At 44.2% G+C, this 288,358-nt stretch overlaps 5 protein-coding genes and 1 long non-coding RNA gene across 7 annotated transcripts; 3 read left to right on the plus strand and 3 right to left on the minus strand.

Annotated features, from left to right (window-relative positions):
• The first annotated feature begins 903 nt into the window (after window positions 1-903).
• FAM184B (family with sequence similarity 184 member B) lies at window positions 904-154,607 on the plus strand. Of its 2 annotated transcripts, none has more exons than XM_027042550.2 (18): window positions 904-2,027; window positions 77,107-77,859; window positions 78,615-78,750; window positions 80,071-80,210; window positions 80,739-80,945; window positions 101,524-101,634; window positions 105,678-105,785; window positions 118,960-119,063; window positions 129,598-129,727; window positions 130,473-130,685; window positions 138,894-139,047; window positions 142,078-142,241; window positions 144,845-145,017; window positions 146,080-146,226; window positions 148,090-148,207; window positions 149,741-149,899; window positions 150,920-151,119; window positions 152,864-154,607. In XM_027042550.2, exons 1-18 carry the CDS (start codon window positions 1,881-1,883, stop codon window positions 152,955-152,957), a joined length of 3,258 nt encoding a protein of 1,085 aa, XP_026898351.1. In that variant the 5' UTR covers window positions 904-1,880; the 3' UTR covers window positions 152,958-154,607. The 2 variants fall into 2 exon arrangements, with proteins under 2 accessions (XP_026898351.1, XP_014937518.2); XM_015082032.3 differs by having other exon boundaries at window positions 149,795-149,899.
• Window positions 154,608-158,594: 3,987 nt separating this feature from the next.
• On the minus strand, window positions 158,595-166,487 carry MED28 (mediator complex subunit 28). The gene is made up of 4 exons (XM_015082039.3): window positions 166,338-166,487; window positions 161,944-162,010; window positions 161,159-161,271; window positions 158,595-159,907 (listed from the first exon to the last, which is right to left on the minus strand). Exons 1-4 carry the CDS (start codon window positions 166,485-166,487, stop codon window positions 159,710-159,712), a joined length of 528 nt encoding a protein of 175 aa, XP_014937525.1. The 3' UTR covers window positions 158,595-159,709.
• A 72-nt stretch (window positions 166,488-166,559) lies between these two features.
• LOC128314586 (uncharacterized) lies at window positions 166,560-185,812 on the plus strand. The gene is made up of 3 exons (XR_008296403.1): window positions 166,560-166,850; window positions 180,243-180,423; window positions 183,065-185,812. It is a non-coding gene; the product is annotated as an uncharacterized LOC128314586 (long non-coding RNA).
• LAP3 (leucine aminopeptidase 3) lies at window positions 169,706-198,638 on the minus strand. The gene is made up of 13 exons (XM_015082037.3): window positions 198,417-198,638; window positions 195,943-196,058; window positions 194,562-194,616; window positions 193,984-194,089; window positions 192,754-192,913; window positions 190,483-190,647; window positions 187,677-187,835; window positions 183,148-183,272; window positions 181,631-181,719; window positions 180,447-180,549; window positions 173,436-173,515; window positions 171,247-171,356; window positions 169,706-170,262 (listed from the first exon to the last, which is right to left on the minus strand). Exons 1-13 carry the CDS (start codon window positions 198,516-198,518, stop codon window positions 170,073-170,075), a joined length of 1,560 nt encoding a protein of 519 aa, XP_014937523.2. The 5' UTR covers window positions 198,519-198,638; the 3' UTR covers window positions 169,706-170,072.
• Window positions 198,639-234,084: 35,446 nt separating this feature from the next.
• CLRN2 (clarin 2) lies at window positions 234,085-242,052 on the minus strand. The gene is made up of 3 exons (XM_015082038.3): window positions 241,396-242,052; window positions 235,902-236,081; window positions 234,085-235,264 (listed from the first exon to the last, which is right to left on the minus strand). The coding sequence occupies exons 1-3, from the start codon at window positions 241,646-241,648 to the stop codon at window positions 234,999-235,001; spliced, it is 699 nt and encodes a 232-aa protein (XP_014937524.2). The 5' UTR covers window positions 241,649-242,052; the 3' UTR covers window positions 234,085-234,998.
• A 9,374-nt stretch (window positions 242,053-251,426) lies between these two features.
• On the plus strand, window positions 251,427-269,321 carry QDPR (quinoid dihydropteridine reductase). Its single transcript, XM_027042134.2, has 7 exons — window positions 251,427-251,585; window positions 254,019-254,111; window positions 257,510-257,606; window positions 260,064-260,204; window positions 264,275-264,383; window positions 265,567-265,650; window positions 268,655-269,321. The coding sequence occupies exons 1-7, from the start codon at window positions 251,487-251,489 to the stop codon at window positions 268,758-268,760; spliced, it is 729 nt and encodes a 242-aa protein (XP_026897935.1). The 5' UTR covers window positions 251,427-251,486; the 3' UTR covers window positions 268,761-269,321.
• Window positions 269,322-288,358: the final 19,037 nt, after the last annotated feature.

Consider the following 288,358-nt stretch of genomic DNA (forward strand, 5'->3'; position numbering starts at 1 on the left):
TCTTTGGCGGTTAGGGGTTCCGTATTCCTATATGAGCCAGTTTCCAGTAAGGGTGTGCTCAGCGGCTTGACTAGGGTGGGGGAGTGTCTTAAAGCAATAAGTAGGTCATGTGGGGGTTATACATGAGATGGTGGGTGTAGCACAAAACGGAGTTAGTCTTGCTCTGCTTGTCCAGGGGCAGGGGATTTTTGTTAAATTCCTTGGGTCCCACATTGGCAGTGATTCTGATCCAGGCATTGTGTTTTCTAAATATATCGGAAACTAAGATGTTGCCTTGGAGAGGGAATCTAAGATAATATAGGAGCCCAAAACCCAGATTGGCCATTCCTACCCAGTGTAGTATACTGGCGTTAAAGTAAGGAATTTAGAAGAGGAATATGTTGGTTTCAGACACAACTGGGCTACTTTTGCAACTGCCTGACTGTACAAATTTTCTGGATCTATTCCCTTATCTATAAAAAGGGGCATGGTTATCTGCGGTGTAGAGGGATGGGATTGTGATTTCTGAAACCATTTGGAAGCTTGCTTGCTTTGTCAAGATTATTAAAATTCTTGATATAAGGCAGTTTCTAAAATAAAATGTATTAACCATGAAAATTGCTTATTATGTTGACGCTATTATTCATATGTTAGGAAAATCTGATGAGGGTGCTATCACTTTCCCCAAAGCCCACTGTTTGAAACCAGAGAAAGCAAGTCACAAAGAAATTTGGCCGCTAACTCTTACATTCAACAAACAAAAAGGCACAAGCTCGAAATCGTGACAAGATCTGCCTCCAGTTGGCCAGTGGCCAAGAGTGTGGAGAGGGATGAGTCACTTCCCTTTCACTGGGCTCTGTGTACTTAGACTTTCAGCTCCATCTGTTACTCAACTACCCCCTTCCTCTTTGCTTCCTCCTTTCCCACACCTGCTACCATCGTTTCTATCTCTCTGAGACTTTCCCTCTTCGCTCCTGCGGCTTCTGGTACTACGCGTTCCGCGCTTTCTCTTCCCAGATTTCTGTCACCAGCTCCTCGGCCGCCCCTTTGGCTTCTTCCCTTTGTTCGGTGATCTCCGGCAATCCTCCCGCAACGTCCGGGCTCCTCCCCAAGATGGGGGAAGGGGGATTGCCACCCGCAGCCCCCGCTGGGGCCCGCACCGTGCGCCCTGGTCCCGGTACCTCCTTGCAACCGCGCGACTTGCTCTTTACCTCCCTGCCCCTCTCTATATATCCCGCCCCCATCTCCGCCTTCAGCGCCGAGCTCCGAGGCTCCAGAGCCTCCGGCTGAGTGCGCCCATCAAGGTTGCCCGGTCCCTCGCCACCCGTTCGCCCCGGAGAACATTGCCGAGGGCCCCTTCCCAGACCGCGCGCCCCGGCTGCCCGAGGCTGAGGCCGGCTCTGATTCTTCCTTGGCTTGGGATGCGCACCGCCGGCGGGGGCAGTCGCTGCTGAGTCCAGAGCCCTGCGCCACCCACGTGTCCGAGAGCCCGGCGCGGGGCCAGCGCGAACCTCTCCAAGGCCAGCGGCTCCTCGTCGCGGAAGCACTTCTGTTGCAGGCGAAACCCGCACGGGCGGGAGAGCGGCGCGCGGGTCACTAGCGGCACGTGCGGATCCTCGGCGTGTCGCCGCAGGGTGCGGGTGCCCGCAGAGCCAGAGACCCAGCGAGCCAGCGAGCGAGCGAGCGAGCGAGCGCCGGAGAAGGGAGGGTGGGCGCGGGGACCGCCGAGAGGCCGACACCTCGGGGCAGTAGGGGCCGCTCGGCGGTGCGGGCGGCGGGACTGCAGTGCCACCGCTCCGGAGGAAGCCCACACGCTCACACGCCCGCGCGCGCACGCACGTGCACACCACGGGCAGCGAGAACACTAGCGAGAGCCCTTGAGTGTCGGACGCGTTTTAGCCATGGCTTCTGTCCTTAACAGCAAAATTCACACGTCCGGGACTTGCCAGGGCTCCAAAGCTGATGCCCGCAGTAACACCGACTGGAGAATGGATTGGGATCCCGAGATGCACGTGAAAATGTGCAAGAAGATCGCCCAGCTCACCAAGGTAAGGTGAGGCGCTGCGGGCAGGCGAGCTGCGCGTCCAGGGGCCCCAGGTTGGGGGAGGGCAGACGCACCCAGGGGAGGCCCTGGACGAATCCGGGCAGAAACTTTGTCTGGGAGGCCAACCGGTTAGGGGAGCGGTCCTAAATCTTGGTAACTTGACCTTCTGGAAGCACCATCCTTAAAGCAGCTGAGAGGATCCTTGCCAAGGAAACTCCAACAGACTGCGTGGTGAGCAGGTTGTCTGTGTTCCCAAGGTGGGAAACCTAGTTGAATCAGTGCGTGTGTGTGTGTGTGTGTGTGTGTGTGTGTGTGTGTCTGTTTTTCTTTGGCAGCTCTGCTCAAGTGATCGTGCCTGGAATGTTGTGATTTTATTATTCATCATTGTACTTTAGAGCTGGGGAGGTCATGCGGGCTCTATTTAAACACTTGATTAATTTATTCCTTCATTCAACAAATATTTGAGCCATTTGTTGAGTGCCAGCAGCTTGCCTGGCACCGTACCAGACCTGGAAGGCAGCCCAGAGGACTTACTATCAAACTGGGTGCAGATGTGTGTAAGAGCATAAGTGGGGAAGTGTACGGCTCCCCCATTAATTATTGGATTACAAAAGACCTTGGGAGGTCAGCGGGCCCATCTCCCTACCTCCTCCCAGGAACTGGATTGAAACTCTCCAGACCCTGATGTCTTCCTTATGAAGACCAGCAAGAAAATACCACACTGGCCTTTGTTAGCCCTCTGCAGCTTCCCTATTAGGAGCTCCTTGTGGTAGGTTCCCTTTCTGTGCCTTGTGTATAGCTGGAAATAGCATCCCTCTCTGTTTTCTATACAAGGCTCCCAGTGTGAGAATGTAGCTTTTGCCTCAGGGTTTCCTTTTGATCTCATAATAAATTCCTAGTACCGTGCCTGCTAGTGGAAGGGTCAGGTCCAGATTCTGTCCAGTAGTGTACGGGACGTGCTCTCTTCTCTATCTTCCTCCACTTCCCCACACCCATTTTTTGGTAGGTTCACAGGCATTTTCCTCTCTATTTTGCTGGAAGGAAGACAGCAGGGAGACTTGGAATTGGGCACTAGCTGCCTTCTCCCGCCCCTCCCATCAACTTGTCCACATTCTTTGCATATGACCCCGTTCCAAACAGTGATCTCTTTAGTCAAGGATTGAAAAAAGAGAATGAAGATACCCCTTGAGACCTTGGCACCACTGATCTACATTTACTCAAATATGACATTCATCCCCCCAAAAAGTATTGATTCAAGGTGCTAGGCACAGTATAAAACATCGTTATCTGTAAGGAATCTAAAATACTTTTGGAAAAACAAGGTTTGAAATATGAAAAGAAAACTAAAAGACACTATTGTGTAATCAGTTGCTAAATTGGATATTTCAAATTATGAGTTCTATAGAAGTGGAAACAAGGGGTAAGCCATTATAGGCAGAGACAGGGAGATTTTATGGAAGAGATGAACCTTGAGTTCATTTAAATTTATGGAGTGCCTGCTGTGTGCCGGGCCCAGTGCTGAATATTGATGGCACAAAACTAAGACGGAGTCCCTACCCCTGTGTAGAACAAACACGTAAACAGATTATTTCAATACAGTGTGGTGATCATTCCACTCAGTAGTATTTATGGCACACCTATTATGTGCCAACCACTGAAGACACAGCAGTGACGAAAGCAGCACGATCCCTAGCACATAGTAGGCAATGTTTCTCAAAGGCTATTTTGCATTAGAAGTCATATTGATTCTTATTATGTAATGCCTCTCTCCCTCTCTCTGTCTGCCCCTCCCCCACTTGCACACTCTTTCCCTCTCTCTCCCCCCAAATAAACATTAAAAAAATAAAAATAAAAATCATTTTTATAGTCAAGAGTTATTTCAATTCACTGACACTTCATCAGGTTCTTCTCACTATTTTTCCCTCAAATCCAAAGCCTTCTCTTTGGGTTTGCTTTTCTTCTAGCTGAAGTTCATTTTTTAATAATCCTTTCTGTTGGGGTCTGGGTGGGGGAGGGAATTCTTTGTATATTTGGAACTGTATTTTGCCCTCAGTGTTGGGTGAGAATGTATTTGGGTGTAAAATTCTAGTGAACAGTCATTTTCCCAGAGCACCTTGATGAAGGTGCCCCATTGTTTTCTGGTACTGATTGTCACTGGTAAAATTCTGCTGCCAGTCTAAGTTTCATTCCTTTGTAGACAGTCTGCCTTTCTGTTGAAAGTATTCAAGATTTGTGTTTGTTTTATTTTGACATGCAGCGGTTTCACCACAACTCTCTAGATGTGAGTGTCCCTTCTGGTGAGGACTGGTGTGCTCTCTTTAATTCTGGAAAATTATCAATGATTTTCTCTTCAAATATTGTTTCTCTGTCATTGCCTACATTCTCTTTTCTAGAACTGCTGTTAGGTCAGTGAGGAAGCCAGCAACTTCATCTATATCCTGAAATGTGATTTCAAAAAAAAATTTTTTTTTGCCTCTGCGTTGCCTCCTGGTGAATTCCTTAATCCAACCCTTCTGTGTGCCAGTTCTCTAAATAATTTATCCAGTCCAGAGTTTCTTCTACCTGTTAAGTTTTAGAATTTCAATAATTATATTTTTCATTTCTAAGATTACTATTCATATTTCCTTTCTGATTTTAATAACTTCTTAATTTTTACATTTTTATTCAAGTATAATTTACATTATGAAATTCATCTATGTAAGTGTATGATTCAACTTTTTTAGTAAATGTACAGAGTTGTTACTCTATAACCATAATCCAGTCTGGGGACATTGCTATCACTGTAAAGAAACCTATCCTAGGGGGGCACCTGGGTGGCTCAGTCGGTTAAGTGTCTGACTTTGGCTCAGGTCATGATCTCACGGTTCATGGGTTTGAGCCCCGCGTCTGGCTCTGTGCTGACAGCTCAGAACCTGGAGCCTGCTTCAGGTTCCGCGTCTCCCCTTCTCTCTCCCCCTCCCCCGCTCATATTCTGTCTCTCTCTGTCTCTCAAAAATGAATAAAAATGTAAAAAAAGAAAAAAAAGAAACCTGTCCTAGGTACCCATTAGTACTTAGTCCCCATTCCAACTCCAACACCAGGCAACCATTAATCTACTTTCTGTCTATAAATTTGTCTTTTCCAGACATTTCATCTCAGTGAAATGATACAGTATGTGGTATTTCCATCTAGCTTTTTTCACATAGTTGCTAAATCTTTGCAGAATGTTTTTGAAGTTAACCCATGTTGTAGTATGTATCAGTCATTCATTCCTTTTCATTGCTCAGTAGTACCCCAATGCATGAATATGTACCTTCTGTGGCACACATTTGGGTTGTTTCCACGCTGGGGCTACTATAAATAATGCTCTACAAACATTACATTCCTGTGCAAAGTCCTTGTGTGGACACACATTTTCATTACACTCAGGTAGATACCTAGGAATAGAATTGTTGGATTGTATGTTAAGTTTATGTTTAACTTTTGAAGAAACGGCCCAACTATGTTTCAAAGCGACTCTGTCATCTTGCATTGTTCAGCCTACTTTTCCAAGAAAACCTAATCCAACCCCACGTACTCAGTTCTCAAGTCACAATGAAGTACACTTCTTTGCTTACTCCATGGTCACTCACTTCTCTCTACTGTCCTCTGGATGTCTCCTCTCCTGAAATGTCTTCATCTCTAAAAGTTAAGTCTCACTGGCCCCAAGAAAAGCCTTTGAAAAACCTCACTTTTGAAATTAGCCATGCATTCATTCATTATTAATTGTGCATTGGTTATTTTTTTCTTACATCTGTTTTTCCAGAAGTTCGTACAATGCCTGGCACATAGTAGACTCTCAGTGAGCTTGTTAAATTTAATTAGAGTTTCCTCCCACAGACTTGGCAAATATTCTTTCATGATATTTATCCATCTGATGTTATAGTTGATTTGTAGATAGTATGTCCCTTAAAAATCATAGACTCTAATTTATTCACAATACTTTGCACCTGGTAGACACTCAGTATGTATTAGTGTGGTAAATATTCATTTACATGGATTCACATTAGTCATCTGGGGAGCTTTTAAAAATACACCAGGGGTGGGGCGCCTGGGTGGTTTGGTGGGTTGGGCGACCAGCTCTTGATTTCAGCTCAGGTCGTGATCTCACAGTTCATGGGATGGAGCTCCACATCGGGCTCTGTGCTACCACTGAGGGAGATTGAGATTATTTCCCTCACGCTGTGGCCCTCCCCCGCATGCGCACAAGCGTGCTCTTTCTTCCTCAAAATAAATAAATTAAATTAAAAAAAAAATACACCAGTGAGCCGACAACTAGATGCCATGCCTGATCCTAGACTGGAGTCTCTACTGGGTGGAAAAATTGCTGTGAGGAGACAGTGGAGTTGACTGACAAACTGGAATTTGATGATAGAGAAAGTAAAAGCATGTATATCACTGTGAAATTTGCTGGAGTTGACTGTATACCGTGGCTATGCACCAACATGTCCTTATTCTGAAGTAATGCACTTTGAAATAGGTCTTACTTTCCAGGACATGAGTGTGATGTCTTACTCTCAGAGCATTTTATCTTATAAATAAAATATAGAAAATAGAATACAGAAAGAAAGCAAACGGTAAAACAAAGGGCACTGATGTTAAGAACAGGTGAACGGGTGTGGGGATGGTCTTTGTGCTGTTCTTCTGGCAGTTTTTTTCCTAAGTTTGAAATTGTTTCCGAATAAAAAGCTAAAAACAAACATGAAGCACACAACGCCCCAGGCCCCACCTTTAAAGGAGACGAGAGAGAGGTGACAGGCATTGCTGTTTTCTCAAGGCCAAGAACAACCGTTTCAGAACAAGTGAAGGTTTAAACAGTAAAGTGGACGCAGAAGGGTTATTTGGGCAACAGGAGGTTCCAAATCCATCCCTATGAAAGCCTTTGGGAAGCTTTCAGTCTTGAAAACATCAGGCAGCTTGGCCCAGCCAAGCCTGGGACAGTCAGGCCTACCTCTGCTTTTGCTCTGTCCCAGCAATCTCAGGCTGATTCTTTTTTTTTTTTTTTTCAGGGCTCTCCACATCCTCATACCCAGAAGGCTTGGCATCCCTCATACTCAGGGATTCCCCAGTTTCAACTTTCGAGGGATAGAAAGTCTTGCCCCAAATAGAAGCTTTAATGAAGACCCCTTTAAATTAGAACAAGCAAATGAGTGGGAAAGTGTGCGTTCCCTGCCCATGAACCATTTCTCCAACTGAAGACTGACTCTCGGAACCCGGACCACAAGTAACCACATACCCACGGCCCTCCCTCTCATCTCCCGATCAGAGAAAATGGGCCCGGGAGACAATGAGCAGTTCTGCTAGGTGCCAGAAGTTTCCCAGCTAAAAGTAGAAGGAGTAGACTAACCCTACGGGACCCTCTCAGTCACTGTTTTAAAAACATCTCCGCTAGTCTCTTGGAAGACCCTGCAAGCAAGGGCCTGCAACTTCCACACATTCGTGATACCTTATGATTTGTTAGTGTTTGTAATCTTTTCTTTTTGAGCTTCAAGGCTTTATATTAGTTCCCAACCCCCACTTTCATTTTTTACTTATTTATCTTATTATTTTTTTTTAATTTAATTTATTTATGGGGGGAGGGGCAAAGAGAGAGAGAGAATCTCAAGCAGGCTTTGCATTATTCGTGTGGAGCTCGTCGCGGGGCTCAGACCCATGAACCATGAGATCATGACCTGAGCCGAAATCAAGAGTTGGACGCTTAACCAACTGAGCCACCCAAGTGACCCTATTTATTTATTTTATTAAGTATAGTTGACACATAATGTTATATTAATTTCAGGTGTCCCACACAGTGATTCAGCAATTCCATACATTGCACCATGATAATCATTGCAATAATGATACAACATTGTAATAATATTATTGACTACATTCCCTATGCTGTACTTTTCATCCCCTTGACTCATCTATTTTATAACTGGAAGTTTCTACCTCTTAATCCCTTTCACCTATTTCGCCCATCTCCCCAAATCCCCCTCCTGTCTAGCAACTACCAGTTTGTTCTCTGTATCTATGAGTCTTTCTGTATTTGTTTGTTCATTTGTTCTTTAGATTCCACATATGAGTAAAATCGTATGGTATTTGTCTTTCTCTGTCCTATTCCACTTAGTGTTGTACCCTCGAGATCCATTTGTGTTGTTGCAAACGGCCAGATTTCATTCTTTTTTTGGTAGTGTGTGTGCTCTCTGCAAAGCCTTTGACACACTTACTCATCCTGTGCGCACAGCAGTTCTGCATGGCAAGGAGGGAAGCACCATCTCTAATTGAGAGAGAAGAAATCTGATACCCAGAAGAGAGCCAGCATTCTTGCCCAATGTCACATTAGTATGTAGTGACAGAACCAGGACATCCAGAACCTAGTGCTGGGTGTGTGTGGAGGGTGGGGAATATTTCTTCCCTGGTCATCCTTATGTGTCCAGACTTAACCTCTCCCAATCATCTTTACTACTTTTTCCCATGGAAGGGGGAATGCGTATCCGATTACTGAGGCTAAGAGTAGGAATTGGGCAGAGCTCTTTCCTCTTCCTCCTTTTTTCTCATGGAGCCATCTGCCCATAGAAACGCACGTTGTCTGCCATGCCATTGGTTTACATGATCTCCCCCAGGTCCAATGTCTACTAAGACATATTAGCAGAGACAATGGTACTAATGTGTGAGGGAGATAGTGGATGTCTGTAGGGATGGAGTGGGGGCTATTGTTATGGAGAGATTAAGGAAAAACAATGACAATTTCTACTCAAAGTTATCTTTTCAATCAATTTAAACTTGATTTGTTTCTAGAGGGATACTTCTTACTCTTATTTATGCTAATAAATAAAAATTAAATGAAAAAAACATGAAGACACTTGGAGAGCTAGCTAATGAATGATTTGGGGGTTTACTGTGGACTGTTCTTCCTCCTGATCTGGACGTGGCTGGTATCAGCTTAAATACCAACTCTTTAGAGAAGCCTTTTCTGACCTTCTGAGCCAAAGGGGCCAACTTTCCTCATCTCTAATTGGAAAAAATAAATGTTTCTTCCTTGGTAATTTGACAGAAGAGGTTTTACTGACTGCAAATGGAGTGTCTTGCCCAGGGCTGGTCATATTGTGAGCTTGATAGACACTGGCTTCCCATTCCTTTCTGGACTGGAAGAAATGCAGAGGGACAGGACTCTTGCCCAGTTGTCCAAAGCAGCAGTGGGAACAAAGCCAGCCCTTCTCTGGGACAGAGAGGCAGGGTCCAAAGGCAGTAGGAGTGATGCCTGTTGCCACAGGAGTCCTCAGCCACAGGCTGCCACTTGAGCCCTGGGTTTTCATGGCTTAAAGGTGTGGAAACTTTATTGTACCCCCTGACTCCCGTAGCTTCTCTGAAAATACCTCCTGCTTGCAGGAGCTTGTTTGGGGACAGATGTTCACTCAGTGCCATACCAGTTTGCTTTAGGATCCTAGATTTGAAAACTGAAGATCTGTTTTAACAAGTTCTCTCTGTTGGAATCTTTTCATTTAATGACGTGATTCATGGTATAAAGATGGCTTCTTCACAAAAATCTTTTTGCCATAAAACAAACAAATGAACTACACCTTTAGTGGGGTGTCTGAACTCTACTAAGATAACCTCCACTTTTGCATGACCATTCTGATGTCTGCATCAATCCTTTTTCCACACAGCAGCCAGAGTGACCATAAAACAGGATCAAAGCCTCGGGGCGCCTGGGTGTCTCAGTTAGTTAAGTGTTGGACTCCTGATGTCAGCTAAGGTCATGATCTGACAGTTCGGGAGCTCGAATGCTGCGTTGGGTTCTGTGCTGATGGCGAAGAGCCTGCTTGGGATCCTGTCTCTCCATTTCTCTGCCCCTCCCCTGCTTGTGCGCTCTCGCTCTCACTCTCTCTCTCCTTCTCTCAAAATGAATAAAAATAATTTCCCTTATAAAAAAAAAACAACGAATCAAAGCCTCACACACTGTTGGTGGGAACACACAACATTCCACCTGCTTTGGAAAACAGTCTGGCAGTTCCTCCAACAGTTAAACAGAGTTATCATATGAACCACCAATTCTGCAGTACCCACGAGAAATTAAAACATACACCCACACAAAAACTCATACACTTTTCATAGCAGCATTATTCATAATAGCCACAAAATAGAAATGAGCTAAATGTCCATCAGTGGAAGAATGGATAAATGAAATGTGGTGCAAAGTACGAGGTGGGGGGCAGGTAGTGGCTAAGGGATACAGGGCTTCTTTTTAGGGTAAAGAATATTATGTTTTTATATAATATATTTTTTAAGTTTATTTACTTTTGAGAGAGAGAGAGTGAGAGTGTGAGTGGGGGAGGGGAAGAAGAGATCCCAAGCAGGCTCTGTGCTGTCAGTTCAGAGCCCGACACAGGGCTTGAACTCACCAACTATGAGATCATGATCTGAGCCAAAACCAAGAGTCGGATGCTTAACTGCTTAACTGACTGAGCCAACTGAGCCATCCAAGTGCCCCCCTGAAGGGAATATTCTAAAGACAGTTGTAGTGATGGTTACACAACTCTGTGAATGTACTTAAAGCCACTGAACTGTAGTTTAATTAGGCCAATTGTATGGTATAAGAATTGTATCTCAATAAAGCTGCTAAATTAAAACAACATTAAACAAAATAAACTGAATCCTATCTTTCTCCTGCTTGAATCCAGTTCTGAAAGCAAGTCCTCGTGACTTCACCCCATAAACAAATAACGAATCAGTCCATCTCCATTCTCCTTGTCCACCTCCACCTCTGCTCCAACCCTGGCTGTGGCCTCCTCAGGATCCTGTGGTCTACCCTGGGCTCCTCACACAGTGGCGAGCATGAGCCTTTAAAATATAAACCAGAACGTGTCGTTCTTCTGTTTAAAATGCCGTGGCTTCCTGTTTCTCTTGGCATGAAATTTGTTCACCTAGAATACATTCTCAATGGTGGTCACTTGAGGTGGCTGCTGACCATGTCTCAGTGTCACCTACCGGGCCACATCGTCCTTCTTTTTTGGCCTTTCAAATGTGCCCAGTTTGTGCTGCTCGGTGTCTTTGTCCTGTGGAGTCTTCTGCCCGACCCCTGGCTTGGCTGACCAGTCTCGGCTCAGATGTCTCTTCGGACCCGGCCTACCTGTGCCCCTAGACTGTGCTGCTGCCCTGCTCATTTCTGAGGTCCTCTTGGCTCTATCTGCTATTTTCTTCTTCTCCTCTCTCTATTTATTGCCTTCTCTTCTCCGCAGAGGAAGTTCCTTGAGGGCAGGGATTTCTGTGTGCTTTCTTTTCTCCTCTACCTCTAGTGCCCAAAACAGTGCCTGGCTAGTGATCGGTGCCCACATGTGCTCATTGATGGACTAAATGAATACAGCTCTACCCTGACCTTCCTCTGCTCCTGGGATAAAGTATCAAATTTTAACCAGAGTCTACATACATTTTGTGGGAAAGTGGGGAAGCTCTTCTCAAGGCCAGAACTCAGGAGGTGCTACTCTCCAGTTTTCTGAGTGCTGTGGGGAACTGGCCAAATCTGACAAGTCAGTGGACTTCTTCCATTCCCTCCCAAGCCAGCATCTGACTTAGTCACTTCCAGCCCCTGACTACGGACACAGGGTCTGACCAAACTTGGTGCTTCCATTGGTCAGATTCCAATTCCTTCAGGACACCAGAAGTATAAGGTAAAATAAAAGAGCAATGACCAACCATATACTATTTTAGAAGAACGCATCCAGGGGTACCTGGGTGGCTCAATTTGTTGAGTGTCCGACTTCAGCTCAGGTCATGATTTTGCGGTTTGTGGGTTCGAGACCCGAGTCAGGCTCTGTGCTGACAGCTTAGAGCCTGGAGCCTGCAAGCCTGGAGCTGCCTTCGGATTCTGTGTCTCCCTCTCTCTCTGCCTCTCCCCTGCTTGTGCTCTGTCTCTCTTTCTCAAAAATAAACATTAAAAACAATTAAAAAAAAAAAGAAAAACATCCATTTTAGAAAAATCAAAAATACAAACAACAAGATTTTAAAGCATTTTCAAATATGTAATAACTATAGTGATATAATAAGTAATACTTTTATACATCCTACTATATAATTCCCCATGCAAATATAGACATATAATTTCCAAAAATAGGGTTACATGATACATAACTATTGTGTTACCTTCACAATAGATCTTGAGCTCTCCAACATAATTTTTTTCAATGTTTATTATCTACTGTTTTTATACAGCAAGCAAGTTACAATTTTGATATGTTACCAAGCAAGAAGTATGAAAACATTGAACAGCCCGAGGCATCAAAGAAGTTTCCCTGAGAACTATTATTGGTGGGCATTTTGGTTGATTCCAGTTTTTCATTATTGTAATTAGTATTATGATGGATGTTCTTGAGACTGCACACGTGCTATATTATTTTCTTTGGTTAAATTTCTATGAGCAAAACTCACCTTCGTTACAGGTAGACTCCTATGAAGGAATATCAGGAAGTTTGGAAGGGAGAGACCTGGAGAGAGGGCTATTTTGTGACTAGTTGAAAGCAGTCTCATATACAAGATGTTCTCCTGACTTGTTGACTGCAAAGCTTGCCATTTTTAAAGGCATTTATTACAGCTCTCTACCTCTATAAACTGCTGGAACAGTTCCATGAGAGCAACACTCATAGTTTCCGAGACCATGATGTACAGTGGTCCCCCCCCCCCTTCTCTGTGGTTTCAGTTACCTAGGGTCAACTACAGTCCAGAAGCAGATGATCTTCCCGATACAGTGTGATATACATGTCACAATGCCTGTGGCATTTGCCTCATTTTGTCTCATCATGTAGACATTTTATCATCTCACATCACCACAAGAAGGGTGAGGACAGTACAGTAAGACATTTTGAGAGAGACCACATTCACATAACTTTCATTATAGTGTAGCATTAAAATTGCTCTATTTTATTAGTAGCTATTGTTGTTAATCTCTTACTATGCCTAATTTATAAATTAAGCTTTATCATAAATGTGTATGTGAAGGAAAAAACCTATAGCACGTACAAGTGAGTTCGGTACTATCTGTGGGTTCAGGGCATCCACTGGGGCTCTTGGAATGTGTCCCCAGCAGATAAGGGCAGGGAGAAGGGGCTACTGTAATTACTTTCAAACTACAGTGACATAATCACAGGCCCAGATTGTCATTTCACATTCTGACTGTGCAATGGACCTATTTGAAGTTACTGTATTCTGATCCTCCAGAGTAACAGGATGTTGCTCAAGGATGCTCCTGGGTTGCTCAAGCCATCAGAGAAGCAAGCAGCTTCCTCACAGCTCAGGGCTCCAGTGGAATCTGTGGCACACGAGCTGCTCTCCCTGTCTTGTCCCTGGTCTCCTGAGAAAACCTTTTCCTTTGCTGTGGAACCTTCAAAACAGGAAGCAGGGAGGCCTGCTTGTGAATCATTGATGTCATCATCAGACATAGTGTTCTCCTCAGTCTTTCGAAGCAGAATGGTGGTAAAATTTTCCTGAAAAGCTATGCCCCTACCTGCTGAATTCTGAACAGCTACCATAATAACTTTGCCCCTTGAACTTCGGGCTCCCATTTGGTTAACAAGCAAGCCCAAGAGACTGCTCAGTCTTTTGCTGCTTCGTGCTAATTGTATGCTTGGCAGACGCTGTCTTCTCTTGTTGGTGACTGTGGTAGACACACACAAAAATTGTGTCCCCGGTAGACACCAAAGCTCTGGAACCCGTGAATCCTACCTTATTGGGAAAAGGAGCCTTTGAAGGTTAAGTGTCTTGAGATGAGATAGTCTTCTATTGTCTGAGTGGGCCCTAAATCCAATGACACGTGTCCTTACAAGAGAACAGCAGAGGAAGATTTGAGATGGAAGAGGTGAAGGCCCTGTGACAACGGAGGCAGAGATTGGAGAAATGCTCCTACAAGCCAAGAAACACCTGCAGCCACCAGAAGCTGGAAGAGGCCAAGAATGGATGATTCTCCCCCTGCGCTTCAGAAGGGAGTGAGGCCCTACAGGCACCTCGACTTTGAACTTCTGACCTCCAGGACTGAGAGAGAATAAAGTCCTGTTGTTTTGCTTTATTTTTTAAAGTATTTATTTAAGTAAATTCTACACCCAGTGTGGAGCTTGAACTCATGACCCTGAGATCAAGAGTCCCACGCTCTCCTGACTGAGCCAGCCAGGCTCCCCTAAAGTTCTGTTGTTGGAAACCAGTCTGTGGGTGACTTGTTATGGTGCCACAGAAAGCAAATACACTGGCTTCTTACAATCTCCTCTTCACCGTTACTGAAGGCTACTGCTCTCTCAGATATCTGCTGAGCTGCTCTCCTCTCATAACTGTCAGGGTTTTTTAACGAAAATTTAGAACAGCAAAGTGTGGGGCTCAGGCAGTGATGCATTTTGAAAACTGCACTGGTGGCTGTGACTTCAGCCTGACTCCGAGGCCACTGCCTCTGGCCTAGGCGATAGGTCCTGGTCCATTGCCAGGCCCTGGGCTTGGCCTGTCCGGTAGCAGCGAGATTGAATGTTTGTCTTATTTCCTACACTTCTCTAGAAGCTCTTGAGGCCTGTGCTGCTCAGATGTTAGTATTAAACACACGCGGCTAGGCCCACCTTTAGCACTTTGCATTCAGTCGGTCCCCAGTGAGGGCTGAGAATATGCATTTTCAGCCAGCTCAGGTGATGCTGCAGACATCAGGTTGAGCAAGCCTGTAAGGTAACCAGGACCCTCTGTTTTGTCTTCCTCATTTTTGAGCTTTCAACAGCTTGGAGCATAGGGCTCTGCTCTCAATAATAGTAACGGGAGTCGGATTAGTTTGATCTGTTAAACCTTTGAGGACAAGGTCCGCATCTTACACCTTTTTTCTATGTCTTTAGTGCTCCATGAGTGCCAGGACACAGCAAGTGCCAGCAGGAGACATGAAAGGGCAGGTGTGCCAGCAAAACTCCCATCTGTAAGAGGTGGCAGCACATCATAGGAAGGGCCCAGGGATGGCAGAAGCCGCTCCTTCAGAGAAGCATTGCATTGTTGGGGACCGTCATCAAAAAGACGGGACCACCAACTGACCTGTGAGCTGGACCCGGGCACCCCCTCTCCTGCCCTTGGAATGTGGGTTCCGCTTGCCTTTCCAGCTCCCAGAGGCTGCTCCGAGGACACAGCCTTGAGAGGGTGATGCGGTGTTGAAAACCACCAGTATATACATGACCGGGCCTGGTGAGGGCCTCTTAGTAACATTTTAAGATTTGGAGGGTGGGTGCAGGCGTCCGTTTGTCTTACTGTCACCCAAGATAAGCCTCGTATGAAAGGTCCCTTTGCTGTTATTAAAACTGCCACCTACGCACCTGGAGTGGCCTGCCTCTTTCTTGGGTCTCTCCTCCTCATTGTCATTCTCAGTGTCTTAAACAGGCCTTGGATCAATTCCAGGTTTTGAAGGAGTGGCAGGTGTTAGTCTGCTTAGTTTACCTGCGTGTCTTGGTCTAGTTTTGCACTCTGCTGATGGTTTTGTTATGATCAGGGTGACAGAAGCACTTGTGGGCGATATCAGAATGAGGGGCATGCCGAGAGGATGTTGGGGGTGGGTAGCATGGGGGCGGGTAAGAGCGATACCTTGACATTTTGAAGACAAAGTTTGTCTCGATCATAGTTTTGTTAGGTCAAACCAGTTCCAAGAAAGTGTGAAAGAACCTATTTTCTGGTTTTCGTGCATCATCTTGCCAGGGTAGCCTGCCCTTGAGAAGCACGCCTCTGAAGCGTCTGCTTTTCCTTGCTCTTGCAAGCTCATTAATGGCATTTTCCCAGAGACCCAGAAATAGCAAATTCCATTAAAAGCCTTATCATTAAACACAATACAGCTCTTTATGTGGGAGAAGGATGGCCTCTGAATAAGAGTCCATTAGGGCTGTGGGCCGGAAAAAATGGGTCAGCTTTCTTTTAAAAGAGAAATTAATACAGCAGGCAAGAGCCAGCAATACTGGCGACATTTGTCTTGCAAAGCTTTTCCTCTCCATGCTGCCAAAGTGCTCCTGTCCAGACTTGCTATTCCTGTCCTCAGCCTCCTGGAGCAGGGCCCATTGGTCCCAAGGAAGCCTATCAAATTATCTGGTGACAGCCTAAATAAAAATGAGTGGGTAAATTAGAACAGAGTATAGGGGTGTGTGTGTGTGTGTGTGTGTGTGTGTGTGTGTGTGTATTTGTGAGCAAATGTAAACTAAACCATGCCTCAGGAAAGCAAATGCTAGTCAGTAACTCATGTGCTGACCTCTCTCCCCTTTGGTGGGTCCTAATGTGAGTTCCATGAAAAGTGGTTCATAGCCACATCCATGACATGCTATCCCCAGAGAAGAGCTGATAGAGAGAAGCTTGTTTCCATTACAGCAGGTGAGTGCTCAAAAGGGCTGTGCAGTGTGTAGTATCCTCATTGTGACTTAGGGAAGCAGAGGCACAGGGCCTTGTGGGACCTTGGTAGCTGGAGTTGACTGGTAGGGGAAGAACCAGCACTGAACAACAGGAGCTGGGAAGTGAGCATCCCATTGAGATGCCAGGGACGCAGTGTCTGAAAAGCCTAGGCAGCACAAGTGTGAGTCAGGCTGATGTCTGCAATGGGAGAGTTCTTCAGCTGTGTGGGCCAGGACAATGAGGGGTTCTAGAAGATGGGTGATTCAGAATTCAGGGGAGCTGGCTGGTAGAAGTAGGTATTTGGAATTCTGTCCAAATTCAGCAGGATCGCCTGCTAATAGGATATGGACAGGGAGACCCAACTCTACGAAAGGAGGATTTGGTAGTGGCAGGTTCTTGGCAAACGACATGGAGAATTTAAGGACTTTGTAAGATACTCAAAGGGGGAAATATGTTGTGGGAGATTCAATATATAGTTGTGCTAGCTTGGATGTTTGCATTAGTGTTCAGCAAATACTCCTATCCCCTTCCCCCATCCCATGAACAGAGTTTGCCTCCTCATTCCATTGATGATGGGCTTCTTCTTGAACCTGCTTTGGTCCATGGAATGTTAAAGGCTGTGAACATGGGCAGAGGCCTTCGATGTGCTTGTGCCATTTGGATATTGCCATGAGAAAACCATGTGCTGAGTGGCCACAGTCCCTATAGTCTGACCCCAAAGGAGCAGACCTGAATCCAGCTCTCACAGCTTGGAGCCAAACCCGGATGATTCAAAATCTGAAACATGGGGCAGATCCACTCAGCCAAGCCCAGCCTAGATCAGCTCAACCATAGTTAGCCTGCATGAGAAAAAAAAAAAATGCTTCTTGTAATAAGTCATTGAGTTCAAGGGTAGTTTGTTTTGCAGCTATGGGCAGTCCCTAAGACAGTAGGGTTGGACCTCAGAAGAAATAGCTAGGCTAGAGACTGGATTTTAGGAATTATTAACTTATAGAGGATAGTTTGTTTATTTCTTCATTTACTCCTTCACTCAGTAAATATTTGGTACAAACTGATTCTGGACTGGGTACTTCCATTCATTGCTATGGAGATTGTTTAAAATCCTTGTGGAAATAGGTCTTTTGGCAGCTTTCCCAGGGAGGATTTGCAGCATTAGAACAAAAGACTGTCAAAAATGGAACCTTCAGGATAGCTATCCTATGAAAGAGAGAGAGCCTGAGAGAGCCCTGAGAGAGATATTGGGAGACATAGGTGAAGCTGGTGTTTCACACGGGAGGAGAGGCCTTCAAGAGGGAGTGTTGACTGGTGGCAGGTGGTGCAGAGATGGAAGGTGGTTTGAGTCCTGAAAAAGAAGCCATTATAATTGGTCATTGGTGACCTGGGTGTCATTAGAATGATGGGCCACGGTTGGGAGAGCCTGGCACAGGGAGCCAAATGTTGACATCTGTATTAATTGGCTCAGGCTGCCATAACAGAATACCACAGACCATGTGACTTAAACAATTGAAATGTATTATTTCACATTTGTGGAGGCTGGAAGTTCAAGAACAAGTTGCCAGTGATGTTGGTTTCTGTTGAGAGGGGTCTCTTCCTGGCTTGTAGACAGCCCCCTCTTGCTGTGTCCACACATTGCTTTCCATTGTGCATATGCGGGGAGAGGTTTGTGGTGTCTCTTCCTTTTCTTATTGGGATGCTAGTCCTATTGGATTAGGGCCCCACCATTATGACCTCATTTAATTTTAATTACCTCCTTAAAGGCCCTCTCTCCAAATACACTTACACTAGAGGTTAGTAATTCAAAGTATAAATCTTGGACGGCACCCATATCAGTCTCTAAGAGCATCAGAAGACTTGGGTCTGGTTCCAGCTTTGCCACTGCTTGGATCACCTCTGTGAAACTCCCCGAGGACTCCCTGTCTGGATCTGTCTAATGGACACAGTGCCCACCTCACCTGCCTGCCTCAGGGTTGCTGCAGGGAGAACTTTGTGCCTCTTTGCTGCTGCTTCTTGTTGCCTTTTCCATCTATATTCCTTGGGAAGAGGAGCTCCCCAGCTGTCCCTGTCTACCCCCACCTAGGTTCCTGCCACTTGCCTAGCCCACTCTCCTGAAGATGGGGGAACATCCTTCCCCCTGGTGTTCAGCCACCACAGAAAGAGCTCTGAAGGCTATCTCATACTTTAGTTCCCTTACATTCCCTTCTATGGGGGAACAAGCCACTTGTTTTTGAGGTTTCTATGTCAGAGAACACATGATAGCCACCACCTTGAGCTTGCTTTGTGTCGTCAGTCAACCAGGGCCCAGGATGGAGCCTGGGCATTACCTTAGGCTTATGGCAGGGTATCTCAGCCTGGCCCCTACCGACATTTGAGGCCAAATAATTCTTTGTTGTGAAAGGCTGTCCTGTGCATTGTAAGTGTTTAGCAGCATCCCTGCCCTCTACTTATTAGATACCAGTAGCCCTCCCCTAGACAACAAAAAATGTCTCCAGATGTTGCCAAATAACCTCTGGGGGCTGGGGGGGGGGGTCCAATCAACTCCTGTTGAGAACCAATGACTTAGGCAGACTTTGTTTACTCAAGGCTCAAGCCATATTTGGACAGTGACTTTGAAGAGCCTTCAGTTCACTATCTTAGGACTTAATCAGAAGTCACAGAGTCCCCTGGAGAAGAGACATTTCTTCCCAGAAGCCCAGGAGGCTTCTGTGTAAATATGCAACAGTGTGGTGGTTCTTGCTGGTAAACCAGAGTTTCCAAGGGAGACCTGGGGATTGGGCTCCCCATTTTCCCAGAGGTCTTTTAAGACTCTAAGTGCTCTTAACATTAAAAGGACAAGTCACACATAAATAGCAATACCTAACAATGTTGAATGCATTGCCTGAGTCCAGGATGTGTGTCTTGTTTGGTTATTTATTTGGCAAGAGACACGGACAGACAAGGGGCAGCCTGGATGGTTTTCTGATTTGAATATCTGGTTGACCTTGAATTTCCTCTAGAGCTTCAGCTCTTCATGTGCAAAATGGGCATTTCAATCCCTACTTCTTCCACTGGACTGTTGCTCAGGTGAGAATTTGTATATGAATTCCTTACCAACTAAGCATGTTATGAAATCCTGAATTGTTTAGGGGCCCTAGTCAGTCAGGTCTGGATTCACATCACTCATGTGCCCTAAACTGTCTGAAGCCTTAGAAAGTTACCCAACAGATTCCTTAGATTCCTCACCTGACAAATATTGGAAGCAGTACCTACCTTGATGTGTGAAGATGGCAACTAACTGACATAGCAAATAGATTTAAAACAACAGCGAATGGCTGAAGATTTTCTTGAATTAACTTTAAGAACCTAGCTAGATGCCCTATACCCAACTTTGAGCTGCTCGCTGAGCTCTGATGCCATGGAATGGAACACCTCTCCCAACATTTCAGGCAACATTTCTGCCGCCTTGACCCCCATAGAGGCGGTTCTTGAGGGAGTAAAAGTGTCCGGGCAGTGTCCACTGCTTGACAATGTCTGAAGAAACTGGACAGCACTTCAGGGCAGTGAGCTAATCCCTAAAGGGAATGAGTCCAGTGGAAGCAGGGACGTGGAGCTGGTGGAGACCAGAAGAAACAGAAGCCAGTCCCCTGAAAACCCAAAGGATGGATGGTGCTGAGATTCCCGTCTGTTTAATGGGGGTTCCGGTCACATTTCCTTTGACTCCCAAGGATAGGATAGGATGCTCCAGCTGACGTCAGACTTCTACTGCCTCAGAGAAAAGATAAATGCATTATCTTTTATACCTTGGGGCGGGGGGGGGGGGGAGTGGTGGTTCTGAATTGGCCGATAGAGGCTGATCCACCTTTTCTCCACCTTTTCCCAACTATCTTTTATTCTCATTTATTTTAACCTTTCCCAACTTTTTAACCCCTTAAATCAAGTAAACCATCTAAGCAGAGAGACAGTGAAGTTGAACACCACGATCAGCATGACAGTGTAGAGTGCCAAGGAAAGAGGAAGCGTATTGTGATCCCTGAGCAGTGTGCACTTGTCACTCAGGCCTCCCTCCTGCTAAGTGCCATTTAACAGCCTCCAAGGATCTTATTTATCACCCCTTTCACTTTACTGTGGCAGTGCCCTCACTTATGCAATAAAAATGACGTCACCCTTCTGCAGATGCTTCAATAGGCACTAGAGGTCAAAACCATCTCTTCTTCCTACCTTGGAAAAAAATGCACCTGTCACATTTCAGAAACAGATACAAAAGCCTGGACCTGGAAAAAAAAAAACCCAGTCATCTTAATTATCTTCCCAACAACAGACAGGCCCTTGGCTGTTGCTACAGGGAGGCAGGTGGTTAGCTACTTGGCTGGTTGGTTCCAGGATGCATGAGCCCATAGTGAAAGCAACGATGGGCTATTTGAAATTTCAGCCAAATACACCGCAGTTGCCAGTACTGAATAAATAATCTCTGATGGCTAAGCTGATGCTAAGATTTATCATGCAGTATTGCTGCTTCCAAGAATATATAGGAACTTAGTGTTGCCTTAAAAGTGGTTCAGTTTTAGAAACAATGCACAATTAAATTAGTACTGACAAATGGGGGCAAGTTTTAGTCCCACACATTCCTTCAGCTGGAAATGACCTAGAGATAATTTAGTTATTGGCCCAGTTCACACACTGGAGACTAGACTAGCTAAGAGGCTTCTCTGAAGTCACACAGCTAATTAGTAGCAAGGCAGATTTAGTTGGGGGTGGGGAGGAGGTCATTTGTTTTGTTTTTGGCATGTTGAGTTTAAAGGTCTTATGAAACATCCAAGTCAAGATGTCAGGGAGGCAGCTGGTTATTTTTAATGGTCCTTTAAGAGAGAGGTCAGGGTTTGAGTTACAGATTTGAGGGTGGACATTGCTAAATACCTTACTCACATATTTCACACATCTTTCAACCCTTGTTTCTTTTTAGTAGAAAATGGCATTAAGAGCCCACAGTCTATATGCTGAGGGCACTCATTGCTACTAGGTTGTTACTCAAATCTAGGCCTTTTTTTTTTTTTTAAAGTAGGCTCCATGCCTAGTGCAGAGCTCAACACGTGGCTCAAACCGATGACCCTGAGATCAAGACCTGACCTGAGATCGAGTCAGACCCTTACCCAACTGAGCCACCCAGATGCCCTGAATCTAGACCTTCCATGCAGATATATGAAATATGTATTTTTCTAAAGATAAATTACATCATGGTTTCATATTGATACTTGTAATTCAAGCTGAAAGTGTATAGGGTTTTTAATTCAACCTTAATGGTTTTATATCTGTAGGTGTCATGAACAGAGGCCTAACTTGCATCAAGCTATTTGAGAGTCATTGCTCCTTGAACTGTTACAGACCTGCATCAGTTCATAGGCCCAGAGCCCCTTAATCTAGGGGAGAACAGGTCCCCTTAAGAAAGAACTCACACCTTGGTACTGAGTCTTTCCCCAAGGGGAACTGTTGTGTGAGTGTATGAGGGTAGCTGTGTCCTGGAGAAAGTTGGATACCTAGACCTTTGAGGATTATTGGACATTGACTCTGAGAAAACTGAGGCACAGAAACGCTAAATAATTTTCCCCAAATCACACAACTAGTAAGTAGTAGAGCCAGAATTCAAATCCAGACATTCCATGCTATTAATTACTATGCTTCACAGACTCTCATGTAACCACCATGGGACTAGGATCTATTCTCACTGATGTTGGGGTGACCTCTCTGAAACCCACTGGATCATATATGCAGCTACATCACATCCTGCATTGGCTCCCTATTGCCATTAGAGTAAACAGGGCCATCTGTGATATGCCTTTTTTTTTTTTTTTTTTTGCCTTTCCAATCTCATCTTCTGAATACTTCCTGGCCTCACTCCATGCACAAGGCATGCCAGATGACCTAAAGATTTGTAAACACACCATTTCCTTCCACCTCTTCTTGTGTTTGCACATGTTTCCTCAGTTTGATGTCCTCTCTACCTTAACACTTCCCAAGGTCATGTTCAAGTGGCTTTGTGAAGCGTTTATGAATCACCCAAGGCAAACAGATCCCTCCCACCTTGGGAACTACCACATATGGCACTCTCCTCCATGACAGCATCATGGACAATACATTCCACTGGCACAAATGCCCATGAGCAACTTGAGGATACTGTCCATGGCTTGTGACCTTTGAATCTGTAGAGCTTCTTATATAGAGCTAGAAACATGGTGGCCTTTCACATATTTGCTGAATTAATAAAAAAAATGAATAAACTTAAAGGAAAGCTGTGGCTTGATTATAATGGCCTTGAATACACTGCTGAATAGTCTGCTTTCCAGTCAACCATCCAAATGGCTCTCCAGTGAATTCACTGTCAAGCTAACTTCTATTTGTTTTCTTTAATGCACAGATATAAAAAATAAAACAAAAATGTCAAATTATTCCACAAGTCAGATAACCAATGTGAACTATTTAAAAAAATTGCAGAGAAAGACAATTTATACAATACAGAGAGGTAGACAATGAAAAATAAGTTCTTCTCATGAACCTATTGGAGGTTTCCTGTATTTTCTTCTGTGAAAACAAAATTTATACATATACTACCATATTATTTAGCTATACATAAAAATATACATATCTATTTTTATGCATGTCTAGTTTTTAAAATTTTACACAAATGCTATTATGTACACTATTACTGCTTAAAGATTATATTAATATTATCACATTATACTAATTATATTAACACATCTTGGAGACCCTTCCATTCTGCACATACAGTTCTACCTTAGCCTTTTTTTTAAAGTTTATTTATTTTAAGAGAGAGAAAGAACAAGCAGGGGAGGGGCAGAAAGAGAGAGTGAGTGAGAGAGAGAGAGAGAGAGAGAGAGAGAGGGAGAGACAGAATCCCAAGCAGGCTCCGTGTGGTCAGTGCGGATGTGGGGCTCGATCCCAAGAAATGTGAGATCATGACCTGAGCCGGAACCAGTAGTTGGACTCTTGACCAACTGGGCCACCCAGGAACCGCTCTAGCTTAGCCTTGTATTTTTTTTTAACTTTTCCTTTCTTTTTTATTTCTTTCTTTTATTCTTTTTTTAATTTTATTTTTTATCTTTTAAATTTTACATCCAAATTAGTGAAGCAATGATTTCAGGAGTAGATTCCTTAGTGCCCTTCCCCATTTAGTCCATCTCCCCTCCCACAACCCCTCCAGTAACCCTCAGTTTGTTCTCCATATTTATGAGTTTCTTCTGTTTCTCCCCACTCCCTGTTTTTATATTATTTTTGTTTCCCTTCCCTTGTGTTCATGTTTTGTCTCTTAAGTCCTCATATGAGCGAAATCATATGATTTTTGTCTTTCTCTGACAGACTAATTTCACTTAGCATAATACCCTCCAGTTCCATCCATGTAGTTGTGAATGGCAAGATTGCATTCTTTTTGATTGCTGAGTAGTACTCCATTGTATGTATATACCACATCTTCTTTATCCATTCATCTTTAAATGGACATTTGGGCTCTTTCCATACTTTGGCTATTGTTGATAGTGCTGCTATAAACATGGGGATGCATGTGTCCCTTCGAAATAGCACACTTGTATCCCTTGGGTAAATGTCTAGTAGTGAAACTGCTGGGTCGTAGGGTAGTTCTATTTTTAATTTTTTGAGGAACCTCCATACTGTTTTCCAGAGTGGCTGCACCAGCTTGCATTCCCACCAACAATGCAAAAGAGACCCTCTTTCTCTGCATTCTTGCCAACATCTGTTGTTGCCTGGGTTGTTAATGTTAGCCATTCTGACAGGTGTGAGGTGGTCTCTCATTGTGGTTTTGATTTGTATTTCCCTGATGAGAAGTGATGTTGAGCATCTTTTCATGTGCCTGTTGGCCATCTGGATGTCTTCTTTGGAGAAGTGTCTATTCATGTCTTTTGCCCATTTCTTCACTGGATGATTTGTTTTTTGGGTGTTGAGTTTGACAAGTTCTTTATAGATTTTGGATACTAACCCTTTATCTGATATGTCATTTGCAAATATCTTCCCCCATTCTGTCGGTTGCCTTTTAGTTTTGCTGATTGTTTCCTTCACTGTGCAGAAGCTTTTTATTTTGATGAGGTCCCAGTAGTTCATTTTTGCTTTTGCTTCCCTTGCCTCCAGAAACGTGTTGAGTAAGAAGTTGCTGCAGCCAACATCAAAGAGGTTTTTGCCTACTTTCTCCTCAAGGATTTTGATGGCTTCTTGTCTTACATTGGGGTCTTTCACCCACTTTGAGTTTATTTTTGTGGATGGTGGAAGAAAGTGGTCCAGGTTCATTCTTCTGCATGTTGCTGTCCAGTTTTCCCAGCACCACTTGCTGAAGAGACTGTCTTTATTCCATTGGATATCCTTTCCTGCTTTGTCAAAGATTAGTTGGCCATACGTTTGTGGGTCCATTTCTGGGTTCTCTATTCTGTTCCATTGATCTGAGTGTCTGTTCCTGTGCCAGTACCATACTGTCTTGATGATTACAGCTTTGTAGTATACCTTGAAGTCTGCGATTGTGATGCCTCCTGTTTTGGTTTAATTTTTCAAGATCTCTTTGGCTATTCAGGGTCTTTTCTGGTTCCATACAAATGTTAGGATTATTTGTTCTAGCTCTGTGAAGAATGCTGGTGTTATTTTGATAGGGATTGCATTGAATATGTAGATTGCTTTGGGTAGTATTGACATTTTAACAATGTTTGTTCTTCCTATCCAGGAGCATGGAATCTTTTTCCATTTTTTTTATGTCTTCTTCAATTTCTTTCATAAGCTTTTTATAGTTTTCAGTGTATAGATTTTTCACCTCTTTTGTTAGATTTATTCCTAGGTGTTTTTTGGTTTTTGGTGGAACTGTAAATGGGATCGATTGCTTGATTTTTCTTTCTGTTGCTTCGTTGTTGGTGTATAGGAATGCAACCGATTTCTGTGCATTGATTTTATATCCTGCAACTTTGCTGAATTCATGAATCAATTCTGGCAGTTTTTTGGTGGAATCTTTTGGGTTTTCCATATAGAGTATCATATCATCCGCAAAGAGTGAAAGTTTGACCTCCTCCTGGCCGATTTGGATGCCTTTTATTTCTTTGTGTTGTCTGATTTTAGGGGCGAAGACTTCTAATAATATGTTGAATGACAGTGGTGAGAGTGGACATCCCTGTCTTGTTCCTGACCTTAAAGGGAAAGCTGTCAGTTTTTCCCCATTGAGGACAATATTAGCGTTGGGTCATTCATATATGACTTTTATGATCTTGAGGTATGCTCCTTCTATCCCTACTTTCTTGAGGGCTTATCAAGAAAGGATGCTGTATTTTGTCAAATACTTTCTCCACATCTATTGAGAGGATCGTATGGTTCTTGTCCTTTCTTTTATTGATGTGGTGAATCATGTTAACTATTTTGTGGATATTGAACCAGCCCTGCATCCCAGGTGCAAATCCCACTTGGTTGTGGTGAATAATTTTTTTTAATGTATTGTTGGATCTGGTTGGCTAATATCGTGTTGAGGATTTATGCATCCATGTTCATCAGGGAGATTGGTCTGTAGTTCTTTTTAGTGGGGTCTCTGTCTGGTTTTGGAATCAAGGTAATGCTGGCTTCATAGAAAGAGTTTGGAAGTTTTCTTTCCATTTCTATTTTTTGGAACACCGTCAAGAGAATAGGTGTTAACTCTTCCTTAAATGTTTGGTAGAATTCCCCTGGAAAGCCATCTGACCCTGGACTTTTGTTTTTTGGAAGAATTTTGATTACTAATTCTATTTCTTTTCTAGTTATGGGTCTGTTCAAATTTTCTATTTCTTCCTGTTTCAGTGTTGGTAGTGTATATGTTTCTAGGAATTTGTCCATTTCTTCCAGATTGTCCATTTTATTGGCATATAATTGCTCATCATATTCTCTCATTATTGTTTTTATTTCTGCTGTGTTGGTTGTGATCCCTCCTCTTTCATTCTTGATTTTATTTATTTGGGGCCTTCCCTTTTCCTTTTTCTTTTTGACCAAACTGGCTAGTGGTTTATCAATTTTGTTAATTCTTTCAAAGAACCAGCTTCTGGTTTCATTGATCTGTTCTGTTTTTTTTTGGTTTCGATAGCATTAAATTCTGCTCTAATCTTTGTTATTTCCTATGTTCTGCTGGTTTTGAGTTTTATTTGCTGTTCCTTTTCCAGGTCCTTAAGGCATAAGGTTAGGTTGTGTATCTGAGATCTTTCTTCCTTCTTTAGGAAGGCCTGGATTACTATATACTTTCCTTTTATGACTGCCTTTGCTGTGTCCCAGAAGTTTTGGGCTGTGGTGTTATCATTTTCATTGGCTTACATGTACTTTTGTATTTCCTCTCTAACTTCTTGGTTAGCCCATTCATTCTTCAGTAGTATGTTTTTTAGTCTGCAAATATTTGTTATCTCTCCAATTTTTTTCTTGTGGTTGATTTCGAGTTTCATAGCATTGTGGTCTAAAAAATATGCACGGTATGATCTCAATCTTTTTGTACTTACTTAGAGCTGATTTGTGTCCCAGTATATGGTCTATTCTGGAGAACATTCCATGTGCACTGGAGAAGCATGTCTATTCTGCTGCCTTAGGATAAAATGTTCTGAATACATATGTTAAGTCCATCTGGTCCAGTGTGTCATTCAAAGCCATTGTTTCCTTTGTGGTTTTTTGATTAGATGATCTGTCCATTGCTGTGAGTGGGGTATTGAAGTCTCCTACTATTATGGTATTACTATCAATAAATTTCTTTATGTTTGTGATTAATTGATTTATATGTTTGGGTGTTTCCACATTTGGCACATAAATGTTTACAATTGTTAGATCTTGGTGGATAGACCCCTTGATTATGATATAATGCCCTTCTGCATCTCTTGATACAGTCTTTATTTTAAAGTCTAGATTGTCTGATATAAGTATGGCTACTCCAGCTTTCTTTTGTTGACCATTAGCATGATAGATGGTTCTTCATCCCCTTATTTTCAATCTGAAGGTGTCTTTAGGTCTAAAGTGGGTCTCTTGTAAACAGCATATAGATGGATCTTGTTTTCTTATCCATTCTGTTACCCTATGTCTTTTGATTGGAGCATTGAGTCCATTGACATTTAGAGTGAGTACTGAAAGATATGAATTTATTGCCATTATGATGCTTATAGAGTTGGAGTTTCTGGTGGTGTTCTCTGGTCCTTTCTAATCTTTGTTGTTTTTGGTATATATATATATATATATATATATATATATATATGTATATACACACACACACATACACACACACACACACATATATGTATGTGTATATATTTTTTCATCTTTTCTTCCCTCAGAGAGTCCCCCTTTAAAATTTCTTGCATGGCTGGTTTAGTGGTCACAAACTCCTTTAATTTTTGTCTGGGAAACTTTTTTTCTCTCCTTCTATTTTGAGTGACAGCCTTGCTGGATAAAGAATTCTTGGCTGCATATTTTTTCTGATTCAGCACATTGAATATATCCTGCTACTCCTTTCTGGCTTGCCAAGTTTCTGTGGATAGGTCTGCTGCAAACCTGATCTGTCTTCCCTTGTAGGTTAGGGACATTTTTCCCTTGCTGCTTTCATGATTCTCTCCTTGCCTGAGTATTTTGTGAATTTGACTATGATATACCTTGTTGATGGTCAGTTTTTGTTGAATCTCATGGGGGTCCTCTGTGCTTCCTGGATTTTGACATCTGTGTCTTTCCCCAGGTTAAGAAAGTTTTCTGCTATGATTGCTCACATATCCCTTCTACCCCTATTTCTCTCTCTTCCTCTTCTGGGATCCCTATGATTCTGATGTTCTACCTTTTGAATGAGTCAGTGATTTCTCTAATTCTTAAATCATGCTCTTTTGCCTTCATCTCCCTCTTTTTTCGTGCTTCATTATTCTCTATATGTTTGCCCTCTGTATCGCTGATTCTCTATTCTGACTCATCCATTCTTGCTGCCACGGCATCCATCCATGACTGCAGCTCAGTTATAGCATTTTTAATTTCATTCTATTTTTTACTTCTTTTATCTCTGCAGAAAGGGATTCTAGTCTATTTTCAACTCCAGCTAGTATTCTTATTATCGTGATTCTAAATTCTGGTTCAGACATCTTGCTTGTATCTGTGTTGGTTAAATCCCTGGCTGTTGTTTCTTCGTGCTCTTTCTTTTGGGGTGAATTCCTTCGTTTTGTCATTTTGAAGAGAGAAAAGGAATTAATGAGGTAGAAAAATTAAAATTAAAAAAATATAAAAATTAAAAATATTAAAATTAAGAAATTAAAAACACACACACACACACAAAATTGAATAAATGATGCTAGATCCTAGGTGTGTTTTGGTCCGGGTGTTGAAAGTGGTTTGACAGATTAGAACAAAAAAAAGGGGGGGGGGAGGAAATCATTTGAGAATTTGAAAAAATGAATACACTGAAGTAGACTAAAATGAGATGATGGGAGTAAAATAGAATTGGAAAAAATTTACACAAAAGTAAGGATTATAGTAGAAAAAAATTAAAGAAAAATATTTTTAGTAAAAATTAAAAATAAAAATGAATTTTTCTCTTTCTGTATTCAAGAAAAAGAAAAATGAAAAAGAGAAAGAAGGAAAAAAAGGAAATTATTTGAAAATTTGAAAAAATGAATACACTGTAGTAGACTAAAATAAAGTGATGGAAGTAAAATAGAATTTGAAAAAATTTACATAAAAACAAAAATATAGTAAAAAATTAAAGAAAAATATTTTAATAGAAATTGAAAGTAAAATGAAGTTTTTCTCTTTCTGCATTCAAGAAAAAGAAAAATGAAAAAGAGAAAAAAGAAAAAGAAGGAAATCATTTGAAAATTTGAAAAAGTGGGGGCGCCTGGGTGGCTCAGTCGGTTAAGCGTCCGACTTCGGCTCAGGTCACGATCTCGCGGTCCATGAGTTTGAGCCCCGCGTCGGGCTCTGTGCTGACCTGCTCAGAGCCTGGAGCCTGTTTGAGATTCTGTGTCTCCCTCTTTCTCTGACCCTCCCCCATTCATGCTCTGTCTCTCTCTGTCTCAAAAATAAAAAATAAACGTTAAAAAAAAAAAAAGAAAATTTGAAAAAGTGAATACACTGAAGTAGACTAAAATAAAATGATGGAAGTAAAATAGAATTTGCAAAAATTTACACAAAAGTAAAAAATATAGTAAAAAAACTAAAGAAAAATATTTTTAATAAAAATTAAAAATGAAAATGAGTTTTTCTTTCTGTATTCTAGAAAAAGAAAAGAAATGAAAAAGAAAAAAAAGAAAATTGAATAGATGGACCTGCTAACAGATTGAAATAGGACTGAAATTACTTTGTTTTCCCCTAGAAGTCAGACTGTGTAGCGCTCTATAGTCCATAAACTAAATAGGCAGTGAGACCTGTGTTCTTGAAGAGTGAGGTTGGCCCAGCTGGGTGGGGCTCAGTGTAACGGCTCTGTTCTCCACTAGATGGCGCTGCTAGCCGACTGGGGTGGATTGTTGCGTCGCTCATGGGTGCGTATGCGCATGCGCGGTAGCGGTGAAAATGGCATCACCCAGCTGATACTTCTCTAGTATCAGAATTCTGTTCTCCCCAGTCGGCAATCACGGACCCGTCCTCTGTCTCCAGCTTTCGTACACTCCCTGCTTGTTCACTGTCCGTGACCGAGCCCCAGGCAGTACCTCTCTCCCGAGTTTTGTCTCAGATGTGGCTCTTTTCCCTGGCCCCTCACTTCTGAAGGACTGCGGTTTTGACCCGCTTCACCCCTCTGCAGGAGGGTCTCACCAAGCGATGCCCGAATGAGCAATGGCCGAATGTCAGCCTCACCCAGGAACACTTGCTGGACCCTGCTGCTGCCGGTGCCCCAACACTGCGGCCAGGTGCCAGCTCGTCCCAGAAAATGTCTGCGAGACAGTGTAGCAGCAGCGTTTCAGGGATTATGGAGAATCACAACATATGTCTGGCACCAGGCTTTACCCTTAATGACCTTGTTCCAGCATCAGAGAAAGTGGCCGTTTTCTGGGGTCTGCTGGGACGAGGTGGCTTCAACAGTTTCTACCAAATGTTCTTCCAGCAGTGGAACCGCTTCTCCCCGTGTGGCCCGAGAACCTCCCGGACCCCACTCTGCTCCTGGGGATTCGCCCTTCCCACCAGAGCACCACCAGGTATCGAGCTGCAGAGTTGCAGCCTTTGTGCTCCCCTTGTTTACAGTCTTAATGGAATTTAAACCCTGTCCTTTCTCCTTTCTCCCTTTTTAGTTTAGTCCCTGCGGCTGTTTCCAATTTTCCACTTTCTCTCCAGCTGCTTTTGGGGAGGGGTGCTTTTCCTGTATTCTCCCCACCCCACCCCCATCTGTGTCCTCTCTCCACCCGCAAAAGCACCTCCCTTCCCGAGGTTTCTCGATCCCCAAGTTCACTCTCTGTGCCGTGTACCTGCTGAATTGTATGGTTCAGGTTGTGCAGATTGTTGTGTTAATCCTCCAATCAGTTTTCTAGGTGTGCAGGATGGTTTATTGTTGGTCTGGCTGTATTTCATGGACGCGAGACACACAAAAAACTTCCATGCTGTTTTGCCATCTTGGCTCCTAGCTTAGCCTTTTTTTAAAAAATTCATTATTTAAATTTTGTTTGTTTATTTATTTATTTAAATTTTATTTATTTTGAGAGACAGCACGCACAAATGGGGAAGGGACAGAGAGAAGGAGAGACACGGTCCCAATTAGGTTCTGCTCCATCAAAACAAAGCCGGATGCAGGGCTCAAACCCATGAACTGTGAGATCATAACCTGAGCTGAGATCGAGTCAGATGTTTAATTGACTATGCCACTCAGGCACCTTAGCCTTTTTAATGGCTGCAGAATGTCCATAATTCATTATTTGGTTCTCCTTGGGCATCATAGTTGGGTTTTTCTCTTCCATTCCAGATGGTACTGCAGTAAATATTCATGACCTACATCATGTTATGGCACCCATAATATAAATCTCTGGCAGTGGAAATGCCGGATCAAAAAGCATATTCATTGAAAATTGTGGGAAATGTTGCTGAGGTGCCCCCCAGAAAGGTTGTGTTGATTTGTATACTCTCATCCACATGGAGAGGCCTCTTTCCCCAACCTGAACCAACAACCTCATGAAACTTTTTCCTCTGATTATAGTTTTAGAAAGTAATCTACTTAATTAGATTACCTTTTAAAAATTTTGAGTTTGAGCATTCATTGATTTGATTATTGGCTGCTTGCATTTATTTTTCTTTAGACTATGTAAGTCCCTGTCCATACTTCTATCGAGTTCCACATTCTTACAATTTATACATGCTTTTGTTAAGTCAGGTAATTGGTTGTCATGTCTGTTGAAAACATTTTTCCATTTATTACTGTCTTTTGACATTTTTATAATTTTCTCACTTGGAACTTTAAAGTTTATTGAATTTAGAATTTACTGGAATATATCCATATTCTTCTTACTGGCTTCTGGGTTTTATGTTCTGGTTATGTATCAGTTAGGATGCTCTTAGGGCAATTAACAGAAAACCCACCCAAATATGGTTTAAAGAATTAGAAAATTTCTTATTTTCTTTAACAGAAAATCCAATAGTAGGGAAGACTTTGTGATAGACTGATCGAACAGCTCAACAATATCATCAGGACCTGAGGTCCTTCCTGTCCCTGCTTTGACATCTGTAGTGGTGACACCATACTGAAGTTGGCCTCCCTTCTTGTCATAAGACGGCTCCTAGTAGCAACGGGAGAGACACACCCCTTGTTCTTATTCAGTGAGAGTGAAATCTCTTTATCTGCCATGGAATATTAGTTCCCACTTTCTTAATTGTACCAATGAATTAGAGCCCATGACCATTCTGGATCAATAACCATCACTAGAGGAATGCTATGCATCAAATGTCTGGACAGTCAAAACCCATTGTTGCAGCCAGACATGTGGTCTTCTTTTCCTGAGTCACCCAGACTGCATGGGGGTAGAGGTGGCTACATGAATATAATTGATATCCTGTTAATGAAGAAGGAAGGAGGGGTGCCTGGGTGGCTCAGTCAATTCAGTGTCCAACTCTTGGTTTCTGCTCAGAGCATCATACCATGGTTCATGAGGATCCAGCCCCATGTTGGACTCCACGTTTGACAGTGTGGAGCCTGCCTCAGATTCTCTCTCTCCTCCTCTCTCTGCCCCTCCCTCTGTGATGCATACACACACACACACACACACACACACACACACACACCCGTGCTCACTCTCTCTCTCTCTCTCTCAAAATAAATAAGCTTTTAAAAAAGGGGGGAAGAAGGAAGGAGTAGCTATTGGGTAGTGCTATGGTAGACAGAATAATCCCTCCCATTGACCAAGATGTCAGGTCCTAATCCTTAAGACCCGAGAATATATTCCTTTACATGACAGAAGGGACTTTGCAGATGTGATTAAGTTAAAGTGCTTGAGATGGGTTGTTTTCTTGGATTATCCAGGTGGATGGAGTGTAATCACAGGGGTCCTTCTATGTGGGAGGTGGAAGGGTCACAGGCAGAGCGGGACCTGTGATAACATAGGAGATAGGAGTGATGCAAGAAGAGGCCATGAGCCCAAGAATACAGGTGGCCCCTAGAAGCTGAAGACGCAGAGTCATCCCTCGAGCCTCTAGAAGGAGTGCAGCCTTGCTGACACCTTGATTTTAGGTCTTCTGACCTCCACAATTGTGAGACAATAAATTCGTGTTGTTGTAAGCCACTAAGTTTGTGGTAATTTGTTAAAGGAATTAGCAAAAGCAAAATATAGTAGGTAAATAATACCTTAGGCCTTTATCCTTCTCTAACATTATAAGTTATATAATATATAAAATAAATATAAATTAATCTATAGCTTCCTCTAATACTTATCTGGTTTTATTTTTTACATGTAAGTTGTAATTTTGATATAAAGGGTGAAGTGGGGATCCGACTATATTCCTTTTCAAATGCTTGGCCAATTGCCCTATACCATTTATTGAATAATTTAGCCATTCCACATGGATTTGAAATACAATCTTTACCATGAATTTAGCAATCCGAACTCTCCTGTTCTTCTTCTTTTTTTTTTTAACACTTCTTTAATTTATTTTGAGAGAAAGAGAAAATGCACATGTGAGCGAGTAGGGAATGAGCAGAGTGAGAGGGAAAGAGAGAGAATCTGAAGCAGGATCCGCACTGTCATTGCAGAGCCCAATGCAGGGTTCAAGCCCACAAATTGTGAGATCATGACCTGAGCTGAAATCAAGAGCCAGACACTTAACCAACAGCCACCCAGGCGCCACTGTCTTCTCTTCTAATCATGTATTTCATGTCTAGAACCAAGCAATTTAATTTAATTATTATAACTTTATAATAAGCTTTGATATCTTACTAAATACCTACCATAGATTTATAAAATAGTCCCTGGATTACTCACCTATTCATTTTTCTATGTGAATAGAAAAAAATCCTGTTGGTGTATGTATAGGGATTGCATTGCAATTATACATTAGTATAGTGAAAATTTACATACTATTAAGTGTTCCTCTTCAAAACCACAGTAGGTCTTCTCATTTACTTTCACATCTCACAGCTTAAAATTTTCTACATATAAATTCTACATATTTCTTAAATTTGTTCCTCTGTGTTGTGTGTGTGTGTGTGTATTTGCTGTTGTTGTAAATAGAACATTTCCTTTCTTAATGTTGGGAACCTTTGGAATTCTCGGGGTGAAAATCAAAAGAGGCCCCTGTATAGAAAGGACACGGAGAGACTGAAGAAAAAGGCAGAGCACCTTAGGTTGGTAGATGGCAGGTGTAATAAGCAAGGAAAACTTACATATAAGGCTTCTCATGGATGGCTGCAAGAGGAGGAGACTTTCACACCCACCCCCAGAATTTTAAAAGTTTATATAGAGGCCCTAAGTGGATTCAGTCACATATTCAGTCCAGATGATGGCAACAAGTCCATGGCCTTGAGAATGGCTCCCAGTGTAGAAAGAATGGGCCATAACACATTCTGAGGACAGGGCAAGGTGTGAGGAACTTCCAGTCTCTCTGGTCCAGCTCATGGGTCAAGCAGCGGGAATGTCCTCTCTGTGACTACCTCCAACATTTAATCCTTTTCAACTGGTTATATTTTATAATTAGCAAAGCTGTTGAATCATATATCTTTATCTTAGTCAATTTTTAAAGGCCTGCAGAGAGTGACAGCCATCCCAGTATTTAATAGCCTGTTTCTCTGAATTACTTAATTATGGAAATTTTTGACAACAGAAGAGCTGATTTAAGTGAGTGGAAAATGGCTTTATCTATATATTTTCAAGAGAATATTAAATTGTTTATTGATTTTGCATGATAATGAATGATACACAAGCTTTAGTCCCATCTAATTTTAGCTGATACCGTAATTCAATTTAGATATATTGCCTAGGATGTGTCAACAATCATATAAATAACCAAATAAACTCCAGGACTTTGCTTGGATGGCCCTTTTAACAGTGAACTACAGGTCACAACACATTAACTGTCAGTCAAGTTACACCAAAGTTTGTGGAGATCATGGCTTCTGTGCCCAAGCAGGTTGCAGAGAAATTTTGAATCAAACCTGGCATCACCGTGAAGGAATTCTAACTTCACACTGTTGGGTTAGTTTACCAAGATGGCTTCAAAGTAGACTAACTTTACACAACACATTTTTAAAAAGACACATTTATTCGGCATCCTGATAACACTATTTAGCAGTCAACAGCAAGGAGGCAACAACCAAAAAAATCTACATTAAAACCCTTTGTTGGGATGCTTTGCACTTTCCACAGATCAGCAACTAAAATGACATGTTATACAGTTAGTCACAAATACAGTCCTCAAGGTTTTTTGCCCACACACATGAGTATTGTCTAAGACATGTCTTCTTTGTAGCAGCTAAGCCCTGCCACCACTATGCTGGGCTGAGTTCACCTTATAATCTGTAGCTTCCCTGTCACTTCTCTGGCTCTCCTTTCCTGCTATGCTTTGTTTCCTGACTGTAATTAAAACCTTCTGCCACTGCCATGGCTACTGCTCCTGCTGGAACCACTATAGCCACCTTGGTTTTGTGGTTTGGCAAAGTATTGGCCTCCACCAACATAGGGGCCAGAGCTCTGCCTCCAAAATTCTCTCCTTTCATGGGCCCAAAATTTGAAGATTGATCATCAAAATCATTATAGCTTCCACCACCTCCAAAGTTGCTTTCATCTTTAACAAATCCATTATAGCTGTCCCTACTGCCACCATATCTATCACCCCACCTCGACTGCCACCAAAGCCACCTGGCCCACTGAAGTTTCCTCCATGATGAAAGTTGTCATTCCCACCAAAACCACCTCCATGACCGCCATGAAAGTTTCCAGAACTGCTGGACGTCTTTGGTTGAATGAAACATTAGCCATCTGTTGCTCAGATAGGGCTTTCTTATGTCACAGATATGGCCATTCACAGTATGGTATTTTTGAATGACAGTCCTGTCTATGGAGTCGTGGTCATCAAATGTTAAAAGCAGAGCCTCCCTTCTTGCCACTGCCTTCGTCACTCACGATTGCAACCACTTCAATTTTCCCATACTGTTCAAAATAATCTCTTACATGATGTTCTTCAGTGTCTTCTTTAATGCCACCAACATAAATCTTTTTCACAGTTAAGTGGGTACCAGGTGTTTGAGAATCTTCTCTGAGACAACCCTCTTTGGTTCTGCAACTCTTCCATCCACCTTGCGTGGCCTTGTATCATAGCTGTACCCACCTCCTCCACAGTGGCATCCATGACAAACCCAAAGCCTCTTAGACTCCCATTGGTTGTTTCAAAGCTAAACCTCTGAGGAAGGGCTTCTACAGCTGTTCAGGCTCGTTGGGAGACTCTGACTTAGACGTGATGGTGGTGGGAGGGGAGACTTTATTTATTTTTTTTATTTTTTTATTTTTCAGTTTATGAAATTTATTGTCAAATTGGTTTCCATACAACACCCAGTGCTCATCCCAAAAGGTGCCCTCCTCAATACCCATCACCCACCCTCCGGGAGGGGAGACTTTAATGAGGCTTGCTTGGCAGCATCCATGGGGAGAAAGGCTGCCTTATAGCTATCTTGAAAATAATGCTACATTTCATTTCAACATGTTTTAAAATTTTTTTGAGTAAAAGTTACATACAGAGCATGTTTTAAAACCTTTTTAAATAGAACTTGGTCTTGTTAGTTCCAGCTAATGTATTTGTTCCTAAAACATTTTTGAGGTCTTTTCATGCTAGACACTTGGTCAGTAACAACCTGTTCTAGCTCCTCTCAACTACTGCGACTAGTACTGAAGATCTCCAGTCTTGCCCACTCTGAGACAGTGAAAACAGAGCCATCCTTCTGTACCAAAAGCTTCCATGGTGGGCTTGAAATTCATCTGCTTCCCTGAACTCCTGGACCCTGAGGAGCAGCTTCCTTCCTGCCACACCTCTGTCTTTTTAGACCTGCTTACCTGGTTCTTTAGGACAAGAATTAGCTGTCTAGATTCCCTGCCCCTTGGTTGAGCTCTTTCTTCAACTGGCTGGACCTTCTGGAGCCACATCTCTGCTTGGAGATGGCCCTTGTGGCCATGGGCTGCCTATTGCTCCAACTTGGATGTTGGAACCCGCCCAGAGAGGAACCGATTTTGCCACCTCTCTTGGGCACTGTGTTTGGGGTTCCAGAAAGTCTGTTAGGATGCAAATAGTGGAAGACACAACAATAACAACAAGTAGTTTAAAAGTTTAGAGATGTGTTGTGTCATGTAACAGGAATCCAGGAGGTAGAACCTCTCCATGGCTGGATGATTCAGTGTCTCAAGTATTTCCTCATAGGCTAAGTGCTTTCCATCTTCTTAGTCCTCTGCATGTCAATGCTTTCTCCCTTCAGAGTTCCAAGGTGGCTTCAGCAATTCCAGGCAGCACACAGAGACATGACACCATCTGCTGAAGGTGAAGGCCATTTTCTCCTATGTGCTTCTTGTTGCTAGTAAGGAAATATTTCCCAGAAGTCCTTCAGCAGATATCTCCTTGGGTCCCATGACCAGGACAGACTACTACACCCAAACTAAAACTAATCACTGATAAGGGAAACAGGACTCTAGGGCCTGGCTTAGACAAGGTGTAATTAGTCCTAATTCATGTCCTGAGTCCATGGGAGGGGAACAGCTGAATGAAATAGGAGTTCTATTGCAAGGGAGAAACCAAGAAAGGTTGTTAGGCAGGCACTATCAGGTCGAAGATACTAAGAAATAAAAGTTTAATATTGGAATGGAAACCTGAGCTAACAGAACTCAGAGGCCATTAGTATTTTTGTATTAGTATTTTTCCATTAGTCAGAGGCCATTTTCTTCCTAGGAGACATTTGATTCTCAGTTAGGTGCTATTTTCCCCCAGGGGACATTTGGTAATGTCTGGAGCCATTTTTAGTTGTCACAATGGAGTCACAGGAGATAGAGCTACTGGCATCTAGTGGGTCAAGGCCAAGGATGCTGCTTCACACCCTACAATCCCTACAACAAAGACTTATCTGGTGCAAAATGTCAATAGTGCCAAGGTTGAGAAATCCATCTATATGAAAATACAAAACATGATGAATTGCAAGAATCAAACTGCTTTAATGAACATTTATAAAATGTTTTAGTCCATTTTTTACATACCTCTGATACTGGTTTGCAATGTCTAATGGGCATCTCTGCGAATCAAGGGTCATGGGATTAAAACAGGACCATGGGAAGTATATCAACAATTTTTGCTAATCAACTTGTAAAGACTAAAGGAAAGGAAACACACAATGACGGTGAGGGTGTGGTGAAGCAGACTGGTGGCAGAGTGAAATGGTCCCACTGTCAAAAGCATTTTGATATGTATGATTACTTTTAAAATCGTGCCCTCTCATCTTCAAATTCCACTTCTGAGAATTCTCCTAAGGGAAAAATCCAAAACATGAAAAAAGCCTTATTGCAAATCTTTATTCTAAGCACTATTATTTATAAGCACATTGGAAATAATTTAAACTTCCAACGATAGGTGTATATAGCAATAAAATAGGATTGGGGTATATGATGGAATTTTATGTCCACAGTAAGAATGATGTTTATGTAGGGGAAAAAACACTTATGTTTATGAAGAAAAGACACTTATAATGGTAAGTTAAAAGTAAGGAAATGAAATTGAATATATTCCATGATCATAATTATGAAAATACCTTAAAACATTAAGTACAAAAATAACCTGTCAGGAAACACACCAGAATGTTAGTGTAACCATTTCTTTGTCCTAGTGGGTTTGGAGGTGACTTTTATTCTTCTTTTGATTTTTTTTATTGTGTTCGAGGCAACGAATGCAGAATATATAGGTTATGCTAACAATTCAATTTTTAGATCTGTTTCCAGTATTTTAGATTTATGATCTTTTCTGGCTTCCTTTTTCCTTACTGCAAAGGTTCCTGAAGAAGGCGCCATAGACAGTAAGAGGCTTATAGATGCACTTCAGAGGGTCCTTACCCCCCTATGATTGTAGAATATGTGTACTCTTTTTTTTTAAGGATATATTTTTAAAGTTTATTTATTTTGAGAGAGACGGAGGCAGCGTGAGGGTGGCAGAGAGAGGGGGAGAGAGATTCCCAAGCAGGCTCCGCACTGTCAGCACAGAGCCTGATGTGGGGCTCAAACTCATGAAACGGTGAAATCATGACCTGGGCCGAAACCAAGAGTTGGATGCTTACCTGACTGAGCCACCCAGGCGCCCCTGAGGATATTTTAATTGGGAGAAGATTTTTTTTAAGTAGGCTCCATGCCCAGTGTGTGGAGCCCAAGATGAATTCACAACCCTGAGATCAAGACCTGAGCTGAGATCCAGAGTCTGATGCTTATCCAACTGAGCCACCTAGGCACTCTGAGAGCAGTTGTTTTTTTTTTTTTTTAATTGTGGTTCTTTTGACTTACTTTTACCTTGATCATGTACTACTTTTATAATGAAAATCAAACGATTTTTTAAAATTATACAAATGATTAAAATGTAAGGAACAAAATTGTGTCAAATGCAAGGTGACTATGGATCAACTTTGAAGACTTTCAGTGAACCAGAGGATCTTGATTCCCATTTCTTCCAGGGACAATCCTCTTGAGGATGCCCTGATAGTTGGGCCAGATTAACCTTGGAAGACTGATGAGATGGCCAAAGCCAGTTAGATGCTCCCTCCTGGGACTGAGAGATGCCCCAGAATGTCCACTGAGGGAATGAGAGCAGAGATCCTGCAGCCTCACAGAGCAGTTTGTACAGAGCACCATTCTTTTTTTTTTTTTATGTTGATTATAAGAATTCCATTTTGTTTTTATTTTTTAAATTATTTTATTTTATAATTTTTATTTTTATTTAATTATCTATTTAAATTTAAATCCAAGTTAGTTAACATATAGTGTAATAATGATTTCAGGAATACAATTTAGTGATTCATCACTTACATATGACACCCAGTGCTCATCCCAACAAGTTCTCTCCTTAATGCCCCTTGCCCATTTAGCTCATTCCCCCCACCCAACACCCTGCCAGCAACTCTCAGTTTGTTCTCCATCGTTAAGAGTCTCTTATGGTTTGTCTCTCTCTCTGTTTTTATATTATTTTTGCTTCCCTTCCCTTATGTTAATCTGTTTTGTTTCTTAAATTCCACATATGAGTGAAATCATGATATTTGTCTTTCTCTGACTTATTTCATTTAGCAAAATACATTCTAGTTTCATCCATGTTGTTGCAAATGGCAAGATTTATTTCTTTTTGATCACTGAGTAATATCCCATTGTATATATATATACCACATCTTCTTTATCCATTCATCCGTCATTGGACATTTGGGCTCTTGCCATACTTTGGCTATTGTTGATAGTGCTGCTATAAACATTGGGGTGCATTTCCCCCTTTGAATTAGCACTACTGTATCCTTTGGATAAATACCTAGTAATGCAATTGCTAGGTCATAGGGTACTTTTTAAAAAAATTTCTTAGGAACCTCCATACTGTTTTCCAGAGTGGCCGCACCAGTTTGCATTCCCACCAGCAGTGCAAAAGGGTTCCTCTTTCTCTGCATTGTCACCAACATCTGTTGTTGCCTGCATTGTTAATGTTAGCCATTCTGACAGATGTGAGGTGGTATCTCATTGTGGTTTTGATTTGTATTTCCCTGATGAGGAGTGATGTTGAGCTTTTTTTCATGTGTGAGCCATCTGGATGTCTTCTTTGGAGAAGTGTCTGTTCATGTCTTTTGCCCATTTCTTCGCTGGATTATTTGTTTTTGGGGTGTTGAGTTTGATAAGTTCTTTATAGATTTTGAATACTAACCCTTTATCTGATATGTCATTTGCAAATATCTTCTCCCATTCCGTCGGTTGTCTTTTAGCTTGGCTGATTGTTTCCTTCTTTGTGCAGAAGCTTTTTATTTTGATGAGGTCCCAATAGTTCCTTTTTGCTTTTGCTTCCCTTGCCTCTGGAGACGTGTTGAGTAAGAAGTTGCTGCGGCCAAGGTCAAAGAGATTTTTGCCTGATTTTTCCTCGAGGATTTTGATGGCTTTCTGTCTTACATTTAGGTCTTTCATCCATTTTGAGTTTATTTTTGTGTATGGTGTAAGAAAGTGGTCCAGGTTCATTTTTCTGCATGTCGCTATCCAGTTTTCCCAGCACCGTTTGCTGAAGAGACTTTTTATTCCATTGGATAGTCTTTCCTGCTTTGTCAAAGATTAGTTGGCCATACATTTGTGGGTTCATTTCTGGGTTCTCTATTCTGTTCCATTGATCTGAGTGTCTGTTCTTGTGCCAGTACCATACTGTCTTGATGATTACAGCTTTGTAATACAGCTTGAAGTCCGGGATTGTGATGCCTCCAGCTTTGGTTTTCTTTTAAAAGATTGCTTTGTCTATCCAGGGTTCCATACAAATGTTAGGATTATTTGTTCTAGCTCTGTGAATAATGCTGGTGTTATTTTGATAGGGATTGCATTGAATATGTAGATTGCTTTGGGTAGTATCGACATTTTAACAATATATGTTCTAATCCATGAGCATGGAATGTTTTTCCATTTTTTTGGCATCTTCTTCAATTTCTTTCATAAACTTTCTATAGTTTTCAGTGCATAGATTTTTCACATCTTTGGTTAGGTTTGTTCCTAGGTATTTTATGGTTTTTGGTGGAACTGTAAATGGGATCGATTGCTTGATTTCTCTTTCTGCTGTTTCATTATTGGTGTATAGGAATGCAACCTATTTCTGTACACTGATTTTAAATCCTGCGACTTTGCTGAATTCATGTTATCAGTTCTGCAATTTTTTACAGTCTTTTGGACTTTCTACATACAGTATCATATCATCTAAGAAGAGTGAAAGTTTCACTTCCTCCTTGCTGATTTGGATACCTTTTGTTTCTTTGTGTTGTCTCATTGCTGAGGCTAGGACTTCCAATACTGCTGAATAACAGTGGTGAGAGTAGACTTCCTTGCCATGTTTCTGACCTTAAGTGGAAAACTGTCAGTTTTTCTGCATTGATGATATTAGCTGTGGGTCTTTCCTATATGGCCTTTATGATCTTGAGGTATGATCCTTCTATCCTTACTTTCCTGAGGGTTTTTATAAAGAAAGGATGCTGTATTTTGTCAAATGTTTTTTCTGCATCTATTGAGAGGATCATGTGGTTATCCTTTCTTTTATTAATATGATATATCACATTGATTGATCTGCAGATATTGAACCAGCCCTGCATCCCAGGAATAAATCTCACTTGATCATGGTAAATAATTTTTTAAATGTATTGTTGGATCCAATTTCCTAGTATCTTGTTGAGAATTTTTGCATCCATGTTCATCAGAAACTGGTCTGTAGTTCTCCTTTTTAGTGGAGACTTTGTCTGGTTTTGGAGTCAAGGTAATGCTGGCCTCATAGAATGAGTTGGGAAGTTTTCATTCCATTTCTATTTTTTGGAACAGTTTCAAAAGAATAGGTGTTAACTTTTCTTTAAATGTTTGGTAGAATTCCCCTTGAAAGCCATCCAACCCTGGACTCTTGTTTGTTGGGAGATTTTTGATTACTGATTTAATATCCTTACTGGTTATGGGTCTGTTCAAATTTTCTATTTCTTCCTGTTTTAGTTTTGGTAGTTTGATAGATCTTTGTATTTCTGTGGTATTGGTTGTGATCTCTTTCCTTCACGATTTTATTTATTTGGGTCCTTTTGGGTCCTTTTTTTTTTATCAGTCTGTCTAAGAGTTTATCAGTTTTGTTAATTCTTTCCAAGAACCAGCTCCTGGTTTCATTGATCTGTTCTTTTTTTTTTTTTTTCATATAATTGATTTCTGCTCTAATCTTTATTATTTCCCTTCTTCTGCTGGTTTTGAGCTTTATTTGATGTTCTTTTTCCAGCTCTTTTAGGTGTAAGGCTGGATTGCTGTATACTTCCCTCTTATGGCCACCTTTGCTGCATCCCAGAGGTTTTTAGGCTATCATGTTTTCATTTTCATTGACTTCAGTGTACTTTTTAATTTTCTGTTTAAGTTCTTGGTTAACACATTCATTCTTCAGTAGGATGTTCTTTAATCTCCAAGTATTCACGGTCTTTCCAAATTTTTTCTTGTGGTTGATTTCGAGTTTCATAGCATTGTGGTCTGAAATATGCATGGTATGATCTTGATCTTTTTGAACTTCTTGAGGGTTGATTTGTGACCCAGTATGTGATCTGTTCTGGAGAATGTTCCATGCGTACTCGAGAAGAATGTATATTCTGCTGCTTTAGGATGAAATGTTCTGAGTATATATGTTACGTCCATCCAGTCCAGTGTGTCATTCAAAGCCATTGTGTCCTTGTTGATTTTCTTCTCACATGATCTGTTCATTGCTGTAAGTGGGGTGTTGAAGTCCCCTAATATTATATATAGTATTATTATCAATGAATTTCTTTGTTTGTGATTAATTGACTTATATATGTGTATGCTTCCACATTGGGGGAATACATATTTACAATTGTTAGATCTTGGTGAATAGGCCCCTTAATTATGATATAATGCCCTTCTTCATCTCTTGTTACAGTCTTTATTTTAAAATCTGGTTTGTCTGACAAACATGTGGCTACTCCAGCTTTCTTTTGACGACCTTTAGCATGATAGATTGTTCTCTATTCCCTTACTTACTTTTTTTAAATAAGATATTACTAAGTCACTCAATTCTTTATTTTGTAATCTTTATTCACTTTTGAGAGAGAGAGAGAGAGACAGAGTGCAAGCGGGGGAGGAGCAGAGAGAGAGAGGGAGACACAGAATCTGAAACAGGCTCCAGGCTCTGAACTATCAGCACAGAACCCGATGTGGTAGTCAAACTCATGAACTGTGAGATCATGACCTGAGCTGAAGTCAGACGCTTTAACCAACTGAGCCACCTAGGTTCCCCTCCATCCCCTTACTTTCAATCTGCAGGTGTCTTTAGGTCTAGAATGAGTCTCTTGTAAGTAGCATATAGATAGGTCTTGTTTTCTTATCCATTCTGATACTCTATGTCTTTTGCTTGGAGCATTAGTGTTGGTTTTCTGGTGATATTCTCTGGTACTTTCTAGTCTTTGCTGCTTTGGGTCTTTTTTCTGTTGTTTTGTCTTTTCTTCACTCCAAGAGTCCCCCTTAAAATTTCTTGCAGGTCTGGTTTAGAGGTCACGAACTCCTTTAGTTTTTGTTTGTCTGGGAAATTCTTTATCTCTCTTTCTATTTTGAATGATAGCCTTGCTGGATAAGGAATTCTTGACTACATATTTTTCCAATGTTTTCATATTTTTCCATATTTTTCCAGCATGTTGAATATACCCTGCCACTCCTTTCTGGCCTTCCATGTTTCTGTGGATAGGTCTACTGCAAACCTGATCTATCTTCCCTTATAGGTTAAGGACTTTTTTTTCCCTTGCTCTCATGATTCTTTCCTTGTCTGTGTATTTTGTGAATTTGACTATGATATGCCTTGGTGATGGTCACTTTTTGTTGAATCTAATGGGAGTGCTCTGTGCTTCTTGGATTTTGATGTCTATGTCCTTCTCCAGACTAGGAAAGTTTTCTACTATAAGTTGCTCACATAAACCTTGTGCCCTTTTTTCTTTCTCTTCATCTTCTGGGACTCCTATGATTCAGATGTTATTCATTTTTAATAAGTCACTGAGTTTTCTAAGTCTCATATTTGCTCTTTTGCCTTTGTTTCCCTCATTTTTTCTGCTTCATTATTCTCCATAATTTTATCTTCTATATCTCTGGTTTGCTGCTCTGCTTCATCCATCCTTGCCATTGTGGTATCCATTTGAGATTGCATCTTGGTTATAGCATTTTTAATTTCGTCCTGGCTAGGTTTTATTTCTTTTATCTCCACAGAAAGGGATTCTATGTTTTTTTCAACCCCAGCTAGTATTCTTATTTTCGTAGTTCTAAATTCTAGTTCAGATATCTAACTTATATCTGTGCTGATTAAGCCCCTAGCTGTCATTTCTTCTTGTTCTTTCTTTTGGAGTGAATTCCTACATTTTGTCATTTTGAGGGAAGAAAAAACAATAAAATTTAAAAAATTAAAATTAAAAAAATTAAAAACAAAACAAAAAATCAAATAAAGGAAGCTGGATCCTAGGTCTGTTTTGGTCTGATTGTTGAAAGAAGTTTGATAGAATAGAGAAAAAAGGGAAAGAAAAGGAAAAAGAGGTAAAGAAAAATTTTTAAATTAAAAAATAATAAAATAGAATAAAATAAAATAAAGAAAATGGAATATAATAAAAATTTTAAAAAAATAAAGTAAAAGTAAAAATAAATGTTCTCTTTGTGTATCCAGGAAAGGAAGAAAAAGAAAACAAAAACAGAAGCAAAGAACACAAACCAATAAATGGAACCCGAATGAAGTTACATTCAGTTTCCCCTAGAACTGAAACTATGAAGCCCTCTATAGTCTGTACATTAAACAGGTGGAGTGACTTGTGCTGGTCTTCTAGGGGATGTGCTTGGAGGGTGCAGTTTGGCAGGGTTTGACATAATGGCTCCATTCTCCACTAGGCGGCACTGCTTAGCTTACTGGGGTGGATTAGTGTGGTGTGCACTCACTCACATATATGTGCACAGGAGAGGTGGAAATGGCTTCAGGCAGCTCCCTAGTCTCTGGCACAGGAACTTCATGCTCTCATCGACCAGTGATCTCACCTTACCCTTCTTTGTCTCCAGCCTCTGTCCACTCCTTGCCTCTACCCTGGCCATCTCCAAGCTGTCCACCAGCCAGGTGACACCTCCCTTCAGAGTTTTATCTCAGAAACCCCAAGCTTCAGAAACTCCCTCAGCTTGGACCTGTACCAACTCTCTGGGGGAAGGAAGGTCTTGCTGCACAATGGCCAGGTGCTGGCTTGCCCCAGAAAACATTTCTGCAATTGTGCAGCAGCAGAGGTTCAGAGATTATGGCAAATCCTAACACACAGACAGTGCCAGGTTTCACTGCACTCTGGCATCTTTGTTCCAATACCAGCAAACATGGCTGCTCTGCACAGCCTGCTGGGACTTTTGCCTGTGGGGAGGCCATATGGTCTCTACCAAATGCACTCCAAGCAGGGGAACCGCTTCTCCCTGTGTGGCACGTGGACCTCTCAGACCCTGCTGCCTGCTCTTGGGGATTCATTCTACTTCCTTACCAGGCACTGAGCTCTAAAACTTCAGATTCTGTGCTCCACTGTTTATCCAGAGCACCATTCTAAGTTCTAGCACATATTATGCCAGAGAAGAAAAATAACATTCACTGCATCTGACTCTTTCTCTTTGTTGACCTGTGTTTCATCTAGATGAGAGAGATGCTCCCTAAACTTTGAAGTGACATTCTCACAGATCTTTAGAATAAGGTCCAGGGGCACCTGGTTGGCTCAGTTGGTTAAGCGGCTAACTTTGGCTCAGGTCACAATCTCCCTGTTCATGAGTTGAAACCCCATGTCAGGCTCTGTGTTGACAGCTCAGATCCTGGAGCCTGCTTCAGATTCTGTGTCTACCTCTCTCTCTGCACCTCCCCTGCTCCCACTCTCTCTCTCTCTCTCTCTCTCTCTCTCTCTCTCTCTCTCTGCCTCAAATAAATAAACATTAAAAAATTTTTGTTTTAAATAAAATACAGTCCAAGCCAGAAACTGAGATAGAACTGAGGGTCCACACTCCCTCCTGTGGTCTCTTCTTCCATTGCTGAAATTTCTTGAAATTCCAGAATTCCTCAGCTCTCCCAGCTGTTATCTAAACATACTGGAAATATCTTCACCACATTGCCACCTGGGGAACAAACTACCAGCATCAGAGTCACTAGAAAGCTTGATTGTTAAAAAGTGGGTCAGGGGACAGTTTCCCAGGAGCCACCACCCTCCTCTTGAGTGAAGCTTTCTGTGGGTTGGGTTCATGAATCTGCCTTTTTAAAAGTGCTTCTTCTGTGCATTAAAGTATAAGAACGATTAGCTCAGGCAAAGTGATGGTTCAAGCCATGTGTAGAGTTTTCAGACAGTCTGTAAACACTTTGTAGCCATTTGAAACATTGCCCAGAATTATTTACCTTTCCTGATAAGGTATTAGCAACAAGAAGGTTCTTTATAGTGACAAAAATCAAACATAGCAAGTATCAGAGGCTCTAAGTAGTGTGGGTCCAAGATCTAGTTGCTTAGCCCTGTTTCTCTTCTTTCATCAAACAGGGATAATCTTCTAGAATCTCAAATATAGGTGAAATTTCAGAGCTAGAAGGGATGCCAGAAATCCAGCCCAATTTCTTTCATGTTATAGATCAGAAATAGAGCATTGTCATGAGTGTCAGTTTAGATCCTCCAAAAAGTGGATACCAGGACCAATTTAGATGTGCAAGAGATTTGTTAGGAGAAATGTCTGAAGAGTAAAGGAGTAGTCAGGGAGCACCCACTTGATTCAGGCCTGACACCGTGAGAGGAGAAGGAAAGGGACAGGATTGAATAGGAGAGCCTGCAGACTGCAGTACAGCTTAAAAAAGGGTCTTGGCCAGGCCAATGAAGAGCTCCTGAAAAGATAGAACATTACAACAATTTTGTATTGGGCAGAAATAGCCCAGACTTGGCATCACCATCAGGCTTGGTTGTTGGCTCAAAGCAGATTGGAGGGATCATTGTCTTTGTGTGAATGTCACAGTGAATCCAGTGAATCCAAAGATGTGAAAGGTGGAAGCTACCAAATGACTATACTCCTGATGTCAAGTTCTCCAGAAGAGAGTTCTGAGTTGCAGACCTCCATGGCTACCACATTGTGCTCAATGCCAGTTAGTAGCAGAACAAGAACTACTCTCTGGTGCAGAATTTTTTCTAGATTATTCTACAAGGCATTATCCCCTCACTGTCTAACCCCATCCCACACCCCCAACTGATGTAGGTTTGAACTTAATCTTGTGGGCAGTGGAGCCAGATCTCAATCCCTTGAGAGGTGGAGAAGGCAAAACTAGTCAAGTAAGAAAAGAAGGGAGAGATGCCGAGGGGATTTGAAGTCCTTGAGGGAAAGAGTGAGGCTGATAGCTGACTAGGGTCACAGTTGGTCTGTTTGTCTGTCTATCCAGCATACCTTCCATTTCTCTCCTTTGGGGAACTCTTATCCCTTTCCAAACAGCTCTGAAAGCATCTCAGTCTTGGTGCTCCACTTCCCATTCCAGCCATAGCACATGATCTAGTGTCCTCTGGATTGATATTCAGACATAAGGAGAAAGAAATCCACTTTCTGCTGGAATAGCAGAACTGTGAGAGAAGGAACTAGAGCAGTTGATGGCTGTCTTTCTTGTTATATGGGGAAGGCAACTCTGCAGAAGAAAAATGAGCAGGAGTCAACAGAGTTAAGAGGTGAATGGAGAGAGAGAATGAGTAAGTTAGGGGTGCAATGAGTCCTAGTACCAGTCCCTAAGGCTCTGCTTGGCTCCCATAGCTGTGCTTTCCTTTCTGGAAGGTCTTTTCCAGACACATGGGTCAGTATGTTCCCTTTTAGTTGATGCATTAGGCAGAATTTTAAGATGGCCCCAAGTTCTCAGCCCCTGGTATTCAGGTATTCAGTGAATCACTAATCTAGGTTTTGCAGTGAACGGATTTTGCAGTTGTAATTCAGTTCCCAAATAAACTGATCTTAAAGTAGGAAGATTATCCAGGTAAACCTGACCTAATCCCATGAGCCCTTAGAGTCAAGTCTAGAGATTAGAGAGAGAAATCAGAGAGATCTGAAGTGTGACAAGATTCAGTGAGGGAGCTGGAGGGACCACGTATTCAGGACTGCAGGTAGCTACTGGGAGCTGAGAGCAGTCCCTGATGACAGTTCTGCAGCCAGAAGTAACTAAGTTATTCCAACAACCTGAATTAGCCTGAAACAGATGTCTCCCCAGTGCCTCCAGACAGGAACTCAGCCGACCAACACCTTGATTTAGCCCTTGAGACCCTAAGCAATAACCCAGCCACTCCATACCTGGACTTCTGACATATAGACCTTATATTAAGTGTCTAAATTTATGGCAATGTATCAAAACTAGAAAATGAGTACAGTTGGATTAGTTTTACTTATACCTGAAGAAGTCCTGACCAAGCAGTGGGAGATCATAAGCCCACTGTACTCCATAAAGACTCTACAAATTTTTGTTCATCATTTTGCTCTTCTTGGGTTTGAATTTGCCACAGTGGTATACATTGTTGACTATCTAGTGTGATTAAAGAAGCCCAAAATACATTTTGATGGGGACAGAAGAGCTTGTGGTTCTGAAGTGGCCTGGGGAAGATCACTGAAGGAATGAAGAAGGTAGAATGGCTGGTGACAGACAGTGTCTGGAGATGCCTAAGAGAAATGAATCCTGACCAATCCTGCTTCCACAGGCAAAGGCACCGAGGTAATTGTTATAAAATATACATCACATAGTGTCATCATGCTCAAAACTCTCCAGGGCTTCCACCTCACAGCAGGTAAAATCCCAACTTCTTTGATCACCTGTGAGATCTCCATGACCTGGCCCCAACACTTCTCACCTGCTGAGTACTCTCCACTACTCACTCTGCCCCAGCCACACTGGCCTCCTGCTGATCGTCTGCCCACACACAGCCTCTCCCCTCTGCCAGGAGGGCTCTTCCCTTATAAACTGCACTGTTTGCTCTTTCCCTTCACCTACACCTTCCCTCAAATGTTACTTTCTGAGGGAAGCCTTCCATCACCACCCTGTGTAAAATTTTAACTACAATCCCCCAAACATTTCTTTTTTGCTCTATGCTATTCTTTAGCATTTATCACTAACAATTTGTTTATTTTACTTATCTAACATATTGTCTGACTCTCTCACTAGAATGGTTAGCTTTGTGCACACCAGTGTTTGGGTGTGTTTCAAGCACACTGAATCCCCAATACTGAGAACCATGCCTAGCATGTAGTGGACCCTTGATGAATGTTCACTAAACAATTGAACGAAAAGGGAATGTGTGCATAAGGAAGATATACTCCACTTCCTAATGGTAATTTCTTTTTCCTTCAAGGAAATTGGTACTAGGTATATTTTTTAAGAAAAATAGTGAGTTGAGGGGCACCCAGGTGGTTCAGTCAGTTAAGCATCCAATTTTGCCTAAGTCATAATCTCATGGTTCATGAGTTCAAGCCCTGCATTGGGCTCTGTGCTGACAGCTCAGAGCCTGGAGCCCACTTCAGATTCTGTGTCTCCCCCCCTCTCTGCCCCTCCCCTGCTTGTGCACATGCACGCGTGCTCTCTCTCTCTCTCTCTCTCTCTTTCTCAAAAATAAATAACCATTAAAAAAAGAGGAAGAAAAATTGTTAGTTGGCTCTTTATTTTCTCCAGCTACAAAAATCCAGAACAAGGGACCATATGGTTTTGTAGTTTGCTTTATATGTGGAGCCAACAGTGAAGACCACTATGATGGAAAAAGAAATACATGATATAAAACACAACCCCCCACAAGGCTTTATGATACAAATTACCTGGTAGCCTGGAGATTGGATCCTGATGACAGTTATCTTTTATAAATATTAAATAAGTATAATCATGAAAACACTCACTCATCTGTCTCTCCCAGCCAGCTTCCAGCTGAGCAGCTGCCGCTCTTTCTTGTCTGTTTATTGTGACCAAACAATTAGGCCAGCCTGACAGCAGACTCTTCCAAAAGCAGGATTATGTGTTATTTCAAGAAATGAAGAGTGTAAACAGCACTCAACTGGGTCTTAACAGCTACAGTGAAAAATCTCTGTATGCCCCAAATGTTCCCTGAACTATAAATATCTTTGCATGTGTTACATATGTATGTACAATATTCATTTTGTTTTATCTTTGTGGGGTGGGTCATTTAATACACACCAATTTTTTTTATGAACATATGGGAAGGGGAGGGGAGAAGAGAGGGAAATAAACCACAAGAGATTCTTTTTTAAAAAAGTGTTTATTTTTGAGAGAGAGAGAGCGGGAGCATGAGCAGGGGAGGGGCAGAGAGAGAATCCCACGCAGGCTCCTCGTTGTCAGCACAGAATCTAATGTGGGCTCAATACAACAAACTGTGAGATCATGACCTGAGCTGAAATCAAGAGTTGGACACTTAACCCCCTGAGCCACCCAGGTGTCCCAAGAGACTCTTAATGATAGAGAACAAACTGAGCATTGATGGAGGGAGGGGGATGGGAGATGGGCTAGATGGGTGATGGATACTAAGGAGGGCACTTGTTGGGATGAGCACTGGGTGTTGTATGTAAGTGACGAATCACTGAATTACCCTGAAGCCAATATTGCACTGTATGTTAACTAAAATTTAAATTAAAAGTAAACAACAGCAACAAAATAAAACCAAACATACACACACACACACACACACACAATCACTGAAAATGTCAATTCTGATGAGGAGGGAGGAGAGGAGGACGGATGTCCAAGGACCTAGGTATTGGTTGCAGTTAGACAGGTATCCTTAACTTTTCTCCCACTCCTGTCTCTGCACTGGTCTTGTGGCAGTTATTCTTCTCCATGGCTTTTTCCATGTGATGGAGAATAAGGCCACAGGTCACTCTGAATTCACATCCTTCTAACCCTCAGACCTAACAGGGGAAAGGATGATTCTCTCCCACCTCAGTGAATAAAATCTCAGGAAGGACCCTGCTTGCCCTTGCTTGGATCACATACTCATCCTCTGCCAATCACTTTGATCAGAGGGATGGTATTCTAACATCAGCTTAGCTGAAAATGCTTACTCACCCCTCTACCAGAGAGTCTGTCACAGATGGTGTATGAGGTATTATGTTTTCTGGGAAAATAGATAAAGTAGTCGCCGTTCTAGATCCGGCCATTATGTCATTTTGCACTGCTTCATAACAATTGTTTATGTATTTGTTGCTAAATTGTAGGCTCCCAGGACAGGGACCATGGCTTCCATATCTTTGTATCCCTTCACCACTGGCATGTTCCTAATGAAGGGAAGGAGTTCTATAAATGGAGATTATTGAATTGTAACTGTCTAGATCAGAGAGTAACAGATTTCATAGGTAATGCCCGAGGAGGTAGAAGTGGGGTTTCCAGGGAATCAGTCACATGGGCTCCAACTTTATGGTGTTCTGAGGTCCCTTCTCCTTCTCATGAGGGACTTGAAGGTTCAGTGGAAGTAACACTGAAGATCGAGAGATAAAGCCAATCGTGACTCTTCCCCATATGCTGGGTGACTATGTAGAAATCAGTGGACTCCTGAGGCCATAGTAGCCTTATTTATGAAATGAGGAAGATGGTCTTGGTGATATCTTGCTTACAATCTTAAAATTCTGTGAGTATATTCACCTTTCTTTTGGCCTTTATTGACTTCTTTTGAACGTCTGTTCAACATTTGAGCAGTGTCACAACCGGCTGTCAGTCTTTTAAAGGTCATTGTGTTTATCTGACACAACTTAGAATTTTGATGGTAACCTTTTCAATTTAATCTGAAGACTCAATTTAGAAAAAAGGAACATTGGACTGAAAGTCAGGGGACTAGCTCTAGATTCTTTTCTGCCCTAATGAGATGAAGGATACTGGCAAAATTGCTTAAACTCTCTGAGCCTTGCTTCTTAATCTGTACATAAGACAGTTGGTATAGAATCAGCGAAAGGCACGATCGAACTTTTAACTTTCTAGGGCACTGGCACAGAGGAAACAGCCTGTCTACCTTTTTTCCTTTTAGTTGTAGAACCATCTATGCTTTAGCTGGACATATGGCAGCCAAGCCAAAGACTGCATCTCCCAGTCTCCTTGTTGGCTAGGTGAGGCCTTGGGAGAAAGTGCAAGCAGAATCATGGGAGGTGAGTGGGTGATGTATGCACCTCCAACTTCATCCCCACCTAAGTTAAAGCCGCTTACCCTGGACCTCCTCTATTTCCCTTTTTTACTGATTGAAATGGCAACAAATGTGGCAGAGGATGTGGGCCCAGATAACAGAGGCTGCAGGTTGAGATTGATGAAGGATGAGCGTGGCAGAACTGAGCTGTAGACCAGAGCCTTCCACCCACTTCTGACCAGCACTCACCTTGGGACTGTTCTGAGAAAGAGAAAAATAAATCCCACCTTATTTAACCCTCTATATTTCAGGGAGTATTTTTATAACCCTTTACCATATAGCCCCTTACCATTTTTATAGCACCTACCATTGAATGAATAGGATTCAGCTGTACTTAAGATTAAGTAAAGATTAAGAATAAGATTCACTTTGGGGTGCGTAGATGGTGCAGTCAGTTAAGTGTCTGACTTTGGCTCGGGTCATGATCTCACCATTGTGGGTTCAAGCCCTGAGTAGGGCTCTGTGCTGACAGCTCAGAGCCTGGGACCCGCTTCGTGTTCTGTGTCTCCCTCTCTCTCTTCTCCTCCCCTTCACTCTCTCTCTCTCTCTCTCTCTCTCTCTCTCAAAAATAAATAAACATAAAAAATTATTTAAAAAAAGGAATAGGATTCACTCTTACTTAAGACCTTACCAATCACAGATTTAGAATTCACTTTTACTTAACTGGCCCTCCAGTTTTGTTTAAATGGTTGATGCAGTGGTTAAGAACACGGGCCCTAGAGCAAGCCAGAACAGAGTCTTGGTTTGTTTGGTTGCTCTCCAGTCCCATAACCTCAGGCACATTTCCCAACCCTTCCTGTGCCTTAGTTTGCCAATCTATAAAATTGAGGAAATAATGTGATTTACCCACTGTGGGATTATTGTGAGGGTCAGATGGGAGAGAGTGTATCAAGCTGTGACCTCAGTGCCTAGCACCTTGTGAACCCTCAGGAAGTGTTAGTTGCTACTATAATTATCATATGTATTATAAAGATCATCCTGCTATTACCATCATCACCACCACCACCACCATCATCATCATCTAGTTATGTCCTTTTAAAACTGGCTTGCTGAGCATCTCAGATTTTGGAAACCTGATGAGAACAGTCACCCATTCTGACTTCAGCACTCTGGGACTCTGTGTACCTCTGTTTGATGCAGGATGAGTTCAGCAGCACCATGGATGGGTACGTATTCTAAATACCTGCTGCTTTTGCATTTATTCTGCTTATAGTGTCATCTGCAGAGTGATTGAGCATGGTGTTCATTGCACCCATGGTCCTGCATGGTCAGCATCCTTTCAGGAGCCAGAGTACCTGTAATGAGACAGGGAGCAATGAGGAAAAATGAAGAGTTGAATAGAGAATAATTTCTCTTCATAATTGTCATCCTTATATTTGCTTTTTCACTATAGGAAAAAAGGCCAATGACAGAGATTAAGGAAGTTACCAGCTTTTAACTTAAAACTTACCTGCTTAAGTTCCTTTTTTTAAGTTTTTATTTTATTTATTTTCAGAGAGACAGAGACAGCATGAGTGGGGGAGGGGCAAAGAGAGAGGGAGAGAGAGAATCCAAGCAGGCTCCATGCTGCCAGTGCAGAGCCTGACGCAGGGCTGTAACTCATGAAACCATGAGATCATGACCTGAGCCAAAACCAAGAGTCGGACACTTAACCGACTGAGCCATCCTGGCACGCCTTAAAACTTACCCATTTAATCAAATAGAGTATGGGTTATAGAAAAACTACATGGTTAATTAGTTCATATAGTTTTTGTATTTTAAAAAATATTTTAAAATATTTCTCTCCCTTGGTCATTTTATTTTTTCAAAGTAATACATACTTTGTAAGAAATTAGAAAATGCAAAAAAGCAAAAATTGCTTAAAAGTTCAAAGCCCCTGTAATGCCACCACCTACAGCTAACTATGCTAGAATGCTGAGATGCCTTCTTTGAGTCTTTTTTTTTTCTTTTGCCTTTTTTGAGTCTTATTTCTCCCAGCTCCCCATAGGCAACATTTGTTCTCCCTGCACATTTCGACCCACTCTCTCTCTCCAGAAACTTCCTCACTCTACTCCCCCAGTTCCTGGTCCCCTCCAGGACCTGTCTGTGCTGACTGTCCAGATGGAAAGAGCTCCAAGCCCTGAGCACTCTTACCATGTGCTCTCCTGTGCCTTTGACACTTTACTTCACACAGGTCAAAACCTAAAGAACTCTTGGCCCAGCACCTCCCAAAATACAATTGAAAGGACATTAATTGGCATTACAGTGAAACCTTGGTTTGTGAGCATAACTCATTCTGGAAACATTTTTGTAATCCAAAGCACACGTATATCAAAGAGAATTTCAGGAACCATTGGCTCAGTTGTGATCATGCCATGTTTGGCATACATACTACTAGTATTGCAAGACATTACTCCTTTATCAAGTTAAAGTTTATTAGAAATGTTTGCTCGTCTTGCAGAACACTTGCAGAACAAGTTACTCGCAATCCAAGGTTTTATGCATAAGAAAAAGAACTCAATGGCTACCTTCTGTGGGTAGAGACAGCTAAACAAGTATCTTTATAACAGAGGTGCCCAAATCCTTTTCAGGCCTATTTGACCTTAGACTCCCTCGTTCACATCCATTCCCTTTGTGAAGTATCAGTTCAGTTTGACCATTCTGTTTACTAGGAGAGGAAACCATTTTCTTAGAGAAATTGAAGATCTTGTCTTTCCCAGGAGTACTGGCTGTAGTGGGCATCTGTTCGTGCTGGCACAGTGTCCCCCACTTCAGTCTCTAGACCATATGGCTGAGGCAGGTAGGCCCTATTTTCCTGGATCCCACATGACCTGAGCTTACCTGATCAGTGTATTCTATCTCATTGGCCACAGAAGTTAGTGTTAGAAACCATGACTCTTCTTGGGTGAATACCTTGAGACTTTGTTGAAGTGGTTGGCAAAGAGGCACTCTCTTTCTAGGGGCATGCTAAGTTGGTAAAATGTATTCTTGAAGCTGCCTGTGGCTACTTTGCTAAGAACCTCCCGAAGAATAAAGCCAGCTCAAAGGGAAGCAAAACTATGAGATGGAAAGAGATAGAGTCAATAGACATTTGAGAGCCTGGATCTATCTGTACCAGAAACCAGAACTGGCTCTGGACTTTTCAGGTACATGAGCCAATTAATTGCCTTCTTTTCCCCAACCTAGTGAATTTGATTTTCTGTTTTTGTATCTGGAAGAGCTCTGATTGTTAAATCCGTACATTTCTAGGATTTGGTTGCTAAAACATAAAGATTTTAATTTTTTTAATGTTTATTTATTTTTGAGAGACAGAGTGTGAGTGGGGGAGAGGCAGAGAGAGAGAGTGAGACACAGAATCCAAAGCAGGCTCCAGGCTCTGAGCTGTCAGCATAGAGCCCAATGTGGGACTCAAACCCATGAACCGTAGGATCATGACCTGAGCCGAAGTTGGATGCTTAACCAGCTGAGCCACCCAGGTGACCCTAAAACATAAAGATTTTAAAGGGGAGTTTCACATATTTTTAGTGGACAAGAAGGATCAGACCAAGAAATGCAGGGAAGGCATTACTCCATGACCTTTGGATCTTTCTTTCTCTTTTAAAAGCAAAGAAGGGACTTTCAGGAGTATGTAACAAATGTATTTTGGGCTTTCTAATGCTGGAAGACTTAAGATTGATTCAGGGAACTCAGCCAAGAGAAAGAAGACTGTCACCATCAGTGAAAATAGACATGATTTTATACTTAATGTTATTATCAGAACCCATCCTGGCAACCTCTTAGATGCTCACCCACAGAATGTTCTATTAAGGGTTTTTGTAACCCCACAGATAGCTATTGGATTTGAACGGAGTGAAAAGAGCTCTAGATTCAAGGTCAGACTCATATTAGATGCTTACTAAATGTTTACTGAAGAATAATTTCTATTATTTTCTGACTTTACTACCTGGGGTGAGTAAAATTGTTTTCACTAGTTAGATGAAGATAAGAATTGCGTGCCTCTCTTCCAAGGCAGCTCTATATAATATCACTTGCGTGTATCACATTTGAGTGATGTCCCCTCTCTGTCACATGGAGTTCTTCATTCACTTGTCCGTCACTTATTCATTCATTTATCTTCTGTCAAATTCTGGACGAGGGGTTCTGCCAGGTGGGGAGGATACAGTGCTGTGTAACAGTCCCAGCTAGTTCACTTCAGCAACCTGTCACGGAGGACCTACTGTGTGCCTGCTAGTTGCCTGGCCCAGGGTTTGGCATCTGGACACACAAAAGTGAATAAGTCATGACTGTCCCAACAAAACCAACAGGCTCTACAGTGGTGAGTCCCCATAGACCATTTCCTACCATCGGGGACACTGGGACAGCAAAAGGTTGAGAGCCACTGCTGTGGGTGATGAGGAGCCTCTGAGGATTGTTAAGCAGGATTGTCATACAGTCAGCCCTTAGATTTAGAAAGAACACTCTGGTGAGCAAGGGGTGAAGGGGTTGTCAAGTTGAGTAGTCATGGGGAGAGTGGTTTGGAGGGGTTTATTCCAGAATTGTTGAAGCAGTACAGACAGCAGGTTTGCCCTCAGGTTTACAGAAGCCAAATGCTCTTGCTGTTGTTGTTACATTTGTTTCCCGAAGAGGTTTATGCGAGGTTGACCTCAAGAGCTCATCTCTGAAAGCAGAGAGTGGCCACCAAACATTGGCATCCATTATTTGTCTGTGACCCGTGGTTCCCTGTCTCCTGGATCGAAGTTTTTCACACCTCATTACACCCACAGCAGCAACAAGACTCTCTTAAACTCTTTTTTTCTTTAACTTTATTTTTTATTTTTTAAAATTTACATCCAAATCAGTCAGCATATAGTGAAGCAATGATTTCAGGAGTAGATTCCTTAATGCTCCTTACCCATTTAGCCCATCCCCCCTCCCACAACCCCTCCAACAACCCTCAGTTTGTTCTCCATATTTATGAGTCTCTTTTGTTTTGTCCCCCTCCCTGTTTTTTATATTATTTTTGTTTCCCTTCCCTTATGTTCATCTGTTTTGTCTCTTAAAGTTCTCATATGAATGAAGTCATATGATTTTTGTCTTTCTCTGACTAATTTCACTTAGTATAATACCGTCCAGTTCCATCCACATAGTTGCAAATAGCAAGATTTCATTCTTTTTGATTGCCGAGTAATACTCCATTGAGTATATATACCACATTTTCTTTACCCAGTCATCCATCGATGGACATTTGGGTTCTTTTCATACTTTGGCTATTGTTGATAGTGCTGCTATAAATATGGGGGTGCATGCGTCCCTTTGAAACAGCACACCTGCATCCCTTGGATAAATGCCCAATAGAGCAATTGCTGGGTCATAGGGTAGTTCTATTTTTAGTTTTTTGAGGAACTTCCATACTGTTTTCCAGAGTAGCTGCACAAGCTTGCATTCCCACCAACAATGCAAAAAAGATCCTCTTTCTCTGCATCCTTGCCAACATCTGTTGTTGCCTGTGTTGTTAATGTTAAACATTCTGACAGGTGTAAGGTGGCATCTCATTGTGGTTTTGATTTGTATTTCCCTGATGAGGAGTGATGTTGAACATTTTTTCATGTGTTGGTTGGCTATCTGGATGTCTTCTTTGGAGAAGTGTCTACTCATGTTTTTTGCCCATTTCTTCACTGGATTATTTGTTCTTTGGGTGTTGAGTTTGATAAGTTCTTTGTAGATTTTGGATACTAACCCTTTATCTGATATGTCATTTGCAAATATCTTCTTCCATTCTGTCGGTTGCCTTTTAGTTTTGCTGATTGTTTCCTTCACTGTGCAGAAGCTTTTTATTTTGATGAGGTACCAGTAGTTCATTTTTGCTTTTGTTTCCCTTGACTCTGGAGACATGTTGAGTAAGAAGTTGCTGCAGCCAAGATCAAAGAGGTTTTTGCCTGCTTTTTCCTCGAGGATTTTGATGGCTTCCTGTCCTTTGTTTGGGTCTTTCATCCATCTTGAGTTTATTTTTGTGTCTGGTGTAAGAAAGTGGTCCAGGTTCATTCTTCTGCATGTCGCTGTCCAGTTTTTCCAGCACCACTTGCTGAAGTCTCTTAAACTCTTCTTTGTAGAACTAGAGACCTTAATGGAAAAGACAACACATTTATCATTGGGCCATTCAGACCAAAATAGACCAGCCAGGTGGAGGCAGCATGGTCAGGCGAGGCCTCAGGACTTGATTCTTCTCTGTCAGAATCTGTTTCTCCCTCCAGGGCTTTTGTCTCAGGCCCAGACCCTTGTGGATTAATTGATGCTGAACAGTTCAATGGTATATCCCAACCTTAAAAGAAAAACAACTAGATTTTTTTTTCTGATATAACTGAAGTACACACTCATTATAGAAAAAAATGGAGAATGCACAAAAACAAACAAAAAACAAAAAAGGAGAAAAATTGATCACCCTTCATTTTGTACCATCCAGAGATCACCCTGGTCATATTCTGGTATATTCTTGACCCTTTTCTTTGTTGATGTGTGTGTGTGATTTTAAAACACCATCTTGCCTCTTCAATTTTATATCTTTAATTTTAACTGAATCTACTCTAACTTTTTGAGGCCCCTGCTGTGGCCGGCTTCTGTGGACTCTGTTTTCTCACAGATGCTCCTGATAGGACAAGCCAGAGACAAAAGATGGTCTGGTCTGTGAGCTTGCCCCAGTGTGGCTCTTCCATTTCTTGTGTGAAGGTTAAGTGAGCCATGTCTACCCATCACCCATAAATTGAGAATAGAACAGAGCATCTAGCAGAACTCCCTGCTTGAGGAGGCACCTGGGTGTCTCAGTAGGTTAAGCTACCTACTCTTGATTTTGGCTCAGGTCATGACTTCATGGTTCATGACTTTGAGCCCCACGTCAGGCTCTGTGCTGACAGCATGGAGCCTGCTTGGGAGTCTTTCTTTTCTCTCTCTTTGCCCCTTCTCTGCTCGTGCATGCTTTTTCTCTCTCTCAAAATAAATAAATAAACATTAACAAGATAAAATGTAAAAGAATTCCCTGCTGTAGTACTCAAGGCCACCCATGGTCACAGCATAGAAACTCAGCTATGGCTGGGAAGACAATTTGCAAAGGAGACCCGAGTATTGTAAATGGGTCTTTGGGTTTTAAGGTGTTATTTGGACAAGAATATTTAGCTTGAAACATACCATTTACTGAACATTATGCAGAAGGTACAATAAATGGATTGGAAAATTCTTAAGGAGATTTTTTCCCCCAGAGAACAGTGAAGAAAATAAAAATTCATTTAGAATGAGCATTCAATATATTTATCTTTCATGCTGGGGTTTACCTTTAAAGTTGCTTTGTGAACTGTAAAGTGCTATATAAAAATAACATTAGCACTCATTGTTACACCATTTGTATGGAGCAAATGGATATGCATGTCTGTATAGATACACACACAACCTGCTTTCAGAATTTAACTTTATAAAATCGTAATTTAAACAGGTGAACTTGAAGAGCTGCTGTTTCTGCTTTTGAGTTCACACAATTTCTTTTGTGTGCGCTGTTATAGATTTTGATGCCCCAGTTTGGATTACTTGTCTGTTACAATATTTCCTGTGAGCAGTGTTAAGATTTCTTTGTATTGGCTTTATCCACAAAGGAAGTATGACTAACATACTCGTATCCATTGACCAGGTTAGCTAACCAAGGGAACTATCCCTAGTCTTCCCTTTCCAAAAAGCTGTAAACAAATAATTCCATGTTTACAAGACAAGATGGCCACTTTCCAGGTCCCACATCTGCTTTAGTGCAGCTGACTAGAAGGCAGGAAGACCCATGTCTGTGTGAGAGCAGGCCTGGACCAGGAAAAGAAGGTGCTCTAATTGAGAGCCTTTGAAGAGGGGCGCCTGGGTTGCTCAGTTGGTTAAGCATTGGACTTCGGCTCAGGTCATGACCCCCGAGTTTGTGGGTTTGAGCCTCGCATTAGGCTTGTGCTAACAGCTCAGAGCCTGGAGCCTGCTTTGGACTCTGTCTCCCTCTCTCTCTGCCCCTCCCCTGCTCATGCTCTGTTGCATTCTTTCTCTCAAAAATAAATAAACATTGAAAAAAAAAAACATCCTTTGGCGAAACTGCACTCACCTTTTAGCTAAGTCTCAGTCTAAACTGGTTTGAGAGACAGTGGGCGTCAGTTACTCAGAAGCCTAAGCCTCCCAGCACAGCCATGTGCAGCTAGGTACCTAGCAATGGCTCTCTGATGGGTTATGGGGAGATTTTTTTTTTCAACGTTTATTTTTGAGAGAGAGGGAAACACAGAATCCAAAGCAGGTTCCAGACTCTGAGCTGTCAGCACAGAGCCTGACGCAGGACTGGAACTCATGAACCATGAGATCATGACCTGAGCCAAAGTCAGACGCTTAACCAACTGAGCCACCCAGGCGCCCCAAGGTAATGGTGAGATTTTAATTAGCATCAAGGACTCCATCTAGGAATCCGTCCCAAGCCCATTTTCCTGCAGGAGCCCAGCCTTACTTGGAACCTGTTCTATCCCGTTTCCACAAAGGAAGGGGTAGCAACCTCATGACCTCTGCTCTTTCTGGGCATTTTGGCACTCAAATTCAGGTCTTCCTTCTTAAGAGCTAGCTAGTCCTCTATTCTGACTTGGTGCCGGGAAGTTGGGGCTCCACCATGTGTGCAGACATTTGAGTCAAGAGCAAGGACCACAGCCTTTCCATGTTCTGGCATCCTAGGATGCTATGTTTCCAAGGTGGGGTGGAATGGACACCCCCTCAGTCGTGCAAGCAGGAGAATCCTCTGGACTCTTTTCCCTCTTCCCCACCCCACATACAGAGCATCTCTAGGTCTGCCATCCTTCCTGGTACTTCTTCCCCTCTCTGGCTCTAATTCCAACTTTTGCCACCCCAGCTTGTTCTTGGGCATCCTGCAGTCCTCTTCCTGCCCCCATTATATCAGGACTCCACTCTGCAGCCAGGGCGGTGGTCGCAAACTTATGAACTGGAGAGTGTATTAGGTTCTCCACAGAAACAGAATACACACACACACACACACACACACACACACACGTGCGCACGTGAATGATTTCTTTTTTTTTTTAAATGTATAGCACCTAGAATAGTCGATGGAATTTTTTTTCTTTTTTGTTTTTGTTTTTCTTTGGTTTTTTTTTTTTGTGTGTGAATGATTTCTTATAAGGAATTGGCTCACCAGGTTATGAAAGCGGAGAGGCCGCCTGATGTCTGGTCTGGCAAGCTGGAGACCCATGAGCACTGGCCGTGTAAATTTCAGCCCCAAGTCCGCAGGCCTGAGGAGAACCAATGGTGCTCTGTCCAAGGGCAGAAGACTGATTCCACATGCAGCAGTCAGAGTGAATTCTCCCTCACCACGGCCTTTCCTTCTATTCAGTCCTCCATTGGAGCTGCGGAGGCCCACCCACACTGGGGAGGGCAGTCCGTTTCACTGTGCCTACTGATTCAAATGTTAATCTCATTCAGAAACACTCACAGACACACCCAGAATCCTGTTTAACCAAATAGCTGGCATCCTATGGCCTAATCAAGCTGACACATCAAATTAACCATTATGGAGTGTGTTATTCACATTACAGACAGGCAGAATCTTATGGGAAAAGCTTCCTGTAAGACATGTAAACATAGCTCCCCAATGTATGCACACATCATTTTTCAGGGTCTGAGGACTCTGCAGATGAATGTGAAAAATGCAGATCCCTGCCCCACCGCCACCTCGACCCCATGACCTACCACACCAGGCTTCCTGGGGGGGCAAGGTCCCATGGGAATCTATGCGATCACTATGTGCTAGGCACACAGGATAAACCCCTTAGCATGGATGCTGCAGCCTTGAGGGTCCAAGCCCTGCCTGCCTGTCCAGCATTGTGTCACACTGTCCTCCCCTTTCTGCTAATGTTCCTCCCCAGGAGGGCTCCCCTTGTGTGTCCCTTCCCAGCCCATTCTGTGTCATGCTTTTGTGCTACCTGCTGTTTCTGAGACTCCCTCTACCTGTATTCTCCTCCCCTCCCTGCCCACCTATCTGACAACTGCTCATCTTTTTAAATCCAACTCATTCTGACACCTTTCTGCTAGGATAAAGAGAAACTTCATTATTCGACAAATATTTACAAGGTCCTTTGCACATGTCAGGCACTGTTCTGGGATCTAGTAGTGGACTTGACAGATGAAAGTCTCTGCATACAATTCATTTTCTGGAGAGGGAGGCAAATAAGTAAATTTTCAAAAATATGTTAGATATATAATATGTCAGATGAAGGTGACATGGAGAAAAATCAAGGGGGAAAGATACAGGGAGAGCAAGGCTTTGGGGTAATCAGGGCAAGTACCACCAATAAGGTGGCATATGAGCAGAAACCCAAAGCCATGTAGATGTCAGATGGAAGGATGGTAATCCCCAAAAGGCAACAATATATGCACAGATACAGAGAGAGGGCCATGGCATGACTGAGGCGTAACAAGGATGTCAGTGCAGTGGAAGGTGGGCGGATTGAGAAAGAGCATGAGGTGAGCTCAGAAAGGTCATGGGGAGCCAGGTCAGGTAACCCCCTTTTGGCCATTTTAAGGCCCTGACTTTTCCTGAGTGCACTGGAAACAAGGGGAAGATTTTGAGCAGTGGAGGGACATGATTTGGCTGACTTTTAGCAGACTGTATGGGGAAGGCAGAAGCAAGAGTTGGGAGGTCATTGCAGTGGTCCAGGTGGGAGGTGCTCATGACTCAGTTTAAGGGGAGGATGGGAAGGTGAGAAGTGGTCACATTCAGGGAGTGGATGTGGGATGTGAGAGACATATTTGAGCCAGGAAATTTTAAACATGTTTTTATTCTGATGAAATATAAATAACATAAAATTTATCATTTTAAAATGTATAGTTCGGTGGCATTTAAGTACATTCACATCGTGCAACCATTATCACCAGCTAGCTCTAGAACTTTTTCGTCTTCTTAAACTGAAACTCTATACCTTGTCAACAATAACTCCACATTCCCATACCTTCCTCCAGCCCCTGCAACCACCATTCTACTTTTTGTCTCTGTGAATTTGACTACTCTAGGATCCTCATATAAACAATCACACAATATTTGTCATTCGTGACTGGCTTATGTCACTTAGCATAATGTCTTCAAAGTTCATCCAAGTTCTGGCATATGTCAGAACTTCTTTTTTTTTTAAGTTTATTTATTTATTTTGAGAGAGAGTGTGTGTGTGAGCAGGGGAGGGGCGTAGAGAAAGGGAGAGAGAGAGAGAGAGAGAGAGAAAGAGAGAGAGAGAGAGAGAGAGAGAATCCCAAGCAGACTCTGCACCATCAGCACAGAGCTTGACATGGGGCTTGAACTCATGAATGGCGAGATCATGATCTGGGGTGAAACCAAGAGTCGGACACTCAACTGACTGAGCCACCCAGGTGCCCCAGAATTTCTTTCTTTTTAAGTGTGAATAACATTGTATGTATATACTACATTTTGTTTATCCATCCATCCACTGATGGACGCTTGGGTTGTTTCTGTCTTTTGACTATTGTGAATAATGCTGTGAACATGGGTGTACACATACCTGTTCAAGTCCGTGCTTTCAATTCTCTTGGAATTGAAACTCTAGAAGTATAATTACTGTATCAACTGGCAATTCTATGTTTAATTATTTGAGGAACCCTCCTACCATTTTCCAAGTGGCTACACCACTTTACATTCCTGCCAGCCATGCACAAGTGTTCCAATTCCTCCACATCTCATCAACACTTGTCTTCTGTTTTTTTAAAAATAACCATCTTAGGGCACCTGGGTGGCTTAGTCAATTAAGTGACTTTGGCTCAGGTCACGATCTCATGGTGTGTGAGTTCAAGCCCTGAATTAGGCTATTAGGCTCTGCAGTGACAGTGCAGAGCCTGCTTGGGATTCTCTCTCTCCTTCTCTCTGCCCCTCGTCCATTTGCCCTCACTCTCTCAAAACAAACAAACAAACAAACAAACAAACAAAAAACATCCTGATAGTTGTGAAGTGCTATCTTATTGTAGTATTGATTTGCATTTCCCTAATGATGAGTGACATTGTGTTGAACATCTTTTCATGAACTTGTTGGTCAACTCCAAAATTTGACCTAAGCAACTAGATGGAGGGAGTTGGAGAATATTGCATGAGGTGAGATGGAGAACATTGTGGGAGGAGCAGGTTTTGAAGGAAAAATCCAGAATTAAATGTGAGATGTATATTAGCTATCCGAGTGATATTGGTAAGCAAGAGGATACATGAGTCGGACGTTCAGCTGATGGGTCCAACCTGGCCATTTAATTTGGGAGTCATTAGCAAATAAGCATGCATGAAATCATGAGCTTGGATAAGATCCCAAAGGAATGTTTGTAGAGAAAAGTAGCAATCTGAGGCCTAAGCTTTGGGGAACCCCTATTTGAAGGGTGAGAGATGATGAGGAACTAGCCAGATGAGGAGTGGCCAGTGGTCAGTAGGTGGATGATGTATTATGGGAGCCAAGTGAAGACTGTTTTGGGGAGGAGGAAGTGATTTCTAATGTCAAAAAGCTGCCAAAAAGTTGAACAGTTGGAGACTCAGAATTGGCTACTGTTTTAGCAATGTAGAGATCATTAGTGAAAGAGTGAGGAGTTGGCTTGGTGGATTGGTCAGCTTGAAAGCCTGTTTGGAGAGGGTTCAAGAGAGAAGAGGGTGGAAGGAATTAGTGACAATAGGTACAAAGTATTTGAGAAGTCTTTATAAAGGGGTGCAGAAAAATGGGGGACTGGGATTAAGAAGGATTTTTGTTAATGAAAAAAATTACAGCACATTTATATGTTGGTGGGAGTGATCCATTAATGATGATGCAGGATGGAAGGTGGGGGAGAATTACTGGGCAGTGTGATCCTTGCTTTCCTGTGCCTTTCCCTGTGCCCCTGAAGACTGCTAGCAAAGTACATCAGATACTGTTAAATATACTAGTTGTCTTTACATTTATCTATCTATCTATCTATCTATCTATCTATCTATTTTTGAGAGACATAGAGAGGCAGAGCACAAGTTGGGGAGGGGCAGAAAGAGAAGGAGACACAGAATCCAAAGCAGGCTCCAGGCTCTCAGCTGTCAGCACAGACCCCGACATGGGGCTGGAACCCACAAACTGTGAGATCATGACCTGAGCCGAAGTCAGACGCTTAACCGACTGAGCCACCCAGGTGCCCCAATATACTAGTTGTCTTACTTGTTTCTTTCTCTCTCTCTTTGTGTTTTCCCGGCAATAACGCTGTGTTATAAACAACCCTAAAATCTCAGTGGCCTCCAACAACAGTGGTTTGTTTCATGCTCAGCCTGGCTGCTGCTCAGCGGCTGTCTGCTGAGCTTGGCTGAACCAGGATAGCTCCAGGCTTTGAGTTGAGGTCTGGAAGGTTCCACTTGTCTCTCATTCTGGGAACTGTGGCTACCCTGTGTGTACTCTTCCAGTGGCAAAAGGTAGAAGCACAAGAGGGCAAGCCAAAACACCAACACACTTAAAGCCTCTGTTTGCAACAAGTACTCTCAAATTCCATTTGCCAAAGCAAGTGATAAATAAAGCCCAACAGGGATTCAAGTAAATGAGGTCCATAGACTGGGAGGGCCATGGCCAGGAAGGGGAGGGAAAGGGAAAAAAATGGACAAATAATACATCTACCATATCTCATACAAGTTCCTAAATAGAATGATTTTTAGTTTTCTCTGTTTTTCCGGGGCTGAGCACCATGACTGCTAAATTCTGCAAATGTGGTAAATGCTACAAAAAATCTTGTAGGGAAGAATATTACCAGCTCTTTTCTAACCACAGTTATGCTTCTGTTTCTTTTAATTTTGGATCCAGAAGGGTTTGGGGTTGAATTCCAGCACCCTTACTTTTTAGCTCAATGACTTTTGGCAATAATATCAATAATAGTAAAAATAATAACATCATTTCTTGAGTGTTTACTTTGTGCTAGAAACACTGCTATAGGGTTTTAGGTTCACTATGTCGTTTTAATCTCTAAGCAAATCTACGAGGTAGGCATTGCGTTTTCCATGCCTTAGATGAGGTTACTGAGAATCAGAGAAGTTCAATCACATACTCGAAGTCACAGAGCTAGAAAGTGGTGGAGCTGTCCAGAGTCTGTAAAGGCTCCTAGTGAGCACCATGCCGTAGGACCCTTGCACGTTAAGTTAGGCCACCCAATGTCAGTTTCCTCAAAATTGTCAGTTTCCTTCCTGTAAAATAGGGACAATCATGAGAATGGTCACTTTCTAGAATCATTAGAAAATTATTTGAAGGGGTGCCTGGGGGCTCAGTTGGTTAAGTGTCCAACTTTGGCTCAAGTCATGATCTCATGGCTCATGAGTCTGAGCCCCACATTGGACTCTGTACTGACAGTGCAGAACCTGCTTGGGATTCTCTCTCTCTTTCTCTCTACCCCTCTCTCACTTGCATTCTCTCTCTCAAAATAAATAAATAAACTTAAAAAAATAATAAAAAAAGATTAATTGAAAAATCCTATGTCAGTTACCTGGCCCAGTGAAGCTTATACTCTGGGCACTCAATAAATATTATTTCCTTCCTTCCTTTTTTATTTCACTTCTGACTCTTGCTTCCAGACTTGATGGAAAACTTCCTCAGGATCTCATGCACATAATACATAAATTATGACTTTGTTAAACCTACAATACTCAACCTCTAAGACCCTCACAGGCCCTCTGCTGAAATTTTCTCCCGAATCAAACCATTAGCAGTGGATTTCTAAAACCCTTGGGAAGACTGTGACTGGCTCAGTATTTCTCTTGGCTGCTAAATTATTCATGTCCCTTGATGGATTCTGAAGTCGGCCTCCTACTGAGGAGGTGGATTTATAAATGAGGTTCGGGCAGTTCCTTTGATGTTTCAGTTGGCTAGGTGGTGAGTGAAAGAAAGCATGGCACCAAGCCCAGAGAAAGGGTGGGTCTGCTCCAATTCTGCTCAACAATTGCAGACGTAGAGGGCAGAGGGCGGCGGGAGGAGCAGATTGAGTCTCCCAAAAAGGGGGACGTTTCTTTTTGAGAGCAGAACATGAGAAGAGAAGAGGAAGAAACATTTAATGAGTACCTACTATGTGCCAGAACCTCAGAGATGTAATCCTATCATATCCGTAAAAAACAGGTCTATTTTATAGGCAAGAAACAGTTTCCAAGAAGTTAAATAACTTGAACAGTTTTTTTAAAAGATAAGAGTCAGAAAGTATATATATCAACTGAATTAGGTTTTCTGAGAGTGACAGAAAACCCAAATGCAATCCAGTTGAAATCAGTCCAGGGCTGGCATGGCCTTCCATGGCAGCAAAGGCCCTGGCTCCTCTTATCTCATTGTTCTGCCAATCTTAGCCCATGGTGTTCATAACATGGTCCAAGAAGACCACTCAGAAATAGAGGACCCATCCTGGAAGAAAGGAATGACATGTCTGCTTATATCCAGCTGGGCAGAACTTGATCACGTGGCTGTTCAGAGCTGGAAGGGAAGCTGAGAATTGTGGCAAACTTCCCATGGAAAGGTTAGGGCTTCTATTTTTTTCTTAAGTTTATTTTGGGAGAGATAGAGACAGCACGAGTGGAGGAGGGGCAGAAAGAGAGGGAGAGAGAGAATCCCAAGCAGTCTCCACACTGCTAGCACAGAGCCTGATGCAGGGCTCGAACTCACCAACTGTGAGATCATGACCTGAGCCGAAACCAAGAGTCGGACGCTTAACCTACTGAGCCACCAGGTGCCCCTAAACCTTCTATTTTTAAGGATGTAGGAGAGAAACAGATACTGGGCACACCAGCAATCTCTGCTACCAGGAAGGTAAACCTACACCCATCTCATTCCAGAGGATCCTGGCCAGCTCCATTGTTCCTACCATATTGCCTTCCTTAGGAGAAATGCCACTGCTGCAGGGACCTCTGTCAAGATTAAAGTGCCCTACAGGAAACCATAATAGTAACAGCGGAGTTTCATCAGATGGTTAATGTGAGCCCGGCACCATGCAACATGCCTTAGAGCAGTATCTCATTTAATTCTTCCATAACTCAATAAAGCTCCCCCTTATTCTCCCCCTTGTACAAATGAGGAAACTGAGACTCAGCGAGATGATATAGCACGTGCAAGGTCACACAGATAGCAAATAGCATCTGGGTCCATACATCGAATGACAAACAGGATCTGAACTCAGGCAGGAGAGATTCCAAGCCTAGTATTTTCATTGTTATCTTTGTTTCCTGTATGTTGCCACTTGAGGGCCTCTGCTCCTGCAGGTCTCCCTTCTCGAATCCTATTCTTTTAGTCTTTCACCACCCCTTTACAAAGTCCTCTTTCTGTTTAACAGTAAACACTCTGAGAACCTGAATCAAGCTGGACATTGACTATACTAGGTGCCTGGGAACTATGTAATATAAAAAGGTCCTGTTGAGGGTCCCTGAGGTCCCTACTCTGGTGAAGCTCACGTTTTACTTCAACATCTAGCACCCAAGTGTCCATCTTGTGACATGAAAGGACCATAACAACCAAGTGCTGCAAAGTGCACTGGAAGAAAGATGAATGGAGTTTCTATTGTTTGTAGGGGACTAAAGGACACTTTATATAGGAAGTGAAATGTCTTATACTTTTTTCCAATGGTTCCAAATAAAACTTAGTTATATTGCATCTTTTCCGTTCTTCTAAATTCTTCTCATCTGCCTTTCTCTAGTGCCTCCCACTTGCTTTGATCCTGTTTGTCCATCTGCTCTGTTCCCCTTCCCTTCACCAGTGTCTTTGGGGAATAGTAGGCACCCATCAGTCACCTCCCTTTCCCTGCCCTCCATTCTCTCCTTAACTGTACCAGTCTGCTTCTGCCCCAACACTGCACTAAATACTTTTTCCCAGCTTATGGTTAAGAATTCAAGTCTTTTTTTCTCTGGATCTCAGGTACATTAATTATGCAGTTATTCGATATCTAGTGTTTCGGTGCATTCTCTCATGTAGTTCTCAATATAGCCCTAAGAGATTGATGCTGTTGTTAATGTCATTTTTTAAAATGTTTATTTATTTATTTTTGAGAGAGAGAGAGAGAGAGAGAGCAGGGGAGGGGCAGAGGGAGAAGGAGAGAGAGAATCCCAAGCATGGGGCTCAGTCCCACAACTGTGAGATCATGACCTGAGCTGAAATCAAGTCAGATGCTTAACCGACTGAGCCACCCAGGTTCCCTTTGTTAATACCATTTTGCTGTTAAAGGAACTGAGCTCTAGAGAGGTTGAATTATCTTCCCAAGTCACCAGGTAGGAAACAGTGAGGCTGGAACTCCAACCTAGGTTGGCTAGCCCTGGAGCTCAAGCTCTTAATGACTGCTCCTCCAAAAAACAAGAGATAACACTGTATGGTAGAATAGGAATGGGCCAAGAATTGGGGATGTGGCCTATGAAATGTGGTAGAGAATTAAAATAGCCCTTACAGGGAAAAGGAATAAGGAATGGCTTCGAGACATATTGATTAAAGGTATCAGCATGGAGACCACAGGTGAAGTCAGGCATATTTTTTTTTTCAATCTAACAAGGTCTTATTTAATGTTCCAGACTGCCTCAAATCCATACTTGTCAAGTTTCTTTTTTTTTTATTTAACATTTTTATTTTAATTCTAGTTAGTTAGCATACAGTGTTACATTAGTTTCAGATGTGCAATATAGTGATTCAGAGGTTGGGAATCTTACGGACCAGTTAGGAGTATTTGACAAGAGTTGAGGTGGTTGGGTTGATCTGCTGTTTTGAATACCAAGGATGTGAGGCTAAAGATGAGATGGGCAGAAGGTTTGAGGATGTCAATAAGAAGGTAGTTGAAATGATTGGCCATGGAGTTCAGGTTAAAAATTGGCAGTGGTGGTGGGGGGCAGTTAAGATGAAAACAGACTATTGCACCAGGTAAAGAAAGAGAGGTTAATCTCAGAGAGCAAACTTACAAGAGTGAGGAAATGGAGAAGATAGAAAAAGAAGAAGATGTTTTGATAGTAGGCAGGATATCCCAGTGGAGCCCCCCAGGAATGCCCTTGCCTGGTCATAGTCGTGAACATTCACACACATCTCCATGTTGCACAGGAAGACAAATTTGACACATTTGAATGTTCTCAAAATTTTTTGAGTTAGGTTTATGACACAAAATGGCGTCCCTTTCTCCTGCAAGGAGAGGGGACTCTTCCTCCGTCTCTTCACTAGGCTTCTGTATTAATTATGAAGATGTGGGTTGTTGTTGTTGTTTTTTAAACGCCAAGCTCTAGAATTTCGCTCATAAGCAGGGGCGCCTGGGTGGCTCAGTCGGTTAAGCATCCGACTTCGGCTCAGGTCATGATCTCACAGTTCGTGAGTTCGAGCCCTGCATCAGGTTCTGTGCTGACAGCTCAGAGCCTGGAGCCTGCTTCAGATTCTGTGTCTCCCTTTCTCTCTGCCCCTCCCCTGCTCATGCTCTGTCTCTCTCTCTCCTTCAAAAATAAATAAAAACATTAGAATTTCATATGCAAAAAGCAGACCTCAAGTTTACTGGCAGGAATGGAAAAGGAAAAAAAGTTTGTTTTTTAACAGTGAAATGAGAAACATATCAATAATCTTCCATGGAGAAACACTTCAATGTCTATCAGAAAGCAGCAGAAAAATAAATTATAGCACATCCATACAATGGCATATGAAGCAGCCAAAAATAAAAATAAGGAATTGCTTTATGTACAGAATTACATAACCTCCAAGATCTATTGCAGGGTAAAAAAGAATCACGGTCTAGATTAATGCACATTTGTGTAAAAGAGGGTGAGAACTATGATATGAAATATAATATAACATAATATACTTTCTTATTTGTGCATACACTATCCTTGGAGTAACCCTCTGGGTGAGGGCATGAGGGGAAAGGGAGGAGGGCACTTCTGGACTCCAGGAGTTCTGTAACTGGATCTCAGGCAAACAGAACAATTGGAGCAGACCCTTGGTGGGGATTAGTTGGGGACTTTTCATTGGGAGCCGCCATGAGTAAACGTGCATATGCACAAGAGCCCTCAGACATCATGTGCCCACCCACAGTGTGATACCCTCTCTGCTACCTCTGATCTTGTGTTAATTCAAGGGTATGCACGTGGGGAGAGTTTTCACAGGACAGAGCAGACTCACATGAGCAAATGCTGGAAACAGTTATAGTCCTCAAAACCCAGAGGACAGTGGTTTCTACTCAAACGGGTGGAGTTCTTTCTTCTTTGAGTTCTTTGGGTTCTTTTTTCATTGAGTGCTTTTGTGGCATCAGGATATGCAGAATCTTCAACTAAGTTTTCTGTTCTACAGCTGTAGATGAATGTAGGAATTCCATTCTCCATGATCACCACCTACACCAGTTGATTTTATCCTTCATGGAATCACCTATGCCAAATTTCATGGAATAACCTTTTCAAGGATGTTTTGCTCTTCACCATGAGAAAGCCTTATTTATGTTCAGATTTACTCATGGCACAAGCTTGACTCTACTGAAGAGAATCTTTATCAGTTGGGTATTAGGCGCGCAGAAAGAGTTAACTTAGATGGCCCAAGATGGCTTATGCTTAGATTGGCTGTCTTGCAAAGTGGCCCTCACTTGGCATCTGGGAACTTAGCTCTCCAGAGGGTTCCCACCACCCAGACTGTTAAGAGTGACTCACTATGCCTAAACTGTTTATGCAAATGGTGTGATTTATACTGAGCACTTGCTTTCCTCCTGGGAATCTGGTATTTTTGTACTGCCAGTAGAAGTTGCCTACCTGGCTAGCCCCCAGTAAATACTGTACTCAGTCTTTAATGAGCTCCTTTGGTAAACAGTATTTCACAGTTGTTGTTACAATGCTTTGATAAGGAAATTAAGCAAGTCCTGTGGGATTGTGCTGGAAGAGGACTCCACTGGGGGAGGACTTTTGGAAGCTTGAGCCTAGTTTCCTCCAGACTTCTCCCCATTCATCTTTTCCCTTTGTTGAGTTTACTTTGTAGACTTTCACTGTAATCATAGGATTCTGACTGTATGCTGAGTCCTGTGAGGTTTCCTAGGGTAACAGTAGCTGTTGGAACAAATAAATGCCAAGACTTCAGAGGTCCAATACTATAGGTTATTTCTTGTTTATATAAAGATCAGTGCCAGTGCTCCTGGTGAGTAGATGGTCTTCCATCAATCATCAAGGACCTAGGTGCCTTCCATCTTGTATTCCACCTTCTTCTAAAGCCTCTGAGTCCTGTTCATTAAGTTTGTAGATGGAAAAAAGAGACTCTGGAAAGTACATACCCCCTTCTTAACCCTCCTCTTCACCTTAACTCCACTGTTGGCCCGAAGATGACACCACTACATCTGGCTACATTCCATTGGCAATTATGGTCCCATGTAGATACAAGGGGGCTACGAAATGTGGTCTCTGCTTGGTGGCTGTTCCCCTGCAGCAACTCTGTGGAAATAAAGCATAAATCCTTGATGGCCTGCAACAGGATCATAATAGATCTATTTATTATGAAACTGTGGCACCCTCAACTTCCTCCCAAGTGCTAGGAGACAATACACAGAAGCCATACTGTTCATGCCTATATGCAGGTTGACATGTAAAAGGAAATAGGTCATCCCAAATTGAGTAGGCAAGGCTAACTTTTCCCGGGAAGTCTTCTTTCCAAATAGACCCCTTCTTCTGTGTTTCCATAGTAATTGGTGCTGATCCTTCTCATAGCACTTATCACAAGGTATTGAAACTTCACCGATTTCTTGTCTGACTTTCCCATTGAATCATAATATTTTTGAGGCTACAACTTTAGTTGTCTTATCGACCATATGTTCTGTGCCCAGAACAGAATCTGGTCCATCTGAGATGTGCAGTAAATGCATAAAGGAATAAGTGGTTGAATGGGACAGGGGGATGCAATGTAGTAGCAGGCTGTGAGCATGTGCTTCAGAGTTAGTGAAAATTTCTTATCTTCTGTGACCTTGCAAAAGTTACTAAACTTCTCTGAACCTCAAATTTTCATTCTTAGAATGGGGATAAAAATACTAACTTTGCAACATTACTATGAGGATTTTCTGAGATTATGAATGTGTATACCGCACCTAACCTTGTTCTAGGGATATTAGTAAACTCTGTAAAAATGGTATTTATTATTGACACAAATGACAGCCAGTGGCATTACCAGTTTCAACATTCAGTTACTCCAGATACACTCTTAGATGCAAACGATTAGAAGCCGTAGAAACCAAAGGTGGCCAAATTGTGTGCAAGGGTGATGAGAGGAACGAGTTGTAGAGATAGCAGCTTCATTTCATTGGCGAGTCTTCCTGGGAGGACAAAAGGGCTTCCTTCCCTTGACCTTGACATCAAAGAGTATTAGATTCACCTTCTCGAAACAGTGCTTATTCTCCCAAGACTTCACAAGATGTCAAGCTCATCTCACACCTTTTTTTTTTTTTAATTTTTTTTTTCAACGTTTACTTATTTTTGGGACAGAGAGAGACAGAGCATGAACGGGGGAGGGGCAGAGAGAGAGGGAGACACAGAATCGGAAACAGGCTCCAGGCTCTGAGCCATCAGCCCAGAGCCCGACGCGGGGCTCGAACTCACGGACCGCGAGATCGTGACCTGGCTGAAGTCGGACGCTTAACCGACTGCGCCACCCAGGCGCCCCAATCATCTCACACCTTTAAAACAACATGGTTCAAGATAGAGCTCTGATTCCTTCTTCATTCACTCATCCACTTAAGAAATATTTTTAGAGTGTTCACCTTGAGTCAGGCACTAGGGATCATTAATAGTAAACAAAGAAGACCAGTCTCCTCTGTCACAGAGCCTACATTTTAGGAAGGGAGACAGACAGCCAACCAATAGGTATGTCACATGTAGACGGTGAAAAAGAAGATTTTAGGAGTGCCTGGGTGGCTCAGTCGATAAAGTGTCTGTTGATTTCGGCTCAAATTTGTGATCTCACGTTTCATGAGTTTGAGCCCCATGTCAGTCTCTGTGCTGACAGTTCAGAACCTGCTTGGGATTCTTTCTCTCTCTCCTTTTCTCTCTGTGCCTCCCCTATTTGTGTTCTTTCTGTCTATTTCAAAATAAATACATAAACTTAAAAAAAATGAGATTTTAGGCAGCATCCTGGATATGTGGTTTCTTTTTTTTAAAAATTAATTAATTAATTAATTAATTTTTGAGAGAGAGAGAGAGACAGATAGATAGAACATGAGCAGGGGAGAGGCAGAGAGAGAGTGAGACACAGAATCTGAAGCAGGCTCCAGGCTCTGAGCTGTCAGCACAGAGCCCAACATGGGGCTTGAACTCAGGAACTGCGAGATTGTGACCTGATCTGAAGTCAGAAGCTTAACTGATTGAACCACCCAGGCACCCCTCAAGTTCTGCAGTCTTAAGGTAAACTGTTATTAAACGTATCACAGGCGTCAGCTCTAGTGGTGCCATTTGGCCTTCTTCAATAACTATTTCATAATTACATATACACACATACACACACAATTACCCCAAACTTTCTCTCATATCATGTTTCTGAATGATTTATTCTCATAATCATCTAAGCCCCTGTGGTTTTTACTGTTTTAAAGCAATGGAAACCTTTTGGATTATTTATAAACTCCATGTCTGGTAACCCCCCAGTGTGAAAGCAGTTCTTCTCTGGTTCAGGAGGGTCTCCACCTGCTTTGCCTCCACCTTGATCCCTTCAACGGCCTTCAGTCTCACAGAGGAACTTGGGGATATAAGGAATAGGGTTTGAAAGCCATTAATGAAGTCTTAACTAAGTAGTGGGAAATTGATAATGAAATTCTAGTCCAATTCAATAGACAAGACTTATGAACAAGGGAAAAACAGCAACCTACAAAGGTCAAGGGTCTATAAGTGTGAAACTGTGTGACAAGGCTCCTGGGTGGCTCAGTTGGTCAAGCATCCAACTTCGGCTCAGGTCATGATCTCACGGTTCGTGAGTTCGAGCCCTGCGTTGGGCTCTGTGCTGACAGCTTGGAGCCTGGAGCCTGCTTCCCATTCTGTGTCTCCCTCTCTCTCTGCCCCATCCCCACTCATGCTCTGTCTCTCTCTGTCTTAAAAATAAATAAAACATCAAAAAATTTTTTTTTAATTTGTTCAATACAGATTTCTTGATTTTCTTCCCTATGCCTGTCCTACCTGTAGCTTTTCCCTTTTAGTAAACATCTACCTGTTGCTCAGGCCAGTTCCTGGGCCCTACCATGCTCCCACCTTCCTTCCTTCTCTTCTCTGCAATAACAAAGTGCCCCTGTTTTGTTCCTGAAGTTATGGAGAAACACTCAGTGTTTCACCATGGATACGGCGCAAGCTGTTGCCTCTACCAGATTGAGGAGGCTCCCTTCTATTTCTAGGTTGTTGAGTGTTGTTGGTATTATGAAGGGGTGTTGTATTTTACCAAATGCTTGTCCTGTGTCTATTGAGACAATCATGTCCTTTTTGTCTTTTATTCTATTCATATGGTGCATTCCATTAACTGATTTTTAGATGTTAAATCAACTTTGCATTCCTGGGATAAATCCCATTTGGTCATGGTGTGTAATCCTTTTTATATACTGCTGAATTCTATTTTCTGATGTTCTGGTTTTTTTCGGGGGGGTTGTTTGTTTTTGTGCCCCAAAGTGTTTTCTGTTTTTAACAAATCTGAGCTTTAAACCTTTTGCTGGATTCCTATGGCATTCCAGAGCTCCCCTATGGATCTCTGCCACAGATATGTGGCCTTTATGCATTAATCACTCCCTCACTTCACTTTGCTTCCACCACTTTCCTGTCTCACCTCCCTGCTTCCTTACTAGTCTCTCCTGGGGACAATTTTTTTAAATCTCCTTTTTAAAGTTTATTTATTAAAAAGTTTTTTTTAATGTTTATTTTTGAGAGAGAGAGATACAGAGGATGAGCAGGGGAGGGGCAGAGAGAGGGAGACACAGAATCCAAAGCAGGCTCCAGGCTCTGGGCTGCCAGCACAGAGCCTGATGCAGGGCTCAAACCCATGAACCGTGAAATCGTGACCTGAGCCAAAGTTGGACACTTAACCAACTGAGCCACCCAGGCGTCCCTAAAGTTTATTTTTTGAGAGAGAAAGAGAGAGAGAGAGAGAGAGCAGGGGAGGGGCACAGAGAGAGGGAAAGATAGTATCGCAAGCGGGGATCCCCAACAGGGGGCTCAAAGTCACCAACCGTGGACTGTGACCTGAGCCGAAACCAAGAGTCAGAGGCTCAACCAACTGAGCCGCCCAGGCACCCATCCCAGGAGGGGTTTCTACTAAATCATTTCTACTAGTTTCTACTAAATCATTTCCACACAAATCCTCTTCTCAGGTGCCGCTGGTGGGGATCAGCTTAAGTCACTACCATAGGGGAGAAGCATCTCTGGCCACGTCGTCCCTCACATATCCACACTCCTCTCACTAACTGGGCTCTGTGGATTTTCCTGCAGGTGATTTACGCCCTCAACACCCGCCAGGATGAAGCGGAGGCCAGCGTGGAGGCTCTGCGGGAAGCCCACCGGGAGGAGCTCCAGAAGGCCGTGGCAGAGACCGAGGCCAGGCTCCTGCGGGAACAGGGCCACGCAGAGGAGGAGGCCCTGCTCCAGCGCATTCGGGCCCTGGAGAACGCCTTGGAGCTGCAGAAGAGGTTGACCCAGGAGGCGCTGGCTCAGTCGGCCACGTGCAGGCTGGAGACCAAAGAGAGGGAGCTGAGGGTGGAGGCAGAGCATGCCGAGCGGGTCCTCACCCTCTCCAAGGAGATGCTGGAGCTCAAGGCCGACTATGAGAAGAGGCTCCGGCACCTGGCGAGCCATGAGACGCCCCAGTGGGGCCAGCTTTCCCAGGAGGGCCCGGAGCCCAAGGGAGAGCCAGGCCACGGCCACGAGATGCGGGACGTCCTCCTGGAGGTGGAGAGGCTGCGAGCGGAAAACCAGCAGCTGAGCAAGGACTACGCCAGGAAGGCTGAGGAGCTGCAGGCCACCTATGAGCGGGACACCGAGGCCATCCGGCAGGCCATGCAGCAGTCCGTGAGTGAGGCCCTGTGGCAGTGGCAGGAGAAGGAGACGGACCTCCGCAAGAACTTCCAGGTCCAGGAGTCGGCCCTGCAGGCTCAGGTCAGGAAGCTAGAAGGGGATCTGGAGCACAGGGGCCGCAAGATAAGTGACCTGAAGAAGTATGCCCAGAAGCTGAAGGAGAGGACTCAGGTAAAGCAGGGTCTCGGATGGCTTGCAAATGAGATCATATTCGTGGTCCCTAATTTTAACACTTACTGTGTGTTAAAACTGTTTTTAACATCTACTGAGCTTTAAACTCTTTGTGCAAAGCCCTTGACTTCTACCAAAGTGACTCCTCTTATTTCCCTTGAGTTCAAGTACATTCTGTCAGCAAATATTTACGGAATGCCTACTATGTGCCAGGCCCAGGGCTATGGCCAGGAGACACATGGTGAGCTGGGTCCCTGACCTCAGAGAGCTTAGACACTTACAGTTTGCAGAAGAAAAGAAATTGGGAGGCTTAAAGACTAACCTCGCTGGTCAGCTGCATTCTATAGCCCTCTTCATTCCATAACAACTTGCCTGTCCTAAACTCCTTGGGACTTGGCTTTCCTGGACAGCCAGAACATTGACAAGGCAGATCATTGACAAACCCCACACGCTCACAACACCCTGTCTCTAAAACTTGCAGCAGCTAATATTCCTAATAATCCCTGAGCACTTTTTCTGTCCCAGACACTTTATTTCATTTAATCCTCACCACAGAAAGGTTAAATATGTGCCCAAAGTCACACAGCCAATCTGGATGAGTAGGGATTTGATGAACATGAGCCACCGAATTGCAGGGATGCAGAGCTTATGCTGTGCACTGACCCACCTTTCAGATGTGACGCTGGTTCTGTGTATATTGGATGTCTCCACAGAGAACTGTTCCTAGAGAAATGAGACCCTTTCTGTCTGTTTAGGACCTAGATGTGCAGCTCAAGGAGGCTCGGCAGGAGAACTCTGAGTTGAAAAGTACTGCAAAAAAACTTGGGGAGAAGCTGGCCATTGCCAAAGACAGACTGATGCTGCAGGAACGTCATGTAACACCAAAAACCGGTCAGATGTTCTGCAACAGCTTTTTTAAACATTTATTTATTATGAGAGAGAGCACGTGCATGCGTGAGAGTGGGGGAGTGGGAGAGGGGCAGAGAGAGGGAGAGAGAATCCCAAGCAAGCTCTGTGCTGACAGCAGGGCTCAATCTCATGAACTGAGCTGAAATCAAGAGTTGGATGCTTAACCAACTGGGTCACCCAGGTGCCCTGCAACAGTTTTGCAGCCTTGAGACTGTTGAGGGAGCAGAGCCAGGGGCAGGGCTGTTTGATCTGACCCCTGGTGGGCCAGCTCAATCCATGCAGGACAAAGGTGAGCTGCCATCTGGAGCCACCACAGTGCAAATAGCTAAAAGGCATGACACAAAGGGACACCTTGCCCCCCCAAATACTTCGTCACCAGGCCCACCACATGCCTGAACTCCTCAGCATTGGCTTTTCCCCCACGCTTGGGCAACACTTCTTTCTTTTCCCATCATTTCACACAGCAACGTTACTGGGTCTTCCCAGTTGTTCTGTGAGTGGGTGTTGTCAGTATCTCCCATGGTCCAGACAAAGAGATGAGGCTGGAAGGGTAAATGGCTCGCTCAAGGCCACTGGCTAATGGGATAACTGGTGTGTGTGTCTCAGAATATCTGACTCCAGGAGGCCTTCCAGTAGAGTCCCTCATCAGAAAGTTCTTGAATACCTACAGTGTGATCAACTTGATACTAGGAGATATAAAAAAGGCACAAAACATAGGCTCTTGCCCCAGGGAGCTTATGGGACAGTGACTCTACAGCCCAGAGCATGCTTTGGTATCATGAGGTGGCCCAGGCTGTAGGGAAGTGAAGCATCCTGAAAAGAGGTCACCATGGGCTGGAAGGGTGTAGAGGAGGAGGTTCGAACTGGAGCCGCAAGTGTGTGGAGGCTTTAGTGCAATGTTTTCAAAAGTAGGGCTTGGATACCTCTGAGAATATGGGAAGAAAACGGTGAGCATTTCTAGTTATATTTGTTTTTTGTTTTATCTTTTACATTTAAATATTTTGAATGTATATCTGTCCAGGAATATGTTCAATTTTTTTTTTTAACCTATGGAAAGTACAATCAAAAAGCTTTGACAATGACTTGTTTAAGAAGCTAGCATTCGGGATGCTGCTTGAGCAAAGACAACAATCACCACCTTGACTATGCTTGAGGGGTCAGAAGGCCACAGAGCAGGGGAGTCCATCCGAGAGTGGTGGGTAGAATAGTCAAACAGCAGAATGGGTACCCGACTGCAAAAGACCTTGGACATGAGGCCAAGGCCAAGGGCATTTCAAATGATGTTGAAACTTATGCTTGCAGATGAAATGAAGACAGAGCTAGTTGCAGAGAATGAAGTCCTAGGGAAGGCGAATGACCTGGAAGGCCGCAGTCTCCATCCTCAGCAGGACCCGAACTTTCCCAAGGAGTGTCCATGTACCAAAGGAGGCCCAGAGACACAGGTAGTGTCTCACCCAGCCCTGGGAATGGAGAAGTCACAGGAGGCTTTGCTGGAATGAGCTTCAGGCAGAGGCCAATCTCGTAACTATGACAGAGCCACTTGGAAGAAGCAGGTCCCATGGTTTCAGGGGTCAATGCATGGGTGTGAAGTTCCAGCTAACTTCTTGCATTTGAAATTAGGAGACTAAGAATATAGCAGAACTTCTATCGACAGCTCCTGGGAAACTTGCATGGGATTCCCACTGTCTGTTCCCAGTCAAAACAAACAAAGCATTCTTTAGACACTGCTATAGTGGGCTAGAGTATCTCCTCCTGTGACCATAGGTACAATATTCCAAAGGGCCCTTTGCTGATTCAGGTGGATAAAGTAGTCTCTTACGAATATCAGATATATAGTCTCATGAACTTTATGGCACCTTGTGCTACATGCTGTAAAATCAGTGTGTAAATGTTGTACCCAAGAGAAATGGTAATTCCCTGCTCCTCACCCCATGCTGGCAGGTTTACAAGGCCCTTTTTCTTTTTTATAGACCAAGAAAGAGGCAAGTATTGAGACGGAATATATGAAGAAGCAATATGAAGAAGACCTTCGTAAAATCAAACATCAGACAGAAGAGGAGAAGAAACATCTCAAAGACCAGCTAGTGAAACGCCTGGAAGACTTGGTAAAGAAGCACGCCATAGAAATCAAATCGGTTCGCTCTTCGGTGGAGGCCGAGAGGAGGAAGCTGCAGAAGGTGAGACCCCCTTTCATAGACTCTGTTCCGATTCTTTTTCCTTTCCTCTACCTCCCTCCTTTTCTCTTGTATTTCTTCTTTCCTTCCTTGGACATTTACTGAGCTCCTGCTGTGTATACATCTAAGTTATTTCTCTGCCCAAGGCAATTCAGAGTCTTTTAGAGGAGACATTCCTTAGACTGTGAGCCGGTCAGGGCCTAGAATCGTTGACACGACGTAGAATTGTGTCCTCTGAACATTTAACTGAGGAAATTCAACTCTCCTCAGCAAAGACAGAGAGAAATAACATGAAGCAAGCACTGAGGCCCTAGCAGACTTGCCTGGATTCAAATCCCAGCTCTTCTAGGAGCTTTGTGAGCACAGTGAGTTATTGAACTTGGCCCCTCAGAGGGAAATCTTATGTGCCTCAGGTTCCTCATTTATAAAGCAGATGACGATAACAGCACCTCCTAGAGTAGCTGCGAGAATTAAATGAGGTAATCTGTGTGAAAAAAAACAAAGCATAGTATGTGCCTGGGGCATAACAGGTAGATGAAGGTAATTAATCAGTGGCTTGCTAACGTGAGAGAAGATTCCCAGCCTCTGGGTACTTTTCCGACTTTCTACCGAAGGAGGCAGCTTTCTGCTGAGGAGAAATGCAAGGCTTCATCTCTTCCTGTTTACTGGGAAGAGCAACTCACGTCTGTGACATTTTAGGAAAAGAATGAAGTGTAAATCAATAATATCGTGAACTTACTCTCTTTATAATGCAAGAGCCTGCATTATCAGCTTTGAGTTTTTGCTGAAAGACAATCAGATAGCACTGACGATTGCAGTGTTGTGTGGCAGTTACGAGTAGTAGGTACTCAATAAATGTGTGTGTTGGGTAAATAAATGAACTCATGAAAGATCCAAACTAGTCCTGGTCTAAGAAGTCCTAACACTTCCACTAGCTGTATGACCATGGCCAGGTCACTTAACCTCTCTGAGACATGATTTCTAAAATAAGGGCAAACACTTTGAAGGCTTGTTATGGGTCCCTGATGGTATTAAATAAAAACTCTTAGTTCAGTGCACAGCATGTAGTAAAAGCTGGATAAACAGTGGCTATGCTGAGTTACCCTGAGCACCGGCTGACACAATGCATGTTAATATTGGTTAGTGCCTGCTATACTTTCTTTTTAATTTTTAATTTATTGTGTATGACCACCACACTTATAAGGCACTTCAGTCTCAGAAACACAGTGAATCTTCCCAACAAGATGACAAAATTGGTATTCATATTTTAGAGATGAGAAAATTAAGGCTCAAAGATGTTGCGTGTCAACTCACACAGACAGTGAGTGCTAGAGCTAGTATTAGAACCTGATAGCTCGAGGGTCACCTGGCTCAGTTGGTTAAGTGACCGACTCATGATTTTGGCTCAGATCATGATCTCACAGCCGTGAGATCGAGCCCTGCATCAGGCTTGCACCCAGCGTGGAGCCCGCTGGCTATTCTCTCCCTTCCTCGCTCCCTCTGCCCCTTCCCTGCTGGCTCACTCTCTCACTCTCTCAAAAAATAAAACTTTAAAAAAATTTTTTAAAAATCTGATAGCCCAAGTCCAGAACCCCTGGTTCCCACCCCTGCGCTGGGCAGGAGGCAGCTGTTTGGAAAGCATTTTCCTCCCCATGAGCTGCTAGTGGTCACGCAAACCCGATCCTCAGACAAATAGCTGACTGCTCTTTCTATCCAGAGTCACAGTCAGTGGAAGGAACCGTAGCTCCCAGAGCTACAGGTTGCCCTGGTAACCTGTCAGCGAAGCCTGACTGACTGCACAAATCCCATTTTGGCTTTAATCAGGGGGCATGAATCCATTTGGGAAATGAATCACATAGAAATAAATTGTGTTTCTCTTCTGGTTTGGGAGAGGGGCGTTATACTTTTTATCCCACCCCCTTTTTTTTGAGGGGCATTTAGACCATTTACATTGAATATAATTATCACTAAGTCTACTATCTTGCTGTTTTTGTATTTGTCACATCTGTTCTCTTTTTCTTTTTTACTTCTTTTTCTGTGTATTTTTGATTCATTGAATTTATTTTTTGTATTCCCTCTTTTATCTCCACTAATGGCTCATTGGCTATTTTTCCTTTTTTTCTTCAGGGGTTGGGGGCTGCTCTAGTGGTTGCTCTAGGATTTACAACATACGTCTTTAATTTATCCCTGTCTGCTGCCAAATGTTATTTTATTTCACATATATAACTTCGCTGTACAAACCTTACAACAATGTATTTCCATTTATCCCTTCCTGACCTTTGTGTAATTGTTGTCATACATTCTAATTCAGACATGTTACAAACGAGAGAGTATATTGCTTTTATATTTCCTTTAAAAGTCAATTATTTTTTTGAAGTTTATTTATTTAGTTTGAGAGAGAGAGAGAAAGAGCACATGAACCAGGGAGGGGCAGAAAGAGAAGAAAAGAGAGAATCTCAAGTAGGCTCCTTGCTGTCAGCACAGAGCTGGACAGGGGCTGGAACTCATGAACTGTGAGATCATGACCTGAGCCAAAATGAAGAGTGGACGCTCAACAGACTGAGGCACTCAGGGGCCCCAAAAGTCCATTATTTTTTAGAGGAAAGTTTTCAATAAGAAAAAAATATTCCTTGTATATTTTATTTTTAAATTATAATATTATACTTATTCTTTCCCATTTCCCATTTCTACAGTCTTTGTTGCTTTGACCTGAAGCGTTTCTTGTGGTGTAAGTCCACTCACGGCAAATTCTGTTTTTGTATGTCTGAAAATGTCTTTTTTTGCCTTTATTTTTGCTGGATACAGAATGCTAAGTTTACAGTTTTTTTTTTTCTTTCAGAACTTTAAAAATGTCATTTGACATTTTTTGGTTTGCATTTTCTTCAAATGCAAGAAACTTTGGCAGTCCCCCTTATCATATTCCCCCTGTTCATAATATGTCTTTTTGTTCTCTGACTGCTTTGAAGAGTTTCTCTTTGTCACTGGTTTCCACACCTTGATTATGGTATGCCATGTATGATATTTTATATGTGTGTTTTTCTGCTTGGGATTCATGGAATGTCCTGGACCTGTGGGTTTATCGGTTTTTCCAGTTTGGAAATTTTAATGCCATTATCTCTTCTGCTTCACCCTCCTTCCAATATTGTCCCACAAGTCACTGAAGCTTTGTTCATTTATTTATTTATTTATTTATTTTTCTGTTCATTTATTTTTAGTCTCCTTGTCTCTCTGTGCTTCAGTTTGGATAGCTTTTATAGCTGTATCTTTTAAGTACACTCATTTTGTTTTTGTATATTATGCAATTTTTTTAAAGCCTATTTGGTATATATTTTCATTTACAATATCATATTTTTCAGCTCTTGAAGTTCCATTTGGTCTTCCATTATAGTTTCCCTTTCTCCTCATTATGCTTTATGTCTTCCTTTAAATTCCTCGGCATGATTGTAATTGCTCTTTTGGCATTCTCATCTGTTAGTTTGGATTTTTTTTTCTATGATTGATTTTTCTCCTGGTTACAAGTCCCATTTTCGTGCTTCTGTGGATATTTAGTAATGTTTTATTGGGATGCTGGACATTAAGAGTGTTAACTTTTTGAAAGACTGCATTTTGTTATCACCCTTTTAGGAGTGCATTTTGTTTTGGCAAGCGGTTAAATTACTTGTGACTCAGCTTCATCTTTTCCAGACTTATTCCTTTTATTGTGTTAAAAGGTACCACTTTTGAGATTTATTTTTAAACTTGGTTAGGATGAGTGTAGAGTAGCATTTGGGCTGGTGCCACTTTAGCTTTACTACTGAAGTGTGACCCTTCATGGGGTCCAATACCTCATGTATTGATTAATACTGGTGTTATTGTGATTGCTGACATTTTTTACTTTGTACTGGTTGACTGTTGTTGCCACACCATGAACTTTATAGATAGATTCCAAAAACAGTAATGTTTCTTCTCCAAGCAAGTTAACATATTTTCCTTTAAAAACATGGAGGCCAGGTGATGACAGCAGGTGGGCCACGGCGAGAGCCATCTGTGATTGGCCAGTTGAGCTGCCTGGTGATTGGCTGCATGAGCAAGACCAAGCTGAGAGCCCCCTGGTGATTGGCTGGGGCACAGTGGTGCCCTCAGGAGGTGTTGGGATGAACCCTGATTGTTGGAAAGGCCCAGCACTGACCCAAGGCTGCACTGGAGAGAAGGCTCCTGGGTCACAGCTCCTCCTATTCGGGTATGCTTCAGGGTTCTCCACCCCCCACTGATCCCATCCCAGCCTCTCACCCACGCTCTGCACTCCACCTTCATGTTTGCTTCTACCCTTCTGCCCCTCTGGGCTGGCGTGAGTCCTTATACCAGCACTGGGCCCCACCTGGACCCAGGCCCCACTGCAGGGCTGGCCAGAACACCCAGTTACTCTGGCCCATTTGGCAGAAGGTAGGGGGTTGTGAGAATCAGAGTACAACAGACCCTTACCCAGCCAGGCAGAGCCTCTCCAGTGCTCTGGGGTCATAACCTGGCTCAGCATGAGGAAGCTGGGGGCGTGTCCTGAGGGTACCCTGGACATCTACTGACATGGAGTCTTCTGTCAAGGGTCAGCACAAACTAGTCCTCTAGATACATGACCAAGTGCAAGCACACCAGACCACAGTGCAGGATAAGAGACTCTCCCAGAAAGATGGCTTCTGAGGACTTCTCTAACCCAACTCAGCATGGAGCCAACAAGTCTCCAGGATTCTAGGCTGACCAGGAACCCTCTAGTTGGGAGCTCTCTCAATCAAGACTACAGAGCAATCGACTCTTCCAGCTGGGCCAACCGGAAGCCCTGCCACTAGGAGCCAACTGACCTTCATCAGCACAAGGCAATAAAGTTTCCCAGACCCCCAGCCAATGTGGAATTCTCTGAACCACCTTAGCATGGGGCAATGGAGTACCCCAGACACTGGGCCCACCAGGAACCCACCGACCCAGTTTAGCACAGAGCAAACTAATCCCCTGGATACCTGGCTGATGGCAAGCCCTTTGACCTAGATCAGTACAAGGCAAGCAATTCCCCTGGACACCCAGCCAACAAGGAATTCTCCCAAACAGCTCAGCATAAGGCTAACGAGTCCCTAGGACAGTGTACCCACTGGGCACCCACATACCGCAAGCCCTCTGACCCAGCTCAGCATGGTACAGATGATTTGCCTGGACGCTGGGCCATCCGGGAGCCTTCCAGCTGGGAGCTCTCAACCCAGAAGAGCACAGGGCAATTGAGTCTGCCAGACACCAGGCCATCCAGGAGCCCTGGGACCTAGCTTATCACAGGGTGAACTAACCCTCCGGACATCTGGCTGACCAATACTTTCTGACCCAGATCAGCCCAAGGTGAACCAGTCAGCCAGAACCCTGGCCAATAGGTTCTCCTAACCAACTTAGCACAGAGCTAATCATTCCCAGGGACAGTAGGTCTACTGTGCGTCCTTGCACCCAAAGCCCTCTGACTCAGCTCAGCATGTGTCAAAAAGTTGCTTGGACGCTGGGCCAACTGGGAGTTCTCCAACAAGCAGAGCACAGGGCAATTGAGTCTACCAGACACCAGGCCAACCAGGAGCCATCCGAACCAACTAATTGAAGGGTGAACTCATCCCCTAGACATTCAGCCAACCACTAGCTTTCTGACTCAGATCAGCACAAGGCAAAGGTGTCCCCCAGTCCATTGGCCAATGGGTAATTCTCTGAACCAGTGTAGCACAAGGCAGTAGAGTCTCCTAGACACCAGGCTGACCTGGAACCCACTGACCCAGTTCAGCACAGGGTAAACAAATACTCTGGACACTTGGCTGATGGCAAGCCCTTTGACCCAGATCAGCACAAAGCAAAGAAGTCTCCTGGACCCTCGTCTTCTAGGGAATTCTCTGAACCAACTCCACAGAGGGCTAATGAGTTCCCAGGACAGTGGAACCACTGGGCACCGTTGTACCAAAAGGCCCCTGACCCAGCTTAGCATGGGGCAAACAAATTGCCTGAACACTGGGCCAACCAGGAGCCCTCCAACTCAACAGAGCACAGGGCAACTGAGTCCACCAAACACCAGGCCATCCGGGAGAGGAGCCCCCCAACTCAGTGCATCACAGGGTGGACTAATTCCCCAGACCTCCATCTGACCACAAGCTTTCTGACCCAGGTCAGCTCAAGACAAATGAGTCCCCCAGATCCCTGGCTAATAGAGAATCCTCTGAACTAACTTAGCACAGACTGTGGAGTCCTGCAGATGCTGGGCCCACTGGGAGCCCACCGACCCAGTTCAGCACAGGGCAGATTAATCCCCTGGAAACCTGGCTGATGGCAAGCCCTTTAATCCAGGTCAGCACAAGGCAAGCAAGGCCCCTGGATTCCCAGCCAATGGAATTCTCTGAACCAACTCAGCATATGGCTAACCGGTCCCCAAGATAGTGGGGTCACTGAAGACCCACATACCACAAACCTTCTGACCAAGCTCAGCATGGGGCAAACAAGTTGCCTGAATACTGGGCCAACCGGGAGCCCTCCTACTCAACAGAACACAGAACAATCAGGTCTTCCAGCTGGCCCAGCCAGGAGCCCTTCGACCAAGAGCCAACAGACTCTCATCAGCACAGTGTGAACGAATCCCCCAGACACTTAACCAACTACAAGCTTTCTGACCCACATTAGCACAAGGCAATCATGTCCCTACTGCCCCCTGGCTTGTGGGGATTTCTCTGAACCACCTTAGTACAGGGCAAAGGAGTCCCCGGGACAGTAGGCTGACTAGGTGCTCTTGGACCAGGAGTACTTTGACCCCACTTGGAATGGGGCAAATGAATTCCCCAGACATCTGACCAAGTGGGAGCCCTCCATCTCACTCAGTTCAGCACAGTGCACACAAGTTTGCCAAACACACTGAGGACCAGAAGCTCTCCTACCAATTAGAGGAGGGCAAATGAGTCCCTGGAACACTGGGACAACCATGAGCACACTGACCTAGTTCGGCACAGAACAAGTGAGTCTCACAGACACTCCTGTTTGGGAGCCTTCTGACTCCCTGGCTCAGTTCAGGGCAGTGAGCCCCTGTATACCCACATGACTGGGAGACTTTTGACTTGGCTCAACACAGGGAAAATGAGGCCCATGGATACCTGGCCGACCAGGAATTCTCCAAACCCGCTCAGCACAGGACAAATGAATCCCCTGGACCACTGGCTGAATGCAAACCCTCCAAAGTGGGAGCCCTCTGACCCAGCTCACCACAGGACAAAGGAGTTGCCTGGGCACCTCACCAACTGGGAGCCCTGCCACCCCAGCTCAGCAAAGGGTGAATGAGTCTTCCAGACACTCGACAAACCAGGAATTCCAGCCAACTCAGCATAGGGCCAAAGATTCCCCTGCATGTCTGGCTGACTGAGAGCTTAGTGCAGGGAAAATGAGTCCCCAGAACATCTGTCTTTTAGTGGAGGAGCCAGGATAGAGGCTGTCTGCGAAGGTAGAGGTTCCTCTCTGCTGGAAGCTTGCTCCCAAATGTCACTCAGCTGTGGCTCGAGGCTGAGACCTGACGAGTGCTTGAAACCACTCAGACTGCAGTCCCCACAGTCAGACCTCTGGCCCGGGACCAACTTCAGCCTGGTATCTTGATGGCACTTCATTTGAGGAGCCTTCATCTTCTGGGGAGTTGTCTTCAGAGGAGCAAAAGATACCATGCCTTAAACGAGATAGACTGAAAGCTGGAAGAGTTTTCCATAAAAATAAAGTGTATGGATAAATCTTTGACAGCATTTGACAGAAAGTTTGAATTTATGAAAGAAGCTTTCAATATAAGGAGGGAGAGGAATAAATCCTTCAGAAAGTGTCTGAGCTAAAAGATTTACTCTTAATGTGTGAAGAAGAAAACCAAACATTGAGAAATCTCCTTTGTCACTGGGTATCACAAGAAGGACACAACTTAAAGAACACTTTGCCAGAGAGCCAGGTCTCCCTGGACAGGGGCATGAGATGCACAGGGGGCTGAGAGCAAGTTCCAGAGGGAACCCAGTCCCTGAGCATGGAAAAGTCATCAGCTGAGCTTCTCCAGGCTAAGGAGAGGTGCTCCAGCCTCACAAGAACAGGACGACCAGTGGGGTCAGAGGCAGGCTGATGTCCATGAGCCGGAGAGCTTCATCAGCAACACGCATGGCTTCCTGGGAGCATTTGCCTTGCAGGCAACATTTTCAAAGGGGTGATGTCCCTGCACACGTCCACCCTGAAGGGCATAGAAAAGGAGCTGGGGTGGATTGGAGGTCACCTCCCAGAATGGGAGATGACATGAGTTTCAGGATTTATATGAACTTTAAATAATTTTAAATAATTATTTATGTTTTTAATGTTTATTTTATTTTTGAGAGAGAGAGACAGAGACAGAGTGTGAGTGGGGGAGGGGGAGAGAGAGGGAGACAAAGAATCTGAAGCAGGCTTCAGGCTCTGAGCCAGGCTTCAGGCACATCACAGAGCCTGATGTGGGGCTGGAACTCAGGAACCATGAGATCATGACCTGAGCCAAAGTCAGATGCTTAACCAACTGAGCCACCCAGGCGCCCCTTTGATGTCTTTTATAACGGTGCTAATTCCATCATAAAGGTCCTACCTTCATGACCTAATCTGCACCTAATTACCTGACCAAGTACTACCTCCACAAATTCACAGAGGTTTAGGACTGCAACATGTGAATATGGGAGAGGACACAATTTAGTCTGGAACATGTGTCTTCGTGTGAATTTCTTTGGGTTTATCCTGTTCGGGTTTTTCTCAGTTTCTTGAATCTTTAGGTTTATATCTTTTGGCAAATTTGGGAGATTATCATCCATTTTTTCTTGAAATACTTTTCTATTCCCACTTTTTTTCTTTTCTTATTCTTGGATTCCAATTTGGCAAATGTTAGAGTTTTTGCTACATTTTCACAGGTTCTGTTCTTTTTTTCCTTTTTTTCAGTCATTTTATCTCTCTTGTTCAAATAAAGTAATTTCTGTTACTCTGTCTTCAAATTTATGACTCTCTTCTAGATTCCTCTCCTTTCTGCTATTGAGCCTATTTATGGTATTTTTAAAATTTCAGTTCTTGTATTTTTTCAGTTCTAAATTTTCAAGATAGTTCTTCTTTGTATCTTTTGTTTCTTCGCTGAGACCTATTATTGTTCTTTTGTTTCAAGCATGTTTGTGATTGCCAGTTGAAGCATTTTCATGATGGCTACTTTACAATATATCAGGTAATCTCAACACCTATGTCATTTTGGTGTTGGGCATCTTTGGATTGTCTGACTTGTACAAGATGATATTTTCCTGGTCCTTGGTATGATGAGTATTCTTAATCATACCCTGGATATTTTGGGTGTTGTTATGAGACCCTGGATCTTCTTAAATCTGGTGTGTCAGCAGATAGTGGGTCTACAGAAGTGTGGCTAGCAAGTGCAGCCCCAGACATGTGCCCAAACCAGAGGGAGCACGTTGAGGCCTGGACAGAGCTACAGCTGCTCAGTCTGGCTAGACACAACTGGGAAATAGAGGACAAACTGCGTGGAAAGTCACACCATCGTGGCATTCTTCCCTGCAGGCAACATTGAGGACACATGACAACTAAAAACATGCTGTTTGCTGAATTTACCCCTAAGGATGGATGAGAACCCTGTAGTGATCAAAACTCTGGTTGGAAATGGGGAGTCCTCAGGAGATGCCTGTTTCTGTGTGTCAAGTGCATTTGACCAATTTGGTGTATGCTGGTCGAAATCAGTAGTGATGGGCTTACTGGGATGGTTGGTATTGATGTTGGACTTGCTCAAAACTTAAATCAAAAAGGCCCTGTCTTGTGGTGCCTGGGTGGCTTAGTTGGTTGAACATTCAACTCTTGGTTTCAGCTCAGGTCATGATCTTCCTATTCGTGAGATCCAGCCCCAGCTGGCAGTGTAGTGCCTGCTTGGGCTTCTCTCTCACTCTCTCTCTACCCTGCCATGCTCATGTTCTTTCTCTCTCTCTCTGTCAAAACAAATAAATAAGTATTAAAAGGAAAAAGGTCCTGTCTTACTAGTGTCCTCATCCTAGGCTTCATCCCACCCAACACCACTCCCCACCCTCTAGAGGGAACCTGACCGGGTTTCCAGCCCAGGATGGATTGGCTGGCTCTGCCGGCGGGCTGGTGTGCTCCACTGATGTGAGACACACGTCCCCCCCCCACCTACTCCCCCCAATTTCCGGCTTGAGGATGACCTCTGCCCTCATTCCCATTATCAGAGTATAGCTACAGAGGAAGAATAGCGTGGCGGTCAGCCCATCTGGAAACCCCAAAAGTCAGTGTCTCCTTCCTCCACATCAGCTTGGGGCAGACTTGAGGTCTTCCCATACTCCCCTGGACACTCTCTCAGGGAAGTGAACCCCTTGCCAGTGACTCCAGGACCAAGGGTCTCGTAGCAGGTTTTCCTTCCAGGCAACCACCCAAGGCCATCCCGAGGCCTGGCCCCAGCTGGGAGCCCCAAAAGCCTGCCTCCCGACAGGTTCCCTCTTGCTCAGGTTGGCCAAGGCTAGCCTCTCCACTTGAACTGAAGAACCCAGGTGGCATAGGATCAGACAGTTCAACCCAAATCCATCTACAACCAGAACACCTGCCTACATGCCCCATCATGTCTGGCCCCACAGACAGAGGAATACATTCATTCAGGGCTAATGAAAATGTATCTTTGGGAACTTCTTTTACCGAAAATAACCCTGAAGTTTTTCTGCAAGGAAGTGGGGGTTTTTTTGATTGTAGGTGATGGCCCGAGCCACACTCTCAAAGTCAGGCATTTCGGTTCCACGAGAGAAAACTGAAGATGAGCTCACCCTGTTCACGCCACACTCCTCAGCCAGACCGCAGCCGGAGTGCTGACTGCAGGGTGGCAGGCTGAGGGGGTGGCTTGGGGGCAGCTGCAGCCTTACTGAGGGAACAGAGTTCTGCGGGTGTCACAGGACAGTCAGCCCGAAGGGAGCATGGCAGCACAGCACCTGCAGAAGCTTTTGTAGATGTCTGCTTTCCACTGTGAAAATGAAGGAAACACCTTGGGACAAAGGTGCACAAATCCACAGAGATAGTCCCCCTGACTCCCCGTTAGCAGGTGGCCCCATTCTCCCACTTGCTCATGCCCCAAACCAAAGTGTCCCCCCTCCTCCCTCCTCCCAGCGCATCTGTCACCCCAGCTGAGCTCCTGTGCACCTGGCTGCTGGCTGTTGTTCTTTCCCCAGGAGACTGAGCAATGACTACGTATATTCACTGCATCCTGCCTGGCCATGTTTGGACTTCTAGCTTCCAGGGCACATGCTTCTCACTCTGCCTGACCCTGGGGATCCCCCCCACCAGGCCTGTGTGTCACCCCCTCCTTTGCTGGCCACCTCCCCTGAAGTGATCTTCCCCATCTCCGTGCTTCTGGGCCTCCTGGGGACCCCCCCCGAGAATCCCCACTTAGAGGACCTCCCCCCACAAACTAGCCCAGTGCCCAGCCTGGTCCCTCCATCCCCTGAGCTCACACACTGGCCCCAGTTGGCTTTTAGAGCCACTGTGATTGCTTTGCTTGATTGTAGTCCATCTCCTAGAATGTGAACTTGGTGGGCCCGGGGACTGAACCCCTCAATCTAGTTGGTGCCCAGTAGGTATTTTGCACTAACAAATGCATTGTTCTTTAGGACAGGTTATATTTAAATAAACAGTCGAACTCAATATAGTGCTATGTGGTAGAGAGTAATATTTGAACAAATGTTTATTTAGCACCTATGTCTTAAAGCACTGTGCCAGTGAACAGGACAAGGTACGCCTCTGGACGCAGTGCGGGCCTGCTCTGTAGTTGGGTGAACTTAAGTTGAATGCAAATAGAGACACCCAGCTCCTGGCCAGATGGAGCCTCGAGACAGAGGGACGATGGGGTTGGGTGGGATGAAGCCACAGCTCCACGGGGCCCGCAGTCACACATGGTAGGCACCTTCCAGGCTCTGGGGACTTCACACAGACATGGAGGAGGTACCTGCTTGCCTGCCTTCCAGCCCAGCTCCTCAGGGCAGCAGGGCTGGCACAGCGAGGTGGCCGGCTTTTGCCCTTGTGTCCCTCTTACTGACTCTGTGTGCCGCCCCCAGCTTTTACATTTCTGGCCCCTGCAGCCTCTATTAGTAATTTTTAGTTGGATGCTGGACATTCAGAATGTTAACTTGTTGGGTCGCCTGGGTGGCTCAGTCGGTTAAGCGTCGTACTTTGACTCAGGTCATGATCTCACGGCTTGTGAGTTCAAGCCCCACATCGGGTTCAGTGCTGACAGCACAGAACCTGGAGTCTGCTTCGAATTCTGTCTCTTGTCTCTGTCTCTCTCTGCCCCTCCCCAACTCATGCATTTTCTCTCTCTCTCTCAAATATGAATAAATAAATAAAAAAGAATGTTAACTTGTTGGAAGTATGGATTTTTTAAAGCATCCTTTTATGAGTGCTAAATGTTTTGGCAAGCCAAGAAGATAAATTACTTGTGAATCAGCCGCATCTTTTCCAGACATTTTTTTTTCATTGTGGTCAAATGCATATAACAGAAAATTTACCATCTTTCCTGACTTATTTTTAAGCTTTGTTGGGATGAGTTTAGAGTAGGGTTTACGCTAATGCTGCTCCAGCCCTACTACTGAAGGGTGACCCTTCATAGAGCCACATGCCCCACGTATTGATTAATATTGGTGTCATGGTGATCGCTAATGGTGGCTCAGAGTGACTTAGGTCACTTAGGTGGCTTAGGTGGCTTAGGTTTTGTACTGACTGACTCTTTCATGGGCTTTACTATAAGTGCATTCCAAATCATAATTTTTCTTCCTGAGGAACAGTTAATACGTTTTCCTTTAAAACCCCAGTTGAAAAGTCTGTTTGGTAATTTTCTGTGGTTGCTCATTTATTGTTCCCATTACAGTGGCTCCTTCCTGTGTCTTTTTTAAAAAATTACCTGTAATTGTGGACAATTTAGACAAGGAAGCAGAAGATGGGTGTGAGTCCTGCTTCTACCTTATGGGATTTCTTCCATGTGAAATGGATGTACTAAAGCTTTTTCCCTGCGTACGATGAGAGTTCAGTGAGAACAGAGTTTCTGGAAGTGCTCTGTGAATTCTGTAAATTAATGGCTCATGGAACCCTGTTCCAGGTATGGATAGGAAGCTGCAATTTTTAGATTTGAAAGCACGAGTCTCCTTTTTCCTCATGTTCATATCCTGGTAGTTGTTTTTCCTCTTTGCCTAGCTGGGAGGATGTTAAAATGTCCTGCTGAAATCCTCAGGTTCACTTTGGCCTGAGCTGGCTATGGGGATGCTTGCTTTCCAATCTGTGTTCTGGAGGCAACCCAGAACCATTCATCTTCTGACAGTAAGTCTCATTATTCAGCACCTAAAATGAAGCTTACTGAAATATCTCCAAAAATTATTAATGAAATCAGCTATTTCCATCTGTGGGGACATTTTTTTCCACTTTAGGTCCATTTGTCAAGGCGACAACTGAAGCTGTGATTGATTACATGGACCCTGGGAAGGTGGGCTGCATAAAATTAGAAATAGCCATTGCTTTCTGCTAAGAATCTTTCTCACAGGAGTCTACACTGTCATTGTAGTGAACATGCTTTGGCAGAGTCAGTGAGTATCTGCACCAGGAAGCATGCTAAACAAAACTTTTCAACAAAAGCTTCACTGACTGAGAAGTTAATCAATGAAGTAAAAAAAAAAAAAAAAGAGAGAAAACAAAAACTTTGCTGGGGGGATGGCTTTGTTTCTGATGGTTCTTGGGACAAAAGGATAATTTATATATTTTTTTGGCAAGTGATCTCTCCGAACAACAAGCCATGCAAGAAGGATCATAGATTCACTGAAGAGACTGTACGCATGCTAAGTGTCCACCTCATGTGACCTTATAATCTAATCACTTCCCTCTTTTCTTCTAAGTGACTGACCCCAGGGCCACTGGCCTGACCTGGACTTGGCCCCACAGGAAGTGCAAAGTGTGTCCTCCAGGTGATCAATAGCAGCATCTTTTTAGATGCCGGAGTCAGAAACCCAGGAGTCAGACATGACTTCTCTTTCATGCATTACATTCAGCCAGTCATCAAGCCCATGTCGTCCACTCCTTTGATGGCCCTGAAATATCTCCATTTCCTTCCATCCTCGGTGGTAGCACAATGATCCAGTCACCCACCATTTCCTGCCAGACCATGCGATGATCTCCTTACTGGTCTCCCTGTGTCCCCTCTCCCACTTCCTTGAACCCAGTCTCCATTCCAGGGGGGAATCTTCTGAAAACTCAACCTTGGTTTCAGACTCTCCAAAGGCCCTCTATCGTCTTCACAGTGTAGTTCAAATTCCTTAATGTGGCTTTTTAAGACCCTACATCACTGGACTCCTGTTTGACTCTCTTGCTTCCTCCCACACCTCTCCCCGGTTTAATTCTGCCTTCCAGCCTTTTAGGTCCTCATTCATGACAAATCCTTTCCCTTCTTGGCCTTAATGCATAGCTCTTCCTTGATGGGGAACACTCCCCCACCAACTCCCAAATTCATCTGTCTCATTTTGCCTTGTTTTTGCTGATCCTATTGGTCTTGGTTTAAATATTGATCATTCTAGAAGCTGTCACTTGCCTGGCCTAGTGTTTGGTACGTGGTCCCCTCTGTACCTACCTTAGCTTGGCTGTTACTACACTTCATTGTAATCACCTATTTGCTACTTGTTTTCCCCACTGGGATACCCTGTTCACTACTACCTCCAGTGGTGTGTCAGAGTCAACTTGTACTGACTCCTAAGAGACAACTGTTACATCTTTTCCCAATTCTGTGTTCAGTGACATCATGGCAGTAGCTTGAAATTGGCCACAGTAGGAGTACTTATGCCACAGAAATTAACAAATGCTACAAATCAAATTGATTGATTGTTTGGTTGGAAGCCAGCTAAACATTTACGAGTACATAGTCACTATATCTCTAGCCTCTTCAATACTTGGCCTGTAATAGACATTCAGTTAATTTTGGTTGGTTGAATGAATGAATGAATGATATGTTTCCATTTAACCCCAGGTCATCCCTCATCACATAAGCCTTTGCCTCTCCACATTCCCGTATGTCAGCTCAAGTGCTGACACTCCTTGGAAACAGAACAAGGCTCCAGTTTCTGAAGACTGAACTTCCAGCTTCTTCACCCTGCTTTGGGGAGCATCTGGGGCCTGCCCACAGGACCTCCCTCAGCTTTGCTGTAGCAGAAGTAGGATGGCCTTTAAGTCAGGCATTTGCCTGTGGTGCATGCCACATTTCCCTTAGGATGGCAGGGAAGAAGTGCAGCCAAGCAGCCAGCTTTCCCTGAGTTCAAACTTTGACTTCTCCACTTACTGGCTGCACACCCTTGGGCAAATCACTTAACCTCTTAGAGCTTCATTTCTTCATTATATAATGACCGTTAACACTGGTACCCAGTTGATAGGGTTTTCATAAGGATCAAAGTGATTATTTGTGTAAAGGAGCAGCAGATGGCATGCACTTGGTAAGTGTCAGCTGCTATTGCTATGGCCATCTCTCAATGAGAGCATAAAGGTCTGTAATCAATTGACAGCATAGAAGAACTACACTCCAGGTAGCTCTCAGATACTATAACCTCAACTTCACGGGAAATTCTTGAATGTCCCAGGGCTCAGTTCTTGAATCTCTCCTACTTTTCCTTTTTATTCTCTCTCTAGCATTTTCATCCAAATACATGGCGTAATACGTTCTGTATGCTGACTCCCAAATGCATACCTGCAATCCAGAACTCTCCCCTGATTTCCAGACCCATGTGTCCACCTGCACACAGGACATCTAACAGAGGTCTCAAACTCAACAGGTCCCCGAGCTCCTCCTGCTGACCGTAAACCTGCTTCCCTGTCTGTGTTAATGGTGGCACCATCCTCCTCCACCCCGCTCAGGTTAGAAACCCTGGTGTTGTCCGTGACTCCTCCCTTTACAGCAGGTCCTTGCAGCGAACACTGAGAAAACATCCGTGGTTCTATGCCCGTCACCAGCCACGCTGCTGCCTCAGTCCAGCCCCCTTCTGCTCCTGCCTTGGTTACTGTAGCAGCCTCCACGCTGGCCTGCCTGCTGCCCCGCCTGCCCCGTCCCCCCTTCAGTCTGCCCTCAAGACTGAAACCAAGTGACCGTGTTAACGCCGAATCATCTCACTCCACTTTCCAGCTATTGGCTGGCCTTCATCTTACTCGTCTGTCTCTACCACAACGTATGAGGCTTCCTGTGGTCTCCTCCGTGTCCTCTAACCTCATTGCCCACCCCTTCGGTCATTCCACTCCAGCCAAGTGGCCTCCTGTCTGCGCTTAGAACATGCCAGGGTCTGTGCAGGTCCAGGAGGGCTCACACCAAGACATCTCATTGGTTAGCCTCCTCACTTAACACAAGCCTTTACTCCAGAGTCGTTTCTCCTGAGGACTTCTTTGGCCAACCTATGTGAACTGAACCCAACCCCTCGACCTTCCATAGCCCCCTTTCCTGCTTTGTTATTTCTCCTTGGCACTTGTCACCATACAACATAGTGTATACTATGTTGAGCCTGTTGACTTTGATTCCTGTCTCTTTTATGCCAATGTAAGTTCCTGGTGAGTAGATGTTTCATCGTTTTGTTTTTTTTTCTTTTTGAGTGTGTGTGTGTGGGAGAGAGAGAGAGAGAGAGAGAGAGAATAAAGGGGGAAGAGGGATAAAGAGAGAAAATATTATGTGGATGTGGAGCCCCATGCGGGGTGCGTCCAAATGTTTCATCTGTTTTTATCCCCAGCTCTGAGAACAGTGTTTGGCACGTGGTAGGTTTCAGTAAGTATTTGTTGAATGAATGATCTGTTTTCTACTCATAAAGACCAGCTAAGAGGAACAGAATATTTCCTCCTTTTCCTCAAAATAAGCTAAATTGGAAATACTATGCATCTGTCAGAATAAGAGTAGTACTTCTTATTTATGGGTCCCTCAGTACTTATTATTTATCCACCCCTCACCTGCTGGCACTGTGCTGGGCATGGAAGGAACACACTGAGTCACAGAGAAGTTAGGAAATGTGCTCCAGATCACATAGATAAAAGGCTATGCCACTCACATGGTCTCCAGAATGTTCCTCTACCTGGATCTTCTATGTGAGGTTGTCAGTCTATGGTGAGAAACTGTGGAGGAAGCAACCCTGTGAGCCTCATCATTTTGACTAAAGTATGGAAGCTATTGAGAAGACCATAGGAAAACTTTGTTCTGATTTTAATATTTCCCTGCATCTGAGAATGTAGTTGGCTTCTTGACTTATGGAACACTGAGTTGTGTCATTAATGAGCACTCTCTTTTCTCATTTGACACTACAAAACTTAAACCTGGGTGTCTACCATGCTCTCTCCAATATAGGTCAGATTTTGGGTATTATCTTCACATTTGTTTTCTTTTGACCTGCATATGTATCTCTAATTTCTATTTTCCTGAAGTATTTTATGATTAAGTTTCTTTTTTTTAACTTGAAGTAGAATTTAATAACTTTGCAGTTATTTCCTTTAAGTAATATTAAAAGCTGAGCTGAGGTACAAAATTAAATTGGTGTCAGGAATGAAGTAATGGTTTATATAAAATGCTGCTGACTCTGGACTTGCTCATCCCAGCAACTTTTTAAAAATGAATTAAAAAAAATTTTAATTCCAATATAGTTAACATACAGTGTTGTATTAGTTTCAGGATACGATATAGTAATTCAGCAATTCTATACATTACTCTGTGCTTATCATAATAAATGTAGTCTTAATCTCCTTCATCTATTTCACCCATCCCCCCACTCACCTCCTCTGGTAACCATCAGTTTGTTCTCTATAGTTAAGAGTCTGTTTTTTGGTTTGTCTCTCTCTCTCTCTCTTTTTTTTTTTTTTTTGTATATTTGTTTTGTTTCTTAAATTCCACATATGAGTGAAGTCATGGCCATTCTGACTTATTTCACTTAATATTATACTCTCTAGATGCATCAATATTGCTGCAAATGGCAAGATTTCATTCTTTTTTATGGATATATATATCCATATATATATATATGGATATATATATATTTTATATATATATATATATACACACACAGCACATCTTCTTTATCCATTCAACTATTAATGGACACATGGATGCTTCCATAATTTGGCTATTTTTTAAGTTTATTTATTTATTTTTGAGAGACAGAGAGACAAGTGGGGGAGAGTCGGAGAGAGGGGGAGACAGAGAATCCCAAGCAGGCTCCATGCTGTCAGAGCAGAGCCTAATGTGGGACTCAAACCCATGAAACTGTGAGATCATGACCTGACCTTAAACCAAGAGTCAAACGCTTAACTAACTGAGCCACCCAGGTGCCCCATTTTGGATCTTTTAATTGATGTTGCAATAAACATAGGGGTGCATGTATCCATTTGAATTGGTATTTTTACTCTTTGGCTAAATACCTAGGTGGAATTACTAGATCATATGGCAATTCTATTTTTAATTTTTTTGATGCACCTCCATGCTGTTTTCCACAGTGGCCACACCAGTTTGCATTCCCACCAACAGTACACAAGGGTTCATTTTTTTCCCCACATCTTCAGCAACACTTGTTGTTTCTTGTGCATTTTTTAAATCATTCTGACAGGTATGAGGTGGTATCTCATTGTGGTTTTGATCTACATTTCCCTGATGATGATTGATGCTGAGCATCTTTTCATGTGTCCGTCAGTCATCTGTGTGTCATCTTTGGAGAAATATTTGTTCATGTCTTCTCATTTTTTTAAAGTTTATTTATTTATTTTTGAGAGAGAGCACAAGCAGGGGAGGGGCAGAGATAGAAAGAGAGACAGAGAATCCCAAGCAGGCTCCAGGCTCTGAGCTGTCAGTGCAGAGCCCGACGTGGGGCTCTAACTCACTAACCATGAGATCATGACTTGAGCCAAAGTCAGATGCTTAACCAACTGAGCCACCCAGCTGCCCCTCTTCTTCCCATTTAAAAAAAAATTTTTAACATTTTGTTTTATTTTTTGAGAGACAGAGGACGAGCAGGGTAGGGGCAGAGAGAGAGAGGGAGACACAGAATCCAAAGCAGGCTCCAGGCTCTGAGCTGTCAGCACAGAGTGCAATGCAGAGCTCAAACCCACAAACACAAGATCATGACCTGAGCTGACGTCGGATGGTCAACCCACTGAGCCACCCAGGCACCCCTCTTCTTCCCATTTTTTAAATAGATTATTTGGGGGTGTTTTTGATGTTGAGTTGTATGTTCTTTATATATTTTGGATACTAACTCTTTATTAGATATGTCATTGCAAATGTCTTCTCCCATTCAGTAGGTTATCTTTTAGTTTTGTTGATTGTTTCCTTTGCTGTGCAATAGCTTTTTGTTTTTCTTTTGAAATTTTTTAATGTTTATTTATTTTTGAGACAGAGAGACAGAGCATGAGTGGGGGAGGGGTAGAGAGAGGGAGACACAGAATCTGAAGCAGGTTCCAGGCTCTGAGCTGTCCGCCAAGAGCCCAACATGGGACTCAAACTCACAAACCATGAGATCATGACCTGAGCTGAAGTTGGATGCTCAACCAGCTGAGCCACCCAGGTGCTCTTACTCATCTGCTCCAGTAGCTTTTTGCTTTGATTTAATACCAGTAGTTTATTTTGCTTTTGTTTCCCTTGCCTCAGGAGACATATCTAGAAAAATGTTGCTACAGTAGATGTCAGAGAAATTACTGCCTGTGTTTTCTTCTAGGATATTTATGGCTTCAGGTCTCACACTTAGGTCTTTAGTCCATTTTGAATTTATTTTTGTGTATGGTATAAGAAAGTGGTCCAGTTTCAGTCTTTTGCATCTAGATGTACAGTTTTTCCAACTCCATTTGTTGAAGAGATGGTCTTTTTTCCCATTGTACATTCTTGCCTCCTTTGTCAAGGATTAGTTGACCATACAATTCTGGGTTTATTTCCGGCCTCTCTATAATGTTTTGTGCCAGTACCATACTGTTTTGATTACTACAGCTTTCTAGTATATCTTGGAATCTGGGATTGTGATACCTCCAGTTTTCTTTTTCTTTTTCAAGATTACTTTGGCGATTTGCGGTCTTTCATGGCTCCATGCAAATTTTAGGATTATTTGTTCTAGTTTTGTAAAAAATGCTGTCAGTATTTTGATAGAGATTGCATTAAGTATGTAGATTGCTTTGGGTAGTATTGATATTTTAGCAATATTTGTTCTCCAAATTCATGAGCATGGAATATCTTTACATTTGTTTCTGTCATCCTCAATTTCTTTCATTAGTGTTTTATAGTTTTCAGAGTACAGGACTTCCATCTCAGTAAAATTCATACCTAGGTATTTTATTTTGTGGGGTACAATTGTAAATGGGATTGTTTTCTGAATTTCTCTTTCTGCTGCTTCACTATTAGTGTATAGAAATGCAACATATTTCTATGTATTGATTTTGCATCCTGTGACCTTTATTGTAAGCTTCTTTGAACTCTTTTGGGAATAGGGCAGGGTGTGAATAGGTACATGTCCTGTCCATGCATTCGTGACATGTGTGGATAACTCTACTAATCATCATTTAGGAAGTAGAAGCACAGTTGGAGGAAGTGAAGAAGAAATCAGAAAATGAAATCAAGCAGCTGGAAGAAGAGAAAGCAGCCCTAAATGTGAAGCTCCAGAACTCTCTGCTCGAGGTAAATCCTGAATTAATGCAGTGCTTGGGAGTGATGGTTCTGGGTGGGAGTCTTGGTTAACTGAGATGCCAGGAATCTCGGAAAACTGGCCCGACTTCTGTATGTTCAGCATCCTCAGCAGAAAAGAAAGGACTTCATCCTGACAAGAAATATGTCTCAGGAGGCATAAATTTAGCTGCAAGTAACAGAGAGCCTGATTTATGGAGGCTTAACAAAGAGGCGTTTAATGTCTCACATAAAAGAAGGAGGCAGGAGGCTTCTGGGGTTGATTCTGTGGCTAAATTATATCAGGCCGGGTACATCTGAGATTCCCATAGTCCTGCCTCCTCCTGGGCTCTGTCCTCACTTTCAGGAGTATTAGGTGCTTTGCCTTCATGGGCTCCTTCCTCTACTGGAAAAAATATCAAAAAGCATATTTTATGACTACATTGGTATGAAGATGAATATAGCCAAGCTGTATTTTTACCTTCTGACTTTAAAAGAAATTAAAACATTGTCGTGGCCCCTAAAAGTATTGTGGGCCCTAGGCCCTGTGCCTTCTGTGTCTAATGGAGAAATTAGCTCAGATTCCCCCAGCCTGGGAAAATGACTGTCGCTGCTTCATTGTTGAGCCCAAATTTACACCAAGAAATGGGGAGAGGCAGTGAAGACCAGGCCTGTCCACTTCATCAGGAAACCACCAGCCTCCACAGAGGGCTCCCACTGACTCTTCCTCCCACTAGTAATGTCTGCATCACGTGACCAGCCTGGGAAGCGAGAGTGGAGGCAGGGAAGGAAGAAAGGGGTAGAGAATGCCTGTAGACCAGCTGAACATCACAGTTTGCTTGGTGGGGAAGTCCACCTACCCAGACCACCCAGAAACCAACGTCAAAGTTTAAAAGACCTGTTGACCATGTTATGGTGGGGGAAGAACTCTTGGGAGGGCCTGGAAACAGGCTTCATTCTTTTTTTTTTAATGTTTATTTATTTTGAGAGAAAGAGCATGAGCGGGGGAGGGGAAGAGAGAGAGAGGGAGAGAGAGAACCCCAAGCAGGCTCCATGGTGTCAGCACAGAGCCCCACGCGAGGCTCAATCTCACAAACTGTGAGATCGTGACCTGAGTCGAAATCAGGAGTCGGATGTTTAACTGACTGAGCCACCCAGGTGCCCCCCGGCTTCGTTCTTGAGCCTAATTAGACCCTCAAAAAATGTAAAGAGGTTTCCTTACTTCCCCTGCCCTCCTTCACACATTCCAGATGAGCCCTGAGTCCACCATCCCCCCAGGAGCCCATGAAATTGGTTCCTCAGCCCTGATCGAGCACTACAACCTCCTAGGGGGGTTTTTGAGAATATAGAAGCCGTGTGCAAAATAGTCTGGATTGTTTAGGGATACCTCTAATGGAGTTCGGTCTGGAGACATGCATGGTGAGAGAAGAAAACCTGAACTGGTGGCTATTTCTAGAAGGGAGAGGGGGTGGTGGATCAGGGAGAAGCTCAGGGGCCTGCAGCGGTGTCTGTGATGTGTTCTCCCTTCAGCTGAGTGATGAAGGGAGAAAAACACATTCGGTTTTTCTATGTCACAAGTTATCATTTTTCTAAAAGGTGAACGTGCCAAGCCTTGAACTTGATATATCAGGGGCTCTGGAGGAGAGGTCCTGGTGGGAAGTCTCTGCTCCGGAGGCTTTGGTTCCACCTCAGCCCCAGTTGGCTGCACAGCAAAGATGCCCGTTTCGCTCTCACTCCTCTCTCCCTCCCTTCTGAGTTATACTGCCGATCTTTACACCGGATCTGGACTACTCTGTGCTGGAGAACTTAGAGAAGCTTCAGCCCAGTTATCCTTCTGACATGGGACCCTGGGGTCACCACCTGATGATTTCCCCGAATGCCCCTCAGAACCCCTCAAAAAATGACAAGAGTGAGTTTCGTCAAGTGCTTGCTTTAGTTCAGGTACTATCTGAGCAGTTTCCATATATCAACTTTTAGTCCTCACAACTGCCACACAGTAGGTGCTGTTGTGATCTGTGGTTTACGGATGAGTTAACTGAGGCACAGAGATGGTAAGTCACTTCCTCAAAGTCACACAGGTAATGAGTAGTGGGTCTCAGATTCCAACCCAGGTTATGCGGCTCTGAAGACCCCACTCTTAACCGTTATGCCAACACTATGTGCAGCACAGTATGCCGTGTCTCTGATGCCCCAGGATCACTCAGGACATGAGTATCTGCAGATGGCTGGTGTGACCCAGAGGCTGACCTTGACAAAGTGCCTGCCCGTCACCCTCCATTCCTTCCACAGCCTTGGTGGCGACATCATCTATTCACCCGCTTACCAAAGCGAGAAATGGAAGCGTCAGCCCTGACCTCCTCCTCTCCTGCTCCTCCGTCCTCACCTACAGTCCCTGCCCTGCCCACCCTCACATCCACTCAGCTGTCAAGTCCCGTGTGTCCTACCACTGAAGGCTCTCAGTCCCCCTCCCCTGTCTTTATCAGCCCCCCCAGGATGGCTCACCTAGGCTGTTTTTCTTTACCTCTTATAGACATTATGTGAACAAGTGCATAGAACTCATTTGAGTATTTCATAAGCCTTAGCAAGATGTAGTATAAGTAGTTTCATAATCTTCTTCTTCTTCTGTGATGTTGCCTGGAGTCTTGAAAGTCTTGGCCTGTATCTCCCTGCCTCTACCTTCTCCCTAGGCTGGCTAATTCCAGAACTAGCATTCTAAACTCCAGATATGCTCAAGGCCCCACTCCTCCTTCTCCCAAATCTTTTAATCGCCATGTTTTTCATAATTTGGGCCTAACCTAACTCTCCACCACTACCCCCCAGGACTCTGTTTTCTCCCATCCACTCCTTCATGCTGGGCCCCTGACATGGAACTTTCCTCCAATTCTCACACACATCCTACCTTCCCTCTGCCATTGTACCTACTATTCCTACCACCTGGAATGTCCTTTCTCACCCTGGCCACGGATGGACTCCTAGTCATCCTTCAGTGCCCATAAAGCTGCCCTGGACTCCCCTCGGCAGAGTTTATTGCTGTAAATTCTCTGCAGTAGTGTGTATCTCCCAGTAATTGTTGTGAGGTTTAGAGGAGTTCATACTGTCAAATGCTTAGATCTGTTCCTGGCACAGAGCAAACTCACCATCAAAGGTACTATTATTAGTTTGTCTTCTGAATGTTGCTGTGATTATAAACATGTATCTGCCTCCTCCATAAGATGACAACTCCTAGAAAGCATGGGCTATATTTTATTCTCTTACCATCGTGCTCTCACTCTGTTCCTCTCCCTTATCTCCTCATACCTGGCATGATGCCTGAGGAGGACTAGCTTTCCTACAAAGATTTGTTAGCAACATCTAAGTTTCCTGTATGGTTCTAGGCCTTGTTCTTCCCAAAGTCTAGAACAGAGGAGCCAGTCTGTTTAATTGAGACTCTACACTTAATTGGTTAATAATAATCATCATAATTAAGGCTATACAATTTAATAGCACCTTCTAGCCACTGTTTCATTTTATTGGTATAATTCTTTTTTTTAATATTTATTTTGAGAGAAAGAGCAGGGGAGGGGGAGAGAGGAAAGAGAGAATCCCAAGCAGGCTCTGTGCTGTCAGCACAGAGCCCGACATGGGGATCGATCTCATGAACAGTAAGATGACCTGAGCCGAATTCAAGAGTCAGCCGCTTAACCAACTGAGCCTCCCAGGCACCCCTTATTGGTATAATTCTTAAATATTGTTCCTTTTCTTTACCAACTAACTTTTTAAAAAAAGAACTTCAGTGACCTTCCAGGAATGGTATGAAAGCCAGTGAAAACCACCCTGCAGCTCTAGTATAAGTGTATTTATATAAATAATTTAAAAAGAAGTATAGGCTCATCTATTCCAGGAAGACGAAGCAACTTGCCAATTCGAAATGCCCTTTCCAGAAGCACATTTGGAATTTGTCTAATGGAGCACTGTCCCCAGAACTGACTGACCCAGGAGAATGGTTTCCCAGATTAATGACCCCATCAGGAGATGGGACTTTGTTTCCATTACCAAGCATTTCTTTTCTTCCATTTTAGGTTTTAAGACTGGAAGAATTTATCCAACAGAATAAGGTACATCCCCAAAGAGGCAAAGAAAGGCCCCAGGAATTGGACAGCCAGCGCTGTAGTATTTTAGAGACCCAGGTAACCTCTGTTTTTTTCTGCTTTAATTAAGGATATTTCTCTTCTTTCCGCACTTCATCGTCCCCAGTGACACATGCTGGCATTAAGAGGTTCTTTTATTTCCCCCCTCAGAGCTGCCAAAATGCCTGGAAAATAAAAAATCACCACAAAATCCATTTGCACAAACCGTGAAGAAAATAGAGTTCCAAGTAATTATGCGTGTGGTTTGAAAAAGAACAAGGCTTGTCAGATGAAACCTTATCTCCCTCTCTGAGAGCAGCTTGCCCAGTAGATAGACGGGCACTCACCAAGAGCTGGCCTCCTGTTCTGCCCAGCAGGAAGCATAGTAATAATGCTGTCTGGCCACCCCCCTCCGCCTTTGTGGTATCAGTCACTCTCATACTAGCTCTTCCCCAAGATGCTGCCCTTTCAGGGACTCTGCCCCAGGGCGGAAGCTGGTTCCTGTTTGTCCTCTGTCAGCTCATGATAAGCTATTTTATTTTCCTAGGGACGCCATGATGAATTACCACACACTTGGTGGCTTAAGCCACAGATATGTGTTGTCTCACAGTTTTGGAGGGGAAACATCCCAAATCAAGGTGTCAGTAAGGTTGGTTCCTTCCTGAGGCTCTGAGGGAGAATCTCCTGCATGCTTCTCTACCAGCTTCTGATGGCTGCTGGCAATCTGTGGCACTTGTGGTTTGCAGATGCATCACTCCAAGCTCTGCCTCTGTCATCACGTGTGTCTGTGCGTCTGGCTCTTCACTAAGGAAGACCTTCTTCTAAGGACCTTCTTCTAAGGACACCAGTTGTTGGGTTTAGGGCCCACCCTAATGCAGTTTGACCTCATTTTAACTAACTACATCCACAAAAGCTTATTTCCAAATAAGGTCACCTTAGTAGGTACTTGGGGCTAGGGCTTCACTATATCTCCCTGGGGGCACAATTTAATGCAAACCACAGGCACTCATTTAACATTTGTTGCATGATGTCAAAAACAGATAATTCCTGTGAAGTTAGTGTTTGAGCACGCTGGCTTGGATGATCCTCTTGCTTCAGCTTTCCTGTTATTAACCTTCACATCTGGAGCCATCAAAAGCCCACCACTGTAAAATTTTACTTATTACTGCCCTAAATTTTCAGTCCGCTTCATACTCCATGTGGGAAAACACATGTGAGTCTGAATCTCATTGTTTCACCCTCACCCATCTCTTATTCATCACATCCGTGTGCCTGAGTGTCTACAGAAACAGGCAGTTTCTCTTCCTCGACCTCAGACTTCCAGAGCTTGAGCCCTGACCCTGCCAACAGTCCCCTGGCTTGCCCCACTGGGATTGCTCATACTTAACCACGTATTCATCAGAGTAAAAATGGGCCTAAAATCTGGTGGATAAGGACTTGAATAACAACACTTGTATGGGACCTGGTCAGTTCCAGAGCACGGTCCCCATCTATGACTTCATTGGAGTTTTACAACAACCCTGTAATGTACTCATTTTACAGAGGAAGAAACTGAATGACAGAGCAGTTGGGTGACTTGCCCATGATCACAGGCATCCAAGCAGCCAGGACAGAACAGAACTACTTGTCTATGGTTCTGATCCTCTACTCTCCTTGTGAAAGTATCAACACATGCCCAGACACCTCCCAGATAAAACTGACCTCAACTCTGTCTTGAGGTTGAGAAGAGCGGCAAGGATTCCCTGTGTTTCCCTTTCCGACACCCAGAGACTGGGGGGAATCCTTGAGCAGCCCTCATTGCTCCCACATAAGCCTATAGGAGAAAGCTGAAGGCACCTTCATCCATAGGGCTGGTCCTTCCTGATCTGGGGCTACCCATCCTTTCTGATGATGTCTTCCTGAGAAGTAGGCAGGTATTTTCATTCTCCCGCAGTTTCTCAAGAACCAGCCTCATGAGCGAGCCTTCTGTTAGAAGAACTGCTAGCCCCAAGGACAGCTGAACTTCCCGCCAGCACACTGTGCAGTTTCTCAGAAAGACTCTTCCCAAATATTTGAATATTTCTCAGCGCCTCACACTGACTGTGGCAGGGAGATCGGATGGAGTTGGCTGGGATCCTGAGTGAGGAGATTCCAGTGAAAATAAGGTTGATAAGCTCAGGAATATTGTGCATTGGCTGCATTTTCAGGGGACAATACACAAACATAGAAATTCTAGGTATGTTCCAGGACTGATGAATAAGGGCCAGAGCTGGTATGGCAGCTCAGGGTTTCTCTGCCTGATCCCCAGTCACTACCCACCAAGTGCCAATAGCATCTCCTCAATAACAATGTCTCAGCCAAAAATGTCTCCAGATGTCATCAAGAGTCTCTTAGGGACAAAATTGCCCCCAGTTGAGAACCACTGATGTAGCTAAGAGCCCTGAAGAAGTTCAAAATCCAAGTGCATGTTGACAACCATGAATTGGTTCACCATGAAACTTGGCTCTCCTACCACCCACCTTGGTCTAGAACATTGTCCCTTATGAACCCAGTTTCTAGAGAGTGGTATGTATCTCTCCTACATAGAATTGCCCATGGAACCTTGAAGAATACCAGTTCCATTTGGTTCAACTCTGCATGCACATTATTCATTCATTCCCCAGTCATTTGTGGAATAGCTAGGAGGTATCAGCCTCTGAGCTAGATGCTAGAGGAGAGAAAGATTCATAAATCAACAGTGTTAAGACTATGTGGACATTTAGAAGTAGAATTAAACTTCTATTTAAATTTAATTTAAATTAAATTAAACTATGTTTTCTATTAAGCAACTATTATATACTTGACAGGTAGAGTTTGTTCTTTTAACATGTTTTCTTTTCAAATAATCAATCCATGTTTGTGCCACAGAATTTAAAAGGTATATAAAGGCATACTATGAAAAGGATCCCTCCTCCCCCCAGTTCCCTATCTTGTCTATCTGCTTGTCTATCTGCTCAGAGCTATACTGTGCGTTTGCAAGCATAATTATGAATATATTATTTTTTCTACAAATGGTAGCATACTGCCTTGTGCTCTACTTTTTGTACCTTAAAATTTCATAGAGAAAAATTTTTTTTAATTTTTTTTTAACGTTTATTTATTTTTGAGACAGAGAGAGACAGAGCATGAACGGGGGAGGGGCAGAGAGAGAGGGAGACACAGAACCGGAAGCAGGCTCCAGGCTCTGAGCCATCAGCCCAGAGCCTGACGCGGGGCTCGAACTCACGGACCGCGAGATCGTGACCTGAGCTGAAGTCGGACACTTAACCAACTGAGCCACCCAGGTGCCCCTCATAGAGAAAATTTAAGGAGATTGTAACACAGCAGTAAACCTCCATATCAACCTCATTTTTTAAAAAAAATTTTTTTTCAACGTTTATTTATTTTTTGGGACAGAGAGAGACAGAGCATGAACGGGGGAGGGGCAGAGAGAGAGGGAGACACAGAATCGGAAACAGGCTTCAGGCTCTGAGCCATCAGCCCAGAGCCTGACGCAGGGCTCGAACTCACGGACTGCGAGATCGTGACCTGGCTGAAGTCGGACGCTTAACCAACTGCGCCACCCAGGCGCCCCTCATAGAGAAAATTTAAGGAGATTGTAACACAGCAGTAAACCTCCATATCAACCTCATTTTTTTAAAAAGAAAAACCGTAATATATTTAACCTTTCCCTTATGATAGATATTTTGGTTGGTTTTTCCATTACAGGGACTACTTCACTGGATAGCTCTGTAGTGGGATATGGTGTAGTATAGTGGTTAGGAAAGCTCACCCCTGAACCAGATGCTTGGGCTCTTATTGGCTAGAGAATCTCAGACAAATGATTTAGTCTCTTTGCTTAAGCTTCTTCATCTGTAAAATGGGGCAATGATACCATCTATCTCAGAGGACTTTTGTGAGAACTAAATGAATTAATATATGTATAGTGTCAGAAAGTACCCAGCATGTGGAAATGCTCAGTAGGTGCCAACTCATGATTGCAGAATTTTCTGACGCCAGTGGCATGTGATTTTTTAACTTTGATAGTTATGCCACATTGCCTTCCATTGATGATGTCCCATGGCACATTCCCAATGGCAGCACATGTGAGTGCCTGTTTCCCCACAGCTTGGCCAACACAGCACATTACAAAACTTTCTGAACATGACCAGTCAGAGAAAATTTAGAATTTAGTTGAAATATTCTTGACACGCCAACTATATGCCAGCCAAGGGAGTCGAAGCTTTGCTCAGGCTCTAGAGAGACAAAGTCCTACAGATTCTCTCAGGCTAGTGCAGAGGATATGTTAATGGCCCTCTGCTGTGCAGTGATAGCTTTCACTACACAGGAACCTGCAAGGGGCAGAGTCTTGAAGAGAAGGCTCAGAGGGGATTGAACCATCTGGCTGCTCATCCAGAGGTGGAAACAGGGACAGGACGCCAGAACAAGATGTTATATGACCACTCCCCAAAGATATTCTTGCTGAACTGGGGGCTGTAAAATTTAAGTTTGTTCAAGACTCAGGCATTCCGGGGTGTCTGGCTGGCTCAGTTGGTTAAGCATCTGAGACTTCGGCTCAGGTCATGGTCTTGTAGTTCATGAGTTCGAGCTGCACATTGGACTCTGCACTGGTGGTGTGGAGCCTCCTTGATATTCTCTCTCCCTCCCTCTCCCTCTCTCTCTCTCTCTCTCTCTCTCTCTCTGCCCCTTCCCTACGTGAATGTGTTCTCTCTCAAAATAAATAAATAAACTTAAAAAAAAAATACTCAAGAGTTTTAGTTTAGGCCATTGGCTCTTCTGCCAAAGCAGTGCAGAGAGTCAAGAAGATATAAATAATAACGCCGATTGAGAATCGAGCTGTTTTCACTCCACTCCCAGAACATGCAGAGAGAGGGTTGCCAAGCCTGGGTGTGGCTCTGTCCCTGGGACAGTTAGCTGGGACTCTGCTGAAACTTTTGTCCTTGTCTCTCATGTCAAGTCTCTTTGATTCTCTTAGATTCATAGTTTTATTCAGAAAACCATGTCAGTCTTGCTAATTCTGAAGGAAAACTTTCTTTTTTTTCTGGAAGACTCCTCTGTTGCCTGGGTCACAGTAAACTAGGGAAGATAAGGGAGAAGTTTTCATATTCTTGTGCCTATACCTCTCCAGAAGAGAAAGGAGAGTCATTTGTGGTAATTATTATTCAAGTCTTTTTTGCCTCAACAAATATTTCTGTGTAGTGTCTGTGCAGGGCATGGGGGCTGGATGCTGGGGTAAATGAGATCCTCAGAGAGTTGGTCCTCAGGGAGTTCCATTGCAAGTGGGGGAAATAACTTTTTATTTAAATAATAACCCGGTATGAGAAATACTGTAATAATGGCAGGAAGATTCTTTGCAGCCAATATGGGAGAGGCAGGTTTCTGCCAAGGGGAGTCCAGGAAGGTTCCACAGAGGAGTGACATCTGCTGCCATCTGCCTGGACACTGAAAGTTGAAGATGACTTCATCGGCAAGGGGAAGGACCACAGTGAAAGGTCCCAAGTCGAAATTGCCAAGACTGTTAGGAAGGGAGATGAGGGGTACTCCAACACTTTCCCAGGCCTGAGAGGTGTCCCCTGGTCACAGGAGGCCCTGTGCACTTTGCCGGGTAGCTGTCACCAAGTACCATAACTGGATCATATGAATCCAAGGGTGTCAGCTGTCCTGAGGGCGGGCAGACAAATAATCACTAAGCCCTTGAACAACTGCAATGTCTCTGTGTGATGTGAGTAGAGGGGTCTGGTTCTATCTGACATGGAACAGGCAGGCTGCCCTGAAGAGTTACTCTGTGGAGAGATTCCTGGCCGAGAATCAGACTGAGATCTGCTGATCCTGGGAAGACAGCATAGGGAGGGCAACAGCTCCTGTGTGAGATTAGGACATGGATTCCACCCCAGCTGTACCCTAGACCTACTTGGGGACCTCAGGTAAATCCGCAAACCTGAGATCAATTTCCTTATTAATCTGATAAGGCCCTGACTATGTGCCAAAAACTTAGTGCTTTACACAGTCACACAACAACCCTAAAAGACAAGTGTCATTATTATGCTCATTCTGCAGGTAGGGAAACTGAGGCCCAAAGAGTAGCATCAAGGCCCATGATATCATTCCATACTGCTTCTCATTAGTAAAATGGTGGCTATAATCCCTGCTTGGCTCCACACCCCAGGGACTTTTGGTAATGAACAGAAGAATGCGTATGAAGGCGCTTTTCAAAACTGTTCAAGATTCTATAAATGTAAGGTGACTTTATAGTATCTATTACAGTCCCCTGTAATCATTTCAGCAAAACCCCATTGCATTAGGTGTTCTATTTTAAGATGTACATAATGCTACTTTTGAAAGATTGTCAACTGAACTTGAGGATGACTTTGAATATTCCCTTCCAGGAGATTTCCTGGGCGTGGGTGTTCCTTTAAAATAGAAACAATCCAGAAGAGGTTAGCTGCCTGGAAGATGAAAGATGAAGACCTAATGTGAACACAAGTTTAAAATAACCAGCTATTTGCTTGGGAGGAGTTGGGAGGAGACTTTTATGATGGATGGTTGCAGAAGAAGCAGAACTATTTATTTTTCTGTGCATACTTTATGCCCAGGCCACTTTGGCTCTGGACAGAGAGTGCTGGACTGAACCGGAGCCTGATGGGGAAACCAGGAGTGTGAATCAGGGGTGGATAACTTAGAATACACCAGGAGTGGCTCAGGGTCCTTCCTGGGAGGAACTCACTGAGACCCTAGGCAGATAACCAGGAAACGGGCAGCTGGAGAGTCTGTTCTATTTGAAGGTCAGAGAAGAACACACCATTGACATGAGTAGTGGTGGGCTTGAAAGCATTCATTCAGCCAACTGGTGATCTCCATGGTCATATCCATTTGTGAAATATTCCAATGGCACCCTAGTGCCTTTTGAATGATGTAGTTTGACTTCAAATGCCAGGCGCACAGATAGGGGGAGAGAGGGGGGAAATATTTTTGACGTTTATATGGTCTGTTGGTCCACACCCCACCTCCCCACACCCCCCCACCCCGCTACACCAAAAGTTTGCTGAAATCAAGAACTATGTGTTCTTAATCTTTACCCTTTCCAGTAGTTAATGTATCTGCCTGTGGCAGATGTTTAGCACCATCTCATACACAAATTGATACATGACATGACAACTGAATGAAGGGAATTAAGGGTACCATTTTGGGTCCTGATAGTTAAAGGTTGGATTAGGAACCCCACACAAAATTTGCCTTGGTTGGAGGATGATTTAGAAGAACACTGGGGTCCTTCTCCAATTACATGTGGAGGAAGAGGAGGATTCGCCTTCCTCTTTGGGAAGGATGTCCCTGTCTCTGGCCCTAGGGGATGGAAAAAAAGCGAATAGACAGAAAGGATTACTGAGTTCACCTCCCTGTTGATTAGGAAAACAGCTTTCATCTGTCAGGTTGATTTTGAGCATCTGTTTCACAGACAGTTCTCATATCACATTTGTACAATGTGGTTTGAACTCATACCCAGTTAAGTCCCAGTGCTGGCACCTGGCAATCTTCCCAACATGGTGATCACATGGAATCATGGCAGGGAGTGGGACAATCCAGGAGTACAGTCCTCATGCCACCCTCCAGGCTATGTGACCTGAGGCAAGTAGCTGGACTACTTCTCTGACCTCACATCCCCATCTGTAATGTAAGGATGGCAGTGTCTTTCCTGCCCACCTTACAGAGCCATAGGCATCCATCAGTTAATGTATGGAAATAGAAAATGTGATGCAGCTGGGAACCGGTGCAGTCATCTGGGTGCATCATCAGCTCTTTATAGCGTTTTCCATTCTTTCCTGTTTCTGGACTCCTGCCCAGGATGCCTTTAAATATATCAGTTGTTGATAAGGTGGCCCAGAAATTACATCCTGCACATTCCCTTTCATGATCTTCACAATGGCTCAGTACATTTGAAATTTTTTTCATCTCTATAATAACTTTCGTGAGATATTTGTTCATTATTCATATTGCTTTAAGTGTCTTCTTTTTCCCTTGATCAGGCTTCATGTGTCTTTTCAAAAAGTCACCTTTCAGATGTGTTGGCTGGATCTCTTCTTTTCTATGTCGTTAATTTTGTCTTTCATATCTCTTTCCTTCTACTGACATGGGGTTTATTATGTTATTCTTTTTCTAACCTCTTGAATGTTTTCTAAAAAATACATTTAAGGCTGTAAATTTCCCTGTAAAAATGTATGTCTTTAGCTGTATCCCATAGTTTACTTTTTAAAACTTACTTTCTTGTTGCTTTCTAATTTTGTTGCGTTGTTATCAGATCACGTGGTTTGTAGAACGTCAACACTCGGAACCATGGTGAGATTTCCCTGTAGACTGCTGTGGGGTCATTTTTAAAAGTAACCAATGTGATAGAAAAAAACCTATATTCTCATTTTAGTAACTTAAGTATACAGTTGACCCGTGGACAGTGTAGGGGTTAGGGATGTCAAAAATCCACATGGTCAAAAATCCACATGTAACTTTTAACTTCCCCCAAAATGTAACTATTAATGACCTACTATTTACCAAGAAGCTTTACCAATATCATAAACAGTTGATTAACACATATTTTAAAATAAGCTACAGGAAAGAAAACGTTATTAAGAAAACCATAAGGAAGAGAAAATACATTTATAATACTGTACTAGATTGTGCTGAAAAAAAAATCCACGAATAAGTGGACCCTCACAGTTCAAATCTGTGTTGTTCAGGCATTGACTGTATGTTTGAATTGTAGCTCTGTGATATGTTCACTGTATGATCTTAGGGAACTTATGTATTCTCTCTTGCCTCAGTTTCATCACCTTTAAAATGGGATGATACTGCCCATCTCATAGTTGAGGGCCTGGCAACATGTAGTACCATGTAAATGTTAGCACTGATTAGTATTTCTTTTTTAGCTATTATGTTTGGGTTACTAACTTTGTTGTTCAAATATTCTATATCCTAGCTCATTTTGTCTACTTAATATATCAGTTTCTGAGAGGTGGTTATTAGATTCTCCCATTACAGTTACAAATTTGCCCATTTCTCCATACAGTTCTGAAAATTTTGCCTTATGTTTTCAGGTTTGATTGTTAGATGCCTACAGGTTCATTATTAGAGAGTTTTAGTGAACAATTATTTTTACCAGGATAGGTACCATGTTGAATTTAGCCAGTTCATGTTTATCATGCTTACTGATACCATTAAGATTATTTCTGTCAATTTATTTTGTGCTTTCTATTTATCAACATTTCCTGATAACCTTCAGTTTTCCTTTAGAAACTTGGACTAATTAACTTTATCATTATTTATGTACTTATATTGTAGTATTATACTATTCTGATTTATTGTTGTTATTCCACATTTACTGTGTAATTTTCCTTGGATTATATCGAACATGTATTTATAACAGGTGTCTCAAAAAGCTGTTTTGCTTAGACTGTGATATTAGCTCCTGGCCTTTGTAGGAATTAGATATCCAAGATCCTTTTAATGCCCCAGATACCTCATAGCGGGAGGCGAAGGTGGGTCTTTTGGCTTACAGTCCACATGGAGGTTGTAAGCTGGTCAATGACAACATTTTTGAAAGTGCACAGCCAGGAACCAAACTCACCGGGCCCTGCAACTAATGGCATGTCAGCCAGCTGGAATTTAGTATCCCGTTACACACAATAAAGAAAAAAGATTCAGGCAAAGGAAAATGGCCATGCAGAATGTTCTCAGTTATTGGCTGTGGGATTTATAACATTTTAAAAACTGTATATGGGATTACTTTTACCTTCTAGGATGGGAGACAGAGAACACTCCTATAACTAACGCAAAGCAGAAAAACTATTTTCTGTTTTATTTATTGCCGTGTCTCTGGAATAGTGTTTGTCACCTAGTAAATGACTCATAAATATCTGTGAGCAATTTACAGTAGCAAAAAAGAAAAAAATTGTTATGGGAACTTCAAGAGCAGAGGGTATAATTGCAGCAAAAGAGATTGTGAAGGCTTCATGGAGGCAGTGGCTGTTGAGTGGGGCTTTGGAAGGATAAGCATGATCTAGAGATTAAAGAAACAGAGTACTAGAAGTGATAGAAAATATGGGATTCATTTTGGGAAACAACATGGCATGACTGTGGGAGACATTCCATATTCGACTGTTGCATCTGTGCCCGGTGTTGGGCTTAAAGAGGGCCTATAGCAGGGCGGGCAGTCAGAAGGACAGAAGGACAGATGGGGAATGGGGAAGACCAAGGACGAATACAGCCCAGGAGGCTGAGCTGAAATGGTATCAGTTTCTGAGGCCGATGAGCCTCCAGCTCTGATGATTTTGGTGACCTGTAGGAGAATCCGGCATCCTTCATCATAGGGCTAAACATGCCCTGGGCCCAGGGTGTGAGAAGCCTATGGAGGGTCTGGTGAGAGGTAGAGGAGCCGAGAGCCCCAAGCAGCCCAGGCCAACCAGCCAAGCCAGCAGATCAGCGACAACGTGCACCTACATCAAGCATCCAAGCATGAAAAGAAGCAGGCTGCTCCTTCACACCCATATTCCAGGTCTTAAGCAAAGTCACATGGCCCAGAATTATGCAGGGAAGGAAAACCTGGAAAAGGTAGTTTTGGCTTAGCTAAGGACCCAGACAGGGTTTTGAAAGTTTGGGTGTGGGAGGCAGAGGGAACTCTTACTCTCCAAAGGGCCACCACCTCCGGGCACCCCTGAACACGCCCACCCAGATAGAGATGGGCAGGGGTTCCCTGAGGGCCACTTCCACCCTGATTCTCTGGAAATGAAGGGTCCAGGATCGCATGGCATCTGCTATGTTTAGAGGAAACACAAATGATTCGAACAGAACTTGGAACTTAAGAATCATAAAGGCACAAAGGGCCCCTGAGTAGCACTGGAAAACACCCGAACTCTGGGCCATGGGATGTAGTGGGAGTGTGGGGCAGGTGTGGAAGAAAATGGCCCTCCTGCTATCCTCTAGAGGCCCATGATTTGTTTCGGTTTATTCATATAGTGTGTACTGAATGTTCTCCGTGTGCCACACACTGTTCCAGGAACCAAGGAAAGGAGCGTGAACAGAGCAGAGTCCCTGCCGCCCTGGATCTTACCTTCCAGAAAGGGAAACCGAAGAAAAAAGTAGACAAGTAATTAACATGAGGCCATGATTTGCACTTTGAGGAAGTTATAGAGCAAGGTGGGAGACAGAAAGGGAGAGGGGGTGGTATTTTAGAGAAGGTGATCAGAGAACAATAATCTTGGGAAATCTTAATTTGACTATTCATTCTATTTCAAGGACTTTACATTTATTGGTTTATTTAATCCTCATGACAACCTAAATAGTTTTTCTATTTAGTATTAGATATTAGATAGTATTACTATCATTAGTAACACAGAGAACTGGGATTTAAACATAGGTATCTGGTACCAGAGCCCAGAATTTAAACCAAGGAAAGTCTCTCTGTTGTGGTGAGTGAAGTGAAGGAGCAAGGCACGCCAATATCTTAGGAAAGAGCATTGTGGGTGGTGGAACAGTCTGTGCAAATGCCCTGAGGCAAGTGCATGCTTGTTGTTTAGGGAGGATGAGACCAAGAGTTCAGATTGGGACATGTTGCAGTTTGAGAATCTTGTTAAGCATCCGAGAGATATCTAGGATATCTCTTGGAGATAAGCATCCGAGAGATATCTGGAGGACAATTGGATATCCAAGTCCAGACTTCAGGGGAAAGTTTGGAAATAGATTAAATTTCTTTGTCATCAGTATTCTTGGAATTAGATGAGATTCTGGGGAGTGAGAGAGAGAAGTCCAAGGACTAAGGTGTGGAGCAGAAGAGCAGGTGGCTTGAGCAGAAGAGACTAAGAAGGAGCAGCTGGCAAGGGAGGAGGACAGAGGGCCGCATGCAGAAGGGAGTGACCAGATATTTCCAGTTCTGCAGGGACTGGAAATGGCCCAAGGAATGGCCACTGAGTTTGGCAGCACAGAGGTCATCATTGGCCTTGACATTGGTGACTTTTAAACACTTTTTTAATGTTTATTTATTTTTGAGAGAGAAAGAGAGACAGAGCGTGAGTGGGGGAGGGGCAGCGAGAGAGGGAGACACAGAATCCGAAGCAGGCTCCAGGCTCCGAGCTGTCAGCACAGAGCCCGACGCGGGGCTTGAACCCACGGGCCTTGAGATCATGACTTGAGCCAAAGTCGAACACTTAACCGACTGAGCCACCCAGGCGCCCGGACATTAGCGACCTTTGATAGACATTGCAGTACCTGGAAATACAACCAAAGCAATTTCATGTCAGGTTGAGAGGGAATGGGAGCCCCAGGCCCCATCCTCCAGCCTCTGTTCTGCCCCTTGCAAACCCTGAGGGTCCCAGGGACATGTCCCAGGGTCTCTGGAGCACAAGCTGAAAACCACAGATGTAAGCAACCTGTTTGTTTCACAGCTGATGAAGCTTTTGTCCAGAAAAGGGAGAAGGAGGCTGGCTCAAGGCCATACAAGTAGTTAGCGGAACCCCAGGTTACAATTTATCATTATTTAATGAGATTTGCCCATAAAGAAATCTGTTCCTAGCTTGTCTTATAATAGTGTGTTCCATAGACAGTGGTTACTATGACAAATAGAAAAATCAAAATAAAAAAGTCTTTTTCCCCTTTTATCTCTTTGGAAAGGGGAGAATGCTAACACGAACAAATTAGATTCACAGAAAATTCTGAGGCCTCAGTGATCATTCCTGGTTTCCACATTCTCCTCCTACCACACCTTGTGTCTCAACGCGTACAGTCATTCAGAGAGTCCCATGTTCTCCGATCCTATGTAATGAGATGTCACAGGCTGCCACCTTAAAACAGGTATCATAATAATAGCAGTTGTTCACACTAATCAGTAAGCTTTGCTGGCAGTGTTCTCTGATCCCCACAGCAGCCCCAGGGTCAGACTGCCTGATTGTATGTCCCATTTCTGCCACTCACTGATGGTGGGACCCTGGACAGGTTACTGATTGTCTCTGAGCTTAAGTTTCATCAGCTATGTGAAATGCCTGGTCAGCTGAAAGACAGGACAAGGGGACAAGGGCTGCTGCTAAACCAGGCACTGTGCTGGGCACTGAATCAAACCAGGCTGTGCACCGATCGTGGATCGCTGGGGGCCCTTTCTCCTCCACTCTCTGGTTTGATAAGCCACAGGCTGAATCAGGGAAGTGTACTTAGTCTCATCTTGCAACTGTTTTTGCCTTAGGATCCATGCTCGAAGCTGAATAAACCTCAGACCTCACCCAAAGGAGAAGAGTACCAGGATAAGTTAGCAGCTGAAGAAGGAACCAGCAGTGATGAAGAAGAAAGGTACAGGAGGCCATACAGGCTTGCAAGTGCTCCAATGAATGAGAACTCAGATTTGGAAGGACTCATTCATTCATCCATCCATTCATTCATTCCTCAAGTATTTATCACTGCCCTTTACATCATGTCCTCAGTGCAGCTTTGGGTTTTACACAATTTATCTTATTTAATTGTTATACCAACCTGGAGAGTCCATTCTATATATTAAGAATCTGAGACTCAAAGAGGTTAGTAAGCCTGTCTGAAACTCAGACCTGGACTAGCCTCAAACCTCTATGCCTTATTCTTCCAAGTTTTTTTAAACTAGGGGAGATATGGGGACTCTGTCACCAATGGGAAACCCCCATCTCTATCACCTATATTAGTCAGCTTTAGCTGCTGTAACAAACATCCCCAAAATATCAGTGATTTTTAACTCATAGGTCAGCTATGTATAATCTTGGCTCCTGGCTGAGGGTCCCATGTTATTGCCTGCCCCAAACCTTGGGTAGAGTTCAAGTCTCATCCACATGCTTTGTCATTCTGGGACTGAGACTAAAATATTAGCCCCTATCTAGGGCATGTTGTTGTCATGGTAAAGGGAAGAATCTCAAAACAGCTGATGAAAATATGCAGTGGCTTTTAAAGCCTACACTCAGAACTGCATTCTCTAATTTCTATTCGTATTCCACTGGCCAAAGCAAGTCACATGACCCAAACTATCACTGGACAGAGAATATGCTGTCCATATGACTTATAGACAGCTCTGGCTGCTATAACAAAACTCCACAGATCGGGTGGCCTAAACAACAGAAATTTGTCTCTCATAGTTCTGGAGGCTGGGAAGTCCAAGGTCAAGATGCTGGTCCTGGAGAACTCTGCTCTGGCTTGCAGGTGGCCATTTTCTTTCTGTGTCCTCACATGGTGAGCAAGGTTGAGGAAGGGGGGTTAGAGGAGAGAGAGGGTGGGAGAGGAGAGGTCTCTCTCATGTCTTTTGTTTTAAGGGCATTAATCTCACCACGACCAGCTCCACCCTCATGACCTAATCACCTTCCAAAACCCCCATCTCCTGACACCATCACATTGGGCAATAGGTTTCAACATATGAATGGGGGGGGGCATAAACATTCAGATCATAGCCTTGGGAAAGCAGAGTCTACACCCCTAAATCAGACCGATGGCAGTGTCAGGTGGTGTAGAGCCCAGTGAACTCCCAGCTACCAGTATTTCACAGAATCCTCCAGATTCTGCCTCAGGATCTATGAGGCACAGAAGAACAGTAGTTAAGGATGACAGACTAGAGCCAGGTCTCCAGGTTAAATCCTGGTACTTCTGCATTACCATTGGCAGCCACAGACCTTGTCCTGTTTAGAACTCATAATTCCAGAGGGAAAGATAAAGCCTTTTTCTTAAAAATACTGACAGAAACTTCAAAAAAATCTCTAAGTTGCCCAGCTTGGGTCACATGTTGATGCCTGAGCCAAGCTGTCTGGCCTGGCCTTTGTCACCTGCCCTCCCCTGGGCCCATCTGGGGATGAGGGCAGAGTGAGCTGCACCTGAACCCTGTGGACTGAAAAGAATCACGGGAAAAGAGGAAAAGCTTTCCCCAGGGAGAGGATGCTGGGGCAGCCTTGTCTTTTTCTCCCGTGGTGGCTATACTGGTAAGGGCTGTCCTCAATTACAGAAGCAAAACGGAGGTGGGGGCTCTGAAGGTCATTCCCACAGGGCTGGGAACAGAAGAGCTAAACAGTGATAAGATAGGAACAGAATGGTTGCCTGAGCTCTAAGATCAGGAGCTGCAGGAAGGGGCGAGGTTGCATATTCAGTAGTTGCCCTCATGGGGAATGCTTGTCAGGAAACCGGGCTTTTTGGAATGGCGGCTCTAAGAGGGAAGTGGCTTTTCCATTGGCTTAAGGTCATCATCAGAAGAGCAGGTTAGGATCAGCTTTAATGGGCAGGGACAGGGACGTCAGGAGAGCCAGCTCGCTTGGTGATGGCTGGATGGAAGTGGCTCCTTAGGAGGTGAGGGAAATTGAGGCAGTAGAATGAGGTCAGAAAGTGACTTTCCATGAGTGGTGTTCCAGGGAATAATGATGGTGATGAAAATAATAATAAATATTTACTGAATGTTGGCATATGACGTGTGTGTAACATGTTGGCACATTGAAAGGATTAACCCATTTAGGGGCGCCTGGGTTGCTCAGTCGGTCACACCTCCAACTTCGGGTTAGGTCATGATCTCACAGTTTGTGGGTTTAAGCCCCACGTCGGGTTCTCGTCTATCAACGCAGAGCCTTGGAGCCTGCTGTGGACCCTCTGTCCCCTTCTCTCTCTGCCCCTCCCCCTTCACGTTCTCTCTCTCTCTCTCTCTCTCTCTCAAAAATAAATACTTAAAAAAGGATTAACCCATCTAATTATTATGTAAATACTATTTTTGAAGTACCTCACTTGAAAGATGAGGAAAATAGAGGAAAGGGAGGTAACTTAACAGGGAGGTTATTGTCTCCCAAGGTAGACAGTAGGATTGGATGAGTGTCTCTGACTTCAGAATCACGGTTTTAGCCACATCTCAATTTAGGGCAGCTAAATTGAGTGTGTGTAAAACCAAGAGCCACAGGCCTTCCACCTCTCCAGGGTCACTTGATCCACTGATAGTAATAAGAACTGAAACTTCCACTTCCAGCCATGGGCTTCCAGTCTGGTACTAGTTACTCTTTCTGGAAACAGCTATAAAACTGCAGAAAACAGGGGCCCCTGGCTGGCTCAGTCGGTTGAGCATCTGACTTCAGCTCAGGTCATGATCTCACGGCTCAAGGGTTCAAGCCCTGCGTCGGGCTCTGTGCTGACAGCTCAGAGCCTGGAGTCTGCTTTGGATTCTGTGTCTCCCTCTCTCTCTGCCCTTCCCCTGCTCAGGCTCTGTCTCTCGCTCTCAAAAATAAATAAACGTTAGAAAAAAAATTTTTTTTTAACTGGAGAAAACATGAATGCATGCTTGAGTAATGGGACAACATGCAGGGAAGGTTTGTCTTCTTGAGAAGGGAACTGTAGGTCCAAGCCCACGACCGCCCCCTCTTGCCCCTGCTCTTCTTCTGCCTGTGGGGAGATGCCAGCTGTGGCAGGGGGAGGTGAAGTCAAGCTGAGCTGAGAAGGCAGACAGCAGGGCTCAGGGCGGCTAAGGTGGCTGGAATTTATAAGGCAGGGTATCAGAGGAGATGGTCCTATCGGGGGCAGGAACGGCAGAGATCTGTTAAGAGGACTTTCCACAGGTCCTCGGCCAAGGGCTTCAGAGAACATCTACAAGATGAGACCTGCACGGTGCCCAGATGTGTGCCTGCTGCCGTGGCACTGAGAAAATGCGAATACCAGAGGCGGTGCTGAGCTGGGAGGTGGTGCCGTCCCAAGCACTACGGGCCTTCGGTGGAGACGTCGTGGAGGTCATACTTTGGGGGTATGAAGGCCATGAAGAACAGACAGTTATAATCAGGGAACAAATAGGGAACTCAGCCGAGGAATGAAAACCTTGAAACAAAAGGAAATTCTGAAGCTGTAAAGTATAGTGTTCAAAATGAAAATCTCACGGGTGTGTATAATAGCAAATTGGAGACCATGGAAGAAAAGTTAATCACTTAAAGACAGATGAATAGAAACTACCTTATCCAGAGAATGAAGAAGAAGAAAGAAAAAAAAAAAAAAACATTTTAAGGAAGAGACCTGTGGGACAAAATCAGATGGTCTAACATGCATGCAGTTGGGGCCCAGGAGGAAGAAGAGAAAGAAAATGGATCAGGAAAAAATATTTTAAAAAATAGTGGCTGAATATTCTCTCAGAGTGATGAGGAATGTCAACTTACATATTCAGGGAGCTCAGCAAACGGCCAGCAGGCTGAATCCAAAGACAGTGCCACAGATACATCCTAGAAATCCCTAGATATATCACAGAAAAGCTGCCAAAACAAATATACCCCCCAAAATCTTAAAAGTAGCCAGCCTTTGAAAAGACATTACAAATATAGGGGACACGTAAATGCTCATGAGTACTAATGACAACAAACTTCTCTTTGGCCTTCCGGCCTTATTCTCTTTCTGCGTTCCAAAAAAAGCACTTGAACACTATCATTAAAGTACTAAAAGGAAAAATAAAAACAAAAACAACCTGTCAACTCCAAATTCTAAATCCAGTGAAAATATCCTTCAAAAATGAGAGTGAAACAAAAACATATTCGGGCACACAAAAGCTAAGAGAATTTTTCACCAACCAACTTTCAGTATGATAAATGCTAATGGAATTTATTTAAGCCAAAAGGAAGTGACTGGATTTAAACTTGGATCTAGGGGGGTAGAAAATGAAGAACAACAGAAATGGTAAACATTTAGGTAAAAGTCTATTGTTTTACTTTCTTTCCATTTCTTTAAAACACATCTAACTGCTTAAGAAGGAGCATGATGATAATGATATTACCATTTTACTGTGGGATTCATAATGTATGTTACTGACAATATATGACTACATTAGCACAAAGGACAGGGATGGGCTTTTTTTTTTTTCATTTTTTTGTTTACTCTCACTTCTTTTTTAATAGCAGTATAGTTGACAGGCATGTTACATTAGCACAACACAGTTATCCCAAAACTCTATGCATTATGCTATGCTTTCCACAAGTGTAGCTACCATCTGTCACCATACAACACTGTTACAATACCATTGACTGTGTCCCTTGGGCTGTGCCTTTCAACCCCATGACTTCTTCATTCCACAACTGGAAGCCTGAGTCTCCCTCTGCCCTTCACCTGTTTGCCCAATCTCCCCACCTCCTCCCCTCTGGAAACCATCAGCTTGTTCTCTGTATTTATGGGTCTGTTTTCTGCTTTTTAAGAAATTTGTTCATTTGCTTTGTTTTTTAGATTCCACATATAAATGAAATAATTTGGTATTTGTTGTTCTTTGTCTGACTTATTTCATTTAGCATAATACACTCTAGGTCTTTCCACATTGTCACGCATGGCAAGATCTCATTCCTTTTTATGACTGAGTGATATTCCATTATATATGTATATAATGTACCATAATACACATACACACATTATCTTTATATACATATATATCCATCCATCCCATATTTTCTTTATCCATTCATCTATGGATGGACTCTTGGGCTGCTAGGATTAATGGAATTATATTGTTGTAGGGGACTTACATCAAGAGGTACCTTTTTTTTTTTTTAATGTTTTCATTTACTTTTTTGAGACAGAGAGAGACAGAGCATGAGCAGGGGAGGGGCAGAGAGAGAGGGAGACACAGAATCCGAAGCAGGCCCCAGGCTCTGAGCTGTCAGCACAGAGCCCGATGCAGGGCTCGAACTCACGGACTACGAGATCATGACCTGAGCCGAAGTCGGCCACTTAACCGACTGAGCCACCCAGGTGCCCCAAGAGGTACCTTATTAACTCTAATAGATTGTGATAAGTTAAGGATACAAATTGTAATCCATAGAGCAGCATTAAACATTAATACAAAGAAGAACTAAAACAATTCAATAAAAGAACTAAAATGGAATACTGAAAAATATTTGCCAGGTAGGAAGACAGAAAGGAAGAAGAGAAGAAAAACAGTTAAAAAAAAAAAAAAAAGATTGGGCAAATAGAAAGCAAATGGCAAGACATAGATTTAAGCCCAACCATTTGAATAATTACAATGTACATGAACCAAACATAGCATCTAAAAGAAAGAGATTGTCAGGAAAACAAGGCAAGATGTTGCTATGCACTGTCTACAAGACAGACATTTAAATACACATGAAGACACTCACGAGCAAAATTGTATCCCCCGCAAAACTTCTATGTTGAGGCCCTAACCCCGCGGACTTTAGAATGTGACATATTTAGAGCCAGAGCCTTTCAAGAGGTAATTAAGATACAATGGGGTTGTTAGGGCCATCCTACTCCGACATGACTGGTGTCCTTATGAGAACAGGAGACCAGCACACACACAACAGAGACGGAGGAGCCACCACATAAGAACCCAGCGAGAAGGGAAGCCTCGGGAAAACCAAATACGGCACCTTGATCTTGGACTTCTGGCCTCCAGGATTGTGAGAAAATAAATTTCTGTTTTTAAGCCGCCCGCCCTGTGGTATTTTGTTATCGCAGCCCTTGCAAACTGATAGAGGCACAGAGAGGTCTGAAGGGAAACAAATGAGCTATACCATGCAAACAGCAGAAGGAAGCTAACGTGGCTACATTCGTATCAAAGTAGGCTTCAGAATAAGGAATGTTGTCAGGGCTGAAAGGAGGTATGTCCTAATGCTAAAGGGGTCAATTCATCAGGAAGACATAACAAATCCTAAATGTGTTTGACCTTATAACAGAGCTTCAAAAATAATGAAGCAAATAGTGGGAGAACTAAAGGGAAAAACCCACAGTCGTAATTGGAGATTCATGTCCTAAAAAATATCGCTGCCTACCCCAAATTGCACAGATGTTCTGATTATGCTTTATAGTTTTATATTGTATATTTAGAGTTAATTTTTGTGAAGGAAGGGTCAAAGTTTATTATTTTCATATGTTTGTCCAGTTCCAACACCATTTGTTGAAAAATTTTTCCTATCCCCACTGAATTGCCTCAGCACTTTTTTTTTAAGTTGATGTATTTATTTTGAGAGAGAGAGAGGGAGTGTGTGTGCGTGCATGCATGGGGGATGGGCAGAGAGAGAGGGAGAGAGAGAATCCCAAGCAGGCGCTGCACGGGCAGCACAGAGCCCGACTCAGGGCTTGATCCCATGGACTGTGAGATCATGACTGAGCGAAATCAAGAGCTGGATGCCCAATCTACTGAGCCACCCAGGTGCCCCAAATTGCCTCAGCACTTTTAGCAAAAATGAATCTAACATCTTTGCATGCATCTGTTTCCGACACTGCATTATTTTTCATTGATCTATTTGTCTATCTGTACATTGATACCATACAGTCTGTATTATTTTAGCTTCATAATGTCTTGGAATCAGTGTAGCCGGCCTCCTCCAACTTTGCTCTTTAAGATTCTTTTTTCTTTTTCTAGGTCCTTCACCATTCCACATCAGTAGTCAAAATAGCCTATTTATTTCTACAAATAAGGCTGTTAGGATTGTATTCTGAACTAAATCTATAGTACAGGGGCACCTGGGTAGCTCAGTGGGTTAAGCGCCCAACTCCGGCTCAGGTCATGATCTTGCGGTTTGTAGGTTCAAGCTCCTCATCAGGCTCTGTGTCAGCTGAGAGCCTGGAATCTGCTTCGGATTCTGTGTCTCCCTCTTCTCTCTGTCCTTCCCCCATTTGTGTGCTTGCTCTCTCGCTCTCTCTCTCTCTCTCAAAAAATGAATAAGCATTAAAAGAAGAAAAAAATTAAAAAATAAAAAAATAACTCTGTAGTTCACTTTAGAGTAGACTAACATCTTAACAACATGGAGTATTTCAATCACTATCATTCTGTCTGTAAATAAAAACATTTTTACTCTTCTTTTTCTCACCTGTAGCTCTTTTTCTTACTTTATAGGACTGGCCAGGACAATGTCAAGTAGTGTGAGCAGAATTTTTGCCTTGTTTCCAATCTTAGGAGGAAAGTGTTCAACATTTCACCATTAAGTATGTTTGCTGTAGTTTATCATAGATTATCTTTTTCAGGTTGAAGAACTTCCCTTCATTAGCCGTATCCCCCCAAATAAAGATGTGTCCTTTTTTAATTATCATTGAATTTGAAATAGGCAGTTATTTTTTAGGACATGAAAACACTAATCAAGAAAAAATTGATAAATTGGTCTTCATCAAAATTAAAATTTCTGCTCACTAGAAAAGTACTGTTAAGAAAATAAATATACAAGCTCAGAGAAGTTATCCAGTCTGTATCCAAAGTATATAATGACTTCCTATAAATCAATAATAGCAAAGATAAATATATTTGTAAGTGGATAAAATGCTTGAACAGACACTTCCATTAAAAAATTACAAGAAACAGGGGCACCTGAGTGGCTCAGTCAGTTAAGCATCCAACTTTGGCTCAGGTCATGATCTCATGGTTCATGAGTTCAAGCCCTGCGTCAGGTTCTGTGCTGACAGCTCAGAGCCTGGAGCCTGCTTCAGATTCTGTGTCTCCCTCTGCCCCTTGGCCACTTGCACTCTGTCTCTTGCATTGTCTCAAAAATAAACAAACATTTAAAACAAATTTTTTTTTAATTACAAGAAACAGACACGTCCAAAAAACAGTTCCATAAGCACATGACTATGTGTTTCACATCAAAGTCATCAGGGAAATGCAACTTAAAGTTACAGTCAGATACCATTTCACACCCACCAGAAAGACTAAAATGAAAAGGACCGAAGACCCAAAACATCGGCAATGATGTAGAGCAACTGAAGCTCTCGTACGTTGCTGGTGGGAGCGTAACATGGTGAAGCCACCCCAGAAAACCATTCGATGGTTTTGTAAAAAGTTAGTCATACATCTACCAGCAATTCCCATCCTAGGTCTTGAAGCAAACGAAATGGAAACACAGATCCACGAAAATACTTGTACAGGAATATTTCTAGCAGCCTTATTCACAATAGCCCGGAAATGTAAATGACTCAACATGTCTATCAGTAGGAAGATGGGTGAACAAATTGTGGCATATTCACATAATGAAACACTACTCATCCACGAAAGTGTGCCCCACTGATAGGCTCAACAACGTGGGTGAATCCTGGAGACACCGTGTTGAGAAAAAGAACCAGACAGAAGAATGCATACCATATGATTCCATGTGTATGATGCTGAAGATTAAGAAAAAGTATTCTGTAGTGATGGAAGTCAAAACACTGGCTACCTGTGAGTGCAAGGGGAGCTTTGGAGTAATGAAAGCGTCCTAGATTTGGATTGGACTGTTGGTTTTATAGTTGTATATATTTGTCAAAACTCATTGAATTGTAGACTTAAGATCTGTTTCACTATATGTAAATTTTATCTCAATAAATCATTTCAGGGCACCTGGGTGGCTCAGTCGGTTGAGCGTCTGACTTCGGCTCAGGTCATGATCTTGCAGTTTGTGGGTTCGAGCCCCACGTTGGGCTCTGTGCGGACAGCTTGGAGCCTGGAGCTTGTTTCAGATTCTGTGTCTCCCTCTCTCTCTGCCCCTCCCCCACTTGTGCTCTGTCTCTCAAAAATAAATAAATGTAAAAAAAATTTTAATAAATCATTTCAAAAATAATAGCTGAGCCCTGGGAGGAAGTCCAGTGTCCTCCTCAGGAGTCGTCAGGGTGAGCTAACCTGGTCCACATATCCAACGTGGTCACATGGCTTCTCACTCTTGCTGGAGGCCTCTTCTCTGCTGATCCCCTTCTGACGGTCTCCTAATCCTTGGTTTGTTTCATACCCAGAGCTCAGACCCAGGAGGCTTCTGTTTGTTTCTCCTTCAAGGTAGTTGAAGCTTAAAGGATTACCTAAAAGAACCAGAATGCAGAGAAAGAAACCTCTCTTTGCTAAGTGTTTGGTTAATTCTTTTTATAATTCTTACTATGTGCCTGACATGGTTTTAAGTTTTTAAAAGATATTTACTCTATTAATCCTTACAACATTCCATGTGAATGTTACCATTACTAACCCCATATTACAGATGAGGAAATTTAGGCCCAGATAGTTTAAAGGCCTCCCCCAACATCACATAACTGGTCCACAGTAGGACTGAATTTGACTCTGGGGAATCTGGTTCCAGTCATGCTCTGAACCACATTGCTGTGCTGCTCTTGGCTTCCTGTCTTCCCTTTCAGGGGTCCCTGCTGACTATCTATTCCTTTACCCCCCAGCTTGTGCCCATGTTGCTGGGCCTCCCTGCCTCTGCCAAGCCAGAGTTCCCCCTTCTCAATGCCTTTCTTCCCAGATAAGGGCCCTCCCCTCTTAACCTCTGGTCCTCTGGCCTAATGTCCTTGCTGGAAGAAGAAAACTCCACCTACATCCTAGCAATCTCTGCAGAGATGCCCACGGCATGGCATTCTTTCACACTGCTACACAGGATAAATACTTAAAATCCCAGTTCGCAGTCAGTTATATTTGAATTTCTCTGCTGGTTTAAAAGTTCAGCATTAAGCAAAGGAAGGTCTGCTGCAAAGACCTCCTTGAGCATCTGTCCTGGAACACAGAAACTCCTGCAGCTGTAACCCAGCATCTTCTTGTTCGTGCTGTATATGTAAAGGCCTCTTTGCAATCCTCCTATGTATTCCTGGGACCGTCAATAAATGGTATGAGCATGCTTTGAAAAGTGTAAAGTGCTGTATTCAAGTAAAGCATTATTATTTCTTTTTTTTTCATCTTCAGGAAGAGTTGTGAAATTAGGCCATAGAGACCTCTTTTTTGGAGCTTCCAAGGGCCCCATAAGTAACTCATAACTGAGAATTGTGATAACACTTAGAACTGTGTGTCAGGTTACTTTTTAAAGCCAAGGAAAATGTTTCTCACCCCACTCACTGCCATGGCAGGTCCCCTCTCCCAGCCCGAGGTGGTCACGTCATTCTCCACCCAGGACTTTGTGTGATTTGAGCCTCTCTCTCTTCAAAGGATCAAAGTGCCCCTCAAGGAAGGAGATGGCCTGCAACCTCCACTGAGCTCTTTGCTGGAGGAGAAGGCACCCGACATCCAGCGTCTGCAGGAGGAGTGGCAAAGCCAGAAGGCCAGATTGCAAGCCCAGGTAGGACAGCCATGGGGGGGGGGGGTGCCCTCACTCTGAGGGAGACCCTGCTTCCTTCTCATCCCTACAGACGGCCTTGGAAATACATGCAAGGACTGATTCATGGGGAGGGCATTCCGGGTCAGGGCAAGGTGGGATTCTTGGCTTCATTCATTCATTCATTTATTCATTCATTCAACACATCCTGTGGCTCATGAGTACCTGCCATGAGCCAGGAACCCTTCTAGATGCTTGGGATACATCAGTGAACAAGTTAAACAAAAGTCCTGCATTACAGCGTTTATATTACAGTAGAGGAAGTGGGTACAGACTGTAAATACTAGACATACGAATTAAGTAAAGCTCATGGTGTATTAAGAGGATGATAGGGTTTCAGGAAAAAGGAAAAGCAGAACACGATAAGAAGGATTGAGAGGCTATCTGGTGATGGGCGGCGGGGGGTGGTGTAATACTAAATGGGATTGTCAGAGAAGACTTCAGTGGTCCCCTCTTTGGTTTCTCTTGGATAGTTTACATCCCAACCCCCCTGCCCCTCTCACCTGGCATCTGTGACTCTGGCCAGGAAGCCCCCCGGAGACTGGCCATCCCCAGGTGTTTCAAGGTTACAGGTGCCCTCCTCAGAGTTCCCACAGATAAAGGAGGCTCAGCTGGGTTGAGATGCTCAGAACACTTATTTTTTTAAAAAATATCCCAGGAAGGGGGAGGGAGGGGAGCTAGCCTGAAGGCAGGATGCCCTGGCGGGCAGGTCTCCCAGATGCAGCAGGCTCTGGAGCAGTGCGCCAGCAGCTACCGGGAGGACCTGCAGGAGCTCAAGCAACTCTCCGACCACGAAAGGGAGAAGCTGCAGCACGAGCTCCAGGAGACCGTTCAGCAGAACCAGGCCATGAAAGCCCAGCTCGAGGCCTCCCACCAGCGAGCCTTGCGCATGCTTGAGAAGGCCAAAAATCAAGAACTCAAGGTAAGGGTGATAGTTATGAAAGCCACTATTTACTGAGCGCTCGCTATGCAAGCACCTGCTATGCACTACATGGGGTGCCTTTCCTTTTGTACATTATCTCCAATCCCCACATGAATCCTACAAGGTTACTGTTATCATGGCCCCTTTTTTCAGATGAGGAAAACGGTTCAGAGAGATTTATTAACCTACTTAGGCTCACACGACTAGTAAGTGGCCAAGGAAGGATTCACACATGGGTTCTGTTGTGCTTCTTCTGCTTCTCCTTATTCGCGTGTGATCTTGATAACATGAGAACTACTTTCTTTATGACTTGGGCAATGTCGTGTGTGATGTATGCTGGGAGAGGCAGGCTTGGCCCAGAGGTAAAAACAGAGAGGACAGCTTGGAAAGTTGGGATGAGGTGGTCAGGCCCACGACAATGTGTAATCCAGCAGGAGCACTTTTCATCGATCTCCTACCTCCTGCTCTCTCAGGAGCTGAGTCTCCTACTATGTCACCTTGGTCTTCCTTGGTCATGGCAGTCTGCATGCACTAACGAATGACTTTTTTATATGATCAGATCTACTAAGTGAAGCTCCTTGAGGCAGGAGCCATCTGTATTTGTTCATCACTGATTCTTCACCTACTTCACAATAGTTGCTTAGTAAAGTGTCTCACTGAATTAAAGTCTCAAGTGGTTTTTTTTTAAGTTTATTTATTTATTTTAAGAGACAGAGAGAAAGCATGGGTCGTGGAGGGGTGGACAGAAAGAATCCCAAGGAGGCTCTGCACTGACAGTGCAGAGCCCAACACGGGCCTCGAACCCACCAACCATGAGTTTATGACCTGAGCCAAAGGAAACGCCTAGAAAAACTAAGCCAGAGAGACTCTGAATTAGGAAATACCAGTCACAGAGGCTGGGGTGAGGCTTGGGTCTGAGAACAGGTGTAGGTGAGAATCTGTATACTGAGCCATTAGACAGGCTGCTGCCACCTCTGTCCTGTCCCCAGAAGTGCGTTCTCCTGCTCAGCTCCAGAAGGCAAGTAACTAGAACTTAGACCCCCTAAGTAGGAGACTGAAGAACCTTCTCTGGAGAAATTAAACCGTCCTGGAGAAAAGACCTGTAGATTCTCACATTTGTGGGCCTCTAGTAAAATTGCTGGTTGGCCATCTGGTCAACCTCCAGAGGGAGCCCACCACCCAGTAGCTTTCAGTGCTCCATCTAAAATATGAAACGACAGTTACACTTTTTTGGAAGCCACTAACATGGAAGTTGGAATCCAAGATTATGGAGGGAGAAAGAAAAGATGCAGAAGAAATGGTTAATGCAGTCAGAAGAAAAAGAGGAAAAAAAGCTTCTGAGGATTGATTTCCTCAGAATTAAAAGATGATATTTGCATCCGTGAAACAAGAACAACATGCTATTTGTAAAGGAGGGGCAATTAGAGTAAGGAAGAGCTCTTTATATTATATATATAATGTCAGAATTTCTAAAAATCAAGAAACGATTTGAAATGTAAAAAATGAAGAAACTTTCTGGAAAGCAAAGATAGAAAGAACATGAAATGGATGATGGAGGAGAAGGAACAAGAAATGGAGAGACTAGATGTCAGCTAGGACCCTGATATCTAACAAATGGGAGTTCCAGAAAGAGATAATGGAGGGGAGAGTATTTTCAAAGAAACAATGAAATCCTTAGACCTATATGAGAAGGACCCCTACCGAGGTTCTTCTTGAAATTTCAGGACACCAGGGAAACAGAAGCAATTCCAAAGCTTCTAATGCGGAAAAGCGATACCAGGCACAAAGTACTTGAATCAGAACGTCATCAGATATCTCCACAGCCAACACAAGAAGCTAGAAGCCAACGGGCGATTTTGAGAAATCTAATTAAAACTATTCATAAGTGTGAGAATTGATTACAGATATTTACTGGGATATGAAGTATTAGGAAATTTACCTTCTGTTATCAATTTATTGCCTCTCAGCTCCCAATTCATTCTTCAGTGCTTGTCCTGAAATAATGACCAGATTCTTGAAGCATTTCTCCTTTGCAGAGGGCTCAATGTTAAGCTTTGTCAGTAGAGGGCGCTGGAGGCACCTTGTAGGAGGAAAGAGGCTTCTCTTCCTGGTTCTGGCAGCTGTGTTTTTGCTTTGTTTCTGGCTTCATTTGCACAGTTGAACAGTGATGTGGCCGTGTGAGGACATCGGGTGTTACTCTGCCCCTGTAACCTCGCAGTGACCCCACAACCATGGCCAGTGACTACCTTCCTGTGGCCTCCCCTTGTGGACACAACACACTCCAGCCCTCACGCGTACACACCCTGACTCTCCCTGGGATCCTGCCAATGTCCACTGTTGCCTACAGCCCAGAGATCATTCTGTGCAAGCCTCCTGAGAAAAATACTGTCTGCTCTGGCCCTCATGCCTTCATGGTGCCCCCATGTCCTCTGAGCATCACCAACTGTGGCTCATCTGTGCCATGGAGGGTTGTTCCTGCTTGACCAACTCTGGGCTGGGCAGCCCAGTGATCTTCTCCACCAGTGAGCTGCCAGCATGCCTTCTCCAACAAGGTCTGGACCCAAACTGGGGAAGGACTCCCCCCTTCCAAGTTATCCTTGTCTTGGGTGCTCTCTCTCAGCCTCAGGACACCTGGAGTTCTCTTTGCATCTCTAGAGTTACTCCCCTGTCATAGCGCAATAGTTCTTTATATTGAGCTTCTCCAACTTAAAATACTGTGTGGTTTCTGTCTCCTGTTGGACCCAGACTGGTATACCTTCCATGCACTTTTTCTTAGGAAGTTTCTTGAAGAGTGGCCCACAAAAACAAGGGAGCAAACCAAGGACGAGGGAATAAGAGAGATCTAGGATAGAGGAATCCAGTGTAGGAGAAGGAAAAGGGAGGAGCTCAGCTATGCTGCTGGCTGAGACACTACTCAGTGTGGGCTGGAGCAAGAGGACTGAGGTCCCGGGAGAAGGGCTCTGGGGGAAAATAGAACTGATGGATTCTCTGATCAACTTGGCCACGTGGAAAGTTGTGTTGGCAGTGTTTACACACACACACGTGGCTTTTTGGATTTTTTTTTTCATGTTTATTATTTATTTTGAGAGAATATGAGGCAGGGAAGGGCAGAGAGAGCGAGAGAGAGAGTCCCAAGAAGGCTCCATGCTGTCAGCACAGAGCCCAACACAGGGTTCCATCTCATGAACCGCAAGACCATGACCTGAGCTGAAATCAAGAGTCGGATGCTCAGCCAACTGAGCCACCAGGAGCCCCCCAACACACACACACACATGCGCGCGCGCGTGCGCGCGCGCACACACACACGTTTTACAAAGCTTTTAGATGTTATAGGAAGTTTTAGCCAAATATTCAAAGAAAGCTAAGCAACGTTTTTTAAGCTTAGCGAAGAAAGCTAAGCAAGTTATTTTAATACAAGGAAAAAGAAAAAGTTATGCAGGTAGGCTTTAATCATAATAGTTTATTTCACTTGGGAATGAACTGTATTTACTCATAATAATAAAGGTATTGAATTTATGTCACTATACTGAAAAAGCAATTTAATTAAATATGAGGAATGGAAGGGGGAGAGTGTATGAGACCTGAAATCCTCATCTACCCTAATGGGAAGATAATTCCTAATGTCTAAAACAACTAAGATGAAGCAGAATGGAGATTCTAGTCTGGTGATGGTGGTAAATCCCAGAAGAAGCAATGAGAAGAGTTGTCATTGGCGGCCTCCAGAGAACAGAGGGCAGAGAGGAAAAGGAGGGTTCCAAGATGCTGGCTTTCCTTACTTTTAATACTATTTAGCCCTTTATAATATGTGTATTCATTGCCCTGATAAAAATACAAAATAAGCTTTAACAAAAAAAGAAAAATGAAACTACTTGGCACTTGGTAGGTGTTCAAAAAATGTGAGTTCTCTTTCTTCTTTTACAAGAGCTCAGGTTGATGAGATCCTAGGCTGTTAGGTGGTGGGTAATTCTGGCCTTTGTGTTTTCCTGAACTTTACCCATTCAGGCTGCAGACCTTGACCCTTGATTTCAGGCAGAGGAAGCAGGGAGGCATGGCCCACTGGTGGGGAGGAGAAGTTCCAGGGGCTTTGGTTGATTGGAAGAAGGAACATGTGAGGTCTGGCCTCGGGAGAGGGGGATATCCTGCAGTTCTTAGTTCCAGTCCCTGGAGACCCTGCAGGCTCACGGGGTCCTTGTTGCTGGCTCAAATCTGATGATTCCAAATGACACCAAAGAAATCAAGTTCCAATTCTAATTAGAAATAGCAGATAGAGGGGCTCCTGGGTGGCTCAGTTGATTGTCAGACTTCAGCTCATGATCTTGCAGTTTGTGACTTCAAGCCCCGCATCGGGCTGTCAGCACAGAGCTTGCTTTGGATCCTCTGCACATCCCCCCCACTCTCTCTGCCCCTCCTCCACTTGCATGTTCTCTCCCTCTTTCTCTGTCTCAAAAATAAATAAACATTAAAAAAAAAAAGAATGAAATAGCAGATACATAGTCATTCCTGGGACAGGATAGTGATGAAGGGTGGGATGCATGCGTTCAAATCCTGGGTCTACCACTTATGAAGTGTGGGCTCAGGCAGTCACTCAGCTTCTTTGTGCCTCAGTTTGCTCATTTATCAAATAATAGCTAATAGGACCATTGAGAGCATCAAAAGAGACAATACATGTCAAATACTTAGAACCATATGTGGCTAAGAGCTTGTCTTTGTCCATTCAGGCTACTGTAACAGAATGCCATGGACTGAGTGGCTTGTAAACAACAGAAATTTATTTCCCACAGTTCTGGAGGCTGGAAGTGCAAGACCAAGCACCTACTGGTTTAGTGTCTATTGAGAGCTCACTTTCTAGTTCACAGACACCTGTCTTGCTGTCACCTCACATGGGAGTAGGGGCAGGGAGCTTTTTAGGACGTCCTTTACAGGTGCACTGATTTATGAGGGCTTCACCATCGTTGACCTAATCACCCCCAGAAGCTCCACCCCTAATACCATCATTTTGGGGATCAGGTTTCAACATATGAAGTTGGGGGATGGGAGGTATAAACATCCTGTCTATAGCAGAGCTCAAGTTTTTGAAGATCCCCTGTCACTGCTCACTCATGATTCTGCAGTTACTTATTGAGCAGTGACCGCAAACTACCACGGTGCTGAGCTCCAGAGATTCCAAGATGATAACACACTCCTGTCTTTATGGAGCTCACCTCTAGGGGGAAAGGCAACCACTCAAACGGGCTGCTGTAATTCAGTGAGTTGGAGCTATGAGGCAGTTGCCCAAGGTATTTGGGGAGCACAGGGAAAGGAGACTTTACCCAGGATGGGGCATGGAAAGAATAATATTGTGATTTATAAAAAGAAATATTATTTAGTCTTAGTCTCATTTCTGACACAGAGCTCCTAAAACTCTTGGAACTTCCTAAGTGATGAGAGCAGCTAAGGTGTCTTTTGTTATGTTAAGGAGGTGGCTTCTGGACCCCACCTGAGGGTTGGGGAGCCGGTGGCCGGGGAACCAACGTTAGGATTGGAGGGTTGGAACTTACAGTCCCACCCCTGACCTCTGGGGAGAGGCTGGAGATCCAATCAATCAAATGACCAATGATTTAATTAATCATGTCTATGTGATGAACCCTCTTAGAAACCCAAAAGGAGGGGGCTCAGAGAGCTTGCAGGTGGGTGAACACATCCAAGTACCAAAAAGGTGACACACCCCAGTTCCCTGGGAACAAAAGCTCCTGCGCTTGGGACCGTCCCAGACCTCTTCCTGCATATCTCTTCATCTGGCTGTTGATTCATATCCTTTAATATCCTTTGCAATAAATCGATAATCTAGTAAGTAAATGGGTTTCCTGAGTTCTGTGAGCCACTCTAACAAGTTAATCGAATTCAGGGAGGGGGTCGTGGGAACCTCTGACTTAAAGCTAGTTGGTCAGAAGCACAGGTAACAACCTAGTCTTGCAATAGTTACCTGAAAGGAGGGCAGTCTTGTGGGACTGAGCTCTCACCCCATGGGACCTGCTGCTGTCTCCGGGTAGATAGTGTCAGGACTGAGTTGAATTGTGGGACACTTGGGCTTCGATCATTGCTTGTTGGGGTAGGGAACCCACACCCCCCACCACCCACGTACATTGTAATTGGTGTCAGAACCTTTGTAGAGAGACAGGGTGAAAATGGGCCTTTGGGGCGGCTCTAAACCGACCACAGCAAAAGCAGAGTAAACTTCCCATAGGTTTACTGGAGCAACTCACCAGGGATGAGGGTCCAGTTTGATAAAAACCCTGGGTGCTAAACTTTGCTTAGTCCTCACTGCTAAGGGCTACTGCCCCCAGGCACAGAGGGCCTGGGTCACAGACTGAGAGACTTTGGCACAGTCTTGGGCAAGCCTTAGCTCATACCTCTCGGTTCCCATTTCCCTTGGGATAAAAATGCCACCAGTTGGAGTTCTCTGAGCCTTGCAGCAAGTGCAGGAGGAGGAAATATCAGAGTCTGAAAAACAGGAGACTCTTCTTTCTTATTAAATAAACTCAGCACCGTTTGAGTTTCCCATGGGAGGAGTAAAACCGGTCCCGTTTCTAGGAAGCCAAAAGCACAAGTAAGCATCTAGAGGCCCTGCTGCATTCAGCTAGCTGCCTGGGGGGGGGGGGGGGGGGGGGGGGGGAGGTGGGAGGGCTCAGTGCTCCCCAGCAGGAGCCTCCTGCCTTTGCTGAAACCCCATTTCTCATTGGGCCCAGGACCGCTGCTGCCCAAGGTTGCGATCCTGCCCCCAACTTTACCTGTCTGTAGTCAGGTCAGTCCCTGCAGCTGGCTCTTAAAAAGGGGGAGGGAGGCGATATTTGCCGCATCTTTCCTGTGTGACTTTCGAAAACCAGTCCATCTCCCCCAGCCTCAATTTCCTCATCTAAAAGGTGGGCTGTGTCTTAACTGGAATTCTCTGTTGTAAACAAACAAAAAATAAAAAACAGAAACTTAATACATTTCCTATCGCTGCTGTAACACATTGGTGGCTGAACACATCAAAGATTTATTACCTGACAGTTCTGGAGGTCAAGGTGTTGGCAGGAATGTGCTCCTTCTGAAAGCTCTCAGGGAGGATCTGTTTTCCTGCCTCTTGAGGCTTCTAGAGGCTGTCTGCTTTCCTTGGCTCCCAGCCCCTTCCTGCATCATCAAAGCCAGCAGCCTAGCATGGAACATCTTCCGATACCCGCCTCCCCCATCACCCTCCCAACTCCTCTTCCCCTCCCCTCTCCCTCTGCTTCCTCTTAGCACCTCTCCTCTCACTGGCTCTCCCGACTCCCTCTGGTAAGGACCTTTGTGACCACATTGGACCCTCCCAGATAATTTGGGATAATCTCCCATTTCAGGATCCTTAACTAAATCACACCTGCACACTCCTTTTACCATGTAAAGTAACATATTCACAGGGATTATTCCAGAGATTCCAGTAACATATTCCAGGGATTCCCACGTGGACATCTCAGGGACCATTCATGGTTCCTACCCCATAAACCACCTTGAGCTAGCTTTGCTGTGGAGAGATTTCTATTAAAGTTTACACAGCTGCTCATAGAACCCACTTTGGGTGTTTGATATATAAGAGAGTTTCAATAAATGAATGTTGAGTAAAAGAATGACTGAATGAATGAAATAATTATAAATGAAGTAAGTAATAAAAGAATATGTGAACCTAAAGGCAGAGACCCAGCCAGTTCTGAGGACCAGGCTAGACCAGAGACTGAGGAAGCTATACAGGCCCCTCCTTCTGTCACTGCTGCTCTGCTCTGCACTCAGCCTTTGGCTGTCCTCACACACAGCTCTCTGCACCTCTCTGGTCCTGGGGCAGGTGCGAGTGAGATGGTCACCTCACTCCTCCCGAGTGTGTTAAAACGAACCAACCAGTCAGTGTCTGTCTGTTTCTTGCTCACTCTCTCCCTGGCCTCCTAACACCAAATTCCCAATGACTGGCTCAGGTTAGAACAGGTGTCCACTCTGGTCTAATCAGCTGTGGTTTGGGGTCAGGTTCACATGGCACAAAATGGCTGCTGGAGCCCAGCTGTCACTGTCATCCCAGATGGGTTGGGGAATGTCCTCTGTAGCCTGATAAGGCCTCCACCCAACAGGGGTGAGTGCTCTGTGCGCCCTGGTGCAGAGGCAGAACTTGGCAGAGGGGACAGGTCTCCCCTCCATTCCCACTTTCTCCCACTCTCCCCCCCGCAGGCCGCAGAGGAGCGCCTGAAGAAGGAAGCCAGCCACAGCCTGCAGATCCAGCACCAGGCGCACCGGCTGGAGCTCCAGGCCCTGGAGGAAAAGGCCCGGCAGGAGCTCCAGGGAGAGCGGGAGAGGACGCAGGCTCAGCAGGCTCTCGTGTTAGGTAAAGAGCCAGCCAGCCGCCCCTGGGAGGGCCTGGCTACCCCGCCGAGTTCACGCGTGGACACCTGGGGCAAGATGGGGCCCGGGGGTCTGTGGGCACACGGGTCAGGGTGGGACACCGGGGTTGGGAGGCGGGTGTCACTGCCAGTCTCAGTTTCCTTTTCTGGTAAGTGGAGTCACAGTTGTCCCTACCTCATAGGGGCGTTGTGTGGACTTGAAGAGAGATTAAATATAAAGTGCCCAGCATATGACAGGAGCCCAGTGAATGGGGACTGTAGTGTAGGTTTTCTGCTATCCCCAAGCAGAGCGTTCCTATGAAACGTGTCATGAGCCGAAATGGCAAAGAGCGAAGAAGCACTTACCATTAATTTAAATGGAAGAAATTTTGAGCGTTCCCAGGCCCCCCAAATCACCTTTCTGAGGCTTTCCTCATACCGTAGGACACATCTTGCTAACGGATGAACACAGTAGAGGGAGAAACAGCCCAGATGCTCACAGACACCGCTCGGAGCCCCGGTGCTTGGGCCTGAGATGCTGGATGTGGTTCCCGCGGAAGGCGCTGGGGGGCGCGCGCTGCCTCTGGACCTCTCGCTGCAAAATCAGCAGTGAACGCTGTTGTCGCTTTTCACTTTGTTATATAAAAATTAAAATCCTCTTCAGATTTCTCTGGGTTAGTGAAAATAGGCTCTAATGTAGGTGAACTTTTATTTAAGTTTTAAAAAAACTTTTAACGTTTATTTTTGAGAGAGACAGAGCACGAACGGGGGAGGGGCAGAGAGAGAGAGAGAGAGGGAGATGCAGAATCCTAAGCAGGCTCCAGGCTCTGAGCAGTCAGCACAGATCCTGATGCGGGGCATGAACTCACAAACTGTGAGATCTTGACCTGAGCTGAAGTCGGATGCTTAACCGACTGAGCCAGCCAGGCGTCCCTGTAAGTGAACTTTTGAAAAGTAGAGGCACCTGTATTATCACCATCATCATTATTATTAAATATAACCAGATCGCTGAGCCTTCATGAGAGTTTCATGGGATTGTCTCAACCTCTCATTTCCGTTCGGAAGATTCCTGAAAATCTGGGCAACTTACACCTCCAGACTCCTGTAGTTACTCTGCTTCCTTTGCCTGCGCGGCCCCCCATGATCCTCAGCATGAAACTCACCTCCTCTTTCCACATCCAAAACCAGTCACACAAAGCATTCTGGAAGTTACCAGAAGCAGTAAAGATCTCCTGAGTCAAATCGTCTGGACTTGAAGCCCAGTTCCAACACTCACTAGTTGTGTGACTTTAGGCAAGTTACTTACCTACGCTGTGCCTCAGTTGCTCATCTGTAAAATGGGAATAACAGCATCCACCTAGTGTGCTACACACATGTGGCTGACCCTAGAAACTTCTGTTTTTGTAGATCAACTTTTCCCTCATTTTCTCATCTTCCTTCTCTGTTTTTTAAAAAATATTTTAATTTTATTTATTTATTTTGGGACAGACAGAGAGTGGGGGGGGGGGTAGAGAGAGAGGGAGAGAGAGAATCCCATGCAGGCTCCGCACTGTCAGCACAGAGCCTGATGCAGGGCTTGAACTCTTGAACCGTGAGATCAAGGCCTGAGCAGAAACCAAGAGTCAGATGCTTAACTGAGCCACCCAGGCGCCCGCCTTTCTCACTCTTAGGAGCAAGACAAATGCCTCCCCTTATTTCATGCCTAGCATTAAAGATCATATTGGCCTTACTAAATATTTCTTTTCACACCCAGACGGGGGTCTCCTTAAGAGAATTTGGGAGAAGAGCATTTTCTTTACCTGTGTAAGTGAGTAAGATCTACCTGCTGCTTGGGTGAGCTTTCATTAGACAGCATGTCCCGCTGACTGCACCTCAGCACATCCGCTCTATTTCTGGAGGAAGTGACGCGGGAAGCAGGCAGGAGAGAGAGAGAGAGAGAGAGAGAGAGAGAGATTCCCCAGTTAGTGTCCAGGTGGGACGTGCTAAAGTTAGCAGCATCTAAAAGAGGCAGATTACGCAAGATAAGGCCCAGGGTGTACCAAATGTCTCAGGTACACGACAAAATTCAGATCCAGTTGGACACCCCTGGTGATTCCAGCACCCAACAGCAGCTGTCCCTGCTGCCTGTCCCCCGGCCCCTCTGATCCCACAATAGCCTGGTCCTTTCCTGGACAAAAGAGTCAGGAGAGACCCTGGGTACATGCTGGGATTCTCAACACAATCCCAGGAAGAAGGGGGTCGGTGGACTCTATAACAATGAGAGCGAATCACTGGCTTTATGAGTGGTATTGGGTGGGTGAGAGCACCTGCCACAACAGGGGGCTATTAGACATTCCTGGTCCCGATTAGCTACTGCACTGTCTGTATGAGACACACCTGACCTGCTGGTCAGTGTGTGAGGGGCAGGGAGTTTCCATCAGATTACCTGATACACTGGGGTGGAGACCCAGACATGCTGGATGGACAGGTGGATGGGTGTGGAGGGAGGGAGGGAGGGAGAAGGAGGCCAGGGGAGAGAGTGGGTACTAAATGAGCCCACTGTAGTTATGCTTTGCTAAAGAGTCTTATTGCACATATTTTTGTGATAAGGGATTTCAAAATATTGCATTGGGTGTGGATTTTTTAAAGAAAATAAGCTGTAGAAATCACTATATTAAAATCCTAGTGGGGAAGAAAGATGATCAAGTAAAATTTTCAACATATCATCAGAATAACTAAGCTTTGCTGTGTTTGATATACTCTAACTTTCAGAGAAGTAAATTTATGGGAAGTGTTTTGCAATGGATATGCTTTTACACCGTCATTAATTTCCACTCTAAACATCACTTGGTTATTTAACAAATGTGTGTGGAGTATCTGCCCTGTACTATCTTATGGCTATCTTATGGCTTACGGAATTATTGGAACGACGTTTCCAAAGTTAATTTGCAATAACTAAAATACAGAGTCTCGAAAGTCCGTAACAGGAAAGTATCAAACTTACTAGCCTTGAAAATCATCTTCTCTTTAAGAAATGACAGCCCTTCCTTCTGCAGAGTCCCTGAGGCAGGAGCTGTCGGAGCAGCGGGCCGCCTGCTCTGGGCACCAGAAAGACCTGGAGGTGCTGCAGGCCGAGCTGAGGGCTCTGGGCAGCTTGGGCAAGCCGCAGGCCACCGCCCAGTGTCCAGGGGACAGTGAGGACCGCGCCGTCGCTGCAGAGGTCAGCACCCCCACTCTGCCCACACCGCACCCCTCTGGGAGCAGTGTCCAGGCTGCAGAGAGAAACTCATAAAGGAGGGGCCCCGGGTGCTCCTCATTCCCATCTGAAATGGGGAAGAGCCTCGCTCCACGGTGCTGGGAGACACTCGATGGGCTTGTAGGCTCCCGTTTTGCAAAGCAGAACACAAGTTTTCGTGCTGCGTGTCATTTTTAATGCAGATACAATAGCATTTCAGAGTGTCACTGCCTGAGAGGCCCTGGAGACAGTCAGGGTCACTCCCTCAAATCTGCAGAGAATGTCTCAGAACACCTTTCCAGACAGACTCCCTGTCTGCTCCCATGAGTGGGAACTGCCTTTTTGTCACTGAGGTTCAACATTGACTCTCTTTGAGCCTCGTAGTCAGACTTGGCCCATCAACCCCTTCCGGGTACATCCATATTCCCACATGGCTGGCAGTACAGTGACCTCCTAACAGCCCAGGCCTCTCTCCCCACTCAGCCCACCATGTACCATATGGTGTCAGCTATTCATCTGTATAAAGGCTTCAGTGACTCCCTATTGCTATCAGAATGAGCTTCAAATGCCTAAGCCTGGCAAGGAAAAGCCTTCACCCACTGGCTGCACTTTATATCTTCAGTCGTATCCCCTTCTGCTCTCAACGTGGGGTCTGCATCCTGCCTCTGGGCCTTTGCATGTGCCCACTCCCTGCTTGGGATGCCGTCCTCCCTCAGTGCCCAGCTTACCCTCTGTGCCAGTGGTCTCCTCTCCAATTTTAGTATATGTGCCGCCGAAGTCAGCTCTAGGGGGCTCCCCTCCACACCTGGGATCCCACCAGTCTCTGAGTACTTCTGGTTATAGTTCAGCTGGCACTGGTGTCTACCACATGGCCCTGTTAGGGAGCCAGCATATCATGCGTGTTCTTCATGGATGTTCTCAACTGGATTAGGAGTCTTTTGAGAATCAGCCATGTCTGCCTCATTTCATCCCTGCCCCCACTCAGCACTCTGCCCGAAGTCTGCACACGGGAGAGTCTTCTCCAGGGTTTGCGGTGGCCAACAGTGGGTTCATGTCCCAGCCCTGCTGAAGATCCGGGGGACGTGGGCATCGTTTGCTCAGGATTGTGCCAGTACTGAGCACCTGAAGACAATCTGTGTTTAATGAGAAATTTAAATGATGACTCACAAGGAGCTCAGCCCAGTCAGTAAAGTCTAGCAGAGGGAAGACAGAGTGTGCCCCAGTAAGCATTCTAGATTGGTGGGAGCCACCCGTACCTATGGGAGGGGGCAGGAGAAATGTGGGGTCGTGACGTCTGCAATGACAAACTCCCTCCCCAAGTGCTATGGATCCTTGGATGGGTGGGATGACACCCAGCCACCAGGTGCCAGCCTTCACCTTCACCTCATTGGAGGGAAGCCCTGACCCCTCTGGGAGGAATAGCAGGGCCTCAGATGAAAACCCACACAGAGAAGAAAGGTGGGGGCGTGAGCCAGGAGGAAAGCAGCCCTGGGCAGCACGAGTGAAAGACAGAAGGGAGGGTACCCGGTACAAGGATGCGTCCTTAAGTTGGCCACCACTGCAGGTAAGTGGTGTCCCACCTGCTGGGATCTTCCGAGGAGCCCTGTGAGATCATCCTCATACCTGTCCCAGCTTGGGACAGAGGGGGATGCATTTATCCAGCAGGTTCTTTCTCCCATTAGTCAAGCATGGCCCCCCAGGACCTTAACCAAGCTCTTCCTTAACCAAGCTCTTCCATGGCCCCCCAGGACCTTAACCAAGCTCCTGGGTACCCCAGGACCTTAACCAAGCTCTAACCATGGCCCCCCAGGACCTTAACCAACCAGGTGAGTGCCAGGTGCCCACGTGCCCATGGGTGTCACACGCACACAAGCCCCAGGGCAGGAAGCAAGAGGTGTGGGGCATGGGCCACAGATGTTCCCTGTGCAAAGCTGTTCTGTGTGGAATGAACAAACGCAGAAACCTTCAGGCATGTTTGAGTGAACTTGAAAACTGTAACATTCACTAACCAGGGGTTAACTCTGACCCCATTTCATTTGGACATAGATTTTTGAATTTCTATCTGAACCACTGGCGTTCAAGTATCATTTCATTTAGCAAGCATTTATTTGGCCCCTTCTGATCCCAGCCCCCGAGCCAGGTGCCATCAGACTGGAAAACTCGAGGGGAGACGGTGCCTTCGGGAAGCTCTCCCAGGCTAGTGGAGGAGACCACCATTAAACAAATGAGCGCACTTCGGTGTAATCGCTCCACAGACGGGATCGGGATTCGGTGATAGCAGAGGAGAGCGGGCTTGTCGCTTCTTCCCCGAGGCAGTGCTGTTGAAGTGGGGAGGGCGCTCTGGGTGGAGTGTTTGGCTTGCCTTGAGTCACGTTCCTGGCTCACCAACGTTATTAGGCTTTGTGAGGGCGGATCTGGCCAACTCGGAAAGCGGGAAAACCTGAAGAGCCTGGATGTGAGCTCCTCAATCGGGAGCAGGAGGCTGGTGAGGGCTCCAGGCTGGCGGAGCACGGGTCCCCGTCCTTCGGCGGCGCATCTGGGGCCCTTGGCGCCTCCTGAAAACGCCTCTCCCGGGTGCTTCTCCCCAGGACGCGGGCGGCCCGAGCCAGGCGGGCTCCCCGAAGGGCGCCGCGGAGCCGGGTCCGAGCGAGGGCTGCGAGCCCTGGGAGGAGAACTCGCAGCTCAAGGACGCAGTGCAGCGGCTGCGGGCCGAGGTGGAACAGCATCAGCAGGAGGCGCTACAGCTCCGCGAGCAGCGCAGGTCGGTCTCCGGGCGGGGCCTCGCTCCCTCCAGCGCCCCAGGGTGAGCCTCTGAATCTAAGGCTCACCCCCTGGGCTTCTCCACAAAGTTAAGACTCCCTAACACGCTATCACTTCCCTGATGTTACTCCCGACGCATGAAAAGGACCAGTGCTCTAGGAATTCGTCTCAAAACTGCAGGGTTTGCCCTGGGATAGAGGAGGGAACTCTGTTTCCTACAAATCAAAGAATTTCTGGGATCAGACCTTACCGTACTAGAAGTCCCTTCAAAACCAGCCTTAGGGAGGCAGTGCGGTGAAATAGCTCAAGCGGTGCCGTGTGAGCTCAGGCGAGTCCGCTAGCTTCTCCACGCCCCCGCCCTCATCCGCGAAGGCGGAAGACCGCCACCTCTCAGGGCCGTCCTGGAATGCAGTGACATGTGAGCAGGATTTAGCACCTGCCCCGGAATGCATGGAGGAAGCTCTGGGTGAACCGCTGTTACTTTGTTCTGGACATGTGTTAGCATGATTCATCCTCGCACTAACCCTGTAAGGTAGCCACTATCATCACACCCATTTAACAGGTGAAGAAACTGAGCAGGGTGTGGCTTGCCTTAGGTCACACAGCTAGGAAGTGATGGAGGAAGACCTACCCCCTATCCCTCCCTGCCTTTCAACACTGGACTGGTGACTCCCCAGGCCTCAGAGAGTCTCAAGGATCAGTAATTCCCATACACAATCTCAGCCTCCAGGCCTCCATTTGCCCCCCATGAAGGGAGGATTTTCCAGAACACTCCAGAGCTGTCCTCCACTGCTTGCCCCTGAAGGCTTCACAGTCGGGTTTCTCCTTCATGGGATGCTGGGGCAGGAGGTGCTGAGAAAGGGTCCCACAAGCAGGATTTATCCTGGACCCCACAACCCAAGAGATCCCAGGTCTCCTTCCCAGCATCCTGACCTCATTCATAATCACCCCTGCCCATTGCCTCCCACCCCAGCCACCCAGCAGAGCGGGGAGAAACCCCAGTGCCCAAGAGGTTCAGTCCCTAGAGCCTGGGCCAGCCGGCTGTGCTTCCCTCCACCCACAGGCTGCTGGAGGAGGATCAGCAAGCCCAACGGGCCCGGGAGGTGGAGAAGCTACGCCAGGAACACCGGAAGGAGATGCAGGCCATGGTGGCGGATTTCAGCAGTGCACAAGCCAGGCTCCAGGCCCGGCTGGCTGCCCTGGAAACTGAGTAAGTGAGGCCTTGGGCCCCAGGTTAGGAGGGACTTGTAGAGGTACATTTTATTAGGGCGACCAACTCATCCCACTGTGCCTGGGACGCTCCCAGTTTTAAAACTACAAGTTCTGAGTTCCAAGAAGCACCTCGGTCCTGGGCAATTGGGGATAGTTCGTTACCCCCCATCATTTTATGAGACTGCATTCTCTCCGTGCAGGGCACTGGGAATCTGTGAGGAATGAACACTGCCTTATGGGCTTGGTTTGACCCCTCACCCTGGGAAGAAATCACGGGATCAAGTCTACTTTTTAATGAACATTTGCCCCATTCTAACATGCATCACCTCACTGAATCTTCACAGTCTCCTTCATGGACAGATAAAGAAACCGAGGGGGTCTTGTGCCTGTATGCATACATCTTTATTACTTATTCAACAGATGTTTATTAAGAGCCTACTGTGTGCCTGGAGTTACAGCCAGAACTAAACAAAGACCATGCTCTCATAGAGCTCAAAAATTCTCGATGGGAATTCAGGCAAGAAATAAACAGATGAATATTTTTCATATCAGGTATTGGAAGTGCTAAAAGAAAAACAGGATCAGTGTCTAGGGAGTGGCAAGGGTGGGCAAGGAAGGCCTGTCTAAGGAGGTGACATTTAAGCACAAGGAGGTGAGGGAATGAGAGAGCCGTTTGGAGGAGGAACATTCCAAGTGGACACAACAGCAAGTACAATGGCCCCGGGGCCTGCTTCACATGACTGAACAGCCAGGAATAAGTGAGAGGGTGAGTGGCAGGAATTGAGATTGGTGGGCTAGCTGGGAGGGATGAAGGAGACCCGCACTAAATAGGAAGGAGTTTGGATGTGTTCAGGGTGCACTGGAAGCCATTGCAAGGCTTTCAGCAGGAATGACATGGTCAGATTTACCTTCCAATAAGGTCACTCTGGCTGCTGAGAGAAGAGACTAGGGGGTCAGGGTTAGCAGCACGGAGGTGGAAGATGACAGGTAAAGCCACCTGCCCAAGGTCAAGCCACACTAAGTGAATCTGTTACCTGTCTGTGCTCTTAAAAACATGTTCTCCACCGTCTCCAATACAAAGCAAACCATCTAGAATCCAGAGTGAAAGGTTTTATCAGCTACCATCTAATGGGTACTTACCACAGGCCAGGCGCCCATTATCTCGCTGAATGCTCACAACCACCCAGTTTCGTGCCCCTGTTAAAGAATAGGGAACTGATGATCACAGGGAAAGGCTACGCAAGGTCACATAGCCTTTTCCTAAAGGCAGAGTAGGGATTAGATCCCAAGTTATCTCACCCCGAAGTCCCGGCCCACTTATCAACTACGCTCAGTATGTCACCTGCAGCCCTCACCCCCTCCCCCACCGTGCGCAGAGTTACTTCTCTCTGGCTTCCTGCTGAAAGGGCTGGGGGAACTAGCTGCCCGCAGCTCTGAGGGAGAACCAGCTCATGCCGTGCTCCGTTTCGGCCAGCAGATGGCGCCAGAGCCACGTCGGCATCAGCCCAGACTTCGGGCGGCCGCAGTGAGGGACATTTTCCTGCCGAGGCCTCTCTGCCCAGGCATCCCTGGTTCTTGAAGCTTCACTGAGGGCAGTGTGTACATCACCCACGGGCCTTTGGTTCCTTGGCCCCGCAGCCTTGGGGTAACTGACAGACGTCAGACTTGGAGTTGGGGTCCTGAGCTCTGCAGCCAACTCACTGGCTCGTCCCAGACAGAGTCTCTCGGCCTCCATTTCCCCTTTTGTGAACGGAGACATTAGCTGGCCAGGCTAAGCTCACAGCAGCGTCCCCACCCCATGCACCTGCTTGTTGTTGGGCAACGGCAGCAAGGAGACTAACTGCATGCCTGTTCCAAACAGACTGAAGGATTCCGGAGAGAAACCAGGGAAGGGGGCGTCCAGGCCAGAGGACGTTCAGCTCATAGGCCGCCTGCAGACCCGCCTGAAGGAGAGAGAGGAGATCATCAAGCAGCTCATGGTGAGGCCGTCAGGGCCACCAGGGGGTCTGCAGGGTTCCTTCCGGAGGGCCATCCACTTTGTTCTTGCCATTGCTCTGCCTACCTAGCAATTTTAATCCTGTTAACTCTAAAACCACCTTCAGAAGATCCTTGATTACTTTTGTATATTATCTGAAACAATATATACTCACTAAAAAAATTAATACAGAAAAATAGAGCCCCCACCCCCACCCCCCACCCCCCAAGCACTCAAGTCCTACAGCATCTGCCCATGGTTGATTGGTTCAGTTTTTTCATCTATGGAATTTGGGAAAATCCAGAATGGCATGCCTTCTGTTGGAATTTTAGTAGACTCAATCAAGCCAGTTATTGTTTGTTGATCTTCCTTTTGTAAAAATGACTACCTGTTTTCCAGTTTGCAAAGCCGCCCCGGGGCCCCTTAGGAAGAAGTTTTCTCCCTCGGGGTCTGTAGCCCACAGCCACCAAGGCCTGAGGCCATTTCTTTGGAATGCCCCGCCCTCCACCTGCCCCTGAGCTTTCACGCAGTCCACCTCCCTCACATCCCTGTCTCCTGATACTCCATCCATTGCTTTGGGCTCTAACCCGGCCGCCCCGTGCTCCCCGGTCTGGTGGCAGGTTGCTTGTAGCACCCCAGCTGAACCGGAGGGCGCTGCTTCCCCTGGCTTACGTCCAGCTCTGCAGACGGTGGCTCTCGACTGGCGCCTGTCAGTGCAGCCCACGGTGGGAGGGCTAGTCGGCCACCTGAGAAGTCCAGCCACCTTCCCCACCCGTCTCTGCCTCCACCGCTTTAGTCCAAGCCCCTCTCACACGCGCAGTGAACTGGGCTCCCCACTCCCCACTCACGCTAGCCTTGCCCGCACGCTGCCCTCACATCAACCAGGGCAGTCTTGGGGAAGCGTGTCAGATGAGAGCTCGGCTCCATTCTGCACCGCTCACGGCCTCCTGTCCTTCCCCGAGTGAAATCCAGTATCTTCGGCAGCCTGCCAGCCTCACGTCCTCCCACACACACACACCCCTCTCGTCTCTCACTCCCATCCCTGCCCCTGCCACACAGTTCCATGTCAGGATGCTGATGAGACAGGAAAACTTCACCACTAACTGAAAATTAAATGATACTAAGGAATAGCTTGTTTGCTAGGTGTGACAAGAGAATTGTGCTATTTTTTTTAAAGAGTTTTTATCTCTTAGAGATAGATGTGGATGTTTTTAAAGATGAAATTATACAATGATTGGAATCTGCTTTAAAAATAATACAGCAGGAGAGAGAAAAGTGGACAGTGACACGCATAAACAAGGTTGGTGATATAGTGATTGTACCAGCTTTTAACCTTCAGATGCCCAGAGTACCTGGTTCTCTAACTGCCGTTTCAAATAAGCTCGCCCTTCCCTATACAGAAGCTGGGGACTCAGGCCACAGGACTAAAGTGCTTCCTCAAAGCTTCAGTGGACGGCTGCTGGATCCCCACACATCCTCCCCCTTCCCCTGGGCTTTCCCTCACGGTTTCTGCCCTCACTCGACCATCTTCCTTCAGGTCAAACCCAGTGGTGTGGTCAGGCTCATTTGGACTCAGTTTGTGTTTTTCCAGGAGGAGAGAAGATTTCACTGTGCAGCCTTCCCCAGCGCCATGTCCCATCGGAACCGGTCTTTCTCTTTCAACCCTCACCCAGGATACTTGACCCCCTCCATGAAGGTAAATTGGTTCTGCCGATTTCAGGCATTACAGTGCTGCTGGTTTCATTTTCCTGAAGGTAACTACAGCTTACTTATCGGCGTGCTGGCATACAGTCAGAGGAATGTTCACTGAAAATAAGACTCATGGGGAATGGTCCAAATTATTAACAAACCATATTTATATCTGGTGAGGCAGATTATGTGTACTTTTAATTTTTATGGGTTTTTGTATTCTCCGAGTTTCCTATAAACCTGTCACTGTTAATAATGGTTATATCTGGATGATGAGAGAAATGAACAGGAATCTCCCACTTTTTAAAAAATGTTTGAGAGAGAGTGGGAGCGAGTGCAGGAGTAGGGGAGAGGCAGGGAGAGAGAATCCCAAGCAGGCTCTGTGCTGCTGTGCTGTTAGCAAGAACCAGACACGGGGCTCGATCTCACGAACCATGAGTTCATGACCTGAGCTGAAATCAACAGTTGGATGCTCAACCAACTGAGCCACCCAGGAGCCCCAGGAATCTCCCACTTCCTCTTTTTCATTACATATTTTTGGAATTTGTTATAATGAGAATATTCACATCCAAATCTCTCATCTGCTGTAACAAAATCCTAAAAGTGCTTAAAATGTTTAATAGTTCAAAGGACAGTAAACCTACCCTAAGCTGAACAGATGTGAGTTCATTTATGATTTTTATGTATGCCTCTCAGTGAAACAGTGTTGTTTCACTGCAGAAATATTAATGCATTTGAAGACAATGGACCCAGCTCCTGTTGGGGGTCTTATATGGCCTTCTAATGTCTAAAAAAAAAATTTGAATTACCAAACACATGTCCCCAGAGGGTTTGGGCAAGAGATTGTGAACCTGTGTTTCATAAAACAAAGCAGACTGGAGGAAGAAATGCTTTAAAAATAACATGTAGGTATATAAATAAAATTACTGCCTCTTCTCCCATATAGTTTTGGTTGGGTGGGCCTTTTTTACTTACAATAATGACTCTTTAGGGTGGAACTAACTGGCCTTTCTTTTAATACAAACAGAAAAAGAAGCTGGAGGAAGTGCCCAGCCGAGTGGTCAGCGTGCCAAACCTGGCCTCCTACGCAAAGAACTTTCTGAGTGGTGATCTGAGCTCCAGAATCAACGCCCCTCCAATAACGAAGTCACCCAGCTTGGACCCAAGCCCTGGCTGTGGCCAGCCTTACAAACCCACCCAGGCTCTAGATGTGAAAACTGCCACAAGGTAGGGGGCGGGGTGGGGAGTTGTTGATTCCAGTTTTCCATAGATAGGGGGGAATTCAGATTCCTTTCTGGCACCTCTTCAATACCCAGACTTTGGGCAGGTAAAAAGGACAGGGAGACAAGACCCTCCCTGCCTTGGACAAATTACAATCCAGCCAAATGGGAAGGTGGTGTAAGAGGAAATATGTCATTCTTTAGACAAGTACTATTCTTGGTACCAAGTTCCAGAAAGTCATTTTTTTTCCTCTCATGGATGATTAGATCACTTAGCTAGCCGTGTCAGTGTGGTTAACACAGAAGATGGACTCTAATCACCTGGCCCTGAGGTCTGGACTCAAATTCTGGTCTCTTGTTCTTACCTAGGTGACTTTGGGCAGGTTACTTGACCTCTCTAGGTCTCCATTTCCTCACCTCTAAAACAAAGATAATACAGCACCTGCCTCACCAGACTGTGAGACTGAAGGAATTAATCCACAGGACGCAGTTAGCACAGAACCTGGTACAGAAGCATTCAGTCGATTTCCACTATTATTACTGCCACTACTATTATTATTAAGGTTATTTCTCAAGATTTATTGTATCATCTTGAGATTTTAAGGCCTCTTAATCTGGGTTGGTAGCTCATGCATGATCAATCATCTCAGATACCACCTTATTTTTCCAGAAACCCTTGCAACATGTTTCTCTTTCACAATCATTTCCCCGTTTATTAATTCTCCCTCCTATCCAGTCTTCTTTTCAGAGGCAGAACTTGACATTCTGTGCTTTGAATTTTGCATTTCAGAAATGGCTCCTTCTAAAATGTTCTTTTTCCAGGGATGCCTGGGCGGCTCAGGTGGTTAAGCATCTGACTCTTGATTTTGACTCAGGTCATGATCTCACAGTCACGGGATTGGGCTCCAAGCTGTCATCTTGGGATTTTCTCTCTCTCTCTCTCTGTCTGCCCCCCGCCCCCCACCCCCACTCGCACTTGTCCTTTCTCAAAATATAATAATAAAAATAAAGTGTTCTTTTTCCAAAGGCCCTGCATACCTGCGGCTATTGGGAAAAATGGGAGGCACAGACCTTTATAAGTGTTGAGTGGCAAGGACCTCCTGTCAGTCAATGAAGGAGGCCAGCCCTTTTGTTTCAAAGCTGCAGAAACTGAGGCCTGGAGCCCTAAGCACACCCCTGTATTAACGGCTAGAGCCAGCTCCTGACTCTGGCTGTGGGTTCATCTCAGTATCATACACCTGTGAATAAGCTAGGTTCCCAGTTTTTTATATGAAGCTTCACAAATGCAGACAGAGACCAGTCAGCAGGTACACATCGTACTTTCTTGCTTACTGTTTCCTCTTTTCAATTTATTAGGCTAATGTCACAGTCTTATTGAGGTGCGAACACATTAGATAACTTCTGAAGAAGCCAGACATTATAAGGCTGTGTTGATTAACTGTTTCATTCCTTACCTTTTTTGAGGTTTAGTGTTCAATTTGTGCCTGAAATATAAGTTTATACAATATGCTCATTAGTCTTAAGTAAAACAGTGGAGAACCTCATTTTCGAAACAGGAATTAGATGTTCCCTTCCCACCCCATCTTTCACACCTTGTTTCTAGCCATGAGTGTTGGCCAGTTATACTCATGGTCTTTCAAAGAGTAAAGCAACAGCTTTACTCCCTGAAAGATAGTGGGGTATTAAGTTGTTTACTGAATAATTTTCAAAGCCATCTAAAACAATCTTTTTGTTTGTTGGTTTGTTTTTAGGACACAAGATGGTGAAACAGCCCAACCCAAAGAAGTCCAGCAGAAACAGGGCTCTGCCCACCAGGAATGGTTTACCAAGTATTTCTCTTTCTAAACTGAGTCTCAGGATTCCATCACCAAGAGGACACCTGAAACACATGTAAAGCATCTGACTGAAGGAATGAACTAAAAAACCAAATTAACTTGCTTGTGACACGATTTATATATAATAGCCAAAACAAATTTTGGCATTAACATTTCATACTGTTTCATTGTGAAACCAGTGCTTAAACAAAATTCTTGACATTAAGGTGAAAAACAAAACAACATAAACCAGTGTTATCAAAATGCACCCACAGAAAATATTAATGTTACTGATGACCCTCACATTGTATTTCTAGTGTCCATAAGATTTCATTCCACTTTGTGGAATATCAGGCTTTGTGATTTCCATGATCTACTTTAAAAGTGGTTTCACTTGTCCTTAGAATGCTAGCCATCTCCACCTGAAAAGTATTTCTGTGTAAATGACAGAATTACAAAATGCACATTCAACCTCACTAGGAAGAAGAATAAAAGTTCGAAATACTCATGAAAACCAATTACAAACACAAAACAAGGCAAAACTAGGAGTGGATGACAGCAGCCCTTGGCACACTTCGACTGAGTGCTCTGACTTCCTAAGTCCAGGACCTGAAGTAGACGAGAGAGGGGATAACACCTCCCTCGAAAGGGGCTTTTGGAGAAGTAAGCAAAATAGGATAGGTATGATACCAATCACGAGCTGGAATTAACCACTGCCAGAATTTTTCTGTGAATAACCGAGCCTCACTCTGTCGTATGACTGTAGTTTCAACTTGGTCACTTGTGAAAGTTTCTAGAGTATTCTTTGAAGTCAAAGATCTACTGAGCCCAGTCTTTGGGCCTGGGCCCTTTGCCTCATGGTGCATTGCTTCCCCATCACATGGATGCTCAGTACTGTAAGGGAATCGGGACTGGCCATTCATGGTGCTGACCCATGTCAGTCCACACTGAATAGTCTGACCTTCCGATGGAGCAGTGTGATTTGACAAGACTCAATACAATTTGGGCAAAATATGTTCTCAATCCTTTGGTGCTGGCCCCACACGTGGCCATAAACATTTATTCTATGCACTGTCAAATCTTTGCTCTTTGAATAAAACTTTAAACTGGGCAATTAAAAATGGCTGTGACTTGTATTGTTTTCCCAAAGAAAGGTGAAAGTAGATGAAGACAGTTTGGAAATAAGAAATTCACATTAATCTCAATCAGGTCAACTTTAAATGAAAAGTAGCTGCTTACATAATTTTGGGAGAAATGCAATTACAACTCAAATTACAACTGACAATTTAAAGGTAAAATCACTATCTTTTTAAATGTTTTTAAGGTTTATTTGTTTTGAGAGAGTGAGCACACATGAGAGGGTAAGGGGCAGACAGAGAGGGGAGAGAATCCCAAGCAGGCTCTGACACACTGTCTCCAGGGCTCAATCCCACCGACTGTGAGTCATGACCTGAGCCGAAATCAAGAGTCGGACACAAAACCAACTGAGCCACCCGGAGGCCCCTAAAGGTAAAATTCCTATCTAATCAAAACACGTGGCCCCAATAAGATAATTTCTTAAATGAAAATACTTGTTACCATACATGTACCATGCCATGTTATTTCTCAGTATCAATTTTTTTTAGTGATCTTGTTTCCTGCCTAGGGTGAGCACTGTAGGATTATGCTTGCGTTCTGTGTTTTAAGAACTAAACTAGTTTTGTGTTTTAAAAACTAAACTACGTACAGATAGTTGTACTGTTTATCGAAACATTCTTCCAACACTGCAACTACTGATAACTAGCAACGTAGGCTGCACTTTAACTCAGCATGACACCTGCTGCAGGGACAGAATTTTATTGAGACTCTACATCTGTTTGATTTCTTTCTTGTTGCAGGTGAGTGAAAGATTCTGTTAAATTTCTAGATTCCACACTGCAATAATTGTATCTGTTAACTAAATCTGAGCATGCTTCTATCATTTATTTCCTTAGGACACATTCCTTGGGTATCTAAGTAAAGCATCAAAGGATACATGCTTAAGCTTTTTGATATAGCAGAATTATCATCCAGAAAGTTTCTCTCAAGGTTCCACCTTCACCACAGTGAATAAAATCCTCTCTGTACCCTAGATAATGCTGACAAAGAAACTCAATTTGATAGATAAAACATTCTTCTGGTTTTTGTGTATATAATCAGATTCCATCAATCTCTCAAGAGTGAGTGGTCCAGACGTGACAGTGATGGCTTGAGGAGAACAGTGCAGATGAAGAGAAATGAACTGATTCAGGATTGAGTCAGGAGGGAGAAACAGCAAGATTTGGTGATAAATCTTGTTAGGCTCTTTTAGGACAGAAGGAGGGGCTAACATATGGCTGGAGCAAAACTGGAAAGGAAGATTGCTGTAAAGTGTTTCTTAATTAGGGTAGAAAAGACTGAACACGCTCAAGAAATGGCTGCATATTGTGTACCTGAACCCTTATTAGCTGCTCTAGCATTGATGTAACATCCAACACAGTAGTTGTGAGTGAGGCTACTTGGTCTATATTCTCTCCAGGATCCATCTGGATTCTGCAAGGGCGACGTTAGGAAATTAAATGGAGCTGTGATAGGGAGCTGTCCCTGCATTCTTCAGATTTCTTAGGTAGGGCTAATCTCCACCATCACCCCTGGGGATGCAATACTATTTTTGATCTACTCCCTCCTGCTAGTTCCTCAGCTGTCTCCCCTCACCCTACAGGTGATAATCAAAGATGCCCCAGGCACTCAGAGTGGCTGTTGACTGTTAAGTCCTGTTAGTCATTATCCCTCCATGGGGAGTCAAGACAGTGAGGTGCTAACCAGCCAACTCCACTGTTCTTGTACACAGTATGCCCCCTTACCTTCCAATGTTTGGTCCTTGTACTGACAATGTTCCCTTCCACTGGGACGTCTCCCTGTGGCACCACTGGTGGCATCTTCAGCAAGCGGGCCCCTGGCAACTACACCACCATGGGTCTTCCCTGCCAATTGGGACAGTGCATGAGCCAGTCCCCAGGCCCCATCCTACTGCCTGCTCTCAGACCACGTCCACTAACAGCCATGTCAGTCAGGTCCTCCAGGAGCTATCTCCCAAGACACAATTAGAATTAGAAGACATTTATTGGGGATTTCAATGGCCCTCAGCCAAGGACCACCAGAAACACATCTGCAGGGAACAAGTTAGGTTTATTACTTGTTGCAATAGGGAGAATGCTCATTGCGGAGATGGTAGGGCTTCTCAGAAAGAGGGTGTTAGAACCTATTTCAGAATTCTGGCTTTGGTGAGTGATTTCAGACAGCCTAAGGATGCAAGGGTGCACTCTAGATTGGATGCTGTAAACAAGTCGGGGCAATTCTATGACTGGGTGCCTGAAAGAAAATTTTATTTGTTCGGAGCACAGACTAGAGTGAAGATAAAGCTGAAAATAGTTTAAAAAAAAAAAAAAGGCAGTTACTCACTTCAGTCAGAAGAATGTTTGGTGGGTTAACACTGTGACCTTATTTTTTCTCTGAGCCTAGACAAAATGATGCAGTGCTTTTGTTTTGTCCTACTTTATCATGGTCTTGGAGCAACTCTGAGTTGGTGTTCTGAGACTGTTCATGTCCAACAGGAGAATAACATGGCCTAGTTGGATAAGTGTCCATAACACAGATCAGTATCTGGATGTCAGGGACAGGTTTTTCTTCCCCTTCTCAGGAAAAACCACCTGTAACATAAAGGGAAGAGGAAGCCTAAGGCAAGAAGAGCCTTCAGACTATGGTGCAGGTTGACACCAGTGAAAGGGAGGCCAAGGAAGATTTGGGCAAAGAAGCTCAGACAATAAGACAGCACCAAGAAGTCTTGGCCAGGCCAGTGGGAGCTCCAGAGCAAAGACTGCCCATGAGGAGTCCCATGTTGAGCAGGAATGACCTGGCTTCAGTACCCCACCTGTGTCTGATCACAGCCAGGGAGAGTAAAGAAGATGAAGTGGCCAGTAACCATCATGAGCACAGTGATGGTGGTATGGAAGGGGCAGGCTGAAAAAGGAGGAAGAGAAGGAGAGATGCTGGAGACTGTGAACGAGGGGCAGGGAGATAGGGCATCAGCTCAGGTACCGAAGGAATGTTGAAGATGGGAGATGAAGAACTCTTGTGAGCCGCAGGGAATGATCCAGGAGACGGGGGATGTGGAAGACGGACACCACCCAAGGATTAAGCCCTAGAGAAGGTGACTGGCCTGGGGCCCAGAACCCTGGTGGAAAGGCTGGTCCCACACAGGGTAGGCACTTCAGGAGATGGAACAGGAAGGAAAAAAAGGAGACCCTGAAGATGTGGGTAGGTTTGTCCTTCTGGGACTGGAAAAGTAAGGGAAATCCTAGCTGATGGTTTCTTCTCACTGAAGACAGCAACTCAAGAGTGTTTTCGATGTTAATCACCAAGAGATTAAAATGATATTCATAGCTAAGATTGAAAAGTTGTATTGACAGAAAACTCTGAATTCATAATAAAGAGATGGCAATAACTGGTACTTGCATGAATTCAAAATATTTTCACTAAGCACCAAATAGAATAGTTCCCAATCTTTTCACTAAGAACCTCTTTATTACTCAAAGACTGCCTAAAACTTAAGCAGTTTATTTAGGTTTTTAACCAAGAAATCAAAGCTGTTGGGATGCCTGGGTGGCTCAGTTGGTTAAGCGTCTGATTTTGGCTCGGGTCATGATCTTACATTTCGTGTCAGGCTCTGTACTGACAGCTCAGAACCTGGAGCCTGCTTCAGATTCTGTGTCTCCCTCTCTCTCTGCCCCTCCCCCACTCATGCTCTGTCTCTCCCTCTCTCTCTCAAAAATAAACATTAAAAAAAAAAATTAGAAAGGGGCACCTGGGTGGCTCAGTTGGTTAGGTGGCCAACTTCGGCTCAGGTCATGATCTCATGGTTCATGGGTTCAAGCCCCGTGTCAGGCTCTGTGCTGACAGCTCGGAGCCTGGAGCCTGCTTCAAAATCTGTGACTCCCCCTCTCTCTGTGTCCCTTTCCCAGCTCATGCTCTGTCTCTGTCTCTTAAAAAATAAATAAATGTTAAAAAAAAATTTTTTTTTTAATTAAAAAAAACAAAAAAGAAATCTAAAGCTGCCAATCAGAGCTTCGAATTGGCATGAAGTGACCAGGTTAACAACCCTGAGGTCATATATTGTGAGTAAAACCTTTTTTTAAAAGCTTTGTTTAACCTATACTGAGGGAATTTGTTAGCCTCAGGCTGTGTACCCCACACACGGGCACACAAACAAAAATGAGTAAAAAGTATTACGCATAAAAAATAAATAATAAGTGGTCCCTGTACATTCAGAGAGGAACAATGCCTACTTCTAATGAGAGGCACTGAGACAGATGCAAATCACTAACCTCCGCAAGGAGAACCATGCAAGGTTGGTAGAGAGGTAGTCCTGTGTCTTGAGGGGTGAGGCAGAAAGCATGCAGTGGCTTCAGGGACCAGATGGCATCAGACCAAACAACCATGAATGGATGGGTATCAGTGTTATATAGGGAGGGCCTTCAAGGCTGAAGGAAATAAAACACTTCAGGACACTGAGTCACAGAAGTATTGCCTGTTCGGAAGACAATAGAGCATCTGTTTTGGGTAAAGAGATGTAATCTGATTAGACTGTAAACAACGAGAAAGGAAAATCTCATCCAAGGAGCACCACACACAATGCCGGTCTGTATTTCTCAACGGCAGCTCAACAGAGAATCTCACTGGCCCATGTAACCAACAAGAGGGTAAAATGTCTTCCCAAATGCTGAGATCCCATGATCTTCGAAGATGGTGAGTCGCTGAGAGTCACCTGCAGCCCATTCTCCACCCCAAGACCCCAGTCCCTTGGAATCAATGTCACTCATTAGCAAGATCCTTCCTTAATGAGAAATTCTGCTACAAAAAAAACAGAAACAAAAACAACACAAGCAAACAAAACTGAAAGTGAAAAGAGATAACCAACCATAGCAAGCTTTAACCTCTCATACTGCGCGTATACCTCAACTGTTGTGCTGAGCACAAGGTCTACCCCCTTACTTAAAATGGATGCATCACTGCAGAACCTAACAATTTACCATATCACTGCTCTTGCTACACACCCCCACCCCAAAAGTGAAAAAACACCACACAAAATATAAACTTACCCCAAATAAAAGTCAACATCAACTTAAGGATTCTATGTATTAATACTACACTAACTTAGGATATGATAGTCCTTTCAACCTATTTACAAAATACCCTCATTTTGAGAGCTCTGGAAGCCTTATGGACATTGCTGCATTAGATTCCTCTTCTTGAGGTAATTCAAAGTCTTAAAATATGCAAATTTACCTATTTTACTATATTACCATTGAGGGGTAATTGTTATAAAAGGTCTACAACCAAAATCCTCATCCTCTGATTCTCAGATCAAATCATACAAACTTTTCCCTTCATATTATATAAGCTAATCTAAAATTGGAAACACAAAAAGACTTAGTCATAAAAAAAAATACAAAGAAACATAAAAAGGAATCTGTAAGTGGCATCATATTAACAGCCTAAACTTTGCTAAAGACAAAAATTTACTTGATCTACCAAAACCATTTTATAAAGTACTCAAGAAAAGATGTTTATAAAACTAGGGGAACATTTTAGGTGAAACCATCAAACAAAAATCATCTCATTCTTTGGCAAAGAGTTCTTCCAAAATGTCACGTCCACAAGAAGTGATGTTTGTCAAAACTGTGCCTAGGCTGACTCACACCAGATCCCCTTCAGGCCCACTTTGACTCAGCTTTGCTTCATGGGTGCAGGGATGTTAGCAGACGCCTGCTCGAGGTAGGCCAAGGAGCCCTGAGGGATTTCGGCTGGCTTTTTGTGCTGAGCATTGATGTCCTCCAGCACCTGCTGCCAATGCCTCAGTTTTGTCAAGTGCTTCTGGACCAAGGCATCCTTCCGCTGCAATTCATTCCTTAGTTCTGAGACATCCTACAAACAAAGACGATTAAGTCAGGGCAAACTCATGAAAAATGAAAATAGTTCCTGATTAGGTAAGAGCACTAAGAAGTAAACTCAAAGAGAATCAATTCAACCTTTGTACATCCAACACTCTGCTTGGCTCCTCTATCCGAATAATACACAGCAACTCCTCTAATGGAAGATGCTGCGTAACGCTGGGAGCTTTTACTTTTCATTTCCTTTTAATAAGTAATACAGATGTTCCAATATTCCAAAGTACCAAAGGGCAGGCAGAGAAAATCAGGCTCTTTCCCAACCTGATCCCCAGGCACCCAGTATTTCTGTCCAAAGGTCACTGCTGAGAATCTGAAACATATGTTAACAACCGTTTAAAAGAGTCCACACCACTATTCTATCAGTTTGGGCTGAAGTGTTAAAATCTCATCTTCAAGAGCTTTTTAAATGAATATCAGCATTGTAATTCTTTATGAAGGCCTGGCATTGAACACACCTATGTTCTTAGTCAAGTACTCAAATCAGGAAATGCTCTGACATAATAAATTATAAGAGTATCATCTTATCATTCACATTCTCATCAGCTGATATCAATTAATAAAAAGAAGGTTTTCAATTAATTCAGCAGCTTGTGGGAGTAGTTACTTCAAACAGTACCAAAAAACAATCATGTCAATGTAGTGTTTCTCATCAGGGGCATGACTGGTCTCTTGGGCAAGACAATTCTCTCTTCCACACTGCATGGGGCAGGCTTTGGCCCAACACACTAAATGCCAATGAAGCTTCCCAGTCATCATGGCAACTCCAACACATTTCCAAATGCCCCAGTTTCAAACAACTGAGATAAATGAAACCCTGAGTCTCAAGGAACCTGGGACAGAACATTTAAGTTTTGATTCCTTGAACAAAACTTGAGCCCTTCCTGTGTGTAAGGCAGCCGGGGATACACACAAATCACAGTTTCTGTCCAAAATGAACTTATCATCTATATTAATGACTTTTCAACCTTTTTCAAGCAGCAGAAACTTTTCTTTAAGAGAAGTCGTCCAACAAATGAAACTCTGTTTGAAGCCCAGCTTTCCACCTCCACCCCTGGCTCCACTACTTGCCCAACTTGTCGTGAACACTGACATCTAGCAACATGTGTATTCAATCTGTAAAGCCTACTATAACTCATGGGAAAAGGGTGTATCTCATTTAAAGCACAGATGGAATCCTGACCATATGTGCTCTTCCTGAAAGTTGAAGAGAAAGTTGAGTTCATACCTCTTTGATAACTTGCTCTGGTTTCTGGACAGATAACTGCAATCTTTTTTGTAGGAAAAAACATTCCGTCTGTCTTGCAATATCCAGAAATTTCTGGATACACTGATCAACACCTTATAAAAAAAGACCAAAATATTAAGAAAAACACTAGACACATATATCGTCCTCATAAATGAACAGTCAAAAATATCAAAACAGCACCTTCCCCAAGATGTAATCTGGAATTTTAATTCTGACAAGAGAAATACTGACTCCCAACCCCCATGTGTTAACCAACATTAAATAGCAGATAATTTGCGTTTATATAAGGTTAATGAAACCTCAGCACAACACAAAAGTTCTTCTGAGGAAAGACAATCCTGACATCCAGCAATTAGAATCATGACTTCCAGTTAAAATGTAACATGTAAAATATAGTACAAAACAATCAGAAACAGTGGTTGCTTCTTGGGACAGAACTTGGGCAAAGTCAGGGAGACACAAGAGACTTTTCTCTGTAACACCTTCAAAAAATAATCAAAACTTATTTTTTTTAAAAAAGAGCACGCATTGTTGGTTATTACTGTCCTATACAATATGGACAGCACATTATAACTAGCTCATTATGAGTGTGACATGTCAGTTGATAAACCGAACAAAGAACCAGCAGTATATAGAACTGACTGCATAAATCTCATTCCCTGGAAAAGTTCTCTAAGGATACAAACAAAACCGTAAAGTGTAAAATAAGCAATCAGGAATCTTGCTGAAGGCAAGAACGTGGTCTACAAAGAGTGAATTCTTACCAGTTCTAATTTCCTCCTGATCTGTGCCATTGACATAGTCCTGACTCACAAGAGAAGCAAAGCAAGCCTGTGTGATTCAAACATACAAGAAAAAAATGTCATTCACATGTCAAAAATATTACTTCAGAGTAACAAATAACTTGTCTTGAAGTTATTCAATGAGTTGACACAGTCTGGGTTTACACATTAGCTGACAAGATATCCTGCTAATGAAATAACTTGGTAAACTAAGTCCATGAGACACATGGAGGGAGAGCTTCCAAATGAGACAGCTGGTATTTGCAAGCATCACGACCTGGCCTCTCTCCTGCCACTCGCCGCTTTCACCAGGATCCCATTCCATACCAGAGCCTGGGCCCCTGGTCCAACTCCACTTAAAGCCCCTCCCTCTGATGCTTACATGAATTGTACCATCACCCTATTAGGGCTCAGATAAATCATTACCTCCTCAGAGAGGCCATCTCTCTCTACTCTTTTGAAATGGCTTGCTCTATCCTCATGCCTAGCTTTATTGTTTTTCACGCAGTTAACTGACATCATTCCATTCTTCTAGTCCATTATCAGTTGTCCCCTGCCAGCAGGTGGGAATTCTGCATATCTTGTTCTCATACTCCTAGAGCAGGAATACTGCTCGGCACTAAGTGGGTGCTCACTAAATACACGTTAATGACAGACGGGACAACCTAAGAGCTTGCTATCACATGGGTAAACAAGTCCGAGAGAATTTCTCTCAAGGGGCACCGATCTAGAGGAATACATGATTCAGCCAAGCACTTCTGTGCACAGGAAACCGTCAGGAAATGCATAAAGAAGGTGTATCACAGGACAGTGGGATCAGAAAGAGAATGGGAGAGCTGGTGGGGAGCAGTGGTCAGAAAGGAAGCCTCAGGGCGTCTGGGTGGCTCAGTCAGTTAAGCATCTGACTCCTGATTTCTGCACATGTCATGATCTCACAGTTCTAGAGATGGAGCCCTGTGGGCAGCTCTGTGCCAGCAGCACAGAGCCTGCTTGAGATTCTGTCTCCCTCTCTCTCTGTCCCTCCCCCCACTTGTGCCTTCTTTCTCAAAATAAATAAACGGAAGGAGGGAGGGAGGGAGGGAAGGAAGGAAGGAAGGAAGGAAGGAAGGAAGGAAGGAAGGAAGGAAGGAAGGAAGGAAGGAAAGAAGGAGAGAAGGAAACCTCAGGAAAGCACAGCCCCACCAGCAGTGAGCAAAGTACACTGGTGTGAGGCAGGCATATCTGGGCCCAAATTTAGGCCATCACCCACATGTGAGGGCCCTTCGGGAAGCAACAAATTCTGCTGCCAGAAGTTTCCCCTATTTGATTTATAGAGAAAAATCACAGGACTCCTCCTGGGAAATCCCTGTAACACCTCAAGAAATCCGAAAAACAAATTGCCCATTCTGTGTATTACGTGGAAAGATGACGCCTGTTGGATTTGGGATATGACTAGGGCACATCTGCTCTGTGAAACCTGTGGGTACTGGAAAACATCCCACCCAGGAGGCCAACCAGGCAAACCAATCAACAATGCTGCTCCCTCACAACCAGCAGGGCCACCAGGCATAGTGAAATTTGATCTCAGGAATTTTCGCTCCCTCTTCCCTCTTTAAAAAAAAAAATAAAGGAAGAAATCAGGGGCCCCTGGATGGCTCAGTTGGTTAAACATCAGACTTGGGCTCAGGTCACGATCTCGTGGTTTGTGAGTTTGAGTCCCGACATGGGGTCTCTACTGTCAGCATGGAGCCTGCTTCAGATCCTCTGTCCCCCTCTCTCTCCCCTGCTCTCACGCTCTCAAAAATAAACATTAAAAATTTTTTTAAAATTCTATATACAGGTCTTCATAGACAGGTGAGCAGTTTTATGCAGAAATGTGTGGTAGTCTATAAAAAGAGTATGCTTGGGGAGCCTGGGTGGCTCAGTCGGTTGAGTGTCCCACTTCAGCTCAGGTCATGGTCTCAGAGTTCATGGGTTTGAGCCCTGCGTCTGGCTCTGTGCTGACAGCTCAGGGCCTGGAGTCTCCTTCGGATTCTGTGTCCCCCTCTCTCTCTGCCCCTCCTCCATTCACACTGTGTGTCTGTCTCTCTCTCAAAAATAAACATTAAAAAAATTTTAAAAATAATTAAAAAAAAAAAGAATATGCTTCTTAGAAGTATGCATAGGGAGGCACCTGGGTGGCTCAGTCAGTTGAATGTCTGTCCAACTCTTGGTTTCAGCTCAGGTCATGATCTCAGGGTTTGTGGGTTTGAGCCCTGCATCAAGCTCTGCACTGACAGCACAGAGCCTGCTTAGGATTCTCTCTCCTTCTTTCACTGCCCCTCCCCCATGTGCATGCATGCTCTCTTTCTCTCTCAAAATAAATAAACTTAAAAAAAAAAACAAAAAACGTTAGAAGTATGCGTAGGATGGACAGTAGGGAGGCCCAAGTAATAGTCCTCATTTGCACAAGCCAAGGGGTTGGCTTTGGGCAAGTAATTTCTCCTCTGAGCCTCAGTTTCTCCATTCATAAAAGGAGAGGATGGTCTCCAAGACTTCCCCCCACAAGAATGCATGATCTCAACAAACTCATTACATTGAAGAGCATTTACTGAGCAACTAGAATGAGAAAGCTAGAGACCTAAAGAGAGAGCCCCCAAATAGAAACGAAAAGTGGGCAAACAGGTGCCATGAACCACTGCAGGTTACAAAACAGAGGCCCACACAGACCACAGTGAAATGAAAAGGAAATGAAAATGTGGCCTTTGAGCAAAGTCCTGAGAAGACCAGATGGGTGATCATGCAGCAGCAGAGAGCCAGCCCAGGTCGCACCACTCACTCCCTTTCAGCTGGCTTTGTCTGAATGCCCTTTTGGGTTTCACATTCCCTGGGAAGTACCTTTGGCAGCCACACCCATGTGTGCTCTCAGAGTACCCCGGGTTTTCTTCTACCAGAGCACTGATCCCCCAACACAGCAACTGCCTGCCACTCATCTGTTTCTTCCACCCGGCTGTCTTGAGTTCCTTGATGGCAAGGACTGTTCTCTCTGCATTCTAAGCACCAAAGACAGGGCCACAACAGGCTCCTTCACTGTTTGACAAATATCCATCAAAGCTATCGCTACCTGCTGCCATTGTATTAGCACTGATGGGAGAATAAAGGACAGATCCATTGGGGAAGTGATGCGGGACTTGGGAGAAGGCAGCTGGAAACCCAAAGGGAAAACAAACAGCACATGCAGAAGGAGTCTTATGTGCCTAGAAGGAAGAGAAAATTGGAATGAAGCAGAAAGCTGAACATGCAGAGCTGGGAAGACCACAGTAACCTTTTGGCTTTAACTCAAGAGTGACAGCATTAGGACACTGGTGGTTGGCTCTGGCCAAGACATCTACAGGGCCAGTCTTTCAACAAGCTCTCATGACTGACCGCCACCTCACCTCAGCGCTAAATGCTGCTCTAAAGCTTACCAAACCCCTTCCTTTCTGGCTTGGTACCACTGCAAAAGCATCTCATTCTCCTCCCAGATAGATTTGGATATCCTTCAAATCAGTTCGTTATCTCCAACCTTTTCAATGTACACTCCCCAGTAAAAACATTTTTGCCCATGCAGCCCCAGTAACAGTCATTTACAAACCATATTCATGTTCTACTCTGCTATTACACATAGTATAAAACTCACACGACTAGGATTTAAAATGTGGGAAAGGGGCCTGCACTTATAAGTTATTTGATTTCCGCACAATAATGGCTCATCTTTCACTTTAGGGACCACTGGAAACCGTCTTATTTTTAAGCACTAACTTATTTTTACCTCTCCTTTGTCTACTACCACTACCCATTTTCCAACTTCTAGAGCAGAACTCGGTTTGGGTCATCCCTGCCTCACTCGCTCCCTAACCCCCAGCTTGCTTTCCTTCTCCCCCCGCCTCTCCTAGTACCAACTTCCACACAGCAACTTTTACGTAAGTCCATTTCATCTCCAAGATCCATTACTTCAGGACCGTTTAAGGGTGCAGCCCAGCGGAAAGGAACAGGACGTAGCAGTGTGTCGTTACCCTTCGTAGATCCACCAGTACCCTACACGCAGGGATACGGGGAAGAGCGCTCAGGGATGGGGCCAAGAAAGAGTAAAACGGGAACCACCGACTGGGAACCTAGAAGGGTCCAAGGCTGGGGGTGGGCAAACTTGAAGTCCACGTGCTTCCAGAAACAAAGTCTAGGTCTCCGCCAGCAGACCTGCGCACACTTCCGGCCACCACTCAAAGTGGAGATTAAAGCAAGTAACTTACGTTCTCTGAGCCTCTTCCCCGATCTGGAAGCCTGTCGCGAGCATCACTGAAAGGGGCAAACTGCCCAGGTACAGCTTAGGGTTCAGGTAGGAAAGGAGGCTGGGAACGGACGCCGCAGTCTCATCTTACCTCAAAAGAGGACTCCAACTCGTCCACCAACGTACTGTTAGAAGTTCTCGGAGGGCCTGGCGCTGCCTGAAGAAGCGAAGCCTGGCCCCTGGAGTCTCCGGGATGTCCAGGCGGCTGTCCGGAGAACATACCTCCCAGCGGCGCCGCCATTTCTGAAAGGGTGGGCAAGAGGCCCACTGCGCCTGCGCAGGAGCTGGCGCCCGCGGGTCACGGGGCACGCACGGTCACGTGACACCGCAGGCCGCCGCGGGCTTCTGTCCAGCTCCAGGGAAACCGCAGGTTTGGTGGCATCTCCCTTTTCTTCTCGGCCAGTAGGCAGCCAGACTTTTAGTGACCTTAACTGAAAGCTTTGACCGGATTTGACGCAGTTGTGGGAGTGGAGAATTCAGTGACTACGATGGAGCGAGCCCTTCTCCAGGAGTCAGGATACTCCTGTGCAAATCCCGCCTTTGCCCTTAAGATTTGGAAGGACTTTGGCCAAAGCTGCTCTCTACGGGCTCAGGTTACCCGTTGGTAAGAAGGAGGGAGGCGCCCCTTTATTCCACAGTTACCGAGCGTTTACTATGTACCTATGACTAATCTAGTCAGTGTGGGCAGAGCGGGAACAAACTTGGCAAAGTTACCCCTACATTCTCTGTGCGGAGAGACCGGTAACAAAAACATTAACATTGTTCAGGCTCCCTGTGTGCCTGGCATTGTTCACCTTAGATATGTATAGTTAATTAAAGCCATTATGCTAATGTCTTTCAGTAACTTGCTTTTTAACACGTATTTATCTTTTCAGAAGCTAAGTGTTTGTCCCATTATATTTAATTTCACAGTTTTCCAGCACATTTATTCTTGGTCCTAGACTCTGTTTACTCTGGGATTTTAACAGTCACCCCAAGTCTCTGTTCTCATGGAGTTCACTACTGTTTTTGTGGGAGAGAGAGAGACACATATATGGCAATATCATGTAGAGATAAGTGTTTTAAAAAAATGAAACCCGGTAAGAATTTGCATAGTGATGGATTTGAGATGGGTGGCTGGAGAGGTCCGCTCAGAGATTCTGCGCTAGAGTGACGGAAGTAAAAATTTACGTAGAAAAATCTTTCTAGACGGGGGCAGGGGTGCCTGATGAAAGAAACTGCCTGGCATATTTAAGGAACCACAGAAAGGCCAGTAGGGCTGGAGTGAGGGAGGCAGGGTACAAGTAATCAGAAAAAGCAGAGGTTTCAACCCCTTTGCGAATCAGGTCTCAGATCAAAAGTCATCTTCCCAGTGTCCATCAAAATTAGCCCCACACGCCCAGCCACTTCACCCTGCTTAATTTTCTTTACAACATTTAAGCATCACCTGAAATGACCTTGTTCATTGTTCTTCATTAACAAAAGTCACCAGACACATGTGCACCAACAGGAATGCAAGCTCCATGAGATCAGGGCCTGCCTGTCTTGTGTACCTGTACTCTCAACACCCAAAACTGCCTGGCGTGTTTGTTGACTGAACAAAAATATAACACCATAATGGAACTAGTGGACTCCAGCAGTTCCCAAACTCTTTTTGGGTCTTAAGACCCCTTTATGCCTCTACAATATTATTGAGTACGACAAACATTTTTGTTTGTATGGGTTGTCAGTATTCAATTAAAACTTAGAATAGGTAAAATATCTACTTATTAAAACTGAGAATTTAAAATATATAAAAATAAACCAGTTAATGTTACCATCAATGTTTTAATACATATAACTTTTATAAAACCAAAAAAAAAAAAAAAACCCCATCGGAACAGTGGGAATCACTTCACTTTTTTGCAGAAGTAAAAGACTTTAACGCTTCCCATCCTCATGTGGTCTCCAACCCCAACAGCCACCTGGGACCGTGAGAGAGACTTGAGGCTGGGGGGTGATTCGCATTTCCCAGTCTGGATATCCAACCACCATGGATGGGGCCGCTTCAGTTTGGGGGTTCTCTACTTCAGCTACCACGTAACACTATCGTATTCTAAACCACTACTGTTTTGGCGTGCAGCGCAGCCATGCCTAGACCCCCCTGACAGACATGGGTAATACCACCTGCCTCAGAGCGTGGTTCTGAGACGAGCGAAGGGTTTGTGAAATACCTGGCAGCCAGATGCATGTGCAATGACAGCTAAATTTCATCTCAGCCAGACTAAATAAGCACATGAATCCAAGGCTAAGTCATGCTTTTTGGATCCCATGCTCTAATAAACACAAGAGTTGTCGTTCCTCTCTTTATAAAATGCCTTTGATAGAAAGCTTTCTATCAAATCCCTGCTTCACCTTCGGAGTCACCTAGAAGAAACCGAAATGCTTCTAGTTTCCCTTCACAAAGTGGTGGTTCCACCTTTTTCCATCTTTCCTGGCAAAGTACCTTCTGGACATGGATAATCAGGGGCACCTGTGTTTCCTCACTATTCCTGCATGATTTTAATTCTAACACAAATGTGCATTCCCATACCCATTCCCTCTCTTTAAACCACTTAAGACACATAACATCCTCTTACATGTCACATTTCTTAAATATTAAGAACAACTCCAATAAACATGTTTTCTGTCAAATGTTCAATCTTAAAAAAAAAAGGTATAGATAGATCCAATTCATGGGTAATTTGTTCACCTAGATACAAAAAAGTAAAAAAGAAGAGAGGTTTGTTCTATCCTAAATCTGCACAAGTAGAATTTTGTTGATTGGTTGTAGTCCCAGGTGATAAGTAATACTCTACCCATGAACATTCCTTTTATTGGTGGTGTTTTTTTTTTTTTTTAATGTTTATTTTTGAGAGAGAAAGACACACAGTGTGAGTGGAGGAGGGGCAGAGAGAGAGGGAGACACAGAATCTGAAATGGGCTCCAGGCGCTGAGCTGTCAGCACAGAGCCCAACGCAGGGCACGAACCCACGAACCGTGAGATCATGACCTGAGCTGAAGGCTCAGTTCAACTGACTGAGCCACCCAGGTGCCCCTCTTGGTCTGGTTTCTTCACTTAAATATATTCCACATCTATTCAAGCCACTGTATTGACAGAAAGCACTACAGTGTAATAAACAATTAAGAACGCCAGCTCTGGAGAGAGGCCCCCTAGTGTTTAATCTCTGCTTTCCCACTTACTAGCTTGGTGACATTGTTGGCATGTTATTAACCCTCCCTCTGGTGCCTCATTTTCCTCATCTGTAATCTGGGGATAATAGTACCTACCTCACCAAATGATAAGCTCATCACTGAGTACTCTAAAGTGATCATTAACATTGGAGAAAATACTGTATCACTATGCCCCAACTTACTTAGTTCACATAACACAGCCAGAAAGAGACAAGTTATAATTGTCACTGAGTTGACAGTAATACAGAATACCAGAGCCACACCAGCGAGCATAAAAAGTTGGATTTATTTTTTCTGACAAGTACATAGGAACCTTTAGTTTGTTCCTAGCATCACAAATCTAAAATACATTTTGCTCCTCACTTAAAAACATCTACTCTGAAAATCAGGTAGTTTTTCAACATGTAATCATTTATAGAATATCTTAAAAGTCATTGCCAAGCAAGATTATTAGCTTTACCTTTATAAATCTCTACTTAAAACGGAAAAAAAATCAAGATAATCAAATTTTCTTTTGTTCTACATTTTTAAATACCATCCTTTGTTTCTTTTAAGATTTTCATCCATTCATTCAAAAATATTTTGAGGCTCAACTGCTCATTTAAGAGAACTGAAAAATTTTAGAGGATCTGAACTAAGCACTATCTTGACTGAAATGAAGCAAGAACTCTATCAGGGTCCTTGTGGGCCTCCCGGTCATGCCCTTCCGCAGATACGGAACCTCATCTTTGTTGGTCATCACACCTGCTATATCTAAATGTGCCCACTTAGGATGAGTCACAAATTCTTTCAGAAATGCTGCAGCTGTACATGCTCCTGCAGACCTGAAGAGAAAGACAAAAGCCATTGTTTAATGCCATGTAAATGTGCACTGACCATTTCATTAAGATCCTCCATTCGTGCTAAGTAGCTCCTATGAGCAGACAGCAAAAGTCAAGCTTATGAGATCCACTAAGAACTTAACCCAGAAACCACCTTCAGAATATTTATTCTCAGACACAGCTTTAAGGTGAAGAATAAATTCCAGATTCCTCTTCCCCATGGTAATGAATTCACTTACTTTTCATCATTTTCCCTTACCATTTATTTAAATTTTTTTTTTCAACATTTATTTATTTTTGGGACAGAGAGAGACAGAGCATGAACAGGGTAGGGGCAGAGAGAGAGGGAGACACAGAATCGGAAACAGGCTCCAGGCTCCGAGCCTTCAGCCCAGAGCCTGACGCGGGGCTCGAACTCACGGACCGCGAGATCGTGACCTGGCTGAAGTCGGACGCTTAACCGACTGCACCACCCAGGCGCCCCATCTTACCATTTATTTAAAATAACTTTTAGGGGTGCCTGGGTTGCTCAGTTGGTTAAGCATCCAACTCTTGGTTTCGGCTCAGGTCATGATCTCATGGTTTTGTGGGTTTGAGCCCTGCTTCAGGCTCTGTGCTGGCATTGCAGAGCCTGTTTGGGATTCTCTCTCTCTCTCTCTCTCTCTCTCTCTCTCTCTCTCTCTCTCTCTCTCTCTCTCTCTCTCTCTCTCTCTCTCTCTCCCCCGCCCCCCCCCGCCTTGCTCACTCTGTCTCTCTCCAAATAAATAAATAAACTTAAAAAAATAACTTTTAGATTTGAAAACATACAAAATTTTGAGAACCAGTTGGAAAACACCTTGAAAATTAAAGACATTAGGAATTAGTGCTTATGAACACTGCATCAAAAGAAAATTGGCTATATTTTTCTGTGAAAGGGCATAAAATTAAAGTGATCGTTTTGGTAACCAATGATTATAAAGGTGTACTTTTATAGCTCATTTTACATACCTGTATTTTCCAATGTTATTAACATCAGCAAGTTGGCAATCTACAACTTGTCTTGTATAATGTTCAAAGAGAGGCATCCTCCAGACACGGTCCCCTGTTTCAATGCTGGCCTAGAGAAGAAATAGGTACAATAGTTAGAAGACTGCATGAAGTAAGTAGGTTCTGGTTAAGTTCATGGCACTGATGTATTCAATGCAGGAAAGAAAGAACTGTTCTCTCTGACCTATTACTCTAAAACAGGAAACTATACAACCAGGTCCAGAATCATTTCAGTTAATTCAAAGATTTACTTAAGAATTATAAAAGAAACCAGGAATATTGTAAAATGTCCCACAAATTTGTAGGATATCTGCTAAAACCATCAAATATTATGAATTTCAATTTACAATAATCTGGTATCCAGCAGTACATCCAGGCTTTGTGGGACTGATTAGGGGGAAACAGTCTTCGTGATGCTCATCACCTCAGTGTGCTGGGGAAAGACATGTCTGAAACTGCACCACTGAAGACCAGAGCCTAAGACAAAGTGAGCTTATTCATTCACATAATCAAAACCACACTCGTTCACATTCACCATTTACTGAATCGCTACAAACCACCGCCAGGTGTTGGGGATATAAAGAAATTTAATGTCTGAGCCATCAGAGGGCTCAAAGGCTAGTAGGGGAAACAGATACACAGACTGTTTTAATACACTGTGATCAGAAGTAAGACCCAAAAGTGGAAAGTCAGGAAGCGGCAACAGAAGCTATTATTTTGAGACATGAGTAAATAGATGAATCAGCCCCAGGGTTGAAAGTGTCTGCCTCTGGAAAAACAGACTGTAGACTGTTGTAGATTGCTGACTGGGATTTAAATGTTTATACACATATAACTTTGATTTTTTTTAAAAAGAAGCTTAAATTTTAAAAAGTCAAGGGGCGCCTGGATGACTCAGTTGGTTAAGGATCCGACTTTGGCTCAGGTCATGATCTCACGGTTCATGAGTTTGGGACCCACATCGGGCTCTGTGCTGACAGCTCAGGGCCTGGAGCCTGCTTTGGATTCTGTGTCTCCCTCTCTCTCTGCCCCTCCCCTGCTTGTGCTGTGTGTGTCTCTCTCTCAAAAATAAATAAACGTTAAAAAAATAATTAAAAACAAATCAAAACAGTAGCATTGTGGGTGCTTGATAAAGAGGGACATGGGGTGCATGGCAGGCTAGAGGAGAGTCCCCCCACCTGCCCAGCCTGGCAGGAGACAACTGAGCTGAATGTCCCAAGTGCTGGGCAGGGAGGGCAAATTCTTAAGTATCAAGAATGTATTCAGAGACATTTTGTATTTGTCCCCCAGTGGCATGCAGGAAGCTCCCATTCCTTACTTGTTGAAAGAGGGGTCAGATGGAGCTGTCTCATTACCCAGCAGATACACCGGGTCTGGAGCTCAGGAGAGAGACGGGAGCAAGCAGCAGAGAGGTGCCCGCTGAAGCCGCTGGGCTTCCCCGTGAAGCCTGGGAAGAGCATGTAGCCTAGGGCTGAACGCCCATCAAAGGGGCAAAGGAAAAAACTGGCAAAGGAGGCTGAAACAGAAGTCAGTGAAGAAGGGAACCCGAAGAAATTGTCACAGAAGCTAAGAGTAGGGTGTCACCAAAAGGCCGGGGTGGAGTGCTGCCCCCAGCCAGGCTAGTGAGGCTGAGTGGTGCTGACTGGGGAAAGCCACCGGCAGTGGGGCAGCATGGGGGAGGGGCGACAGAGACTGCTGTCTGGAAGAGGCAGGCTGGCTACGAAGGGGTTTGGAGGAGGCACAGAGCACAGCAGTCAGTAGACATACTTCACACCGCCCACAAATACCCGGGACAAGCCCTGTCGACTCACAACACGCATTCACTGAAGGCTATCCCTTCCTTTACAAAGCTGTCCTCAAAACCTTTCCTACCTCAGGGATTCTACACGGTGGCTGTGGTATTTGAGTCACTTTCACATCAGTCTGAGGCCACAAAAGGAGAAGAGAAATGTGGTATCATAATTATAATTTTGGAATGTTTATAGAGAACCCAAAGCACATTGAATAGAGTGTATTGTATTTTCAATTCAAAGGCAAACCTGCGACAAAAAAATCACTGGGTCACATAGGGGTTGAATAAAGAATAACTTAGGTTTAATCATAATAATTTAATCATCTCTGTAATTTCAGTCTCTACATATTATTCCTACCTCAAATAGTCTGTTCCACAGCCAGGACGAATTGGTGAAGACCCCAGTGGCACCGGACCCCAGAGCTATGTCCATGGCACCTGCAAGACATAAGCCATTAGGTCAATGTTCAGCGTCTTCAGGCACGATGTGTTTCTCTGCTGCTCAAACCAAAAGTTCAGTCTTTAATGTGATTTTAATGTATGCTTCATTTTCAAAAATAGGTAACCTTAGAAAATCCTTACTGTATATACACTTAAGATCTTCCTAGTTCCTCAACTGGAAGTCAGCTTCAGTGATTAGAGAAAACATAAAAAAGGAAACAATACCAAACATCACCAATAATCTCATCCTCAGCATAACCATTATATATTTTAAATATTTCCTTCCAGATTTTTTCTAAACTTCAAAAAAAAAAACAAAACATAAGACCATACTGTTCATGTCAGGCTCTGTGCTGATAGTGTAGAGCCTGCTTGGCACTGTCTCTGTCTCTCTATCTCTGTCTCCCTCTCTCTGTTCCTCCGTGGCTTGTACTCTCAAACAAACTTAAAAAAAATTTAAACATTTATTCCTCTTTTATAAACAAACATTAGAAAGTAGTTTTCAACGTTTATTTATTTTTTTGGGGACAGAGAGAGACAGAGCATGAACGGGGGAGGGGCAGAGAGAGAGGGAGACACAGAATCGGAAACAGGCTCCAGGCTCTGAGCCATCAGCCCAGAGCCTGACGCGGGGCTCGAACTCACGGACCGCGAGATCGTGACCTGGCTGAAGTCGGACGCTTAACCGACTGCGCCACCCAGGCGCCCCTAGAAAGTAGTTTTAATGACTTTAAAAGTCCACTGGGTACAGGTATCATAATTTACCTTTTATGGAGCACTTAAGCATCTCTAATTCCTCAGTATTTCTGACCACATCTGCTGTAAGACTCTGCCTTTTAAAAAAAAAAGTGTTCTTATTTTACCATACTTAATTTGTTTCATCTTCATTTCCTTCTCCAGCAAATTTGCATCACCTTGGAAGACTTTTCTTTTTACATTAATATATATATATATTTTTTAATGTTTATTCATTTTTGAGAGAGACAGAGCGTGAGCAGGGGAGGAGCAGAGAGAGAGGGAGACATAGAATCCAAAGAAGACTCCAGGCTCTGAGCTATCAGCACAGAGCCCGACACAGGGCTCAAACCCATGAACCATGAGATCATGACCTGAGCCAAAGTCAGACACTTAACCGACTGAGCCACCCAGGCACCCCTTACATTTATATATATATAAATGTATACACATATGTATATACATACATATATATATAGATAGATAGATATAGATATAGATATATACATAGGGTTTTTTTGTTGTTTTTTTGTTGTTTTTTTTTTTTTTTTTTTTTTTTTTTTTTTTTTGAGAGAGAAAGAAGAGGGCCAGAGAGAAAGGGAGACACTCTGAGCTGTCAGCACAGAGCCCGATGCGGGGCTGGAACTCACAGATGGTGAGATCATAACCTGAGCTGAAGTCGGACGTCCAACTGACTGAACCACCCAGGCGCCCCACATTATTATACTTTTTAAATCAAGTTAAAAATCCATATTTCCAGGCTTTTGTGGGTACATGTTCCTGAACGCCAACCACAAATAGATGCTACAGCTTAGCGGCGCCTTCTCTGGTTCCAGTATTGGCTCCAGGCAATTTTGTTTGTTACCTGCCTGGTCCTGCTGCAAGCTCTGGGGCAGGGATCACATTAATTCCTAAGTATTCACATAGGGCCTAGCACTCTGCCTGGGACACAGGAGCTCAGTGTTTATGCGAAGGGAAAAGCCAACCCTAGTACCATTCGGTACTAGGATACTCGTGGAACGTCAGAGGAGACACCACAGAAGATGAGGGAAATTCTATAATTTTCACAAGGTGGCACCTGCTACCTATAACACAAGGCATGTGCAGGGTGCTCCTTAATCCTTAACTGTAGCTTTGCGTGGTGGCTTTTCATGGACCGGTTGTTAGCATCTCCCCCACGAAAAACTGAAACTTGAAGACAGAATTATATACACTGTTTTGTAAACTTTTTGACAATAAACAAAACTTCCCACATTCTTCCATTTCTTTGCAGTTGGGATTAGTGGCCGTATGACACCCCAATGAGTGATTCCCTACACTTCCATGTTTGTGGTATTTGCACACTTCTCTGACTTAAATAAAGCTTAGCGATTCCTACCAAATAACAGCAGCATTCTTCACAGAGCTAGACAAAACAATCCTAAAATTTGTATGGAACCAGAAAAAAACGCAAATAGCCAAAGCAATCCTGAAAAAGAAAACTGAAGCTGGAGGCATCACAATCCTGGACTTTAAGAAGTATTACAAAGCTGTAATCATCAAGACCATATGGTACTGGCACAAAAACACACACTCAGATCAACAGAACAAAATAGAGAACCCAGAAATGGACCCACAAACATATGGCCAACTAATCTTTGACAAAGTAGGAAAGAATATCCAATGGAATACAGACAGTTTCTTCAGCAAATAGTGCTGGGAAAACTGGACAGCAACATGCAGAAAAATGAACCTGGACCACTTTCTTACACCATACACAAAAATAAACTCAAAATGGATGAAAGACATAAACATAGGACAAGAAGCCATCAAAATCCAAAGGAGAAAGCGGGCAAAAACCTCTTTGACCCCCGCCGCAGCAACTTCTTACTCAACACGTCTCTGGAGGCAAGGGAAGCAAAAGCAAAAAGGAACTACTGGGACCTCATCAAAATAAAAAGCTTCTGCACAGCGAAGGAAACAATCAGCAAAACTAAAAGGCAACCGACAGAATGGGAGAAGATATTTGCAAATGACATATCAGATAAAGGCTTGGTATCCAAAATCTATAAGGAACTTTTCGAACTCAACACCCAAAAAACAAATAATCCAGTGAAGAAATGGGCAAAAGACATGAATAGACACTTCTGCAAAGAAGACATCCAGTTGGCCAACCGACACATGAAAAATGCTCAACTTCACTCATCATCAGGGAAACACAAATCAAAACCACAATGAGATACCACCTTACTCCAGTCAGAGTGGCTAACATTAACAACTCAGGCAACAACAGGTGATGGCGAGGATGCGGAGAAAGAGGATCTCTTTTCCCTTGTTGGTGGGAATGCAAACTGGTGCAACCACTCTGGAAAACATTATGGAGGTTCTTCAAAAAATTAAAAATAGAACTACCCTACGACCTAGCAATTGCACTACTAGGTATTTATCTGAGGGATACAGGTGTGCTGTTTCAAAGGGGCACATGCACCCCCATGTTTATAGCAGCACTATCAACAATAGCCAAAGTATGGAAAGAGCCCAAATGTCCATCAGTGGATGAACGGATAAAGAAGATGTGGTATGTATGTACAATGGAGTATTATTCGGCAATCAAAAGGAATGAAATCTTGCCATTTGCAACTACGTGGATGGAACTGGAGAGTGTTATGCTAAGTGAAATTAGAGAAAGATAAATGTCTTATGACTTCACTCATATGAGAAATTTAAGATATAAAACAGATGAACATAAGGGAAGGGGAACAAAAATAATATAAAAACAGGGAGGGGGACAAAACATAAGAGACTCATAAATATGGAGAACAGAGGGTTACTGGAGGGGTTGTGGGAGGGGAGATGGGTAAATGGGTAAGGGGCATTAAGGAATCTACTCCTAAAATCATTGTTGCACTATATGCTAACTAACTTAGATGTAAATTTAGAAATAAAAAATCATAAAAAAAATAAAGCTTAGAGGAATCATTTCATTTTGTTAATCTTGGTCAACCCATCACCACACCCATGCCATGAATAAGCTGACTCTTCAGGAAAGAGAGCAGTACTTTGGTATCCGATTACTCTGTGCCATGAGTGCATGGATTGTACCTTTTGCCCAAAACATCACAAGTAAACTACATTAATAATTGGTTAATAATAAGGAATTTTGAACAGTTGACAATTTAAAACAAAAACTGGTGACTCATATGCAAAAACCCATAATTCTGCACGCCATTTGGTAACTCAGGTCTGTTTGGGTCATTTGTTCCTTCAGGTTTTGTTACTCTCTACCTCCCAGTTCTCTCTCAAACCTATCTGCTGCTCTCTTCCACCACTGTTACCACTGTTATCCACCACCTGGACTACAGTAATAATGGTCTTTAAAACAAAAAACAAAAACCTCATAGAAATGTCCAAATATACACAAAGAGAATAGTACCTTACATGCACAGATACCCATTAACCAGCATCAATAGTAACCAACTCACGGGCAAGCTTGTTTCATCTATACCCCCCACCCGCCTAACCCCTTCCTGCTCAACAGATTATTTTGAGGCCACCTGCAGATACAACAACATTCATCCTAACACACACACTCACACATCCACAAGAGTCAGCAAGTACACACTGCTCACCGCCTAGCTGGCCTGCCAGTCACCTCGCGCCCTTCTCCAGTGCATTCTGCACACGGCCAGCATGAGCCCTGATGGCGCCAGTTTCATGGAGCAAACTTGATCTCATTGTCCCAGAGTTTCCTGCTGCACTTGGCTCAGGACAATACCCAGTAACAGGCCAAGGTGGAGCCGGGGTCTGGCACCTCCTAGAATGTCGGCCTTGTGTGCCTGCCCCAGCTGCACTGTGCTCTCCTCAGACCCATTCACCGTTGCCCCCACAAGCCCTTAGGTGAAGGGTGCCCTCCGCTGGGATGCTCTTCCTTCCCTCCTCCACCCAGTGGTGCCTCCGCTTTCAGATCCCAGCTCAAGCAGCAGTTCTCAAACAAGATGCCCAACCCTCAAATAAGAATGTGATACCTTCTACTAAAGGAATAGGAAGTGACAGACATAGATATTTAATATGATCCAACTGAAATCAAGGCTCTGAAGCTGACTTCATTACCTACTTTAGAAAACGATCTATTTTCTTTTTTTTTTAATTAAAAAAAAAAATTTTAATGTTCATTTATTTTTGAGAGAGACAGAGTGCAAGCAGGGGAGGGGCAGAGAGAGAGGGAGACACAGAATCTGAAGCAGGCTCCAGGCTCCCAGCTGTCAGCACAGAGCCTGACACGGGGCCTGAACTCACAAACCATGAGATCATGACCTGAGCCAAAGTCGTATGCTTAACCGACTGAGCCACCCAGGCGCCCCGAAAATGATCTATTTTCTACATAATTACAGAACTGGTACCATCACCAATTTCAGAATTACCAATAGCAGAGGCATACTTTCTGTTTTCTTTTCCAAGGCCCATTTGGAGCCATTTATTGAGGTACTAACTGATCAAGTTACCAGAACTGTCATAGTCTCATAGAAACATCAAAGCTCCAAGGATGTCACCCCTCTTACTCCATCCCAAATCAGAAAGTTGCACTAGAAAAATGAAATGAAATGAAATAAAAACAGGTAGCATGACTGAATGGTCATCCCCTAAACACGCCATCATTCCTACGGTCTGACACGGGCCTGCCTTTTCAAGGATAGTATCATTGGTTCAGTGTCTGGCAGGACAGTAACATCAACCTATATCATCTCACCTCATCTGCACAGAAACCCCTCCTGTTAATGGGGTGCTATTATACCCCTTTTACAGATGAGACAACTGAGGCCTTGTTCAAAGTCACATGCTGTTAAGATGCAGGACAAGTTTCAAAATCAGGTCCTTTATCTCTGAAGACTATGTACCTCCTCCCACCATGAACCTGGGGTTGGAAAGTGTTTCTTACTGTCCCCTTTGATCACAGCTACTGGAACTCAGAAAGGGCCAGTCACCGTGTGGGGAGCTTCCGCTGGGCCAACATCTGGGCAGTGTAAAGGCTCACCCATCAGCTTGCTCTTAGTTACCTGAGACCAATTTTCTCACCCCCAGACTAGACAAAAAAAAAAAAAGGGGGGGGTGGGGGACTGTGCTTCCTCATTTACAGGAAAGGTGCACTACACCACCCACCTCACTGCCACCCCCCAAACACCAGCCTCAGCACCTCCACCCTTCAGCTCATGTGTTTGCTAAATCAAACAGAAAGACAAAAGACCACAAAAATACTACAATGCTAGCTTAAAAAAAGGCCTCCCAGCAAATAAATCTATGCAGTATTGTTACAGTCACATAAAAGGGAAAACATGAACTGATTTCTGCTAAAGTAAAGGCTCACATGATCAGAAGAATAAAAACCGAAAGAGAAAAAATGGTCTGAATTTTAACCTTCACAGAGGCAGAAACAACAAATCTCGGCAAGAGAACTGCTGGATGAAAGACTCCTAACATTCGCTTTGTGCACCAAGGCAGTGTCTGCTGTCACCCCTTTGGGAATGAATTTGTTACTCTACCCAACAGTGGTGTCCCAGCCTTCCTTCATCCAATGCCTGCCCCGTGTGGGCACTGTATTAGGCTTTCTAAAAACTCCCTATCTCCCAATCTGCCAGGCAAATGCACTTTGTCCCAGGTACTGATGCTCTAGGGGGTCAGGTAACTTGCCCAAGGCTGAACGACTGTTAAGCGGGAGATGCCCAAAGCCAGCCTTGGAGCTTACGCTTCGCACCACACTGCCTGTTAAATGAGGACCTCCCTACCCACCCTCCAAGGTTTTTGTTTCTTTGTAACATCAAGTACAGGAAGTTCAGAAAACTCAGCTGGCATCGGATACGTTATGATTAACCCAAACAGCTACTGATATGGGGATTTATCAATAACCTTTTCGGGTCTGTATCAAATAGCAATAACACCACAAACATCTCATGTCATTTTTAGATGTCACTCTGGGTGGGCTGATATAACCCACTTGTTATTTCTTTTTTTTAAGAGATATAGCCTGAGATGTTTTAAAACCACAAATCCAATGTCTAAACCAGTTTAAGCTACAGAACGATTCCTCTGGTGAAAGAGGTCTGAATGCAAGTGGAGCGAGCCCACGTTCAGCAAAATCACGCCCTGAGTTAACGTGTACGCCCTATGCCAACAAATATGGCTTTCCTCAAACAAAGGTAGGAAAAGCAGGCTGTTTGACCTGTTAGGGTGGCAGCATTGATGATGACCTTTGGGTTAAAGGTGTGCGCATAACAAAGTGCATCAGCCAGTATGAGCCTCCCCTCTGCATCCGTGTTATCGATCTGCAAAGAGAAGGGTCAAAAAAAAAAGGGTAAGATAACACAAACAATGAGTATCAAAACTGGATACAACACTGTTTAACTTAAATGTAAGAAAAGCCAGTGTAACATCTGTTACTCAGTATCAAAACATACTTCAATTAGAATAGGAACGGATTTAGGGGCACCTGAGTGGCTCAATCGGTTAAGTGACCGACTTCGGCTCAGGTCATGATCTCACAGCTTGTGAGTTTGAGCCCCACATCGGGCTCCGTGCTGACAGATCAGGGCCTGGAGCCTGCTTCGGGTTGTGTCTCCCTCTCTTTCTGCCCCTCCCCTGCTGGCACTCTGTCTCTCTCTCTCAAATATAAACATTAAAAAAAAAAAAAAGAATAGGAACAGATTTAATCTGAAGAGCAAACATGCTTTCATAAGCCCTGTACCAGAGCTGATGACCAAACGCTCATTCATGGCTTTGAAAGCAAGAATAAATAGAAAATGTCTGGTCCATTTTACCAACAAGTTTCTCACAGGATAAAGGAAGATTTCAAGATTTCTGAAAACAAAGAGGCTAAAGAGTCTAAGAAAGTTACAGTGAAAGGGCAGCCTGGATCTCCAGACAGAACTCTTTGCAACTTAAGCAACTTTATATATATTATATTCCCTACTTTTACACAGAGGCCCAGGCATTATGGGCAGTGTGTGCATGCATGCAGGTGCCCCAGCAGAGAACCCGCTGCCACATCACCGGGAGTGCAGAGTCCATGATTCAGGTCGGTGTGCCCCGCCTGAACACCAAAACGGAAAAAGCTAATCATGGCACAGGTAAAGACAGCTCTTGCTTTCCTGCTTTGCTGTGCTCTACAGGGCCTGCTGCAGACTTGTAATTTGTGTGTATAGCACAGAGGAGGAACAGTAAGACAGGGAAAATGTTCTTAAAATTCCCCATAAAATACTTCTAACTGCATGGAAGGCCACTTAAATAAAGACACCGCCCTCCTCTAAATGGAGCTCACGCTCTGCTTCCCTTCAAGTGTGTTTATGTGGCCACTGGGGATTCCTTTAAGAACACCCGAATGGGGAGGGCTGTCTTCCACTCACACACCTGTATGGTCTTCCCGTTCCTGGCTTTAACGACATCCCCAGGCTTGTTGGCCTTACCGCTGGGCATGTTTTCACAGAGAGGGGCCAAACCTATTGGAAAAGCATATATGAATGAACATGGAATGTGCCAAGTCCAAACTCACCCCCCGAGGACCGAGGCCACTGGTGGGCCATCAGAAGTATGCCAGAGACATCACCTTAAACAAGTGATCAAATTTAGCATCACCAGTGACCCAAATGACATCATGTGCACCAGCAACAGGAAGTGCACACTCATGTAGCGTTCTTATCAAGGAGTCTAATCTGATTCTATCCTGAAGACACAACCAAATAAATCCAAATTGTGGACCATCACAAGACAAGCCTGGACCCTTCAAAACTGCCAATGTCATGAAAGAATAAAATAAAAGGGGAGGAAAAGATTCCAAAATAGAAAAAAATTGGAGACATGGCAACCACATGCAATGTGTGATCCTTAACCGGCTCTCAGATTTCAAAAATAAAAACTTGTGTGTGCCTATGTGCACAAAATAAACATTTCTGTGGACAACTGGGAAGTCTGAATTAGGGGACTATGTATCAAATTCCTGGAAATAATGGTATTGTTGTTGCACAGGGTGTCCTTATTCTTAGGAGACAGACACACGCTGAAGCATTCAGGGGTGACCTGACATATGTCTGCAACTTACTTTCAAAAGTTCAGCAAAATAGGACGAGGATATTGGCAGGACAGAGGAGGCACATGTGAAACAGACCTGACTTCCAAGTTCACCTTCCCTTGGTATAAACCACGGATGGGACACCGGGCAGTCAGTTAACCTAAGTCCTCCCCCGCCATCCCCACACTCCTGAGACACAGCGAGCCCCCAGCAGCGTCTGTCATCCTGAATGACACAAAGAGTGGCTGTGGACGGAACACTTCTTGTGTCCCAGGCATTTTCTGTATTTCATGCCTTGTAATCGGCCACAAGCCCGATGAGGCCACCCCTGAATGAGCTGGAGGTGTTCTCCACCCAGACTGCTGAGCGGTTTTCACTGGAGTTAAGTCACAAGCCCCAAATTGGGTGCCCCTGACTGCTAACCACTGTCTGCAGAAGTACAAAAACCCAATTCTAGTTACGGCCCACATTTAACTCCACCAGTTCAGGCAAGAAGACACTTAGCCAGCAGCTTCTGCTTGAGGAAAAGCTATTTAAAAACCATATCCTGGGGCAGCTGTTGGTTAAGCTCAGTCAGTTAGGCGGCCGACTCTTGATACTGGCTCAGGTCATGATGTCATGGTCGTGAGACTGAGCCCCTCCTTGAGCTCCATGGTGAGCATGAAGCCTGCTTGGGATTCTCTCTCCCTGTCTCTCTGCCCCTCCCTTGCTTGTTCTCTAAATTAGTTGATTAATTAAATCTTAAAAAAAAAAACACATTTCCTGATTTTTTTCAGGTTAGAGGAAACTATGTTTGCTGCCCATTCTGCCATTTGACTGGATTCCAGAACTCTCCAGGACACGCCCCTTGTCCCCTCACCTACGATGTTAATGGGTAGGTTCAGCTTGGCAGCAGAGACGATGGCTGAGCAGATGGTGGCAGCTCCTCCCATGTCAGCCCTCATGAGGTCCATATTTGCAGAGGCCTTGATGGAAATGCCGCCACTGTGGGGGGAAAGGACAGCAGCCGTATCAGTGGCGAAAGAGAGGGCTCACGTCCCTTTAACAAAGAATATATAAGCTGAGGCATCATCTACCTGGCAAAGAAAATTCAAGTTTCTAAATTGAGAATCTGAATGACTTAACATTTTAAAAGATGATATCACAGTCTTTATAAAAACATAAATGGGTGTCCTGGCTCATTTTGTTTCTTGTTGATTGAAACATAGCAGTGTCGGTGGAGCCATTACTAAGTCACGTAATCGGTGCTGTTCAAACCCATCTCTGTATTAGCTCATTAGCTCCTGACACCCACATAGACGTGTCTTTTCAGCAAATTTTGTGAGTCAGTCAACTTATTGAACCTGAGGGTCACAAACTGTTAAGAAAAGCCAACAAGCTCAGAAGACTGGGAGGATCCCTCGCAAGCCACAGAAGGACACAAGGACAATTCCTTCCGACACCCCTAAGGTGCACTCCATCCTGCTGATGGCAAAATACAACCTGAATCAGGCAGAGGCATGAGGAAGATGCTCCCCAGAAGCCTTAAAGACAGTGCTCAAACCCGAGAGCCGAGATGGGTTTCAGTTGGCAAGAAACCCAAACTACTGCCCCAAACAGGCTTCTCTGACTACCTAGTGACTTTTCTGCTTCCAGTCTGCAAGAGTCCAGAAGCCACAGGCTTTGCAGGCTGGGCCTGGAGCTGGGGCTTGCACTGTGAGTTCTGAGATGTGCTGCTGACCTGACCTGGCGGTTCCAGAGTCTATTCCCTGCACTGAGGTCTGCTTTCCTTAGAGATTAGGTCCTAATTCTCCCTCGTCTCAGAAGCTCTGGATAATTAGATGGCTGTCAATTACACCTAGAATTAAAGACGATCCACTGGCTCAGAATAAGAAAAGAAATACACTGTTGGTCCAAGCAGTCCAGGGAGAACCCCATGGGAGCAAAGGAAACACACTGGTGCATGAGGTCATTCTGTCTACTGGCCACATCCTTCTCACCTTCCATTCATAGGACTACAGTTCAAAGTAACCACCAAAGAGCAGCAGTTCTCACTGCTCACCTGTTAGACTGCTCTCAAATCCACCCATTTCTTTTCTGTTGAATCCACCCTGGTGAGGACATCATCACGTCATGGAGATGTGTGCCGCAGCTCCTATATATTAAGGTCTCCCTATGTCAATCTTATTACCCCCTTCATTTCATTACCCACACAATGACTATTCTTACCAAAATACAAAATATCTCAACCAACATCCCAGCAGGCTTTCTGTGTGTGTGTGTGTGTGTGTGTGTGTGTGTGTGTATAAAAAATCCTAAGTGGATTCTAAAATTGATATGTAAATGCAAATGATGCAGCCAAAAGAATTTTGAAAAAGAGCAAAACTGGAGGGTCATGTTACAACATTTCAAGACAGAGCTGTACTCATTAGACACTTGGTTGCAAGGTCCTGGGAAAATGACAAAGAGGCCAGAGTTAGACCCGTAATTATATGGTCAACTGATTTAACAACAGTGCAAGGTAGTTCAATGGAGAAAGGACAGTCTTTCAAAGAGATAGGTTTGCAACAAAAAGACATCCATATGGAAAGAAAAAAAAAAACCGCCATGCTTTTCACAGCATATGCAAAATTTCAAAATGGATCATAGCCTTAAATGCTAAAACCGTAACACTTAGAAAAGAAAACACAGACCTGGGCATTGGCAATAATTTCTTAAACAGGGTAACAAAAGCATGAAGTATAAAAGTAAAAACTGATAAATTACACTTCATCAAAATTAAAACTGCTCCTAAAAGAGGTCACTTAAAAAAATGAAAAGGCAAGCCTGAGAGTGGGGGAAAAAAAGATACTTTCAAATACTGATCCCACAAAAGGTTTATTATCTAGAATACAACAATGTATACAATGTATAGTTTTAAAAACTTCTAACTCAGCATGACCATCAGTCCTATAAAAAAAAAGGCAAAAGATGTGGACACTTCACTAAAGATATACCAACAGCCAATACTCGCAGTGAGAATGCTAAACACCATTAGTCATTAGGGAACTAATCACACTCAAAATGAACCTCCGGGCTATGCCACACATCCCCAGGAAGAGCTAGAATCCAAGAATGACAGTATCAGAGGCTGGGGAGGACGCCCCACAGCTGGATCTGTGTGCAGGAATGCAAAATGGCACAACCACTGTGGAGAAGTTCGGTCACTGTGTATAGTGAAACACGCAGTTACGATGAATATACTTTGGTGTTCCCATATAACGGAATACAGCCCAGTGATAAAAGGCAACCAATTACTGATGTGGCCAACATGAGTGAATGTCACAGACACGATGCAGAAAGAAAGCAGGCTTAAAAGAAAAGAAGAAAAGAAGTAAGAAGACTTAAGAGATCCCATGAGAATGAATTTCTAGAACAAGAAACACTCATCCACAAAGATGACTGGTGGCCTGAGGCAGGGGTGGGAAAGGGACACCTGCAAAATGCACCAGGCTTGGTGTCTGGGGTGATGGAAGGATTCTGTTTTCACAGGAGCGGAGGCTGGTGCAGGGCTATGCATATTTGTTAAACTCCTCGAACTGCCTTTGCCTTGGCTAGAAACCCTTCAGTTACTTCATACTGTTCTTAGAGCAAAGTCCAAAATGCCACCGGTCCCAGAAGGACCCGGCTCCACCAACCTCTCCAGCCACTGCGTCCTCTTCCCTGTGAGGCTCTGCTGTAGGTGCTCTTTCAGCTCCAGGGGCTCCCTCGTCCTTCCTGCCTTGCAGCCTCCACCGTCCTTCCTTCCCCTGCCCGACTCCCTGCTGCACTACCCTCTCCTTCCCTTCCCATCTTTATCTGAGCCTGTCACTCCTGCGAGGAAGCTTTCTACTTTACCAAGGTCTCCTTGCTCAAAATTCTCACAGCAAACACTCAAGTATGGAATTGAATTAACAATAAACTTCACACTGAACGTTAACGCTGCATTGAGATATGAGCCCAAGACAATATAAAATCATCACAATTGGCAAGACCATTAAACACAGCACCATTTTTGTGCTCTAATTTTTCCTTGCCATAGTGTTTTAGAATAAACACTTAAGTGACAATAGCATATGAATGAAACTGAAAAATCAGTGTGCATATTTTGAATAGTATGAGCTTGAATCTTTTACTGAGGATCGTTTGGAGCCCAATGCTTCAAAGGAGAGGAGGTGGACCTGTGGGCGGAAGACACAGGAGGCTAACATCAGGAAGACTCTGCTGGCGGCCAGCTCTGCCCAGGACGGGCGTCACCGTGCCCAGCACACTCCTGTAAGGACACTCCATTCACGTACCAGAGTCTCTGAATGGGTGTGCACGTGTACTGGAGACACCCAGATTTAATGGACACGTAGCAGCATTTTCCAAAGTAGTTTCCAGGGACCATGAGTCCCACGAGAAATAAATTCCCACCGAAGGGAATTTAGAAAATGCTACATCCTGTGCCCTGAGAAGTCCTGTAGTTAAAACAAAACAAAACGAAAATCTCACGTGTTTTATCCACCGCAATCTTTGGCCAAGTAATCCTTTTTAACTCTCACACTTAAATTTTTTTTTTTTCAACGTTTATTTATTTTTGGGACAGAGAGAGACAGAGCATGAACGGGGGAGGGGCAGAGAGAGAGGGAGACACAGAATCGGAAACAGGCTCCAGGCTCCGAGCCATCAGCCCAGAGCCTGACGCGGGGCTCGAACTCACGGACCGCGAGACTCACGGACCACGAGATCATGACCTGGCTGAAGTCGGACGCTTAACCGACTGCGCCACCCAGGCGCCCCAATTTAACTCTCACACTTAATTGGCATCTCTGAACTAGTATTCAGCAGCCAACGCTTCCTCCGGAAATACCCATACCATCTTCTCCACCTCAGTTTCTGCTTGCTTGAAATAATCAGTTTTCAATTCTAAGGAATACTTAAGGCTTAACAGGATTAATGGAAGCCAGGCTGGTCAGCTAAACAAAAGCAACGTGAAACAGGGCAGACAGGAGGCTGTATGAGCCAAACAGCTGCATCCCTGCATCCACATGAGGGATCTTTAACATCCACACGGAGAATCAAAGTGTATGGTGGAAAGATCAAGTCATTTTAAAGACAGACCCAAGTTTGACTTCCAACACTAGGTATTAGTTATGGGGCTGTGAACAAATTATTTCACCTCTCCAACTCGGGGTTTCCTTATCTATAGCATGTCTGCCTAACTCCTAGAGGACAGACCAGGGGTGACATATGTAAAGTGCCTAACAGAGTCTCTGACACACAGTAATACATTTAAAGTAACGTAAGATTTGACCAAACACTGTGCTTCTGAAGCAAACTTTACATAAACAATACAAGTCCACACAAAGCATTCACCAAAATACGAAGCAAAGATGCATAAAGAGGTACCTGTCAAAGGTAATTCCCTTCCCAACAAACACCAGCGGTGCTTCGCCTGCATTGGGGCTGCCTCTGTAGTGAATTTCCAAGAAGACTGGAGGCTCATCGGATCCTTTGGCCACACTTAGGAACGATCCCATTTCCTGTTCCTCAATCCAAGATTTGGGTCTACAGGACAGAAAAGGTGAAAAGTCAACACACTTACGGTTAGCTCTATTTCCAAGTAGCTTAGAAAAAGCTCATCTGCGTGTAAAACTCCTAAAATGTGCGACATAATGCTTCAATGATCACTTCCTAATTGCTTTCTGTATGTTCTTGAGCCAGTCACTTGATTCTAAGCGTTTCCTCATCTATTAAATGAGGTCAAAGATGTATCTGTCAGAAGATTAACTATAGAATTACTAAGAGAGCTCATCCATGGTGCGTAATACAATGTCGGATAACAGTACAGACTCAGTAAGTGCTTATTACTTGATTTGCTCCCCCTCATCTGCTCACACATATCCAAAGTTTGAATGCAAGATAAAGTTAGCGAGGCTCTGAAACCACAAATGGTGCTTAAAAACAGTTACAGGGTCCACTGCTTTATTTTTTGTATTTCTAAAATGACACACACACACAAAAAAAGAACAAAAAAACCTAACCAATAGAAGAAAACAACAAAGAAAAACCCTCATAAAGCTACACTTCAATGAGTGAACCAAAGTATCGCCTTTCTTTGCTTTTTTAGAATTGCTGGAATTTGATCTTTTCAATGTTGTGACACCATTTCTCACGGTTTCAACTGCACTTTGAGAAGTCTGCTTGAAATGGGAAAACTAGTAATTATTTAACAAACACGGGATCGCTGGGGATGATCTAATGGTGGTGCCAACCAGAAAACAGACGCCATATCGCTATTCCTCATAGGCAAGGGATACAAAGGGCTTTGTACTGATTTCTGGCCACAGTAACTAGGCCAGGAGAGAAATCCTACACTCCTACCGGCCAAGCAGAAACAGCCATATCCAAGGAGTGCTCCTCCCACACTTGACTACCCATTTGTTAAAACTATTAAACTAGGGGGGCGCCTGGGTGGCTCAGTCGGTTAAGCGTCCGACTTCGGCTCAGGTCATGATCTCGCAGTCTGTGGGTTCGAGCCCCGTGTCAGGCTCTGTGCTGACAGCTCAGAGCCTGGAGCCTGTTTCAGATTCTACATCTCCCTCTTCCTCTGACCCTCCCCTGTTCATGCTCTCTCTCTCTGTCTCAAAAATAAATAAATGTTAAAAAAAAATTAAAAAAAAAAAAAAAAAGAAACTATTAAACTAGGGTTGTGTCATGGAGAGATGGCCGCCAGACTCTAGAGAGAAAAGAACATAAAGACAGAAGGATGACAATTAAAAACAAAACAACACCCACTTCAAAAGCAGCAAGGCTGTATAACATGGGCATTTTTTAATCACAAACTCAGTACTTGATGCCTTGTTAAAATCCTGTCCTTCTGGAAGTCCTGTCTGTATTTCTCTGATTCGTACCCATCCACACTACAGCCGTCAGATGCAGCTGCCTCAGTTTAATGAATTATACCGACCTGACCCACCTCCTCTGTGGCCGAACCTCCCCTTGGCTGGGCCACCAGCCCCGCAGTTTCCAAGGGACCACCAAACACATGCTTCTGCACCTGAAATGCCCCACCCCACTCTCTCCATCTGCTAATTTCCAAGGAACCTCCAGACTTTGCTTAGGCACCCTTTTCATTGGCAAACTTTTCAACTTTCCCAGAACCCTCCTTGACTATTGCTTGGGCAGGATCCTCTGCACACCCCTATTTTCCTGCCTGTTCCTTCCTATAAGCTCCTCACTTCTTTGAGGTCAAGGACCACCACCATCCGCATTTGCATGCCCAATTCCCAGGCACACAGGAGGCACCCTCACTGATGTGTAACCACACAGTCACTATCTGCTGACACAAAGCAGCTCTGGTGTCTCCTCAGATCAAAAAAGTAACAGTCTTTGCCAAGACACCTTTATAGAGAGACTAAATGTTGCTACAAATTAAACATATGCTAACTGTTCCAAATATCTTATCAAGCTCTGGATTTTATTTTATCAAGTGTATCTTATCAAGTGCTGCATTTTCTAAAAACTATACATTTTTATTCACTCTATCTAGACCATAGGGATTTCCCCAAATAACGTGAACTCCAGTCACAACTAAGTACTGAAGATATTTTAAATGGAAGCTCCCCTGAGATACAACACTGGTAGTAAACAATTATCTAGGTAAAGCAAATATCCACTGACTTATTTTAATCATAAATTTCCCCCAAGGTCAGACTTGTTTTGCTTACAGGGTTATGGGGAGATCACAAGAGGGTAACAGAACCTGGAGGGGTAGCTTTTACCTCCCACAGCCCAGCTGCTGACGATGACCACACAGGGCTGCCTAGGAACCAGCTCTGGTACCCAATTTAGGAATCTACAAGGCAGAGATTCTCATTTCATGCCAACTTAGGCATGCTGTGCTCTTTACTGATGTCAAAAAAAGATAGAAATAATTCACCAAAACAAGATATACAAATTATCAAAAAGCTAAACGGTTACAATTTGATCCAACAATTCAACTCCTAGGCACACACCTAAGAGACATGAAAACATATGTTCATACAAAAACATGGACATCAATGCTCAGAGCCGCATTATTCATGGTATCCAAAAGGTAGAGAAGCACCCGAATGTTCACCAACTGATGGCTGGGTGGGGAGATGGAAATGAAGAGTGCCTGCTAATGGGCACAAGGTTTCTTTTTGGGGTAACTGACATGACGATGAATTACCTGACATGAACCTCTGTCTTACTACTAGCACTCTTGAGATTCTTCTCAATAATTTCAGCAAATCTGGTTGGTGTCATCTCATTGGCTGGAGTCTCCATCAGGTGGCGTGCCAAGTTCTGTCCAGAAGCAAAGAGGACTCCCTTCTGCCAGGCCTCCTGGTCCCCACTGGTAGAAGAAAGCACAAGGTCACCACGAGACAGCCTATCGAGACACTAACTGTGTCACAACTAGGAGGGCCCTCACCCTATAAAAACAAAAGACAAAGACTACAGGTGCAAAACGGACACATGGGACCTGGATCATTCTCTGTGCTCTGACCTGGTTGGGGGGGGGGGGGGGGGCAACGTACGAGAGCTAGAAAACACAGCCCTTGCTGAGCTGAGTCAGAGGTGGTAAGCATTTTGCATTTCATGTGCATGAACAAGGGGTGGACTGATGGGTCTCTGAAGCCCTAACTCTAACGCACACTGATGGAGGAGGTTTCCACATTTCCAAAGGCCCATGTTGTCCTCCTTCACTGCATCAGGGATGATGCAGCCTCCAGTGCTCACTGGACAGCAAGCACACTGCAAAGTCCTGAAGTGGATGTGAAGGTCTTTCTGCCTTCTCTGTGCCTGGGTCAGGGCTCTGAACACCACCACACCGAAGGGCAATGACCAGCTTTAAGAGAAAGGACATGCACATGTGTTTCACGATCCCAGCTCTTCTTCCTTTCCTTTTTTTTTTTAAGTTTGTTTGTTTATTTATTTATTTATTTAGAGAGTAAGTGCGCATGAGGGAGGGACATAGAGGGAGAGAGAGAATCTCAAGCAGGCTCCTCACTATCAATGCAGAGCCCAACCCGAGGCTCAAACCCACAAACCATGAGATCATGACCTGAGCTGAAGTCAAGAGTCAGATGCTTAACTGATTGAGCCAACCAGGAGCCACCACCACCCCCCGCCCCCACCAGATCTCCTTATGCACAACAGGAACTAATACAGGTGACACAGAGACAGATAAAACAGCTCATAGTTTGGAGGGTTTACCACATGCCACACATTTAACAGTGTCTTTCCATCGTCATAAAGGCCCTAGGAGGCTGGAATTACAGCTCTACTGAACAAACGAAGAACGTGTAACAGAGACTTCAATCACTTCGCTGACGTTACTCAGCCAGCAGGCAGGGGAGCCAGGATTCAAAGCCCGACTGACTGGTCACAGGGCCCTCGTTCCAAACCAGTCCATGACAGCTGCCAAAAAACCGGGCTGTGTCCTCACAGCCCCACCTCTTGAAGGTCTCACCTCTGTCTGTTCCTAACAAGAGAGGCTTTATCTCCCAGACCCCAGGATAGGGCTGCAATATAGCAGGTGCTCATTAAGTCGGCTGAGAAATGAGTCTCCCCGCTAGACCACAAGAGCAAGGACCATAGCTCTTCCTCTGTGTATCCTGGAATTTAACTCAGTGCCTACAGATGCTGGCTAAATGAAAACTGTATCAAAACCTGCTGGTGGGGCGCCTGGGTGGCACAGTCGGTTAAGCGTCCGACTTCAGCCAGGTCAAGATCTCGCGGTCCGTGAGTTCGAGCCCCGCGTCAGGCTCTGGGCTGATGGCTCGGAGCCTGGAGCCTGTTTCCGATTCTGTGTCTCCCTCTCTCTCTGCCCCTCCCCCGTTCATGCTCTGTCTCTCTCTGTCCCAAAAATAAATACAAACGTTGAAAAAAAAAATTTTTTTAAAAACCCGCTGGGGGGCACCTTCGTGGCTTAATTGGTTAAGTGTCCGACTTCAGCTCAGGTCATGATCTCATGATTTGTGAGTTCAAGCCCCACGTTGGGCTCTGCACTGAAAGCATGGAGCCTGCTTGGGATTCTCTCTCTCTCTCTCTCTCTCTCTCTCTCTCTCTCTCTTCTCTGCCCCTTCCTGGATCATGCTGTCTTTCTCAAAAATAAATAAATGAATAAACATTAAAAAAGAAAGAAACAAAGAAACCTGCTGGGACCTACCTGTCACCTTATTCCCTCCCTCTTCAGAGAGCTAACTGGGTCTGGCTTCCTAGTAACCAGCAAGCATGGAGGGAGTGGGAAGCCATGGGTCAAAATGTGCACATGGCGAAAGCCAGGAGCAGAACATGGACAGTTACCATACTCTTAAAATGGCTAAGGTGATGCGGGAGGTCACAGATAAGCCATGTGGCAGTGCCCGTACTAAAAAGCTCGTATGTGGTCATATCCAAATGTCCCACTATCTGAAGGTCAAGAAATGCAACCCCGGGCCTGGCTTCGTTCCATCACCTTCCGTGGAGCTTTGCCGATACAACTACTTTCTTCTTCTGCTTCAGGTCATCATACTCATAGAGACCGAGCACTGCTCCTTCCGCAGCCGCCTGCGCATCTCCACAGGGATCCACCTCCACCGAAGAGATCTCCAGGTCCTGAATCTGCCTGCACCCCGCTTCAGAAGGACAGAGGAACCGGAAAACTGGAGTCAGTCAGAGGCAACTCACTAGCGAAAGGCAGAGGCACGGTTGTGGGCTGAGAAAAGAGGACTGGGGTTCAAATCCCAGCTGACACTTGACCTTTCTGAGCCTCCATTTCTCCTTCTGTAAAGTGAGGAGGTGTACATGCCTCACAGGTTGTGGAAGACAGACTCACAGATAAAATGACTCATCTAGCTCCTGGCAGAGTGGGCCATCAGAAGTGGCTGCTGTCACCATATTACTTCAGAAACACTACAATCTCCTGATGAAGCTTCCCAGTCACCAAGAGCTTGCCAGATTAGCAATAGCAAAGAACTGAGTCAAGTACATTAGTAACACAGCACTTTATTAAGATCAGGTCAGCAAAAAGTTGCAAATAAAAGTTATGAACGAATCACTCCCCGTGAACTTTGAAAGTAGATTTAGCAAGCACAGATGAAATACACAGAGCCAAAGATCAATCAAGCTAATTGCCACCACCTCAGCGATGTCTTCAAAGCGTCTTTAACCACAGTCTCTGTGGTAAAGGCCTCACTCTGCTGCTCAGCTTTGCAGTGACTCAGCTGCGTCTTCCTCAACTTGTAAACCACGCACACGGCCAAGTGGGACAGGTACCTACCTTTGGTAAGCAGTAATAAACAAGCACCCTGCACTTTGCAGCCCTTTTCTCTGACTGGTAAAAAAGAGGAATCCACATCATTTAGAAGTTGGGCAACAACAGGTTTGTATTACAAAAAGCAGAAAATCCACTGTAACTTTCTGGTAAAATCGAGCTCTAAGGTCCTACTACACGAGTGAATAAATGGTCTGAAAGCTCCAAACACAAGCTATGGAAATACCCAAACCAAAACTCCATAAGCTAACCTTCTGTAGACAACATAAGGCCAGGCATACGGTGTAAGAGAAACTGAATATTTACTCAGATGAGGGTTTTCTGTGACCGCAGTTGGGTGGTGATTAAGAGGATAAAATGAGGGGAAGAGAGAATTTAAAGACGACATCCTCAAGACTCTCCATCAACCTTACACTTCACAACGGTAATGACCTGCCACAGCAGCTCTGATGTTTTCTTTGCCTTCATGCCAGTTTTCCTGCTCATCAATTCCAGCTGTCTTTCTGCCGAGGCCGACCACCACCACGCTCGGGAAGTCCTGTTCGGCACACACACAAAATCAACCACTTCCTGTCTTTAAAACATCCTTTTCAAGCAGGAATGGTACATGAGCTCCCACACAACTACCTTCGCCTCAGCACAGGAACTTCACTGTGTAATTCGGTTATTTTGGGTTTTTTTTACCCTGTATCTTGGTAAAATTTTATCACTTGTGTATTTAAAAGGTAGAGTGAAGATAATCCTGCAAATAATTCTATGTAATTTGAGTACAGAAATTCTATGGCAATTGAATAAAGAAAGTCGATAGACTGAGGAATGCAGGAGATGCTGTGCTATTTGGCCGCAAACTGCCTGTCAAATCTAACTAGTATTTATGGCTTAATACGGTGACAAAAGCATGCAAACAATCTGATAGGAAATTTTCTCCATGACTACGCAGTCCCCATACTTGGCACTCAGGAGGGTGCTCACTGAGGCTTTGCCAAATGAACCTAATCTTCATCTCATACCTCATGCAGACCATAAAAGGTTCGGGTTTTGCCTGCCTTCAGAGGAGGTCCAGATCTAAAACAAGAGGAAAACAGGTTTTAAAATCTAGTTTGCTCTGCTCCTTTGGGCAGTGACATATTCACACCTTTAGGTTTATTATAATACTCTGCTGCTTCCGTGAGTTTGCTGCATTTATGCTTTTATCAACATACAGAATTCTCACAGGTCTGATTTTTCAGCTGCAGCACTTCTAATTCTAGCTCAAAAATTATTCAGCAAACTTCCACATTACAGTTCATACAAATTTATATGAAAACAACTGCAGAAAGCAACAGCATGGGTGGGTAACGTGTGGCTACAGAGGAGAGCAGAGCCCCAGATGAAGGCGAGCCTGAATCCCCCATCTTCGTCACGGTTGACCTGACTGTGGTGTTCAGCCTGGAGACTGTTGGGGCGGGTGGGGGGTTATATACAGATGGGATACAATTCAATTTCAAAACGAAGCAGATGGCAAAGCCTTATAGCTAGAGGGCTGGATGCCCTGGTCCCACAGCTGATAGTTATCGGTCAGGAAGGCCAGGTTGAACTACACTTTGTCAGGCTGGCTTTTGCATTACTGACTTAATCACAGCATTTGAGAAGGTGGTCTACTAGTGAAGGACTGGTCATTGAGAAGGGACACAAGTTCTGTTGCCCGGTGATGAGACAATTACTATGATTATCAGATTACATCTATTAGATTCTAGTAGGTTGATCTATACCCCACATAGTATGTACTTGCAGTGGCTTTATGTTAACACTTCTCTTTCTGCCAAAAGTGGCCTGCAGCTCAGAGGACTTAGAAACTCCAATGTTTCCCTACCTTCTTTAAACTGTAGCTAAACCAAAAGTGCTCCAACTATAGGCCCCACCCAGACTTATTGACTTAGAATCTGTAGTCCAACTATAACCCCAGGTGATTCACTTTGAGACTCTGAGAAGCTCCTGAAACTCAAGGCATGCCAAGAAAGGAGTGACACCCTCAAGCAGTTTTGAACTAGTCCAGGGACACTGTCCCCCATAAGTGAAGGGGCATTAGAGGAGGCAGACAGGCTGGTGGGAAAACAGACGGGTAGGAAGAAGGTGAGCTAAGGAAATCTGGTACTTTCCAGATCCTTCTGGGTCAGTCTCTCATAACATGTTTGTGATCTGAAGTAGCCTGACTTCCCAGAATTGTACACCCACCCCTACTAAAAGGCAAAGTACCAAAGTGCATTCCAGGCATGAATACTTTCACTTCTACTGAGAAGATAGCAGCCAACTTACTTCCGTTCATTTTTATCTACTAACAAAGCATTAAAAAAAAATTCTCTTTCGATTTCAGGGCGTTTTAAAAACCAGAACCCAAAGGTGAATACTTACATGTTCAAAACTTCCCTCAACTTTCCAGACACTAATTTATCGAAATTCTCTCCTGCACTTGTAAACTGTGGCACATCGTCTTCTTTTTCTTTGTTATAGATTCCTAAAACAAGACCCTGAGAAAGAATAAGCCGGAAAAAAAAAAAAAAAAAAAAGAATATAATTACAGTAGATCCCTTAGGGAGACTCAAAGGTCCCCACATTCCAGAAGCAGCAAATAATTCCACCCAAACTGCATTCCCCTCAAGGACAAAGCTGAAAAAGAAGCAGGTGCTGGGCAGTCCGCTACACTCACATCCTGCCTAAAAGTTTCAAATTCCTGCCAAAGCAAGGCTGTAAGTACTACCTGTCCTGGGTCTTCCTGGTCTCTGCCAACAAATGACTTTCACCAAATAAAGCGTTTCCTTTTTTACTTCCAAATAAAGAAGGGCAGAAAGGTGTTTTGAGAATTTGTTTTAAGAAAACAAATTCATTTTTTAACCAAGTTAGGCCTCAAAAGGGGTTCAGAACAGGCCACCCCAAAATACGTCACTTGGGCATATTGATTATTTTGAGCTAAAGACACATGAATAAAAAGCAGGTGCAGGAAAGGCTCTCTGACATCCCACTTTCCACCTAAAAGCAGGGCAAAAAATTTCCCATAAGAAAGGTACTTTCCTGTACTGAGAAGAGAACATTCTTATCACCAGAAACTGGGAGTTGACATTAAAATGGACCTACACAAACAAACCTACTAAAATCACCCTTATCTTCCATTAATTTCCCCCATATACTTCCTAGTCAGTTACATAGCTTACTGCCCCAGCCCAAGCCCCTTTGTCTTGTCACACCCCCACAATTTCTCACTGTTTAAAAAGGTATGTAAGCTTTTAGGCCTCAGGCACTTTGGGTCTTCATTTTCCTTTTGAAAATTCCCATGTACGTGTAAAAACATCAAAAAAATTTTGTTCGCTTTTCCCTGTTAATCTGTCATATGTCCATTTAATCGCCAGGTCCAGCCACAGAACCCAGCCAAGTAGAGGGAAGTTTTCCCTTCCCCACAATCTTCAAATGCAAATCTCAGGTATCCTGGGACACGATCACAGCAAAGCCAATGGCTGCACCTGCCAATACAAATAAGCACTCTGGCCAACTCATAGGCTGAAAGAGAAGAAAAGAAAAAGGAGGCATCTTCAGAGAGGCAGGAGCAGAGACTTAAGCAGCTTACCCGTCAAGTCTCCAACAACTGAAATAAGGAAGTCACCCTAGGAATCACTATTTGCCTTTGCAAGACAATTTTTGACTTTAAAATGTTTTCTGCCTTACAGCAACTCTGTGAGGTAGAAAGGACATGTACTCTTCTTCCCACAGACCAGGAGACAGAAACCTGGTGCAGTAATACTAGCCCATGTGCAATAACAGAACTGAGCAAGAATCCTAATTACCTTCTCTGACAGTCCTTCATCTTTGCCACAAAATCACACTGGTACTTGGACCAAACAGCATCCTTTCTCTTTTCTATCAAACCAAAACACCGCTTCCTTGGCATAGCTTTCCCGGCTTCTAATCTTCCTAAGACTGCCCACTGCCCGGTATTTGGTGAAACCAATGAGGAACTGAGGAGACAGGAGCCAGCTGCTGTCTGGATAGGATGTTGCACAGTATTGGAAAGAACACGGGATAAAGTATCTGGTCCACCTGCCATACAGAGGGAGGCCTGAGCTCAAGCCGCATCTAGAATATTCCTCACCAGGGTCATTCTTTCTGGTTCTCAAGCATGACTCCCAAGTCTGTGCTCCTTTCACCGAACCATCCCCCTTCCAGATCCTCACCACAATAGTGACCTTCGTAAGTTTTGTTTTTTTGTTTTTGTTTTTGTTTTTTTTATCAATTGGATGGAAAAGGCTTTTCTCCCGCCAAGACGCTCTTCTTTTGATTTCACGAAGATATAGGTGTCTGTGCAAAGCCCTTTTCCCTAGAGAGACACTATTTTCCCTCTAGAAACTCTTTCAGGCAATTTGCTCCCGGTGGACCTGTTTTCCTGGTCTTCCACTTCAGCAGGCGGTGGGAGCTGGTGGGAGTGGGGCCCGAGGCTGGCCGCCTCTGGGACCTTAGAGGACGCTGCGCTGCACCTCACGAAACGTGAGCTTCGTCCTAGCTACGGTGACAGCCACACTGGCACCATCCCTTCCTGGGGCACAGCGAGGACTAAACAAAACAATGCATCAGGACGCAGTAGCTACAGCTATCACTCTCTCTCGGCCAGAGCTCGGATCCTAGCACTCCCCCAAGCAAAAGAAGGAAGGGAGCGCACCGCTGAATGCTCGGGGGATGGGCAGCCCAAAGCCGCCCGCCCCTGCCAGAGCCCAGCTCGGCAAAGACAGTGAACTTTTGAACCGGTTTCGGCAACTTGGCGCAGAAGCCCGGACACCGCGGTCTCGACCCGCCCCGAAGCTCCGGTCGCCCCGCGCAGGACTCCCGCGGCGGCCTCTCACCTTCGTCATGTCTGCGGCAGCGAAACCCCGTCCCCAGACACGATTCACGCCCAGACGTCGGACGACGACTCGACCAGCAGCCGGAAGGGGCAGCAAGAACATCTTCCCGGCTCGGCCCCAGCACCGCCCTCCAGCGAGCACGTGGCGCTTTGGGAGGACGGGCGCGTGCCGGGGGGGTGGGGCTTTCGGGAACGGCGGGCGCGCGCCCAGGGGGCGGGGCAGGTGCCAGAGAGCGTGCGGGGCTGGAGTCAGAAACGGGGCACAAGGTCACCAGGGGCGCGGCTTTTGGGTGCGGCCGGCTTGCGCGTGCCCGAGCTTGGGCGGGACCGAGTGTGCTTGCGCCTGGCGTGGGACAGGGCAGATGCCAGGGGGCGGAGCGCGCAGGCACGCACCATCAGACTGGACGGTGATGGGACGGACGCTAGGGCGTGGCGAGGGCTCGGGGGCGTGCCAGCTCTCCGACTAGAGCGCGAGAGAGGGGCGGAGTCGCGGTAATGGCGTACCACTAGGGGCAGGTACGGAGGCGGGGTTCCAAGGAATCCCCGGGAGCTAGGAAGAGGAGTGTGGTTTTACCCCAAAAGGTCCAAGTAGTGAAGGTGGTCCTATCGAGTTATTTTTATTCATATCCTCTTGGGGAACTTTTTTGAACTTCTGTCTGGCCCAGGAGTGTAATACGTCAGTTAGCCCAAATGCTATTTTTGAAAACAGGAGCTTTGTGAATAGTGTTCAATATTTTAACATCATTTTCCTTTTTCTAAAAAAAAAAAAAAAAAATTGTTTATTTATTTTTCAGAAAGAGACAGAACACGATCAGGGAAGGGGCAGAGAGAGAGGGAGATGCAGAATCTGAAGCAGGCTCCAGGCTCTGGACTCAAATCCACAAACCGTGACATCATGACCTGAGCCAAAGTCGGAAGCTTAACTGCCTGAGCCACCCAGATGCCCCCATCATTTTCCTTTTTTTGAAAGGGTTTTAGGGGTTTCTGGGTGGCTCAGTTGGTTAAACATCGGTGGGACTCTTGACTTTGGCTCAGGAAGGAAGAAAGAAAGAAAGGTGTTTAAAAATATAAATAAGAGGATTTAAAATTTTTATTGTAAAAAAAAAGCCCACACATGGTTGAATGCAACTCTGAGAACTTAGAAGCACAAGGTGAGTTACAAAACCATCCTTAATGTTATACCAGTGTCTGATCCTAATTTTAGCTGGATCTTTGATTTTAGCTTAGGGCACAGGGTGGTAGCAGGGATCCACCAACTGAAGTGTGCTTCAAGGACCACAGCATTTACATTTTCATATACTTAATGGGAAGGAAGAAATAAATCTCACAGCCCCCAAATAACATTAGTCCTTACCAAACAGTATTATTGGCCACTTAGGGATTAAGACAGTCTTTGGTCAAACCTTAATTTTACAAAGTGTTCACTAAGGTACAACAGGATTTAAAAGTGTCCCTGGCCACAAGGACTCTATTATGTAGTAGAAGCAAGATATATCATGACTGTGAGAGATAAAAATAGACGGTATTTCATTGAGTGATATGTGCCTATGCTTCAGTTCTTTCTGCCCCCTTCTCTGCTTGACTAAGACCTTGTCTGATGCCAGGAAACCTTCAATAACATTCCACATCTGGGTTATGTGCACTTCTTTTGCTCTGAAAGCAGCTTGTCTCAGAACTAATTACTGTTTGCTCATTGTATGTTTCCCCTCAGGCATTTTGGGAGCCAAGGTTTTCATGTCTTGATTTCCTGTCCCTAGATGTAGAGTATAGATGGTGGCTGGCACATAAACAAGGTGTTCATAAAATGCTTGAATGAAAGCATTGATCAAGGTCTAGTGGACATAGCTTTGATAATTAAAGAACAGGATAGGTCTCACTTGTAGTCTTTAGATACTAAATGCAAAACTAAAAAAAGTTTGAAATGAGCCAGGCGAATGAGAAGGATTTAGATGATTGAGGAAGATATGAAAATAGGGAGGAGTGTGTGGGAAGTTATTGGCTTGGCTTGGGGAGAGTGATCAGGCCTGCCTAGAATGAAAGGTGGTTATAAAAGAGAGTGATGCTGGATTAAAGAGAATCTTGAAAGGCTGGCAGAGTTTATTATCAATGTCCACATGGACTCAATAATGTACTTTATAGAAGCTGGAGGACCTAAAACCTATGTTTTAGTACACCTGATAGAGGTTGGCATGAAGGGTAGAAGAAGATTGAACAGTTTAGGGGAAAGTTACACTTTCATGGAAACCTGTGCAATGTCCAGAGAGACTATGAGGAAACTCCTCTGGCGTATCTGATTTAGATTCCAAGGAAGTTCTTTCACAACTCTGAAAATTGTTGGGCAATGCAAGTCTTGTTTATAGACATGCAAATTATGTCCTGTCCAATAGAAATGAGTTGACTGCCCTCTCTCTCCCATGGAACCACATCCTCCACACTTGCATTTAGATGTCTGATGGAGTCTCATACCTCTGACCACACCCTGCAAACCTGCTCCAACCACAGCCTTCCTAGTCAATAGCCTCCCTGTTCCCATCCTCACTGATGACAACTTGTCTCCATGTGCATATTCATTTCAGTATTCTTGATCTATAAATTCATGGGTTCTCAGAATTATCTTTTGAGCTAGTTATAAACAACAATCTGTTTCCTTCATGAGTTAAATAAAATCTTTAACATGTATTCATCTCTATGTCCATATAAGAGCCATGATTTTAACTTTTTTGGGAAAATTATCTTCTAACAGCAGGGAGGCTGACTAAAGGCATGAGTTTTTGACAGACTTTCTAGATGACTCAATTTGGGAAATGAAAGTTAGAATCAGCTAGACACAGCTTATGGATGTGAGACAACATACACCACTAGCCTGTTTAGGACCCAAACACTCTCTTCTTGCTTGGGGAAAAGCGATGAAGGTAATAGGCAATGGGGAGTTTAATTATAAATGTTAACTCTCTGGTGCTTGGGTGGGTGGCTCAGTCACCTGAGTATCTGACGCTTGATTTTGGCTCAGGTCATGATCTCAGGGTCATGAGATTGAGCTCATGTTGTGCTCACCACTGAGCATGGAGCCTGCTTAGGAGTCTCTCTCTCTCTCTCTCTCTCTCTCTCTCTCTCTCTCTCTCTCTCCGCTCCTCCCATGCATATGCACCTTCTCTCCCTCTCTCTGTCTAAAAAAAAGAAAAAAATGAAAAAATGAAAACGTAACAATGGGACATTGGAGGGAAAAGCAGAAGGAAAGAAGTCCAGTGGAACTTGAGCTGATTATGCAGACTTTCACAGAGTGAGTTCAATAGCCAGGAGTCTGATGGTTTCCCTACAGATGCCATCATGGAGCAAGATGAACAAAGGGAAAAGACAGAGCTTGTAGCAGATACCCTCTGTCAGGAGATGTTGAAACCCAAGAAAGAGGCAAAGTAGGGAGTGGTCAGAGAGGCAAGAAGAGGACCTGATCATATAAACATTGATGAGTAACAGTCATTTAGCACCTCATGGGGCACCCTGGACAGGTAGTAATTCAACACTGCTTCTAGCTGGTACATTTAAAAAATCAACATTTATTTAGAGATAGGGAGAAGCATTGTCTAGTAATAAAAATTATATACTTTTAGCTATGTTCAAGTTTAGGAAATTGCTACATGCAATAACCCTAGCATAATATTTTAACTTGTTTCACATCTTCTTTCACTTTATAGCCTCCCTCCCCCCGCCAAGCCAAATCATGACTGGATGATGTTAGTCACTCACAGTCACTGAGGATAAAGGTAACCTTCACCCTGTGGTAGAGTCTGTGAGTTGTCCCCCAATATTAGTTTCCCTCCTTTCTCTAGTATTGGAAGCTTTAGCCAGGCACTTTGCTGTCCAATGAAACTATATTTTCTAGTCTCTTCTGGTAGGATGGTTCTGTGATTGGGTTCCAGCTAATGGGAGGGAATGGAAGTGAAGTATGCATGTGAGACTTACAAAGCATGGCCCTTCTTTGTCCATTTGTTCATTTAAAAATATTTATTGAGTATCTATTCAGTGCCAGGCACTGTTCTAGGCACTTGGGATCCATCAGTGAATAAAAGAGACAAAGATCCCTGCTAATTTGGAGCTTATATTCTAGTTGGGAGAGTCAAACAATAAACATAAGGATTATGAGAAGTTATCTACATAAATTATGTTGTGTGTGAGAAGATAATACATGCGTGCAATAGAGAAAAGAAAAGGCAGAGCAGAGCAAGGGGGTTGAGAGCAATCGGTGAAGGGGAACATGATACAGTGTTCAATAGGGTGGTCAAGGTAGGCCTCATTGGAAAAATGACATTTGAGCACAGCCTTGAAGGAGGTGAGAAAATGAATACTGAGAATATCAGGGGAAAGAGCTTTCCTGGCTAATGTCATCAACTAGGAAGGCTGTGGGCAGAGCAGATTTGCAGGAGGTGGTCAGGGGTATAAGATGTCCATTAGACATCCAAGTGGAGATGTGGAGGAAGTAGCTTGATAGAGGAGTCTGGGGTTCAGGAGAAAGTTCTGGGTTGGAGATATATATTTGAGAGTCGTTGGCATGAAGATGGTACCTAAAACCATGAGTCCAGAAAAGGAGAAGTGTAGACAGAGGGGAAAAATCAAAAAGTCAAGCACCAAGGACTGAGCTCTAAGGTCCTTCAACACGAAGATGTTGGAAACAAAGAAGAACCAGCACACAGAATAAAATGTCACAACCAACAGGGCAGGAGGAAAACTGAGAGAGTAGTTCCTTGAAAAAAGCCTTAAGATTTCTGTAAAATGGAAGAGGGAGCCTTCCTCCTCCTCTTCTCCCCTTCTCTGTCACTGGAAACACAGCCTTAGTGGAGGGGCGAGAACAGCAACCCTGTAAAACCATAAGCTACAGGAAGCTGGTCACCAACAGCAGGAGGCCAGTGAATCGTATCTGGACTGCTCATACCCCGACTGTCACTTTGTTTAGGCCACTGATATTTTATCCTTTGTTATAGCACCTGAGTTTGAATTCTAACTAAAACACAGATAACAGATAACATTACAAAGCTTTGCTTAAAATCGGTTTTCAATTCCGGGACACCTGGGTGGCTCAGTCAGTAAAGCGTCTGACTTCGGCTCATGGCCTCATCTCACGGTTTGTGAGTTTAAGCCCCGAGTTGGACTCTGTGCTGACAGCTCAGAGCCTGGAGCTGGCTTCGGATTCTGTATCGCCATCTCTCTCTGCCCCTCCCCCACTCACACTCTGCCCCTCTCTCTCTCTCTCTCTCTCTCTCAAACATAAACATTAAAAAAAATATTTTCAATTCCCCCACCCTAGTTTCAAGCTGAAGTCTTTCCCACGTCTTATTTGTTCTCATTCTTACTTTGGTTTTCCTTTTTCTTTTCCAAACTGGACAGATTCTTGTGGGGGAGTATTGGACGTTGTACAATTCAGATAATAAAACAAATCTCTATGCCATAGCACTGTTTGCTTTCCTTTGATGGTGAGTCTAGACAAAGAAGTTGTCAAATGGGCTGGTCTGAAAGTGTGGGGTGGGGTCTGCCGCTGCTCCCCTTAAAACATACACGTTTAAACTAATGTAACATTGTATGTTAATTATACTTCGGTAAAAAAGAAAAAACTTAAAGCCTTATACATTTGTATCACACAAAAAATAAATTCACAGAGAAGAGGAGCATTGTGAGGAGAATTTGATTTTCCTTTGAAGGTATTATGTACTTTAGCAGGAAGTAATCAATTTTTATTTCACTAGATGTATGGTCATCAAGATGGAGGGGAATTTGAGTTAGCTGGCACCATATTTCTGATTTGGTTCATTAGCATGTTAGAGTCTTTTGCCAGGCCTAGCTACCTGATTTTCAGAGCCCAGTGCAGAAGGAAAATATGCGGCCCCCTCTTCAAAATGATTAAGAATTACAAGATGGAACATTAAACCAAGTGTTGGGCCCTGCTAACTGTGGGGACCTATGCATCACAGATCACCCGCCCACGAAGTTGGCCCTCCCCCTTACAGTACAGGTTTGTGTGCTGAGAGCCTCGTGGCTGGACAACCCCCATATGTAGCCCTATCACCGAACACCATGCACAGCTTCCTAACATTCATGGTGCAGTGTCACCAAAGCCGAGGAAGGAAGGAGGTTGACTACTGATTGAGAGTTCAAGGGTTTCAAATGCTCCCAAGATCAAGGAGTCCGGCGACAACATGTCATCCTATTTGTCAAGAAAGAGGCCCTTCATTCACATCTCCGTGACAACACCTACCACTTGCTTGTTTGTAACCTTGCCCTAAGTTAGGAACAATTTCAGGCACAAACAGCAGAATATTTGACCAACGGAGGCCCAAACGAATAGCAGTTTGTTTTTCTCCTGTAACAGCAAGTCCAGTGATAGGTTTTTCCAGTGTTAGTTCAGCTGCTTAGTGATGCCTGGCTGTTCCTGCTCTTTGCTTGGTCTTTCCTTCATGGTTGCAGGAGCTTATCAGCAGCGTATCTACACTCAGGGTAGCAGAAAGGAATGGCACCGGCTGCAGCTGTCTTCCATTTGCTTCAAACCTACCCACAATTCTGCTCCCACACGGGCCTCCCTCCTCAGGTTGCTCTCCTCTGAACTGAAATCTGCTGAGGGGGCCACCACGGGCAGAGTGGGGCCACCTGCCCGCCCCCAGCTGCTGGGAATGTGAGGCCTCCAGCTATTCCCTAAGGAGGTAGGGCTCCCAAGGTGGGCTGTTCCCTAAACGGAAGGAATTTGTAAGAGGTACTGGGAAGCCAGCAAACCTGAGATGCCCACACAGCCCTATACGGTAGCCACCCCCCTTCTTTGCAGTTTTGTTTTCCAGGGTTTCAGTTCCCCTCGGTCAAAGGTGGTCTGGAAGCAGGTGACCCCCCGACCGTATCAACTAATGAAACGTCTAACCTAACGCTCTATCAAGATGCCTACGTCCGTCACTTCATTTCATCTTGTCACGCAGGCATGTTATTGTCTCACATCATCAGCAGAAAAAGAAAGGTGAGTCCAGTACAAGAAGATATTTTGAGACACACCTTTTATTACAGAATATTATTATAATTATTCTATTTATTAGTAGTTATTGTTGCTAATCTCTTATTGTACCTAATTTATACATTAGTATGTATAGAGTTTGGTACTATCTGTGGTTTCAGGCGTCCATAACCCTTACTGTTACGCAACTTCCTGTGCGTTAAGAAATTCTTCAACACAGACTTAAACACATTAGAAATTTATCTTCTCATGTGAGAGAAGACAAAGGCTGGTACCGCAGCTGCCTAAAGTTCTCAGAGGCTACATTTCTTCTTTCTGCAGTACCATATTTAGTGTTAAGCAAATGACATCTGTTGCCTCTTATCCAGAGTAGGAACCTAGGCTCTTCTGCCCACTGCATCTAGGTATCCGAGTTTTCAAAGAAAAATGCAATGCAGTCAAGCACTGGATGGAACTACGTTATACTCACAGAGATGAGACAGAGCAAGGTAAGGTTCAGCAGTGGGCGTCAGTCCCCGACGGCCAGTGGGTTTCCCTGAGAGCCAATGCAGGGCAACTGGCTTACCAGCACTTCTCTCTGGCCTCAGTAGCAGGACCCCTCCCCTTCCCCAGGGGAGTCTGAAACACTGAAAGCTAGGGGCATGCCTGTGGGCCATTGACACACACGCTTCAGGAGAACAAAGGAACACATACTGAGCCTACCAGGATGAAAATCTGCCTTCTGAAACTAACAATGAAAGGGAAACTGGATATTGTTTCCACCACAAGCAGTGTCTGCCCACACAGTATTTGCTACTCCTCTCTCAGGTCACAGTTCGAATTTCATTTCCCACAGGAATTCTTTCTTGATGCCCTCGTTAGATCAGGTCCTCTTTGTCTATGTTCTTTAACATTGTAGAGGTAAAATTTCTCCTTTACCCTCTTAGGGTCTCTGGTTGGGCCTGAAAATTAAACTGACATGACTGATTAACAGGAACAAAGCATACACATTTTACTTATTAATTTTTACATGGGAGCCTTCACAAGAAAAACAAAGACCCAAAGAGGCAATTAGGGCTGCGAGCTTATACACTAGGTTGTTAATGTTGTTTAAACCAATTCATTGCAAAGTATATTGCAAAGGCTGAGCAAATTCATTGCTGTGTACAAATCTAAGATTAATGTTCTAAAATAATACACGTGAAACTTTGAAATTTATGGGTTTTTAAAAATTTTTTTTATGTTTATTTATTTTTGAGAGAAAGAGGCAGACTGTGAGTGGGTGAGGGGCAGAGAGAGAAGAAGACACAGAATCTGAAGCAGGCTCCAGGCCCTGAGCTGGCAGCACAGAGCCTGATGTGGGGCTGAAACTCACGAGCCGTGAAATCATGACCTGAGCCGAAGTTGGAGGCTTGACCGACTGAGCCACCCAGGCGCCCCAAAATTTAGGTTTTAATAAAATATCCCTAGAAGACACATTCCAGTTGGAAGGAATCTCATGTGCAAAGATTACTGACACATTTATCTTTTGAATGAGATGATAATAGCTATGTATTAAGAATCTATTGTGAACAAATAAAGGCTGAACATTTGCTTCATATATTTTTTTAAGTTTATTGAGAGAGAGAGAGTGAGAGAGAGAGCATGAGTTGGGGAGGGGCAGAGGGAGAGGAAGAGAGAGAATCTCAAGCAGGCTCTGCACTGTGAGTGCAGAGCCTGACTCAGGGCTCAACTCATGAACCATGAGCTCATGACCCGAGCCAAAATCAAGAGTCGGACGCTTAACTGACTGAGCCACCCATGCATCCCTTAACACATTTGTTTGTTTGTTTGTTTAACATTAATCCTATTTCTCATCTTCTTGGATTTTGCCCTTGAATTTCTTATTTCTGCTATCAAAATTTTTCATTTCCTAGAGCTCTTTCTTTTCTCATTTGTGCCCTATTTACAACTATTTTTCTGTAGACATTAATAACACTTTCTCTGAAGTGTGCTCCTATTCTCTGAATTGTCTGTTTCCTCTGAGACCTAGCTCTTCTTTGTTTTAATCTGACTTTGATGTTGGTGGATTTCCTCAAATGCCTGGTGATCTTTGGCTGTCTAATAATATATAAGAGTAAGGCACTACAAGGCTAAATGGAACCTCTTTGACAATTAGTAGCTGTCACCTAAGGGTTTAGGTAGGATCCAGTCATTTCATGGGGACATCCCCAAATATCAGAATTGACAAGTCTTTCCTCTTGGGCTGCCCCTTTTCCTCAAAAAGGATCCTTCAATTGTCTGTCCTTCAGTAGCCTGACTGCTAGTTTTTCTGGAGCATGTCAAGTGGAATGTGTCTTGACTCATATAATTCAGTCTATAGATTTTCACTTAATTTCTCTATTTTCATTTTTTTAAGTTTATTTATTTATTTTGAGACAGGAGGTGGGGAGGAGCAGAGAGGGAGAGAGGGAGAAAATCCCAAGCAGGCTCCAAGCTGTCAGCTCAGGGCCTGACACAGGGCTTGATCTCACAAACTGCAAGATCACGACCTGAGCCAAAACCAAGAAAGAGTCAGATGCTTAACCGACTGAGCCACCCGGGCACTCCTTCCCTATTTTCAATTACGTGCATCCCCCTGATGGATCTGGGCCCCCCAAATCTGGAGTATCTATGATTCAATCCCTTTAGAGAGAGAATCTAGTCTTCAACTAAATTAGGAAAGAAGCATTTATGTGGGGGAGAGTGAGTATAATGTGTAAAGATTTATTGAGGTATCATTTCATGTTTCTGTTTACAGTTTCTTCATTGCTGTGTAATTTGGCCTCATGATGACTCTGTAAATTAAGGATTAAAAGGATGGTTCTCATCACGGACTGAATAATTTACTACTCCTCAGACCACTGGAATGGAATTTTGCTATATGTGTTTGTTCATTTATGAAGCAAATATTTATTGAATACCTACTTTGTGTGAGATACTGTTCTAGGAGCTGGGGAACACAGCAGTGAATAAGACAAGCAAGAGAGTCCTGAGTTACATGAGCCCTAGGATCTATCTATTTACTTCGTTCATTCACTTCATAAATATTTTCAGGGCTTACAATATGGCAGGCAGTGAGGTAGCCCCAACACAAGATAAATAAAAGACACAATCTGCCTTCACTCAGCACATCATGCAGGAATGGAAGAAAGACCACTAAACAAGGCAATCCCAAGGGTATGTGATAAGTGAGGGCTGTGATAAGGAGAATACAAGAGCACAGAGTAGGAAGCTCTCACCTGATTTGTGAGGCAGGAAAGTTCTCCCAGAGAAATTAACATTAAAGCTGAGACCTGTACAATGAGTAGGACAGATGGAACTGAAGAGAGAGGAGGTAGGTGAAGAGCTTGTTAATAGGCAAGAGTGTGTGGCTGGTCTTTCAAGGAACTGAGAGTCGATGTGGCTGCAGTGTAGACAGTAAGGGAAAATGGAGCTGTACAGGTAAGCAGAGTCTAGCAGTTGAAGACTTGTACTCTGGGGAGAGCTAACGGTGGGTTGGACTGCATGGTGGCTGCAGCAAAGGAGGAAAATGGAGAATTATCATGCACTTAAGGTGGAGTCAAGATGACTTGGTGATGGACTGGATTTGAAGAGTGAGGGACAGTGAGGATTCAAAGGTGACTCCTAGATGTCTAGCTTAAGCAGTAAGGTGGATGTCATGCTTTCAGCTGAGATTGAAGACCCAGGAGGAGAAGCAGTCCTGGGAATGGGGTTAAACCAAGAGGCAGTAGTAAAAAAAAAAAACAAAAAACAACAAAAAAAAAAACCAACAAACAGTTCCATTTTACTCAAGGTGAGTTTGCAGTTGGAGACATCCAAGTGGAAATATGCAATAGGCAGCTGGATGTAAGGGTCGGGAGTTCAGGTGAGTCATGCTGGCTAATGATACGATTTTGCAAGCATCAGCCAGAATGGAACCAGGGGAGAGGGTAAGATTGCCCAAATGGATTATTTGTACTTAGGTAATATGACAGACACATACATAATCTTGGGAAAGTCCAACATTAAGGAACAGGTAGACGAAGAAACAGAGAAGGAGCGGCCTGAGGGGTAGCAAGATAAAGACAGTGATTAGAGAACAACAGTGGCCAGCAAGCTCCAACACTGCCTGAAGATGAGTCAGCAAGAAGAAAAACCAGCAAGAGTCCAACAGATGATACAATGTGGAGGTTCCAGTTTACTTGGCAAGAGCCATTGCAAAGGTCTATTCCATCCGCAGCAGATTCTGTAAAAATGTAGGTTAGCTCATGTCACTCCTGAGTTCAAAATTCACCAAGGTCTTCCTGATCATTCACTTTCAGACTTACAATGTCCAACAAGGGATCCAGTCTCTCCACCTCCAACCAATTATCTTCTGGGTCTCATCTCCTACGACTCCCTCTACTCCTATCACTTTTACCACCTCATTGTGTCTTGAAAAAGCCAGGGAGGCTCCTGCCACAGGGCCTTTGCAGTTGATATTTGACCTGTCAGGAATGATGTTCCCAGATTTCTGCCAAACTCCTCCCTTTGCTTCCTTAAGGTCTTTGTTCAAATATTACTTTTTAGTGAGGGCTTATCTGACACTCTGTTTAAATCACTTTTGTAGGGTGTCTGGGTGGCTCAGTAGGTTAAGTGTCTGACTCTTGATCTTGGCTCGGGTCATGATCTCACGGTTCGTAAGTTCAAGCCCCACATCGGGCTCTGATCTGATAGTGCAGAGCCTGCTTGGGATTCTCTCTCTCTCTGCCCCTCACCTGCTTGTGCTCTCTCTCTCTCTCTGTCTCTCAAAATAAATAAACTAAAAAAACACCCCAAAACATAAATCACTCTTGTTTCCATATAAGCACTATTCCTCCTTACTGTTTTATTTTTCTTCATGGCTTTTACCACCATTGAACATACTATATGTTTAATTTATTTACTTTATTGCCTGTCACCTCCACCTTTCCTCAAATGTAAGCTGCATAAGAGAAGAAATTTTGTTCACTTATGTGTCCCAAGAAGCTAGAACAACGCATATGACATCATCATCACTTAATAAATAGAAACTAGAATAATGCATATGGCATAATAGTCACTCAATAAATATTTGGTGAATAAATTAATGACTCAAGTAATGGTTCAAAAAAGTAGATATGGAGAATGTAAATTAAATTTTTTTCAAAAGTTTGGCTGAAAGAAGTGGAGAAAGATATTGTTGTACTTAGAGGGAAATGTGGGGTCTAGGGAAGATGATATGTTTTTGTTTTTGGTTGACACTCATAATTTCCTTTTCTTCTTAATGTTTTACTTTGAAAAAAAAATGATTAGTTTGCAGAAAGTTGGAAAGGAAATCCAGGAGTCTCCATTTACACCTCACCTGTTTTCCCCAGGGGTTACTTCTACATCTACATAATTATAGAACAATACCAAACCCAAGAGGATGACATTGGTATGTGTATGTGTGTCTATACAGTTCTATGTTTTATCACATGAGTAGGTCTACATTCGCATCTATATAACTACAGTACAATATCCAAACTAGGAAACTGACGTTAGCATAATGTGTGCGTATATTTCCATGTTACTTTATCACATCAAACTATTACAAAGATCTCCCTCATGCTCCCTTCTCCCCCATCCCTAACCCTTGGCAACCACTAATTTGTTCTCCATGTGTAGAACGGTATCATTTCTAGAGTGTTATGTCAATGGAATCATATCGTATGTGACCTTTTAAGATTGGTTTTTCCTACTCAGCATGTGCTCTGGAGATCTGTCCAATGGTTCATTCCTTTTTCTTGCTGAATAGTATTCCATGGTATAGATGCTCCACATTTTTTTAGCCATTCACCTGCTGAAGGACATTTTGATTGTTTCCAGTGTTTGACTATTCCAAACAAAGCTGTGGGGCACTTGGGTGGCTCAGTGGGTTAAGCGTTCAACTCTTGAATTCAGTTTTTAAGGAAACCATCAAACTATTTTCCAGAGGGGCTGTACCATTTTACATTTCTCATGATTGTTTATTTTGTTTTTTTTTTTTAAGTTTTATTTATTTTGAGAGAGACAGAGACAGCGTGAGCAGGGGAGGTGCAGCAAGAGGAAGAATTCCAAGCAGGTTCTGCACACGGTCAGCACAGAACCCAATGCAGGGCTCAAACCCATGAAACCGTGAGATCATGACCTGAGTCTAAATGAAGAGTTGGATGCCACTGACTGAGCCGCCCAGGTGCCCCAGATTGTTTTGTTTCTTAAGGTGGGTGATGTAAAACATGTTTATGTGTTGTAGGGGAGGAGCCAGTCACCAGGAAGGGGAAAGGTGCACTGTTTGGGGGGTGGGGGGTGGGAGCAGAGTCCAAAGGCAGCAAGAGGGGTGGCCCTGGAGTGGAAGAAAGGGACATCCCTTGACTGAACAGCACACACTAGTAACCAGAGGAGGAAGGAGTGAGGTCAGACACAGGCTGCTTTATAGGTTTGGTGGCAGGAACTTACTGGCTTCTCTTCTCACTAGTAAATAGAGAATGAAGGCCAGGCTGAGAGTGAAATGCTCTAAGATCAAAGGGTTCTGAGTTCAAACACAGTTGGGAAATGCTTCTTCTTAACGCTGAACCCTAACTATGAGCTAGGTGGGAAAGGTGAGAATGAAAACTGGACACACTCTGTGGTTTGAACAAATGAATGTATGTGGTGAAGGATTAATTGTTTGCTCTCCTCATATATTTCTAGGCCCTCCCCTCACCCATCCAGAGAACAGTGTTCTCGGCACACCCCTTGGGGAAGCTCTGGAAGAAAGGATGGTTGCCATGAACACTCATGGGCTTCCAGCCTCCCCAACAGAGGCAGGAGTCCAGCTATGTGGGATCAGAGTATTGTGCTCAGATTTTTAGTAAAATCTCCTAGTATTTAAAAAGTATCCCAATATAATTTGGCATATGCACTAGTTATACCAAACTGATACTTAAAAATGAATTAACATCTGGGGCACCTGGGTGGCTCGGTCGGGTAAGCGTCAGACTTCAGCTCAGGTTATGATCTCACAGTTTGTGAGTTCAAGCCCTGCGACGGGCTCTGTGCTAACAGCTCAGAGCCTGGAGCCTGCTTCCGATTCTGTGTCTCCCTCGCTCTCTGCCCCTCCCCCTCTCACACTGTGTGTGTGTGTGTGTGTGTGTGTGTGTGTCTCTCTCTCTCAAAAATAAACAAACATTTCAAAAAATGAATTAACATTCTTAGGGGCACCTGGGTGGCTCAATAGGTTGAGAATCCTACTCTAGATTTTGGCCCAGGTCATGGTCCCAGGATTGTGGGATTGCATCAGGCTCCGAACTAAGTTTGAAGGCTGCTTGAGATTCTCTCTCTCTACCTCTGCCCCTCTCCCCCACTCACATGCTCTCTCTCTCTCAAATAAAAAATAAGGGCCGCCTGGGTGGCTCAGTCAGTTAAGCCACCAGACCAGCTCAGGTCATGATATCACGGTTTGTGGGTTCAAGCCCTGCATCGGGCTCTGTGCTGACAGCTCAGCCTGGAGCCTACTTCGGATTCTGTGTATCTCTCTCTCTCTCTCTCTCTCTGTCCCTCTGATCATGCTCTGTCTCTGTCTCTCTCTCTCTCTCAAAAATAAATAAACATTAAGAAATTTAAAAAAATAAAAAATAAATTAAAAAATAAGAATAAAAATGAATGAGCATTCTTCTATCAACACTAGATTTGTTATAAAAGTGGTGCTAAAGAGCAGCAGGAAAACAAGTCTTTTACGTAATTGAAGCCCTTGGATCTCAATTAATGAAGTGGGGCCAGGTGGGTATGTGTCCAGGAAAAAATTAGTTTTGACCCTTACCTCACAACAAACACAAAAATCATTTCCAAGCAAATGTGAAAGGTAAAACGGTAAAATCTGTGGAAGAAAACAGAGGACACTATTCGGATGAACTTGGGATAGGCAAAGATTTCTTATACATGGTTCAAAAAGCACGACCAATAAAGGAAGAGTGATGAATTACATTAAGAACTTCTGTTCAACAAAAAGACATTCAGACAGTGAAAGGCAAACCATAGCTTGGGAAAAGATATTTGCGAGCCATGTAATCAGCAAAGAATTTGTATACAAAATAAATACCACACATCGGTTACTGACAGACAAGTCAATAAAAGCTGAGCTCTGGAGCCAAAGTGCCTGTAGCTACATCCCAGTGTGACTTTGGGCACATTATTCAATGCTTCTCTGTCTCCCTTTCCTTACCGTAAAGTGTGATTAACAGTACACCCACCTCCTAGGTTTGCTGTGAGAATTAATCCATACAGAATTAATCTACTTGGAGTAGAGTTTTGCACACCAGAAGAGTCTGACAAAAGTTACCAATTATTATGTGTTCTCTACGTTTTCAAAGAAAGGTGAAAGCTTGATGCGGAGAATTTACTACTTAGTGTACTTCCATCATCAGGGTGACTGTCGTTGATGCGCAGGACGTGCTGCGCATCACATTTCCAATCACACAGCAGCCGTGTGTGCGCATGCGCGTGGGTACAGGTGGTGAGACGCCAGCAAAGGTGCCCCACCCCTTCTGTAGTAACTGAGAGGCATTCCGGCTTAACCACCAGGTACCTGCAGTGATCTTGCCTTTATCCTCCTCCATCCAATAATTTTGACGCCTTTATGATACCCTTAGACAATATCACAGCATCAGTTATAGAATCGTGCAATTCACTGCTTCTATCTGTGTTATATTTGACAGTTTTACAGATATGTACAGAATTCCTGGAGAACATTTTAGGCTTACCCTTGCCTTGTTAGGAGTTTGCACTTGTGTAGGTGTTTATCTTAAAGGAAATGCTTTCCTCAACTTTACCATTTCCATATGGGTGGTCTCGTGAGTCACTGTTCTCCCTTCTGAAGGCAGAGATTCAAGTTCAAGGCGCCCTTGCCAGGGAAGCATTTTCCTTGGCTAAGGTTCACCAGGCAATTTTCTCCAAGTGCCATAGGTCAGCTGGATTTCATTGGCATCACTTGTGTAACAGAAGCACTTGTAAAGCCAGTATGTCTCTGGGGCTTTCTAATTAATCTGTCTTCACTCCTCAGGGGGTAGCCTGTGTTGACAAGAAATGATCATGCACAAGCAGACCCACGTTTATCAAAATGTGGTTGTGGCCCATGTGGGTAAGTCTCACTGGAACTGCTTGTTAAAAATGTAGATTTCTAGGTCTCACCCTAGACCTGAATCAGAATCACCCTAGAACTTCTGAATCAGAATCTTCGGGAGTGTGAGTTGAAAGTTTGCATTAAAAAAATATTTCTAGGTGAGTCTGAAATTTAAGAACTACAGAAATGTAAATTTCTGAGTTCCACAGAATCTGCTTCTAGAGCTAGAAAATCAATGCCCAACAATGCTGCTCGAATACAGTTTGTGAAAAATTGAGACGAGTTGAATCTATGTAAGGATTACATTCACGGAGGATGAATATGTGAAGTGGGAAAAAAAGTTACTGGAGCAGGTGAGTACCCAACTTGTCATAGTCAAGAACTTCCTAGAGCTAAGAGAGTGTTTTGCCCTGCCACTGAGAAGTGAATTACTCAAAAAATAGATTTACTTCATCCTTATCAATTCTACCAATGAATAAAAATATAACTAAGTTTCTATATCTCGAGCTCTCTGTTTAAGAAATGGATTCTTTTCTGGGGCGTCTGGGTGGCTCAGTCAGTTAAATGTCCAACTCTTGATTTCAGCTCAAGTCATGATCTCACAGTTCACGAGTTTGAGCCCCACATTGGGCTCTGTGCTGATGGTATGGAGCCTGCTTGGGATTCTTTCTCTCTCTCTCTCTGCCCCTCCCCTGCTCTAGCTCTCTCTCTCTCTCTCTCTCTCTCTCAAAATAAATAAATAAAAGAAAAAAAAGTGGACCCTCTTCTTATGTGGGGATACAGAGGACAGAAGAGATAAAGGCAAGAGCAGCGTGGGCTGAATGCAGCACACGCTGAATGCGGTATCTGCTCAACCAAGGAAAAACAAGACATGCTGGAAATAGCAGAAATATTTTTCCTTCCAAGATGAAATGCTTAGGTTACTAAGGAATGTCGAGCCCACCCTTACCCATTACTTCACCCCATGCATTTCTTCCTGAGTTTGCTAATGTATATGCATAAGCAGTCACGTAATTAGAGTCATGGTATGTCAGCATGACTTAGTAACTTATTTTTCTGCTTTCATTTCCACATACTACTTACTATTCACTCCCTAAGAAATACAGGAGAGCTACCCAGGTCAGGGCTGCACACAGCCCTCTCTTGCTTAAGGGAGTTTTTCTTGGTACAGTCCCTCTGGGCCTCTCATTGTTCCAAACCATTTGGACTCTGAGTAATCCTTTTGTCTCACATCGCACGGAGCAGCACAACATTCTTATGTCCAGGGAGTGTACTGACCAACCTATGGAGTCGGGTAATTCTGCACTTACATTCAGGCACTGTATATTTCAAGCACTGTATATTGTCTTGATTGTATCAGTAATTCCCAAATGCCAACTCTTAGTTGTCAGCTGGAGAACTCAGGAAACACACACATGCATGCACACACTCACTCAGAAATCTACCTTTCCTTTTCTCCTTCCTCCCCCACAACAGATTCTGATTTAGTTTTTAAAAGCTCAGCAGGTAATTTTGACCATCATCCATGTTTGGAAACTATTGAGATGGTTCCTTGTGTCTATCTATCGATCTGTAGATCTATCAATCTATCTATCCTATTTTTTCTGCTTTCCTTATTCCAGAAAACATTTAAGATATCAGCTTAATTAAATACAGTATCTTAGGAAACCATTTAATAAAATAAATAAAATATTTATAGTAGTTTAATTTTTACCTTCTCTCCCATAATTTTGTGCTTTCCAAATTTTCTTAATGTGTTTTTTTTTTCTTTGACAGAGAGAGAGGGAGAGAGAGAAAGAGAGAGAGAGGGCACAAGCAAGCAAGAGGCAGAGAGAGAGGGAGAGAGAGAGAAGCAGGGCTCACCTGAAGCAGGATTCGTGCTCACCCAAAGTGGAGCTTGAGCTCAACCGATTCGGGACTCGAACTCATGAACCCTGAAATCATAATCTGAGCAGAAGCGGACGCTTAAACGACTGAGCCACCCAGTCGCCCTGGCATGTGTTATTATAATGATAATAACTTTTAAAGTTTTCTTAATGTTTATTTATTTATTTATTTATTTATTTTTTAAATGATATCTACTCTTTATTGATTATTTTTTTTCAACGTTTTTTATTTTTATTTTTGGGACAGAGCGAGACAGAGCATGAACGGGGGAGGGGCAGAGAGAGAGGGAGACACAGAATCGGAAACAGGCTCCAGGCTCTGAGCCATCAGCCCAGAGCCCGACGCGGGGCTCGAACCCACGGACTGTGAGATCGTGACCTGGCTGAAGTCGGATGCTTAACCGACTGCGCCACCCAGGCGCCCCAATGTTTATTTATTTTTAAATGTTTATTTATTTATTCTGAGAGGGGGAGGCAGGGAGAGAGGGAAAGAGAGAATCCGAAGCAGGTTCTGAACTGTCAGCCAAGAGTCACAAACTGTGAGGTCATGACCTGAGCCAAAACCAAGAGTCGACGTTCAACCAACTGAGCTACCCAGGTGCCCCTTATTTGTTTATTTTTGAGAGAGAGAGAGCATGCTCATGTGAGGGGCAGAGAGAGAGAGAGAGAGAATCCCAAGCAAGCTCTGTGCTGAGCCTGAGTCAGGGGGGTGTCTCACAAACAGTGAGATCATAACCTGAGCCGAAATCCAGAGTCAGATGCTTAACCGACTGAGCCATGCAGGTGCCCCATTAAAGAGTAAATTTTTATGGATGAAAAGTTGATCCAGTGACTTGTCATGGTTGCCCTATCTACTCTTTTATACTTGGTGAGTTATCAGTTAACAAAATATTTTTAGTTTTAGGACTCTCTTTTCCCTCAGAAGACTAAAAAGGAATACTTTAATGGCTAAGACTTTACAGATTACTGGTAAGATAGAAGACCTCTAAAGTTCTAACAGTTTCTGTCTTCTTAACGGTCTGTCAGCACCCCCTGAGAAATGATGGCCATTGTACTTAGCCAGCAATGTTATATGTAAAATATAGAAAGGGCTTTCCTTCTCTGATTGGAACTTGAAATTGAAATCTATCCTGTTAGAATCATAGACTGAATCTGAGTTGGAAGACCCGTTCAACATTCCCTATCCCCCTGGAAATCACACCCCAGGACACAATGTATTCGTTTCCAGTGGATTGCTTCCCCCCAGTGGTGAAAGATGGTCCTACCATGTCAGTTTTTAAAAGTAGTTCAACTTCAAAATCACAGTTTATCAATTTTTGCACAGCATGCATTTCTTTGACTATGATTATTACAACCTATGCTTTTGTGACAATATCACATAATATCAGTGCTAAAACAGCCCATGATTTTAACAAAGCAACAAGGCAGGTGAAGCTCATTACTTCTCTAATTTCTTTTTGACTCACTGTTTCAAATGAAATGACTTATCTCTGATTTACAATACTCCTACTGCTAAGATATCTTACAGAAATGTATGTAATTGTTATAGTTAAAAGTCAGCCCTTATCATACTAAGACAGCATTATAAGCCAGTATGGTTAAGTTTCCAGAAATGGCCAATTGCCACCCTGTGGTTATAGCCTTCAGTGATAGAACAGAACAAAACGAAAAGAAGCAAAACAAAGGGATCTGGACACAGTTTACTATCAGATCCAGGATTTGGTAAATGGTTCATGCCTAGAAAACAGTCGTTATTTGGAGGCAGATTGCTCTGAAGAACCTCAATGAGCTCGGCGAAGTTTTGAAAACATCCTTTGGTATCCTGGAATAGGTAGATGTAACTATAAATTTTTCTTAAAATAACTGCTTTTCTACCATTTTCAAAAGGTGTTTGTATACATTGTATTATTATATGATCCCTCAGCAACTCTGCAAGGTAGACAGGGAAGGTATTATTATTATTATTATTATTTTTTTTTCTGGTTGAGGAAAGAGCACACAGCAAAAACAGTCCCAGAAATGAGGCAAGAATCACAGGTGTCCAGTGTCTGTGAAATGCTTCAGACTCAACATTCAATTTCCGGCTGTGTATTACTTGGATGACCCGTCCACAGGCTCGAAGATGTAACTCATCCCAAACTATTCCTTCTCCTGGATTCCTGTGACAGTCAGTGGTATCACCATCACTAACCTCCTCAAATGAGAAGTCTGGGAGGCCTCCTGGATCCTTCTCCTTCTTCTGTCCCTGCTTGCAACCAACAAATCTTGTTGGTTTTCCTGACCCTCCTTCACATCCTGCTCCTCCCTCGTTATTATTCCCTGGAGCTGCCATAACAAAGTGCCACAGCTGCTCAAGGGTTCAATCAGAGAAGTGGCCCTGCTTTCACATTTTAGCCAACCCCCAACCTCATCATAAAGGTTAACCCTATCTAACCTTTAAAATAACACCATGTGAGTACTTCCATACCCGCAACTTTATTGGAAACTTTACCCTCACTCCAGCACATGATTACTATTGGTGACTTTACTTACAAACCCCACCACTGTCCGCGTGAAGCCGTGTCAGGAACCAACTTGGTCCACGCCCCAAACTCATGTAATAATCAAATGGAATGTTTGTGTTTTTGCTTTCTGGTCTATAAACTGCCCAAACAATGTCCTATTCATCTTTGTGCCCTCAGGACCCAGTGCTGGACACATAGTGATTCTCCCCAAATATCTATTGAAAACAAAGTTAAAATAATCGTATCAGTGGGAGGACAGTGTAGGGGCATCCCAAGGAAATATTTGAAAATAGTTTTAGTGAGACGCTAAAAGGTGTCCCTGGAGGTGGGAGTGTGGAGGTGAAGGTACAGACGAAACAAGATTAGCCATGGGCTGATCATTGAAGCTGGGTGATGGGACTGCATTATAATAGTCTGTCTGCTTTTAATTAGATTTGAAAATTTCCCGATTAACGTGTGAAAAAAAAAGAAAGTCTATTTGTTTATAAACAGGCATGAGAAAGAAGTGTTAATGTTATAATGAAGATGCCCAGGAAAGCGGGAAAGTTTATTTTTTGCATTTTGTCATAATGGCCCTTTGTTGAGGAACGATGGCAGTGACTTCCATATCTTCCGGGGAGAAGCCCAGGCAAGGGTGTCACTGTGGTGGAGCTTGAGATGGTGTCACAGTTTCCCTGAGGATAAAACCTTCATTTAGCTGCAGAGGGAACAATTGAGTATTAGAATGATCATTGTTACACGCTATCCTTTGGCTCCGATTTTGTTTTGTCTTTAATGATGTTTTGTCTTTAATGATGGCATGAGTAAGGGATTATAAGATCTGATGGGATCGTCTGAAATGTCAGTCCTGGAAATTTCCACTGCAGGGGAGGTCATGAGGTTAGATACTGATATAGCCCTTAAAAGTTATAAAGAAGAAAACATGGAAATTAAAAAAAAAATAGGCTTGATATTTTTATGTGAAGAAAAGGGAATGAAAATAAGTACAGGCTGCACACTATGTGGGATGAGAGACACAATGATGGCATATAAAAATTATAATTTGGGGGGTGCCTGGATGGCTCAGTCGGTTAAGCGGCCGACTTCGGCTCAGTTCATGATCTCGCGTTTCTTGAGTTCGAGCCCCGCATCGGGATCTGTTCTGACAGCTCAGAGCCTGGAGCCTGTTTCCGATTGTGTCTCCCTCTCTCTGACCCTCCCCTGTTCATGCTCTGTCTCTCTCTGTCTCAAAAATAAATAAACGTTAAAAAAATTTTTTCTTTTAAAAATTATAATTTGGGGACATTATGCTACAACATGAATGAACCTTGAGGACATTAGATTAAGCAGAAGAGCCCAGTCACTAGAACCACATATTGTGTAAATCCATTTATAGGAAATGTCCAGAATAGGCAAATCCTTAAGACAGAACGCACATTAGTGGTTGCCTACACTGGGCTTGGAAGAGAGGGAGCGGAATGCTAGAGGGCCTGGGCTCCTTTTGGGGCCCTGAAAATGTTCTAAAATTGTGGTGATGTTTGCACAAAATTCTACAAACACTCTCAATTGTACACTTATTTATGTATTTATTTATGAATTGTCTACTTTAAATGACTGCAGTTTATGGTGTATAAAGTCATCCTCGATGAAGCTGTTAAAAATGTTGGGGTTTTGGGATACAAGATTTTTTTTTTTTAATTATCTTATTACATTGTGATGTAATTCATTACATTATCTTCTCCACAAACACTGCACAACTTATCATCACTCATAGTGAAAATCCAGCAAGGATGCATCCCATTCACCAATGGTAATGAATTTTTATTAAAAGAAAATCCCAGAGACTATGTTTCTGATAAACCATAAAATTGAAGACACTTTGTTTTTCATATTATTTTTTTTAATGTTTATTTGATTTTGAGAGAGAGAGAGAGAGAGAGAGAGAGAGAGACAGATTGCCAGCAGGGGAGGGGAAGAGAGAGACACACACACACAGAATCCAAAGCAGGCTCCAGGCTCTGTGCTAACAGCCCCTATATGGGGCTGGAACCCATGAACTGTGAGATCATGACCTGAACCGAAGTTATGCTTAACCAACTGAGCCACCCAAGTGTCCCAAATCAAAGACTCTTAAAATTAAGTTGAATCAGCTTTTCACTGAGTGTAAGGACCTAATGACAATGACGCAAGGTGTGTTTGGCTTTCTAGCGGATGCTGCACAGTCTGCTGATGCCATCTTCTCTCTTTCTTCTGTTGCTTTGTCAAGGATAAGGTTGTCAGGGAGAGTTCTCATACTAGTTGGTCCTCCATGGTGGGTGAGCAGTGGTCCCTCATCCCAAATGGGACTTAAAGCCACCTCCCCCCAAACAGTTGTTATTTTAATGGGAGTTCCCTTGCAGGTTTTTTGTCTGATGGCAAAATGTTACTGAACTGACTTCCTTTTTCTGACACCTGTAACCACATACCCAATTTCTTGAGCTTCTGTTTCTCGTCTAAAAAATAGATGCATAGTATGAGCTACCTCAAAACACAGCCATGCTGATTCAGGGCTGGGACAGGGAAAGCACAACATAAGCCTAGAATCTTGCTGTGCCACAGGTAAAGAAGTGCTTAGAGAACAGTGGGGACCTGTCAAAAGGAGCTACCAGAAGGCTCTCTCGCGGGTCACATTTGGGACAATTTGAGCATCAAAATAAACAATGAACTAAGAATGGATAATAAACCATAGAATGACATAGGAATCTATGAGTCCATATTCATAAAAACAAATGAACAAATACATAAATAAATTCTACCTTACAGTAAAATGTCAACTAATACATGTAAGAAGGAATAATGCAATTAGGAAAAGAACCATTTGGTAACCATCACAATAACAGTGGATTCAGGCAGGAAGCAGTCAACAGATGCTAAAACTAGTGGGTGAGAGGGGCGCCTGGGTGGCTCAGTCAGTTAAGCATCTGACTTCAACTCAGGTCATGATCTTGCGGTTTGTGGTTCGAGCCCTGCGTCGGGCTCTGTGCTGACAGCTCAGAGCCTGGAGCCCGTTTCGGATTCTGTGTCTCCTCCTCTCTCTCTGCCCTTCTCTGCCCTCCCCTGCCCCATGCTCATGCTCTGTCTCTCTCTGTCTCTCAATAATAAATAAATGTTAAAAAAATTAAAAAAATAAAACTACTGGGTGAGAATATGATGGGAAATAAGATGTTTACATAGGCTCAAAATATCTCTCAAGAAGATACTGACTAATGTGAATGGGAAAGGTAGTATAACCACAGTGGAGAAATCTGACAATACCACTCTCCAAGCTATCACAGTTAATACCACCAGTAGGACAAAAAGATATCAAGTGCCTCCTATAGGTTGTACTGAGATGGTTCCAACATCATGTGAAAGGTGATTCCTGCTGAGAAGGCACAGCTAAATCTAAGGAAACACAAACCCAGAGGGAGTCTATAAAATAAATGTCCTGTATTCTTCAAAAACTGTCAACGTCATGAGAGAAAACAAAGGACTGATGGATTGTTCTAGTTTAAAGGACACTAAAGAGATATGATACTAAATGCAACCTGGCCCCTGCGTCATGTTAAAAGGAAACAAACTATAAAGGACATAAGAGGACTGTTGGCAAAATTGGAATAAGATCTGTAGATGAGACAACAGAACTGTGTCAATGTTAATTTCCTGATTTTGCTGATTGTGCTGTGGTTATATAAAAGAATGCCTTTAAAAATATTTGTAAAGGAAATACACACTAAAGTATTTAGAGGTAAGTGGTAAGATGTCTGCAACTTACTCTCAAATGCTTTAGCAAAAGTCTACGCACACACCCTTGCGTGCATACACACATGTACATAGTGCACATCACACACACACACCTGCATACATATGCATATTCACACACATATGCACACACATGCACATACGCACACACAGAAGAAGAGAGAGGTGAAGAGAAGAGAGAGAATGTAATAAAGAAAATATGGTAAAATGCTAACAGTGGAGAATCTAGCTAAAGGATATGTGGGGATTCCTTGTACCACATTTACGAGTTGCTGTAAGTCTAAAATCATGTCAAAATTAAAAGTTAAAAAATTGCCACAGGAATCAAATGTGATAGCATAGGTAAAGCTCATCAAGTGCTTAGCATAGTGCCTGGGATATAGGATATATTTCCTGCAAGACTGCTAATATTACAGACTTATCTTCTGATATGCAGTCTTCCACTGTGTGCAGCCCATCGGCTCACTGTCCTCAGAACACAGCCCAGTCCATCTTTCCTGGATGCTCTGCTTGCTTGTGTCTCTGTCTTTTCCATGCATCCTCTCTGCCAGCATGAAACACATTTACTTGACCTCCAGTCACTTTCCCAAGAAACTTTATTGACCACTGCAATATGTACCTTTCTTATGTGTACCTTTCCCTTTCCTGAATTCTTACGGACCAAATGATCTGAAAAGTAAGCAACAGGGATGCCTGGGTGGCTCAGTTGGTTAGTATCCGACTTCAGCTCAGGTCATGATCTCACAGTCCGTGAGTTTGAGCCCCGCGTTGGGCTCTGTGCTGACAGCTCAGAGCCTGGAGCCTGCTTCAGATTCTGTGTCTCCCTCTCTCTCTGCCCCTCCCCTGCCCACACTCTGTCTCTCTCTGTCTCAAAAATAAATAAAAAAAACATTTAAATAAATTAAAAAAATGAAAAGTAAGCAACAACTCATTTGTTGTCATATATGATTTATCTGTTTATAAAAAGAAGAAAGTTATATTATCCACCACTTTTTTTTTTCCAGAAGAAGTTGGCTTGTTTAGAAATATGTACTGCAGGGGCTCCTGGGTGGCTCAGTCAGTTAAGCATCTGACTCTTGGTTTTGGCTTAGGTCATGATCTCACAGTTTGTGAGTTCAAGCCCTACATCAGGCTCTGTGCTGACATTGCAGAGCCTGCTTGGGATTCTCTCTCTCCCTCTCTCTCTGCCCGTCCCCTGCTCATGCTCTGTCTCTCTCTGCCTCAAAAATAAATGAAAAAACATTAAAAAAATAAATAAAATAAAATCAAAAGTAAGCAACAGCTCATTTGTTGTCATATATGATTTATCTGTTTATAAAAAGAAGATAGTTAATACTATTCCAGAAGAAGTTGGCTTGTTTAGCCCTACATAGGGCTCTGTGCTGACATTTAGAGTCTGCTTGGGATTCTCTCTCTCCCTTTCTCTCTGCCCTTCCCCTGCTCTCTCTCTCTCTCTGTCTGTCTCTCTCAAAATAAATAAATAAACTTAAAAATTTTAGAATTACAGAGCAATATGTATACAAATAATCCATTGTGTAAGGAAAAAGTGGATGTATATTTATAAAAGAGTATAGGAAAATTTACATAGAGATTTTAGAAATGGTTACCTTTAGAAGTGGGGGTTGAAGGAGGAAAAGGGGCACTTTAAAATTTTTATTGGTGTTTTAAATTTTTTTGTGTATATAAAATCTTTGTTTTCTATATAATTTAAGAACAGTTCGGGATGTTTTAGATACATCAACAAGAGAAAAACCTAGAAAGATCACTGTCTTAACAGAGATGACATTCTTTTTTTTCTAATGTTTTACTTATTTTTGAGAGAGAGAGAGAGACAGAGTGCAAGCTGGGGAGGGGCAGAGAGAGAGGGAGACACAGAGTCTGAAGCAGGCTCCAGGCTCTGAGCTGTCAGCACAGAGTCCAATGCGGGGCTCGAACCCCAAACTGTGAGATCATGACCTGAGATGAAGTCAGACACTTAACCAACTGAGCCCCCCCAGGCACCCTGAGGTGACATTCTTAACAGAGAAAAAAGACAATAATAACACAACACACACACCAATTATGTGGCATGTGAAAATTAAGTAAAAGGAATATGTAGAGCAGAGCAGGCCGATTGGCAATACTAAGGAGGTGTGAAGCAGGTTTCAGTATTGAATTGGGTTGTCACTTGGAAGGTGACATTTGAGGCAAGACTTAAGATCCTCATGTGACCTCAAGCCTTCTAAGAGTTAATTCCCAAAATATATGGGAAAGCAATTCCTAAAAAATTGGTATAAGTATTTACTTGTTAGTAAGCATCTTTCCCTGACAAGATTTCTCACTGAGTGCAAAAATATCTAAAAGGAAGAAAATCGAAGTAGTGATATTTTTGAGTTTAAAATCTGTGCAAATTTACTATTTTAGGTATTGGTGATGATTAAGAGGAGTTGGTCTGTGAGAAATACGTCAGCCTTGCAATTCCAATTGATTTGGAATCCTACTCCATTTATGTGTAGTGTTAGAACAGCTACAAGAATTTAAGGTTCACAGTACTTTAAGTTTCAGTCATTAGAAGACTTATTAAATTTTGTCAGTTAATTGGAGTGCTTAGAAAAGAAATTGATTAAAGGTATACAGGCTATTTCAAGATGCTTATTTAACTATATTTGTAAATGGCACCAAGTAATCAAAAGCCCTTTGAAAGTGACCATTAAAGTTTGCTAGCCTTATAAATAGAATAATGTGATTTGTAAGCTAAACTTCAATTTAAGAAAGAACTGATTCTGGGGCGTCTAGGTGGCTCAGTCGGTTGAGCGTCTGACTTCGGCTCAGGTCGTGATCCCGCGGTCCGTGAGTTTGAGCCCCGGTGTCGGGCTCTGTGCTGACAGCTCAGAGCCTGGACCTGTTTCAGATTCTGTGTCTCCCTCTCTCTCTGACACTCCCCTGTTCATGCTCTGTCTCTTTCTCTGTCAAAAATAAATAAACATTAAAAAAAAATTAAAAAAAGAAAACTGATTCTTTGAATGTATAACTTTAAAAAGTGTAATATTATTTGTCTGAATGTAGTATTTTCATTTATACTGATGGGTATAAAACGTGATACATAAAGGAAACTTGAAAACGTAATGCATTCCCACTCTGCTTTCTCAGCTATAAAATAGTGTTTTTGCTATAGCTTTATAAGTTCTAAGTAACTTGTTAATATTTGCTATAATGATGACTGACAGAGAGAACCCCTTCTAGATGTGACTTTCAAAGAAAAAAAGACACACTTAAAAACAAAATGAAAAAGTGAACAATTTATGAATTTTCTAGGATTTTTTCCACTATGAGAATCTACTAAAGTTGGGTGTTTATTTTATTTATTTATTTTTTAGTAATCTCTATTCCCAATGTGGGGCTCAAACTCACAACTGGAGATCAAGAGTCCCATGCTTTACTGACTGAAGCAGCCAGGTGCCCCTAAAGTTGGGCTTTTAAAATGGCTCTGCTGACCACTCACCACAGAGAACACTGCTTTTCTTTCTTTCTTTCTTTCTTTCTTTCTTTCTTTCTTTCTTTCTTTCTTTCTAATAGCAATATAGCTTATTTTAAAGTTTATTTATTTTTGAGAGAGAGAGATAAGCATGAGCAGGGGAGGGGCAGAGAGAGGGAGACACAGAATCCGAAGCAGGCTCCAGGCTCCGAGCTGTCAGCACAGAGCCCGACTCAGGGCTCGAACTCACGAACTGCGAGATCATGACCTGAGCCAAAGTCGGGTGCTTATCCCACTGAGCCACCCAGGTGCCCCAGAACACTGCTTTTCAAAACCAAAGTAAGGGGGCGCCGGGGTGGCTCAGTGGGTTAAGCAGCTGAATCTTGATCTCTGCTCACGTCACCATCTCACTGTTTGTGAGTTCAAGCCCCACATTGGGCTCTGGGCTGGCAGTGGGGAGCCTGCTTGGGATTCTCTTTCTCCCTTTCTCTGCCCCTCCCCGGCTGGTATGCACTCTTGCACTTGAACTGGAGCCACGCTCTCTCTCTCTCAAAATAAATAAACTTAAAAAAAAAAAACACAAAACAATACTTTGAATAATTTGCTCTGGAGACAGAAATTACCCTGACACTACAGTTAATAAATAGTGGGTATAGAGCCAGCTGCCTCTCAACATGGGCTGTTCTACCTGGAAGAGCCCAGGGTGACCATCAGCAGGGACATCAGGGTTTCCTTACTGATTGGCTCCCCATTCCATTGAGCAATACCAAGAAGGTCTGCTGGCCTCACACAATCCTCTCCTTTTCAGTAGAATGGACGTGTTTTGGCCTATTCACTTCCTCATGCCTCCCACCCTTTCAAAATCTTCAGGGTTGAGAGACTTTCTACAAAAGAAAAAAAAATGGGGGTGCCTGGGGGGCTCAGTCGGTTGAGGGTCTGACTTTGGCTCAGGTCATTATCGGGGTGCCTGAGTTTGAGCCCCGTGTTGGGCTCTGTGCTGACAGCTCAGAGCCTGGAGCCTGCTTCGGATTCTGTGCCTCCCTGTCTCTTTCTACCCCTCCCTGGCTCATGCTCTTCCTGTCTCTCAAAAATAACTAAACATTGAAAAAAAAGTTTTAAAATAAAAAACAATAAAGAAAAAAGGCATTACATCCTATTTGTTCTTCCCCAAATGGCAAAAGAAAAATCGCTGTTGTTGCAAAGTTGTTTGTCATTGTTGCTTATTACTTTTTCCAAAACAAAAAGCAATGAAACAAATAATCACATGCTGTGTATAAATTTGTTTTATTTAGCTGAGAATTCAACCTATGACGATTACAGAAATGCATGTATATTCAAAATATCATTGAACTGGTGGTTGGAATCCTCCAAATGTTGAATTTTTAGTTTATACATGTAACATCTCCATCACACATTACCAAATAGCCCACATGAAGATGCTGAGCTTAGTGCCGGGGATATACTAGGTGCTCCGTTTATGATAAATCGGAACATATTTTACAGCATTAAAAATCATAACATGTTAGAGTGGGAAAGAAAATTAGAGATGATCTTATGCAAGCTGGTTATTTTCCAAATGAGAAAACTAGATTTCTAATTTCAAAACCAGTAATTAGAGTAAGTGCTTCTCAGGGTTTTGGTGGGGATGAAATGACATAATGCATGTGGAGTACTCAGCACAGAGCCCAGCAAATGCTCAGTAGGGATCCAATGGTGTTCACATCAAGTGGAGACTCTTATTTGCTGACTGTTGACATTATGGTAGAAAATAAATTCTAGGAGCAAAAGAGAGCATGAAACCTAATTTATTTGGTGAGAATTTTATGTGCGTCATGGTTACATAAGTTACTTATGAAACTCTACTCTTAGTTGAACAACCAAAACTAAAGGGAGGAGGAAGAGGAGGAGGTGGAGGAAGGGGAGGAGGAGGAGGGGGGAAGGGGAGGGGAAGACGTCTTTCCTATACAATAACTCATCTAAAATGGGCACAGTACCTTCTCTAAGTGGCTGTGTCCCTCTCCAGCACCAAATCCTGAGATCACGGTTCACCTTGAGATTCCCTGTGCCTTACTTAGTCTCCTGTCCCTCTCTGATTTTCAAAGATGTACTCCGAATATTATATAAGTATTTGAACTCCATGTAGGTGATGTAGGTGAGCACTCCACTTCCAGCAAAGATTTTCTAAATTATGATGCTAATCTACTAGTGTTGACTAATAATAATATACTATTTTGCTCATGTATTTTATATCTAAATATTTTTTTTCAGGAATGTTGTTAGAACAAGAAATTCTGGATTTAAGTAGCATTGCTCTGGTAGGCAGAAAAATGTCCTCCAAAGATGTCCTGGATTAGCTGAGTGGGCCCGATGGAATCACAAGGATCCATATTATGAGAGGGAGGAATGAGGGTCAGAGTTCTCAGAATAATCACCTGTATGATGGAAGCAGAGGTTGGAGGGACAACATTGCTGGAAAGAGCCATGAGCCAAGGAATGCAGGCAGCCTCTAGCAGCTGGAAAAGCGAGAAAACAAACTCTCCCCTAGAGCTTCCAGAAGGAACACAGACCTGCTGATGGAATGAAGCCCAGCTTTACTTACTCCAGTAAGACCCATTTTGGACTTCTGGCCTCCAGAACTCTTTGTTTTTCTTTTTAAAAATTTTATTAAAATTCTAGTTAGTTAACATGTAGTGTAATATTGTTTTCAGAAGTAGGATTCAGGGGCGCCTGGGTGGCTCAGTTGGTTGGGCGTCCGACTTTGGTTCAGGTCATGATCTCACAGTTCGTGGGTTCAAGCCTGCGTCGGGCTCTATGCTGACAGATCAGAGCCTGGAGCCTGTTTCGGATTCTGTGTCTCCCTCTCTCTCTGCCCCTCCCCTGTTCACACTCTGTCTCTGTCTCAAGAATAAATAAACATTAAAAAAAACATTAAAAAAAAAGTAGAATTCAGTGATTCATCAGTTACATATAACACCCAGAGCTCAGCACAAGTGTTCTCCTTAGTACCCATCACACATTTAGCCCATCTTTCACCCACCTCCTTCCATCAACCCTCAGTTTGTTCTCTATTGTGAAGAGTCTCTTATGGTTTTTCCCCCTCTCTCTCCTTCCCCCCTTCCCGTATGTTCATCTGTTTTGTTTCTTAAATTCCACATGTGAGTGAAATCATGTGGTATTTGTATTTCTCTGTCTGACTTATTTCACTTAGTGTAATACTCTATGGTTTCATCCACATCATTGCAAATGGCAAAATTTCATTTTTTAAAAAAATTTTTTAACATTTATTTATTTTTAAGAGAGAGCGAGCGAGCGAGAGAGCGAGCATGAGTGGGGGAAGGGCAGAGAGAGAGAGAGAAAGAGAGGGAGACACAAAATCTGAAGCAGGCTCCAAGTTCTGAGCTATCAGCACAGAGCCAGATGAGGGGCTTGAACTCATGAACTGAGCCAAAGTTGGACGCTTAGCCGGCTGAGCCACCCAGGCACCCAAGATTTCATTCTTTTTGATGGTTGAGTAATATTCCATTCCAATCTACATTCCATTCCAATCTATATTCCATATATTTATATGTATAATATATATTCCATATATAATCTATATCCCATATATTATATATATTCCATATATTATATATATATATATATATATATATATATATATGTTCCATTCCAATATATATTCCATATATTATATATAGTCCATTCATCAGTCAATGGACATTAGGGCCCTTTCCATAGTTTGGCTATTGTGGATAGTGCTGCTTCAAAACTCTTAAGATAATAAATTTGTATTGTTTTCAACCACCAAGTTTGTGACAATTTGCTTCAGCAGCAATGGAGACTAATACAATTGTCATTTTGGATTATGTAGGAAACTTCTGTTAAAGTTTAGTTCTCATTGATCATCAACTGTCGTGCAGTGACCTTATGATTTAGAGAATGGTTTATTTTTTTCAGTGGAAGAGCTAGCATTTTCACTACATGCTTTGGAAGTATGAAGACTTGTTTAATTCAGTTTTCGGAGAGTTTCACATTTTTCTGGAATGAGAGAGAAGTATATTTGTAACATAACTCCACTCTGATTTGACACGGAAGGATTCTTGCTATCCAAAAGTCTTTAATTTTATGCTTTTTTGGTATATTTCCATTAATGAAAATCATATGTTATGGCCTGAGCACGTCCCCCCCAAATCCATCCATGTGTTGAAATCCTAACCCCCGATGTGACATATTTAAGGGGTGGGGTGTTTGGCAGGTTCAGGTCGTGAGGGTGGAGCCCTGATGAATGGGATTTGTGCCTTTATAGGAGGAGAGAGGAGATCTTGCCCTAGCTTTGTCTCTGCATAAGGCTACAATGAGAAGCTGGCCATCTGCAGACCAGGACCCAGGTTCTCACCAGCCAGCAGGGTTGCCAGGCCCTTGATTGTTCTTCTAGCTTCCAGTACCGTGAGAAATAAATTTCTTTGTTGTTGTTGTTGTTGTTTATTTATTTTTGAGAGGGAGAGAGAGAGAGAGAGAGAGAGAGAGCGAGCACGAGTGGGGGAAGGGCAGAGAGAGAAGGGACAGAGGATCCAAAGTGGGCTCTTCTCTGACAGCAGTGACCCCAACATGGGGCTTGAACCCACAAACCATGAGATCATGATCTGAGCTGAAGTTGAACACTTAACTGACTGAGCCACCCAGGCACCCTGAGAAATAAATTTCTGTTGTTTAAGCCAGTTTACAGTAATTTGTTATTGCAGGCCAAAAGGACTGAGACATCAGCTATCACCCATACGTCCCAGAGTGGACATAAAGTGGGACTTCATTTCACTGATCATGAATTACTTCTCTGAAATTAGCTAAGTTTCACTAGCTTTGATCCCCCCACCCCCCAGTTAGTGTCAGTAGTAATATATCAATGTATGCATATGATAGCTACCTTTAAAGGACATATGAAAATTAATCATTATTGTCACACTCTAACCAATATCATAGAATAGTGTTATGATTAACAGTTTGACTTTACGTGGACTGCTAGGCTATAAGGCATGGGGCACTGTGACCCCATCAGACACTTTGGTGAGCATTGGGAAAATACACCCCCTCTGACTGGAAACATTCCTGAGGGTGCAGGCCATGACAAGCCAAGGGAGCATGGGCTAGACTTGAAGAGTTACCTCTTGGACAGGCTGTAATCTGCACAGCCACCTGTAGAAACTCTGGGAAGGAGACTTAGAAGTCTATCATTCAGAAAGGCAGTTATGGTGCAGTGAAAAACGGTGGCCTTGATGTTACATAGTTGGAGGTTGAGTCTTTTCTCCGTTATTTACTAATAGTGTGGCCTGAGCAAGTGACTTCAGTTCTTCGAACCTAAAATCGCTCATCCGTAAAATAAAAACAATGATATTTATTTTGAATAATTGTGGTCAGAATGAGGGAGACAGCGTGGAAAGTGCCTGGCCCACGGTAGATGACGGTCATTATCATGCAGTGTAACTTCCTCATTTTGTAATCAAGGAAATGGAGACCTCGAAAGGGCGGGGCCTCACCTAAGGCAAATTACCACCTTTCCTCCCGGTTGGACCTTCTGTTAGCAGCAGAGAACCAGTCAAGTGCGAAGTGTGGTTGGGGGAAATGTGAGCTAATGAATCACCTTAGTTACTTCATAAGAGGGAATGAATGGAAAGGTGTCCCCAGGGCCTCATGGGACAGGATGCTGTGTTGACACCAGGTGGGGCTCCTAGACTGCACGTGGGTGACTGCAGGAGAGCCTGGCTGTAGACAGGTGACAGCTTGGACAGCAGATGGCGGACTTGGTTGTCACTCAAGGTCTGCAGCCAGTAGGATCCAAGATGAGGGCAAGTCTTCCAGGGAGTGACCAGGCTCTGGCCAGTTGACAGAACATTTCAAAAATTACTCCTGCCTGAGACAGCCCTGGGATGACTAGCAGGTAAGCAGCAGGGGGACAGGACTCCAAAGAGCCCAGCCAGTGTACCGCCACCAACCAGGAGGACAGGGGATACTTCCAGGGAGTAAGTGTGTACATGATCTGCTTTCCCATAACGCTAGAATCATCTTCTCTCCCATAACCCTGGTACCACCTGCAAGAGAGAAGTTACCTGAAGAACTAGCCGTTTTATCCCAGAAAGCTTCACATTACCTGAATGATGGTATAAATGATAAGGTTGGGTTAAATTTAAACTGGACTGGGCATTTATTATTATTTTCTCCTTACTCAGGAAAAGAGCAGATTAGCTATAGTCAAAATAAAGGGGCTACATTTTCTCTATAGGTTTGAGTGATCATGTGAGCAAACTGTGTGGCCCAGATAATCCTTCCCATTCTTTCCTCCATCAAAACTGGCTAAATTCCATACAGGAATCTCTTTGGCAATAACCCTGAGAGATGCCTTTCAGACCGAACCTGATTATCTCTGGTAACATCATGGCTGCTACATGATGGGTCATGGTTTGAAGCTTTTAAGGTGTTACAGATGCTTTTGAAACCCAAAAAGCTCTGGACCCTGTCACCGGGAAAATTCACAAACGCCTGCACTTTGGCTCCTTGGAACACATCCATCCTGGTCAAGAGTACCATCTTAATAAGGGAATTCCACTACTAGAGGCAAAACTCAATTTCCTCTGCCCCTGTGTGGCAGTCTGCACATACCTGAACAGTGATCAGGTTGAGGGCTGTGGCCGGGCTACCGATGTTATAAGCGGTCTCCGTGTGAATCACCCCCAGGCACTCAGAGAATGAAATCTCTGGGGGGCAGACAGGGATGTTTGTCTGTTCTCTGCTCCACTCCCAACCCCTAGATCAGTTTCAATACTCACTGAATGAACAAATGTACCAAGAGTGTCACATATTTATCATAAAATAAATTGTTGCCACTCTTGTGTGATTTTTTTTCTCAACCGTCTGCAGGACTTTATGATAAACTTGAGAGGACATTGACATTTCCACTTGTTTTCAAGACAGCACTGCGGTCTGTCACTATCTTTTGGATCCGTCTCCCATCACGCTGTTAGCTATCCCTTCCAGCCATGTGTCATCTGCATATTTGATGAGCAATGTCAGTCTGTTAAACAGTACTGCAGCCCTGTGTGGGATGGGGAGAGGGCTGGAAGGGGCGGAGGGGCCCAGCAGGGAATCACAAGCAATTAGAACAGAAAAGATGCCATGGAAACCTCCTGAAGCTCAGCATTTAAGCAAAGGTAGAGCAAGTCCAAATCGGGTGTCATGTTAGATGGAGCTAATTTAGGGGATTAGATGACTTTTACTTGGCATGAAGACAGCAGACCTGAGAAAGGATTCACCCCAGCCGGCACTGTGGGAAGATGAACAGACGAGTTTTGTACCTGTATGAGGAAGGGTTGTCCAGACAAATAGGATCAGTTGGATGTGTGTGTGTGTGTGTATGTGCATGCAGAGACAGACAGGCAGAGAGAAAGATAATTTTTTTAGAATTGGCTCACATGATTGTGGACACTGGCAAGTCCAAAATCTGCAGGGTGGGCTGGCAGGCTGGAGGCCCCGGGGAAGAGTTGCAGCAGCAAGCTGCTGACAGAATTCCCAGTCCGTTGAGGGAGATCAGTCTTTCCTAAAGCTTTCAACTGATTGGATGAGGCCCACCCACATGATGGAGGGCAACCTCTTCTACTCAAAGTCTACTGACTGAAATGTTAATCTCATTCAAAAAATACCTTCACAAAAACATCTAGAATAGCATTTGACCAAATATCTGGGTATGGTGGCCTAGCCAAGTTGGCACATGTAATTAACCACCACAGGACCACTTAAGGGAAACCCAACACAAAGCAGCAGAGTTGATCTAACTGGTGAGTTAGAACAACATTCTGATACCGTTGCATAGTCACATGCTTCCAAGCCCTCTTTGTAATTTCATAGCTTGTGCCTCCCCCTCGTTACTGACTCATCCTGAAATGCCCTTCTCCAGACCTGCTTCCTTCACCACTGGAAAAAGTCTACTCATCTTTCAAAGTTCAGATCATATGTCAACTCTGTGATACTTTCTTTAATACCACATCGCATCTGGAAGAGTTAATCCCTTCCTCAGTCTTTTATGCATTTACCGTCACAGTGTTTATCACATTGCATTCCAATTGCTTGAACCTCAAACAACAGATTAGCAAAGTGGTTACAAGTATAAACTCTGGTTGCAGACTTCTTCAACTGAATTCTTGACGTCAGCAAGTTACTCAATGTCTGTGTGCTTTAGTTTCTTCATCTATGAAATGGAAATAAAGTAGTACCAATGATCTGAAATTGTAGTGAGGACCTAATATATGTAGAACTCTTAGGACAGTGTCCAGTGTGTAGTAACTGGTAAAAAAAGGTAAGTTACTTTCATTCTGAGTGTTATTGTTGCCATCTGATTCCTGCGTCCTGTGGAAAGTTTAGATGTTTCTGGCGGACAGACAGGGATATTACCATATGCCTGTTTACATCCCCCGTAACATTGTGTGGAATAGAGGGGTCTGCAGGCATTTAGTGGAATGTTCAGTACCTTGTGTTTGTAGAGTGCTCTGATTGTAGATACATATATTGATTCACAGGTTGGCAACATTACTGCCCCTTTAAACCTCATTACAACCTTGTGAGGTCCTTACCACCCCCACTTTACAGAGGCGGAAACTGAGAAGCAGACATTAAGTGAGTCGTCCGTGTCCACACAGCTGGCAAGAAGCAGAGTCTCTAACTCCAAGGTCAGTGAGAGGGAAAGGCAGGGATGCCAGGGGTTGGGGAAACCTTTCTGTTCTGGTCCAGGCACCGTTCTTTCTCCTTCCATTTCCTTCTTCTTAGGAGCACAGGTGTTCTGGACTGCAAAGCCAGCACAAAAAATGAGGTCCCCGTTCGCACTGCAGAACTGACTCAGGCTTGGGTGTGAGCAGGAGAGGGCGATCAGTACAGGATATCCTCAGCCGTGACCGTGGCCTCTTCGATTTTGGTCTTAATCTCGGGGAGCGGAATTTGACTGATCGCCACCACTACCAAATTTGCTGCATGGGCCGAGGCACTGGCCACACAGATCCAGAAGGACTCTTCGTACTGTTCTTCCACCACCACGAAGCGGAAGAGCTTCTCCTGGAAGTTGGCAATGCGCTCGGTCAGGTCGTGAAACTTCACGGAGGCCATGAAGCTGGCGATGGCCAAGGCCACGACTCCGCCTGAAAGCCAACACGTCACCCTCATACACCTGTGATGGTGGTAAGTGAGGTGGCATTTCTGTGGCACAGGTGACAAGCTTGCTTTGGGTTGAAAAAATTCTTAGGATTTTGTTTTTTTCTTAAGTAAACTCTATGCCCCCAACGTGGGGCTCGGACTCAACCCCAAGGTGAAGACCTGTAAACATGGGTGTAATAATTCTGCCTCGTAAGGAAGCTGTGGGGTTTAAATGAAAAGAGGCCTGTAAAATCCCAGGTGCCTCCTCTGCTGTCATTTAGAAGGGCCCCTCCCACTCTTGCGGCGGTAGCCCCACCTCCTCCCACAATGCCCTCCCTTCCACCTTCCACCCCCACCTCTCTGTCTTCTCTTTTCTCTTCTTACCCCAACCTCTCTTTTTTGCTTTAAGTCCTCAGCCACTCATGTGTGCCACCAATTCGGCTCTTTACTGTTACAGAGATCCTTCAACTTTCAGGAAAGAGGACATTCGTGCCCATGAATGAAAGGTCATAGACCAGGGAAGCAAAGGCTGAGGCAGGCATTTTAATTCCTTCATGCCTCCACCCATCTACTTGGAATTCAAGTACCACCACCTGGTGGTGGCAGTGGCCTTGAATTTCTCTCCCTGGGGGCCTTCCTTACCTGCAAGGACGTTCCATAGGCAGATGCCCCCGGGGCCGTTGACTGCCCTGTATGGAACCTGGATCATGTTGAGAATGGCAAATCCCATGCTGACCAGAGCCAGGGCCAAGGCCAAGAAGAGGAGCAGCAGAATGGTCACGTGGAGGCCTGCATTGAGTTCCTTCACCAGGTGTGGGAAGACTGGGGAGAAAAGACACAGACAGTATTTCCATGTCAGAGCTCGGTTGGAGCTCATAAAGTCCAGGCTTGCTTACCACTGAGGCTGTAATAGAGGGGAGTGAGGGCCAGGCAACATGTACTGGGTTTTCAAAAAGCAGGAGAGTTCCGGAGACAATTCACGGAGCCCGACTGGCCACTTGTCAGTTGACTAACAGTCCTCTCTTCCTTGCACTGGATGCAGAATCAAAATGTGCCCCAGCTGGCACTGCCAGCTCAAAGCCCCGGGATCGGGGTAAGCTGACGTACATAAGCCCCACACGGTGCCTCTTTAGCAAAGGTGGTTGGCGAGACAGTCAGCCAGGGAGGGCCAATTGAAAAGCTTTAACCTGGGTCAGAGAGTTGCCTTCATTAAATCAGAGCGGTAGAAGAGATTTCAGGTACATCTGTGAAGAGTATAGAAGGGCGTCCCAGAGGGAAGCCTAGACTTGGCACCCAAAGATCTGGGTTCAAATGCCAGTTTTGCTCATTTGCCACAAGTATAAAATAGGATCCTCTAAGCCACTCCCCTACCCATCTTACCAGGTCGTTGAGTGGATTGACTGGAGTGCATAGGAATAATAATAGCACTTAATAAGCACTAATAGGAAGCCAGGAGCATTATCTTGGATCCCACAGCAAGGTGGGCATTTTTCCCACGTATGATGGACACTAATTCTCATATTGCACAGAATATATGCTGTGATGAATAATATTCTATCAGAATATTAATTTCCCATATTAATGTGGCAGGATAATTTAGTCAGATATTAATTTGTATCTGATTTCTCTCTATTGGCCACCACACAGTGGCTGTGGAGATGAAATGATACGATATGATAGATACTGACTGGGAAAGAGTGAGCTCTCAAAATGGCGGCTGTGGCTGTGGCTGTTATTACTGTTACTCTCTGACTTGGGGAAAGCCCTCAGAGCCTCAGTTTTCTCATCAGTCCAGTGGGGTAGCAAAAGCTGTGTATGAACTTGAGGGTAATCAACGTTTACTGGACACAGTCATGTAAAGAGCTGAACCCTTTACATGGTTATCTCATTCAGTGCTTGTGACAAGGATACAAGGTGAATTTTATTAAACCTGTTTCCCCACATGCTTGAACCTTAGGTCCCTTCTTTTTGGGCAAGGTGAGTCTGAATTCTATATAGGATTATAGACCTAGATACTATATGACATATGCAGTTTAGATCGCTGTTTTCAGTAGTTACACATGAAGAATGAAAAGTGACAGAAGTTAGAGTGCCCGGGCATACCCCTTCCTCTGAAGCTACTGCAGGGTTTCCACTGAGCACCTGCTGGTTAAATTGGGGTCCACTTTGTGAGCTCGAACTCACTGCTTCATCATTTGATGTCATGACCTGCCCCTCCTTGTCCCCCCTTGGGAACCAGGACTCAAAGCTTTCCTGGTTCCACTCACCCACCCCCAGCCCCTTTCCCCTCTGGTCCTTTGCTGGCTCACCAGACTCCCTATATTCACAAGAGGTTGGTGTCTTCCAAGCTTGAGAACTAGAATTGTCCTTCTCCCTTTAAAGTCCTTTCCACTGAGAAGTTTCTAGACACTGCACATTTACATCCTAGTTCCAATCTAACTTTCTTTCCAGTTCCGTATTTGCATTTGTAGTTATCTCCATGCGGTTATCTTGCCAACATCAGAAACTTTACCCAGAGCTTCTTTCCAAGGGATTTTTCTTGGCAAGGCTTCTCTTTAACCTTTGCTTCTCTCCCTTCTTAGTGTCCCTTAGGGTTTTTTTTTCTTTCCTTTTCTTTTTTAACTTTCAGCCCTTCCTGAGAGAACACTTTGTGATCAGTGCAAAGTCTGTCCCTGACCAGCGGCAGGTGCAAGGCCAGCCCACACAGGAGGAGGCCGCCCCAGCTCCAGGGGAGTCACATTCAAGTGCTGGGAATGGAAGTTTTATATCCTCCCCTGGGACACCCCCACGGCAGCTGGGAACAAAACTTTCTTGAATATTGTCCTACTCAGAGGTGACATTAAAATGTCCTTTATGATCCTCACACAGTTCTGCTGTTTCAGAGATGAACCCTGGGGCCTGTCTCCTATCCACCTGGGAAGGAAGAGGAGGAGGAAAGGAGCATTTACTGAGTTTCTCCAGAGGGCAAACAGAATGTGCTCATCTGCTTGGGTAGCTTACGTTTCTGTGAGCTGGGATGGCAGGGGTTTACTTGGTGCTGCCGTGGAAGGGCTCAGTCTGTCTGTTCTCCTTGGGTCCCCATCTCCCGCAAAGCTGGTCTCTGCTCTAGCTGCTTCTCCAGAAACAGTGTTTGTGCTTCAGGGATTCCTAAATTATGCCAGGCCCACCGTCTGCCACCTCAAACCCTCTGTGATGGGTTGAATTGTGCCCTTCCTGCCATCCCTTCCCCCAAAAGATGGGTTGAAGTCTTCAGCCCCAGAACTCCAGAATATGACCTTATTTGGAAATAGGGTCTCTCCAGAGCTAATCAAGAGGAGGTTGTTAAGATGGGCCCTAATCCAATGTGACTGGTGTCCTTACAAAAGGGGAAATTTGGACACAGAAACATGCAAAGGGAAGACCATGTGAAGAGACACAGGGAGGATGCTGCAAGCCAAGGAATACCCGGGGCTACCAGGAGCTGGAAGAGGCAAGGAGGGGTCTGCCTATAGGGTTCAGAGGGAGCACGGCTCTGTTGACAAGCTGATTTCTGAGTTCCAGCCTCCAGAACCATGGGAATACATTTCTATTGTTTAAGTCACCCAGTTTGTGATAGTACTTTGTTATAGCAGCTCTAGGGAACTAATACACCCACTATTTGTTGGGGTAACCACTCAGTCATTTCTAATGGGATCTGTCCACCCTGGCTCCTCCCACCCTTAGAGAACTCCCCATTCTTCCACCACCTCCCCGTTACCCTTTGCCGAATTCCAGGAGTACAGTAAGGACTGCTAGGGTGACGCCCTGCTTTGGGAAAGTTGCCAGTCACAAATTCCAGAAGGAGCAGCATATGGTGGAAAGTAGGAAACTTTGGGGTCAGGCATACCTGCGTTGGGGTCAGCTCCAGCATTCGGGGCTCTGTGACCTTCAGCAAGTTGCTTAGCCTTTGAGTCTTAGTTTCCTTCTAACTAGCAGGGTTGTGGAGGATTGGTGTAGCACAGGTCACAAGTTTGGTGTCTTGCACGTGAACATTAGTACAAATGAATTTAAAAGTACTTATTGTTATTCATTCAGCAAATGCTTTTGAGTGCCAGTGTTTTGAGGCACTCTTCTGGGAACTTGGGATCATGGATGAAAAAACCACAATCTTTGCCCTTGTGGTATTACATACCAAAGGGGTGGAGGCAGATAATAAATAATAAACATAATAGATAAATTATCTAGCAGATAAGAAAGCAGTTGCCATGGTCACATGGCACATCCGATATATAATTATATATTTTTACTACATTCCCTAAGCAATCTCTTACTCATTAAAGTCTTTGGAACTGTGCTGCTTTTGATGGTCCCTCCCTAATTCAAGCTTTGGAACTTCTTTTGTGAGATTTGTTAATTTCAACTACCTACAACTATTAAAAAGTGTGCCATTTCTCCCTCAAAACGTGTGTGTGTGTGTGTGTGTGTGGTTTTGTAAGAATCTCAAACTTCAGAAAATTGCAAGAATGGTACAAAGGATTTTTTTTTCTCCTGAACCATTTAAAGGTAAATTGTCCCTGCATCCCTCAGTACTTTAGGGTCTATTTCATTCAAGAAGAGATTCTCTTACAGAATCACAGCACTAAAATCACTGAGTTCACTGGTACAGGCCTGCCATTTAATCCTGATGCCCCATTCAAATTCTACCAATTGTCTCACCAATTGATGTCTTTAACAGCAAACGGACCTAATTCAGAATCACCTGCTGTGTATAGTTGCCATCGTCTCCTTTTTTTTTTTTCTTAACGTTTATTTATTTTTGAGAGAGAGACAGAGAGACAGAGTGGGAGCAGGGGAGGGGAAGACAGAGAGGGAGACACAGAATCTGAAGCAGGCTCCAGGCTCCAAGCTGTCAGCACAGAGCCCAAGATGGGGCTTGAACTCACAGACCCACGAGATCATGACCTGAGCCAAAGTTGGATGCTTAACTGAGCCACCCAGGCACCCCTATTCCTCTACGTGTATGTGTTTTCAGTTTTTTTGTGTAATGTTTTTAATAAAGCTATTTTTACAATATCCGTGGTCCAATTCCATTGCTGGGTAAATAGAAATATTCCCAGAGATTGTTTTTTCCTGGATATCCATAACAAATATGTATTTCCTTCATGTATATAAGTAATGCCAATTCATATTATTGTGTTTATCAATGGCTTCAGTTTTGTGTCTTTACACATTTAATAAGATACTTACCCTGGGCAGGATTCTAAAAACTACAATGCTGAAATACTGAAATCAAATGAGTAAAATTCCTTATCTCCTTGCATTGCATTATATTGATTAATTATTGTTGTGTAGGACACTGTTCTTGTGAGCTATCTAATGGATTCTAAAGGCTTACAGAATATTGTCTTTTTTTGCTTTGTTTTTCAATTCCCAGAAGACCCTCCATAAGCTGGGCTTGGATTCCTGCTCTATTTACATCCAGAGCAGCTGTGACGTGAGACTGGATGCCAGCAGAAGACTGTGCCTGCTCATGTTCACGGAGAGCCTCCAGTGCCTTGCCCCAGGTCTCCCCTCCAGTGAGTGCCCAACTTGGGCTTTCAACCCAATAGTCTGATTCCAGAACCCAGGCACACAGACATTTGCCCGTTCTCAGATAAAGGAGCTTTTATATAAACAGAAGTGGGAACGTGCGTGCTGGGCTGTCTGAGAACACCCAGGTCATGTGGCAAGGGTCTGAAGTCTGGCTCCGCTATTTCCTGGCTGAGGGACCTCAGGCAAGTTATATAACCCCTCCAAGTCCCAGTGTAGTCCTCTGCAAAACGGGAACATTAAGAATTCCTTCTTTATAAATGTGTTATAAGGCTTAAAAGAGAGAAGCCATGTAAAGCATTTAGCAGAATGGCTGACACATGTAAGTGCTCAATATGTTAATAGTTATTCCTAATAGAGGTCAGTTACAGAAGTATAGAAATCCCTATTTTTAATGTTTCTATAAGTCTCTGCAGAGAGAAAAAAGGTCTCTTCTTGGTGCTGAACAGGAACCCTTCGGTTACTGTGGACTTTGTCATTATGCCTTAGGTTGAGGCAGAAGTCAAATTTCAGTTAGACATAGGCACCCTTACAAAGTAAAACAAAATAAGTGTTCTAAAGCAGCTTGCGTGCCCCCCAACATACTCACTCGTGAATTGGGACTGGCGGCCCCCGAGCCCGCACTGTCGTACTTTACATCCTCGGAAGAGCCCGTAGTAAATATCCCCAATGAACTTGATGAGCTCTGGATCCGTGGCATTGACCAGGTCCACTCCAGTCTGACAAAGAATTTTCCCACTCAGCCAGTGGGGCACTGCCAGGGCCACAATGATCAGGATAAAGGAGGAGAAGCTGAGTAAAGACGCCAGCCCATACCACGCCTTTTTGAACCATCCAGGCATTCTAGGGGACGCAGGTCAGCCCACAGGTGTCCAAGCAGTGGCGGGGGTCGCTGACATTTTCTGGACACTCTGCAATCCCCTGCTCCAACGTCAGCTCTTCCAAACACATCATTTCAGAATTTCAAGCGCATCTCCTGGTCCTCCCTCAGTGCCTGCCTCCACAGCCCATGTTTACTACAACCACATCCGGAAGTCTCTACAGAGGTCGCCTTCACCAGACTCTCGAGTGTAGAGGAGTGTGTTACTGAAGGGAGTAACCCTATATCTCCCACTAGACTAATGTTTCAGCAGAAGGTTTAATTGTTCCCCAGTTCAGGTATTTAAATAACCCTGGTGCGGACCTCTTAACGGCCAGGAAAATATCAGCAGGCAAAACTAGGTAGGTCTGACTATAAAGAGACACTAACTATTCTCAAAAAATGCATACAGTAGAAGGAAAACAAACATGTAACGATTAGCACTTGAATACTGCCAACGACGCATGGTGTCGAACGTCCATCTCTTTGCTGCTCGCCTGGGCATTTCTTTCTCTAAAATGTCACTGCTGTCAGAATCTCCAGAACTGTTATTAATACCACGGTATGACCTCTGTTCTCAAGGCTTTTAACTGAAATGCGTATACAAGGCTTTATGATTCTTGGATTTATCACGGGGTGAATCTGCCATGGGTATAACTGCAGGAGTGTGTGTGTGTGGCTGCTGGGGAGCCTGGACCCCAACACTCACAGTCCTCTCCCCACCTCCACCCTTGTGGAGAAGCGTTTTCCTAATGTGTTAGCAAATGATCACCTTGCTGGGGGCTTTGTTTCTTCTAATACTAAAGATCTGGTTTTTTTTGTTTTTTCCTTTAATCTGTACCCACTAGTAATGAAATATTCCCTACTTTCTATCTTATTCTGTGGCTTTTCAGTTTTGATTTTTGTTATGCCCAGAATTCGTGATCCCCAAAGACCACTAGGGAGCCGAGTCCGATGCAAAAGCAAAAGAGCCTTTATTCGAGCTAGCTCGAGTTCAGTCCCCTACCTGCACCGCCACAGCGGTGAGATACCGAGATACCGGGGAGAGAGAGCGAGTTTCAAAAGGACAAAGGTTTTATTGGGGTCTAGGGGCAGTTGGTGAGGTAATGGCTATAGCCTCAGCCGATTGGCTGGGGAAGGGTCCGAGTCCTGTTAGGCAGGTGGGGGGGGGGTTACTCAAGGGGAGGAGGTGTGGTCAAGGTGAAGGACACAGAACAAGATGGAGTCGCGGCGTAGGCCCGCCCTTTCATTCCCCCCCTTGTCATGTAGCTTACGGACCCAATCATGGGACCGGCTGCATTTATGGTGACAAGGGGAACAGAGTTTGGAGGTTTACGCAAAGTTCTGGGAAGCAAGTGTCCCTGGGGTGGCTCTGGGAGGTCTGATTAAGTATTGTCCCCGAGCTGGTGTCTATGATCTGCCAGGTGATGTTTTGGGGGGCGTGGGGACTCCTGGCAGCATGAGCAACATGCTCAAAACAGAGTTACCAATATTAGGTGGGTGAGCTTGAGTGGGTTGTGTTGGTCCCGATTGACGGCTCATCGCGTGACAAAGTCCTTCCGGATCGAGGAGGGGTCCGCTGGCCGAACGTGGGTGTGATGGACCCAGGTTGCGATGCCATCTACTTTGAGAGCGGTGGGGGTTGTCAGCACCACGATGTAGGGTCCCTTCCAGCGTGGCTCGAGGGTCTCTCGGTGGTGCCTCTTGACGTAGACCCAGTCTCCCGGCCTGTACTGATGAGGTGTCGGGGTCGGGCCAGCCTCGTAGATGGCACGGAGGCGTGGCCAAATGTCCTCGTGCGCCCTCTGGAGCCCTCTCAAGGAAAGAAAAAGTTCTTGCTCTTTAAACTCAGCAAGAAGTTCAGGCCGAAGTTTGGGAATAACGGGGTGGCCTGCCAAACATGATCTTGTAGGGAGTAAAACCCAGAGTGTAAGGAGTGTTTCTAACCTGGTAAAGGACGTATGGTAGGAGAGTCACCCAGTCCCCGCCAGTCTCCATGGTTAACTTGGTAAGGGTCTCTTTTAGGGTTCTATTCATTCTTTCTACCTGTCCTGAGCTCTGGGGCCTATAAGCACAATGTAATTTCCAGTTCGCCCCCACCGCCTTGGCTACTGCCTGTGTTACCTGAGAGATAAAAGCTGGTTCATTGTCTGATCCTACCATGGCAGGAAAACCATACCTGGGTAAGATGTCTTCTAGTAGCTTCTTAGCCACCGTCTGAGCCGTTTCATGCTTGGTTGGGTATGCCTCCACCCAGCCAGAGAAGGTGTCTGTAAATACTGAAAGATATTTATAACCATACTTTCCTGGTTTGACTTCAGTGAAGTCGACTTCCCATTGGGCTCCTGGTCTGGTGCCTCTGAGCCTGGTTCCTTTTTTATTTGATGTGGCTCTCGCGTTGGTGAGTTGGCAGGTCTTGCAGGCAGATACAACTTGCTCTATTTTGGTGTTCTGTTGGTGAATCTTGATTCCGGCATGTCGGATTAAGTCTTTTAATTTTCGGGCCCCCCATGTGAGTAGACCGATGCATGTGCTCTAATATTGAGACTCCGAGCTGGTCTGGCAGCACGAGCTCCTTGTTAGGTGTATACCACCATCCCTTTATCTCCTGGGCCATGGGGAGTTTCTTGATCCGCTGTAACTCCTCCTGGGAGTATTTGGGCTGGTCTGATAAAACTGGGTCTCCCAAGTCTGGTAGTTGTTAAGCCATTTTCTAGCTCCCAACATTAGCGCCTTGGTAAGGGCGACGAGCTCTGCTTGCTGGGCTGATGTTCTGGAGGGTAGAGCCTCCGCCCATACGGTGTCCGTTTCGGTGACTACGCTGCACCCGCATACCTGTGTCCGTCTCGCAAAAAGCTGCTGCCATCAGTGAACCAAGTAGCCTCGGCATCGGGGAGGGGCCGGTCGGTCAGGTCCGTCCGGAATCCATGTACTTGTTCCAGGATTCCCGCACAGTCATGTAGTGGAGCACCTAGGTCAGGGTCGGGCAGCAGGGTTGCAGGATTGAGGGCTGCACTGGGGTGGAACCGCACCCGTGGAGGGTTGAGTAGGAGGCTCTGGTAATGAGTCACACGTGTGTTGCTCATCCATCTATCGGGAGGCTGTTTCAGGACCCCTTCAAAGGCGTGTGGGGTCGTGATCCAGATCTCCTGTCCTAGGGTCAGTTTGTCTGGCATCTGATAACCGCCGCTGTCCGCCCTCTAGGATATGTCCCAGGTAACTTACCCTCTCCCTGCATATCTGAGCCTTCTTCGCGGATGCTGGGTACCCTAAGGCCCCCAGGGTAGCCAGCAGGTCCTGGGTCCCTCGCTCACAGTCTTTGGCCTTGTTGGCAGCAATCAGGATGTCATCTACGTACTGTAGGAGGGTGAGGCCAGGGTGCTCCCTTCTGTACTCACCCAGGTCCTCGTGTAGTGCCTCGTCGAAGATGGTGGGTGAATTTTTGAACCCCTGAGGCAGCCGTGTCCAGGTGAGTTGCCCACTGTAGCCCTCCTCCGGATCATGCCACTCGAAGGCGAACAAGGGTTGGCTCTGGGGTGCCAGCGGCAGACTGAAGAAGGCGTCCTTTAAATCTAGTACAGTATACCAGACCCTGGAGGGCGCCAAGGAGCTCAAGAGAGTATATGGGTTGGGAACAGCTGGGTGTATGTCCGCGACCCTTATTTACTTCCCGGAGGTCTTGTACTGGTCGGTAGTCATTTGTTTGAGGCTTTTTGACCGGCAGTAGGGGGGTGTTCCAGGGAGACTGGCAAGGAACTAGTACCCCTAGGCTTCGTAGTCTCCGGATGTGTGGCTGGATCCCCTTCCGGGCCTCCTGAGACATGAGGTATTGTTTGATCCCCACCGGACTCTCTCCTGGCTTGAGCTTTACCAGGACCGGGGTCCTGTGAGCGGCTAGTCCTATCTCCCCCCCCCCCCCCCCCCGTCTCTGCCCAAACTGAGGGGAATTCTTGTAGCCATCTGTCTATATTATCCTCTCTCGGGAGCGCCTCCTGGTGGAGGCAGTATTCATCCTCCAGTTTCATGGTCAGGACCTGGATGGGGTGGCCCTTGCCATCGGTGACCTGAGGCCCCCTTGTTTGAAAGTTATCTGAGCTCCAATCTTGGTCAGTAAATCCCGTCCTAACAGCGGGTAGGGGCATTCTGGTATTACCATAAAGGAGTGGGATACCCGGCCCGTCCCCAAATCTACTGTTCTTCGGGTAGTCCATGAATACTGGCTCATACCAGTTGCCCCTTGAAACCCAGGACTTCTTGCTGGCTAGTTTTCCTTGTGGGGTGCGGAGGACTGAATGTTGTGCTCCGGTGTCGACAAGGAAGTCAACAGGGGTCCCCTCCGCTTTAAGAGTTACCCTGGGTTCGGGGAGAGGGTCCGAACCCTGACTCCCCTAATCACTTAGTTCATCTAGCTCTAGGACTTTTACTCCATCAGTCTTGCTTCCCTTCCCGCCGGCCCTTTTTGGACAGTCTCGGGCCCAATGCCCTATCTCCTTGCAGTATGCGCACTGATCCTTCTGCGGCCTCTGCTTCCCCCCGTTGGTGGTTCCTTTACCTTTTCTTGGGTCGTCTGCCAGCTGCCGGAGACGGCGGTCTCGTTCCTCGGGGAAGTCAGCAGTGGTAGCTAGTAGTATTCCAGCCAGGTCTCGAGTCTGCTTACTGCTGGCAGCCGCCATGGCGCGAGCCTGCTTGTCCTCAGGAGGCTCCCGGTTATTATATACCTTTTCGGCTACCACCAGTAAGTCCTGCAGACTTTTTTTCTCCTAGTCTATCTATTTTCTGTAATTTTCTCCTAATGTCTATGGCCGATTGGTTTACAAAGGCCATGATAACAGCTGCCTTGCTTTCCAGAGCCTCTGGATCCATGGGGGAATAGGTACGGAATGCCTCCATGATCCGTTCTAAAAAGGCAGCCGGAGATTCATCTTTTCCCTGTTGTACATTTCCTACCTTGGCCAAATTGGTTGGCTTTCTAGCAGCCATTCGGAGAACCCCCCATTAGAGTCTGGCGGTAGACCCGGAGCCTCTCCTTACCTTCTGCCATGTTGAAATCCCACTGGGGCCGAGTTAAGGGGAAGGAGGCATCTATCTGAGCCTGGTTGGTGGTGGGATTCCCGTCTGCGCCAGGAACTAGTTTTCGGGCCTCATTGAGGATTCTTTCTCTTTCTTCAGTCGTGAACAGGACCTGCAAAAGCGCTGGCAATTGTCCCATGTGGGCTGATGGGTAAAAAGAACAGAGTCTAATAAATCAATAAGCCCTGCCGGTTTCTCGGAAAACTTAGGATTCTGAGCTTTCCAATTGTACAGGTCACTAGTGGCGAAAGGCCAATAGTGATGGGGCTGATTCCCCTCCGCATCTGGGGGTCCGGTGGCTCGCAGGGGCAGAAGAGTGGAGTCGGCGGCAGAGGCGGATTGCTCCCTCTGAGCCCTTTGTCTGGTAAAGGGCGGGCTTCCCCCTGGAGCGTTTCCGCCTCCCGCTCTCGGAACTGTGTCTGCCTCCCGGGGGGGGGGGGGGGGGGGGGGGGGGAAGGGAAGATGGTGTTCTTCCAGCATCCTAGAGGGGTTATACGGGGGAGGAAAAATTAATTCTTCTTCAGTACCCCCTGTAGGACAGGTAGAGGGGTGCTGAAGGCTGGGTAAGACTTTTCTTCTTCTTTGTCCCCTGCAAAGCAAGAATGGGTTTTGGCTCCGGAGGGAGCGGGGCTAGGAAGGGCTTAAGCCAAGAGGGTGGGTAGGGAGTAGTCTGAGTCTGTCCCATAACATCCCTCCAGTAAGTCCTCAGAAAAAAACAGAGAAACACAGAAACAGACAAACAGAGGGCCCTTAGAAAAGTCTTCCAACTCCATGGAAGCAAAACTGAAAGCTAGCTTAGACCTTTGAGGGGATTCCACGTCCCTCCAAAACCAATGAGAGGATTCCACGTCCCTCCAAAACCGAAAGCTAGACGACGGCCTCACGCCGACCAGCGGGAGCGGCCCGCCTCGTCTCAGACCTTTGAGGGGATTCCACGTCCCTCCAAAACAGATGAGGGGATGCCATGTCCCTCCAGAAGGGAGAATCGGAACGTCTTCCGAAACTCCCGGCCCGTGGTCCTCCAGTGCGTCCACTTAGACCGCGTCGGGCACTACCAGAATTCCAGAAATGAGCTCACACAGAAAAGACAGAACAAACAGACACTAACCGTGGCCAGTCAGGCTCTCCGGGTCGGGAGGTGTGGTCAAGGTGAAGGACACAGAACAAGATGGAGTCGGCCGGCGTAGGCCCACCCTTTCAATTTTTAGTCTATTACTGAATGTCAACTTTATGCCACATGAGAGTGGCAACAGCAACTATCAATAGTTTTGGGTAGTCAAATTCGACAGAAGTGGCACAAACGTTTTTTTTATTTGGTCACAGAAGTCTGGAGGGGGGTTCAGGAGTTTGCATTGTTAACCAACAGGAGTTCTGAAAACCTCAGCTGGAGAGCAGCGGAAGGGCCAGAAGGACATGGGAATGGAAACGTCAGTTTCCTTCCCTATACCCTGTAAGTGGGGTTCACTTCTGTGGTTTCTCCACAATGAAAATGAAGAAGAGTGTCTCTGAAGCTTGTGTAGAGCTCTCTCTGCATACAAAGGGCTTTTATTATATGCTTGTTATCCCTTGATGGTAGTAACCCTTCGTGGTAGTCAAAGGATGTACTATTCTAACGATTTCTCTCATGAGAAAACTGGATGTCAGGACTGGGGCTGGAGTTCAGGTCTTTGAAATACAACCGTTCATCATCATAATCTTGAAATAGCAGATGCTTTTCTGGTAACAAATCCATATGAAAGGCTGATTAATAAATGACACATTATAATCATAAAATATAATATATAATAATATAATATGGCACATTAATAACCAACATTACTTATTCTTATTGTAATGGTAAGCATGCTTTGGACCTGTGTAACACGTTTGCCTTGTATTTCAGCCTCAGATGATGGACCTTTGTCAACTTTTGGGTTTTTAGGGATTAAGGAATTATTTTTAGAAAAATTATTTTAGAAAAATACAGGAAACAAACGATTCCTAGCAAGCTCTTGCCATGCTGAATGGAAGTGTGGTTAAGTAAGTAGAACTCTATTGAAGACCTGGGCTCAAATTCTTATTCTTCTGGGCAAGTGCTTGAGGTTCTCATGGCTTGGTTTTCTAATTTGTCATGGGATTGTTGTACAAAGCAAAATGAAATAGTACATGCACATCGTGGCATATAGAGAGGACACCAAATAAATAATGTTAACCTCCTCATCCAGTCTTCCAGCAATTCTGTTCCTGGTAATGAAGCTTCTCTTAATAAACTGCATTGTGGACTGTATCCTGTTGATGAGGTTTTTTGGGGTGACAGTGGGGTTTGTGGGGTCCAGAGCCAATGACCAAGAAATAATTCTTGAAGACATCTTTGGTGCAAAAAGGTGATTTTATTAAAGCATGGGGACAGGACCCGTGGGCAGGAAGAGCTGCCCTGGGACCATGAGGAGAGATTATATACTATGGAGTTGGGGGAGGTAAAGTCCAGGGGAAGTTTCCTGTGAGATTTTCATATGCTAAAAAAGACTCCCAGGATAGTGGCCTAGCTATTGTCAGGCTAAGGTTGTTTTAGCATTAAGCAAATAATTACCATTAACACAGTGGGGAGTTCCTGGAGAAAAGTTTTACTCTGCAGGCCTCATGTATTTGTCAACTGGCTGCAGGTTTATAAGGAAATTTAGTTCTATCTGCCATTTCCTTCTGCCTTTGTTTCCCAAATCACTATGCGGGGGTGATGGAGACTTAGGTCCTGCAGGACTATGATCTCTATCAGTTAACCATTTGTTTTTCTCTTTTCCTTTGTTCTTGGGTAGCCAGGAGTGCCCGAGGAAGATCACACATCCCATCTAGGAGTGGGGAGGCTGTGTGAGTGGCCTGTCAGCTTGCCCCTTATGTTCCTTCATCACTGTTCCCCAAATGAAAGTATTTCTGTGTGCCTTATCTGGCAAAGTATATTGAGCAAATATCTGTGAGTCTTTTGTGTACAACACACTGTGTATGGGTGGAGGGTGACACAAAGATGTACAACGTGGGATCCTGCTGTCAAGAAGGTTACAATAGTGTTAGGGCACTAGTTCTCAACAAAGGGTGATTTTGCTCCTTTAAGGCCCCCGCCTTGGCCCCTCCAGCCAACTTAGTAGTCTTTAAAGTTTTAGCAAGCACCTTTAGCCTGAGTGACTGGTTAACTAAACTTTTCTCTGTATATCTACAGATCATGCATTGTTTCCTAGGAAGAACCAAAACCTCTCGCACAACCTTTCTCCTGGGGCGCCAACAAATACCAACCTCCAAGAGATAACAGAGATAATGTCTGCACACAATCAAGAAGTGTTACAGACCACTGCGCTCCCCTTTTACTGAGTAACTGCCCTAAAGTTCCTCAAAAGTCTTTGCGCCAGACAAAAACCCTGGAGTTGGTTTTTGGACAGGAGTCTACCTTCTCCCCAGGTGGCCAGCCTCCCGAATAAAACTCATATTCTTTTCCAATCAAAACTCTCTCTTTTCCAGTGAAGGGCAGCCGAACTTGGGTTTTTCTGAAACACTCTCAGGGGACACGTGGCAAGATTTGGAGATACTTTTTATTGTGATGACTGGAGGGGCGGGAGGCCTCTACTGGCATCTAGGAGGTAGAGGCCAGAGATGTTATAAACATCCTGCAATGCACAGTACAGCCCTCCCCTTTGCCCCCACAAAACTGATAGTGCTGGGATTGAGAAGCTCTGTATTAGGGGCACATTCCATGGACAGAAGTCACTAATTTACAAGAAAGAAAATGCTAGGCTCTGTCAGTGGGGACAGTTAGTACCATTTGGTGGCGCTTAATTGTGGACCTTCAACATGCTCGTCAAATGGGGGCTTACATAGAGTTACAGAGGTCCAAGGACAGTATTATAGGACTTCACATCTTCAGCTGTGTCTCTACCAGACCAAAGGCCTGTTGTGTCAAATGTACTCATATTTTTTTGAACTGTTGTAATAATTTTCGTAGTTTTTTTGGGTTTGTTTTAAAAGCATTAATTTGTGAAGTGTTAGACATTTAAAATATAGTATGCTATAATTTTTGTATCGTTTTGGCAATTTTTAATTTTCAAATACGGCCCCAAATAGATATTTAAATATCCCCACCTCCAAAATGGAAGAGCACTGAAATTCACAATCTCTAAGAAGTCCAGCGAATTGTAACAAAAGTAGCGGCAAAAACAATAATAATTCTCAGTCGGCATTTATTGAGCTCCTACTACTAGCCACGCACTGCTCTCAGAACTCTAGTATTATCCTTTAAAATCCTTTCCAAAACGCTAGGAGGACAGACTATTAGTATTCCCATTTTACCGAGAGGAGAGGCACAGAGCGGTTAAGCAAGTTGCTTAGCGCTACACAGCTATTAAATAGGGGGCCAGGCATCGGGCTTCAGAGCCTTCACTCTTATTTAACGGTTAAAACATATACGTGGTTTGTCCTGTCTCCCCCACAGAACTCAGCATCGTGAGGGCGGGCGCCACCCACACGCCCGCACACCTGTTCTCCATCCTTGAGCCCTGCACATCCCGGGGGCGCAGCACCTACAGGCCGGCGGGCGGCGGGGCGCGGCTTGCGCACCCTCAGGCTGTCAGGTGCTAGGGGGCAGCAGCGGGCGCGGCTCGCGCTCGGCGGCCGCGCGGTCCCTCTTGGCCCGGTGGGTGGGCCGGCCGGGGCGGGGCCGGGCGAGCCGGGGCGCCGTGTTCGGGCTCGGGCGTTCGGAGCTTCTGGAGCCGAGCGGGAGGCGGAGCGGGATGGCGGCGGTCGCTGGAGAGGCGCGCCGGGTGCTGGTGTACGGCGGGAGGGGCGCGCTCGGCTCCCGATGCGTGCAGGCGTTCCGGGCCCGCAACTGGGTAATTCGGCCGGGTCTCCGCGGGGCTTTGCGGCACCTTCGGGTTGGGTGGCTGGCGGGTACGCTGGTGACTGGGGAGCGGAGGGGCTTACCGGTGCGGCCCTGGAGGGCAGTCTGGTCAAAGCTCGGGGCCGTGTACAGGGCCAGACGTGAGTGCTTGCACGTGCGTGCACAGGTCTCCTGCTCTGTTCCTGGCTACGAGTGCGTGCCTACGCCGCATCCTAGGTGCGGGGCCTTTGCTCTGCAAGGAGGTGGGGGATGGGGCTGCCCGCTCCGCCAGGCCCAGAAAGTCTGGAATGGCTTCTGAGAGAATTCCAGAGGGGAATAAAGAGGAGCGGGCTTGAGGGTACCTGGAGAAACAATGAGAAGGAAGGCTCTGGAATTAGACTGCGTGGCGCGGGTTACTAGTCGTTAACTGATTGATTAAAGCCCGCGAACCTCAGTTTCCCCGTCTTTAAAATGGGGATAATACTAGTATTTACCCCTTAGGGGCTTGTGCGAATTGAATGAGATCATTGGTGTGCTTGTAAAGTATCTGACTTGTGGTAAAAGCTGTTTAAATGTTAGCTATTAGTATTGCTATAATTACCCCGGTTCCTTCAGCCAGCCTTGCACCCGATTGTTGGAAGGCTGAGCCCCACCAATGCTGGTGGCTTCTTTGTTTTGGAAAGACTATTTGAACTACTTTGCATAATCGGGTATTGCTTCTTGTAGGGGGCTAGTAGGAGCGGAGCTGACGTATGGCCAGGGACCCTGACCCCAGCAGCTCTGGAGGGTTCAGTGCTTTTCTGGTGGGGACTCCGCCCTCTGTCTCCTCCCTGCAGCTGTCACTTGCACAAAATGTGCTGGAGCTCTGGGGAGTTTTGCCTCGGGGTTTTAGTTTGTAGCAGCAGCCTGGGCCAGGGTAGCCCCGGGACCAGGAAGAAAGGGTTCCAGGATTTTCTTTTGGCTCAGCCTCTGGTATAGGACTTTTAATGGATTCTAAGCACACCACCGTCTTTTTACTCAACTTGGAAGACTATTTGAGGCATCTTCCAGGGTCTGTGGAGGTGGATGGTGGTGACAGTGTTATTAGGAGTGTTGGCTAGGCACTGTGTTTTCACATACTCTTATTAATTTCATTTACTCTTCCCCAAACTTGAATTTAGTGAATCCTGTTGGTATCCATGTGTTACAGATGTGAGAGCTATGCCTTTCCTCGGTGGGAGCACTTCCCCCTGTTGGGGCCACTTTGGTTTATTTCTGACTTGGCAGAATCTGACAAGCTGATTTACCTTGGACTCTGTCTCCCCCGTCCCCACCCCTACATTTCTAGGAACTCTGGGAGGGACTGGGATACAACCTTTTCTTTGTGTCTGTATCCCCCCGTGGCTGGTGACATAGAAGTAGTGAGTGTTCTTAAATGGATGCTGTGTTCTTCATAGCTTGTGGTAGAGATATATATCTCTGGGTCCTGTGAACCTCAGGGCCCTGGAACTTTCTGAGTAGGAACTGTGTGTCACCTGTGCCAGGAGCTGTAGCATGCTCCATTTCAGTGAATTTTCACATTAATCCTGTTAATTGTTAACGTCTATGAGAAAGCCACTGTCTTGCAAGGCCAGGATTCAAACTTTGGTCTGATTCCCAAACCCAAAGCTATCCCTCTGTGCTTTAGAGCAGGGGTCTGAAAACTTTAGTCCTCCCGGGAAGACTAGGCCTGTTGTCTGTTTTTGTACAACCGAAGAACTAAGAATGGTTTCACATTTTTAAATGGTTGGGGAAAAAAATTAAAAAAAAATAGAATTTTGTACCATGTGAAACTTACATGAAATTCACATTTCTGGGGTTTTAGTGCCTGACCTTTTATTGGATGTAGGCACACTGCTTCATTTATCTATATTGTCTGGGGTGCTCTGCCATCACAACAGCAGATTTGAGTAGATGCAACACAGACCATATGGCCAGCCTAAAGTATTTACTTTCTGGCCCTTTACAAACAAAGGTGTTTTGCTTTTTTGCTCAGGTCAAGGGGTCGCTGGAAGTGCAGGGTTTGCCTTAAGAGGTGAGAGTGGAGGAGGAAGGTGAGGTGTTTGGGGGCAGATGGGCTAGGCTGGGGCTCAGTAAGAAGTGGACTGGCTGAAGCCAAATGTGTGTAAGGAGCATGAGAGGTCAGTAGTGAGATTCTTTCTCTGGTGTTGTTGTTGTTTTAAAATATATTGTCAAATTGGTTTCCATACAATACCCAGTGCTCATCCCAACAAGTGCCCTCCTCAGTGCCCATCACCCACTTTCCCCTCTCCTCCACCCCCCATCAACCTTCAGTTTGTTCTCGATCTCTGGTGGGTTTTCATTTAAGCCTCTCATCTGTCTACACTGCCCCCATTTCTGAGTGTGGATCTTTCTGGGAAAACAACTAATTGTCTCTTGACCAAAGCTGTTTTCTCTTTCACTCCAGTGGGTTGCCAGCATCGACGTGGTGGAGAATGAAGAGGCTAGTGCTAGTGTTGTGGTTAGAATGACGGACTCATTTACGGAGCAGGCCGACCAGGTAATTCCAGAAAAAGACCCACCGAGCATTGTGGTAGGGAAACCCTGGGGAGCAGTTTCCTCTGGTAATGCATTCTTTTTTTTTTTTTTTTTTTCTCCAGTTAGTGCTTTATGTTTATGAAAGCCATTTGTGCTCATTGGGGGAAATTTGGAAAAAGTGAAAAAAAATATAAAGAGGATAAATTACTCATAATCCATTTCTTTAGCTCACTGTTCACATTTTGGCCCATTTTCTTGTCTTTCCTATGCATCCTATATGTTTTTAGTTTTGTAAGTTGAGATAATCTTGTATTTTATATTTTATGGTCAGCTTTTTTTTTAACTTAATACTTAATTTAAATACTTCTCAGGTCACTTGAAAAAACCCCTGTGTGTCAGCATGTATTTTTTAATTTCTTTAGTTTCTACTTCCTGCACGTCGAAATGGCTTGCAGTTTTTCTTTTTTACCATTGTCAAGAATCCTGTGCTGAACATCTTTGTCTCTATCTCTGATTATTTAGGATGCATTCTAAAAAGTGGAGCTCCCTAGTTCAAAGCATGAACCCTAACAAAACAGGGTAATTTTAATTCTACAATGATATGCTTATTGTAAAACAAGAAGTCCAACGAATACATAAAGTAAACTGTGAAATACCCGTTTCTCCCTGTGATAGTGTCACTGCCCAGAAGGACAGTGACAGTTTGATGGCCATGTTGGTATAAATGTCAGAGATGCTCTTACATGGGCCGACCTTTCTGGAAGAGCCGTTCCCATAAGCTGCATGGGGGACTGTGCTCTCTGTGGTTCTCATGTCAGCGCTGTAGCTCACGTTCCCAGGGAAATCTCCGCATTATTCTTTGTGTGATGTGACGTACTTTTACAGGCAAGCACTCAGTGAGGCAGGCGGGCAGGTGGGGGTAGACCCATTTTATAGCTTAGGAGATGAGACACTAAGTGACATGGCCAAAAAGCTAGCTCATGGTGGAGTAGAGAGCATGGGATTTCCTAATAAGAGACTTAACTAACAACTTCAGTAAGCTCAGAGTCTGCTTTTTGTTTAGTTACATTCTCCCTAGTAATCTGAACACTACTGGGGGTCTGATGTTTAATGGTCCTAGCTGTGTTTTAAAATTTTTTCTAAAGTTTATTTATTTATTTTGAGAGAGGGAGAGAGAGAGAGAGCGAGCGAGAGCGAGCATGTGAGCAGTGGAGAGGCAGAGAGAGGGGGAGAGAGAGAATCCCCAGCAGGCTTCACGCTGTCAGCACGGAGCCCAATGTGGGGCTCAGACCCACGAACTGTGAGATCATGACCTGAGCTGAGACCAAGAGTTGGATGCTTAACCAACTGAGCCACCCAGGTGTCCCAAGAATATTTTAAATTTTAAAGGTGATACATGTATGATGTAGAAAATACAATTAAGCAAAAAGAACGGGGAAGTCACTATGCAGTTAATGTTTTGTAGTATTTCCTTCCAGTCCATTTCTCCAAACATATGTGTGTATAAGTCCAAAAAGAAAAAAAAAAAAAGAAAAAAGCCCATACTGAGGATACTCCTGCTCACTCACTCTTTCTAGAGCATCGGTTTCACAGAGGTTAGAATATAAAAAGCCAGCTGACTTTCCAGAATATAGATTTTTGTTGTTTTTACTTAATCTGATCCTAATGTTTCCTGTACTTAATGATTACTTATTGGCCTTAATGGGCTTAATAATAAAACCCAACAAGGCATAGTTTTGTGTCAGGCATCATCCTGAGTGCTTTATTCACATCAACTTGCTTCACTTCTGTAACACTCGCAAAACGTTTCTGACTGATCTCCCTTTTAGGCAAAACGTTTCTGACTGATCTCCCTTTTAGAAATGGGGAGTTTGTGGGGCACCTGGGCGGCGGCTCTTCTGGCTGTGGTTCTCTGTGATCAGTGTCTGTCACTGGCTCTTCTGCTCCAGATAAACAGCATGACCTCCAGTGTTTGTTTTTAAGGCTTCAGAAGAGGAAATTTAATCCTAACCCATGTAAAATTGGCCCCTTAGGCATGAGATTCACTAGAGACAGGAGATGAAGACATGAGAAAGGCATTAAGTCTATGGAAAACCATTGGGCAGAGAGCAAAATTTAAGGGGAAGGAATTAAAGGCATAGATGTTGTAAAAGTCAAACAGGTGCCTCGTTTCTCCGGCTCCATGTTTCCCTGAAAAGATGGGCATGTACAATGTGTACATATGGACATTGGGAGATAGCCAACTCTGGCAGCTGGGATCTGGGCTCTTGGTAACAGGACTTGGTTTAAGAATTCAGAAGTTCAGGAATTTCTTAAAAGGAAAGATGTAGGTATGGGGTGTAGGGAGATGAAAGATTGGTTTCCATTGCCAAAGCGTTCTCTTTGAAGGAGTGATGTGAGGCTTCAGAAGTTGCTGGGGAAAGAGGTAGGGGACTAACTGTTACCATAGGCAAAGATACATGGTCTTGGGTTAAGTCGTCTCAGCCATTCTGGAGAAATGTGAAAGCGGTCGATGGCCAGACTTGCCTGTCTTGCCAGATTTTTGTTTTAATAAATTGTAACAAAATGACATGTATGTATTTCCAACATTTTAAAAATTTCAAACAGAAGTAAAGAGAGAAATGATCACCCATGTACCTGGGATTTACTAACATTTTGCCATTGACTATATTTTTTTTTACATGAAGTATAGTTGACTATTTTTTGTTGCTCTTTTTAAAAATATTTCCTGTTGGCACTTATGGTTTGGAGTTGGAGTTAAAGGGATGTTTGTAATGAGGGTAGAAAAGAATAGATTATCTCAGATTGAGATTCTGTGATGTGTGAAGAAAGTCTGGAAAGAAATAGACCGGAAGGTTAGCTGTGGGCATTGAAGCTCTTGGTGGTTTTTTAAAAACCTTTTCCTGCTTTTCTTTATTCATTGCTCTCTTCCAGGGGTGCTAATGTCTTAACCATCCCAAAAGAAGACTCTAGATTGCTTTCTTTTTTTTTTTTTTTTCAACGTTTATTTATTTTTGGGACAGAGAGAGACAGAGCATGAATGGGGGAGGGGCAGAGAGAGGGAGACACAGAATTGGAAACAGGCTCCAGGCTCTGAGCCATCAGCCCAGAGCCTGACGCGGGGCTCGAACTCACGGACCGTGAGATCGTGACCTGGCTGAAGTCGGACGCTTAACCGACTGCGCCACCCAGGCGCCCCTAGATTGCTTTCTAAAAATCACATTGAAATGTAGTTGGGTTTCACTGCCTAAGATGCTTACTGTAGATTGGTCCTTCCTCTAATCTTCAAAGGGTTAATTGCCAGGTACTGGTAACTGACTTCAAAACGAGTGAAAAATAAACTGAGGCATCTGTAAGGACATTAGTCTGTTTGGGTTTACCTGACTGCTTATTGCACCTTTTTTGTCCCTTTTGTTTAAGGTGACAGCTGAGGTCGGAAAGCTCTTGGGTGAAGAGAAGGTGGACGCAATCCTTTGTGTGGCTGGAGGATGGGCCGGAGGCAATGCCAAATCCAAGTGTGAGTCCTTTTCTCAGTGAATCATTCATTCTGCTCTGCATTTTGTCCAGCTGGCAAAGACAGGTTTTTCTGTATTTCTCCCAGAACCTTTGGTAGGTGTGTGCAGTAGGGATTAACATCCCATTTGACGGATGAAGAAAACACTTCCCATAACGGGGGTTACGGGAGAGGGACGTTAAGTTTGAAGTTTGAAGTAGAAGCAGAATGGAATAAGTATTGTTTCCATCCCAGTCTTTCAGGGCCTATTACTGGGTGGGAACTGGGGGATGTGTATGAAATAGATCATTCTGAAAGTCGGAAGGACTCAAGGAGCACCTGGGTGGCTCAGTCTGTCAAGCATCTGTCTTTTGATTTCAGCTCAGGTCACCATCTCATGGTTTGTGAGGCGGAGCCCCTCTTGGGGCTCTGGGCTGACAGCACGGAGCCTGCTTGGGATTCTTTCTCACTCTCTCTCTCCTCAAACCCGCGTGTGCACCTATTCTCTTTCTCAAATAAATTTCCAAAAAAAAGGACTAAAAATTGAGCATTTATTAAAGCTGAGTATGTTTTTCAATATTTATTATGAAAATTTTCTAACATACAGAAAAATTGGAAGAACAGTTCATTGAACACCCTGTGCCCTCTAAATTCAGATATTAACATTTGCCATACGTGTGCTTTCTTGTTTTCTTGTGCATATGTATTCTGCGTGTGTATTTTTTGTTAACTGTCTGAAAGTAAGAATTTCAACACACTTCTGCATATATCTTCAGGGAGTAAACTCATTCTCCTACGTTATCTTAATACTGTGACCATACCTAAGAAAATTAATAATAATTCTATAAGATTAATAAAACTCAGCCTGTATTCGAATTCTCCAGTTTATTCCAAATCTTTTATCGTTTTTTCCCGCCTAAATGTATTTTCCACTCAGGGTTTGTGCATTGCATTTTGTTGTTATTTTTAGTCTCTTAATCTAGAATTACTTTTTTCTTTTGTGATAGACTTGGTGGTAGACAGGGCACTTTTCCCAGAGAAAGTTCCACAGACCGAATTTGTCCAGCCATTTCTGTAAGGTGTCATTTACCTGTTCCTCTGTCCATGGTATTTCTTGTGAACTAGAATTTAGGTCTAGAGACTTAATTAGATTCAAGTTGAATGTTTTGGAGGCGAGAGTTCCTCTTGAGTGATGTGTGCTTCCTGTGACATCATGTGGGGACACTTACCCTGTCAGATCACCGTACCGATCCATAGTGATGCCAAACGGTGCTTGATTAGGGTGGTAGCGGCAGACTTCCGTCGTAAAGGTACGTTTTTCTGTTTGCGATTAGTAAGTGATCCGTGGGATGCTACTTCGGCATCATGTGAGTATCCTATTTTTAAGCACCTTGAGGGTCTCAAATTCCCCAAACCTATTGGTTTTAAGCCTCCGTTGATAATCTCTGCCTGAGTCAGCAGTTTTTAAATTTTGTTATTCCTTCTATGTTTATCATTCAAAGCTCTTTTTTATAATTTTTAAAATATTTATTTATTTTTGAGAGAGAGACAGCGTGAGTAGGGGAGAGGCAGAGAGAGAGAGAGACATAGAATCTGAAGCAGGCTCCAGGCCCTGAGCTGTCAGTGTCGAGCCCGACGCGGGGTTTGAACCCACAAAGTCAAAGCTCTTTAAAAAGGAATTGATATTCTGTGAAATCAGTTAAATATAAAATTGGTATTTTGTGGGGTGATCAGGTTGGCTGAACACCCTGATGGCCTTCTGTGTGTTTCGGGAACAAGAATTGATAAATGTGGATCCATACTTTTGTTTTTGTCTAGTTCTTTGTAGCCGGGAAATGTAATACCTTGGTTATCACTTACTGAAGACCCCTCCTCTGGTATCAGGAGGGATTGCTTTCTGGATTCTGGGTGTCTTGCCCAGCTGGTGATGTGATCACGTTACCACTTATTCCCCACCATGTCTTGGGCAAGGTCAGAGGATTAAAATAAGCATGAAATGATTGTCTGAGCAGCTTTCTTCTAAAGAGTCTTTAAAGCTGGCATTCAACTTTCAGCCATAAAAAAATGTGCTCTATAAGAACCCTCTTTATGTCCATGCAGTATAAGTGCCTCAGATTGATCACAGGTAAAACTTGACTTAGACGTATAGGTTCTTATTACAAATCTACTGTCCTTCATAAGGTAGAACAATTTCTGAGTTAAAGCCAGTTCAGCCTATTTGTTAACAGTGCTCATTTATTGGCTAAAATTTTAACCACCTTACAGGTGAGGAAACTTGAGACTCGGGTAGTCACATGGCCTGGATCCGAACCCAGGTCTCTCTGACCACGGCCCTGTGCTGTTTTTGTACTGGACCTTGTAGTCAGGGACTGAGAGAGCAGGAGTGGCTGTCAACGCCTCCTCATGGGACGCCGTGAGTGGAGCTTACCTTTCAGTCTCTTCCCTGCGAATGCTCAGCTCACATGTTGTTTTCTCATTCAGCTCTCTTTAAAAACTGTGACCTGATGTGGAAGCAGAGCATGTGGACATCGATCATCTCCAGCCACCTGGCCACCAGGCACCTCAAAGAAGGAGGCCTCCTCACCTTGGCTGGTGCCAAGGCCGCCCTGGACGGGACTCCCGGTAGGCCTTCGTTTCCCAGTGTGTGAAATGGGAGCGCTTGCCCTCGCCCCCTGGGCTGCTGGATGCTTCCTTAGGTGAGGGACCTGGGAGCCCTTTAGCCTCCAGGAGGCTTTACAGCTGGGTGGAGTGTGCTTCCTGGCTTTTTTTAGGGGTAGGACTCTGACCCCTTCTGTTTGCATTGTCTTCATGTGCATGGTGGGTGCAGAGTCCTGTAATCTGGGACTCCCACCACTCCATTCATCTGGGATCCACCCGGGGCATGAATGGTGAGGAGGTGGATACTAATCAGTTAATAAATAAGTTGTATCTTCATCACCCTGTGTTCGTGTGTCCCTGAGAAGCAGCTCAGCCCCTGGAAATGGTGGGCCTTTCGGTAAGAGAGCGGACTGTGGATTCTTCACTTTAGTTGAGTGGCTTTGAACAGATTATTTGAGGTCTTTGACCAAATTCTGCTCTAGTTTCTTTAATTGTAAATGGCAGTAACACCTCCCTGAAGCGTAACTGTGAGGCATGAGAGGCGTCGATGTATATACAATGCCCAGCACTTGCCGAGTCTTCTCATAGTTGCTCTTTCCTTTCACATATATTCTCATTTAATCCTGCGGTGGACTGTTACTACCTTTTTCATTTACAGGGAAGCGAACTAGAACTTAGGTTCAGGACCTTGTCATTATGTAATAAGTAAGCTGTAATTACACTTTGAACCAAAACCCTGATCATTTCTGAATTGTGTGCTTTTTCTGCTGCATCAGAACAGAACCGTGATTTCCTTTGCATTTTTATTCCGTGTATTTCCTGGGAGACTGTCATGAAAACAGACCATGGTTTGTAGGGCTTAAACACAGAAATTTATTTTCTCACAGTTCCTGGAGGCTGGAAAGTCTGAGATCAAGGTGTGGGAAGGTTTGGTTTCTTCTGGAGCCTCTCTCCTTGGCTTGCAGATGGCCGTCTTCTCCCTGTGTCCTCACATGGATGTCCCTCTGCATGTGTCTGTGTCCTGATGTCCTTGTCTTGTAAGGAGACCAGTCAGATTGCATTAGGGCCCGCTCTAAAGACCTCATTTTAACTTAATTACCTCTTTAAAGACCCTGTCTCCAAATATAATCACCTTCTGAGATACTGAAGTTTAGGACGTCAACACATGAATTTGGGAGTGGGAGGGGGGATACGATTCAACCCGTAGCACTCCCTTTGGAATGAGGCTAACGAAATTTAAGTGGGGTTGGGGACAGCACAGGGAGGTGGAAAGTGTCTACGTCGACCACCTAAGTAAACTCTTCTTTAAAAAAAGGAGGGGATGGGGTGCCTGGGTGGCTCAGCTGGTTAAGCAACTGATTTCGCCTCGAATCTTGATCTCATGGTTATGAGTTCAAGCCCCACATGGGTTTTCTGCACCTGCGCAGAGCCCGCTTCAGATCCTCTGTCTCCCTCTTTTTCTGCCCCTCCCCTACTCACATGCACCCTCTCTCTCTCTAAAAAATAAATAAACGTTAAAAAGAAAGGAGGGGAATTTTTTTGGGGTCTCTTTAGTAAGTGGTAGAGATCTGGAGCACCTTTTCAATTTTAATGTAAGTCACTGAACTATGAGTCCTCTTAATAAATTAACAATTTCCTGCCACTCACTTTCTCATTAGATTTCTCAGAGCATGTGATCTTACAGGCCCATGGCTATTCCAATAATTAAAGCTGTGTAAATGTTTAATGTTGGTTTGGTTGAGATCTGGTTTTTATTAAAGGTGACATAGGGCAGAGCCAGTAGAAAGTGAATAGAAAAATGAGTAATGGCTTGACATTTAAAAAAGAAAACCTTACAACTAAAAGACTAATTTTTCTAAAGGATGAAATAGTCTTTTTCTTTGTTTTGGTCTTTAAATATCTTTTTTATTTATAGTTTTGGATACTGGTTAAGACTGCAGGTTCTGGGGGCACCTGGGTGACTTGGTTGAGGGTCCGACTCTTGATTTCATCTGAGGTCATAATGTCATGGTTCGTGAAATTGAGCCCCACATTGGGCTCTGCTGGCAGCACGAAGCTTGCTTCGGATTCTTTCTCTCCCTTTCTCTCTGCTCCTCCCACGCTCATGCTTGCTGTCTCTCTCTCAAAATAAATAAACTTATATATAAAAAAAAGGGAGGTTCTAGAACTACCCAGGTTGGTTTTCTGTTGTGGTTTTGCCACTTACTGTGTAATATTTGGCAAATTACTTAACCTCTCTGAGTCTCAGTTTTGCCATCTGTAAAATGGGGATAAATAATATCCCCCTATATGGTGGTTGTGACTTGCAAATCTCTTAATGGCTTAGAAAGATTATAGAGTCAGTAGTAAATGTGAACTTTTGTTATTTATTCCAGACTTTAAAAAACCCAACTATTTCTGCTTTAGATGTTAATAAGCTTGTTCATCTTTAAGTTCTTAGTTAGATGTTGTTAAATTTATTTGAGTCATGAAATGTTTTAACTTCGATCCCGATCCCGGAGTCATCTAGGGAAATCTATGTATATAGTCCAGAAACGAATGATAGATGGGCTTAGTGGTCCTTCATCACAAGAAGGGTTGTTCAGAACTGGAAAGTGTTCACTTGGAAAGGTACTCAGAAACCCCATGCTCCTGTGTTCATGCTTGTTATTTATAGACTGTCTCCTGTCTCCTGGACGATAAACTATCAGAATTGATGGCAATCACTTGTTGACCACTTAGGGATCTGTGCTGTGTTTGGGAATCAGTCCTTAGGGACTACATTGATCATTTTATATTGAGAGGAAAAGTATTTATCTTTTTAATGAATGCTTTTTTTTGTTTGTTTGTTTTTGCATCTTGCAAATGACCCTCTTACGAACATCATGTAGAATCCCGCGGAATCAAACCATTAAGGATGCCGGTAGCTTGTTGCTGGTTGCTTGTTTCTTTCTGCCTCATATTGTTTGAATAGAATGAAGAGGGGCCCCTGGGTGTCTGCTGGGGACTGGGGCTGGATGAATAAGATTTGTGCATTGGTTTATTTCAGTCGTGCAGAGGTAAATCTTTATGTCGCTGTTGGCGTCCTGCCCCTGATTAAACAGAGAAGCCAGAGATGGTGAAACCTTCTTGTGCTTCTAAATAACTGTTTGAAACCTTGACCCTCTTTTGCAATTCAGGGTGGCTGTTGAAGAGGTCAGTGATTGGTTCCTCGGCTGGGCTGTGATCCCCACCTCCCCCTGGACCTTTGAGGCCTCCTCATCTGTTACACTTTGAACAGCATGTGCGCTGGGTTTTTTTTTAAGGAGGTTGCTGATCTTCGAAAGAAACTGGTTTTTCAGGAGGAGGAGAGGTGTCTGCAACAACTAACCATGCTTCTTTGTTGTTGGTTAGTGAGAATCCACAGCTGGGTGCTGTGGGGGACATAGAAACTGGTCCTAGTAAAAGACATGCCTTGCTTCTTCATTCAGTCAGCAAACAGTGATTGGCCAGCGGGTGGAAAGGAAAATTAATAGGTAGCATGTATACTCACGTGGAAATTGCTCAATCGCTATACTTTAAACAGCGGGTGGGACTCCAGGGCATATTACTTCTGTTAATTTGATGGGAAACATTTAGGGAGCACCTACCCTGTGCTGAGCCCGCAATTAAGTACTTTATCCCCATTTTACAGATGGGGTAACCCAAGCTTAGAAAGGTTTTGAGAACTTGCCTGGGATTTCTGTAGTGGTAAGTGGAAGAACTGGGATTTGAACTTGGGCAGCGTGGATTCCAGATGAGTGCTCCATCTCGCCCACAAGTTACCAACCTGAGGGTTTAGACGCAGCTCTTGCCTGGCCTCTAGCCTCGGTGCAAGTCTGCGTGTGAGCCTGGGCACGTTACTCACCCTGACGGTGCCTCCCCGTTGGCTCAGCAGTAAAATAAGATGAACCTCATGGTTTTTACGGGTAAATGTCAACTGCCAGGTGAATAGTAGTATTCAAGGGAATATTATGTCCCTTTTACTTTCTCTCCACAGGTGTCCATCCTTCTCTTCTTCCCATCCTGCCGTGGGGTTCTTTGGACACACTAGTGGTGGCCACTGGTCACTGAACTGTTTTCTTCCCCCTCCCCAGGGATGATTGGCTACGGCATGGCCAAGGGTGCTGTTCATCAGCTCTGCCAGAGCCTCGCCGGAAAGAACAGCGGCATGCCCTCCGGCTCTGCGGCCATCGCCGTGCTCCCGTAAGTGGTCGGGGCTCCCCGCTCAACTCCCCGCCTCTGCCTTGCTGCCAGGACTTAACATTTGAGTAGCTCTTCACCAGGGACTTGTGTGTCCTGTCACCTTGGCTTCTCACATTCGCCAGAGGCCCTAAAGATACTTCTTCAGATGTTGGAGCGTCCCAGGCTGTCCAGAATGGTTGGCTGGTGGGACGGGTCTGTCTGTCTGTCTTCTCTTCCTTGTTTTCTTTCCTTCCCTCCATCTGTCCCTCTGTCCTTCCTTATTAAAAGTAGTCTATGCATTTCTTTTTAATATTTGTATTCTTTCAAGTCATTGTAAGGCCAGTGGAAGAGAGATTGTACTTTAGCCTTTGCATGTGTGTATTTGTGTGTGTGTGGTGGGGGGGAGGTGGGGACAGTAGTGTCTGAGGGAGAATATGGGAAACTGGGACACGTTCCTATTTGTGACCTGGAAGAAGGTCCCTGTCACTGGCCCCAGGCAAGGCAGCTGCTTTGGAGGTGGGGTTCCTTCCTGCTGGAAGGATCCCAGCACCAACCGGCTTGTCTCTTGCCTGTAGTTCTAAAAGGGACGTCGGGACCTGCTAGGGCACAGGGCTTTCCAGCTCCCTTTTGTTTGTGAGCTTCTGTGATTCCGTGACCTGCTCCCCTAGCTGTTTTGAATGATTTCTGAGGCCTGAATGTTCTTGGGAGACTCCTACATATCTGAGTTCTGTAGCCTTTTGCTGAAAATCATAAGGTTTCATAGGAAACAGTCCCAGAACAAAGGATGAGGCTGTCTTTTTCCCCTACTTAAAGAAATATTATTATTACACTTTAAAAATCGTGAGAAATGAGTCTGCTACATTTTAGGGAGTGAAGAAGATACAAATTGCAAAGCAGTTTACTTTAATAAAGACTATATTTAAGAAAAGGCAAAACTGTATTTTTAAAAAGGCTCTTTTGTTTTGTTCCTGTCTGCCTGAAGGGTGAGTCACAGAGCACTTCACTGAATTATGCTCGGACGTGATCTCTGTATATGTGGAGGGCTTCCTGGCCTCTGTCTGTCCTCCTGTGATCTCCCCATGTAAATGCGGCCACCCTTGGTGCCAAAGGCTCACATTGCATTTTCCTGGCTAAGGAGGACTGGGCAGCTATAATTCTTACAGAAGGGAGGCACACACAACAGGCTTGTCTCTGTGCACTGCAGGGTTACCCTGGATACCCCGATGAACAGGAAATCAATGCCCGAGGCTGACTTCAGTTCCTGGACGCCCTTGGAGTTCCTGGTTGAGTGAGTATTGACATACTGTCGCTAACAGGCAGCTTCCAGCCCCATCTCTCTGCCTTTTACAGACTAGGCTGTGTTCTCTTAGCTCCCCAGTGCAGGTGGCTTTGGGAGGTTCCCAGGCCTCTGGAGGGTATGTGACACATCAGAGTTAGTCTCAGGAGGGGTTGACAGTGCTGACATGAATCTTGAGCTGGCCAGCCTGAGCATGGCCTGACTGCTCTAGGCCTCAGTTTCCCCTTCTGAATAATGGAATCCATAATTATCAGGAGGATTAAATGTGGTAGCGCTTGGCACGATGTCTGACCTGTAGTAAGTGCTCGGTAAACCTCTGTTCCTGGTAACATTGTCTCTGCTAACGAGGAGCAGCAGTGTGGGAGTCAGATGGTGATCTAGGGAACATCTGGGCTCCTGTGTCTGAGTTAGTGCTGAGCCACAGACCCACAGAGAGTGTCCTTTGTTCCTGAAATCACATTCACCCATTTGTGGATATGGGTGGCATTTGAAGATCATGGAGAAGGAGTTAGCTTTCTCACTCTTTTGTGTTTGTCTGGATCTCAGTTCCCCACAGCCCTCCATGTGGTAAGTATGTATTCCCCGAGCACCCAGTGTGGGCCAGGTGCTGGGCTAGGCCCCGGGACAGGGAGATGAAGAAGATTACTTGCCCTCCCCACGCGGGAGACGGCCTTACCCTAAAGAGCCGGTGTGTCTGCTGCTTTGACAGCTGTGTACAAGATGTTTGCAAAGCTTGGGATGTGCTTCTGGCCTGCTATTACATCTCATTTTAATTAAGTTGAGAGGCATTTGGGACTTTTATGTTTGGAACCAGTATTTATGGAGCACTTGTTTTGTGCCATCATGCACCATTTTTTAACTGTTATCTTTTTTTTTAAGTTTACTTATTTTTGAGAGAGAGTGGGGGAGGTGCAGAGAGAGAGAGAGAGAGGGAGACAGAGAATGAGAATCCCAAGAGGGAGAGAGAGAGAGAATCCCAATCAGGCTCTGCACTCCCCGACACAGGGCTTGAACTCACGAACTGTGAGATCATGACCTGAGCCTAAATCAAGAGTCAGACGCTTAACCAGCTGAGCCACCTAGGTGCTCCTAACTATAATCTTATTTAATGTTCATAGCAAGTCACTGAGGGAGGGCCTGTCATCTGTGTTTAAGATTTGGGGACTTGAGGCATGGGGGGCAAGGGGGATGAATAACATGCCCTAGATCACATAGCAGAGCCAGGATTTGACCCAGGCAGTATGACTGCAGGGCCTGTGGTCTTAACTAGGCCCACAGTTACTTCTGCCTACCAAGTTTTGAATTGTGTTTTGCATTTGAGCTTCTTTGTAAAAGCCAGTATTTCCAGTAGCATCTATGACCTGGATTCTAGATGGATCCATCGGGGGTCACGTTTCTGAATTAGTGCCAAGTAGTGGAGTCCCAGCCACCCTCTGTTCCAGAAATCATGGCACCTTTGTGGGATTTGAAAACTCACATGAAGTTTGGCATGAAATGTACTTTGAATGTCTGGAGTATGTTAGCCTTTGCTCTCCGTGGTTATGATGGTGTTTCCCTTGTCTACTGCAGACCGCTAATGAAGACGAACTAAGACAGTTTAAAACATGCATGAGTAACGCATGTTCCCCTTCACATCCAGCCATCTGACCGGTCTCCCTCAGAGCCATCCCTAAGCCCTGCCCCGCCCCAGAGATGGGTCACAACGTGGATGGGACTTTGGGGGAGTTTTAGCAGTGCTTTGCTGTTGGGTCTATGGAATAACTGCCCTTGGCTTGTTCAGCCCTTGGAGTGGGATCTTGAATGGCTTGACAGTTAAACATCGGCTCTGGTCTAGCAGGCTGCTGGTCACTACCAAAGTATATCCCAGAAACTCCTGAGTGCTTCCTAGTTGAAGAAGGTCCGGAGTCCTAGCTGGTGGGTTGTCCAAGGGGACCAAGTACTCAAACGTAAATGTTTTGTGTGAAAATTATCAGCTACTTGTGGGGCACCTGGGTGGCTCAGTCAGTTAAGCGTCCGACTTCGGCTCAGGTCATGGTCTTGGGGTGTGTGAGTTTGAGCCCCACATTGAGCTCTGTGCTGACGGCTGGGAGCCTGGGGCCTGCTTCGGATTCGGTGTCTCCCTCTCCCCCCTCCCCCCACCCCTGCTCACACTCGTGTCATTCTCTCTCTCTCTCTCTCTCTCAAAAATAATAAACATTAAAAAAATTACCAGGTACTTGTTGCATCTTGTGAATTTGCTGTGCCCTTTTTTAATTCCTGTCTTCTTAGAGGAGGCCTTCCCAACTCTCCCAGGCAGGGTTCCTTCCCTGCATGCAGCGTAATTAATTCCCCCATTCCTGCACTTCACATATTTTATTGTAATAGTCCTTTTTTTTTTTTTGCTATCTTTTCCCATTGCAGTGGTGTTCTATGAATGGTTGCTTAAAAAAAAAAGTGAATGAATTTCTTTTAAATTTCTGGAAAGGTAACATGGGAAAGTATAAAGAATTGTGCACATTCGGGCCTCCTGGGTGACTCAGTTGAGCGTCCGACTCTTGATTTCGGCTCAGGTCATGATCCCAGTGTTGTGAGATCAAACCCTGAGTCAGGCTTTGTGTTCAGTGTGGAGCCTTCTTGAGATTCTCTCCCTCCCTCTGCTACTCCCCTGCTTGTTTGTGTACGCACTTGCTCAAATAAAAATATTGTGTATGTACGTGTCTTTCTCTTAGAATTAACTAATTTCAGTCTTTTTTAAATCACTTAAAATCATATTACTGTGTTGTAAAGGATTCTAACAATGAAGCAAAATGCAAAAACCAAAGTTAAAGTCTCACCGAATGCTGCCACTTGGACATTAGAAGGAGTACTGAGGGCACTGGGGACCTGGCTATGTGTCCCTGTGGCTTTTTCACAGTTGCTGCTGCTGTCCTCTTCCTCCAAGCCACTGCTGTGAATATAAGCATGTGTTGTCGAGAGTTTTGCTTTGAAAATGTAAAGCTTATCTTCTTTGTTCTAGAACCTTCCACGACTGGATCATAGAGAAAAACCGACCGAACTCGGGGAGCCTCATCCAGGTGGTAACCACGGAGGGAAAGACGGAGCTCACCCTGGCATATTTTTAAGCTTTGTCTCCTTGCCTGCCGGAGACCTGCCAGAAAAGTTGTTTCTCTCAGTGTGTCTGTGTAGGTCCTTTGTTTTCTGTCATCTGGTTTGTGGTATGAGATACTGAGTCCTGTTGTCCTCTCTCCTAATGTGCGTTGTTCTCCCAGGACAGTGTAAAATGTTCATGTGAAATAAGAAGGTATGAAGGTGGAGGCCTGTAATAGCACAGACAGTCTGTTAGCTGCGCAAGTTTAGGAGGTATCCAGCAGAGCCTCTGGGTCTGCGTCCTTCTGAATTACATTTGAGACTTGGATTCTGTCCTGAACAGGGTCTGTCGACCTGACTAGTTCAGAGATGTGTTGATACTTGGGACGTTTGGGGGGCCTTAGTTTTGAATGTTCTGTTTATATCACACACATCGTGTTTGTAGTCGCCAAATTGAACTGCCTTAAAACTCCTTTTGTGGTGTAAGCAAAATCCCGTGGACTCTGTTAAGATACCTTGTCCTGTGAGGTTGCCAAGTGTACTTCCGAGCTACTCGTTATTTGGAGTTTATCTTCCTAATAAATGCACTTCATTTATGATGTTGTCTTCTGTAATCAACTGTGGCTTAAAATATAGTCATTGATGGGTGTAGTCATGGGAAGGGAGCGGGCTCTGTCTGAGATCAGCTTTTTCACCACAAAAACACGGGCACCGTTTCTGCTTGGGCAGATCAGAATCCGGGGGCGCCAGGATGGCCCTGTGTATTTAGAACAGTGCTCCACGAAGCCGATAGTGGCTGTACCAATGGAGAATGAGTGATCTGATCCACCCTGGCCATTGTGCAGATGAGGAAACATCCAGGGAAAGAACTTACTCCCCTCATTGCCAGTAAGGGGCATAACAAAGCCCAGAAGCCCAGTCACCAGTGGCTGCTGTTTTTAAAGGACTTTACTACGTGTTTTCTTTTTTGATTTTTTTTTTTTTTTTAATATTTATTTTGAGAGAGAGCGAGAGAGAGCACCAGCAGAGGAAGGGCACAGAGAGAGAGAGAGAGAGAGAGAGAGAGGGAGTGGATCCTGGCACAGGGGTTAATCCCACAGACTGAGCTCATGACCTGAGCCAAAATCAAGAGTTGGACATTTAACCCAGGCACCCCTCCTTTTTGATTCTTTACAACAATTTTTATTGAGGTAGAATTCAAATTAAAAAATGAAGCATTTTAAAAGGAAAAACTCAGTAGCATTTAGTGTTTTCCTAGTATTATTTAACCTGTACTTCAGTCTATTTCCAAAATCTGTTCATCATCCAAAATTAAACCCCATGCCCACTAAACAGTTACTCCTTGGGGCACCTGGTCGGCTCAGTCGGTTGAGCGTCCAACTTTGGCTCATGTCACGAGCTCATGGTTCGTGGGTTTGAGCCCTGTGTGCTGACAGCTCAGAGCCTGGAGCTGCTTCGGATCCTGTGTCTCCTCTCTCTGCCCTTCCACCTCTCGTTCCGTCTCTCACTCTCAAAAATAAACAAAAAAACCCAGTCACTCCCCATTCCCTGTGCTACCAGGCCCCGGCAACTGCTAGTCTGCTTTTGATCTCTGTGAACTCTATGCAATTCCCTATTCTGGATATTTCATGTGAGTGGAATCATACCATATGCAGCCTTTTGCGCGTGGTGTCTTTTACTTCACAGGTTTTCCAGGTTCATGTTGTAGCAGCTATCAGTGCTTCATTCCTTTTTGGGGCTGGATGGTATTTTCATTGTTGGTGTATACAATTTACCTGTCTGTGCGTGGATATTAGGATTGTGTCCACTTTTGCCTGATGTAAATTGGGCTGTGAGCATTTATGTGGTACCCGTTTTCAGTTCTTTTGGATAGAGTGGAGTTGCTTGGTTATTTGGTAATTGTATATTTAACTATTTGAGGAGTCTTTTCTCGTTCTTGACACTATACTTTGTAGGGGTCAAGGACAGGCCACTCCAAGTTGGACCACATTGGCATGAAGAGTATTTTGAGCTGAAGGCAATCTAGACCCAGTGGGCTCAAGAGAAACTCTTGTCCCTCCCTTAACTAATAGCAGATTCTAACCTGGGGGTCTTTCCCAGAATAAGAGTAATTAGCAGAGGTAAATTTTATCTGAGTAACCCATCTGTATGATAGGGCAAACATCTAATTACCAAACATCTGCCTTTTTTTTTTAATTTTATTTTTTAAATTTATATCCAAATTAGTTAGCATATACTGCAACAATGATTTCAGGAGTAGATTCCTTAGTGCCCCTTACCCATTTAGCCCATTCCCCCTCCCACAATCCCTCCAGTAACCCTCTGTTTGTTCTCCATATTTAAGAGTCTCTTCTGTTTTGTCCCCTTCCCTGTTTTTATATTATTTTTGTTTCCCTTCCCTTATGTTCATCTTTTTTGTCTCTTAAAGTCCTCATCTGAGCAAAGCCATATGATTTCTGTCTTTCTCTGACTAATTTCACTTAGCATAATAACCTCCAGTTCCATCCACGTAGTTGCAAATGGCAAGATTTCATACTTTTTGATTGCTGAGTAATACTCCATTATACATACATAACATACATATATATATACATGTACATATGTGTGTATATATATATGTATATATATATGCGCACCCACACCACATCTTTATCCATTCATCCATTGAGGGACATTTGGGCTCTTTCCATCCTTTGGCTATTGTTGACACTGCTGCTGTAAACATGAGGGTGCATGTGCCCTTCAAAACGGCGCACCTGTAGCCCTTGGATGAATACCTAGTAGGGCAATTGCTGGGTTGTAGGGTAGTTCTATTAATTTTTTAATGAATCTCCATACTGTTTTCCAGAGTGGCTGCAACAGTTTGCATTCCCACCAATGCAATGTGGAGTTTCCATTCTCCACATCCTTGCCAACATTTGTTGCCTGAGTTGTAAATGTTAGCCGTTCTGACCGGTGTGAGGTGGTATCTCATTGTGGTTTTGATTTGTATTTCCCTGATGAGGAGTGGTGTTGAACATCTTTTCATGTGCCTGTTGGCCATCTGGATGTCTTTGGAGAAGTGTCTATTCATGTCTTTTACCCATTTCTTCACTGGATTCTTTGTTTTTTGGGTGTTGAGTTTGATAAGTTCTTTATAGATGTTGGATACTAACCCTTTATCTGATATGTTGTTTGCAAATATCTTCTCCTGTTCCGTCAGTTGCCTTTTAGTTTTGCTGATTGTTTCCTTTGCTGTGCAGAAGCTGTTTATTTTGATGAGGTCCTGGCAGTTCATTTTTGCTTTTGTTTCCCTTGCCTCCAGAGATGTGTTGAGTAAGAAGTTGCCGCAGCCAAGATCAAAGAGGCTTTTGCCTGCTTTCTCCTCAAGGATTTTGATGGCTTCCTGTCTTACATTTAGGTCTTTCATCCATTTTGAGTTTATTTTTTGTATGGTGTAATAAAGTGGTCCAGGTTCATTCTTTTTTTTTTTAATTAAAAAAAAATTTTTTTTAGCGTTTGTTTATTATTGAGAGGTGGAGAGACACAGCATGAGGGGGGGGTGGGGTGTAGAGAGAGGGGGAGACACAGAATCCAAAGTAGGCTCCAGGCTCTGAGCTGTCAGCACAGAGCCCGACGCGGGGCTCGAACTCAAACTGCGAGATTATGACCTGAGCCGCAGTCGGTTGCTTAACCGACTGAGCCACCCAGGCGCCCCTGGTTTTCATTTTCAAGATTGCTTTGGCTATTTGGGGTCTTTTCTGGTTCCATACAAATGTTAGGATTATTTGTTCTAGCTCTGTGAAGAATGCTGGTGTTATTTTGATAGGGATTGCATTGAATATGTAGATTGCTTTGGGTAGTATCCACATTGTAACAATATTCTTCCTATCCAGGTGCATGGAACATTTTTCCATTTTTTTTGTGTCTCCTTTGATTTCTTTCATAAGCTTTCTATAGTTTCCAGTGTATAGATTTTTCACCTCTTTTGTTAGATTTATTCCTAGGTATTTTATGGTTTTTGGTGCAGCTGTAAATGGGATCAGTTCCTTGATTTCTCTTTCTGTTGCTTCATTGTTGGTGTATAGGAATGCAACCGATTTCTGTGCATGAATTTTATATCCTGCAACTTTGCTGAATTCATGAATCAGTTCTAGTAGTTTTTTGGTAGAATCTTTTGGGTTTTCCATATAGAGTATCATGTCATCTGCGAAGAGTGAAAGTTTGACCTCCTGGCCGATTTGGATGCCTTTTATTTCTTTGTGTTGTCTGATTGCAGGGGCTAAGACTTCCAATACTATGTTGAATAACAGTGGCGAGAGTGGACATCCCTGTCTTGTTCCTGACCTTACGGGGAAAACTCTCAGTTTTTTCCCATTGAGGATGATATTAGCGTTAGGTCGTTCATATATGGCTTTTATGATCTCGAGGTATGCTCCTTCTACCCCTACTTTCTTGAGGGTTTTTTATCAAGAAAGGATGCTGTATTTTGTCAAATGCTTTCTCTGCATCTGTTGAGAGGATCATATGGTTTTTGTCCTTTTATTGATGTGATGAATCACGTTAATTGTTTTGCGGATATTGAACCAGCCCTGCATCCCAGGTATAAATCCCACTTGGTCGTGGTGAGTAATGTTTTTAATGTATTGTTGGATATCCGGTTGGCTAATATCTTGTTGAGGATTTTTGCATCCATGTTCATTAGGGAAATTGGTCTATAGTTCTCCTTTTTAGTGGGGTCTCTGGTTTTGGAATCAAGATAATGCTGGCTTCATAGAAACAGTTTGGAAGTTTTCCTTCCATTTCTATTTTTTGGAACAGCTTCAAGAGAATAGGGATTAACTCTTCCTGAAATATTTGGTAGAATTCCCCTGGAAAGCCATCTGGCCCTGGACTGGACTCTTGTTTTTTGGGAGATTTTTGATTAGTAATTCGATTTCTTTACTTTACTTGTTATAGGTCTGTTCAAATTTTCTATTTTTTCCTGTTTCAGTTTTGGTAGTGTACATGTTTCTAGGAATTTGCCCCATTTCTTCCAGATTGCCCATTTTATTGTCATATAATTGCTTATAATATTCTCTTATTGTTTTTATTTCTTCTGTGTTGGTTGTGATCTCTTCTCTTTCATTCTTGATTTTATTTATTTGGGGCCTTTCCTTTTTCTTTTTCTTTTTCTTTTTGACCAAAGTGGCTAGTGGTTTATCAATTTTGTTAATTCTTTCAAAGAACCAGCTTCTGGTTTCATTGATCTGTTCTGTTTTTTTGGTTTCGATAGCATTGATTTCTGCTCTAATCTTTATTATTTCCTGTCTTCTGCTGGTTTTAGGTTTTATTTGGTGTTCTTTTTCTAGTTCTTGAAGGTGTAAGGTTAGGTTGTGTATTTGAGATCTTTCTTCCTTCTTTAGGAAGGCCTGGATTGCTATATACTTTCCTCTTATGACTGCCTTTGCTGCGTCCCAGAAGTTTTGGGTTGTGGTGTTATCATTTTCATTAGCTTCCATGAACTTTTTAAGTCCTTCTTTAACTTCTTGGTTAGCTCATTCATTCTTTAGTAGGATGTGATTTAGTCTCCAAGTATTTGTTACCTTTCCAAATTTTTTCTTGTGGTTGATTTTGAGTTTCGTAGTGTTGTGGTCTGAAAATATGCACAGTATGATCTTGATCTTTTTGTACTTGTTGAGGGCTGATTTGTGTCCCAGTATGTGGTCTGTTCTGGAGAATGTTCAATGTGCACTGGAGAAGAATGTCTATTCCTCTGCTTTAGGATGAAATGTTCTTAATATATCTGCTAAGTCCATCTAGTCCAGTGTGTCATTCAAAGCCATTGTTTCCTTGTTGATTTTTTTGAATAGATGATCTGTTCATTGTTGTAAGTGGGGTGTTGAAGTCCCCTACTATTATGGTATTATTATCAATGAATTTCTTTCTGTTTGTGATTAATTGATTTATATATTTGGGTGTTTCCACATTTGGCACATAAATGTTTACAATTGTTACATCTTGGTGGATAGACCCCTTGACTATGATATAATGCCCTTCTGCATCTCTTGATACAGTCTTTATTTTAAAGTCTAGATTGTCGGATATAAGTATGGCTACTTCAGCTTTCTTTTGTTGACCATTAGCATGATAGATGGTTCTCCATCCCCTTACTTTCAATCTGAAGGTGTCTTTAGGTCTAAAGTGGGTCTCTTGTAAACAGCATATAGATGGATCTTGTTTTCTTATCCATTCTGTCACCCTATGTCTTTTGATTGGAGCATTGAGTCCATTGACGTTTAGAGTGAGTACTGAAAGATGAATTTATTGCCATTATGTTGCTTGTAGAGTTGGAGTTTCTGGTGGTGTTCTCCGGTCCTTTCTATGTTGCCTTTGGTATGTATGTATGTATGTATGTATGTATTTATTTTCATCTTTTGTCTCTTAAGAGGGTCCCCCTTAAAATTTCTTGCAGGGCTGGGTTAGTAGTCACAAACTCCTTTAATTTTTGTTTGTCTGGGAAACTTTTCATCTCTCCTTCTATTTTGAAAGACAGCCTTGCTGGATAAGGAATTCTTGGCTGCATATGTTTCTGATTCAGCACATTGAGTATATCCCGCCACTCCCTTCTGGCCTGCCAGGTTTCTGTGGACGGGTCTGCTGCAAACCTGATCTGTCTTCCCTTGTAGGATAAGGACTTTTTTTCCCTTGCTGCTTTCATGATTCTCTCCTCAATATTTTGTGAATTTGACTATGATATGCCTTGTTGATGGTGGGTTTTGTTGAATCTAATGGGAGTCTTCTGTGCTTCCTGGATTTTCATGTTTGTGTCTTTCCCCAGGTTAGGAAAGTTTTCTGCCATGATTTGCTCACATATCCCTTCTACCCCTGTTTCTCTCTCTTCCTCTTCTGGGACCCCTATGATTCTGATGTTCCTCTTTAATGAGTCACTGATTTCTTTAATTTTTAAATCATGCTCTTTTGCCTTCATCTCTGTCTTTTTGTCTGCTTCATTATTCTCTGTAAGTTTGCCTTCTGTATCGCTGATTCCCTGTTCTGCCTCATCCATCCTAGCCACCGTGGCCTCCTTTCGAGACTGCAGGTCAGTTATAACATTTATTATTTCATCCTGACTAGCTTTTACTTCTTTTATCTCTGCAGAAAGGTGTTCTAATCTATTTTCAACTCCAGTTAGTATTCTTATTATCGTGATTCTAAATTCTAGGTCAGACATCTTGCTTGTATCTGTGTTGGTTAAGTTCGTGGCTGTTGATTCTTCCTGCTCTTTCTTTTGGGGTGAATTCCTTCGTTTTATCATTTTGAAGGGAGAAAAGGAATTAACTAGGTAAAAAAAATAAGAAAATGTTAAAATTAAAAAAATACTAAAATTAAAAAATTAAAAACACACACTCACAAAGAATTGAATAAATGATGCTGGATCCTAGGTGTGTTTTGGTCTTGGTGTTGAAAGGGACTTTATAGATTAGAGAAAAAAAAATCATTTGAAAATTTGAAAAGATGATCACACTGAAGTAGAATAAAATGAAATGATGGAAGTAAAATAGAATTTGAAAAAATTTACACAAAGGTAAAAAGCACAGTAGAAAAATTAAAAATATTTTTAATAAAAATTGAAAGTAAAGATGAATTTTTTCTTTCTGTATTCAAGAAAAAAGAACAAAAAAAAAAGAAAAAAGAAATTGCATAGATGCACTGGCGAACAGGTTGAAATATGAGTGAAATTACTTCATCTTTCCCTAGAAATCAAACTATGAAATGCTTTATAGTCCATAAACTAAGCAGATGAAGAGACCTGTGTTCCTGAAGAGCCAGGTTGGCTCAGTTGGGCGGGACTTGGTGTAACGGCTCCGTTCTCCACTAGATGGCGCTGCTTAGCTTACTGGGGTGGGTCGTTGTGGTGCTTGTAGGTGCGTATGCACATGCGCGGGAGCGGTGAAAATGGCGTCACCCATGTACCCAGTCTCTAGTATCAGAACTCTGTTCTCTCCGATCAGCAATCGTGTACCCATCCTTTGTTTTCGTCTTCTGTCCACTCCCCGCTTTTACATGGTCAGTGACCAAGCCCCAGGCAGCACCTCCCACCTGAGTTTTATCTCAAATGCCGCTGTTTTTCCTGACCCCTTATTTCTGAGGGACTGCGCTTTCACTGGCTCTGCCCCTCTGTGGGAGGGTCTCACTGAGCGATGGCCGGGTGTCCGCCGCAGCCAGGGATATTCTCAGGACCGTGCTGCTGCCGATGCCCAGGGACTGCGGCTGGGTGCCAGCCCGCCCCAGAAAAAGTTCACGTGATTGTGTAGCAGCAGTGCTTCAGGGATTATGGAAAATCAAAACTCATCTGGCACCAGGCTTCACCCTTAACAACCTTGTTCCAGTACCAGCTAACACGGCTGTTCTCCTGGGTCCACTGGGGCCTTGCCTTTGTGGAAGCCACACAACCTCTACCAGGTGTCCTCCCAGCAGGGGAACCAGCTCTCCCCGTGTGGCTTGAAGAGCCCCGGACTCCACTCTGCTTCTGGGGATTCTCCCTTCCCACCAGAGCGACGCCAGGTATCAAGCTGTGGAGTTTCAGACTTTGCCCTCCCGCTGTTTATAGTCTTCACGAAATTTAAACCTCTCCTTTCTCCTCCCTTTTTAGTTCAGTCCCTGTGGCTGTTCCACTTTTCCACTTTCTCTCCAGCTGATTTTGGGGGGGGGCGCTTTTCCCGTCTTTCTACCCATCGTCTCTGTGTTCTCTTTGCACGCAAAAGTGTTCCCTGCTCTCCACATCTTCTCTCTCCCCTGGTTCACCTCTCTGCACCGCGTACCTGCTGAATTCTGTGGTTCAGGTTGTGAAGATTGTTGTATTAATCCTCAGATCAGTTTTCTAGGTGTGCAGGATGGTTTAGTGTTGGTCTGGTTGTATTTCATGGACACGAGACACACATAAACTTCCATGCTATTCCACCATCTTGGCTCCTCTCTGCTCTTTTTTTTTCTTTTTTTTAAGACTTATTTTATTTTATTTCATTTTAGAGTGTGCAAGTGGGAGAGAGGGGCAGAAGGCGGGAGAGAGAGAATCTTAAGCAGGCTCCACACTTAGTGTAGAGCCTGATGCAGGGTTTGATCCTGCAACCCTGGGATCATGACCTGAGCTGAAATCAAGAGTCTGATGCTTAACTGACTGAGCCTCTTAGGCACCCCATTGAAGGACCTTTGAAGGGGACAGGATATTCTTGATCCCCAGACAACTTTAAGATGATATTATCCAAGTTCTACAGGAAAGAAGATGGGGGCTCAGAAAAGTAGGACTGATTTGTTCAAAGTCACCCAGTGTTAGGGTCTTCACGTTTGTGTCCTCTCCCTCTCCTCCCCAAATTCATATGTTGAAATCCTGATGCCCAATGTAAAGGTATTAGAAGGTGGGCCTTTGGAGGCTGAGCCCTTAAGTACGGGATTAGTGCCGTTTTAAGCACTGAGACACAAGTCTGTGACCTGGAAGAGGGCCCTTACCTGACCACGTCAGCACCCTGATCTCGGATTTCCAGGCTCCAGAACCGTGAGCCATAAGTTTTTGTTTTTGCATCTGTTTACAACACGCACGGCACGCGGTATTGCGTGTCCATTTTCCTGGTAATACCTAGACAGACAGTCTCTGTTCTTCAGGTGAAGAAACAGTCCTGCAAGTTAAGTGACTCTTGGATGGTAGAGTTAGTTTCATTCCACTTGGCAGCCAGACCTTAGGACTGATTATTTAGGCATGTTTCTTTTTCTTTCCTTAGTGATGTGCAAGCAGATAAGAAGGAACAAGGGGTTGAGGAAGAGGGGATATTTTCTCTCATTCTTTAGCTAATCATTCAACAAGGAATTTTTTTTTTTCCTTTTCAAATTTTTATTTAAATTCTAGTTAGTTAACATACAGGGCAATATTGGTTTCAGGAGTAGAATTCGTTGATTCATCACTTACATACAACATCCAGTGCTCATCACAAGTGTCCTCCTTAGTGCCCATCACCCGTTTGGCCCACCCCCCACTCATCTCCCTTCATCAACACTCTGTTCTGTATCATTAAGAGTCTCTTGTGGTTTCCCTAGCTCTCTCTTTTTCTTTCTCCCATGTGTTTATCTTCAACAAGTAATTTCTGAGAACCTATTATGTAATAGGCTCTGATCTATGATACATGTGAATTAAGTAGACAAAGACCTTTGCTCTCACAGTTTCTTCTATACATTGAACAGTGTACTAGACTCTGAAACATACGACCTGTGGGACAAAAGAACAAGGTGAGGGGGTAGAGGCGTGTTAGGGAGGGAGGGGGTTGCAGTTTCAGATAGGTGGTGTTATGGACTGAATGTGTGTGTCCCCAAATGCCTGTGTTGAAACCCTAACTCCCAATGTGGCTGTAATTGGAGATGGGCTCTAAACAAGTAATCAAAGTTAAATGAGAGAAGAAACTCTCAGGGGGAATCACTGATCTGGGGGAGCCCAGCTCCCATATGATCAGTGTCCTTGTGAGAAGAGACAACAGAGAGCTCTCTCTGGGCACATGCTTTGAGTAAAGGCGGGAAGAATTCCTCTGCCCTATGGTCCTTCTAGAGCTGAACTTAGAATCAAATTGACATGAGACATTAACAAGAGAAAGTAAAATTTAAGGGGTGTAAATATGGGGAATCCACACAGGCAGGAAATTCTGAAGATAATGAAGCAACCTAGAGCTCATAGGAGCTAAGGAGAGGGGGAGGGTCTGAGGATACAAAGGGAAGAAGCTCATTAGCAGGGAGGTGAAAGATGTTTGGAAAAACAAGGTTACCCTATTATGCAGGTAAGTTCCTTAGGTAAAGGGGAGTCTGTTAATAGCTCTGTTACAGGCTTTCCTTTCTAATGTAAATGCAGGCAATTGTAGGGGAGGCAGAGTTTTTCCTGCATCTTCTGGGTTTTAATTACTTCCAAGTCAAAATAATCTTTATGCTAAAGTGGCCCATCTTGGGGCAGCCTGCCCTATGCTCTACAGTTGATATGGCAAGAATGTGGCTGTCTGCAAAAGAGGAAGAGTCCTCAGCAGAAACCTAATTAGCTGGCACCTTGTTCTTGGACTTCAAGCCTCCAGAAAGTAAACTGTTGATTAGGCTACCCAGTCAGTGGTACCCAGCCAGAGCTGACTAAGGCAGACAGTGAGTGAGGACCTCGTGTTAGGAGCATTTGAGCAAATCTTTTTAAAAAATTTTTTTAAATGTTTGTTTATTTTTTTAAAATGTTTGTTTTTTATTTATTTTTCAGAGAGAGAGAGAGAAAGAGCAGGGGAGAGACAGAGAGGGAGAGAGAATTCCAAGCAGCCTCTGTGGTCTCAGCACATAGCCTGACATGGGGCTCAAACTCACGAACCGTGAGATCATGACCTGAGCTGAAATCAAGAGTTGGATGCTTAACTGACTGAGCCACCCATGTGCCCCAAATATTTATTTATATTTGAGAGGGAGTGTATGAGTGGGGGAGATCGGGGGGGGGGGGGGGGCGGCGAGGATCCAAAGTGGGCTCTGCGTTGACAGCAGAGAGCTTGATGTGGGGGTCAAACTCAAAATGTGAGATCATGACCTAAGCTGAAGTCTGATGGATGCTCAACTAACTGAGCCACTCAGATGCCCCTGAGCAAATCTTAAAGGAGGTGCAGAAGTTAGCCTCTCCTTCTTTAGGTGTGTTTCCTACTTCTTAGAAGTAAGAGTGTCTTAGGTGAATGGAACAGGCACTGCAAAGGCCCCGAGGCAGGAGTGTATGAGGCATGGCTGAGGAAGTTTTGGTGGCAGAGTCGAGTGGTAGGAAGCGTGAAGAGCAGCTGTAGATGAGACCAGAGGCATGATCATGTGGGGCACAGATTCCCAAACTTTCTAGGTTCGTGGTGTCCTTACTGTCGTAGTGACAGTATCTGTCAGATATTGCCATGTTAACCTAGAAAATGGAAGCTATTGTGTGGTGGTGCCCCTGTGAATGCAATGTGCTGTCCCGGGGTGCCTTGGTGGGCAGTTTGAAAATGGCAAATGTAGGGTGGTCCATTTTAAGGACTTTGGCTTTGACTTTTTGCAGCCATTGCTAGGATTTTGAGCAAAGGAGTGATACGATGTGTTTTACAAGGTTGCTCTGACTGCTGTGTTGAGTATATACTGAGGCTATTGTAACAATCCAGGCAAGGAGGCAGTGGTATGGTAAGAAGCAAGTTAAATAATAGCATATATTATTTATGCTGTTAATTGTTTATGCTATTATTTATTATGCATATATTTATTATATATAACATATTTAGTTAACAGCATTATTTTGTTTATATATATTTTTAAAGTTTACTTTTAGAGAGAGCAAGCACGAGTGGGGGAGGGGCAGAGGGAGAGAGTATCCCAAGCAGGGTCCACGCTGTTAGCACAGAGCCCAACATGGGGCTCGATCCCACGAACTGTGAGATCATGATCTGAGCTAAAACCAAGAGTTGGAAGCTTAACTGACTGAGCCACCCTGGTGCCCCAATAACATATATTTTAAAGGTAGAGTTAACAGGCTGATTTAATGTGAGGGTGAGACAGAGAGGAGTCAGTGATGATTCCCATAGTCATTGATGTGAGTGGAAGGGAAGATTGGGTTGTTTATCAATATGGTAGAGAAGACTGTGGATACAGCAATCTATGGTGGGGTATCAGGAATGTCATTTGGACAAACAGATTTGCTCTATTAATGTCCCAGTGCAGATATTCAGTGGGCAGATGTATTTTCAGTTGAGTTCAAGAGAGAGAGAGAGCTGGAGGTTGTGGGCATAGAGTTGGCATTTGAAATTGTGAGAATAGATAAGATCACCAAGGGCATGTCAGTCACGATCTAGGAGCTAAAAATTACAGTGATGTGAACAGGGCAAATTTAAGGTAAAGAATTCATGAATAACAAAGGATTAAGTATAAAGGGCTAAAGAGAACTCTGAACCTTGGACTAGGGGAGGACAAATTTGGAAGGCAGACTCCTCCCCAAGGCTGGCATCTGGACCTCCTTGGAGAAGGTTTGGTAGTGGCTCATTGGGTGGCATAGAAATTTGCTGGGTTTCCTGGGGCCAGTGCTGGTCTATGATCACTGAGGAAGCAGGAAATACCCCACCAAGGTACAGGTAGACTGAGGCCAGGAAGCACCCCCACTGGGTCACCTTTGGGATTCACTGGGGAGTCTGACCATTGAGAGCTGCCGAAACTCATGGATGGAAGCCATCCATGGGAGTGTTGCTGGATGTCCCTTGCATGCACATGGTGGTCATGAGGCAGAAGCAATGTGGAAACAAACCAGAACCAGGAAGAGAAGCCCCTTCCTCTTGGTAGTGTCTCTCCAGCACTCTCTACTGGCAAACTTAACATCATGTTAGCTCTGCAGGAGAAATGCTTACAAGGCTCATCCTTATTAGAGCAGAATAGGCAATAAAATAGGACTTTGGAGCAGAGAGGCAACACACGGTAACTGGCTATTATGGACTGGTGTTTGTGTCTCCCCCATGCCCAATTCATATGTTGAGGTTCTACCCCTGCCAGTGTGATGATGTTAGGAGGTGGGGCCTTTGGCAGATAATCACCAGGAGATAAGGTCATCAGAGTGGAGCCCGCACGATTAGTTCCCTTGTGAGAGTCATGAAAAAGCTTACTTCTTGGCTCTGCTCTCTGCCATGTGAAAATACAATGAGAAGTCAGTGTTCTGCAGTCCAGAAGAAGGTTCTCACCAAATCCCGAATATACCAGCACCTTGATCTCAGACTTCCAGCCTCTACAACTGTTAAATACATTTCTGTTGTTTATAAGCCACTCAGTCTGTGCTAGTTTGATCCAGCAGCCTGAATGGACTGACCCTAGCAATACATTAAACGTGTTGCAGAGAAGACCAAGGACCAAGTGTTCTAAAACTGAGAGATTGGGAAGAACAGGCAATCAACCGGGGACATTGAGAAGGAACAACCACAAGGTAGGAGGAAAACTAAGAATGCGGTGTCCCTAGGAGTAAAGGGAAGAAAGCATATTGAGAAGGAACGGATGAACAGCGATGTCAAGCACTGTTGAGAAGTCAGGTAAGGTGAAGGACTTCGCTGTGGGCGGCCACTGCTAATGCTGCCGGGCAGTTTCAGGACAGCAGTGGGGGGTGAGAGAGCAGGGGAGGATAGGAACTGGTGTACAGACAGCTTTAACTCAGTGTAGAATACTTTGTTGGAGTCTTCTAAACTTTGTCCCTGAACAGAATCTGAAAAAATCTAGCCGGCTTTTGAATCTGCTTTATTCTCAGAGATACACTCTGTTGCTGAAATCCTTTCCCAGGGAACTGATCTGACCTATAAAATCTTCAGTGTGACTTCTTGAATTTTCAGGTTCCCTTAACCTGAGCTGGCTGAAGAATGCTTGTTCCTTGTGCTCATTTCCTGACACGCTTTTGCCCGAAGCTTCTGCTCTCTCCAGATGGGCTCTCAGCAGCTTGGAGGTCAGCCCATACGTTGCCAGGGTGTACAAAGTCTGGCAATCGTCAGAGCTGCATGTCACTGGGCTGCAGAGCACTGGGAAGGAGCCCATTGTGGTCTGCTCCATTACATAGATGAGGATTTTTCTTGGGAACTTCCAGCTGAAGTGTGACCCACACCCGGAAACTATAGAGTAATAGTTAAGTATAAGGACTCTGAGTCAGAATGACTGCATTTGAACACGGTGCTTCCACTTACTTGCTGGAGAACCTCCGGCAGATCCCTTAATCTCTGTCTCAATCAAATGAGAAATGGAAGATAATGGCAATGATCTCCAAGGATTAAGGAGGTGAATTCATGCAAAGGGACTGGGCATAGAAGTGCTCAGAAAGTATTAAAGAAATCAGTCTCTTTGGGCACCTGGGTGGCTCAGTCGATTAAGCATCTGACTTCAGCTTGAGTCTTGGCCTCACAGTTCATGAGTTCAAGCCCCACATTGGGCTCTGTGCTGATAGCACAGAGCCTACTTAGGGTCTTGTCTCCCTTTGCCTCTCTCCCACTCTCGTGTTCTCTGTCTCTCTCTCAACAGTAAATAAACATTAAAAAAAATAAGTCTCTATGTTGAACTATGATGGGAAAACAATAATGTTGTTACTCTCTAGGAGCGCATCATTCAGTAGTGCAATCAGCTGTTTGTTAAACACTTTTTCAGGGCCAGGTTGAAAACGTGCAGTTAATTGGCAAACATTTACTGACCTATTATGATTTGCAAAATGCTGTGCATATTACCAAGGTGCATGAGATCTGCCCTCAGAGGCATTTAAAGTCGTTTTGGGAGAGAAACTGGAGCACAAGGAGCTATCCTTTGTTTCCTGCGTGCCAGGAACTTGGACTGTGTTTTCATTTGATTTTTGCAGTAACCCTTGGTTTTGGTGCCTTGGTCTACATGCTTCCCCCGGATACACCTGCATGGCTTTCTGCCCAGAGAGAGCAGCCCTACGTAGCTTGTGGTCCCTGCAGTTCTGGAGCCAGCCCCCGCTGCCCCTGCTGCTGCTACCCCTTGTCTGCGCCGCCTGGCAGAGATGCCATCCTGCACACTGACCAGTGGGACCCCCAAGGGCTAGGCTTCCCCAGCGGCCACATGGAGAGGCCTGGTGATGCACTCCGAAGGGAACAAGTTACCATCCTGTTGGAGTGGGGAGGAGCCTGGAGGGAGCCTCCTACTCCCTTGGATGGACTTTTCTGAGATGCAGTAATTCATTCGGCCCCTCTGAAGACTCTTGCAAGACTGGGAGACCAGCTGCACTTGTTAGCAAGCTGCGATCAGCCCAGGAATGCACTGCCTAGAATGTGTTCTTTTTCTTTTCCTGCCTTTCTCCCTTCACTTCTCATTCCTGCTTCCTGGGATTGCATCGACCCCAAAAGAAGGTGTTAGCACATAAACTTTTTTTCTTTAGGGAGCTACCACTATTATGGGATTTCTTTCTCCCCTTCCCTTCCCTTCCCTTCCCTTCCCTCCCCTCCCCTCCCCTCCCCTCCCCTCCCCTCCCCTCCCCTCCCTTCCCCTCCCTTCCTCTTCCCTCCCCTCCCCTCCCGTCCCCTTCAATATACAGATTTACTGAGCTGTAACTCACATACCCTACAATTTACCCATTTAAAGCGTGCAACTCAATGGCTTTTAGTATATTTGTAGAGTTGCACAACATCACTGTGATCAACGCTAGAACATTTTCATTATGACAAAAAGAAAACCCACACCCCTTAGTCATTGCCCTGAAAATTGTTCATCTCCCACAGCCTTAGATAAGCACTAGTATGCTTCCTGTCTCTATCAATTTTTTTTTCCTGGACACTTCATATAAATGAAGTCGTACAATGTGTGGTCTTTTGTGACAGGCTTATGTTCACTTAGCTTGTTTTCAGGATTGATCCATGTTGTAGCATGCATCAGTATTTCATTTTTTATTACCAAATTTCCATTGTATGGATATGTCACGTTTTATTTATCCATTCATCGGTTGATAGACACTTGAGTTGTTTCTACTTTTTGGCTATTGTGAATTATGCTACTGTGAATATTTGTGTACCAGTTTTTGTGTGAATATATGTTTTTATTGCTCTTGGGTATATGGCTAGGTATAAAACTGCTGGATCTCATATGGTAACTCTATATATTTAACTGTTTTAGGAATTGCTTGATTATTTTCCAAAGTGGCTGTACCATTGACATTCCCACCAGCAGGCTATGATGATTCCATTTGGCCGTTTGCATAGCTTCTTTGATGAAATGTCTGCTCAGATCCTTTGCCCATTTTTAATTTGTGTTATTCGTTTTTATTGTTGAGTTCTGATAGTTCTTTATATATTCCAGTACAAGTTCTTTATTAGGTATATGACTTGTAAAAATGTTCTCACATTCTATGTTTTTTCACTTTATCAGTGGTATCCTTTGCAGTACAAAGTTTCTTTTTTTTTAAATATTTTTTTGATGCTTATTTATTTTTGAGAGAAAGAAAGAGCACTAGTAGGGGAGGGGCAGAGAGAGAGAGAGAGACAAAGAATGTGAAGCAGGCTCCAGGCTCTGAGCTGTCAGCAGAGAGCCCGATGTGGGGCTTGAACCCACAAACTGTGAGATCGTGACCTGAACCGAAGTCGGACGCTTAACCGACTGAGCCACCCAAGCACCCCTGAAGCACAAAGTATCTAATTTTGGTGCTGTCCAGTCAGCACATAAGCTTTTGCATCCCACCATTTTTTAGGGAATCTCGACCAAGACCCTAAACGAGGTAGGTGATAGTCCCATTTTACTTGTGAGGAATCTAACGGTCATGAGAGATGAAGTAGTTTCCCCAAACCACATAGAGAGAAACCATGTAGAGGGAAGCCAGAATTTGTACTGAAGTCTGTGGGATGGCTCAGTAGATGGACGGGGTGGGGCATACTAATTGCTGATTGAATTTTCCCGTTGACATTGTGCTCCCAGAGTTTGCTGCTGATAATAAGTGCCATGCATGGACCATCTGCTTTGTGCCTGGTGTTTCACACACCTTCTTGGCTCTTCTTCCTCAAGAAGCCTTGAAGAGTCCATACCTTCATCCTCCAGAATAAGACAAATTTTTGTGGGAACACATCTTCTCCCCTCTTGAGGTTCCCACTTGCTCCTTGTCACAGGAGGAGGAGGAAGAACATATTTGGTTGTGGAGACTGGCATAAAGACTGGCTGTACCGCATGGGCCAGGGGCTGGATTACTGCATGGGCTTTGGGCAGTGTGGGTCTCCCACTGCCCCGCCCTCTCCTTTGCCCCCGAAGAACTAATTTATAACACCACCTGCCCTTGGTCTCCTTTTGTCTGTTCTTGATTGGTGGGGAACATAGTGGAGAGGAGGGATGAAGGTTAGGTTCCCCTTAACCCCCGAAGTATCATTTTTCCATTTTGCATCCTCAGTGTTCCGGAAATGTTTGAATGAGTAGATGAAACACAGGCTTGGAGATGTTCACTCACTCACATGCTCCTTGTAAGCGATGGAGCCGTGTGTCTATAGCTCCTCACCTGGTTATTTATAGGATACTCTGGTTGGGGAAGTCAGACTGTCCTTTCTTCCTCCCGCAGCCAGGGTTTTTAAACCACCTCATTTCTGCCATCTGCCAGTCTGTCCGCCTCTCCTCTCCCTGTTGTTTCTCCCAGGCTTCTGGGTGGTGGACTGAAGTGCACCTCGTTTCCGTACTTGGCCCTGACACATAGTAGTGGTGGACCACGCACATTGGGTGGGTAACTGGCCTCTTTTCTAAGATCCACTCCTTGCCTTTCTCTGTCCTGCTCTGCACAGCAGGGAACTACATTTCCCAGGCTCCTTTGATAGCCAGCTTCCTGTAGGCTTTGGCAGTGAGGGCCCTGTGGCTGACTGGAGGGCAGAGGAAGGGAGAAACCACAGTATCCCTGTGCCCCCCTCCCTGAGTCAGGTGGCATCTCTGGGGGCAATAACATCTTTGGCCAGGGCTGTGTCTCCTCCATAGCCCAGCCCCTCCCTTTGTGGAGCCAACCCCTGGGGTTCTGCCCTCTGACTCTCAGCCCTGGGGTGGCGGGTGTTGCTAATCTTTGGGTCACCTCATCATCCCCTGTTTAGATTCTGGTTTTTCTAGCTCCCATATGGCCCATTCTCTTTATTAGATCCCTACCGTTTGCGTAGTTTCTCTTGGCTGGCTGCTGTTCTTTACCTGTAAATGGGAACAATAAGGTCTGCCGTAAGAAATAGCTGTTCCCGGATCGCTCGGTTGGTTAAGAGTTGTACTTCCGCTCAGGTCATGATCTCGTGGCTCGAAAGTTCGGGCTCTGCGTGGGGCTCTGTGCTGACAGGCTCACAGTCTGGAGCCTGCTTCACATTCTGTGTCTCCCTCTCTCTCTGCCCCTCTGTTGCTCACACTCTGTCTCTCTCAAAAATAAACAAACATTAAAAAAAAAAAAAAGGAAAAGGAGTAGAGTAGCTGTGGATATTCATTGAGATAATGCATACTTATTATTCATTTGCATTATTGTACTTTAGGAGAAAATGATGGGCCTATCCTGGGAAAGAGTACGTTTTGACTTGTGCATCTTGAATTTGCCCCTAATCCACTTCTCTAGGAAGGTGGTAGCTATGTCACCACCCACCCTCCTAGACACCCGTGTGGGGGCTGGACCAGTCTGGGAAGAGGCCCTCCCAGTGTGAGCGCAGCCAGTGGCTAACCGCTCAGCTCAGGACCTGGGAAGTCACGGCTGTTCAAAAATCCTAGAACACGTGGAGGTTGAAGTGACGTGGCCAGGGAAACCACAGGCATGTGTTGCTCTCCCAGTGCCACTCAGAGCCTCTGTGGGGCTTGGAAGGTTCCGCTCTCGAGTCTCAGTCTGTGGAAGAAAATTGGGATGGAGTCCTAATGTTTTCCCACAGGTCAATTTCCACTGTGACACTGTATCACTTGGATTGAAATAAATACCATTTGGCACATTTTAGGGAGAGAAAGGGGGAACCCTCCATGGAGACTAAAGGAAGCATGTAAGAAAGTAAGAGAATCCTATCAGCCAGAGGCTTCTGCTGTCTTTGGGCTTTGGACCAGTCTCTGCACAGGGGATTGTGGGTAAAAATCTGATGTGCTTCTAGAATGTTCTTTTAAAAAGATGTTTATTATTTTTGAGAGACAGAGAGAGAAAGCGAGCATGAGCAAGGGGAGGGGCAGAGAGAGA

Source organism: Acinonyx jubatus, chromosome B1 (genome assembly GCF_027475565.1).
Source record: "Acinonyx jubatus isolate Ajub_Pintada_27869175 chromosome B1, VMU_Ajub_asm_v1.0, whole genome shotgun sequence".
NCBI lineage: Eukaryota > Metazoa > Chordata > Mammalia > Carnivora > Felidae > Acinonyx > Acinonyx jubatus.

Excerpts from the sequence above, each read along its gene's own strand:
- LAP3 (XM_015082037.3), bottom strand. The coding sequence starts at position 198,518 with ATGTTCTTGCTGCCCCTTCCGGCTGCTGGTCGAGTCGTCGTCCGACGT. Across the intron at positions 187,836-190,482 it reads AAGACAGAGGTTCATGTCAG|ACCCAAATCTTGGATTGAGG; the intron begins GTAATTCATCGT and ends TCTGTCCTGTAG. Across the intron at positions 170,263-171,246 it reads AATAACATTGGAAAATACAG|GTCTGCAGGAGCATGTACAG; the intron begins GTATGTAAAATG and ends CTTTCTCTTCAG.
- CLRN2 (XM_015082038.3), bottom strand. The coding sequence starts at position 241,648 with ATGCCTGGATGGTTCAAAAAGGCGTGGTATGGGCTGGCGTCTTTACTC. Across the intron at positions 236,082-241,395 it reads CCGCCAGTCCCAATTCACGA|TCTTCCCACACCTGGTGAAG; the intron begins GTGAGTATGTTG and ends TTTTCTCCCCAG. Across the intron at positions 235,265-235,901 it reads CCTATGGAACGTCCTTGCAG|GCGGAGTCGTGGCCTTGGCC; the intron begins GTAAGGAAGGCC and ends GTTGGCTTTCAG.
- MED28 (XM_015082039.3), bottom strand. The coding sequence starts at position 166,487 with ATGGCGGCGCCGCTGGGAGGTATGTTCTCCGGACAGCCGCCTGGACAT. Across the intron at positions 162,011-166,337 it reads AGTTGGAGTCCTCTTTTGAG|GCTTGCTTTGCTTCTCTTGT; the intron begins GTAAGATGAGAC and ends TGAATCACACAG. Across the intron at positions 159,908-161,158 it reads CAGAGCAAGTTATCAAAGAG|GATGTCTCAGAACTAAGGAA; the intron begins GTATGAACTCAA and ends CTTTGTTTGTAG.
- FAM184B (XM_027042550.2), top strand. The coding sequence starts at position 1,881 with ATGGCTTCTGTCCTTAACAGCAAAATTCACACGTCCGGGACTTGCCAG. Across the intron at positions 142,242-144,844 it reads ACCGCGCCGTCGCTGCAGAG|GACGCGGGCGGCCCGAGCCA; the intron begins GTCAGCACCCCC and ends GCTTCTCCCCAG. Across the intron at positions 151,120-152,863 it reads GATGTGAAAACTGCCACAAG|GACACAAGATGGTGAAACAG; the intron begins GTAGGGGGCGGG and ends GTTTGTTTTTAG.
- QDPR (XM_027042134.2), top strand. The coding sequence starts at position 251,487 with ATGGCGGCGGTCGCTGGAGAGGCGCGCCGGGTGCTGGTGTACGGCGGG. Across the intron at positions 260,205-264,274 it reads CGCCCTGGACGGGACTCCCG|GGATGATTGGCTACGGCATG; the intron begins GTAGGCCTTCGT and ends CCCCCTCCCCAG. Across the intron at positions 265,651-268,654 it reads CCCTTGGAGTTCCTGGTTGA|AACCTTCCACGACTGGATCA; the intron begins GTGAGTATTGAC and ends TCTTTGTTCTAG.